General features: G+C 44.8%; 1 protein-coding gene across 1 annotated transcript; it reads right to left on the reverse strand.

The window, feature by feature from the left end:
* Nucleotides 1–34912: 34912 nt before the first annotated feature.
* On the reverse strand, nucleotides 34913–164345 carry LOC143431484 (uncharacterized). The gene is made up of 3 exons (XM_076908257.1): nucleotides 164202–164345; nucleotides 163654–164120; nucleotides 34913–35036 (listed from the first exon to the last, which is right to left on the reverse strand). The coding sequence occupies exons 1-3, from the start codon at nucleotides 164343–164345 to the stop codon at nucleotides 34913–34915; spliced, it is 735 nt and encodes a 244-aa protein (XP_076764372.1).
* Between the last annotated feature and the right edge of the window lie 73166 nt (nucleotides 164346–237511).

The raw sequence follows: 237511 nt of genomic DNA on the forward strand, positions 1-237511 counted from the left end.
CACCCGGTCTCCACTAGACGATGGTTACTCTCCTTCGATCGGTAAGCCTCGACAGGATCTGAAAGCATTCCCGTATTCAGCTGGCGCGAGCGAAACGAGAATGCGAGAGAGAAAAAGGATAGGAACTTGTGCCAAATTTTCGCGATCGGTTTACGCGCGATTCACGCGTAGAAATCGAGTCGAACGCGCTCGTCAGAGGAAGATCGTTGGCGACGCTCCACTCGTTTCCTCTTCAAACGACGACTGCTCTCTCTCTCTCTCTCTCTCTCTTTTTTTTTGTTTTCCACGCGAAGCAGTCGTGGGACGATTGTTTTTTTTTTTTTTTCGTGAAAAAGGAAGAATTAATATTTATTCGTCGCCAGCGATCCTCCTCGTTCGTTGTTGCTCGATGGATCGAGACAATCGTTTGGACGTCGATGTTAGAAACGGATCGAGACGATATACCGAGCGCGCGATCGGTAGTCGAAGAGAAGTTGATTGTTATAACGATTTTTTCAGCTGGAGAGGACGTTTCTCTTTATTGCTCGTTACGAAATTCCTCTCGACAGCGTCGTGTTGTATATTTAGGAGAAAAAATTCGTTTGTTGCTCGCGAGTGCGAGCGTTGGGTGGCGAGTCGGTCGAGAACGTTCGACGCAGCCCCTCGCGAGGTGGCCTCGATCGCGGATGAACGGAAATGGCGCCGCGAGGCCCGGCTAGAGGACTTAAAAAATAGAACGAAAGGGAAGAGAACGAACGTAACTGTACCTGCAGAAAGAAAGAAACTTAAAGCATAATAAAAGAAGCGTCTAGACGTAACGTTAACTATAGTGGGTAATATTAACATTATCAACGCGTTCTATTATTTTATATTAATATTATTAACGATAACAACATCGTTCTCATCGTACACTATCGGCGTGAGAATGTTGCTGCGGACCGCGTACGCGAAATGAGAGGAGAGATGAAAGATATTTTTTATACACCGTCGAAGAGACTTCGCGAAAGGGTTCGAGAGAGAGAGAAAAAGAAACGAACACCAATGACAAGACGCTAGAATCGTCTCGCTACAAAACATATCCATTGAACGCAAAATGAAACGCGATTCACGAAAAATCTCGCGATTTTCTTCGTCCACGAAGCTCTCTCTCTCAGACTCGTCGCGCTCCTCGTCGAGCAGGTCGCGTTTCCGGTCAGCGACGGTCGATCTCGAGCGCTGAAGATCGTTCGAGCCTTCTAACGGAAGCAGAAAACGGAACAATACTCAAAAGCTCGACGAGCTTCGCGAGACGAACCGGAAACGAACGCTCTCGACCGTCGCGTCGATCGTCTCGAGCGTCCACGCCCTCGAGAGTCGACCAAAAATCAAGATGGACGCCCTGTCGAGGGAGCATCGACGCGACGGTTCGCGCGACGACTCGCAGAGCGGACTTACGCGCGGTGTCAGCTAACTTCAGCCTTGCTCAATCTTGAACGTTCGCCTTTTTCCTTGCCATAAGTTTGGCCGTTGTCCAGCGTGTCTCCTTCGCTGTTTCAAGCAGTCTGCGACGAATTATCGCGAGTCACGCCCGTTGTAACACACGCACGACGCTCGTTCGTACGAACGCACATGATTTATATATGTAGAGAGAGAGAGAGAGAAAGAGAGAGAAAGAGAGTGACATGCGTTTACACATGTGTACACACGCACAGAGATGCAACGTTATTGCATACGTTGGACAGACGCGTTGTTCAGGAGACACGATCGATGGTACATTTTAAGCGCGAGTAGAAAAGAGTGTGTACGCTCGTATACGCGCGCAGTTGCACAGGTACGTATATCTGTATTTTTGTATACCGAGATTTTTTCTAATTAGTCTACCGTTTTAAGCGTTTCGAGGAGGAACGGAACGAGTAATTAGCCATTAAGGGGGATACTGTCGCTCTCTGCTTGCCATTTTTAAAACTTGCCTCTGTCGATCGTACGATTTACTCGCAAGGCGGGAAGAGTGACAAGAGAAGGATGCACGAGGGGGGGAGACTTCGAGGCGGAAGTTTCTCGCGTTTCCAATTTCTGAACGAGGTAGAGAAAAAAAAAAAATATGACCAAAAAGTGTACACGCGCGTTTTTCGAAACAGTACGCGTGAATCGTGTGTTCTTCCAATTTCTGAAACAAGGTAGAGAGAGAGAAAAAATATGAACAAAAAGTGTGCACACGCGTTTTTTAAAACGCGTGAATCGTGTGTTCGTTGACGACGAAGTTTGTTTTGGACGGTTTTGTTTTCGTTTTACTTTTCTGTTTTTTTTTCACACTTTCGTGCGCGAGTGTAAAATTGTATAACCGACAGACTCGGTTGATTTCGCGAAATCTCTCGTAGCGTTGAGTGTTTTTCGTTGTTTTGCTCGTCGTCAGAGCGAGACTTCCGACTCGACACCCGTCCTTCGCGCGATTCAGCCTTAAAACTAAGAGAATCTCTCGCGAACCGTGGCCCCCGTTTTCTCGCCAGGCTAAACAGAGAAACGGGGGATGAAAAGTGGAAGGAGAAAGGGTCGCGATGTATGATATAGAATGATGAAACGCGCGCGCGCGCACGCTCGTCGTGTCTTCAGGCAGTCCAGCGATCGTCGTGCCAGACAAAAAACCTGCTCTTGTAATTATTAACTCATTTAGCCATTCGTATGATTATTATTATTTTTATTATTATTATTATATATTATTATTATATATTAATTATTATTATTATTATTATTATTATTATTAATATTATTATTATTATTAATTATTATGTTTAGTTACGTTGTTAAGTGATTAATCATGTTTAATGCTTCTATTATTTATTTTATCCTATTTGCAAGTCAAGCTTCCTATTTTTCGTCCTGTTCTTACATTCTCCCTCCGCCCGTTCTCCTCTTGTTCCTCGTCTCGACGGAAATTTCACGCGCAGGACGCGAGAGGACGCTCGAAAAGCGAGCAGCGTTCGAAGCGTACGCGAATTCGTCCCTCGCGCGACGGAGATCGCTCGATTGGAGCCTCTTCCGCGTCCGCTCGCGTCAGTTCGCGGAGAACCGGAAGCTGACGGGGTCCACGCGACGACAGCGGCGTTCAACGCGTCAGAAATCGAGCTCTCTGTTTCGCTGCACGCGTGCACGCGTTCTTTGGTTTTTGTCTCCCTTTTTTTTTTTTTGTACAACGACGAACAAGCGGAGAATCGGCGAGAAACGAAAAAAACAAAAAAATAAATGGTGGATTAAAGCAAGCAACAGAATGAACGCTCACGAGGGTTTCTGTAAATTATTGACGGCGATGATTGTGTATGTTAATTTATAAATTATGTTGTGTTTACAGATCGTGCCAGAATGGAAAAAAAAATATAATTTTTCAACGAACCTGTTCCGCGCGTTTTTCATTCAACACACACACACACGCATAAACGCGCGCGTGCGTTCGCCACGAGGAGCCCTCCTCTCGCGATGCGACTCATTCTTCCCCTCTCGATCCTCCTTTCTTTTCGCACGCGTTCCTCTTGGCGCGCCGCGTTATTATTTAATTTCTAGGTTTACTCGATCGAAAGACTGTCGTAGGGAGTAGAAACGGTGAGACGTGCCTTCGTCGATGCGCTCGACGGAAACGAGTTCGAACACATATCATTTTAAGGCTGAAGGTGCACGCGAAACGCGTCGAGGATCGACTATTTTTTCACACGCTCGATTCAACGAGCTCTCGAACCTACGCGAGCTCTCTCGCGATCATCAACTGTGTACTACCAGCGTGTACGACCAGTGTTGTGCAAAACGAATCGCGACGATCGTCCAGAAAGAAACGCTCAATCTCTACAGCCGAATTAAAAAGAGAAAATAAATATATATATATACATAAAATTCGCACGAAACTTACAGACGCGATCGCGACTTTGTACCAATTCGAGATGTCGCGACAATAATCGAGAACAATCCGTTTTCTGGTGATGCACAACACTACTCGAGTGAAAAGAAACAGTGTCGACGAGATGCGAATCCACGCAGGCCTTCCTTCAAACGGCTTGGATCTCGCGACGCTCCCCTTGTATCCGTTTCCCAACGAGTTGAAAACAAAAACGAACACCGTTGTATCTGTACATCGAACGACGAACAGAATCTGTATGTTGTGTGCCGCACTCTTACGATGGAAAATATATATACACGTTAATTGTTTTCTTACACCGCCTCTGATTCATCAGCAATTTGCCTTTCGAGAGGCTGGCGCGATGGCGTCGGCCGTTAACTTGCTCGCCGCTCGCGCGAACCGACGCGCGGCGACTCCTCTTCGAGCCGCGTGCACCGTTAATTTCGACGGGGACGATAAAATCACGATCGCGCGGATAATTTACGGGAGTTAAATCAGCAGACGCGCCGCTTAATCGCGGGATCGTTTAGCAATGGATTTTCAACGACACGTTTATCGTCCCCCTCTCTCTCGTCGTCCCTCGTCCTCCTCTGCAGAGCTGTTCATACTTTATGCTACCGTTATAACTATAATCTTTAATTCCACGGGAACGAAGGTTAATGTCGCGTATCGCCACCGTGCTGGAAGAAGCCGTTAATTAAATACGAGGCCCGCGACGCGCTCGATCGCCTAGATAAAGTGAATCGTGACCGCCGCGATGTCGCACAATTGTCAGCCGTCAGAGCGGCCATTTTTCTTTCACGATGGCTGACGGTTCGTGGTCGAAAAGATGGACGTGGACGCTCGAAATGTGCCGCAGAGGATTCTGATTGCAGTTGTTAATGCTCGAATGATCAGATTTCCTGAGATCTGCATTGCTGTACGATTGTCGAGAAGAGTGTAGGAAGCTTTGAGAAGAGATTGAGACGCTCTGAATCGATGCACTTCCTAAACTTGTTAAGTTTGAGGAGGAAGAGTAGAAGTGCATCGTCGCAAAATTTATTTAACATTTTTCTTAGAAACATTAGTAGTGAACTGAACAGAAAATTTATTTAAAATTTTCTTAGGAACAGTAGAAGTGCATCGTCACGAAATTTATTTAAAATTTTTTTTAAGAACGCTAGTAGTGAATTCTCAGAAAATTTATTTAAAATTTTCTTAGGGACAGTAGAAGTGAATCGTCGCGAAATTAATTCTATTCGAACGATGAGATTTGCCGAGATGTGGATTGCAGGACACTTTGAGAAGAGATTGAGTCTCTCTAAATTTGTCAAGTTGGAGAAGGAACAGTAGAAGTGCATCGTCACGAAATTTATTTAAAATTCTTTTTAGTAACGCTAGAAGTGAATGAATAGTTATTTAAAATTTTCTTAGGGACAGTAAAAGTGAATCGTCGCGAAATTAATTCTATTCGAACGATGAGATTTGTTGAGATGTGGATTGCAGGACACTTTGAGAAGAGATTGAGTCTCTCTAAATTTGTCAAGTTGGAGAAGGAACAGTAGAAGTGCATTGTCGCGAAATTTATTTAAAATTCTTTTTAGTAACGCTAGAAGTGAATGAATAGTTATTTAAAATTTTCTTAGGAACAGTAGAAGTGAATCGTCGCGAAAAGAATTCCACGTATTCCTCTTTGAACATTGCAATTTTAATTCACACTCTTTTCTCTCAAACACGAAATTAAGCCAGTATACGTTCACTTGGCCAACAGAGAAGGCTAAAAATGGCCGCCACGCTATCGTCTCGCGTCCGCAGCCGAGGTAATTTAAAACAGACTCGAGTTTACGAAGTTCCTCTCGATAACGCCGACTCGATACGTCTCTCGTATCGACGCAACAGGGGAAAAAAGAGGAGACGCTCGAAAATATTATTCCACCGCCCTTGGGATGATTAATTCCCGCGGCGCACGCGATTTCCGTTCGAACGCACGGCGGTGATTCGCGTGTTGCACGCGCCGCGGGACCGCGGGCGAATCGTTCTCGAGCGGCGTGGGCCACGAAATCGGCGAGAGAAAGGCGAGGGCGCGTGGAGACCGCCACGAAATTCGTCAGAGGGACTCTCGAGGGGACCGTTGCTCAACGACTTGGGCCATCTCGTAATCGCGTGACGAAATACGCGCTAATGCCATCGCGTTTTCTTCGAACGGCTCCGTTGTGGCCTTTTTTTCGTCCGTTTTTTTCTTCTCTACGGTAGGTGCTCGCGGTTTTTACGGGATCTGACGACGAAAGTTGGTTCATTCGACCCTTCGATTGAGGGTGTGACTTATGGGGACCAAGTATTGGCAAGCGTAAGATTTTTTTTAAGTAGAATATCATTTTAGTAATAGAAAATTAGAATCTATATAATTATTTTTGTTATATTGTGAGATAAAAGTTTGCTCTTGAGGAAAATTGCGTTTTCTTCAAACAGATCTATTATGGCCTTCTGTTAGTTTGTTTGTTTCTTCTCTATGGCGGATGCTTGCCATTTTTATGGCATCTGGTGATGAAAGTTGGTTACTTCAACCTTTCAATTGAGGGTGTGACTTATGGGGACCAAGTATTAATATTATGACCAGGAGCAAGAATATAGAATATCATTGTAGGAATTGAAAATTAGAGTCTATATAATTATTTTTGTCATATTGCGAGATAAAGGTCTGCTTTTGAGGAAAATCGCGTTTACTTCGAACGGGTCCGCTGTGGCCTTCTGTTAGTTTGTTTCTTCTCTATGATGGTTGCTTGCGGTTTTTATAAGATCTAACGATGAAAGTTGGTTCATTCAACCCTTCGATTGAGGGTGTGATTTATAGGGATCAAGTATTAAAATTGTAGCCAGAAGCAAGAATATTAAATCATTTTAGTAATAGAAAATTAGGGTCTATATAGTTATTTTTGTCGCAGTGCAAGATAAAAGTTTGCTCTTGAGAAACAAGAAACACAGTAATCTATTCTCATTTCTGTAACTTTCAGTGTAAATTTCACCCTTTCAATTGAGGGTGACTTGTAGGGACCAAATATTAAAATTGTAGCCATACACAAGTGTAAGATTTTTTTTAAATAGAATACCATTTCAGTAATAGAAAATTAGAGTCTACATAATTATTCTTATCGTAGTGCGAGATAAATGTTTACTTTCGAAAAGAAACAAGGAACGCAGCAATCTATTCTCATCTCTGTAACTTTGTTTCAATGTCCATTTTTATTACATAATACTCTCTTATTACACATGCTTTTTGTAATTTATCAGATAATTAGAATCGTATCGTCCAGAGTTCTGATTACATTTTGCTAAAATATCTTTTTCACTCGCATTCATTCACATTTAGAGCGATGATTCGTGGTAAAAATGGCCACAGTCGTCGAGTTAAAGACTAACGCTTATATCAGACTGAAAAATAGCTGCATCTTCGCGATAAAAGCAGTAGAATGCGACTAATCGACGATTTCAGATCTCGAAGAGTGCGAATATAGAAAAATGAATCGACAGAAAAATGAAAGAACTTCGAAGCCGCGAATTTTATAGAGGACAGAGAGAGGGTACCGTACGATCGATGATCGCTCGCAAAAATCTCCTCATACGAGCCGAAAATATATAATCTCTCGTTTATCTCCGCCCAATCGCGGCTTCTCTCACCTTTGGTCCCGCGATCCTTGAATCTCGCCGATAGATTACGCGTTTAATTACGCGGATCGATTATGCGGCGCGATATCTCGATCGACAGCGCAATCCACGAGCTCCCTCGTCCCTCTGTTCTCGTTAAATCGAGACCACTGCTACCAACGCGAACCACGATCGCTCTATTCGATCGCCAGGACGATCCTCCACTATTTCTCATTCGAATCGAGCAATTATTCGTCTGAATAACGCAGTCTCATCTCTCTGTACACTGGTTCATCAAAATCGCTATTAAAAAACCGTCAATCTCGCATCGAGAGACAAACTAAACGCGATCCTCGAGCGTGATGAACGTCTCTCGCGAGTATCGTTGTCGAACGAAGTCCATCCAGCGCTCTTTGAAGTCGAGTCGCAAAATGAAAGCTTCCGCTACAGACTTCGCGTGGAAAAAGGAGAACGCCAGGCAAATGATAGTACCGCGTTGAACAAAATAACGAGAGAGAGGGAGAGACCTGTACGCGGTTGTATCGCGCGATAAAGTACGATCGCGTGTCGCTACTATGTAAGAAACGTGAATTTATACCTCGACAATTATAGCTCGCGTTGGTAACGCTCGCGCGCGTTGCTCTCTTTGCTACCAGCGGCGATTACAGCCGATCGTTGCTGCGTTTCTTGCAGCGAAATTGGAACCAGTGTGCGTCGAATGGCTGCTGGACAAAATGCTGAAATGCTGCTGCGACAGCGTTGATAATAAGCGGATAGAAGCTAGACGAGGGCAATTGAGACGTGATTGAGAACGATGAGTAAACATTGCTGCGATACGAGGCGCTGAATACGCTCGATTTTACTATTCAGCCATACTCGAACCAAAAATTTTTACGTTTCTTTCGCGATACTAAGCGAAAATATCGCGAGATTGCTCGAAAGACGAAGAAATGAGGCGATGAGAAGAAGCTGGACGTGGCAAGGCGAGTCTAACGAAAAGCAACGCAGGTGAGGGTGCGTCAAAGGGTACTTCAGCTCGTTATACGTTCAATTTTACTATTCAACCATACTCGCGACAAAAATTACGTTTATTTCGCGATACTATGCGAAACTATCGCAAGATTGCTCGAAAGAAGAAGAAATGAGGCGATGAGAAGAAGAAATGAAGCTATGCGAAAATATCGCAAGATTGCTTAAAAGGAGAAGAAATGAAGTTAGACGTGGCGATGCGACTTTTCTAACGAAAAGCAACGCAGGTGAGGGTGCGTCAAAGGGTGCGCCAGCTCGTTATACGTTCAATTTTACTATTCAGCCATACTCGCGCCAAAAATTACGTTTCTTTCGCGATACCAAGCAAAACTATCGCAAGATTGCTTAAAAGAAGAAGAAATGAAGTTAGATGTGGCGTTGCGACTTTTCTAACGAAAAGCAACGCAGGTGAGGGTGCGTCAAAGGGTGCGCCAGCTCGTTATACGTTCAATTTTACTATTCAGCCATACTCGCGCCGAAAATTACGTTTCTTTCGCGATACCAAGCGAAACTATCGCACGATTGCTCGAAAGAAGAAGAAATGAAGTTAGACGTGGCGTTGCGACTTTTCTAACGAAAAGCAACGCAGGCGAGGGAGGGTGCGTCAAAGGGTGCGCCAGCTCGTTATCTCGCGGACGCGTAATAACGCTCGACTTGATTTACGTTACGCTCGGGGTTTCAGCTGGATATCTCATTAGAACCGAGTATTATGCGCGAGCGGACCGCGCGCGTCGTCCACCAGCTCGATCGATAGCCCGGATAAATGGTAATGGAGTAATCGACGTTTCGTGTACGAGATATTTCGGCTCGATCGGCCGTATCTTCGCGACGATGCTCGATGACACAATTTTTTCGGATGCCCGCGCGCAGATCCGCGAGCGGACCGCCTCGCGAACCGGTTACCAAACGCCCCGTGGTGGGGCGGTTGTAATTGGATTAACGGACCATTGTCGGGCTTTATCTTAATCGAGCTTTACGCCGGACCAACGTTGTTTGCCAACGGAAATTGAGGATCGACCACGATCATTATCCCCCCTTTTCGCTCTTTTTTAGATCGCCCGTGGCGGATCGATGCACTCGCGTGGGATGTTTATTAATTGAACACACTTCTCATCTGAACGCGTCGATTAAGGTGATCTTCTACGCGTCGAAGTAGCGATTTTTAGAATTTCACTGGGCGTTTCAGGATTAAGCGTCGATGGTTGAATTGTTCGACGTGTTTGTTGGGATTTGGGGCGAAAGAGAATCTTCAGAAGTTTAATGGGGATTTGAAATGAATTTATTAAGTCTTCGTGGACCCTCATTTTAACATCCAAGACGCTGGAGTGGGCTCTGAACCGATTCCACGGTTTAATCTGTCCTAAGTAAAATTAATTTTGCTTATTCTGATAATACTTTTATTTCAGTTGCTTATGTCTACTAAAAGTTAACTGAAAAGGGAAGTAAAAACGATGATAACTGCTAACCTGAGGGCATCATAAACTTATTTGTCCTACAAAAATTATAAAAAATTCTATGTTACAATAACGTGTCAGTTATCAAAGCTAGCGAGCTAATAAGTAGCCTCTCTTTGCTTTCAGATTATTCTCAGCAATGGCGAACACCCCTTAATTCAACTCCTTCACACAACGATTCTATTTTTCTTCAATTCTTTCTTCACATCTACACAATATACAATCTTTAAATTTAATATCAATAGCCATCTCTCAATTCATAAGAAAAAATACAAAAAGCTTTGCATGGAACCCTGCAACAGCCCCTAATTAACTAATTTCAAGCACCACTCGCTTTTAATTTCCAATTGAGTTCGCAACTATTATCGAAATTGAAAATAACGCTTTTCAATGGCTTCAGGTAAGATTTACAATAATTTCGAGCTACAGTTCAGCTTATTGTCGTTAAGTAGGCGACAATGGCGGGAACAGTTGACACGCACCGTCGTTCAACACATGTGGCAGCGACGATTCGGTTACAGGAATCGCGCGTGTCTTTTCGCTTTTGGTATTCTGATATCCGTCTCGGACACGTCGACGGAGAAGACGATCTAGCTACCTTAGAAAGAACGTGACCACGCCACGGTGTGCACGGGGAAGCGCGACGCGGCGTCGCCTTGGAAAACTGCTGACCAGCGGGGTCATCCACCTACAATCTTCCCTCAGCAGAACCTCGCGATCGACGAAGCAAGTACGCCACGCACGTTGCACTCGTGATCCATCGTCTGACACGGTTAATTGCTTCGAAACTCGACTCACAAATTTGTGCAGTTGCTTCTGAAAATTAGTACAAAGCCACTTGTTCCTTGGATGGGTTTTGAACCGCTGAAACGGTCCAAAAACCCAATAGAAATTTAATCGAAACTCGACGCACAAATTTTTGTGTAGTTGCTTCTGAAAATTAATTACAAAGAAAGCAACTTGTTTCTTGGATGGGTTTTGAACCGCTGAAATGTTCCAAAAACCCAATAGAAATTTAATTAAAACTCGACGCACAAATTTATGCAGTTGCTTCTGAAAATTAATACTAAAAAGAAACTTGTTCCTTGGATGGGTTTTGAACCGCTGAAACGATCCAACAACCCAATAGAAATTTAATCGAAACTCGACGCACAAATTTGTGCAGTTGCTTCTGAAAATTAATACTAAAAAGGACTTATTTCTTGGATGGGTTTTAAACCGTTGAAACGTTCCAAAAACCCAATAGAAATTTAATAATAACATTCTCGACTTTTTACAATTCGTATTTCGCGTAATCAAAAGATTGTCGCGATTTTAAACCACGCTAATTACAACTGCTGTTATTCAAGCACCATGATAATCGTTAATTGCAATCTCCTTCCATGATATCTGCATACCCGTCCACAGTGTTGCACTCCATAAATCCTATCGTTTTCGCTTTTCGATCCACCTCGTCGATCTCTGCATCTAACGAGAAACCAATTCTCGACGATAATCGTCTGCAGACCCTCCTCGTCTCTCTTAAAATCACGTGAGTGGATACAGAAAGGGGTTGAAACGGAAAGAAACGCTGGAATGAGGTTCCCTCGGTTTTTCTCGCGTGCACGCACGCGCGACGCTATCTGCTCGAATATAAATTATTATAGACCACGTGCTCAAAAAAAAAAGACACTTAAGTCCATTAGAAATTACAAGTGCCACTGGTCGACGCGGTTGCAAGCGATCGCAAGCGGCTTCACTGGCTCCTGCACCCTTTTTTTTTATTTTCTACCCCCGTCGCGGTCGCAGCCGCAACGCGTGGACTCTTTTTCTTCCTCTTCTTCCCTCGATCAGCTTGGTGAACCGGCTGATCGTACTTGTCACTGGTCCTCGTTCCACCCACGCCACGCTCGCCTTTCCACGCTCTTGTTGGACCGGTCCAACTTTTTGCTGCGACCACTTCCGTTCGCCAACCCCTCTCGCGTGGTCTTCTCTGCGTCCTCGTACGACGCGTCTTCGTCTATTCGCCCCTCGCAGATCGACGTCCACGAATTCTAGTCCACTTTTCAGTGAGTGAAACGATCGACGATGGAGAGGGTAGATGTCGAGCGTGGTGGTTAAATGAGTTGTCGCGATCTCGCGATTTGGCGTCCGGTTCTTACGGTTCCAGATAACCAGCTTCAACTTGTCCTCGATTATTCCGCCCCCGGTGGAAGTGGTTCTGTTAATATCGTCGGCGTATTAGCAGAGTGGCTTCCTCTCGATTTGTATTTGTTGCCACGGTGATGTTGTAATTACGCTTACGCGATTATCGAGCCTTCTGATGGTCGTGTAACGTTCAGGATACTTCTGTTCCTCCAATTAACCTTATTTTCCTGTGTCTTCGTTCTTGCTGATGGATCGCGCGTGGTCCACGATCGATGGTGCTCTAAAAATCGAGGGGAATTGAGATGTTCGATGTGTACGACGTTAATAGTCGAGATCAGCGATTTATTGAATGGCACACGAGTCAAATGGATCGTCATGGTTGATAAAGTGAGGATGAAGCATGGTTGGTGATCGCGGATGGTTCACCAGAGGTGTACAAAGTGGTACGTGGTGTCTCGAGGCGATAGATCGCGCGTGTGATCGACGTGGAACGAGAATTCGACGACAGTCGACGCAAGGGGATGATTATCTCTCGAGCAACCCTTTCGACGCGGATCGAGGCTCGTCGTTGCCTTCGTTTTCCTTTTTCCGCGTCTTCATCGCTAGTTGCTAATACTAGTTTTCACACTGTCGAAGCCAGATTTTAGACTTTGAAGATGTCTGGTATTTTTAAGTACCTGTTGCTTTTGGTCTTCGATATCTTTTAGGATTCTAATATTGTCCAGAACTAGAAATAACGGAATAGTATAATAAATGAAGCGTCATATTATTTAAAATCAAATGAAGAATAGAAATCCTTAATCAGACGTGAAACAAACGAGTGACGATATTTCAAAAATTAGTCAGAGTCCTTCAGAACATTATACTCAGCTCAATTGCAAAGGACCAAAGCTCAATGAGTGTCAATAGAACGAAAATCGACCAATATCATCGAATGGACCACAGACACGAAACAACCTACTCACGATATTTCAAAAATCAGTCAGAGTCCTTCAAAACGCTATACTCAACTTAACTGCAAAGGACCAAGGCTCAACGCGTCACTAATTCTTCTAATCTTTCAAAGAAAAGAGCACTCGATCGCGAAACAGCGCAGGAAACGTCTCAATCCAGAAACCAACGCATTCGAACGAAAACCAGGGTACGATCGATCGACGATCGTCGAGCGATCCAGGAGCCAGCAGGAGGAATTCGTTTTTCATCGAACTGGTTGACGTGGAAAAGACGTGCACACGCATGGGACGAGGCTTTCTTGCGCCCTCAGCTTCGTTACGTCCGACCTCCTCCGCGGCAGGACGCGAGTCCTGGGCCTCCTCTGGGCCCCACCGTTCTTTCCGCGTCGAGATTTACTGCGTCATCTGTCGCAGGCACGCCGTGGAATGCCAGCGACCGCTCGAGCGCGCGCGAAATCGCGGTGGAAACCGTCGCGCGGCGGAAAAACCCGCGCTCGTCAGCTGAGAACGCGAGGCGTGGGCGGAAGTTATCGTGGACCAACGACTGGCACCCACTGCTCCACTTTGGCCCACGATTCGAGCCTTTTATAGACGCCACGTGATTGCTTCGTCGAGGTTTTAAGCTTCGATTTTAGAATTGCGAAATTCGAATGGTGCTGTGAATTTGAGGCTCGAGGATTTTTTTAAGCGTTCTTTTCTGAGCGACAAGATTTTGTTTTAAGTTTGTACTGATTTGCAACGAATCGTAATTGATCTAATCTCACAAAGTGCAAGATATCTCGTGAATGAAAAAATCGAGTGAAAAATGTTGCTGACAAGATTTCGTTTTAAGTTTATTCTGATTTGTAACGAATCGCGATTGATCTAATCTCGCAAATTGCAAGATATCTCATGGTTGGCAGTGAATGGATTAACATAGCTGACGTTTCACTTTCTGACCTTATTTATTATAGCTTCGAGCTTTGGAAATCAATTCGTATACGAAAAAATCGAGTGAAAAATGTGGCTTGAAAATTCAAGCTCGAAATGAAAGACGGACGTTGATATCAACTCATAAATTCCATTCTATTCCGTCCACCAGCCAGCAATTTCTCGCTCTAATAAAGTCATTATTAACGTCCACCCTCCACCAGAAACGAACTCTTACGATAAATCCCATAGTCGCGTGCGCACATTTCTGATGAACAGACGTATCGTCCAATCGCAAAGATCGATTCTCCCTGAACAATACTTCATTAAAATCGCGAGCGTTCCGCGAGGCGAGTCGATCGTTAAGCAAATAGCCAGCGATCTAGACGAAGGCTGGTCACGAAGGAAACGCGATCGCGTGGGTGGATCGTATCAGCGATCGATCGATCCACTTGGCCGCGTTTCACCTTGCAACGCCCGCGAAAGACACGCGTGTCTCGTCGACTAGGAAGTGGCTACGAGCCAGCAGTGCGACCGTTATCGAACGACAGCCTTTTTTCCGCCATTTCGACGGTTGTTGAACAATGATCGGTATCGTTGTGTGTTGGTGGTCGCGTGGCCACAGCCAGACGGGCGTAGAAGCTTTCCTAAAACGGGTGGTTCGCGGTCGATTCGGTTTTCCGGTTTGCCAGGCGATACGATCTCTGCCAGTGGTCGTTGCTCGATACGCTGCGGCTGGCTCGTTCATTTGTCTCTATTAGACGATTAATTTAACCCTGATGACGGGGACCAGAGAGTATCGAGGATGGTTGCTGATGGAAGTCGAGGAGGTTGATGAAATGGGGGTGGACGCCTCGAAATCTTTGATATTTTGATGTCGATATAGATTCGTGGATTGTTCGATTGGTTTGGAATTTTTTCTTGTCGATTCTGGTTAAAATGGTTGCTGTAGTGGACCAGCGAGTTTCGAGGGGGTTGGTCGAGGAGGCTGATGGACGCTTCGAAATCTTTAATATTTTTAGATCGATATAGATTCGTGGATAGTTCGATTGGTTTTGAATTTTTTCTTGTCGATTCTGGTTAAAATGGTTGCTGTAGTGGACCAGCGAGTTTCGAGGGGGTTGGTCGAGGAGGCTGATGGACGCTTCGAAATCTTTAATATTTTTAGATCGATATAGATTCGTGGATAGTTCGATTGGTTTTGAATTTTTTCTTGTCGATTCTGGTTAAAATGGTTGCTGTAGTGGACCAGCGAGTTTCGAGGGGGTTGGTCGAGGAGGCTGATGGACGCTTCGAAATCTTTAATATTTTTAGATCGATATAGATTCGTGGATAGTTCGATTGGTTTGGAATTTTTTCTTATTGATTCTGGTTAAAATTGTTACTGTAGTGGACCAGCGAGTATCGAGGGGGTTGGTCGAGGAGGCTGTTAAAATAGGGGTGAACGCTTCGAGATCTCTGTTTTTAGTATAGATGCAAGAATCATGCGATTGGTTTGGAATTTTTTCTTGTAGATTCTGGTTAAAATGATTGCTATAGTAAATCGGCTAGTATCGAGGGGGTTGGTCGAGGAGGCTGATGGAATAAGGATGGATTCTTCGAGATCTTTGATATTTTGATATGGATTCGTAGATAGTTCGATTGATTTGGAATTTTTTCTCGTCGATTCTGATTGTTAAAATGGTTGTTGTAATGGACGAGTGAGTATCGAGGGGGTTGATCGAGGAGGCTGATGGAATAAGGGTGGATTCTTCGAGATCTTTGATATTTTTATATCGATTCGTAGATAGTTCGATTGACTTGGAATTTTTTCTCGTCGATTCTGATTGAGATGGTTGCTGTTGCTTGAGTTAAGAAACAAAATGATTGCTAGGGAATTTATTTGCGATTTATAGGGAGGATGGTTTTCTTCTGCATTCTTGATGGACGAATTAAAATGATATTAAGGAGACGAGGATAATTATTAAATTGTTGGACATCATATAAATAAAGAAGACGTGGAAAGTTTTCAAGTTACTGTAATATTAATATTGGATATTGTGTATTTTTTAACAAGTTAGATTAGGTTAGAAAAGGAGACGCATAAAATTTCCAAATTGCTATATTCATATTACATATACAAAAAGATTTTAGGTCATCGTAATCTTTACGCTAAACTAAAATCTCTTCTTATAATACACACACGTTTTTATACATTTTTATACATTTCTATAAACAATTATGGCATTCAAACCGTTCGACAGCAACACCTCTTCTGTCGTATATTCCATTAGCTCGTTCTCTAAGCACGTTCAACGCAATACACACTTTGCGCACAAACAAATAATAACAATAATCGTGTAGGAGTGGTGCACGAGTCGCAGACACTTTCGCACGTCACAGACGAGCATCCACAGATATAATTCCCACTCGAGGATATCTTAATAACCCCTTGTGCACATTTTTCCCGCCGCTGTCTGGGCAGCGAGCTCGTCCGCGCGTCGAAAGGGTTACACGTAGCGCGTTAATGAAGACACGTGTGCGAGAGCGAGCACGGGACGGCTGAAATTACGGTGGAACCCGTTTCAACCATGGTAACGACGGGTTAATTATAAAAATGTGAACGCTGGCTAATTTTACGTATCGCGAGGGCGACAGGTGCTCTCGAGCGTCTCCTCGTCCTCCGTGGAACACTCCTGAGCTGTCCACGATGGGCGCTGGCTGGCTCTTATCAACCTCGCACGACGCTGGGCCCTATCGAGCCACCGAAACGTATCTCATTTCCTTGCTCGTGTAATTGGCTCGGTTTCAATCGATGCACGCTACCGCCAGAGATCGTTGTACGATAAATTTCTGATCCTCTCTCGAGCTCCATTACTCGTCGATATTCCTTCGAATGGAAACCATCAGAATCGTTTATGGAATCGTCAGTCTGTCGTCTTTCTCTTCTCGACGAATCAAACTCAACGACCAACAATCTTTAGGTTAATTCAACTTAGTTCGAAATGCTTCAGCGTACAAATTTTCATTTCATTTTATAATAGTTGGTCGAATTTTAGGCCTTTGATTATCACTCAGACAATAATCGAACTCGACGTCCAAGAATCTTTAGGTTTAATTCAACTTAGATCGAAATGCTTCAGCGTAAAAATTTTCATTTCATTTTATAATAGTTGCTCGATTTTTAGTTTCAATAAGAAACCATCGCGAGTGATTGCAACTGGGTCTGTCGTCTCGCATTTAAATTACCCTCGTTATCACTCGCATAATACGTCGATCATTCTCAAAGAATAATCGAACACGTCGACCAAGAATCTTTACTTCAATTCAACTTAGTTCAAATTGCCTCAGTGTACAAATTTTCATTTCACTTCGTAATAATTGCTCGACTTTCAGGTTCAACAAGAAAAGTGCAACTGAGTCTGTCGTCTCGCAGTTAAACCCTCGTTATCGCTCGCATAATACATCGATAACTCTCGAAGAATAATCAAACTCGACGACGAAGGATCTTTACTTCGATCTCGATCGTCTGAGCGCGTTACAAACTTCGATTTCACCTGTTTCGCATAATCGCACGCAATTTGCAATCGTTCGCCATCGATCGAGCGCGGATTCAGCTAACCACGGTCGCCATTAGCGATCGTCTCAGCCGCGAAGCTCGTAGACCGATCGTCCTGAAACTCGCGCGCGATCGTCGCTCGTTAGCCGTCCTCGCGACGCAGTGCCGTGTAATTTCGCGACGTGCCCACGCGTATCGATTATTAATTTCGCAGCGACGCGATCGAAGATACACGCGCGCGGTTTATACGCGACGCGTCCCTCGATCGGCGACGTTATCTCGCCGTCAGTGCTAATTGGAGCCTGGCCGCGTCTACGACGATGTCTCTGTATGATCGAATATGGTAATGATCGCACGAGCACCAGGTAAAAACGATCCGATGAAGATATAATATGAAGACGCGTTAACGAGGCTAGGATGCTCTCAAGCAGTATCGATCGAGATGCATTCGTTCGCGTGCGCGTTTGTAATTCGCTTATCTGAATTGTCCGAGTCGTCTGGCGATAAGTGCGTCCTGGTCTTAAAATGGGCTTTCGCGAGAAGAGTAACGATCGATAATTGGAAAAACCTGTTATTTATATAAGCGACTCATTGAAAAAATGAATTTTCGTCTTTTGGAAGGAATATTGTTTCTTTCGTTTCCATTAATGTTATTCGTTTCGAAATAATCCATGAAATACTCTTGGAACTCGATCTTTAACACTTTGACGCAAATGACGTCTATAGCCGTCTAAACTTTGGCGATATGAAGGCAAATGACGGCTAGAGTCGTTGAAAGTTTTTTTGAAAAAAATCGTGGCCAAACACGATAATTTTCTGGCAGTCATAGACAATCGAAGAAAAGTGTTTCTGAGGGCGATTGTATAGTCAAAAATGTGCGTCAACGTGTTGTCAAGTACTTCGAGTTGACAATTATAAGCGCTATAGGGCGACATAGACCCGCAGAAATTACATACTGTTTAACGTAGAACCAGGAAAGCACAACTGCGTTGTATGAAACCTTATATATGCTTGCAAAACTTTATATATAGTCCTTTAACTCTACCTTTCCATTTCTAAACAGAAAAACCCTAAACAGTCCCAAGTCCAGCGACTACAAAACCCATAGTATCATCACAGTGATGTATCGTTCTCAGCAAAAAAAAAAAACTGAGGAACAAGTTATATTCCTGAGCAGGTGCATCTCTTTTGCAAAGCCACTAAATTCCATCAATTTCTTTAATTCGTCACAAGTCACGCGTTAGAAAAAGCACGATACAAGCGAAAACCAGGGCCCATCGAGAGCCACGCGTTAGAAAAAGCACGACACAAGAGAAAACTAAGGCCCATCGAGATCCACATATTCGAAAAAACACGACAAAAAAGAAAAGCAGGGCCCATCAAGAGCCACGCGATAGAAAAATCACGACGCAAGAGAAAACCAAGGCCCATCGAGAGCCACGCAGACTCCCATTCGCCTCCAATTAGCATCGACGTCCCTTTTAACGGGACCGTTGCCCGAAATCAATAAGGATCATCGCGAGGGAACACCAAGCGAGCGTAGGCGGTCGTCTGAGTCGTACGCGCATATAACCGGTACTTTAAAGGCCTCGCGCGCGCGCGCGTCCCTTGGTCCCAATCGTGGGACCACACAGAGTGTCCGAATCTGCCGGCCTTAATTAATCGGCGTTAATTCTTCCCGGCTGTATAAGCCTGGATCTCCGACGATCGCGACGGAATCGAACTTGGATCGGTCCTGGGAACGATCTTGGCCCACGGTGTGGATATCGTGCTGTGGTAGCGAGTGCTGAAGAGAGACGAGCGTAGAGAAAGAGAGAGTGAGAGTACAGCTGAGAGAGAGAGAGAGAGAGTGAGAGTAGAGCTGAGAGAAAGGAAGGGCGCAAGGGAGGACCGTAAATTTCCGTTATGGGACTCCTCGTAAAGCCGGCTCCGGCCGCGGCGCGATAAAAAGCCCAGTCTACAGGTTGCTGCTCCCGGGAACGATTCTTCCTGCCTTTTTCTCTCTCCGTTCCGCCTGGCTCTTCCGCCATCGCGTCGTCCCGCTTTTTGTCCTCCCACGGGCACAGTCGAGCGAGGAAAATCGCCGCGCGAGGAGAGAGGAGGCGAGGGAGGAGAAGAAGAAGAGGCGGCGGCTCGACGTCCTCCTCAAAGGTGTCCCTTAAAATTCGTGGGACACTTCGATCGGTAATGGAGAGGGGAGAGAGAGAGAGAGAGGCAGCTCGTTAAGGCGGCCTCGCTCGTCGGATCGTCGCTGGGCCCAGTAATTGCCGCCGCTCCTCGCCCACGCGGGACCGCGTCAGGCGTAAATACGGCTTAATGTCCCGATACGACCATTCCTCTTCCACTCTGCCGCACCCTTCGCTGCGTTCGATCCTCGCCACCCCCGTTGGCTATAACTACAGGAGGCTTGATGCTGGCCACAGTGAATTGGGAAACCTTGGACTAATTGCGCGCATCTCTTTCTCTGGTTTTCGTTCTTGTTCAGGGTGTTTGATGGTCTATGATGGGATATAAAGTAAGCTCGATGTGTCTCGAAAAAGGAACTCTGGAGGTATCTTTCACTCTCTGTTTAATCCCCGCCATTTATGACTCGAAGCAAGTTTCTATTATAGTTTTGTAGTTTGACTATTTAAAGTGCTTGAGTTAATTTTTCAAAGTGACTGGATCTCTCTCTTTTTCTTTCTTGTTCAGGGTGTTCGATGGTATATAAAGTGCGCTCGATGTGTTTTAGGAAGGAACTTCTAACCCTTTGTTAACAACCGCCATTTATGACTCGAGTGAAGTTTCTATTATAGTTTTGTGCGATTTAAAGCGCTTGATGTAAAGCGCTTGAGTTAATTTTTAAAAGTGACTGGATCTCTCTCTGTTTCTGCCTTGTTCAGGGTGTTTGATGGGATATAAAGTAAGCTCGATATGGTTCAGAAAGGAATTCTGGGGGTTTGTTTCACCCTTTGTTAGTCTCTGCCATTTATGACTCGAGTGAAGTTTTTATTATAGTTTTGGACGACTATTTAAAGCGCTTGAGTTAATTTTTCAAAGTGATTGGATCTCTCTCTTTTTCTTCCTTGTTCAGGGTGTTCGATGTTATATAAAGTGCGCTCGAAAGGAACTCTGGAGGTTTCTTTAACCCTTTATTAACCCCCATTTATGACGCGAATGAAGTTTCTATTACAATTTTGTACGACGATTTAAAGCACTTGATTTAATTTTTAAAAGCAAGTATTCTCGAGCTTCTTCAAATTCTCTGCGAATTTCAGACGTAATGCGAAATAATCTTCGATTACGAATGATCGACGCGTGATTAGTAAACGATCGTGCAGATCTGTGTGTACGATTTCCAGCCAGAAGTGTGACATTTGCATAATATCGCGTTTATTAATTAGCTTTGGTGGCTGGTCGAAATCGACGCGTAAATTACCGTTTCTCGAAATCCCATCGACAGGAATCGAATCACCCACTCAGAACGTTCATCAAAACGCTCGTGCATGGCGTCAGCTGACGCGTTTCGATCGATCCAGAGCGACCACCGTGTACGTCACTCGACAAGATAGGAAACGGGGTCGTCGCACGGGAATTGATCCGATTCCCGGAAATATCCTGGTCCCGATCTTCTCGCGTTCGCTCGACGTGCCTCGTCAATAATAAATCGAGCCTTCCGCTTAATTGCATCGGCTTGCAAGTCGTCAGCTGGCCGTTTATATCGCGAGGCTCGCAAATAACTTGACACGAATATACTCGAAACAAAACGAGGTGCCACGAATGCACGCGAGAAAATATCGATCGTTCGCCAAGGAATCGATGAAAACTTCGCAACGAATTTTCGCGTACGATTTACTGCTCGGACGATCCTGTAATCACTGAAGGATACGACGTCGCGTAACCGATCTACCAGAGCGGATACCATCGAGATCGAGGGTACGATCTCGCTGGCTTCCGTTATTAACGATAACGATACTTTATCAGCGACATGGTAGCCGCGGTGGCATCGCCCTGGACGCGGCTGTCCCCGACGAGCTGGGCCCAGAGAACGCCAGGCGGACACGGCCCCGGATGCGCAGGCTAATAAAATACGCTCGTTTCGTCCTTTCGTTTTCCTGATTCGTTGGCTACCGCGTCGAGCGCGCGGATCTGCCCCAGACCAGGGGTATAAATAATGTAGAGGCATCGGTCGTTAGTTCTAAAAGCTGCCCGCGTTTCTTCAGCCCGCCGGATGCTTTTCATTCAGGGACAGATTGCCGCGTGTACAGCGACGACCGCGCGTCAGTCAACGAACCGGTGACGGTGGTCCAGGAGGGACTCGCCTGGACGGTTGTCGTCGCAGGAACGCGATCGACCGGTCGTAGGACGAGCACGTTCCGCACGCCAGATAGATTTGTTGGTTCGCGTTCGCGTTTAAGGTGATCGAAGCTGCCGCGGAAATCGAGACGCTTACGCTTCTTCTTAGTCCATTTGTAGCTGAAGAGCCACTGAAATCTTGCATGCAAATGAAAATCTAATAATTCGAGAAATCTGACGAACTTGGAGCGTTTTATTCTGGGTGTCAGGATTTTATTTTACATTCGAATGGCTGCAGACTTCGCAGTCTTAGTACATACGCTTACCAGTGAATAATTTAAACCAGAATCTTGCTCGAGTTGTATAAAATTTCTTATCGCCGTGCTGAGAAGTGTCTTCAGTGAGTCAGTTGAAACCAGGAGACAAATGGTAGCAAATGATTTACGTCTCACAAGTGAACAGAGCTTGAAATTCATCGCAACTTACAGAGCGTCTTACTCTGAGTTTCAAAATTTTATTTCAAACTCAAATAGCTCTAGATTTATTCCAATTACAATCTCAGAAACATACGCTTAGCAATGAATAATTTAAACGAGAATCTTGCTCGAGCTATACAAAATTAGAATAAATATACTTTTTATTGCCATGCTGAAAAGTGTTCAGAGTGAAACAGTTGAAACAAGGAGACGAATGGCACCAGACGATTTACACCCCTGTGATCGAACAGAGCTCGACTCTATGACAAAAAGGAGACTCTCGTACGAGTATACGAGCCATCGAGAGAGCAGCACGCGGTTGCTCAAAGAGCTACACGAGCTGAAGATCGATTCGTAAATAACGAGGCGAATCGACGATCGTGCGCGCCGCGAATGGCGGACACGAACGATCGCGGTGTGACACGATCATCGTAGAAGATATTTCAACCGCCTGTCGATCCTCGCGGCGTCTTACATTAGCACCCAGGACAGCCTCGCTGACTGCGAACACGGCTCCACGCGCGGTCGCGTTCAAACATCCCCACGCGATATTAATCGAACGGTTCCGCGATTTTTCGCGCGTACCCACCGGTTGTAACACGTTGTACGCGGGTTAGCCAGCGACTTCTACGCGCGGGACGAGCGTAACGCGAGATCCTCTTGCCTGCTCGCCTGTTCTCCTCTTTGCCTCGCGAGTTATCCGTCGATACGTGGGTACGAACGCGCGAGTCGAGTCGATCGATCATCCCTGGCTAGCATGTAAATCGACCGCACTCCCCTCGAGACCGATAGCAGGGGTTGTCGCGAGAGGAGTAACGATAATTCCGCCCGCGCGCGCTCGAGAGTACAACCACGTCGACGACGAGGCTGCAGCACGAGCCTGCAGACCGCCTACGTCGAGACTGGATTCTCTATTTGGCAGGTTGCTGTCCAGTCTCTCTCTCTCTCTCTTTCTGTCTCGAGAGAATGTGCGCTTCGATTAGGTTTACTTACGATCGATCTGCTAAGGGCACGCCAGGTTCCACGTCTGCGGGGTACCTGCCAGCGCTTCCGTTCACCACAGAGGCGCTTGGTTCGTCCTGTAGGGACGTCGATGGACGCTGCACCCCTTTCGATACTTTTGAGTCGATTTTAGTGGCGTCTCTTTGCAATTAATCTGTTCTTTATTAAATAATAGAAGTAATTTACGTTATCGTAGGGGTCTCTCAATGATTGATACAGTTTAAAAGAAGCGTATGACTGCAAGCAATAATTTTCCCCAGCGTTTTGAGAATATTTTTGAACTTGAAGAATGGTTGAGAACGCTGCACCCCTTTCGATGCTGCTGGCTTATTTTAATGGCATCTCTTCGCAATTAATCTTTTTTAATTAAATAATGGACGAAATATACGTTACTGGGGTACCTGCCAGCGCTTCCGTTCACCACAGAGTCGCTTGTTTCGCCCTATAGAGACGTCGATGGACGCTGCACCCCTTTTGATACTACTGAGTCGATTTTAGTGGCGTCTCTTTGCAATTAATCTGTTTTTTATTAAATAATAGAAGCAATTTACGTTAGTGAGGTACCTGCCAGAGCTGACGTTCATCACAGAGTCGCTTGGTTTGCACTGGAGAGACGTCGATGGACGCTGCACCCCTTTTGATACTACTGAGTCGATTTTAGTGCCGTCTCTTTGCAATTAATCTGTTTTTTATTGAATAATAGACGCAATGTATGTTATCGTAGGGGTTTCTCAATGTTTAATACAATTTAAAGGAAGCGTATGATTGCAAGCAATAATTTTGTCTAGCGCTCTGAGATTATTTTTGAACTTGAAGAATGGCTGGAGACGCTGCGCCCTTTTCGATGCTGCTGGCTGAATTTTAACGGCGTCTCTTTGCAATGAATCTTTTTTTTATCAAATAATAGAGGCAATTTACGTTATCGTAGGGGTTTCTTAGTGTTTGATACAATTTAAAAGAAGCGTATGACTGCAAGCAACAATTTTCTCCATCGTTCTGAGAATACATTCGAACTCGAAGAACAGCTCGCTGATAAGACAAGTTTGAGAGCTACAAAATGAAAGATCGAGTCGAACGCACACGCTCCTGCGCCAGCAGTCGCATTAGGCGTGTGTCAAACCCGCGACATTTATTGGCCAGCATCAGAAAGTCCCGCGGCACTGCCTGTTGATTCTCTGCAGACGCGAGGTCGCCTAAAATGGCCAGGCATTGGCCAATCTATAAAACGTCTCTCCGTTTCTCTACCAACGGTTTCTAAACGCTACGCTGGCGCGCGAGGAGCGCTTCTTGCGCAGCGGAAGACGGCGTTCGTAAATTACCAGAGAGAGAAACGGACGCGACCCTGCGACATCCGCGGTGGCTGCAAGAAACCGCGGCCAGACGTCCTCGCAGAAGACGCAGCTCGCGTCTACCGGGAATACCGCCGTCGATATTCGTAATAACCCTTTAGGGAAAGCCTCGTCGAGCCAGCGAGACGTCGCTTCACGTGCGCGCGTCTTTACAACCGCGAGAGCGCAGGCAAGAAACGACCGCGAAAGAAGCGGTCGAGTTTTTCCGTCGACCGAGGAGGCGGTTGGAGAATCGTTTACTGCTGGCGAACGTATATATATATAGGTACACGTACGCCTACCTGCTGTTGGTCCCAGATCGTTGCTACGTGAATCTCGTTATACACCGTTCCGCGTCGTTTCCGGTCGGTTCTTGTCGACCAGTGCCTTGACGAATCCGTGGCAGAGGACGTCGCGAGGTAACGACCGCGTGGTCGACGGTTTTCTACCCCTCCCGTTCAATTTTATCGCTCGCCAGACGGTTTTTGTCAGCGTCGATGAGGAGGATTCGTGTTCGCAGCGCTGGAATTCGTGGGACTGATGGTCTGCTGTGGGGTGCAGAGCGTCAGGGAGGATCGAGAGCGTTGGTTGCAGGCTGAATTGGTCAGGTGGACCGTTGTCTCGGTTCAGTAAACCGTATCCTCTTCGCGAGAGAGTCTATTGTCCTGGCGAAAGCGTCACTTTGTTCCATCGCGAGATTTCACTGTGTTTATCGTATTGCGAGCCAGGAAGTGTGTCGAATATGAACGCGGAAGGTTGGACCACGCGTGTGCGAGATTTTGCGAGAGTAACGCGTCAGAGTTGGATCCTGAGAGACGAACCAGAGGAATTTGTCTCATCGCGAGATTTCACTGCGTGTTTCGTGTTGCGAACGAGGAAGTGTGTCGAATATGAACGTAGAAGGTTGGACCACGCGTGTGCGAGACTTTGCGAGAGTAACGTGTCAGAGTTGGATCTTGAGAAGCGAATCTGTTGGAGAAAAACCGCTTGGAGAGGCGGACACGAAGGCCACGGTCGATCGTCGCAGATTTTCTCATTAATTATCGTCGAGGCTCGCGCGAGAAGCGGTTCGAGGCTGGTAAAAACAACAATCGACGCGATTTATTGGTAAATCGTGCAAAACTGATAAACGCTGTCCTCGTGGCTCGGTTACACGCTTCTGAGCCGCGTTACTCGTTTCTTCCTTCCTTCTGCTCTGTCTCTGTCCGCTCGATGGGACGCGCGGCCTACGCTCGACGATACGTCCAGCCAGCTTGTTGTTCCCGATTGGTCATGATAATTACCCTCGTCAATGGGACTGTTATTTACAAATAAAGCAGCCGGCCTGTTAGACGGTTTTGTCGCGTCGTTTCGCAACAAGCGCACGCGCAACAGCGACGGAAGCTGCCAGAGGCTCGCCATGTTCGACCTGCCACGGTTTCGCGTCCACTCGCCATACGTATTTGGCCATTTCTTGTCTCGTTACATTAATAATTAGCTCGCGAGGACGGTGGACAGCGAGTTTCGCGCTTTGTCGAACAGCTTTTTTCGTTCAAAGGGTGGATGCAATTCTCTGCAAAACGTCTTCGTAAATTTCCAAAATGCTCGAGAAAGATCGTGAACCAGACTCGTAGAAGTATTCGCGTAGACTCGCGATACGTATTTGGCCATTTCTTGTCTCGTTACATTAATAATTAGCTCGCGAGGACGTTGAACAACGCGACAGCTACATCGAGTTTCGCGCTTTTGCTGGTCACGCAATTGTGTGAACAGCTTTTTTCGTTCAAAGGGTGGATGCAATTCTTTGCGAATTTCCAAAATGCTCGAGAAAGTCTCGTTACATTAATAATTAGCTCGCGAGGACGTTGAACAACGCGACAGTTACATCGAGTTTCGCGCTTTTGCTGGTCACGCAATTGTGTGAACAGCTTTTTTCGTTTAAAAGGTGGATGCAATTCTCTGCGAAGCGTGTTCGCGAATTTACGAAATGCTCGAGAAAGATCGTGGGCCAGGCTCGTTCAGAAGCGTTCGCGTGGGCCCAGTATTCTCGCCAGTTCTCCACAGACGATGGCCCCTGTTTTATTCATCACCGCCCCCTTTTTTCCGCGAACGATCCCAGGACGAGGATCGAATGTCGAACTTCCCGCCAGATCCTTTTCTGCCAGAGGATTCGTGCAACCTCGAACGATGCAGAGTTGCACGCGCCATCGAGGTTGTAAATAGGAAGAAGGGTAGGTCTAACTCGCGGTTAGAGGCTCGCTTTTAGCCGGCACAGTATTTCTCCCGCGCCAGGATCCTCGCTGGTGCCCTCGACGATTTATTCCGCGGCGATTTACAATGGTTTACGGTGTCAGTCGAGCTGCTTCGAACGAATAATTGCCAATTAAACGTCCTGAGCATCGATCGTCCTTGCTGCCTCGTAGCTGAGAGCACGGATATCCTTCCTGTTCGACGTTGCCTGCGGACGACGTGCTCCTTGTTCGCGGTTCGTGCCTTTTGATGCGTGGGATGCTATTTCTGCGGTGGTTAACTCGCGAGCTATTAGGATCTCGTTGGTTAAAGGACCTGTAGAAACGAGTGATTCTTTTTTTTAAATAGAAATACCTTATGTTTGTTCCAATTGGTGTCACACGATCACACGTATTTATACTTGGAACATTTTAAAGGAGTAAAATTAATATTCTCTTAAATTGGCCCAATAAAATAATAATAAAAAAATTAATAAAAATAGAATAAAATCTATAGTTGACTTTGAATTATCGTGATTCTTTTTTTTAGATTCTGATCAAAGAAGTAAAATTAATGTTCTCTAAAATTGGAATCTATAGTTAACTTTGCTTCATAGAATAAAAAATTGTGGTAATCCACTTCAACAGTACTTCATCTAATTTTCTCTGCGATTAATTTTAATTCGCAGACACTACTTTATTTCAATACAGAATAATAGAAAAATTTGTCGCTTAAAGGAGACTCTCAAACGAATTAATATTCTCTTAAACTGACATCTATAGTTAACTTTGCTTTATAAAATAAAAAATTGTGGTAATCTACTTCAATAGCCTTCCATCTAATTTCTTTTGCGATTAATTCTAATTCCCAAACGCTACAATTTCAATACAATTTATTGGAATATAGAATAATAGAGAAATTTGTCGTTCAATGAAATCTCTCGAACGAACGTAAAGAATATTAGACACAGACAGAAGTTTCAAGAAACGAATAAATATTCTTTTAAATTGACGTCTATAGTTACCTTTGCTTTATAAAATAAAAAAATCAATATCTCTCCATCTAATTTCCTCTGCAATCAATTCTAATTCACAGACATTACTTTATCTCAATACAGAATAATAGAAAAATTTGTCGTTTGCTTTATAAAATAAAAAATCAATAGTTTTCCATCTAATTTTCTCTGCAATCAATTCCAATTCACAGACACTACAATTTCAATGCTGTCCACTGGAATACAAAATAATAAAAAAATTTGTCGTCCAAAGAAATCTCTCGAACGAACGCGTAAGAAGACCAGCCGGAAGCAAAGATTCCAAGAAACGAGCAGCGCTCTGAAATTTCGAATAAATCCACGGGTAGCCGCGATCACGAAGCGTCTCGCGAGCTGGTGCGTCGTCCTCGAGGCGGACGCAACCGCCGCGCGAACGACGCCCCCGTTTCATTGTCTAACGCCAGAACGGAATACAATACTCGCGGCTGCCTAACATGAATAAATGTATTTACGATTTGACGTAGGTGCGCCCGCATACCCGACTGGCAAAAAGTCGGGAACGGGTCCCCGCGGCTGGATTCCGCGCCAGCCCGTTTTCGGGGAAACGCGCGGCCACAGCTGGACGACGGGTCCCTCCACGGTGTAAAGAAGTTCGTATCGATAGCCCTGCGACTCCTTTGATCCCGCATAATTGCTCTTAATCGATCCTGGCCCAGCTTTTTCCTGATCGCGCGGCTTTGGTCGCGTTAGAACGAAACGGTCGCTCTCGACTTACGAGTTTCGCGGGACCGTTCCAGATGTTTCACGCGAACGCCACTTTCTAATTGTACTTCGAACGGTATCGCACTCGTTGGCGAGGGATATGTCCTTTTATTTTGTGTGTGCAAGGGTAGAATGTCCAGAAAGTATCTTCTATAGAGTTTTGTTCTTTGTAATTGTCTGCAATCAATGAGTTTCTTGATAAATATTAATTTTTTTAAGCTTTGATGTATTCCCCTTTTTTTAGATAAATAAGAGGTTATATGCAAATATGAAATTTCTTTTATCGTTAACGAATTATTTTTGTTTATATAGAGAGATGAAATGTCGAGAAAGCATTGTCTGTAGAATTTATTCTTTGTAATTCATTGTAATCAATTAATGCTTTGATACATCAATTTTTTATGAATGCCTTGATATATCAATTTTTTAAAGTTTTAGAAAACTAAGAGCTTATATACAAACGTACAATTTATATGAAAACTGATTCTGTTTTACAATTGTAAAGAGTGCAAGGAATATTAACGACTTCGTCTTCTTTTTCTACGCCATCGATTGTATTCTGAAATTATTCCTTTGCATTTACAAACTATCTTGGTCTCTCGAAGTCGAGTAAAAGTGGTTCATCCGCTCGACAGACATCACCGCGACGCTGACGCGTCCATTTCCGCTTCGCGAGGAAGGTCCTCCGACAGTTTGCGGCTCCAAAAAGAGGACGCAGCAGTCAGGAACACGGAAGGGTGGCGACGAGGGTGAGCGCGCGTGCGAGTCGACGAATAAATATCGCGTCCAGGCGTGGGCGGCCATTGTTCGCCACGCGTAAAGTCGAAACTCCAGAGAAACCGACCGTAAATCGAGGGATTTCGATGTTAATGGCTAACCACCATCGCGAACGACTTTTTCAGACGCCCAGCTTTTTCAGACGTCGCTCGTCGCGAACGCGTTCAGTCGATCCAAACGAGTTACAGAAAGTCTCTTCTGGCAGTGATGCTTTGCATACGAACCAGCAGTCGCTGTGCAAGTTTAATCAATTAAAGTATTTGGAACTTTTGAAAGCTAACACGCGTCCCCATTTTGGAAGCAGGGAAAATAGAAGAAAGCAAACACGCGTCCCCATTTTGGAAGCAGAGAGAATAGAAGAGAGAAGCGCGAAAATAATTACGCGAAAGAAACTAATTCGTACGCAATACAAATCTTAAAAAAAATGGAAAGCTACGAATGAAAGTATTTGAAAATACTCCATCTCGAATAGTAAATTTCTCAAACGCGCGTTTCCACTTTGGAAGCAGACAACTTGCGCAAATCAAACGATGCACTACTCAAGATAATCGCACGCAAATAATTACGCGATAGAAACTAATTCGTACGCAATACAAATCTTAAAAAAAATGGAAAGCTACGAATGAAAGTATTTGAAAATACTCCATCTCGAATAGTAAATTTCTCAAACGCGCGTTTCCACTTTGGAAGCAGACAACTTGCGCAAATCAAACGCTGCATTACTCAAGATAATCGCGCGCAAATAATTACGCGAAAGCAACAAATTGGTACGCAATGTAAATCTCTAAAAAAAAAAAAGAAAAATAGAAAGCTACCCTGCCGCACAGCTCGACAGTTTATTACATTTGAACAAAAGCAAGCCTTTTGACGAAAAGGCTGGAATTAAAATGGGATTAGCCGTGACGCGATGGTCGCGACAATGGCGGAGCAGGTGAGAGGGGCAGAGCTGGCGAACCTGTCGGCGCGAGTTATGAATGGCGCTTGGTGAATCGACGCGGAGCAGGCCACGAAGAGGAGCATCGGCTCGTTAGAAGGGCGCGAGAGTGCACGTGTCGTGGGCATCGCCAGAGCGGCGTGAACCTTCGGGGCGTGTGCGCACGTAACGCACGGAACCTCGTCGAAGCGGCTTATTACCGACGCGGAATCAATTTCAATTTCGCGGCTGCCCTCGCCGCCTGCGATTGGCGCAGCTCGCGCGCCACTCTCTCGCGATGCCTTCGATTACGTCGCTGCTGGCTCGCGTGAACTTTCTTCGCTCGTGTTCAACACACAATGGTGTGTATTCCTACTTCTTTGATGTTCGATGTGGGGGTTTTTGAGTGTGAGATTGTTTGTCGTTGAATGCACGAATAGAGTTCTTCTTCTTCTTTTTGTATCGTTGGGGATGTGACGATGAGGGTTGAAGAAGCGAGTCGAAGAGCTTTTGTATAATTTGTGAGGATCGTGGTTCAGTTTTGTAAAATCAAGTATGCGAAGTATATTGAAAAGGAAGATTTTATTGCAGTGATGGAGAATTTGACTCATGGATTAGACACTGAAGACTATTACATTGCTGCTGGCTCGCGTGAGAAATTTGTCGATCCGCGAATTTTGCTATTCTTGCTTCTTTGATGTTCAATGTGGGGTTTTTTGAGTGTGAGATTGTTTGTCGTTGAATGCACGAATAGAGTTCTTCTTTTTTTTTATATCGTTAAAGTTGTAATAAAAGTTAAGGAATTGAGTTAAGAAGCTTTTGTATAATTTGTGAGGACTATAGTTTAGCTTTGTAGAATCAAGTATGCGAAGTGTATTGGAGAAAAAGAAGGTTTTTATTGTTATTGTAGTGATGGAGAATTTGACTCACGAAAGACGATTTTTTATTGTCATTGTAGACCAACGATGGAGAACTTGTGACTCGCGAGTCAGACACTGATCCTTGAAGGACTTTTAAGTAACCCACGCAGGGTTAATCTTTCGTTTCTCGCTCTTCGTTTGCAAAAATAGTAAAACGCGAAGGAAATATAAATTCTTTTGCAAAATTTTAAGAATGAGAGCGAAAGAAAGATCGACTGTCATCATCGTCGAATTATTGGTACCCTTTTCACTCTTCTCAATCCCTTACAAACGACTTAGCAAAGAAGTCTCATCATCCCTGAACAAATCTTTAAAGAATCACAGATTGCAACGAAAAGACCAGAAAATTCTGAACACGAATAATAATTAAATTTACTGCGAACTAAGACTCGACCTAAAACTCAACAACCAAATCAACTTTCTCAATAAAATCAAACACGATTACTAAACCACCCCACTCTGTTATAAAAATGTTTTCTTCATCCCTGAAGAAATCTTTAAAGAATCACAGAATATTCTAAACACCAAGAATAATTAAATCTACTGGGAACCATCAAGAGAAACATCTTCTCTGACTTACTTAAAACCCCAACGACCAAATTAACTTTCTTACTAAAATCAAACACAATTACTAAACCACCCCACTCTTTACTAAAAATGTTTTCTTTGACCATGGATGTGTCAGAGCGTATGACTTACTTAAAAACCCAACAACCAAATCAACTTTCTCAATAAAATCAAACACGATTACTAAACCACCCCACTCTGTTATAAAAATGTTTTCTTCATCCCTGAACAAATCTTTAAAGAATCACAGATTGCAACGAAAAGAAAAGAAAATTCTAAACACGAATAATAATTAAATTTACTGCGAACTAAGACTCGACCTAAAACCCAACGACCAAATTAACTTTCTCAATAAAATCAAACACGATTACTAAACCACCCCACTCTCTTCTAAAAATTTTTTCTTCAACCGTAGATGTGTCAGAGCGTGTGACTTACTTAAAAACCCAACAACCAAATCAACTTTCTCAATAAAATCAAACACGATTACTAAACCACCCCACTCTCTTCTAAAAATGTTTTCTTCAGGGATGAAGAAATCTTTAAAGAATCACAGATTGCAACGAAAAAAACAGAAAATTCTGAACACGAATAATAATTAAATTTACTGCGAACTAAGATTCGACCTAAAACCCAACGACCAAATTAACTTCCTCAATAAAATCAAACACGATTACTAAACCACCCTACTCTCTTCTGAAAATGTTTTCTTCACCCCTGAAGAAATCTTTAAAGAATCACAGAATATTCTAAACACCAATAATAATTAAATCTACTGCGAACCATCAAGAGAAACATCTTCTCTGACTTACTTAAAACCCCAACGACCAAATTAACTTTCTTACTAAAATCAAACAGGCTCGCTAAACCACCCCAGTCTCTTCTAAAAATGTTTTCTTCGACCGTTTATCTGTCAGAGCGTGTGACACACGATGCAGCATAATATGATCGGTCTATTTTGTACCTGGTCGACGGTAATTGAGTGCGCTCGGTGGTCGAACGGGGAGACATCGATAGGAAAGTAATCACCATAATAAAACCGATGGCTCTGGATAACGATCAGTGAAAACCGAAAGAAAATTGCACGGGATATCGGCGTCGCATGTAGTACAGGCGGTGGCTGGTCGTTTGCTTGTTTTTCGCCTTCTCGACATGGCATTTATACCGGTTACCATCCTGACACCGCCACGGCGGCAGCCTCGCAACGCTAGAAAAAGGGTTATTTGCAACATTATTACCCCGAGGATGTTGCTAATAAGAAGAGAGACGCTGGGAACTGGCTGCTCTGTCCCTCGCAGCCTTCAATTTCGCCTCTGATCCAACGATCTTAGCCGCGTTAATCGCTCGTTCGCGTTATCCTCGAAAGTCGCGCACGCGAAAGTCGACTCCTGGTGGCCAGGACAGGATCCCATCGTTTCCCACGCGGTGGCCATTACACTTTTTTCCAGGACGCGTCTCTCGTCTCGAGCAAATACGACCAATACTCGCGGGAACGGAAGAAAGAGTCCGCCTCGATCGTTATCTGCGAGCAGGTACAAATTATTTTCAATTAAAATTGACTTCGAAAACCGCTTATCTAAATATAACTCGTTGCGTTCTCTGCTCGAATTAATTCGAGCGGCTAAATAAAAGCACGCGAGCGAGCTGAACGCGAGGCTGCGTTCGTTCGTTTCCCGTCGAGCGTAAGAATGTTACGAAACGACGAACAGCGACGAAGTTGCGCGTGCACGTCATCAATGATGAAAGGTTCGCGAAACTTTGAATACTTTCACTGTACGGTCGAGAAGAGTATCGGACACGCGTAGAAAATTCCTTTGTCGACCACGCGATACGCCTGCGCGCTTGCGAAATCCGCTGGAATTTCGCGAGCTGAGGCTCGAGCAATTCAAACTCGCGTCGAGCTGAAACGAAATCGCAGGCTGTGGATTTTCGCGGTTGCGTAACGAGGACGTAACCAGCCAGCGATAAAAAAAAAAGAAGAAAAGGAAAATGGTGAAAAGAAAATCGACTGGCGCTTCGCGGAAGTGGATTTCACCAACTTGATCAGATTTCGAGGAATGAAAACGCTTGAAAACGCTTAAACGATCAGTCGAATATCGTTCACGAGATAAATACGTATCCTGGTTAGCTAACCAAGAATAAAAGCTAACAGTTTCTTGAATTATCGTGAAACAGTAACGCGAAAACCGTCGCGCGAGGAACGAACCGTTCCAATCGATTTTATTAACGCGAACGTTCAATGGCCCTATAATTCTACTCGCACAGCTGACCATTTCACGCTAGCTACCGTTTTTCTGGACCATTTCTGGTCGCAGCTTGAAACGGTAGCTCGAAATCGCTCGAGTTCTCGAGCAGCTCTCGAAGATCTCGCCTCGAAACGATCGCGCGTTAATAATTACTTGGTTTCGAGTGGAAAAGCAGGGAAGCCCCGGGGACAGAGCGAGATCGTACGCGAGAGCTCGAGCCGCGCAGATCGCGCGGATAACGCGGAACGCTCGAATTACCATTCGTCCTTTCACGTGCCGCGAGCTCGTTTAATTTATCGCATCGCATTGTGCCGCGATACGGGGTAGTAATTTCGCGATATAAATCGTTATTCTGGGCCGATTTCGTAAGTCGAGCGCGCGAGGGACGCCTTTCTGGTTGCTCGTTTTGCCGTGGCGGGATAAAATTTCGAATCAGTGACGCGCGCAACGCCGGAAACGGCTGGAGAACGCGGCTCGCGTGGATCCTGGCGCTGGTGGCGCTGTCGCAGAGAGAGAAAGGCGTCGCGATCGACGCCTTCGCGTTCGCACGCGAAAAGTCTTCATTATTCGCGGGACGAGCCGCGTGTGACGGACACACGCTGATTCACGCGAGCCTGGCCAATCTATTTGAACGCTCGCGGCTATTCCCGCCTCGATTGTTCGAGCGGAGAGCCGCGCTGCTGTTTGTCGTCGCCGCGGATGCAATCAACGCTGGGCGAGGCGATACGATCTGTGGAGAATGATTTAAATGGCACGCGTGTGTCTGCGCGCGATCGAGTTGGACTTGATACGAGACACTCGCGAGATCTGTTCTAAGGAAGAGCAGGAAGATGGCGGAAAACGATCAGAAGCTTGATAGACTGTTGCTTGAGGGTATCTGTAACGGTAGTTGTTGAACACTCTTTTATTTAAGCATCATCTGACTGATCTACAAAGTGCAATTAGAGGTTCTACTGCACAGTGTATCGATATTTATTCGCAAACATCTCTGGTGCGATTATCAACGTACCACAGACTCGATTGCAGCTCTATCCATAGCAACTCCAATTGCATTTCATCTCTCGCCTCTAGACTCCTCTTGAGAAACTTCCAATAACTACAAACCAATGTTCAACAGCAAACAGATCCCAACAAGACTGATCTACAGAGTTTGATACTTTTGAGATCAATCCAGCAGGGGTTTTACTCGCCACTGTATCGATATTTATTCGCAAACATCTCTGGTGCAATTACCAACATACCACAGACTCGATCATAGCTCTATCCATAGAGAACCCCAATCGCACTTCACCTCTCGCCCTTAGAATCCTCTTAAAAGACTTCCAATCGCCTGAAACCAGACGTTTGAACGATTCCAACGCGCTGCTCAGAAGCAGTGGCGGATAGGAAATTTGCATTTCATTTTTCGCCCTTAAACTCCTCTTGAAAGACTTCCAACTACCTCAAACCAGACGTTTGGTCGACTCCAACGCGCTGCTCAGAAGCAGTGGCGGCGGCTAGGAATCGCAGGTAGCAAAGTCGAGTCAGCGCGCATGTGCGCGTGCCACGGCGGTAGATCCGCGACTACGCTAGGCTCTCGCGCATGCGCCCTGGCGGTAATGTAAATCGGGTATGCGCAGTGGCGTTAGCGGTGGCGCACACACTCGCGCTCGCTCGCGGGCCGTGCGTGTCGCGGTGTACGTCCTTGTAAGGCCACTTGCCTGGCCGTCTGGCGCGCACGCGTGCACGGAGCGTGTCTAAGCGGACGGTGCGTGGTGTGCGGGCCCCGTACGCGCGCACACGTGCCGCTAGGGCCCCGCGGGCCTTCCTCTCCGAGCCGCACGGTGTGTTTGTAAGCCGCGCGCGCTGACGCAACGCGCCGCGTACACGCGTTCGCTCGTAAATCGATTCCTAGGCGAACGCTCGAGGAGGCAGGGGCAAGGAAACGCGGCGAGAGCTCGCCTTAAGCAAAAGACCAATCCCGTAGCCGGCTACGCGGCGAGTAACGACAGGTATTGTCGTAATGCGCGGTGTTATCGCGGAGATCGTTACTCCTAAGCCTCTGAGCCTGCGTACCCATCGGTTGTGGTTGTTTTCGATGCGAGGATAGGCGATTTTTCCTTTTTTTTTCTTTTTTTATTCATTTAATGGTGATGGTTTTGAGGTGTGGTTTGGCTGTCTTCGTTGGTTTCTGAGGTCCTGCGATTTGAAATTGGGGGTGGTAGTTGTTGGATGGGTACGATACTTGTGTTGTAGGGTGTTTTCGACGCGAGGATGAGACGATCTTCCCTTCTTTTCTTTTTTTTTTAATTTAATGGTGATGGTTTTGAAGTGTGGTTTGTCTGTCTTCGTTGGTTTCTGAGGTCCTGCGATTTGAAATTGGGGGTGGTAGTTGTTGGATGGGTACGATACTTGTGTTGTAGGGTGTTTTCAACGCGAGGATGAGACGATCTTTCCTTTTTTTTTTTTCAATTTAATGGTGCTGGTTTTAAGGTATCTTTCGTATGTTTTATTTGGTTTCTGAGGTTCCGCGATTTGGAAATTGGGGATTGTGTTTGTTGGATGGGGTATACTCGTGCTGTAGGGTGGATTAGAAATCGTAGAGGGGGGTACAAGTGTTCAGAGTCGAGTTTGGAAATTGTATTCGACTTGATTGTCGATGATGATGAAGTATGAGGACGTAGAGAGGTTCTTACTTTCTTTTTCTTCTGTTATATTTAATATTGCACCTTTTTTTTTTTAATTTAACGGTGCTGGTTTTCAGGTATTGCTGTCTTCGTTGGTTTCTGAGGTTCAGCGACTTGGAAATTGTGGATGGGGTAATTATATTCGACTTAATCGTCGATAGTGATAAAGTATGAGGACGTGGAGAGGTTTATACTTTCCTTTTCTCCTCTTATATTTAATGTTGCAGCTTCTGTACTGCTTGGATAGGTTATTAGTGCCATGAAAGTAGATACTTTTATGTATGGTGCGATTGCATGGACGATGGTAAGTATAATAGTCGTTAATGTGCTTAGTTGTGTTTGCAGAACGCCATCGCCTTCAATTTGCGTGGATCCAACTTTGGAAAAGGATTTCTCTGGAGGAAACGAATGATCCATTGGTTTTAAACGAGGGTACGAGGAGTACACTGCTGGACGAGAGATCTAATCCTTTGGCTGTGTATGCAAAGTGAATTTTCAACATAATTCACACAATCTAACGAGGAACTAAGGCCAGAAGAGTAGAAATTCAGTGGAGCAGTGGACCATCGACTTCTTCTACAGTAATAAAGGATAATTGCGAAGAATAATTTGATTGACGTTTATATCTTGCGAGTTTACTTAAGTTTTAGTCATGTAAGATGCAGTTATATAAGTTTTAGTCGTATAAGATGTATTGTACATGGGTTTATAAAGAAAATTTATAATAATTAGCTTGTTAAACTGTCTCTGTAGTGTACCAATTGTTTAAGGCATAAATAAACGTTTGTATATTGTTAATTTACTGTTTAATTAATTAATAACCTGTCCAACAATCCTAGAAAGACCAATCCCAATCCTGAAACGAGAAAAAACTCGTGAAAACAGCCCTGAACCCAAATAAAGTGATTAGAAATTTAAATAATTGCGCCTGGACTCGATAATTCCTGGAAAATGACGTCACTTCCGGGTATCGCAGAAATTCCAGGAATTCTCGATGACGTCATTTCCAAGAAGTGGCACAATTCAAATACCTCCTCATATGTTATGTTCTCCTGATACATTGTCGATTTTTCGACCAACATTTTGAAAATCCAAGTTTGATGACGTCACAGGGGTTCTTGGTAATTCCAGGAATTCTCGATGACGTCATTTCCAAGAAGTGGCACTATTCGGATACCTCCTGTGACGTCATGTTCTCCTGATACATTGGCGATTTTTCGACCAAAATTCACGAAAATCGACTTTGTATCAGGAGAACATGACGTCACAGGAGGTATCCGAATAGTGCCAGTTCTTGGAAATGACGTCATCGAGAATTCCTGGAATTTCGTCGATTCTTGGAAGTGACGTCATTTACCTGGAAGTGGCGCGAATACCTCCTCACCACTTATGTTCTCCTGTTACAAAGTCGAATTTTCAAGATTTTGGTCGAAAAATCGGCAATGTATCAGGAGAACATGACGTCACAGGAGGTATTCGTGCCAGTTCTAGGAAAATGACGTCATTTCTCAGAATCGCCAAAATTCCAGGAATTCTTGATGACGTCATTTCCAAGAAGTGGCACTATTCGAATACCTCCTCACATGTTATGTTCTCCTGTTACAAAGTCGAATTTTCAGGATTTTGGTCGAAAAATCCGCAAAGTATCAGGAGAACATGACGTCATAGGAGGTATCCGAGTTTTGCCACTTCTTGGAAATGACGTCATCGAGAATTCCTGGAATTTCGACGATTCTGAGAAATGACGTCATTTTCCTGGAAGTGGCAAGCATACCTCCTGTGACGTCATGTTCTCCTGATACTTTGCGAGTTTTCAAGATTTTGGTCGAAAAATCGACGATGTATCAGGAGAACATGACGTCACAGGAGGTATCCGAATAGTGCCACTTCTTGGAAATGACGTCATCGAGAATTCCTGGAATTCTCGAGAGCCCCCAATGACGTCATCAAAGTGAGATTCTCAAATTTTCGATCGAAAAATTGCGAATGTATCAGGAGAATATGATATGCGAGGAGGTATTCGAAAAGAACGCGGGAAATTCAAACTTTCCTGATCTTATTTTGTTATTCTACTGTTAAGTATCTGACGCTAATTTCTGTGAAAATGACCAGGAAATGGGATTGGACGTTGGTAGAATCAAGGGAAATAATAGAACTCTCGTTGTATTCCTTTAAAACAATTAATTTATTCAATAAAATTGATAACATGTACAGTAGATGTTAATTAATACAGTGTTTCGTACTTCTAATGGTATAAATATGTATACGAGTACATATTACGCTTGAAAAGTACAGGAATATTCTTAAAACTAATGTAGAATGATGCAGAGTAAGTTTACAAGTACATATCACGCTTGAGAAGTACAATAATATTCTTAAAACTAACGTAGAATGATACAGAATAAGTATACGAGTACATATTACGCTTGAAAAGTACAATAATATTCTTAAAACTAACGTAGAAAGATACAAAATAAGTTTACAAGTACATATTACGCTAAAAAGGTGCAATAATACTCTTAAAACTAACGTAGAATGATACAGAATAAGTTTACAAGTACATATTACGCTAAAAAAGTGCAATAATATTCGTAAAACTAACATAGAATGATATGGAATGAGTATACAAGTACATATTACGCTAAAAAGGTGCAATAATACTCTTAAAACTAACGTAGAATGATACAGACTAAGTTTACAAGTACATATTACGCTAAAAAAGTGCAATAATATTCTTAAAACTAACATTGAATGATACAGAATTAATAACGTGAATGATAAAATGAACAAAATGTACAGTAGATACTAATTAATATAATATTCCACACTTCTAACAGTATAAATAGGTATACAAGTACATATTACACTAAAAAAGTACAACAATATTCTTAAAACTAATGCAGAATGATACAGAATTAATAATGTAGATGATACAGCCATCCTCTTCTGCCTTGTCTCTTCACACGACTCTCTAAACCAATCCTGAACCACTGAAGAGATGCCCAGAATTTCACTCGTCGTTCAAACTCCTTCTTCCAACTTGCAGTGCCTTAAAATCAGACAGAAATGTTAAAAAGAAATCGCAATAAGAAGTCTCTGTACAGCCTTCAAATTTCATTTGTCCTACAAAGTTCTTCTTTCGTTTTGCAGTGCCTTAAAATCGGCAGAATCCTTAAAAGAATTGCAATAAGAAGTCTCTGTGGATCCCTCGAATTTCATTCGTCGCTCAAAGTTCTTCTCTTTAATCTTGCAGTGCCTTAAAATCGGCAGAATCCTTAAAAGAATCGTAAATAACGAGTACCAGAAGGGACGCGAAAATTTAGATCTAGCAGTGACTTAAAATCGTGCAAAATTCTTAGAAGAATCGCAAGTAACAAGTACCAGAAGAGACGCCAAAATATAGATCTGGCAGTGGTTTAAAATCGGTCAGAATCCTTAGAAGAATCGCAAATAACGCGTACGAGAAGAGACGCGAGAATTTCGATCTATCAGTGCCTTAAAATTTTACAGAATCCTTTAAAAAATCGCAAATAACGAGTACGAGAAGAGACGCGAAATTTTAGATCTATCAGTGCCTTAAAATTCTGCAGAATCCTTAAAAAAAATGGCAAATATCGAGTACGAGAAGAAACGCAAAAATTTAGATCTAACTATGCTTTAAAATTCTGCAGAATCCTTAGAAGAATCGCAAATAACGCGTAGGAGAAGAGACGCGAGAATTTCGACCTATCAGTGCCTTAAAATTTTACAGAATCCTTTAAAAAATCGCAAATAACGCGAGACGCGAGAATTTAGATCTAGCAGTGCCTTAAAATTCTACAGAATCCTTTAAAATATCGCAAATAACGCGAGACGCGAAAATTTAGATCTAGCAATGCTTTAAAATTCTACAGAATTCTTTAAAAAATTGCAAATGACCAGAGACGTGAGAATTTCGATCTATCAGTGCCTTAAAATTCTGCAGAATCCTTTAAAATATCGCAAATAACGCGAGACGCGAAAATTTAGATCTAGCAGTGCTTTAAAATTCTACAGAATCCTTAAAAAAATCGCAAATAACGAGAGACGCGAGAATTTCGATCTATCAGTGCCTTAAAATTCTGCAGAATCGTTAAAAGAATCGCAAGTAACAAGTACCAGAAGAGACGAAAAATTTAGATTTGGCAGTGCCTTAAAAATGGGCAGAATCCTTAGAAGAATCGCAAATAACGCGTAGGAGAAAAGACGCGAGAATTTCGACCTATCAGTGCCCTAAAATTTTACAGAATCCTTTAAAAAATCGGAAATAACGCGAGACGCGAAAATTTAGATCTATCAGAATCGTTAAAAGAATCGCAAGTAACAAGTACCAGAAGAGACGAAAAATTTAGATCTGGCAGTGCCTTAAAAATGGGCAGAATCCTTAGAAGAATCGCAAATAACGGGTACGAGAAAAGGCGCGAGAATTTCGATGTTGCGGTGCCTAAAATTCTGCAGAATCCTTGAAAAATCGCGAATTTCGCCTGTCTGAAGCGCGATTCCCGTGCAGTTCGTCCAGAAATCGAAAGGATGTCGGTCCCAGTTACGAGGTGATTTTAACGAGCGCGTCGAATGCGGATTTCCCGATGCGCGTCGGTCACGCACGAAACGGAAGCGGCGAATTGAATTCAAGTCGAGACGAATCGACGTGCCCTCGCATCTCGCAGCGCTCGCAGAAATCGAACGCGTTCCACGTTCTGCAAGGCCGATCGATCGATTTCAGCGAGTCCCAACCAAGATTTGTCTCGCATCAGCGTCGACACGCAGACAAGCGCCTCTCAGCTCCATCCTCGAAACGAACGAGAAACAGAACTCTTTACGACGCTCATTACCAGACAAGCAATTAACCAGCGTAACGATTTCGGAATCGATCATCGATAATTAACCTCCCTTTTCGCAACGAAGCTCTCTGCTTCGCGCAAACCGCTTATTCCTCGTCCATCGCGAGCCTTAAAAATGGAGAACCAATTAACATCGAAAAGCGTGTGCGCAGGATATTTAACAGGATATCCAGTGGATCGTTCGTTCTGTCTCCTGAGCGTCGTTCCGCGTGTTCCTCTTCGACGATGCGTTTGAACCGCGGTCAAGAATCGAGGAGAGACTGTCGAAAGTGAAAGGAGCCGAAGAAATCAAGATGGATCGCGCGTTCGTTTATAACGCAGGTTCCCTCGCTGCGTGCTGCACGCGCCTTCTCCTCTTCCACTGGTTCAAGGACTAACTGGCGAGCGTGGCAGTCGATACACACCCTGGCATCGATACCATCTCGTGGATGACGAGCTGGACGAGACGAGGAACGAGGAATAAAGAAGAAACAAAAGTGGTGGACTGAAAGAAAAAGGAGGAAGAGGAGAAGAGATGACCCCGTCGGTTGTTTCGATCAAGTGAACCGTGTTAACGTCAGGCCTGTTAACGGGGAGTCGAATTAGTATCGACGAGGGTGAGTCGATCGGTCGACGGCCCTCGATCGTTTCTCTTTCTCTCTCTCTCTCTCTCTGGTCTCTGAAGTGGAGAACAGCTCGAGAGAGGCTCGACCCCGTGACGAACTCGTGCACTCGCTGCGAGCAGTGCCGTTAGAGGATTCCACCACGTTCCTTCGTCTCAGATCCTCCGCGAACGCAAATTCGTACGCGATGACGCGTGTCCTGACGCGCGTCCAACTCGACCCTCCTCGATTTTTCTCTGGTTACGCGCGTTTCTTCGACTTTTCGCGCGGCTAACACAGAGAAACGCGACACGAAGTGGAATTCTCCAAGTGGTTCTACTTTACGCGAGCTTTCGAGAGAATATTGGAGTCAGATTCTCGCTTTTTCACGACCTCGCGAGCGCGCTTGAAGCACGCATAAAGCTCGCGTGACTAAGAAGTGCGACACGAAGTGGAATTCTTGAGGTGGTTCTATTTTTCGCGAGCTTTTGAAAGAATATTGGAGTCAGCTTCTCGCCAGCGCGCTTGAGGCACGCATAAAGCGTGCGAGGTCGCGTGCCTCCTCTTGGCGAACTGGTTGCACGCGTTTCTTCAATTTTTCGCGCAGCTAAAACAGAGAAGTACGAAACAAAGTGGAATTCTTCAAGTGGTTCTACTTTACGCAAGCTTTCGAAAGAATATTAGAGTCAGCTTCTCGCTTTTTCTTAACCTCGCGAGTGCGCTCGAGGCACGCAAAAGCGCGTAAGGTCGCGTGCCTCTTCTTGGCGAACTGGTTGCACTCGTTTCTTCGACTTTTCGCGTGGCTAACACAGAAAAGTGCAACACGAAATGGAATTCTCGACGTAATTCTACTTTACGCAAGCTTTCGAAAGAATGTTAGAGTCAGCTTCGACAAAAAACGCGGGTTTTTTGAATGCACAAGTGACTTAATACCTGTCAGCTGAGTTTGCGTTTGGAATTCATTGATCAGCGTTGATATTTCTCTTGGTCCAAGACTCTACGAAGTCTAAATGACCCTTTGTAACTTTTTTCTACGAGATTTCGAACGTTCTCCACGAGCTTTCCTCTCTGCAACGCTCGATATTAGGCTCCCCGCGAAGAAACGAGGCGGCTCGGTTGGACTGGTTTCTCGCGGAGTATGCGAAACAGTCGTCGAGAGAAAGTACGTAGGTGTGCTTGTCCAGAATCGCGGGGATCTTTATGACGCGAAGGGAGCCCAGGGAATTCCAGGTTCCGCGTGATCCTCGCCAGGCGAGATCGAGAGGGATGCGGTGAAAGTAGGAAGCGAGGTGGACTCGAACGCGATCCATTGATCGCTGTATCGATCGTTGGTCGCTCTTGGATCGCGCGTGATCTGACTCGTGACGCATCCCCTTCGAGATTAAGAACAATCGATTGTCATAGTTCGCGTTTTACTCGTCAGTATTTAAATATAAAGATCGATATAGATTTAAAGCCCTCGTTGGAGTTTGAACTAATTCCAATCGATCTAGAATTTAATTATTTTTAAATTCTGAAAGGAATGGATCAAGTACTGCCTTTATCAACGAGAAAGAGAACTTTATAACAGAGTTATGACGCATCCCCTTCGAGATAGAGTCGTGGGTTTGCGTTTTATTCGTCAGCATTTAAATATAAAAGATCGATATAGATTTAAAGCCCTCGTTGGAGTTTGAACTAATTCCAATCGATCTAGAATTGAATTATTTTTCAATTTTGAAAGGAATGGATCAAGCACTGTCTTTATTAACGAGAAACAGAACTTTATAACAGAGTTATTAAATGTAAATCCTGATTCTCTAATTAACTACGTACGACTCGACGATCTTGGTAAACGTTGAAGACATTGTAACGCAAGAATCTCGTTATAAATGGTAAACGCGAGTGATCAATTTAAAACGAAAGAGGAAAAATGATCTTACTCGAACAGTTTCGCAAATATCCAGCGCGAGGGATCTCCGTCGAAATACTTTGTAGAACTCGAGACTAGGAAAGAACCGCTTCGCCTCGAAATGCCATTCCTCGCGATTCGCAGCAACGCGAGCCATCGCATTCTTATCTCCGCTGGCAACGATAAACCGTCGTTATTAATATTAAATACACCGTCTAACGCTCGTGTAATTAGAGTGCAATTAATGCCTGGCGAACGTTAATTAACGGACCGTTTACATTCCCAGCAGCATTCCGTGGCTCGCGTATGAGGAATGATCGCGATTCTCCTCCCACTGAGCGACCTGAATCGTATCGACCCAGAATGTTCGATGTCATTACGCGTCCATTTTTTTTCTTTTCTTTCTTTTTTTTTCTTCTTCCTCAGGATCGATCGTATCGCACACGACGCCAAGCGTCTTCCGCGATGGCCAAGCCTGCAACGAGGGAGTCGCCAGGTCGTTATTACCGGTTATTAGCTACTCCTTCGCGGCGTGACGAATTTGGTAACTTTCGAGCGCTAATTTATTCGGTCAAGGTCCATTACGCTCTCGGTCATAACGGATGGACCGCTCATTATGCGCACGCGGGTCCGTTAGCCGGACGAAAAGCCTTCAATGGCCCCTGCTGGCCGTTCAACGCGATTTCGAGCCAAACTGCGCTCTCCTCGAACGGTCCTGATGAAGACGTCCGCTGAATGGAGGACGATTGTTAACCTCGAGGACCACCGCGATCCTCTGCGATCGCAGAACCGTTTGTTTGTCAAACTTTCTTTCGTGTAAACGGCGAGATCTGCTCTTTACGAGGACAAAAGTTAGTCAATTTAGAGTTAAGCGATGAGCTTTGGAAAAACCAGGATTATTGAGCTGAAATTTGGAGAGAAATTTCAAGAGGAACTGATATCAGTGTCTTTGGTCTAAGTAATGGAATAAAATGTTTGCAACGTGGCCGTAATTGAAGTCGAGCGTGTCACATTAAAAATTGATAAAAATTGTAAAGTCGATCACTCTGGCATATACTTTGCCTCTTCAATAAATGGCCACGACTGGAGTCAAGCGAGGACGAAAATTAATTAATCTAGCGTTATGCGATACAATATAGATTGAAAGCTTTGTAGAAATCAGAATTATTGGACTTTGGAGCTGAAATTTGGAGGGAAATTTCAAGAAAAACAGATACCAGTGTCTTTGCTCTAAGCAGTGGAATAAAATGTTCAGAACGTGGCCATAATTGAAGTCGAGCGATCAATTTTAGGAAACAAACGAGACAAAAAACAAAAAGTTGACAAAAATTATAAAGTCGATCGCTCTAGCATATCTTTTGCCTCCTCAGAAAAAAGTAACAGCATTATTATTTCTAAAATTCCCCATTTAAACTTCCACGCCACGAACCCCTGAACCGCATCCAATAAACCAAAAAATGGCACAAACGAACCAGCGCTTACATCAATTTCCCTTAAAAACCAGAAATCTGACCAACTTCCAATCTCGCATAACGCGTCTAAACACAGAATCCAAGCGTCCTCACTGAATCAAATCGTCGCCGGATCATGCGATTAATCAACCGCGCGCATTTTAAAACCGTCGGATCGATTGAACGCGATCCCAGGCGATGTAACATCGTCGTGCGCCTGGCGATAAGGCGGTAGATCGAGCGTAAAGAAGAAGAAGAAGCCAAAAAGAGAAAAAAAGAAAAAAGAAAAGAAGTACCAGCGAAGAGAGAACGAGGCGAGGCGAGGATCGTTCCGGAGGCGACCAGGAAAAGAGTACAATAAGGTTCGCGGAGGAACACCCGTTAGACGGGGCGCTCGATTCTTACGGTACGCAGGTTGGGTGTATCTACCTGTCCAAGGCCCCTCCCAGCTCACCTGTAGTGAAAAAGGGTCAATAGCACACGGAGAAGGCTCACAGCGAAAGTCTGGACCAGGACGCGTCGAGGTTGGCTGGTCTCGTGGACGAACAAGTCGCGACAATACTTCTTCAGTGGTCTCTATGGGCTCGTGTCGTGAGGAATAATTAAAACAAAAGAGAGAGAGAGAGAGAGAGAGAGAGTGGAGAGGGAAGAGGCGGTAGGCTGTCGAGAGAGGCAGAAATCTAATCGGGAAATGGACTGTTCGTTTTTCCCGCGAGCGAACTATGCGACTGGTCAATGTCCCCCTCGATTATTACCAGGCCTGAGGAGGCTGCCACGGGCATTTTTTCGAGATGACACAAGGAGATAGTCGAACGATAGCGGATGGCACTCTCTGTGGGAAAAGGTGAAATCTAGGGACTATGTGCACGGGTTGCGTAACGGGACAACGGTTCGAGAAAATGAAACCTTCTGTTCGTGCTCGAGCTTCGATTACCATAAACATCGAATTATCTGCTTCTCGATTTCGATGGGAGGCTTTGAGAGCGCGCCTTGCGCCGCGACGTGGGCAGCCTGCGTTAGATCTTTCTTGCTCAGAAATTGATGAGAGAGAATTAAACGCGAGTTCCACAGCGAACCACGACCAAAGTTAAATCAAATACTAGCCGCGATTACCTTCGAGCGATCGATAACTCGTTCTCCAATCTCGAAAATCGATAGAGGAACTGCAATGTCGTCTAAGAATTAAACGCGAGTTCCAAAGCAAACAATGACCAACGTTGAAATCAAATATTAACCACGATTACTCGTAAGCGATCGATAACTCGTTCTCCAAAATGGCGAATTGATCGACAAACACCCGCGCGAGGGCGCTGGATTTAATCGAAAGCCGTCTGATCCGCGAGAACCGCGTTCGATCGCGTTTGAAATTGAACGAAGGGCTCAGCTTGTTCTCAGATTCGTTTACTGCTGGTTTAAAATCAAACACTAACCACGATTACTCGTACGCGATCGATAACTCGTTCTCCAAAATGGCGAATCGATCGACGAACACCCGCGCGAGGGCGCTGGATTCAATCGAAAGCCGTCTGATCCGCGAGAACCGCGTTCGATCGCGTTTGAAATTGAACGAAGGGCTCAGCTCGTTCTCAGATTCGTTTACTGCTGGTCGCCTTAACGACACGTGCCAGAGAACAGCCTCGCGTAGGCTGGTATTTTTACGACAGCCACGAGGCGACCGTTTAGAATCCTCGTTAAGCGGACCGCCAATTAATCTAGATGAAACTGGACCTGGGGCCCTGGCGGCAATTAGACCCGCGGCGTTATCGCTGGCTGGCATCTTCGGAACGGAAAAAGTCACCCGGTACGTGGCGCGGAACGATGCTGCGTAGATACGCGGCGAGAGTGAGCATAACGTGCACGAACCGCTCTGTGCATGCCCTTGCGCGGTTTGTCGAGACACGGACAGGTACGCAGACGCGTGTGCTCGCCATTGCTTCTGTCGTTGCGACCATTAAACGCGTTGCGCTCGATTAATTGATCCACGATGTTTATTAACTGAGGCGATCTTCATTCGTCGTTGCGAATCTGCTTTGAAATCTGCTTTGAATTGGGCCAGCGCTTCGATTTCGTTTTGGTGGAGAACGTTGCGACCAGAAGGGGTTGAAAAGATTGTGGCTGGAGTTGATGATGGTTACTGATATTGTGGGATGGTGGGTGCTATGAGGCTTCTGTGGGGTACTTTGGGTACTGTGGAAGTGGAGAATGCCTTTGGCGAGAAAGTTGGAACTCGATTTTGAATAATGGCGTGTTGTTAATGCGGTTGGTTTTGTCTTTTTGGAGTCGTGTGAGATTGTTGACTTGGAAAAGAGGATTCAAAGTTTTCTTTGCGCATAGTATCTTTTATTGGTGAAGGTTCTGTGATGGATTATTATTTGTGAGATTCGACTCGAATAAACGCTTCTATCATTGCAGCCATTAAACGCATTGTGCTCGATGGTGTTCTCTATTAATTGATCCACGATGTTTATTAACAGAGGCAATCTTCATTCGTCGTTGCGAATCTGCTTTGAATTGGGCCAGCGCCTCGATTTCGTTTTGGTGGAGAACGTTGCGACAAGAAGGGGTTGAAAAGATTGTGGCTGAAGTTGATGATCGTTACTGATATTGCGGGATGGTGAGTGCAAAGTATTCTCTATTAATTGAACCACGATGTTTATTAACAGAGGCGATCATTCATTCGTCGTTGCGAATCTGCCAGCGCCACGATTTCGTTTTCGTGGAGGACGTTGCGACAAGAAGGGGTTGAAAAGATTGCAGCGTCGATTTATGGGCTGGAGTTGATGATTGTTATAGATATTATAGGGATTGTGAGATGGTGAATGCTATGAGGCTTCCATGGGGTGCTTTGGATACTCTAGAAGTGGAAAACGCCTTTGGTAAGGTGGCTCGTTTGATTTGGAACTCGAGATAGAGGGCGTGAGAAAGTTGGAACTCGATTTTGAATAATGGCGCGACTTTGATGGGGGGTTGACGTGAGTTTTTGGATTCGTATGAAGTCATCAACTTGGAAAAGAGGGTTCAAAGTTTTCTTTGCGCATAGTACCTTTTATTGGTGAAGGTTCTGTGATGGATTATTATTTGGACACACTCGCAAATCCACTATTGTGAGATACGACTCGAATAAACGCTGAAAACCAACTCAGACGCGAGCGTTCGCCATTGCTTCTATCATTGCAGCCATTAAACGCATTGTGCTCGATGGTGTTCTCTATTAATTGATCCACGATGTTTATTAACAGAGGCGATCTTTGTTCTTCGTTGCGACCCTACTTTGAATTGTGCCACCGCCTCAATTTCGTTTTAGTGGAGAACATTGCAACAAGAAGTGGTTGAAAAGATTGCAGCGTCGATTTATGGGTTATAGCTGATGATTGTTATAGATATTGTGGGATGGTAAATGCTATGAGGCTTTTATGGAGTACTTTGAGTACTGTGGAAGTGGAGAACGCCTTTGGTGAGGCGGTTCGTTTGGTTTGAGACTCGAGGAAGTTGGAACTCGATTTTTAACAATGGTGCGTTGTTGATGCGATTGATTGCGAGTTTTTGGTTTTATTTGAGATTGTTGAATTGGAAAAGAAGATTCAGAATTTTCTTTATGCACAATATCGTTGATAAAAATGAGAATCGACGAAGGTTCTGCGATGGATAACCATTTGTCGACTCGCAAACTCACTATTACAAAATACGACTCGAATAAACGCTGAAAACTAACTCTCACCAGCTCCACTAGATCCACTTAGTACACTTTTCCACCTTAATTAGATTGTTATTCGATTCGATTATCCGTAATAGCCGATAATACACATGTCGATAACGGTTTCCAGTCACGAGGGTGCGCGATTTCGAGTTCAGATCGGCGATAAGGCGCGCTGGACGCGATGAAAAACCCAGAAGGGAAGAAAAAAAACGGAGAAAAAAGATAAACTTGCTGCGCGATATTAGTCCAAGTAAAACATCTGTTCCGCGAGGTTCGATCCATAGAAAATCGGCGTCGATTTAGAGTCGCCTGCGAGATATCTATCTCTCAGGTTTTTTCCACAGATTTCTTCCCCCGTTTCCCCGCTTCGAGGCATTCGTATCGCGCGGTTGATTATCCGCGACGTTGCGTACGCGATCGGTGGTTGCTCGACGGCCGTTGCGGCATCGACGCACGTGCGTCCGCGGCGCCGCGGGAAAGGCGCGTGCGGGTTGCGAAATAACGAATTTAACGAAGCCAGAGACAGAGAGAGAGAGAGAGAACAGGTGTACAGAGCGTTCGAAACTCTAATAGCGTTGCCAAGTCCCGGAAACCGGCGCAATGCCGATCAGAAGCGAGAGAACCTGCACCAGGGGAGCCATTTACGCTACGGCTATCCGCGAACGGTGCACGCGCGCTTGTAATTACCAGAACGAGCTGAAATGTCGCTGGACATTGCTCTGGTAATTTATGGAACGCTCGAGCCAAGCACCAGGGACGCGAAGGGGTTGAAATCTCGTATTAAACTGTTCCTGAGCGACTCACCGTGTTGCTCTTCGATCTCTGATGGAAATTGTGGCCAACGTCTTCGACTTTTAGATCTTCAAATCATCTACGAATTAAAAATCTTCGTTTCAAGTGAAATCAATTAAATGTCTGTATTGAGACTTTGTTTTGGAGTGGAAAACGAAGAGTTCGCAATGGCAAAGATTCTTCTGTCTTTTTTGTAAACTATGGACGAGTATTGATGTTAAAATTAAGGATTGTATATTGTACGAGTGTAGAGAAAGAATTAAAGAGAGAAAGGGCTGGTTTTTAAATTATCTACGAATTAAAAATCTCTGTTTCGAGTGAAATCAATAAAATTTCTGCGTTGAGACTTTCTTTTGGAATAGAAAATGAAAAGTTTGCAGTGGCTAAGATTCTACTATCTTTTTTTATAAACTATTGACGTTAAAATTAAGAATTGTATATTGTACAAATGTAGAGAAAGAATTAAAGAGAAACAGAGCTGGTCTTTAAATGATCTAGGAATTAAAAGTCTTCGTTTCAAGTGAAATCAATTAAATGTCTGCGTTGAGACTTTCTTTTGGAGTGGAAAATGAAGAGTTTGCAATGGCAAAGATTCTTCTATCCTTTTTATAAACTATGGGCCACTATTGACGTTAAAATTAATGATTGTATATCGTACAAGTGTAGAGAAAGAGTTAAAGGGAAAAAGGGTTGGTATCAATTGAAAATGGGGGCTGAAGAAGTTCCACAATGGCTACACGCGAGCTGCCACCGGATGGCAGCGAGATACCAAAGCGGTGGTCGCAGAACCGTGGCCAGGATCCCATGGAACATTGCACGGCAGTCTGATTGATAATCACGCTCGTGTAAATATCGCGATTATCGCGCGTAATCTGAGCACGAGGCCCTGGTCGTTATCAGAGAGCCGTGGCGCAGGTTGCTCGCCTCGTTCGCGTTCAGGATTCGTGTACGGTTCCTCGAGAGCCATTTCTGCGAGAGAAAGAGAGAGGAGGGCCTCGTGCACGCCCGTGTCGCTCGTTTCACGGCCTGATACGTTTCCGTTTTACGTTGTCCAGCGAGCATCGACCTGATCAGTCGACGAAAACCTTCGTCCTGGATAATTACATCTCCAGAAAGCGTCTTCGTGTCCTTTTCATCGCGCGACGCTTCGTTAAGGCTCACCACGCGGTTTTTTTTTCAGTGGCCATCGCGTTTTTACGGGGGTGGCGACAGCAGCGTCGATTATTCCGCAACAGCACGTCTTCATCGTTTGTACCAGCGTTTGTTAAGCAGAAAACGCGATCCACGTGGCTTCTTCTGGCTCTTCTTCTTCTCCTTCGATCGATCCTTCCGTTTCTACATAGTCACACGCGACTTTTCGTCGTTCCACGCTCTCTGATCCTCCGCAAAGGCAATCGCAAGCATTTCTTGCTGCCAATTCGATCAAACGCTGTGGTTTCCTCGTCCTGGTCGTTTCGTAGATACCAATATCGATTTTTACGCGACCTGCTAACCGCGAGTGTCTGCGTTTTCTTTCGTACCATCTGAGATTGTTTGTCGCTTCGACGAGATATTTATGTAACGTCTACTGACTTCAAATACTTCTATCAATCTTATATATTTAAATACAAAATGGTACCAATCTTCTTCCACGTAAAAGAAGCAATTAAAATCGAAATAACTCTGGTATCACAGCATTTCTTCTAATAACAATCATTCACGCTCACGTAATTAGCATAATCGAACGGTAAAGCGAGCAGACTTGCTCTATTAAGTTTCTTAAACGAGCAAAGTTGCCTCGCAACTGCCATGCTCGTAACGAAAGCGCAAGTGGCGTCGCGAAGACTTGTCCAAAGTGGAGGTACCAAAAATCCTGCGGGGTCAAACGTCGCGGATTAACGTCTGTCGTAAACGCAGGAACATTTGAAAGCGAGCAACGCTGTCCTGGCTACCTGTGGCCGCGTGCGAAACGTCGCGCAAGCTGGTTCGAAGTCACGTTCACGCTCGATGCACCTGTGCAAACGTAAACCGCCGTGGCGAGGTGCCATTATCGCGGCGTTAACTCGTCCATTCGCGGGAAGTTACCCGCCGTTACGCGAAATTAATTCCCATGAAATGGAGGACCGGCGAATAACGTCGCGTTAAATAATTGCTAATTACAGTCTCGCTTTTGTACAATTTCTGCCTTCTGCGAAATATTTTCGTACCCTTCGAGACACTCAGAATCTCACTGAGTATGTCGACATGAATACTGTTAATTATTCGCAAGATGAAAATTTTTTTTTTATGGATATAGGCGTATATATGGTACATATGTGATCTTTGTGGAACCATAATTTTTCGATCGCCATTTTGGAGACAGAAGAGAGCTGAAATAACTTCGAATTTCACCAACTTGGATGCAAAATTAAATTGATGAGAACACACTTTAACTCTTTACTTTTTTCTCTGTCTCTCGTTTAATTGAACTCCACATTCGTCGCATTAGGGGTGATTTACCCTAAAACTTGTTTTTGTGGATATACACAACCGTTTGATCGCCATTTTGGAGACAGAAGAGAGCAGAAATGACCTCAAATTTCAGCAACTTGGACGCAAAATAAAATCAATCAGAACATACTTCAACTCTTTATTTTTTTCTCAGTCTCTCGTTTAATTAAACTCCACATTAATCGCATTAGGGATGATTTACCCTCCATCATCCACTCGAAATTTGCATGGATATACACATACATGGTACATATTATATGATCTTTGTGGAACCACAACCCTTCGATCGCCATTTTGGAGACAGAAGAGAGCAGAAATAACCTCAAATTTCACCAACTTGGCAGCAAAATTAAATCGCTCAGAACACACTTTAACTCTTTACCTTTTTCTCTGTCTCTCATTTAATTGAACTCGAAATCAGGAGAATCGAATGGAGTTAATAAACGATCGACGCCGCGAAGAAAAAGGCTGGTCAGCGGCAGAAATTCGCTGCTACGGAACGACAGTAAAGGGTGTGCATCGCGACGTGGCGTTCGCTGACTCGCGGAAAGCGCAGAGCGCGACAGGTGCGGTTAATCGATACGGTGAAAGGGATTGGTCGTCGCGGTGCTCGCGGCAAAAAGTTCACACGCGTTAATCCGTGGCCAGGCCTCGGATAATAGGCGCTGCTCGCAAGAAACCGCGCGCGGACGCGTACCTCGTTGGCTATTAATTAGCCGGTGGCTGGTGGAAATCCATCGATCGTTACGCACGTACGCGCTTTACACCGCTGCGTAACTCATTCGCCGGACGCTGGAGCGACGACGGTTGGAAACGCGGTTGATTTACACCGCCTGCGACCGGAATTTCCACTTCGTCCGCGAGGCAGCGCGAGAAAGTCGAAATTCGCGCGCGAACCTGTCGCGATGGCGGACGTCCCGCGACCTTAACGCGTTCCTTGGAATGCGTGAATAAAAACGAGCGCATTAAACCACGCGCACCGTTGCGTCACGATTTCGAAAGCCTCATCTAGTCGAATCTCAGCGACTTAGGCTCGTTCGAGACACCTGTTGACTGCCTCCACGCGGGTCACTTGAATTTGTCATCAAGGTCTCGCTGTATCCAGTCAGTACGTTCGAAAACAGAGCCTCCAAGAGAAAGATAGAGACGAAGAGAAGAGAAAAAGGATACAAATACACGTGTTAGAGTGTCTATGTATGGTCGATGGTGATCGAAGAGGAAAAGAGGCGAGGATAGAGAAAGAAAGAGGATGAAGGGGAATAGGTGACACTCGCTGGGAGGATTAGTTTCTAAGGAAAGGCCAGTGGTCCCACGGTACTTAATATCTCCTGGTGAATCATAAATAATCGAGAGAGGGACGGACCAGCGTGTAAACGCCACTCGAGGATCCCTCTGGTACCCGCCTGATCGAACAGGTAGAGAATGTGTAACGCTCGAGAGTGGTGCAGGCACAGGCAGCGGCGTTCGCAATTAAAAAACGATTTAAATGCTAATGGTCGCGCGTAATTAACGCTGGGTCACACGCGATGCGTCGTTCTTGTCTGCGCCGCCCTGCGCTGTCGGTTATTATTTGAACGCGCGCGGGGTTGAAACGGCCCGCAGAGGAATATCGATTTTTACCAAGACGCACGATGGATTCGTAATGAATCACTCCGCGGGTACGAAATCCACGGATCGTTAATAAAAGTCGTCGAGCCGATGCACACTCTCAGATGATACTCGTTCGTTATTACAGACTCGTCGAGCGGTAATGAATAATTCTGTTGTTCCTCGTTTCAATCTCGAACGCGTCTTCTGTCTTTCTACTGACGATACAGGCATCGTTAAATTTGAGTAAACACGTCGAGTTAATTGTCAAGTTCATTCGAGAGATTCGAGAGATTCGATCGAATATAGAAAAGTGGAAGGTAAAAATTTAAAAGGCGAAATTTGACGAATGTGATAACGTTTTCATTCTTGTTGGTGGATTTTTAAGCGCACTGTGCGTGGTTCGAGAATCGCAAGTAAACATATCGTGTTAATTGTCAAGTTGATCGTGCTAATCACGAGAGATTCGATTAAATATAGAAAAATGGATGTTAAAAATGTAAAAAGTGAAATCTGACGATTTTGATTCCTATCGATAGAAATTTAACTATAATACACCGTCGTCAGAATTTTTAAACGCACTATTCGCGGTTCGAGTACCACGATCGACGCCTCTGAGCACCAAGAACAGAGATCAGCGTCCTTTCCACGTCTTCGAGATTCTCTTGAATATAGAAAAGTGGAAGTTAAAAAAATGTGAAAAGTGAAATCTGACGATTTCGATTCTTATCGATGGAAATTTAACTATAACACAGGCTCGTCAGAATTTCTAAACGCACTGTTCGTGGTTCGAGTACCACGATCGACGCCTCTGAACACCAAGACCAGAGATCCACCGTCCTTCCACGTCTCTCATAAATTCGACTCTACAAAGAACAAATTACGTATTCATAATAAAAGCTAATTCCCAGCTAATTGACATCCCCTGGCGACTGGTCCACGCAGCTCGTACAAGCAGCAACACCTCACGAATACACGTCGCGTTGGCTAATTGAAATGTCCCCAGGGGTAGATAACGAGCAAGGCGAAGTCGCAGTGAAAAAGAGGAGTCCGCCATTAAGCGAGGTGTTTGGGCCAGCCATTTACCCGTTGACAGTTCCCACCGATTGCCCTTTCTAAAACGATCCAGAGCGGAGGAAACTATCGGAAAATCGAGTTTCGAGGAATCATTAGGGGGCTGGTGGACGTCCTCGAGCCTAAATGGAGGCCCCCAGCGTGTCCATTTGTACGCAGCGCATGAGTTATCGCCGGGTGGTATCGGCGGCGACACGTAGTCCCTGGCACCCGTGCGTGTAAAAATCGTAATAACAGTTATCGCCGCGTGTCAATCGGCGCCGATTGAGTATTCATTAATTGAATAATACGAGCCGGCGCGGCGCGATAAGTGGTCCAGCCGTGGGCCCACGCTTATCCACGATGGAAATATACGACCGTGGGGGCCCACCTCTTTCTAAACCCCCCCCTCACGATTCGAGCCAGCGACTTCCTCCGCTCGCGTCGTGGCCCAGCCAAAAAAAACGAGAACAACAGAGATCGTCCTCTTCTACCTGCGACTGCCCGTGTCCAGGACAAAAAACCTTTATCGTACGAGCAATCGGCTGGATAATCCCTCGATAAAGCCGCGGCAGTAGGCAGAGGATACACCGAAACGGGGTGGCTGCTCGCGCAGAGGCGGTCCTATTAATTCAACGTGCTACAACGCCGATACAGAGGCCATCCGAAGGAACGATCGGTTAATTGACGCTGGCGTAACGTTCGATAGCGAGGCGATTCGCTCTGGCGATCTTCAGACATCTGTCCAGGAGTTATTCTGTTCTTAACACACCCCATTTTGTATTTTATTGTGAACGATACGCTTTTGTATCCTCCATGGAGTCCCAAAATGTGACGAAGAAATCGTGGAGAACCTCGAAGGAAAGCGATGAATTGATTAACCCCATTTTGTGTTTCATTGTGAACGATGCTCTTTTGGATTCTCCATGGAGTCCCAAAATGTGACGAAGAAATCGTGGAGAACCTCGAAGGGGAGTGATGAATTGATTAATCGCAGGCACGATTCCAGCGTTCTCCTGGGAACTCAATAACCGATCTTGTCAATTAGAGAGTTCTAAATTGAACTCACACAGGTGGTTGTCGCTGGTACCATTCACGTGACGATTCGCGTAGAACAGTTCGAGAAGAGTACTCATGCCCTTCGATCAGTTCTTAAATACCTTTCCCACCCTCTTCTTCTTTTTCTTCTTCTGTCTTTCTCTCGTTTCGTTCATTCCACGAGTGCCACGATCAATCGATTCGACCATCGCCAATTACCTTTCCCTTAGAAACTCAGCTGTTACCATTCACGTGACGATTCGCGTGGAACAGTTTGAGAAGAGTACTCGTGCCCTTCGACCTGTTCTTATATACCTTCCCCACCCTCTTTTTCTTTTTTTTCTTCTGTCTTTCTCTCGTTTCGTTCATTCCACGAGTGCCACGATCAATCGATTCGACCATCGCCAATTACCTTTCCTCTGGGAACTCAATAACCGATCTCGTCAATTAGAGCCAGTCTTCTCTAAATCGAACGCGTACAGGTGGTCGTTGTTGGTACCATTCACGTGACGATTCGTGTAGAACAGTTCGAGAAGAGTACTCGTGCCCTTCGACCTGTTCTTAAATACCTTTCCCACCCTCTTTTTCTTTTTTTTCTTCTGTCTTTCTCTCGTTTCGTTCATTCCACGAGTGCCACGAGCGGCGTGGCGTCGTTCGACTCGACAAACGATTCGGTTACGTCGATGTTCGACCCCCAACCGCGGCTGTCGAAGAGCCGCGCGTCGATTAAGACGTGACCGATGAACGGAAGGCGCTTATCGAGAGAGCCGCTCGAGAGGCAATCGGATGTGCTCGCGGGGGTTGCGAGCCGCGTGGGCGTACGCAGATCGACGGTCTATTTCTCTTGCTTTCTTTCTCCTCTTCTCTCTTTTTTTTTCATGTTTGCTCCCTCGTCCGTTCAGCACGCGGATACGATCTGAACGACCGCGAGGAGCAGCGCTCCTCGAAGCAGATGCTGTCTTCGAAAATGAATTTATTCCACCGTGGCGTTGCTGCCGCGTTCCTGCTATCTTCGCCAGCGATGCATGAACCCTCTCCTTCTCTCTCTCTCTCTCTCGCAGTGAACGTTTCGAGACAGCAGACTTCCACGAACGGGCTCTATCGACCTCCCAATCGGAACCGTTCCAGTTCTCCTCGCTAATTTTCGAGCAATTAACGAATCAATTTATTCAACGCCCTATCTGGATCTCGTCACGCTTACGTTCGCGAGGATCCGTGGTCCCACGCGTTCACCAGCTGGAGCGTATCGCGGTATCGATACCACGAATCGTCCGGATTCGCCTTCGATATTTACACTTCCTCGAAGTGTGTTAATTAAAAAACGAGGAACCAGAGCTAGTTTTAGCCTCGTTCTCGACTCTCGATCGCTTCACTGGAATATTCGAGCGCCGCTGAAACTCGAAGTGTCGCGTGGAAAAGGTGGAGTCGTGAGAAAAGGTCGAATTTCTAACCGATTTCCACAGCCCAGGACGATCGTAGGGACAGCGTGCATTCTCAGAATCTGATACGAGGCGCGGGAATGGGATCGTGAATCCGGTTGGTCGTTGAACTTACTCACGTCCAGCCGCCATAACGAGGATTTTAACACCCTCGCCAAGCGTGGTCGGCTCCTTTGCCCTGCGCCGAAGGGTATCACTTCCAGCGCGCGTATCGCGAGCCTCGTCGCGTCGTCATCGGCGTGGACCTGTTCTTAATCCCTCAGATAAGAAAAATCAGGTGTTACGGGGTTGCTGCGTGTACTCCTCCTCAGGGACCATCTCCAGAAGAGATCTCTGCCGCGGATAAGACTGTGGTACGCGAGGTATACCACTGGTGAGATCGTGAAGCCTCTCTCTCTCTCTCTTGCTCTCTAAGAACGCGATGTGATTCATGGTTCTAGGTCATGGTGCTCTTCGTGGTACGTACTCGATCCCAAGTGGTAGCGGCGCGAGTAACGCGAGCGTGGGCTTGTAAACGCTTGCTTCTAAGAATCCCTGTTTCCCTCGCGGTGCTTTATCTCGTTTTCATTTACGGATTCCAGCGCAACGCGACGACGATCTTGTCCGTATGGGGGACGAAAGTATGGCGGGTATCAACCACGCACACCCACTCGTATCGCTTGCAGGGCCGACACGATAAATCATAGACAACCGTTTTCGTGTTTCGTAACGCGATACGCGCAGGAAGACGCTGGAATTATGGTCTCTGATCACTTCCACGAGACAGCGTGGACTTTCTTTTAATGGACCGCGGGACTAGACGCTCGTGGCAGCCTCGAAGAATTTCGTGGTCCATTATCGAACAGGTTCGGATCGTCGAGAATATAGAATCTGGTTGTGAACGCGGTCGAAACGACGCGGATAATTCCTTCGTACTGGGACGTTTATTAACCGCGTTTCTCGGAACGCTTCCGTGGAAAGCGAGGCGCTAGCGAGGTGCATCCTCGAGGATTGTTCGAGCGCATGCCAGCCAATGTAGATAAGGGTCACGGTGATATCCGTGTAACACGTTGCCACGTGTAAATGCTCACTCGTAACCAGTCGCCGTTCCCTGGTCGGGGGCTTCGTTAATGAGACGTCTGCCTACGTGCGTTTCTGTGGCTCGCCTTCCTCTTCCTCCTCGCCCTTCTTCGACCAGCCACGGCCGCAGACGTGGAAGCCCTATCTGTCGCCTTTCATCTGACCCGCCTGCATCGGCTCTCGCGGAGAATTAAACAATTACGACACAGAACCGGACGTAAGAATCCCGGAGAGGCTGGCCTCTCAGGTCCTACGGTTTGTTTCTCGAAATCGTAACGCTAGAATTCCTCTCGAATTTATTACGTCGTACCACGTCCTCGCTTGTCGAGTTGTGTACGCGTTTCTTCTTCCTCCTCGTCTCTTTCTCTGATTTCTTCTGAGCCTTCCACGTTGCGCCTTTTCTTTCTTTGGTTCCATTCTGATTCGATTGTAATCACGATTTGATGCGATTTTTTTTCTCCTCGTCTTTCTCTCTCTTCTGAGTCTTCCACGTTGCTTCTGCTCTTCTTTGGTTCGATCTGATTCGATTGTGATCGCGATTTGATGTGATCGTCGCTGATAATATTTGAAGACGAACAGTTTTCGCCATTTTTTAGTTTAGCTTTTTCTCTTCTAAGTCTTCCACGTTGCTTCTTTTTTTCTTTGGTTCGATTTGATTCAACAATGATCACGATTTGATGTGATCGTCGCTGATGGCATTTGAAGACGAACAGTTTTCGCAATTTTTTAGGTTTGCTTTTCCTCTTCGTCTTTTTCTCTTCGAAGTCTTCCAAATTGCTTCTTTTTTTCTTTGGTTAGATCTGATTCGATAGTGATGACGATTTAATGCGATTAACATTCGAGGATGAACAGTTTTCGCGGTTAATCGCGCGCCATTTTGTAGGTTAGCTTTTGACCTTCGCTGCGACACGCGCGACTCGCTCGAGGGATGGCCAAGCGGGGCGGAACGAGGAGGCACGGTGGCCGGATACTTCTATCGCTTCACGGTAATTACTGCCCGATTACAAGGTTCCCGGTGTCAACTAGCAGGCCTTAATTAACGCCACGCGGAACCTGTCAACCTGTTGCTCTCCTCTGATCCTCGTTCGCAACAAGTGCCACAAAAGCGTCCTTACTGTAGACGATTATATCGTAACTGACACAGATGGTCCACTGTAAACTCTACTCAATTTTAAATAAACCAATTCCCCGTAGAAATTTTACTAAAAATCGAAAGGTACAGTTACTAATTAACATTTGTGTTGAGTACCATATAATATCTTAGCTGACACGGATGGTCCACTATAAACTCTACTCGATTTTGAATCAACCAATTCTTCATAGAAATTTTCTAAAAATCAAAAGGTACAATTATTAATTAACATCTGTGTTGGGTACGCCTTTCTGGCGCCTTACTATAGACGATTATATCGTAACCAACACAAATGGTCCACTCTAAACTTTACTCAATCTTGAATCAACCAATTCTCCATAGAAATTTTCTAAAAATCAAAAGGTACGATTACCATTTAATATCTATGTTGAGTACGATATAATCGTCTATAGAGATATTAGGATATTATATCGTACTTAACAAAAATGATCCACTATAAACTCTAGTCAATCTCGAATCAACCAATTCCCCCCAAAAATTGTTTAAAAATCAAAGACTGCAATTACTAATTAACACACGTGGATCCATACACGTAGATATCTACTAAAACCCCAGCAAGTCACGATGCTGCACAAAAATCAAAGAAGCGACCACAAAAGTCCCTCGAAATCTCCGTCAACCTTAGGTATTCCCAAATCCTCCATAATGCAGCGCCACAAAAGCGTCCAACACAAATAACCCACTACAAACTCTCCTGAATCTCGAATCAATCGACGAAACCCCTGCAAATTTTCCAAAAATCAAAAGCTACAATTCCTAATCACCACACATGAATACCTGCTAAAACCCCAGCAACTCTGTATCCTCCACAAAAATAAAAAAAATCGCCCACAGAAGTCCCTCAAAATCTTCCTCGATACTCTCGCGTAGGTATTTCCAAATCGCATCAACGATCAGTAAGCGCGAGAGTTGGCGAAAAAAAAAAGGATCGTCGTGCGAAGAGGAACTCGAAGAGGAGAACATCGTTGGTCAGCTCGCAAAGGGCGGTGTCCTCTCGTCGAGGAAGGGTTCTCCTCGCAACTGGAGATACGCGTTCTGGAACTCGGGTTAAAAAGATGGTGGCTGGTTGGCGCGAGAGGCAACGCAGCGGTGCGCGCCTTGGCTGTCGCCTGGCGCAGGATATACGAGCGATCGAGCGCTGATGAATCGCATGGAAAGTTTCGTGGACGCCCCTGGGACGGTCCTCTGTATCGGCGCTGTGCGTAAACGAAACCGTAAATCGCTGGGACGATAAATGACAATTGCGGCTGACACGATCGGCTGCCGTCCAGGGAGTGTCCCGCAGCCGAGGCGAGGGCACCAGAGCGGGTTGCGAGACGCGCGTGGAGGCGCGAAGAGGGTTGGTTCCGCGCGGAGGTAGCGAACGCGTGGGCGGACGCGAGATAACGCGTCGCGTTACGCGTGGGACGTTAATAAATTATTATTGCGCGCCGCGAGATCCCCCGCCGCGGAATGATATCTCCATTGTCCTTAGGCGAATTAATAGCGAGCCACCACGCGCCATCCGCGTCGCGGAATCCTGCGGCCGCTCCTCTGCGCTCGAAGATCGCGTCGAGACCGAGATACCAACGAGATTAAGTGAAAGTATCGCTTCGTCAATGTCTCGAGACTCGCTTAGAAATGTTTCTGTATTATTTACTGGCATTGTTGCGCGTACAATCTCGTTTAGGATGGCTGCTGTTTGGTATGGGTGGAGAATGTTTGACATAATAGAAAATTTGAAGTTCTATCGCTTTAGAAAAAAATTAGAGCACAGAAGGATTTTATTTATTAACGCGAGATTCATTTTTGCTTAAAAGTAATACAACAGCTGCTGTGCGAACTCGCAAGCTATAATTCTCAATGATATTAAAATTAGATTAAGAATAGAGGTAAGAATTAAGAAAAAAAGAACGAGGCTAGTAATACTTGACACGATGGAAAATCTGGAGTTCTTTGGCTTAAAAAAAAGTAACGAGAGCACAAAAAGATTCCATTTATTAACGCAAGACACACTTTTGCTTAAAAATAATACATCTACTGCGATACCATAGAGGGGTGCAAATTCACAATCTATAATTCCTTGCGATATTAGAATTAGATTCAAAATAGAGGTAAGAATGAAGAAAAAAAGAACGAGGTTAGCATTGCTTGACACGATGGAAAATCTGGAGTTCTCTCACTTAAGAAAAGAATGAGATCGCAAAAAGATTCTATTTATTAACACGAGATTCACTTTTGCTTAAAAGTAAGCTACTGTGATGCCATAGAATGGAGGGTTGCAAATTCACGATCCATAATTCCTTGCGATATTAGAATCAGATTCAAAATAGAGGTACGAATTAAGAAAAAAAGAACGAGGCTAGTAATACTTGACACGATGGAAAATCTGGAGTTCTCTGACTAAAAAAAAAAAAAGAACGGCAAAAGGATTCTATTTAATACCGCGAGACACACTTTTGCTTAAAAATAATACAACTACTGTGATACCATAGAGAATTGCGAATTCACTCGCTATAATTCCTCGCGATATTACAATAAAATCAAAAAATACAGGTAAGAACGAGCAAAAAAACACAGATGGCGAGCAGAACGAAGTCGGAAGAGAGCCTCTCCGCCAGATACCATTTTCTGTACTACCAACAGGGGCCATTACATAAACCTATCCAGCAGGATCAACCCGTGGATTCGTAGCGAGGGGTGGGGTAATCGCGAGGACGGGATGTCGCTCGATAACTCCGCGTCCCCATTCGATCTCACGACGCTTGATACCGTTCCGTATAAAACGCGGCTGGTGAACCAACCGAGCGAGCGTTTTACAAGGCGTTTATGGGGTATCAGTGTCGGTGCCGTTATGCAGCCGCCGCGACGAGCGTTAAACCTCGCAGAGGAGTTGGGGAGAGGAATACGTACGATATGGAACGAGATCGAGATTAAGTCGAATCGCGCGTGTACCAAGGTGAGGGGGGGACATAGAAGGCGTCTTCATTGTCGCGTCGCATCGACCATTTACACCAACGAAACCAGCCCTCGATCGTCAACGTTATCCAACTGGTGGAGACGAGTTTACCGGTTCCTCGACAAATATTCCGTGGCCGTTTCGAGGCCCTCGTTCCCATCGATCTGAGAGCGTAATTCATCGCCGTGGGGAACAAAGATCGCCGTGTCCCGCCAGGGCGATCCATCATCGTAACAATTAGCGGGACTCGCGTTTCTTTATCGAATGCGAGCGTGGGTGGTGTAGGTGGGGGGCTGGTGTGTTCGTTTCTGAGGATGATTCAACCGTAAGATTGCGTTAATGGGAATGGAGGATGCCTTTGTCCGGATTTGGTCGCGGGACACGGGGTTTCTGACTCATTGTCTGCGCCGTTTTCGAGAGGTTGCTTAGTCGCGTGCTTGTCGAAGGGACACGCGTTGCTCGACGCGTTTAGAAAATCGCTGAACGATGTTTAGTGGAATCTGCAGGTGGATTCGTTGCACATCGATGTATATTGCAGTTGGTCAATCAATTTCTGACGTTTTTACGTTTCTTTTGGATGCGATTCTGTTGTTGAAAATGGGATGCGCCATTGAGAGTGGGACACAGGGTTTGTGATTCATTGTTTGTGGCGACGCGTTTAGAAAATCGTTGAACGATGTCTGAAGAAATCTGCAGGTGGATTCGTTGCACATCGATGTATATTGCAGTTGGTCAATCAATTTCTGACGTTTTTACGTTTCTTTTGGATGCGATTCTGTTCTTGAAAATGGGGTGCGCCATTGAGAGTGGGACACAAGGTTTGTGACACTGTTTGCGACGTTTTCGATCGTATCGAAGGGTCAGTCGTTGCTCGAAGCGTTTAGAAAATCGATACTCGAAGAAATCTGCAGGTGGATTTGTTGTACATCGATACATATCGCAGTTTCTGACATTTTTACGTTTGTTTCATTCTGTTTTCACAGAGTGGAGGCTGAAAAGAGACGCTGACGTTCTCCAGCCACTGTGACAACGATCGACGACAGTATCGCTAATATCGTCCACGATCCACTCTGCGATTTCGTGCGACACGGTTCGCTGGTGAAATGGAAAAACTGTGTACGCGACTGGTTATCGTTCGTACCGCTCAGATAAACCATAGAACGTAATTACGCTCGTTCCGCCGTCCCGTTTAATATAATTGCATAAACACACAGGTGAATCGTGCTGGAAGACTGGCTGGCGCCTTCGAAATGGGCGTATCACATTGTTGCACTTGTCCATTAGGCTAATGAGCAGCTGCGCGCGGACGATCGCTCTCGCTCGATCCGCGATTAGACCCGTATTCTTCCTCGTGCCTTTTAATTACTCCCACTTTCTCGATTCGCGCGCGAACCGATCGAGAAACTCCCGTCGATCCTGTCGCCAGTTTTTTACGCTCGACAAAGGGAACCGCGTCGCGAGTTATCGCTTTATGACACGTTAATTGGAGCGCTTAATTAGCCGCGACTCCGGTCGACGCGCGTTTCGCGTAATTAACATAACGTGGGCGGCGGTCGTTTCATGTCCGCGGATTAAAAAGCGCAGTTTAGATAAAATTATCGGCGGAACACGCGACAGATAGGCGAGCCCTGGCATTTTTCTTCTTTTCTTTCAAAAGCCCACTTCAAGATTTAGAACGAGAACGATCGTCGATCGTTTACACTCGTTTAATGTAGCCCTCGAGTCGCTTTTTTTTTTCACCTCGCATTCCGCATGACGCAGCTGGTGCGCTAATTAATACCCCAATAGAGGCGCCTCAGCGGCTGTTTCTCGATCCGCTCGAAGATCGAGCCGCTCAGTACGCGCGCAGCCTCGATCGGCACGCGTATTTCATACCGAACGACTGATTTACGGCTCCTTAACAAGCGTCCATACATTATCCGGCACATATTTTCAAATTAGCGGTATCATCGACAGCGCTGATAACCGATCGCTCGAGATCGTTCTATTTTCCTTATCGCGGCTGAAGCGCCTGTTCGAGCCGGTAATTCGAGGGCACTACATCAAAATCACGTGGCGATTTCCGCGAAATCCCCCTTCGAGCGCCGCTGCACGCGTGCACGAGGATCGTTTTGCGGTCTCATCTTCGTGGACTTATCTGCTGCGGTCGCTCGCAGCACCTGCCGCACGGATCGCGCGCGAGTCACGAAAATAACGCGATCGCGAGCGAGTGAAAGCTCGCGATTTCTATTGAAATGCCGGCAGCCAACGTCGAGACGCTCGATCGAGGCTGTCGCCGGTTCCGTCGCGGCTAATCTAACGGCCATCGCCTCAGGATCAATCTCGATCGAGCTGCAGGAATGCCAGCGCGATTCAGATCCAACGATCTCGATGCCACTTCGTCCAGGCGAAATTGTAATTTGTTGGACGCGAAACGTCGACTCGCGTCGATTTCTATGATCGCGGTTATTAGACGGGTTCCCGTCGACTGCGTTCGCGTCGAGTTACTTCAGATCGCTTTATAGCGTGGTGCTTGTTTTGCTTGCTGATTTGAAGAGGTTTTTTTGAGGCTCGAGAGGTGTTTAGGTTCGTTCGATCGCTTCCTTGATTTGGAATATTTTTCTTGAAACGTCAGCTGATTTAAGAATATTTTCTATAGCTTGCTGTGTGCCATTTAACTCGTGGAGAGTTCGCGAAAGAAGATTAATTATTATACTATCATATTTTGCACAGGATTGAGAAATATTCTGGCATCAAAAGTGCCAAGAATAAGACACACTAAAATTGCAAGTTTCAGTGAAAAGAAAAAAAAACAGAGAACACCTGATGACGTTCAAAGAATTCAGAAACGCAATAGCAAACGCTAAGATTCGATTGGTAAGTGCACACGAGACCATGAGCTTTACTTATCGCAACGTAGAAACATTCTAACACCAAAAGTGCCAAGAATAAGGCACACTAAAATTGCAAATTTTAGTAAAAAAAAAAAATAGCACTATGGCACTTTTAGTACAAAAACATAGAACACCTGATGACATTCAAAGAATTAAAAAACGCAGTAGCAAACGATAAGATTTGATTGGTAAGTGCATGCGAGACCTTAAGCTTAACTTATCGCAAGTAGAAACATTCGAACACCAAAAGTGCCAAGAATAAGGCACACTAAAATTGCAAGTTTCAGTAAAAAAAAAAAAAAAATAGCACCATCGCACTTTGAGTACAAAAACAGAGAACAAGAATTGAAAAACGCAGTAGTAAACAATAAAATTCGATTGACGAGTGCACGCTTGGCCATTTAAAAGTTTCCGTCGACCCATCAGCTGGCCATTGAGCCTGGCGTCTACATTTCAGCAAAACAAAAGAGAAAAAAAATAGCACCATCACATTTTTAGTACAAAAACAGAGAACACCTGATGCCATTCAAAGAATTCAAAAACGCAGTGGCAAACAATAAAATTCGATTGACGACTGCACGCATGGCCATTTAAAAGTCTCCATCGACCCATCAGCTGGCCATTGGATCTACGCTAATTAAACAACATCCAATTCGTCCATAATTATTCTGGTAGCCTGGTAACGACTGCGCCCAAATGACCCAGGGCCTCACCCACGCCCCGCCACAGACCCTCGACCCCTATTTATATCTTTCGTCAGTCCGTTTCCATGAATCAGCGTGCGAGCGACGAAACGGCGGTGCCGCGGTGCCATTGAAAGCGCGCGAAAACGGGTGAATGAGTTTCGCGGAAGCGTATAATGGACGCGTGACCACCTCCACCGTCGTCGAGGGCCGTTCGCCAATCGCGTCTCTGTTGGAGAGTCGCGACGGCTGGTCTCATCGGCGATATCAGGGGAAACGGCCGCCTCCGTCGCGGAACAGTGGCAGTCGTTGTTCGCCTAATGGGCTGCGCATTTCTCCGTCCGCTTTCGCAGCCAGCTGATTATGACATGTTGGCCGCGACTTGCGACACCAGGCGAGAGAAAGAGAAAGAGAGACACAGGCTTGTACGCGTCTGCTCTCCATACCACGTGCTCCAGCCACCGTAACGCCATTTGCCCAGCTAATGACTCGCGGACAGCCAGCCCTTCGTCGCGTTCCACCGCCTTCGCGAGCCGCTCCATTCGAAACGAGAGTGTCTCTCGCGTTAGAGCGGATCTGTCGCACACGAGCTCCTTCTATCGTCTCTGTAATTCCTTCTAACGTTGGTCACGACGTTCGATACGCGACGTAGAGCCCTGCGTTGCTTGCTCTGTCGTCGTTCGCCACCGTTGGCTGAACGACGATCTCAGAAGGAAACGAGGAATTGCTGTGAACGCTGCATATTCTCGTTTTCTTTTTATAACGCCAGCTATTTAAACGATCGATCGTACGTTACGCTGGCGATCAGATGGCATCGTGGAACGCTTGGATCGGCAGCAGGTGACAAGTTGGCTCCAGCGTGGAAATATCGCTCGCGTTCCGCCATTGGCGCACGTAACGCGGATAATCGCTAATAAATGAGACGACTCGCGGAAATCGCGGCTACTTATCTGCTGCGCAGTCAGCTCTAATGAGATTGCCGATCGTTTAGCTTAGGACGACTGGTGCACTGGGACGAGGGGCTTCCAGGGTGGAGGGGGTTGATTCATCGACGCGAACGAGGTTACAGCGTCGCGATTAGATTCCTCTGGATACCTCCTGGTTTCGTTTTATCAGCCACCGCTTGATTAACCGCCCTCTCGTTGCTTTACGCGCTTGAAGCTCGTCGCGCGCTGCACACGCCCCCGTGCTCGCGCAGGAAACGATTCCGTTCCATCGTGGAAACGTGGAAACCTGGCGAACGCTGCTGGCCACCGTGTGACGTCGTCGATTATTCATCGCGTACGGTTGCGAGTAACAAATCGCCAGTCAAGTGGCAACACCGTCGTCGTCTGCAGTGGGTCTCGAGCGAGCGTTGGAGTAGGACAAAAGTGGTCTGCAACGAACGAGAGAGAGAGAAAGAGAGAGGGTGAGACGAGGACTCCTCCCACGTACGTCTAGATGAGCGTCGCCAGAACGTAAATTTAGCACTAACGCATTATGCACGCTCGAGCTGTGTCGCATTGGGCGTGCGATACCAGTTACAGCGGCTTCCACGCGCGCACTGCACCGTCGCGAGACGATTTCGAGCCGTTACAGCGGATTTCGTGGAGAGCAACTGGCGAGAGGCTGGTCCTGAGCCGCGTTGGAGAACGCGACGGACGCGTCGAGTCTGCGCGACGGTCAAGATCGCGTCAGAGGGACGACGAGCACGCGTGGCTGAAGTGACACGGCGTTAAATCTGATAGGAGGCGAGTTTTAGTTGGTGGCGCGAGTGCCGTTCAATGCTCGATGGAACCCGAGGGACCCTCCAGAGAGAATAATAGAGCGATTCGTCACGGATAATCGTAAATCAGGACTAAATAACGAGCGCAAGGTCGACGGTTTTTAACTCACCTCGACGCCTAAGTCAGAAATCTTAATTAGTCCTTTGTGTCCCTCGCTGGATTCACTCGCGATGCTGGTTTGATTAATGCTCGGCTAGAACGCTGGCACCCTTTGTGGGCGAGCGCGTAACGCGCTTAAGAAAACACAATTTACACTGGCGCCTCGTTTTATACGCGTCTCTGAGAGCCTCTGGCTCTTTGTGTCTGGCATTGGAATCGGTATGATTTAGAGATTAGCCACGCGCTCGCGTCATTAAGACTCCTCGCGTTTAATTGTCGCCTACTGTTTCTCTGTGCGCGCAATTTAGACGCGATTGCGGTTCTAAAACGATCGCGCGAGGGACAAGCGTTGGTTTCTGAGGAATATCGAGAGGAACATCGATCTCGAGAGCATCCAATTTACCCAACTTCCCGTCCAAGGACCGGACGTGCGCTCTGTTCGCCAGGCGACGCGCGTGCGCCCCGTTCGGTCCCACAATAGTAACACGAAGACAAATGTTAGCGATAAAGTCACGCGAATTGATGCGCGATGTACACTGAGCCACCTTCTCCCGCTTTAGCGATAGCTCGTACTATACTTACACGTTGATAGTCGTTTCGCGCGCAAATCACCCGCTTCCAGTGCGATCCTCGCGGCCCTGCGCTTGGTGGCCGCGGAATTCCGTGATGCGAGGCTCTTGAATCAAGCCATTTTTTTATTTCTCTCGTCCTCGTCGTTCTGCGAAGAGCCAGAGTCCCAAATTGCGACGCGAAGATGAACGCGACGAGGATACCACGTTGTTCGCAGCACCTGAAAATCGAAATATTCAGAGATCGTAACGTTGAACCAAATTCGACGATCTGAAAGGTTTACACACGTTGAGATGATGTCTCGAACGAATTTTTGTACGCTCGATTCGATTTATAAAGTGGAGAGAGTGGGATCCGCGGTGAGCGCAGGTTCTCGCGTCTCTGGCAAATAAATTAAGAGCGTGGCTTCCGTTGCTGAAAGAGAGAAAGAGGCGCAGCTGTAATCAGCGGGAATCAGATAATAATATTCGCCGCATTAAACGCGAGGCAATTAAAAAGCCAGAGGGAGTGACTCGCAGCGAAATTGCTCACAAAGTTTCTGCTTTCGACGGGCCAATCAAACGGAGGTGGCTGATAAGCGGATTGAACAATGTTCGAGTTTCACTTGTCAGTCGAGAGGGGAATTAATTCCGTCGACCTGGCGGTCGTAACATTTTTGCGGCTCGACCGCCTGGTTAACGATAACGCGGGCACCAACGATTTCGATCGGCTGATAAAACGCAGGTGCCGCTATTCGTACGAAGCCACAATTAACGCCAGCCAATTTATGCAGCGCCCAGTTCGCTGTGCGCGACCGTATTGCCATCGAGAGTGCAGATTTCTCGTAATCGAGACGAGAGATTAATCGAAAATCGTCGATCCTTTGCGCGATTTTGAAAATTAAACTAGAACTAATGCAGCAAAGAAACGCGTTGGCATTTGCTAAAGGAATGAATGGCGAGACGTTGGATGAGCTCGTCTAAATTGCCATTAAGAATTCAAATTTCTCGTAATTAAAACGAGAGATTAATAATCGAAAATCGTCGATCCGTTACGCGACACTTGAAGTTAAACTAGATTTGATGCAGCAAGAGAATAAATAGCGCAATGTTATTTATTACGTGGTTGAATAGAACGAAACGTTCGACGAGCTTGTTTAAAAAGCTCGAATTTTGAAAGATCGCGCGATGGTACGCGAGCGGTTGGTTACCATCGAGGCAGAATCGCAGTTATAGAATCAGAAGCAGCGACGAGGAGCACGACGCGAGCGTCTGCTACGTGCTCACCGATCCCTCGCCTACTTGGGATAATTGCGTCGAAGAACGGGGTGATTAACTGACCAGTGTGACTGCATGGATTGTGGGTCGACGATCTATTTCGATCTGCTCTCTCTCAACGTCCTCTGCCCTCGCAAAAAGGGATCCTCTGACGGTGGCTTCGTATTGTCGCACCTGATTTCCGGTGACGACGCCTCTGCGACGCTCAGATCGATCCAAAGAACCGCTGGAACGATCGTCTGCGATCTGAAGAATAATTGTGACAAGAATCGAGTGTTTTCTGCGTGCAATTAATTTGCGATCGCGAAATAAGAGATCTGAAGGTGTTAAATCAAAATTGGAACGATATTTCTGAATTTTTCTTATTAGTCGACGACACTGGAACGATCGTCTGCGATCTGGAGAATGATTGTGACAAGAATCGAGTGTTTTCTGCGTGCAATTAATTTGCGATCGCGAAATAACAGATCTGAAGGTGTTAAATCAAAATTGGAACGATATTTCTGAATTTTTCTTATTAGTCGACGACACTGGAACGATCATCTGCGATCTGAAGAATAATCGTGATAAGAATCGAGTGTTTTTTGGACGCGATTAATTCACGATCGCAAATAAAGGATCTACGAAATCAAAGTTGGAATATTTCTGAATTTTCCTTATTAATCTACGAAATTTTAATGTCACATCGTCAAACGATCACAAATTGTTCACTTTGAAGCATTTAAATAATTATTTTATGTCTGCAATACGCGATTATGCAACTTTGACTCTTCAAATACAAGAAATTCTATTTAAATACAAAAATACAGTGAAGTTCCTACAATTTTTACGTACATTTTGCACAGATGTACAATAAAGAACAGAAGAATATTACAAGCTACTGCAGTACAGTATATTAAACGCGAGAAGCAAGAAGAATTGCTATACTCTCGTCGTTGTTTCAGTATCTACTGCGAGAAATAAGCCAAATACGCGCGAACGTCGCAGTGGACACCTGTTGTTTTGAATTTAGGCGATATGAACGACCTGAGTCAACAACGCGCGCATCGTGTGTCGCTTCTGCGCTCAGTAGTGACTTTACAGTTCTCGCGAGCGGGTCGTTTTCGAAAATGCGTAGTACGAGTGAATCCACTGTTCTCATCGCGAGTTACGCGGTTCTAAAACACGCGTGATCGTCGTTCGACTCGTGCAAGCATCACTGGTGAACTTACAGTGCCTCCTCAGACGTACGCGGATCCAGGAAACTCGTGGCTGTCGATCGATTGGTTGCACACTCGTTGCATCCTTCTGGAAAACGCACAGCAATCGCTGAATTGGGACGTGCTTCGTCAGTGTCTTCATCGTTCGAGTGGCGAATGCGTTTTGGCGAACGTGGCGTCGCGGTTGCCAGCACGCCATCTTGGAGAACGCTTGACTGTCGTTCTGGTCGCTCGAGCGTGCGATGTGCTCGCTGTTCGTGTCGCGATTGCGTAGTTTTGGAAAATATAGACGTTTCGCGTAGTTTGTTGGAGCGTAGCTGTCAGTGTTTTTACTGCAGCGCAGAGTGACAGAGGGTGTCATGTAAGTATCCTCTTTTCTTCTTTATTTCATTCTGTTCGTTGTTTATTTGAGAATTGGATAAACGTACGAGTTGTTTGTTTAATATGTTCAGTTATATATATATTTCTTGCATTTATAAGATGATGTATACACATTTGGGTATCACTGAAGTATAAATAAACTAATTGTTGTTAGATTGACTTACTAGATTTTTGTAATGACAGAAATAGAAGCCATTCATCGTTTTCAATGGATAGATAAGTACAGTGTTATTTATTAATGTATTTTATTGTTTAATTATGAAGCAAATCGATGTTTGTGAGGAGTAATAGTTGGAATGTGTGATCGTTGCAGCTTATCTGTATTCCTGGAACGTGAAGGAAATAGACGTACCAATTAGGTTGGCAGTTGGACGAACTGTTATTGTTATGTTATTCACACGGTGATTTTTTCTTTTGGTATCTCTCCTTATTTATCCTGTCGTTCCAAAGGCTACCTCACGTACGATTTTAAATAAAATTAATTATAACTCACTGGTTACTCTTCTGTTCTCTGTGACGTCACATGTTGATCGTTTTGAAGAGAAATTTGTTTCTAACTTGACATTTTATTGTTTAGAGCGCTGTGTTTGGAAAGGATGCAGTTGCAGTACGATAAGAGTCGACTGTTCGCAGTATCGAATTCAGAAAAGATCCAGTTCAACGTCAATCCATTTCAACGTTGTTTTCACCAGTAAAATAAAATCTGCAGTAACGAAAAAATGATTTTCTCACGGGTGAGCGAGGAATTCATAATGAGTTCAATTTTAAGTCATTCGAATGTCTAAGCATAAGAGAAACTTCTTGACACTCTTTATCATCGGTTGATCTTTTCGCATAGTTAAAATCTAATATATAAAGTTTATATTGCAACTATTGTTTATAACGACAAATTTCAATTTTGTTTTTCCTGCTCATTTTCTTATGCTTATGCTTGTACATGGTCGCATATTCTACATTTTTTTTGAAACAGCGAGTTTCAAATTAATCTACATGATGTGCTGTCTATGAAACGTTACTTCCTTGATTAAGGCTTAGTAATTTATAAAAAATAATTTTGTTGAGAAGGCAATTGAAACAACGAGCTTCAAATTAATTAAAACTCCTTGATCAAGGCTTACTAATTTATAAAAAATAATTTTGTTGAGAAGGCAATTGAAACATCGAGTTTCAAATTACTTAAGACTCCTTGATCAAGGCTTATTAATTTACAGAAAATAATTTTGTTGAGAAGGCAATTGAAATAGCGAGTTTCAAATTAATTAAGACTCCTTGATCAAGGCTTACTAATTTATAAAAAATAATTTTGTTGACAAGTCAGTTGAAACAGCGAGTTTCAAATTAATCTACACGATGCTAATCAACAAAGCGTTACCTCCTCGATCAAGCCTTACCAATTACCAGAAAATATTCATAGAAAACTCGTTATCTACCAAATTTCCACGAAGCCCTCGAACTTAACCCCCATCGAATCATCCCCATCTCTTAACCAAAAAACCTCTGACTCTGCTCGTCGATGCGTCCACCCATTCCTTTTTCTCCTCTCATTCATTCCACGATGGAGGGGCCAAGCAACGATCGTAAATCGTTTTATTCGCGCCCTCGCGTCTCGAGCGATCAGAGGACGGTCCCAGCGCATCGCGTCGCGGATCTATTTCGCTCGATCGTCAGGAACGGTGCTATTTTCGATTTGTTCGACGCTCGCGGCATTCTATCGCGAGTAGTAACGCTCGCTGTTCTGCGCACGTCGCGTCTGTTCCTCAGGACCCACTAATGCATTCTCTCGACTGAATGGACCGCGTGGAAGCGATTTCCCTCGGCCACTCAATAGCCGCGTCCTCTCGCCTCTTAGCTGGGACGCCTGAGCGTGGCCCAACGACCCTCTCCGCGCTCGCAACGCGCAGCGGAGGACGATGGCGACGACGTAACATACGCGCGCTGCTCCCTACGCCGCCAACTCGAATAATTCACATTGTCCGTCGGGAATGGTGGCCAGTCCAGTGGTTTCTTTTGCCAATTATTTCGGGACACGCAGCCGCGAGGAAAGAAAGCCTCGCGGGACAGAATAGATCGCGCGATTTTCTGCGGACTAATTTAGCCGCGCGAGTCCACAGCTCTCTGCTCTCTTCTCATCCGCTTTATCCTCTCGCCTGGTCTCTCCTCTTCTAACTCGACACGAACGCTCGTCCATCGTATTCTGCTCTCCAAACTTCTTTTTCTTTTCTTTTTGTTTCTCCGTTCTCGACTCGTAACGCGTCGTCCTTTTCTCGTGCCACCCGTTGACGGATCGCATTTTCTACTACTGGTATACCCGCCTCGATTATTCACCTCATTAACGCTATCCGCGCAGCGGTCGCGTGCTTTTTCACTCGACCACACCCTTGCCGCGAGAGCGGACACGTCGCGCGTTGCGGATATCGTCGCGAGCGTCGCGGAGAAAGCCGCGTTTTCGATCGAAACGGCCGATCGTTATCGATAATGCGCGGTTGCCACGATATTCGAGCTGGTTCCAGCCGCGATCGGGAAATAGAGCGACACAAAAGCTGGACACCGCGTCGTGTCGTGGTATTTTATGGAGAGACAGTTTTTTCTTGACTCGTAAGCTGAGGTTTCAGCGACGAATTCAGTGGCCAGTCGTGTACCAGGCGAAATCGAGTGGCTCGAAGCTACGAGACGAGATCGTTTTATTAGAGAAAGACACTTTCGAACGTGTATCGACTGCTTCGATCGAGAAACTTCATTTTTGATAGGAAATCGTGCCTCCAGTGGGACGTATTTTTTTTTATATTTGCTTTCGAGTATAGATCGCAGACACTCGATATGATCTATGGCTGTTTGCACCTCCTTACTTTTAATTACCAGCGTGGCTCGCCGCGCTTGGCACGAGGCTAACTTTAGAGAGCCGATTTATTCACGCTCGCGCCACCGAAATTTCTATCGAACTCGATGAATCTAACGGATAACGGAAGATTAATGATCCAAGGATCGCTCTGGTTGGAGGCACCTGGCGCTTCGCTGCTTCCTTTTTGACGTTTCTATATTTCCAATCCGTTCTGATGCCTCAGGATACGCGCTTGCGCGACACACTTGGCGCCAGCGATCTCGCGGCTGCCATACTTCGCTCAGGGTGATCATTTTCGTGAAAGTCGATTCTTCTTAGACGATCGCAAGTTGCAAATTTTACTCTTATCTAGATCAACTCTTCGATTAATTAGTTGCTTTTCGTATTATTGCCCGTGTCTGTCGGTTTTTTTCTTATTTAAGATAAGTTTGTTATTACAAAATTTTGTTCAGAGTTTCTTCGGGACTTTGTTTTTTTCTTTGTGCAGAGAAATGTCGTGCGCATCAGAAGCCATGACGCAAGGTTAATGTAATCTAGATAAGTCTTGAACTAATTAGTTATGTCTTAATTTCTTCTCATTCAGAATAAGAAAAATTTAGCAAGTTGGCAAAATTTTGTTAAAAGTTTTTCCAGAACTTCTTTTCTCCATGTAGAAAATAGTCACGCACATCAGAAGCTTAACATAATCTAGGTAACTCTTTCATTAATTAATTGTCATCCATATTACTAATCACGTCTTGGTTTCTTCTCATTCAGAATAAATGTTAACAAAATTTTGTTCAAAGTTTCTTCAACACTTTCATCGTTCTTTTCTTAATATAGAAAATAGTTGTGCACACCAGAAGCCCATAATGCAAGCCTAACATAATCTAGACAACTCTTCTATTAATTAATTGTCATACTACTAGTCGGGTCGTCTGTCGATTTCTCCTCATTCAGAATAGGAATTAGCAAAATTTCGTTAAAAGATTCTCGAAAGCTTCTTTGAAAACAGTTTCTCGAAAACTTTGTTCTCTTCTCCATATAAAAAATAGTCGCACGCACCAGAAGCCACAGCACAATCTTAACATAATCTCGACAACTCTTCCATTAATTAATTGCCATACTACTAGTCATGTCGTCTATCAGTTTCTCCTCATTCAGAATAAGATCAGTAAAATTTCGTTTAAAGTTTCGTTTCTTAAAAACTTCATTCCCTTTTCTATATAAAAAATAGTTGCGCACATTAAAAGCCACAACACAAGCCTACAATAATCTAAACAACTCTTCCATTAATTAATTGCCATCCATATTACTAGTCACGTTGTCTGTCGATTTCTTCTCATTCAGAATAAGAATTAACAAAATTTCGTTTAAAGTTTTTCGAACACTTTCGTCGTTCTATTCTCCATAGTATTATACAAAATTAGTCGCATATATTATTATAAAAAATAATCATGTGCACCAGAAGCCACAACACAAGCTTACAATAATCTAAACAACTCTTTTATTAATTAATTGCCATCCATATTACTAGTCACGTCGTCCATCAGTTTCTCCACAAATCTTATTAAAAGTTTCACCAGAAACTAGGTTCTTTTCTTCATACAGAAAACATCTTCTCCATATTATTATACAAAATTAGTCGCATATATTATTATAAAAAATAATCATGTGCACCAGAAGCCACAACACAAGCCTACAATAATCTAAACAACTCTTCCATTAATTAATTGCCATCCATATTACTAGTCACGTCGTCCATCAGTTTCTCCACAAATCTTATTGCAAGTTTCACCAGAAACTGGACTCGTTTCTTCGTATAAAGAATAGTCGCGCGCCGGAAGTGAGTTCAGCAGGGTGGGTCCGCGTTCTCAGAGCACGGTGGCCGCCAGCGCCGTCCGCAAATTTCCGATACGCTTTCGCCTAGCGGATTAATGCTCGCGGTGTTCCAAGGATCGCGTCCGCCATTCATAACGCGAATGTTATTAGCGCAGATCGCAGTCGGATATACCGGCTGGCCGGTCGTGTGGTTAAAATAAAGATGATGAATGCCTGGCCGTCCCTCGCCGCGGCGCTGGATGTAGATTAATATCAACCCTCGCTCGCTTCGAGCCCTACCCTTCCTCCTACTTTAATAATCTGTTGGCCGTGCTCGCGCGTACCCCGCCTATACAGCCAAACCAGAGTATCCGCCAGCCTATCGCCAACGTTCCTTTCCGCTAGATTGCCTTCTCGCGTCCTGACAGTGCTGCTCTTCGCGAAACTGGTCTCCGCGCGGCTTCCTCGCGTGGTCCACCGCGGTCGACGCGTGATTGGAAATCCCTGCAAATCCGCGTGCATCGCGAAATAAAAACGCTCGATCCGTCGCAGCAGCTCGCCATCGATCTCGAGGAGCATCGAGTGCCCTCCATTCGCGCTTGAAACAGCCAATTCGAGGCGATTCCACGCGTGCTCGCGTCGCTCGATAAAGCGCAAGGTGTACGGTCGCGTTTGCCATCGGAAACGATCGAAAGAACTGGTCCACAGGCTTCTCTCTTCCTCCTCGAATCGTTTTCCGCACGCTCGATAGGCTGATTCATCTCGTAAACGGGTGAGTTACGAGGGCCAAGCGGATTACGTAGAATAATTTTCTAATTGCGAGTGATTTGTGCGGACGTTGGAACAAACAGGCCCTCGGGGTTACGATCGAACTGGTAGCAGACGCGAAAGTCGAGGAGATATTAATGGCTCGCCTCGCGTGGATACGCTTTCCGGTTGTCACCGCGTTTCCTCTCGCTCGAGCCATCAATTGGAGAGTCTACGGGAGGGAACGCGAGTCCTGGATAGTTCGCGAATTGTTCGACGAGCGTCCTCGTCGCGTAGCCGCAGGATCAGAGTTCCTCGAGATTGACGCCGCGAACTATCTCGAATCCTGCCATGGCGCGCCAAGCTGCTCTCTCGTTGGAGAACGCTTCGATGCGTCTGACGAAGGTGGCCTCGCGAGACTATCAACGCTTGGCTGGTGTCGTTATTTTACTGTGCAACCAGTGCAACTCGGCAGCCATTGCTTGTGACAGCGTTTTAACGTACGTAGATCGTTAGAATATTAAAGACGCTCGATATCTTTCGCCTTTGGCCAACCTGCTTTCGAGACGTTGATATTAGATTTCTTTCGCCTTTGGCCAACCTGCTTTGGATTCGTTGCTTCTTTTTTTTTTTATCAATTTCTCCACTCGATATTCTGAGTTATTTAAAACTAGCAGAAACTTCGTATCGCGTGGATCGAACATTTTTCTTTATTTAAATTTACGTAACTGTAACTGGGGTTGAAATGTGCTGAGTTATTTAAAACTGGCAAAAAATTCGTTTGCGTGGATCGAGCATTTTTTTTTTGTCTTCGACACAACGGAAATGATCCACGAAGGCGTAACCAGGGTTGAAATGTAGATCGCGTTGGTTATTAATCGAAGATTCGCTGGCATGACGAATGCTTCGATTTAATATCGCGACCAGTCGAACGTTTCCATTTCAATTCGTTCGTTTCGATGGAATTTATCATTCTTGCTTATAACAGGCGTCGCTATGCACGGTAGCGAAAGACGGAATAAGCTGGTCATTAATTAAAGTCGTCGACATAATGGAGGCTATAAATTAAAGGCCATTAAGGAAGATAATGGCTGGAGATCAATATCAATAGAAATAACATCGGTAACAGAGTAAGAAACGCTAGATTACGAAGTGGATCGTAACAACGCTTGTCTCCTTAATACTAAGCGATATCAATCTTAAAACTGATTTATCGTTTTTTATGGAGATTCGTCTGCCATTATGGCAGTATCAAATTATTCTCTGGTTACACAACGAACAAGTCTTCCTGGCGATTTAAAATTCATCCCCCTCTGCGTGTTTCCTGAAACAGCCGCGGGGCGAGTCGAAGGTGCGCTCAACGAGCGTTATTAATTACCTTTAACCACCGACGACGGCTTAGCGAGCCGCTCGCGAGCATTTTTCGTCCTCGTCGCATGCGAAATGACGTTTAACGAGAAGGGGGCGTATTGCTCATTTGTCAGAGGGAAAACGCGATTAAACCCGCTCTGTTCGACCAATGGCGTACGCGTCTGCGTAGGCAGCAGTCGCGAAGGACGAACGATAGTGTCCTGGCGACACTCGAGATCCGTGCCAGATCCTGTTCGCGTTGTCCAAACGACAGGAAACGCGTCCTCCGCTTTGGACGACTCTCTCAGCCACCATCGCGAGCATCCTTCATAATTCATAACTCAGATCCTCAAATTAAGCACACTCGCGTTCTTCATGAATTCATAAACGATTTAACTGACAAATTCGTGGTCATCGATAGATATAGAAAATCGAATCGTCTCGATTAATTCAATTGACTTAGAACCGGATGCTCCAACACTTTGTTGCGTTACCTTCGAGAGCACTTACCACCGCCATTTAAGGGCGAAGTTAACCCTTCGTAATTCATAACGAAGATCCTCAGATTAAGTACAATGAATCTGTGAGCGAACGAACAGACAAATTCGTGGTCATCGACAGATATAGAAAATCGAATGGTCTCGATTAATTCAATTGTCAGTACGTATCTTTCATGTTAATCGAGAACGACTTAGAACCGGATGCCCCAACACTTTGTTGCGTTACCTTCGAGAGCACTTACCACCGCCATTTAAGGGCGAAGTTAAGAACTCTCAGTCGATGCGCGCGCGAGATTACGCGCGGCAGACGGGACGTTTAAAAGCGTGATGGGTGCTCGATCGATTTCAGCGAAAGTCAACGAACCAACCAAGCCAGCCTCGTTTTGCATAAACACTTTTACAACCACCCGGTTTCTTGCACTATCGCACGTTATCAACCACAAATGCATCTTGATCGCAATCGCGATGACCCAGCTTATTAGCCGCGTCTCGAGTTTTTCTCACTTCGTGGATCGCGTTCGCGACTCTCACGTCCACTGGTTTCCGTGGCGTTGGTCCCTGGTCTCGAGGGCCTAGTCGCAAAAACTGGTCCTGTCGTTCCGTCGAGTCGACGCGAGGAACCCTCCTAAGTCATACGAGCCCATATCGACGTGTCGATCGTTATCGCGTCCATTTCTGAAACTCGACGAGGCGTCTCTCGCGAAGCCTCGAAGCCTCGCTAACTTTATTACCAGCCTGGTTATAATCCATCGGTGAAATTAGCGACGGTACGACGATGCTAACGACCGAACAAGGCGCGCGCGCGCGAAATAGAAGACGAAGAGGGCGCCCTCGCGCGTGGTGAGGGCAGATTTAAATCATCCCAGGGAGTGGCTGGCTACTGTGCGATCGGCCATACTGCAAGGGGGACATTACGGAAGAATGCAGGTTTTCATTGGCCACGAAATTTGCGACCACGCGAGTCCACTGGCCCCAACTGTTAATACGCGCGGAGACATTCTCAGACGGCGTCGCAGTCGCGAATTAATATTAGACGCCTCGCTGGATCGGGGATTATAATTGCCGGAGAATAATGAGAATATCCCCTGGGAATTACGCTTGGACCAACCAGCGGCTCTGATGCGGTTTCTAATAAATCCTTAGCCGAGTTTCAAGCGCGAGATTCTGCTCTGCGATACTTTCATTCACGAATTTCATTCTACTCGACAGAATTTCATTCTGCTTAACAGTTACATGAACGCACACTGTCGCAGTTTGGAGCCTCTTCTATCGATGTTCTCCATTCTCTGAGTTTCTACGTTCATTTTTACAATTTGCGTTCGATTAGTGGCTTCGTTCGAGACGCAGAAACTTGAGATTCTTCTTCACATGGCCCAACGAGTGGCTCTAATGCAGTTTCCAATGAATCCTTAGTTGAGTTTCAAGCACGAGATTCTGCTCTGCGATACTTTCATTCACGAATTTCATTCTACTCGAGCTCTTGCTGGTCCTCCTGGTTCCTTTTAAGCGTTCGAGGTTTTTAATTCGAATTCAACGCTTACTTGAACGCACACTTTCGTGGTCTGTAGCCTTTTCTATCGATGTTCTCCATTCTCAGAGTTTCTATGTTCATTTTTATAATTTGCGTTCGATTATTGGCTTCGTTCGAGACGCAGAAGCTTCAGATTTCTCTTCACACGTTCTCTTATATGCTTGATTTCTCGTTAACGCACACTTTTGCAGTCTGCAGCCTCTTCTATCGACTTCTGTCTTCATTTTCAAAGTTTCAACGTTCATTTTCACAATTCGATAGTTCGTGTTCGATTATTAGCTTCGTTCGAGACGCAGAAACTTGAGATCCTTCTTCGCACGTTCTTATATACTTGATCTCTTATTAACGCATTTTCTCGCAGTCTGTAGCCTCTTCTGTCTTCGTTATCAAAGTTTCCACGTTCATTTTCACAATTCGATGGCTCATGCTCAATTATCACTTTCGTTCAAGACGCAGAAACTTGAGTTCACACGTTCCTATATACTCGATCTCTCGTTAATGCTCGAAAACTGTGGTAAAACGATTAACTCTCGCGACAAGAGCCCGTTTCCAAGAAGCCTGCCCTCCGCAAATCGCGCCCAGGGCTCGCAGCCTTACGCAACCGTTCCCGTTTAACGCGCTAACCTCTCTCATCGGTGACAAGGGACGAAGGCGTACCAGCCATCGAGCCGTGTAGCGTTGGACGTTGAGCGATGCAGCCGAGACGAGCGATTGTGTTCGCAGATATTTTACTAAGTCGGGAATCGGGCTAAAATTAGGCGGACCACGGCCAGGAATGGCCGTCGAGGGCCTTTGGCACGTTAATTGTTCTCACGCGGCGATCTGCAGTCGAAATTGCTCGCGATTCACGCTAAACGTTCCACGCGTTCGCCTGGAAACAAAAGGATAGAGCAGAAAGGCTCACGGCTGAATGAATTTCATTTCACGCAGACACCATTCAGTCCTCTCTTTTCTCTCGATTTTCTACGATCAAACGAAATTCCTGATATTCCTGTCTGGCCAGGACTTAGCAGATTAGCAGGCTGATTGATCCGGCCAGTTGGCGGGATTTTAGTCCCTCGAATTGCTGTGTCAGTGGTTGTTTTCGCGTTTAAACATAGAACACGCGCTCTCTAATTACTTGGTAGATTATAAACCGTTAGATTCTGCCTTCTATCTATCTGGACCAGCTGTATCTGCTCTTCAACCGAACTCGTGAGTCTACCTTTCGTTATTACACGATTAAACATCGAAGCCCGACGCAAGAGTAATCGCACTCGTTCACAGTGAATTAGCTCGCGAGTGTCTCGTGAAACGATCGGTTTCTCGCGCTGAAATTCTCTCGCAGCGATCGATTGTACGCGCGTTATCGACGCGCGCCTCTCCTGCAGTGCAATTCGTCCGATTCCGTGGCAATAATCGCGGTTCCGCGCGATCGTTTTGAGCGGTCGTAGCCGCGTTATCGCCGCGTGTCGAAGTCGAGGCTAAACGAAGCTAACGGCGAGGGCACGGTGGTCTCGCAGATAGCCTGGTCCCCTCGATTGCATCGCTCGATCGGCGAACGCCAAGTCCCAGGACGCCTGGCAGTCCCCTCCGCGTCTGTCCCTCGCGAGCTGACGCGGCTCTGAAGAGGGGCACGAGCGTTCGCCAGCGTTCGCCAGCGAGCGGTGGGGACGTGTTGCCGCAACGTAGCGACGAGGCGGACCCATTAACTATTAAGCGTGCAGATATGCATATGAGACGATCGCTGGTGCGTGGGCCTCGCTCCAATCGACGTGCACGACGCTGTATATTGCTGAGATAATATCCGGATCTGATTGGACGGTTATAAACGGGATATCGCCGAGCTGCTTCAACGCTGTAACGCAGCGCGCAGCAGATAACTTTTCGAGGGTGCGTTGTACAGGATTTCGCGTGAGCCTGGCCTGACCAGCGCGGCCATGTTCCACGATTCGCAGGCAAAACGAGCAACCACGCACGAGGAAGCCAGACGCAGCGTACATTGTCCTGTCCTGCGGTCTCTATTCTCGCTTTTTTTCCTCTGCCACCTTCTCGTATCTCTTCTCTGTCTCTCGTTCTAGCTGGCTTCGTTATTCTAGTCGCCAGGCTCGCTAAGGTTCGTTAAGGGTGGCGAGCAATTAATAGCGCGTACACGGACAGAAGAGATAAATGCAACGTGTTTGTGTTTCGTAAGTGGACCATATACGCGATCACGATAAATCGAGATCGCTGCGAGATTGCCACTGCTGGAGTGATATGGAAAATTCGATGTGATTGCGGCTGGACAGCGTGCAACGAGAGATAATGCGGATGCGATTGCGCAAATATGTAGATAAGAAGAAGAGAGCTGTTGGAACGTGCTCGATGGCTGGATGAAGGATGAATGAATTGTAGCGAGCCTGGCACGTGGTTTAGGAAAATTGATATCTCCTCTCGCGATGCTCTCAAAGAGGATCTTCCTCTTCTTCCTCTCAGGGCAGAAGCTCGCTTGTATCCGCGTTGAAACGCGTGGTGTCTGTCGAATAACCAGTCGAGGGTGATCAAAAGAGCTGACGGAAGCGCGTGCAACGCGTGGCATAATTTACGAGCCGGAAATCGGTCTGCTAGAACGTAACGATCACCTGCGCGTCCTCGATACGATTTCCTGGCGAGTATGCTCTCTAATAAATATGCGAGAGGACCTGTTCACTCGAAAAACCGTCCCAGAATCAAGACGTTTCCTCTCGAACCTTTCATCGAGTGGCGACGGGGTTAGGCGCATCTGCTTTGTACCTGCTCGATCGATCCTCGAGACGAGCGCCGCGGCGACGAGGCACAAAAGAGGAAAGCCAGCGGGGTACGATTGGAAAAGGGTCGTTTATTTGCTCGAGCGGATGAACGCGAGCTCCTCGAGGGCCGCGTTCATTCCGTATGGTAATGATATTCAAACTGAAAATACGCTGGACCTTCGACAGCGGCGAGTTTCCGGCACTGTGGACCACCATCGCCTCTGTCCATCAATCTCGTTGTTGCTCGTCGATCCTCTGTGCATTTGCCTCCGCCAGCAATTAGAATCGTCTGTTTCGAAGTGTCGAACACGTGGCTGCCACGTTTCTGCTTCTTGCTGGTCCAAAACTTTGTCTTTAGAAATCCTGAAGACATTATTGCGCCTTTCACCAAGTTGCGCAGATATTTGGTCGAGTTTTTGCCTGATGCGTTGCTTGCAAACGACTCGAAGGCTATTAAAAATGAACAATGCCACTTGAGATGTCTTTCAACGCGCAATGATTGCCAAGAACTCGTTTTATCAAATGCATTTTCTTCATTATTGATCGCAATCTCATCTAAGAATCACTGTGCTGTTAAACGAATTTCTGTATTAGCAACAGTGTTGCAAAATGGCGGTGGAGAACGCAGCGCGCAATTTAAATCAGAATCCATTCGTTTGAACTCGTTTTATCGAATGCTTTTTCTTCATTATTGATCGCAATCTCACCTAAGAATCACTGTGCTATTAAACGAATTTCTGTATTAGCAACAGTGTTGCAAAATGGCGGTGGAGAACGCAGCGCGAAATTTAAATAAGAATGCACTCGTTTCATCAAATGCTTCTTCTTTATTATTGCTCGTAATCTCAACTAAGAATCACTGCGCTATCGAACGAATTTTTATATTATCAACAATGTTGCACGAATGCAGCGCGAAATTTAAATGAGAATCCATTCGTTATTCCACGCGAAACAGAAACTATGGTATCTTATCCAGTGACGAGAGCACGCCTAAGCCTTTATCTCCTCCTGCCTTCTCCTCTGTTCTCGTTAGCGCTCGCTGACCGCGATAAATTTGATCGACACTGGCTTTATATTGATCGCGCCTCGTTCAGGATTGCTGGTTTTAATTCTGTCCTCGGGTATGTTTAGGACGACCGCGTTCCAATTAACTGAAATCGCTATCTCCGACCAATAACGTGTACTTCAGATACTGCGATGCGTATTTCGAGCCACGCTTGCGTAATAATTATGGAGAGCACGTTTTCTTACGAAGAATGCAATGTTTCAGAAGATTTAAGCGTTTATTCAAATAAATACAAGTTAAAAGAGTTCAAGGTTTAAAGGTCCAAAGTTCAGAAATTCAAATTAAAAAAGTTTATTTTTTTAAAGAGTTCAAGGTTCAGACAAGGTTCGAATTAAAAGAGTTCGAGGTTCAGAAGTTGAAATTAGAAAAGTTTATATTTTTAGAATGCGAGAGGATGCTACGACTGTCTTTATCGCGAGACTGAGCATCGTTGAAAAGCAGGTAATCCGATTGGTAGCGTCGTAACGTCTCGCTCGAGCGTTGAACGCGCCCCTTGGAAGGGTGCTCGCGTCTAGAAAACGTTTCTACCCTCCAGATGAGGTCACAGGGTTGGCCCAACTGAAACTCGGGTCAAAGCTTGGGTAACGTAACGTGCGGATCAACTGAAAGGAAAGAAGGCACGGGACAAGATCCTTTTATGCGTCGAATTTCAGGCTGAACCGTTGGGCGAATGCCTTGGGTACGCGGCGCGGATTCAAAGCGTCTCAGCTGTTTCTTCTTCCTTTTTTCTACCCCTCGTCGTTGGCTCTGTCCTGTCTCGAGCTGGCAGACTTCCGATTTTGGCACGCGTCCTCAAGCTGCGAGAAATCCGTTGACGAAGGCGCCTCCTCGTATTTACGAGCCTAATTTCTTTTTACGAACGATCGTTGGGACACTTGCCTCGCGACACATCGAAACGGAAACTGAAAATTAACGACAACACGCGTCTACGTTCAATGGTCCCCTCTTTTTCGCGTAACGATGCAGCATTAATTGGTCCGTTTCGAGATTTAAAGATCGTATGCTGTGAAAATTGAGAATCTGGTTGTGTATCACAAACACAATGCCCTGCTTTCGCCAGCCTGTTCCTCTTTCAGTGGAACAGTCGCTCGAGAGGCTAAATCTGAGCCCCTCTCGAATGCAACGCTATCAGGCCAGCAATTCCTCACCGCATACCTACATCCGACGATTTTATTCACGATACAAATCACGGATTCCAACGGGAGGCAACGTTCGCCATAAATTGTCGAGCGAGCCGCGCAACGGCTACCAGTACATAATTCGTTTAAAGGGCACGCTCCTGCTGACAGACAATGGCCGTCGTCGTCCCTCGACCGAGCGTTCCCTCTTCCTAGCAGGTACGTAGAGGAGCGTACGTTACGCAACAGCCACGGTGCAACGTACACGCCAGAGAGTCCTCGTCTACCTGGAGCGGCCCATTCGAGGGGAAACGAAAAAGGGGAAAAAGAAGGAGGATGGAAAATAAAAAGAAGAGAGAAAGAGGGAGGAAAAAAGTGAGAAGCCTATTCGAAGGAAAACAAAAGGAAGGAGGATAGAAAATGAAAAGAAGAGAGAGAAAAAAGGGAAAAAAGTGAGAGGCCCATTTGAAGGAAAACGAAAAAGGGGAAAAGGAAGGAGGATAGAAAATGGAAAGAAGAGAGAGAAAGAAGAGAAGAAAGTGAGAGGCTCATTCGAAGAAAAACAAAAGGAAGGAGGATAGAAAATGGAAAGAAGAGAGAGAAATTAAGGGAAAAAAAGTGAGAGGCCCATTAGAAGGAAAACGAAAAAGGGGAAAAGGAAGGAGGATAGAAAATGGAAAAAAAGAGAGAGAAAAGGGTGGGAAGAGGGGCAAATAAGAGGCAGAGGGATGGCACGCGCCATCCTAAGAGGGAACGAGGTGGCCCCGATCAGCTGCAGCTGCGCTTTCGGTTTTGCTCTTGGCTGCCAAGCGGCCTTTTGCTTGGCTCCCAGCCGATCTTGACCCGATCGTATCGAACTATGCAGTCGCCCGCTGTCATCCGAAAACGAATGACAACGCCAAGGATCTACCACGGAGGCCCACGCTACGTTTTAACCAGTTAACTGCGTTCAACGCGTATACTCGTCGCACCAAATCTCTACTGCGGTGCCTTTGACGCGTATACTCGTCGTGTAAAATCAAAAATTCTTAATCATTCACAGTGTCAGCTAAAAATATAATGAACGATGAGAATATGCATCGTGAAAGCAAGATGCATTCGTCTATCGACAGGTTTTATTTATGAAACTTTACAAGAAAATTTCTAATTATTATCGAACGTTATAAACATCGTCATGGTTCAAAAAATTCCATTCGATTGATTTTTCTGTATATAAAGTTCTCAAACATTCACAGTGTTAGTTAAAAATATAAAAGACGACCAGAGCATGCATCGTTGAAGCGAGATGCATTCGTTTTTTGACGCGTTTCATTCGCGAAACTTTCCAAAAGCATTTCTAATCAATATCCAACGTTATAGATATCGACAAGTTTCCAAAAATTCCATTCGATTCAGTTTTCTGTATAGAAAATTCCTAAACATTCACAGTGTTAACTAAAAAATACAACAAATAATGAAAGCATGCATCGTGAAAACAAGATGCATTCGTCTATCGATGCATTTCATCTGTGAAAATTTCTAACAGCATTTCTAATCAATATCGAAAGTTATAGCAATATCGTCGAGCTTACAAAAATTCCATTCGATTGATTTTTCTATATATAAAATTCTCAAACACTCACAGTGTCAGTTTTAATATAAAAAACGACCAAAGCATGCATCAGGCATTCGTCTATCGACACGTTTCATTCGAGAAACTTTACAAGAAAATGTCTAATCAATATCGAACGTTATAAAGATCGACAAATTTTCAAAAATCCCATTCGATTGAATTTTCTGTACATAAAATTCTCAACCATTCACAGAGTTAGTTAAAAATATAGCAAACGACTAAAGCGAGATGCATTCGACTTTCGACACGTTTAATTCGCAAAACTTTTTAAGAAAAAATTTCTAATCAATATCGAGCATTATAAAGATCGACAAATTTTCAAAAATCCCACTCGATTAAATTTTCCGTACATAAAATTCTCAACCATTCACAGTGTTAGTTAAAAATATAGCAAACGACTAAAGCGTGATGCATTCGACTTTCGACACGTTTAATTCGCAAAACTTTTTAAGAAAAAATTTCTAATCAATATCGAGCATTGTATACTATCATTTAATTGCAATAAAATTGAATCGAATCGATGAAATTAACGATGATCGCGCACCTGGTTCTACGATCCAGGTTCACCAAGGCGACAATGGCTTTTGTTGGGTACCCGTGTAACGCCTTGGCGCGTCCTCGCAGGGTTTCCGTGTTTGGACACGGTCACTTTTCGCTTGACAAACGACCGTGGGTGGCTGGTCAAGCGGTCAGCGTGCTATGTCGCCGTTTGTCGTCTCATTGTGCTAACTACAGGGAAACACGCGCGAACAGTGCGCCCTCGTAAAACGTTGGCGGGGACCTTTAATGTCTCTGCCCTCGCGCTTGCATCACCGCGAACGGCTACCAGCTGCCATTGCCATCATAGAGCCAGGATTTTTCTCTCCATTGTCCTTCGAGACACCTTGCGCGCGCGTTCGTTCGACACATGCCAGCCTTGCGACGGATGCGAGCACTTTAGCCGCGTGATTCCATTGAAAACTTCCTCAGGATTCGTCTCCTGGCGATTACGAAACCTTCTTCCCACACTTGTCAGTGATTTATTAAAAGTAAACGAGGAAATTCGTAGCTGTGAAACGAGATTTAGTATCGTATCGATTGTATTTGAGTTGAAAGAAGAGAAAGAAAGAAGAGATGCGTTGGAGAACGAAATTAGGGGGATATTAGTGGTAGTGAAGGTGTCTCGCATGTTTTTTGGTGTATGTAAATTTTTTTGAGAGACTTCAGTAACGAAAGATGCGATTCATTTTTTTATTGCTTGTATTTGAGTGAAAAGAAGAGAAAGAAAGAAGAGATGCCACCCTTGCGACGGATGCGAGCACTTTAGCCGCGTGATTCCATTGAAAACTTCCTCAGGATTCGTCTCCTGGCGATTACGAAACCTTCTTCCCACACTTGTCAGTGATTTATTAAAAGTAAACGAGGAAATTCGTAGCTGTGAAACGAGATTTAGTATCGTATCGATTGTATTTGAGTGAAAAGAAGAGAAAGAGGGAAAGATGCGTTGGAGAACGAAATTAGGGGGATATTAGTGGTAGTGAAGGTGTCTCGCATGTTTATTGGTGTATGTAAATTTTTTTGAGAGAGATTTTGGTAATCAAAGATGCGATTTCTTATTGTATTGCTTGTATTTGAGTGAAAAGAAGAGAAAGAGGGAAAGATGCGTTGGAGAACGAAATTAGTGGAATATTAGTGGTAGGAAGGTGTCTCGCATGTTTTTTGGTGTATGTAAATTTTTTTGAGAGAGATTTTAGTAATCAAAGATGCGATTTCTTATTGTATTGCTTGTATTTGAGTGAAAAGAAAAGAAAGAAAGAAGAGATGCGTTGGAGAACGAAATTAGTAGAATATTAATTAGAACAGTGATAAATAAAGGTGTCTCTCGCGTTTCGAGGTATACGTAAATCCTGTCAAAAGAGATTTCAGTAATGAAAAACGCGATTTACTGTCGTAGACTCGATGTCTCGTATTCGACTGAAAAAAAAGAGAGAGAAAAGAAATTTGTAGGATATTAGTTAGGACAGTTGTAATAAAGGTGTCTCACACGTTTCGTGGTACACGTAACTCCTCTCTCGACAGATTTCAGTAACAAAATACGCGATTTACTATCGTAGACTCGATATCTCGTATTCGAAATTAAAAAGAAAGAGAAATAAAGCTGCGTTGAAGAACGAAATTAGTAAAATATTAGTTGCATAATCGTAATAAAGGTGTCTTTCGTACGTTTTATGGTGTATGTAAATCCCCTTTTGGACAGATTTCAGTGACAAAAAACGCGATTTACTTTCGTAGATTCGATATCTCGTATTCGACTGAAAAAAAGAGAAAGAAAAGAAATTCGAAGGATATTAGTTGAAATAGTAGTAATAAAGGTGTCTCACACGTTTCGTGGCACACGTAATTCCTCTCTCGACAGATTTCAGTAACGAAAAAACGCAATGTACTATCATAGATTTAATATCTCGTATTCGACTGAAAAAAAAAGAAATTAGTAGGATATTAGTTAGGACAGTGGTGATAAACGTGTCTCTCACGTTTCGAGATATATGTAAATCCTGTCAAAAGAGATTTCAGTAACGAAAATCGCGATTTACTATAAACTGTAGACTATAGACTTTACTGTAGACTCGATATCTCGTATTCGACTGAAAAAAAGGGAAACAAAAGAAATTAGAAGGATATTAGTTAAGACAGTGGTGATAAACGTGTCTCTCACGTTTCGAGATATATTTAAATCCTGTCAAAAAAGATTTCAGTAACGAAAGACGCGATTTACTATCATAGACTCGATATCTCGTATTCGACTGAAAAAAGAAAGAAAGAAAAGAAATTACAATGATATTAGTTAGAACAGTACTGATAAAGGTGTCTCACACGTTTCGTGGCACACGTAAATCCCTTCTCGATAGATTTCAGCAACGAAATACGCTGCAGTACCAACGTACCATCCATCGACTAATAGGATAATCCGTTTCGAAGGTTTACTCTGGAGGTTCACTGGTTTAGTAGTATATCGAACGATGAAGACATTTCTCTCGACCTTCCCGCAGCCACATCGAACGAAGCGTATCCTCGATTGTCTGGCATTGTCGCGAATCGAGTTTGAATCGATCGCGTGATCCGTAGGAGGCGAATAAGCGTCCCTGTCGATCGTTTAAGGTGAACACAGGAATCGTGGTTGGCTCGTTGGTCGAGTCACGGCGGAACATCAGCGCGGTTAATATTCGAGGAATGAAGCCAGATCGTCTCGCGTCGACTGCGAGTGACTTATGGAAATTCTAGCCTTATCCTGGCCAGAGCACAATGATTGGAATGCATCCACGACTCGAGGATTTACGAGCAGGCTCGCGCATCGCTCGTTCCGCCGCCTGACTCGTTTCAAGTTAACCGACAAATGCGCGCTGCGCGTCCTTTTCTGCGAGGACGTTCAAATCGCTGCTCGTCACGTCTCTTCGTCGAGTAATTAACCGCGTATCGCGCCTCAGGCGACGGTGGTTAATTAAAATCTGCAAATCTGCAAAGAAACGCTCCTGACGCGATCATATTTGTTTGCTCGTATGTAAAACAGCGTGCGACAGAGTTGCGAGAGGTTATGGCTTCTGGCGAGCGGAAAAAGACGCCTCGAGACGTCCAGACGTTCACGTTCGATCGATTTCGATCCTCGTACGCAGGATGCAAAGGTTCCTCGCGGTTCCAACGACCTTGAACGAGCCACAGGTGGGACTTGGCGATCGCCACGACGGCGCTGGTCGCGGTGGAGAACGGAAACGCGTCGAGCAGCAGTTAACTCTTCTGATCCTCGCCAGTATTTACGTTTCTATCCGCGAATTAAGACGAAATTATCGTCAGACGTGTGTCGAATGGGGACGTCGTTAATCCTAAGCCACGTGAAAAACGCACGATCGCTCAGTCAGCGCGGGTAATCCACGTTCTTCGCCATCGTTTCGCGTGCCATCCGTTTGAACAGCCGCGCACGCGCGTTGCTGCGGGTCCATTCAAGTCGTGGCTCGTTAATTAAAATCGCGAGCTGTTAGAAGTCGCGTTAACGCGGCTTCGTTGCCAGCTGGAATCCATCGTCTGTGCAACATAAATCGATATAATTACCCTTGCTGTTTCCATTGGTCCGTCCTCGTCGACAGAAACGCAACGACGCGTTGCTAGTTCGTTTCTATACGCTGCGACGAACCGTTGAACGATCGATCTCGTTTTCTATTCGTAAAATAAAGTTTCTTTGCAGAGAACGTCGGCATAGTTGAGATTTCGTGCGTAATTCAGAGACAGAAGCTGATGTACGAGTATCTGTACACGTAATCCGCTGGAAGCAATTAGAATCACGCGAAACAGGCTTGCAAAGCATTACTGATGCTGCCTACGAGTAGCTGAGACGGTCGATGGCTATCGAAACGTTATAAATAATCCGATACGTCGACAATGTTGTAAAGATAACGATCCACTGGGGTTTTTGTTAACATTTTATCGTGGAGGAGATGCAAAATTACACCGCGTCGAACGAGAGACGCCAGCAATTTACACGTTACACAAGAGATATCGATCTTACATTACGCTGGCTGGATTTTTCAACAGCACCGCGTCTCATTTCCGTCGAACCAGGCGAATAATGACGCGCAGCCAATTTGCAGGAGCGCTCGCGATAGAATCGGTTCGTTTCGATCGATAGAAATCGTGTCGCAACTGTGCAAGCGCATTTAAGCTCGACGAATGAGAATAAACTCGTAGCACTTCGCGTGAATTACTCTCGTCCGCGTTAAAGATGCGTCCATGCGCGTCCATGTCGTTTGCCTGGATAATCGAATTAAAATGGCGCCTCGAAGCGGCTGCGACTCGAGTCTCTCGCGTGTGCCGGAGAAAGCGTTTCTCGTTAATATTTCGGAACAACGTGACGGAGCGATTTAAACTGAAACAAGATCAGTTTTTTCCACGTCGATTTACACACGTGGATCCACCCGTGCAGCCTCTCGATTCGAAATGGAGCGCTCGAGAAGCGAGGGCTGCGCGCAGCTGGGCCTCATAACCGCTCGCCACGGCGTCGTTAATTAAATATCCAGTTCGCGTGGTCCTGATCCGTTACGGTGTGAACGCGGAATGAAAGTAGCCGCGCTGTACACGCGTGTACGGACACCAGCGTTCAGAAACGAAACCGTTCGCAAACACTAATCTTGCCAGATCGGGTAGACCATGCCAACACTGACAGCGGTACTACTTAATAAGCGTCTATCGCGCGTAAATCACGCGAGTCCCTTCTGCGAGAGCACGCGCCACGAGAAATGTTTGAATCGAGATCGAGAGGTTTCTAGAAGTCGATCGCCATTGATGGATTATTGAACGTTCAGTTTTTATGCGACGTCTTTCGAGCACGAGAAATATTTAAATTGTGATCGAGGGGTTTCTACAAATCGATCGCGAGGACGCTCGATAACCATCGATGAGGGTCGTTGAACGTTCATTTTTTATGCGACGTCTTTTGAGGACGAGAAATATTTAAACCACGATTGAGAGGTTTCTAGAAATCGATGACCATCGATAGATCGTCGAACGATCATTTTTTATGCGACGTCTTTCGAGTACAAATAATTGTAAAATGTCTCGTCGTAATGGCTCGACGACTATCGATAGATCGTTAAACGTTCATTTTTTAAGCGACGTCTTTCGAGTACGACAAATATTTAAACCAGGATCGAGAAATCGATCGTGGTAGCGCTCGATGCTCATCGACAGATCATCAAACATTCATTTTTCAAGCGACGCCTTTCAAGTACAAGAAATATTTAAACTCTAAAAATCGCTCATGGTGCCTCGATAACCATCGATAGATCACAAACGTAATTTTTTAATCGACATCTTCGCAGTGGATTCGATCATAAAACGTCTGGTCGCAATGCGAGATAGGGTGCGGCGCGAAGGGTGTAAGGTGCAACCATTTCGTGTCTCATCGATATTCCGCGTTCCTTCTGGGCCGCGTCTCCGGTTCGGCCCCAATCGTGTTCCGGGAACAATTTCGACGGCAGGTGCTCCAAATTGAAAACCTCTCTCGTTGCACCTTCGCCTACTCCGCCCCTCGAAACTGCGTCGTCTCGCCAGCGTCCATTAGGCGTGGCCCACCTACGTACGAGATCGACGCTGTTCGACGCTGTTCGACGGTGTGCGTGGCGTTTAGCATCGTGTACGCGGCGAATTCCACGCGCGCGGCTCGATCGATCGATTTTATCGCGAGACGCACGCTTCTTTGATCGCGTCCGCCGTCTCGAGCCAGATGAGTTATCGAGTTCTCGAAAGATCGACGCTGGTCGCGAGCGATCGCGGTGTCACTGAACAGTCGCCTCGAAACGGCAAGGTGCGCGTTGTTTCTCTGATTCGAGCGGATCGATCGTTACGAACGCGCGTTATTCATCGCTGTCGAAGATCTCCGCGACGATACATCGCTGTTACATCGCTGTAATAACCACGAATCGCACTCGCGCTGTCGCAATTTATCCGCGATCGGTTTCGAATGAAGCCTCGCATCGCCATTGATCGTCGTCGAGTTCACTTCTAACCGCGTTAGAGGCTCGAGCGCGATCACTGGATGTAAATACAGTGGACACGATTACTCGCGGAGGCTCGTTCGAGCACTAAAAACCACGATCGACGCTTGATTATATCGAGGAACGTGCAATTTAACAAGGACGCTCGATGACAAATCGACTTCCGCGGTCGTAGACAACACTCGAGCGTTCTCCAACGCGACAGTTTCATGGCGAAGCCACAGGTTTAGACGCGTAAAACGTACCAGCTGATTATTAACTCGCTGCCGGATAGTAGTCGACTAGTTAACATTCCTGGCCACAATTGAATCCACCCTAGCGCGTCCTCGTCGACGAATCGAGCGACCGCCCTCGTTCTCGCTCGCAGTCCCGCGCCTCTTTAATTAGGATTATGCAAATGAAAGGAGCAGCGAGCGATAATGAAACGTAACGATGACCACCAGTAGCTGGTTTCTCGAGCGATGCTCGCGCAGGAACACGGTTTTCCACGGTCCATCGCTGGTAATCGAGCCACGTAGGCGGTACCAACCCCCGCCAGCCATCGACGCCGAATAAACGCGGACGGTCCCGTGAGAAACGCAGTCGAACGGTCCTAAATCAACGCTGGAGAACGCCAGACCGCTAATTGACTCGACGTAGTCGAGGCTTAGACGCGGTTCTCGAGCAAAGCTACCAAACGTTAGCGACAATTAAACAGAATCGTTGGTAAGCAATGGAAGAGAAGACACCACGCACCAGGTGGGACGATGGTTTCCAAGCGGATGACGCTTATGTCTTCCTCTCGTGATCTGCTGGTACCTCCTGCCGCTTGCAACCTCGTCGCGTTGTGACGCGCTGCACCTGCTTTGGAGAACGATCGTGGCGTGTTTGTCGGCTTCTAGTCGAGGCGCACGATGGCCTGCGTCGCGAATTCGATCGATCCATGGATCGTTCGTGATCTGTATCTGTTAATCAGGGTTCGAGGGTTATGTAATACTTGGTACACTGAGTGGTTCTATTTGTGGTGGTTTGACACCCTTATTTTTCTTGGGTCGCCATTGTTTTGCTTCTTGTTGGAGATTAATTGCTGAAATCGAGGGCAGACAGGATTTTTGCTGTTGGTTAATCGTTTTTAAAAGGTTTTTAGGAGATCTTTAAGTAAATGAAACTGTGCGATTTGCTTTAGTTAGATTGTGTTATATAGATCTCATATTAGTCACATTAGTAAGTTTTTGTTGTTAGATAAATTTCTTATTAATAACTCGCATGATTTGTCTGTAGTCCACTATTTCTGAGAGATCGTTAAGTAACTGATAAATGAAAACTGTGCGATTCATTTTAATACAATTTTGTTACATAAATCTCATATTAGTCAAATTAGTAAGTTTCTATTGCTATATAAATCTCATATTAATAAGTCGCATGATTTCTGAGAGATCTTATAATAAGTAACTTATGGTCAAAACTATGTGATTCGTATTAATATAATTTATTTAGTCCACAAAAAGGTTCTGTCTGCGTTAAAAAATATATTCTTCAAGAGACTTGGACCAAAATTTCCAAAGCAGCGACATAATTCGAGCAGATAATCTCTGACTGAAATTAACAATCGTTTAAATGAAAATATCCAAGGGGAAACGATCGAGACAGACGAACGAGGCACTCTCGGCTCTCTGGCAGTAATTCAAACTTCGCTAACGAACATTAATCCCTGGTAAGGAATCGCTGCCGGCTTCCACGTCCGTCCGATTTTCTGGCGAACGCTCGAGAGTCGATTATCCAATTACCGTGGCCACGGGAGGATTTACGAAGCGCAGCGCGCGAGCCACCGCGGTTTTTCGCCCGTGGGCCAGGCACGCACGAGGTGTACACCTCGTCCTCGCAACCACCGCGTAAGTCATCGTGTAATTTATCACCACGCCCAGCGAGATCTTAATACGAATCACTTATCGAGCGTACGTACACACGCGCGCGAGCGTACGCGTCCGTGGGCTAATAACCCAGCGAAGTAATTAAGGCGAAGCAATGAGCGCCGTAGGAGCGCTCGACTGCTCTTTTCTTCCTCGCGGTCAGTCGATTTCTCGTTCCAGCTTCTTCTCACTCTTCGACTTTCTTTGTGCGACGCGTTCATCTTCTCTCTCTCTCTCTCTCTCTCTCTCTCTCTCTCTCTCTGCTCTTTGATTCTGAGAGAGCGGTGAGACACAATGGTCGCTTCGACGACCTCGTTTCTTCTTCTATTTCATCGTTCCATCTGATAGATGGTATCTTTCGTTATTTCGATCGATCCCTCGATGCACGCCAGAGGAAGGTGTATTTACAACAAATGGGGATTCCAGAAGGAGCCACGGGAGTGTACGGTAGTTGATGGGTTTGTGCTACCACGTCGCGAGTCGAGGATCGCCCGCCATGACGCGATAATGGTGTTCGTTTCTGAATCGAAGTTTCACTGGGGAAAATTCTCGTCACGAAAATGATTGCAATGGTATTTTATAATCGAACATCCGTGTGTCATGGTGGACCATGGATATGGATTGGTTGATTCGTTTAGTCGCCATCGTGGTAGCTTGTCAGTTAAAGAATAACAATAGGACTTGGAGTACCTCGAGTTTTAGCTTCATCTATTACGAGTTCAATCGCTCTGTACTTTATTAAAGAAAATCAATTATTTAATGTTAATGTTCAAATGAATTTTTTGTCTGAGTTTTATAATAAAAATGGTCAATATTAAAAATGGCAAGTGGCCAAGTTTAATTAGTTAATCTTTCTAACGTCTTGTTCCAAAGAAACTGGCACTGTACTGTAGACATATAGACAGCCAAGTATTAGAATCTATTACGAGTTCAATCTCTATCATAGAGTGACTGATGATTTATGAAAGAAAATCAATTATTTAATGCTTAATATCTAAATGAATATTTTGTTACAATTTCATCCTCAAAATGGTGAATATTAAAAACAGCAAGTGGCCAAGTTCAGTTAGTTGGCTGAAGGCAAAAGGAAGTTCACGGATGTCGCAGGAAGTAGCAGCCAGCGAGTGGAGAACGCAATGGCGGCGAGGAACGAGGTACTCGTAAATTCGCGCGAATTTCTGGCGGCGTGTAAAATCGCAGTGGAATCACTCTTGCGTTGTGAACACGTCGCGTAAAACGGGTTCCATGTACGCGTGCTTATATACATACTCGTCAGTGGACAAAGAGGCCTGGCGAACGGTTATTGGCAGCCACGGATATTGGCTTTGACCGCGTCTCGCGCGAACAGCCACTGCGTTCCGGAAACGTTACGACTCTCGCGCGAAAAATCGTCACGCGAGTATCAGCTCGTCTACGACAATGGAGGCGATACTTTATCGCGTCGTTTCTCTTCTCTCGTGAATTCTGACGTGTAAAGTTTGAGAAAACAGGGACTGAGACGTCGAGAGGACATCTCTTCTCCTCTCTCGTGAATTCTGACGTAGCGATTTTTGCGAGCGTGGAATCGTATCCGTCTCCACAGTGCAAAGTTCGAGAAAACAGAGACTGAGACGTCGAGAGGACACCTCTCGCGACTCGAAGATCGAAGTCGTTCGAAAGCAGCGGACGCGGTTGCAACGGAAGACGAGTTTAGCAGCTCGAAGTGACGTTCGATATTAATTACACGAGGCTGGCACTGGCGAGGCGCTTTCGAGCTACTTAAAACTCTTGCGACGTGAACGCGAGTAATTCGATTAGTTGCAGAGTGGCTTCATACATAAACCAGCGATCGATCAAATAATTTACTTAGCCGCTTCGCAATTTGTTACACTCCACCAGCCAATATCGTGTTCCAAACCAAACAAAAAAAAAAAAGATACATCGGTTATAGAATGTTCTAGCTTCATTACAATTTCCAATAACAATTTTTCCAACCGTCGTCATCCAAAGCACTCTCGAATATCCCACAAAGTATAATCTCAGACGTGATCGAGAGGAAGTCGACAGAGATTGCAGCTGTGTCGACAGAGAAACGGATACACACTCGTTTCTCTGGCTTCGATAGTCGCCATTCGTCCCTGCGGGATACTAATTTCACCGCGACACGATATTTATCGCGAAATATCGATGGTATCGTCGCCCACGAGGGTCGAGCCCTGGTTTGCGCAACGCAAACAAAAGCCACGTCGCGTAATTATCTCCTATTAGTCGCGTACACGCATGTGGCACTCTCTCTCTCTTTCTCTCTCGAGTTGCTTTGTGTTCGACTGAGAAAAAATCGTGGACTCTGGCACCGCGCTACCATTGTGCCTCCGCTTTCTTCCGTATCGCGGTTCTTATTATTCGCCGTCATTGTTCCCACCCTGTAGAGGAAAGCCTGGCGACTTTTGTCCGTGCAGACGCGATAATCGCCTGGGGACAATGAGATTGCCACGAGGGGAGCCACGATAGAAGCGGAGAACGTCTTAATGCGCCGCCATTGTTACCTGTTGCGTCGCGTATCTCTGCGCCCTCTGCTCGATGGAGAGCGCGAGTCGACGCTCGGATCGATAGAAAGGCGAACCGTTTCTATGCTTCGTTACCCTATCGTCCGGAAGTCATGGATCATTGGCCCCGCGTCGGAGAATCTTAACAGCGACCGAGCATAATAATTCAGCCGGGGTTTCCTAGTTATTTGCGCTCTGTTCCACCGCAGAAATCGATCACGAGATTCCAATCTTTCAGCGGACCACGGCTCGAATTAATTGAATAACTGGCGCTGGCAGTTGAGTTAATAAATTCTGACCGACAAAAACGACGGGAGAATGGCTGGCTCGATTGTAGGATACATTCGTTGTATGGTTCTTTATTGGTAACTATTTGTTTAAAGTTACTTAGAAGGCTGTTCTCGATGATACGTGTCGAGAAAATGGGGTGCGCAAGATTTTGGATCGCGTCAGACGAGTTTTAATGCTCTCGCACGAACTCGAGGGCGGAAGCGTGGCTCCTCGATCGTAGGATATATTCATTATACAGTTCTTTATTGGTAACTATTTATTTAAAGTTACTTAGAAGGGTGTTTTCGATGATATGTGTCGAGAAAATGGGATGCACAAGATTTTGGATCGCGTCAAATGCGTTTTAATACTCTCGCACGAACTCGAGGGCGGAAGCGTGGCTCTTAGTGGAGAACGGCAACACACATGGCTCGATTGTAGAATATATTTAGTTCTTTATTGGTAACTATCTATTTCAAGTTACTCAGAAGGGTGTTATTGATAATATGTATTAGAAAAATAGGATGTGCGAGCTTTTTGACCGCGTCAGACGCGTTTGAATACTCTCGCACGAACTCGAGGGCGGAAGCGTGGCTCTCACTGGCGAACGACAACGCGCACGATCGCGTGGTTTTTAATAGGTGGTTGCGAGGCTCGCGCGCGCGTCCACAGGCACTCATATACCTGGACCACACACCAGTAGCGTTCAATTTATATTTTGGGCGGGGTTACGTTATTTATCGCTGCCGGCCCTCGTGGCTTCGACTGCCATTCCGCTGCGTCGAGTTCGATGGAAAAATGGGACGAGCCAGCCTACCCTCGCAGCCACTGATACTCTGAACACGAATTTCTCCCTCTTCTCTGCTTCGAGACCTTTTGTATATTTCGATTTACAGAAAGTGTCGTGAAACTGTAGATTTCTGGTTTTGTGAGGGTTCGTTGGCGATGGGTTACTTCTGAGGCGAGAAAGACGTATCATTGGGGTGCGAAGTCGTTCAAGAAAGACTCGATTGAAGGGTGGAAGACCCTCGTGAATTATTCTTGAACGATGGTCCGCGAAATAACACGTTGCATGTGATATGATAAGAAATGAAAAGTCGTACGTTAAAGATTCTATCGAAGGTTATTTAAAAGTGAATGGTGGTTTTTAGTTTAGAAAAGGAGCTGAATTTTTTCAGCAAAATATTCTTTCAACAGTTTTCTTAATAATTGCAGAAATTTGTCGTGCAGTAATTTTGTAACAGAATTCTTTCTACGTTATGGAACGAACGAGCACCCTTCGCATTTCAATCGGAAAGGAGCTGAATTTTTTCAGCAAAATATTCTTTCAACAGTTTTCTTAATAATCGCAGAAATTTGTCGTGCAGAAATTTTTTAACAGAATTCTTTCTACAATATTGAACGAACGAGCACCCTTCGCATTTCAATCGCACCCTCGAAAACCAGCGGTCCATCAGCAGAGGGATCGTTCGACGCATCAGTACCCTGGCGACAAGAAAAAAATCGCATAACAGCGATCATCGATTAACCCGTGAAGCCGTTTAATGCCCACAGCGGACGTCTTAAGTCGCAGGATTCAGCCTCGAAGGATTAAAGTGAAACCCACGCGGCCCTTTGGCGACGGGTCGCACTCGTCGCCAGTGTGATTTGTGATAATGATCGCTATTTTATTTAACGGCCATTTGTCCGCAGGCCGGTTTGCTCGCCAGCGACGATGATAATGTACAAAGTGGGCATTAAAGCTGCTCGCTTAAAGCGTTAATCACAGCCGCGAATCCCGCGCTTTCGTTCAGAGGAACGTCTCGCCATTCTTTCGTTGATTGCCACACCGTCGAAACGAGAGAAAGAGAGAGAATAAAAAAGAGTAGAAGAAGGAGTCCTTTTGCAACGGCACGGCGTGGGTGACTTGCACGAACCCTGGTGAAAGTTGGTCCTTTATGATCGTCACAATGTTCGATTTATCCGCGGCGTTGGCGCGCCTCAAAGTGAAGGGCTTTCGCCTTGCGACGAGCAGGTAAAAGGCGATCCTCAGCTTCCGCGCTCACTTTCCTTCGCCATTACCTAACGCGTTCGATATCGACGATGGTAAACGACGTCTGATACTCTCGATAACACTCGAAGAGCGCGATTTTTCGACGCTTCGAGCTTCCTACTGCGATTCGACAGCTCTGGCAACGGTTCAGTAAATGTTCGCTTCGCATCGCGCGAATGGCTCCCTTTCTATTCCTCGAACGCGATCGTTCGACGTCGATTTCCGCGATGTTGGCCTCTCGAGAGGTTGTTAAATAATTAGAGAAACATGGATCCCAAGTTTTTACAGCCTCGAACCGTCGAGTGCAGTAAAAACCGCTAATTAAATTAATCGATGCGTTCCCTCGCGTCAATGGCGAATCGCAATAACGCTAACGAAATCGTCCGCCATTATCGAACCCTCGACGAGCTTTACCGCTCGCACGAATTGCGAGCGTGTAATTACACGCAATAAGGCGCATGGATGCAGATTACTGACGGTTGTAACCGCGTAATCTCATCATCGTTGCCCTCTTCTCTTTCGATCCGCTCAAGACAGCCACGTTTCGAGGCGTCTCTCAATGATAGAGAAGGATGATTGCATCTGGAATGAAATCCACTCTTTCTTCAGCAACCACGACGCTTAACCACCGCCTAGAATTATGCGAACCACCACAGCGATATTATCCAACGATATAATTATCAGCAGAAGTGTTAACAGACGTAGAACGCGGATTAGCGCCCTCTGGGCGAGGCTAGGCTCGCGATGGATGATCCTCGAAGCGTCCAAACTTCCTCAACGAACCTGCAGACGATGTTGCATGCTTCCTGCAGCTGCATACGTGGCGCGTATAAATGCATGTCTAACGAGAACGAAATTACAGAGGATGAGACGATACTGAGAGAGAGAGAGGCGGATAATGGCCATTTTGACCACACAGTAGGCAAGCTCGTTCCAACGTTCTTCGAAGGGTGGTGTCGCGAGCGGAGGTCGCGCGAATTCTTCGAGACACGCGCGTTGCTCGCAGCCGTGTGCCTGCCTGTAAATGACACGCACGAGGAGGACTAGCGACGGGGAGGAAGAGAGAAGAATATGCTTGAGTGCAGACTGAAAGAGTGGACGAGAGAGAACGAGAGGCTGAAGAAGGAGGCGAGGAACAAAACAACAGCGAGCGCTGCCACTCAGCGGTCCATAAACCGTATGAAATATTAATAATGGCGCCGGTCGACGCTGGACTGCGATGCTCTCGCGCAGCCCACGGAAGAGGGACAGGTCCCGCGAGGCGATCGGTTCGTTAACCCAACTCAATGCCTGGTAATCGACGTCTCTGATCTGCGCGACGAAATAATTCGCCATTTCCCCTCGTTCGTTTTGCCACTGCCACGCTTACGCGTCCGCTATTTTCATTCGAATTCCGATCGTTTTAGCCAGTCGACGATACTCGACCTTTCCAGCCGCCTGTTCACTCAGTCGTGGCTGTTATACTCCCTTCAGTCGCGCGAAGTTACGTTCGATCGGGTCGATCGTCGGTTCGTTATGTCCCCCGGTGCCATCGATTGGCTCCAGCGGTGGCAATCACGTCGAATCGAGCTGCAGAATCTCTTTGCTGCCCTTTTCTCTTTTCATGCTCAGAGTTTTTTCAAATCACTGCCCTTTTCTGTTTCTCGCCAGATGCCTGGCAGTCGAGGCGATCGTCCTGGGACAATAGAATGCAACTGGGTCCCAGTCAGAAGCAGCACTCTGGAATTTCATAGTTTCATCACGGTCAACCTGACGTATAAATTCACCGCGCACCTGCCGCTTTTGTTCATTGGCCATTGTCTGTTGACGGTTCAGCGCCATCCAGGAAACAGTTTTTCCTTCATGAAAGTATAAAATCGTCGAGCAACGGGGCCCTCGTGCGAGAGCCGTTCGATGCGCGAGGCGGGGGCCATTCTTGCTCGTGGTAGCTCGTGGCGCATCAGGTCGCCAGTGAATCGTAATGATACGATTAAAAATGAGAGCTGGTCGAGGAAGAAGAGAAAAAAGAAGAACAGAGAAAAAAAGAGCAACAGACCCTCCTGGCTAGCCATTGTTCCTCGTCCAACCACGCTCCCGATTCGAATGAACTCGCGTTACAGAGAATTCCAGCGATCGTTAAAGGATATCGAAGATAATCGACTCGACGACAGACGAGAACGACGATTGACCGTGGCAATTAACATTAATTAAGAAGCTAACTAACCAGGGTGTTCGAGCCGCTTAACTCGCTCGCCTGGGCCCCCTCGCCATTACCACAGGTGTGCATACCTAAAACGGTTGTTTAAGCTCGCATTGTCGGAATTATTTCGCAAAAATTACCGTAACGAGCGTCGCCTCGATCGCATCGCGCTGTTCTTCGTCGTTCCATCTTGCCTCGCGTTATCATCCTCCACTTCTCTCTTCCTTCTCTCTTTCTCTGTCGAACGAACGAACGAACGAACGAGCAGGTGAATATCACGTATGCATAATGAATCGTTCACGGTGGCGGCGCTCTTACCTGGAAACTCGAGGCGTGGTCGATCGCGAGAGGAAAAAGGAAGCGCGTCTGAATCCTTGGCGATCGACACTCGATCCTTCCATCGCGATACGAGGACGCTCGTTTATCGACGCTCCGTTCGCCGTTACAGTCAAATAACTCGCAGCACGCATGGCGTCTAAACCTGTAAATTCGTCGGACGATAACGCCTTCCGCGGTCGAATGTCCAGCGATAAATTCGGCTCGCGCGCGTAATCGATCGATCGAACGTTCGGGTGGTCCAGATCCGAAGATACCACGCTGGTTGCTACCCTCCTCGCGTTTGTAAATCGCTTCGAAGCGCGTTTAAAACGAGCGAGAAACTCGAGGAGTCGAGACAGGTAGCTGTGGCAAGATTCAAAGGGTGTCGAACGCTACTGGGCCGCTGAACGGATTTACAAACCCTCGACAAAGTGTTGTACACGAGCCTCGATACGCTGCACGCTTCATTCTTCCAAGTAAAATCGCAAATACGAACGCTGATTAACTCGTTTCTTTATTTTACACGCGCGCAATAATAAACGCAATTGGCTCGACTGGCGAACGCTTGCGTACTTTATCCATCCGCTCGAGATTGCTCAGCGCGAGGATCCCGCAGGCTCGTTCGAGCTCGTTCGAAGTGTCTCCTCGCGATCGTAACGCGGCGCGTACAAGCCTGCTCGCGAAGAATGTTGTTACACCTGCGACAGCGTGCGTGTACCTACTCTCAGACTCCTTCAATCGTATTAGCAGTAACTAACAAGTTCATTTAACGAAACGCCGTCTGTTGCTCATAATTAGCATAGCAAATCGAAGATTCGCGAGGCGCCTAATGGTGTAGCCGGGGGCAGCAACGGTTTTCACGTAAAACCGTCCTGGCTGAGTGTGATTTTACGCAGTAATTCCGCGGAGTTAACGACGTCGTTCCAGCGTGGCTTAACATCGTCCAGGGCCGCTCGTAGGAGCCGAAAGAACGCGTATCACTAAATCGTCCGGCTGAAAGAGGCATCGACTATCGCCAGGAGGTGAACAGTCCATATTTAGCCGGCTCGATAGCGTCCTGCAGGACTGGCGCGCGCGCGACTATTCCTCGCGCGAGCCTGCGTTTCGCGCTCGGCTGCGAAAACGGCCCGTTCGTTTATCGTCCAGATTGAGATCCGTTATCGCGCGGCGAAACTTCGATTCTGACCAGCGAGATAAATTTCATGCGATCGCGCGCGCCGATACGCTCGCCCGCGGATCGGTACGCGGAAATATGGGCGCGCGCTGTTTAGTTTACGAAACGATCGATCGACGCGAACACGCGGATCGCTTTTAACGAGGGAATTAACAGGGCCAGCGAGCAGCCTTTTCGAGGCGAGAAAGAAGCGGATTAAAGGTAGCCCGCTGCGACCAGCGTGGAGAACGCGCCGCGCAGGAGAGACCAGGCGATCCTCGCGCGATTAGGAGCGTCCGTTCGACTAACGGGAGTTTGCGTTCGTTATTGTGAAGGAGAGAGAGAAAGAGAGTGCGCGCGTGTCTCTCGCGTGTTACAAATTAAAAAGAAGGAAAGAGAGCCTGGCGAGGTGGAAACGCGTTCGTTTCATAAATTCACCTCTCTCACTCTTGTTTACCAGTGTCGATGCGTGTTATTTCGCATGCAGCGTCCATAATGGACCTCTAAATACGCCTCGAGCGGCACACTTTTTTCTCGCGATCGTTATTCGTCAGATCGAGTACGCCACGGGACAAGATCGTGGATGTTCGACGGTTTTTGCGACCACTGAATTTCCTTGGAACGATGGCGGTCGAGAGGGACGATTATCGCTCGTCCTTATTACCAAGTCGAAACCAGAAGCGTGATTACGCTGAACGAAGGCGTAACCGTCCTCAACCACGCCGCTTTGTACACGATTTTTCTTCTACCCCCCCTCTCTTTCTCTCTGTTTAACGTTACCATAAACAAGCGTTTACGAGCGAGCGTCGGAAGCACGGCGTTCTCCCTACCCGTTTCAAGTCCCCAGCGATTTTTCTGCGCGCGCGGAAGTTCCGTCTTCAGCTGGTATTTTATGCAAACGACGACGAGCACGTCAGAGCTCTCGATTATTATTACGTTCGCCTCCTATCAGCGAGCGTGGCTCTCTCGATTTCCCCCGTCGCGAGCCAAGAGACGCGCAGGCAGGATTAGAGCAGCGCCGCGGTACCAAAATGGCGGCGCCTGGCGGGACGCGCTGTTCCACGCGCTCCCCTTATTCCTTCTTTATGCTAATCAACATCGACCGCGACAGTCGTTCGCCTAACTTGCTCGCGGACGTTAAATAAACGCCGAATGGCTGGCGCCCGGGCAGAAATTAATCGAGCGTCTCGCCGTGAAATCAGCCGATCTCTCGGCGCGGAGTTTATTGAAACGCGCGAGGAAGGCAAGAAAGTTTAGTCCGCGCGAGTATCTACCCTCGACGCAATTTACGCTCCCTCGTACGCGCGTAAATAATAATCAGAGCACCGCCGCCGCCTTCTGGGATCCTCTGCGGGGCACTAACTTTCACGAGCGAAACTTAACCGCAGTTGGCGAACCCTCGAGGCCTGGATCAAGCGTTATCCTCGATTACAAGCGGCCCTCCCCGTTTCTGTAACGAGCTGGCTACCTGCCACCGCCAGTTGACGCGCTCTGTACGCTCGTGGAAAATTTGAACGCCCAACAGCCACTGTTTACACGGAAAAATATACAAAATATCCAGAGCGACGCGCGCGTGTGCGTGGAATGCGCAGAACGCGTATGTAATCTACCGTTTATGCACACCACGCTTGTTTGCTCGCTTGTTTATTACAGGAACTCCTCCGTGTAATCTAGTATTCAGGATTATGTGTTTGTATTTTTTTATTTCGAGCCTCTGCTGCGAGGAAGCCTGAATTTGTGAACGTTTATCCGTTGGAGAGGAACGATTCTTTTTAAGGAGAGTTTATTACGCTTGGACACACTTGTTGCGAGAACGGTAGCAAATGATCCTGTCCCTTTAAACGTCCCTTTATATCATCGCGCGGCGATATGGCGTGGCAGGGTACTTGTTAGCGTGGTAGCCGAGATTAAAGTCGCTCGCGAGAACAAACAGGCACATTCGAGGACTCGCTCGCGCGATTTAGAACCGTTCGAGACGGTTCGACGAACTCCTCGACTCTCTCTCTCTTTCGCAAGCTTTGGGTCGCAAGTTTCCTTATGCAGCGTCGAGAAAAAACGAGGATCGCTGATATGATTTCATAAAATCGATACCCGTAGCAGCGTTTACGCGACGACAGTTTACGATGGACCGGTATCGAGCTGGTATCGTTCCTCATAGCCACCTTTCGTCCTCGTTTTTGCGCGCGAGCCCTCTGTCTCGCGATTTTAATCGCACGCGTGCCGGATCGCGGATAATCTCGCGGCGTAAAATCGCTTTACAACTTTGTAGCGGCCGCTGGTAGCCGGTTGGTCGTCGGGTCGCCTGAAAATCCGCGAGATTGACGACGCGTGTAACGACCCGCCTCTCTCGACCAGGTTTACTACCAGTAGCCTCGCAACCAGCGCGATTAGCCGGCTAATTCCACTGTTCGACTCGACTATTTCGTAATTTCATTCCACTCGAGCTAATTACCAACACAGAGGGCCAGTCAGGTGGGCCAGCTCGCGGACCAGAGGATCGTAACGAGCTCGCGGCCCCGCCATTAGCCGTTCGATATCTGTTTGAGCGATTGATACGGTAATTTACGACGGCGTATTTTACAGCATCGTTGCCAGAGGCTCGCTTCCTGGTCGCCTCTGTGTCTCGAGCCGCTCGAGACGATTATCTTGCGGCAGCTGGGGTAATAAAAAGAAATCTCGCGAAAGAACGCCGCGAGGAGAGGCTTCTTCGCAGGGAGCTCGCGATGGAAGCCCTGGGCCATTAATGTCCCTCGTTTAAAATAGAATCGCGTTGTCTTCCCGAGACGAGCGTCTCTTCAGCTCTCTCATTCAACTGAGCACCGGATAATCGCGTTCCTCGCGTGGCTGTTGAAGCTTTCGTTCGCCAAGTGGCGCGGGACGGTCGCGCAGGCTGCTACGTCACGCGGTCCCATTGGAGAACCGCTCGAACGAAGCCTCATCCGCGCTCGCGCGCCAGCGAAATTTATTTCCAGACTTCTGATACCGTTTGCGTCCCCTCGAACGACTGCGTGGCCGTCGTTCTCGCGGCTTAAGTAGACGCTAACGACTGCCAGAGAGACGGGCCACGGCTGGGTTTAAGTCGACGATTAGACGGGATAAGGAGCCGCGCCAGGCGTACGAACGGACCAATTATATCGTCAGGCGGTTTCCGTGTTACGAATGTCTCGCAGGTATTCGATTAACGCGCGCAGCTGGCTCGTACTCGATTCATTTATCGAGGGACCAGCTAGCGTTCGTTTCATCGAACGCGACGCGAGTCACTTATGAAGACGTAGTCGCCGCAGGACTCTCTGCCCTCCTCGCCAAGTGTTTCGAGCCGTGGGGGCGATGAAGCTACGGATACGTCGTTAATTATACGCTTCGTTCGACTAACGAGCGCTTTTCTAGAAGCGCCAGAAGTCTGGCATTAAAACGAGCACGATTAAACGGTATCTGTCAGCATCGATGGAATCGCGAGAGGTCCTTGCTGGAAGGAGCTTACTGCGTTGCTCGCCAAGGGACAAACGTCTCTGATGTACTCTGTTTTCCACGTTAATTAGAATGTAACCCTTGGCTACGCGATTCGAATCATAACTGTACTCGTACACGGATTTCTTTGGGTTCTGTGCAGATCTGAGCTGCGAGATACGCGAGATGATAAATATGTAGGTTGTAACGGTTGGCTAGCTAGATCTGCGTCGATTAAATATACTGTTAACGCGTCTTTTTAGCCTCTCTCGGATGTAGAATTTATCTGTCAGCAGTCACGAAGTGTACGCGCGACGTTACTTCTTTGTAATCATCGAATCACAGGATGGAATCTCGTTCGAGGATTGATGGATTCTCATCGCGTGGATTTTGGACGATCGTTCGTTGGCTAGCACGAGTCCGTTCGCGGGAGTGAAAAATGGATCTCTCGTACGATCCGTGTAAATTGCATCGCGCGAGAGAATATACGCTCGCGCGGTCCCAAGGATCGACGCAGTTAACAAGAGTAATCGAGCAAAATCGTGGTAATTTTCGGTCCTCCTGCAGTGGACTCTAATTAAAAATCGAAGCCAGAACATCGTACCAGACTGTCGAGCGTCTAAAGTAAATGCGACCAGGCATAATTCTTCGCGTGCGTCGCGTGTTGCCGTGTACCAACGCGTTACGCACAGGTCCTGTATCAGGTGCGTACGCAGTGCGTCATTTCGATAGGATCTGGGTCCTGCAGTGTACGCATCTCGACGCGATACCAGCGTCGAGACATTCCGCCCACTTGCCACGAGGCACCCTGGCCGCGAAACCCGTGGGATCCTGGTCGAGTCTCGCCTGGACGCGAGCGACAGAGACAGAGAAGATCCATCGAGCCGATTAAAGGCCTTTAAAACGTCCTCGACCGCTGACGAGTCGATAACCCGTGGCTGTAATGAGGGCTATTACAAGGACACAGATCGACAAGCCGATACGCGATTTTGTAATTAAGTCGCGAGCAGGCCGTAGCCGCGCGCACGCGTTCCGAGCGCTGCTCTGGCCAGGCGTATATTTGGGCCCAGCCAACGGGAATGGGACTGGTCGCCTCTCGTTAACGCGTTGCTGGTCTCGATCGCAAAAAGCTCGCGCAGCTTCTTTTTAACCTGGCGACAAAGTGGCCATTAAAATCAATAAAGTCCGTGTACGGACCTGGAGCGCGCCGCGGGGATTTAAATGGCCGCGGGCCACTCAAGTTTCCCTGAATGGCGAAGTTAAGTTATTAACCTTTAACTGGCCGCGTCTTAAACTGCAACTAAGTGCCCTGCTCTACCTGCGCGCGAATTTTTATACGTTTTGCGTGCAGAGAGAAAGAGAGAGAGAGAGCAGCCAAAAAAGCAGAGGAATAAAGATTAATTGTGCTCGACGGTGAAAACCGTACGGGTGCGTAAGTGGCTGTTCGTTTAATGCAAACGACGCTGCACGACGGCTTAAACCGACGCTGTCGCGCGTGTCCAGGTATTAAGCGTGTTTAAATTAACATCGCCTGGCAGAGGAAACACGAACAATGCTCGTTCGAAGAGCCCACTACTTTGCACGAGGGGCTCGAATCGACGCGTTTCTAACTCGACTAACAGGAATTCGCTCGAGCAGGATTCCTCGTTACGACCGTTCGAACCGCGGGTACATTCATTCATTCATTCGCCGTTCGCTCAGCCAGCAGTCGTTCGATTTGTTTATTGAGCCGATCGAGACGCTTAACGATCGTTCATCCCAGCGAGACGAGCGATCGAGTCAGCGCCTGACAGTTTTCCGTCTTATCGCGCGGTCCATTACGCGGACAAGCTCGAGGACGAAGAGCGGGAAGCTGGCCTTAATGGCGGCTATCAGATCGGAAACCAATAACCTACGCGGGGGATAAGCGCGCAAAGTGGAGTGGATGGTGTGGGCAGATAATGACGCGAACCTGAGGCATCGAGGACGCCGCAGCGTCTTCCGATCTGGCGTTACTTCCTTTCTCTCTCGCCGCGCGGCTACCACACCCGCCATCTGTAAATCGCCTGCACGCTGCGCGCGTCCAAACGTGGTCTTCTCGCGAGTGTATTCTCTCCTCTCGATCTCGACGAGTCTCTGCTCTGAGCTGCGATCAGAGACTCTCGATCTCTGCTCTCAGCTGCGATCAGAAACGCTCGATCTCTGCTCTCAGCTGCGATCAGACACTTTTCGATATCGAGGATATAATGACGCGGACCAGTAACTATTGGATACTGCGGCGAACCGCAGCCCTTTCTGTTCTGGCGGACGTGGAAGGCGAAGAGGAAACCTGCCAGCAGAGATAGGGCGCAGCAATCGAGCTCTGCGTGTCGATCGATGCTGGACGTCGAGATGTACGCACCTGGGGCGAGGATGGCGATCGAATTCCGCAGGATTTTCAGGGCCCAGGGAAAGGTAATCTCGCAGGATGGAATCGAAGTGGTAGATCGTCTTGCTGATGTTTTTTTTTTTTTTCAGTAGACGTTTCAAGCGTCTGCTTGGTAGCTATTGATTTGCGATAATCAGACAGCGACGTGACGGTAATTACGCGAGGTGAAATTGCTATGCGAGATTCAGAGGTGACCAGAGACGCGCACCCTTTTTCTGCGGTTCTTGCGCTATTGATTCTACCAGCGATCATCGCGTTTCTTGGTATTTGCGACTATCAATCGTGAATATTTGCATCGTCCCTGGTTTCGCGCGATCATTTTCATTCAATTATTAGGTTACTCGTGCCAGTTCTTGGATACACAAGATTTCCTTCAGCAACGCGATCCTTCGTTTTCAATCTTCTTAGTCGCTTCGATTCGATGCTGTTTTTGTACACTTGTTCACGGTTTGTTTAACCAGCCACCTTTACTGCGAATATTTCACGTTACTTTTCTCGTCGCGATGCATTTTTTATGTTCGACAATTTTTAAGACACTCTGGACTAAATTTCTTTGCTTTAAATTGTGTAAAATCCATAAATGCAGATAATATATCGCGCAAAATTTGGTAATCGTTCGTGGAACATTGGAGTACAGTTTGGCGAACGCTGGAGAACAGACAAATCGCACGTTTCAAAGTCCAACGATGCATTTTTGCAAGTATGAAATTTATAGAAATAAGAAACGTTAATTTTTAAAACGCACTGGACTAAATTTCTTTGCTTTGAATTGTGTAAAATTCATAAAAGTAGACAGTATATCACGCAATGCTTGGTAATTGTTCGTGGAACGCTGGAGCACAGTTTGGCGAACGCTGGAGAACAGACAAATCGCACGTTTCAAAGTCCAACGATGCATTTTTGCAAGTATGAGATTTATAGAAATAAGAAACGTTAATTTTTAAATCGCACTGGACTAAATTTCTTTGCTTTAAATTGTGTAAAATCCATAAAAGCAGACAATATATCGCGCAACACTTGGTAATTGTTCGTGGAACGCTGGAACACAGTTTGGCGAACGCTGGAGAACAAACAAATCGCACCTTTCAAAGCCCAACGATGCATTTTTCCAAATGTCAAGTTCTCAAAAATTAGAAACTTTCTCTTCTCGATCTCTAATTGAGATTCTCTCAATTCACCGCTCATTAACCTTCCACAATCTAATACAATGTGCGATATACATAAAAAACATTGCACGCAAACCTCCTCTTGTCCAGAGAATATTTAAAACGCACTGGACTAAATTTCTTTCCTTTGATTTGTGTAAAATCTATAAAAACAGACAATATATCGCAAAATTTGGTAATCGTTCGTGGAACGCTGGAGCACAGTTTGGCGAACGCTGGAGAACAAACAAATCGCACCTTTCAAAGCCCAACGATGCATTCTCTCAAATATGAAGTTTATACAAAATAAGAAACTCTCTCTTCTCAATCTCTCATCGAAATTCTCTCAATTCACCGCTCATTAACCTTCCACAATCTAATAGAATGTGCAATATACATAAAAAACATTACACGCGAACCTTCTCTTGTCCAGAGAATAAAGTCCTCGCACAACGAAGAGCAATCTCGCATGGCGCAGTAATTCAGGACGAAAACCTGAGTTTCTCCGTAAAAGTTGGCCACGCGTTAGGTGGAAAGCGTGTCTCGCTCGTCCATCAGCCGACGAGCTCGTCGACGACGAGCAACGGGTCTCGTTCTCGAGGACGCACGCGCATACGTGAGAAAATCTGGTCCTCGTCGATGTGTCGCGCAGACGACACGTCCGTGGAAAAATATCGATGCTCTTTGCCCGAGGATGACGAAGTGGCGTCGCTTGTAAGCGTATTTAGCCGCGGACGTCTCCGTTTCCTGGTTTAAACGAACGGCACGCGGTGACGCGGCATCGTTTCAGCCACCGTCGGTCAGCCGGTCGACAAATTAGTGTCAAAGGCCGGTAATTGGAGAGAAAGAACGCTGGCTCGTTTTACCGATGCCGGACGACGCTCGCGCACCTACGATCTTCCAGTGATTTCGATCTGACGCTGCGTGTCGCATGTTTATTTCCACTTGACGCAGTCTCGACCGCTCGAATTTTTCTGGCAAACGTTTTAATCACGACAGACGCTTATCTGTACGAGATCTTCGTTGCTCACGGGTTATGCGACTCTCACGTATTAATTAGTGGCCTCGTGGCGCGGTCAGCTGAGTTAATTTGCGTTAGTAAAGGTTTTATGTGGGGGATGGTGCACGCTGCGGGTGATCTGGAATTTTTGTAATTGTTTTTGAGCATTTTAATGTTTCTTGGACTTCTGATGTAGCTGAAAATGTTAGTTATTGTGTGTTTCAAATCATTTCTGTGTGGTTACTGTTTAATATTAGCTTGAAGGCACTTGGAAATTAAACAAATCTTACACTTAACAATGTTACATACACTATCAACACCTCAGACTCCTCATTTTGTACCACTGTACGAAATTAAATTAGTAATCAGTGATACATTCGTTAAAAGCATATAAAATTCTTTCATACTCGCGTATACTAATCTACAGAAGTAGCCAATAAATTCGAGTGGCCATTACGATCGACAATCGACGCCTCGTCCTTGGACTTCTGATATAAATTAGTCATTATGCGTTTAAAATAATTTCAATGTAGTTACAGTTTAATATTACCGTGGAAACTGGACAAATCTTACGCTTAACAATGTTACGTACACTGTCAACACCTCATACTCCTCAATTTGTACCACTGTACGAGATTAAACTAGTAATCAGTGGTACATTCGTTAAAAGCGTATAAAATCCTTTCATACTCGCGTATACTAATCTACAGAAGTAGCCAATAAAATTAACGCCTCGTTCACCAGCAGATCATCGACTCGAAACCAGCGCAGGTGTTGGCCGTTTCCACGAGTGCATCGTCGTTCGACATTCAGAGCGTGCAGATGAAAATCGCGCCGCGCGATCCTCTATTAATCCCACGGGGATGAATTACCGTTTCGACAAGCGCCATTTATTGCTGTATCATCAATAATTGTTGCCGCATTAACCGCTGTTATTGGCGCGCGGGGCGATCCATTTTATCCAGGCTCGTAATTAATTACCGCGATCCGAGTCGTCGATGTAAAACGCGTTATCGCGCGCGCCTTGGCGAATATTGTTCCCCTCGCGCGATCACTCGACCCGCGGATCGATCGATCGATCAACTGGTGCCGCGTCCGGTGCGGTTTTGCACGACTGCTCTCGTTTCGAGCGTGGTAGCAGCTGCTTCATCATCGTCCGCTCGGTTACGTCTCTCTTTCTCTCTCTTTCTCTCTCTCTCTCTCTCGAGGAACACAGACACGCACAGAGCAAGAGGAGAGCAGCCATGAATCGGCATTATCTGCGTTGCATAATTAGCCATCCGCGTTGCAAATTACGCGCATCGATAACGGCGACGCGTGCTTTAATTTCACCCTTTGCCACGTTTCTTCGATTGCGCACGCGGAAACGATAATCCCCTTGACACGATGAACTTGAGTAATCGAGCGCTGCCATTGGTCGCCCCGTGTTATTACGCGTGTTTCGAGATACCGTTGCTGGAACATGTGGTAACCGCGTTGCTTTGTCAACCAGTGTTGTTTCTTTTATTTTAATCTTAGAGTAAACGCAAAGAATTATTTTGTTTCCGCCAAATAATTCTCGTAGAAGCATCCTTTCTTCAGTTAGCATCGATGAAAACAGTCGAAAGTTGAACTACAAACGCTGTTATATTTATATACTTTGGGAATTGAAAAGTTAATCTTAGTTTTGTTAAGCTATGGTTTGCGATTCCTCGCGAATTGAACAGAATTTTGCATCTTAGTGTAAACGCAAAGAATAATTTTGTTTCCACCAAATAATTATCGTAGAAACATCCTTTTTTCAGACGACGTCGATGAAAACAGTCGAAAATTGAACTAGAAACGATGTCATATTTATATACTTTGGGAATTAAAAAGTTAATCTTAGTTTTGTTAAGCATTGTTTGCGATTCCTCGCGAATTGAACAGAATTTTGCATCTTAGTGTAAACGCAAAGAATAATTTTGTTTCCGCCAAATAATTCTCGTAGAAGCATCCTTTTTTCAGACGACGTCGATGAAAACAGTCGAAAGTTGAACTACAAACGCTGTCATATTTGTATACTTTGGGAATTAAAAAGTTAATCTTAGTTTTGTTAAGCTATGGTTTGCGATTCGTCACAAATTGAGCATAATTTTACAAGATTATTAAATTTCTCACGCCCTACGACGCTGATACGATAAACGCCGCGACATACGACTCGCAGAAAGTGTAACAATAATTGTATCCCACAGGACAGGATCAATTTACGGGGTATTACACATTCTGGACGCAGGAAGCCGCGCATGTTCGAGTTATAACGCAGTAGCAATTTATGGAAAGCTGGCTAATGCGTGTAACTTCTAACGCGAGACGCGGGGCGGTGTATAAAATATGAATTAGTGTTATCTGCCGTAACATAACTCAAAACGCTTATCATCGTCGTTCCAGGAAGCTGATGGGTATAATCTTATTCATTAACGACGTCCTCGAACGAGTTAACGCGTACCCGTTCGCTCTCTATCTCTTATTATATTCTAACCATCTAAAACAGTCTGATAAACACAGCATGAAATAATATTTTAACTAACTCGCGTTAACTATCTCTGCGAGGACCTCAAAAAGGACGCCGCTGTTCGCGCGCCCGCAGCAAGGCTTCCTCGTTTATACGTGTCCTTGGTAATTAGCAGTCCTCTCTGCTAACTACGCGATGCGACTCGATGATGCGACTCGTTTCGCCTTGTTTTTCCCTTTCTCTCTCGTGTCTCGTGGGAAATTGGTGCTCTTCTGGTCTTCGAGAGCGTTGGTGCACGCTTGGAACCGATTAACGCTCGCGAGTTAAGGGACAGAGGTGGCGCTGCGCGCGCTCGCGTTTCGCAACGCTCGATAATGGCGGTCAATTAACGAGCGAAAGGGTAAACGGGGAATATTAAGGAAACAGGGGCGACAGGAGAGGCCACGATCGCAGCTGTGCGCGTCTGCAAGGACGCGTGCACGCGGGGATCCATCGTCGAGATCGCACGCGATAATCCTGGCAGGACGTCGCGTTTGGCTGCGTGAATTCGATAAATATATATTTATCGCGGACACGGTGCGCGTCACAGGTGGAAGAGCGAAGGGAGGAGGACCCTCGATGGTGGTAAATGTCGCGTGCGGCGAACGAGCAGCCGCATTTTGTCTTTGCGACGCGATAAAATCTCTCAATGGGAACCGTCGAAAGTAAGACGTGGCCTGAGTCGAGACGCGACAAACGACCGTCCTCCTTTGCCTCTTTTTTTTAGTTCAGTCTCGAGAGAGATAAGCGTTGCCATCGTCCTTCGATTCGAAATGATATACGTCGAGGGATGATCGCAAGCTCGCGTGCTGCTTCCTCTTTCGCAGATGGCGAATCCACGAGCGTCTAAACGCGATGGTCACGCACGGATTTTCGATTGTTTTGTCTTTCGATTGCTTCTGGTTTGCGACCTTTTGCGTTTATCTGCGTTGCGTTTAACAATTTGGAAGTTATTCTGCTTTGTGAGCGTCATGTGAAGACTTTTGGATTTAAAGTTAGCTTAATTAGTTTCTTCTGAAACCTTTCATATCGTTCTCTTTATATTTCGATATTTTTTCTGTCAATTTTTTATTTTTTAATTCTCATTAAACAAAGTTAGAAAGATCTATTGAGCTAATAATTAGTAATCAGTATTTTTCTATGAATAGCGCACGAGTTTTTAGTCAATTTTTCCTCGATTTCCAACAACGTTAAATCGAGAATTGCTTCTAACAATCTTTGGAACTTATGACTGTCGATGCTCTGTGAGCATCTTGTGAAGTCTTCTCAGATCTAAAATTGCTTTAATTAGCATCTTCTGAAGTTTTAACGCAGCTATACCATTACTTTTGTATCCATATAGCATAAAAACCTTTCATATTGCAATATTTCTTTCGCCAATTTCTTATCTCTTAATTCCAATTAAACGAAGTTAGCAATCTCTGCCCACTTAATTCGTAATCAGCATTCTCCTACGAACAGCGCACGCGTCTAAAATCGCGAAATCAGCAACGAATAGCCATCAGATACGCGATTTAAAAATCGACTGGCCGTCTGTAGCTCGCGTCGAAATAGGAGCAGAAGAGGGCGTGTTGCGTTTCGTGGCTCGCGTGCGCGTGATTGCACCCTCGAGCTGGCGGAGTCAGGTGGCTGTCTACCGAGTCCTTGACGAGTCAGAGCTCGAAACGCTGAGGATGAAGCGTTCCTACACTCCCGTCCACCGAACGTGGCGGCAGACTGCCTCGAAGCGGTGCACTTCTGGCTTTCAAACTCGCGTTTCGTCCGCAGGATTCAGTAGGCGATCGCGCCACTTTTTATTCCAGCTCGTCTGCCAACGCTGGCTGCGATTGTCCGACGATTACGCGCCGCGAAACTCCGGCAATTTCGTTATTAAAGCGCTCTGGGTTCCCTGAGGGCCCGCAGGCCTCGCCAGGAGCGCGACCGCGTGGCCATTGGTCCCGTTCGATCGACGTTACACGCGTCAGGCGGTTCGATCCTGCAGATAGTAAACAAATCGGTACCTTCCTGGAAATTAGATGGCTGCCAGCGAGGATTACTCGCTCTGGCTCAGCTGTACCGTTCTCTGAACGAGACACGAAGACGCAGCGCGTCTCTTCACTCGGTCAGAGTACGTTCTCCACGTGTTCTCCAGTCGCAAGGTGAACCACCGTGGAATCGTCGAACTGCTCGACATCGATCGTCGAACTCGATCGAATTGCAACTCTCGCGATCCTCGATTTCGAGTGAATCACGGCTCGTTCAAGTGAACCAGCGAACCGTGCATCCTGCGTTTGATTCGCTCAACATGGAGGGCAATTTTTTCACTGCAGCCCACTGGATCAGACGCGAGACACGTTCCATCGTCCCTCTCGACTCCCGTTGCTCCCATTCGTTCCCAAAGTTCGTCCTAGAAGAGACGCGAAGGGCAGAGAGCCTCGTTGGAGGGTCCCACGATGATGGATGCGCGTTAGCGCGGGAGTGCGCGAAGACAAAGCTCGAACGGGCTCCCTCCCGGCGTGTGCAGCGTGCATTAGTTCGTGTCGCTCCTGCTGCGCGCAAATTAGACCTGCGCGTCGCTGCGCCTCGTGAAAACGAACGCTCTCTGGGGTGCGACGGAGGAGAGGAGTGAGAAAGGCCCGCCAAAGCAGGAGGGAGGCTGAGGTGGGGTCGCGAGGGGATGCAAACGAGGGAGGAAGAACGCGCAGTGACGAGGATCGCTGAGGTGAAGAGCAACGGAGGCGAAACCGCGATGAACGACCGCAATCAACGCAACACCGCCCCGCGAAAATTGCCTGGAATACACCCGGAATATATTATCCACACGGGTGTTCCTCCAGGCGTCCTCCTCTGGGTCAAGAGGTCGCGGAACGGATACTGCCTGCAGGAAGAGAAGCGTGCCTGTGAACGAATCATTTACTGTGCTTGGATCAAGCGAGCTGCGACGATTTTTAACTGTGGTTACAGCATATGATCGATAATATCGATCTAATGGATGTGCTGGATGACGAGTGAGAGTCGTCTGTTCGAGACGCCATTGGGCGTTGCAGTTGGTGAACGAGAGGATGAAGAATTTGTTGTGTAAATGTGTGGAATTATGCGAATTATGCGAGAAGTTTATGCAAAGATTATTGTGTTACACGTGGGTTTGCAAAGTTTTAGTGTTTTATTGTCGATTGTGAGTCCTTGTGATCAAAGTTAGCAATGTGGAGAACAAGTGAGAGTCGTCTGTTGGAGACGCCATTGGGCGTTGTAGTTGGTGAACGAGAGGATGAAGAATTTGTTGCGTAAATGTGTGGAATTATGCGAATTATGCGAGAAGTTTATGCAAAGATTATTGTGTTACACGTGGGTTTGCAAAGTTTTCAGTGTTTTGTTGTCGATTGTGATCAAAGTTACCAATGCGTAAGATAAACAATCGTTTCTTAGAGATTCTCCACTGTGAAATGATATCTTTAATTAGAAAAAGGTAAGTTATATAAATTTACTTCAACGTTCTTAATTATAATCTTGAAGCTGCGATTCGCATACGACTCGCTTCAATTTTGATCCAGCGTTTAATTTACTTTCGAGCCAACGAATTTGAGATCGCAGCTCAGTTCGACAATCAAAAAAGCATCGTTTCTATACAGTGGACACTCAAAAACCCAGCCACAGTCTCAAAACGTATCAATATCAAGATTCTAAATATTATTAACGAGAAAACAGTTATGCCATTAATTTATCCAACGTCGAAAACAGTGCTCGCGGTAATTTCCAATTCATAGCGAATCGATTATACTTTCCCATTCGACTGTAGCCCGCACACGATCACCGATACGGTCAATATCGATCGCGATCCTCAATGCGAACGATCGTTCGAGGCCCGTTTACGACCGCGTCCGCCTCGAGACCACCTCGAATCCATCCGTTTACACGATTCGCACGAACCACCTGTCCCTCTTTCTCTCTCTCTCTCTCTCTCTTTCTCTCATCCCTGGCGAACCGTTTCAAGAGACAGCCGATTATTAATTGCGCGTCGTAAGTAAGTAAACGCTGGCTTGATTGGTTCCGCGTGACAGAATACGAGAGGGTGGGGAATGGAAAGGAAGGGCCCCGTAAAACCTTCTCTTATATCGAATCCGGGTATTAACCGGTCGTAAAACGGCCCGCGGAGGCATCGAAGTCGCTAGAATTCTGACGGCGATAAAAAGAGAGGAGGAAGCAAAAAAAAAAAAAAAAAAAGAAAGAAATACGCGAGGCGTGGCGTAATTTCCCTTGCGATCGCGCGTGGGGACGCGCCGTTACTCCCGGTTGGAGAACGCGTCGTAAAACCTTCCGCGTGGCTCGTCGATCCGTTCTCGAAATCGATTTAAAAACGATCCGTCTTCCGCGTTCGAGTTCTTTTATTATTGATTCTTGCATTGATTTCGACGACGCTCTTGGGCGTTTGCCGTCGCGTAAATCAGACGTACGCGTCGCGACGAGATACTGTTTCACTCGTTATGGCTGTCGCTGAGAGAGTAGATTTGATAGAGCACAACCCTTCTCACAATTTGATAATTTTATTTCAGCAAGTTTGCGATCATCCGACTAACGTCGTCGCCATTAAATGGCCTACCACGCGTGGTAAAGGTTCTTTTTTTGGACCAACTGTGGTTATTGACTAGGAAATGCGAAACTGTGAGCTCTTTGATTGTGTTTTAATTACGTTTGACACGATGACACATCGAAACGAGCTTTAAGTTTTATTGGAATTGCCAGTCTCATAAAGACTCCACGAAGAGATAGATTTAATTTGATAACTTTATTTAAGCGAGTTTACGATCATCTTCTAACTAACGTTGCCATTAAATGGCCATCACTTGTGTTAAAGATTCTTTTCTCTGGACCAATTGCAGTTATTGGCTAGGAAATGCGAAACTACGAGCTCTTTGATTGTGTTTTAATTACGATCGACGTCAACGAAAGACACGATGACACGTAGAAACGAGAGTTCGAGTTCGATTGGAAACGTACGCGTGGCAGTGGCGTTCGCAGCGAGCGAAAAGACGCGATTGCGAAACGACAAGAGCAGGGTGTCGTTAGCGCCAGGTTGCGCTCCCGCCGATAAACGCTCGCGAGAGTGAAACTCCGCTCGCGATGAATATTAAAATGTACCGTACGAGATCTGTTCGATAACGATCTGCGATATTTCCCCGGAATTCCGGCTGGCGACCGGGTATACCGCGAGCGACGCCAGCGATTTACGACGACGGCGACGCGAGGTCGTTGTCTGGGGCACGGTCGAGAAAAAACTCGAGTGAAAAAGGGGCAGAGAGACAGAGAAAAGGGAGAAGAGAGGAGTGAACGTCGAGCGGTGTGGAACTAATGGTGATTTTTGCGATGAAACTCACGAATTCACGGTCCACGGGGGGGCGTCTGCCCTTCACACCTGCGCCTCAACCTTACCGATTTATTAGAGCCGGTTCAGAGCAGAGAACTCGTTCCTCTCGCGTTTGATCCACCCGCGTACGCTGCTCGCCTCGACGCGTGAATTCGTGGAAAATGGACTCGCCAGTCTTTAAAATCAGCGCGCGACGAGGCAATGAGAAGACGAGAGCTCTCGAATCCGCTCTGGAGTTCCATCGTTGACGATTTTCTATTTTATCGAGACCCTCGCGAATGAGATGAATGAGATACCAAGATGGCCGCCAACGTGGCTGGCAGCTCTCGTTCGAATACCAGGACGCAACCTGCGATCGTTCGTTCACCCTGTCCAGGTTCCCAGTGATTAGCCACGCTTTCACATTTCTGCCGATTTTACGCGTCAAAACGCGCGGCACCCGAATCGACGTTTATCGACGATAAATTAGAATGGGCTTTTTTTTAATCGCAGCACCTCTGACATCGTTCGCTGCCCGCTCGATAGTCGATCACCTCGTTAATTTCGAGCGCTGCGGGCACGTCGGACGCGTCTGAGAGATCGTGTCGAGGAAATATCGTCGAGTGAAAATAATTTAGAGAAAACTTGTTTCAGCTACGATCCAGGCATTCTGTTAACGGTATTCGAAAGAAAGCGAGTGCCGTATGCGGTTTTCAAAAGCTGACGCTGTGTCTGGCTCACTCTGGATCATTCCAAACGCAACAACAATCATTAAAGTAGACACAGGATTCTTTTATTCGTTTATATCACGTCTGCTCTATATTTTTAGCGTTACAATTGAAGCTAATATCTCATAGCGTGAGAAACTTTTCTCGAACTAGAATAGAACGTCTCGATCGTCCCTTTGAGACGAGGCAAGAGTCTCGTGGACTAGTTTTGTGCTCACCACCGGATGCGTGGGCGTTCGAAGACGTCGCTCGACGCGCCCCTTTGAAAACAGGCGCCTCTTTTAATGGGACGTACCTGACGTTCGTTCGCAGGTATCCGTTTCTCGAGGACCTGTCGAGAATCCCTGTTCGAACGCTCGCTCGAAGGGCAGCTCGAGAACTGGAACGGAAGCGAGGACACTTTTCCTCGCGCACGCCTACAAACGCTTCTCTCGCGAGGAGTCTGTCGCGTTCAGATTAGTAACGCGATCGTCTGACACGATTTTCTCACGAGAAATCGGTATTCTTCTCTTCTACAATGTCTCGAGTGGAAAACGGAAGTCCAACTGTTACGCGTGACGCTGCTGTTCTTAATATTCCTCTGAGCCACACAACAGAGACTGAGTTAACCCTCCATGGATTGAATTTTTGTTTTAAATCCAAACAAAATTTTGCGGAAATCCAACTGCTCTTAATATTCCTCTGAGCCACGCAAGAGAGATCAAGTTAACCCTTCTTGGGCTGAATTTTTGTTTTAAATCGAACAAAATCGTGGGAACGAAAGGTCAGAAATTAATGCAAATGAAAACAAATTTTAATGCGATATATTCACTTTGCGACTTTCGAGTCACACCAGCTTATAAAGCTTCAGTTATTTTATAAAATGTCAGCTGAAAGTTACACGCGTCCATAGAGGGTTGACACACTATCAGATCTTCTCAACGCATAGATAACAATTAAGTGTATACAAATATCATATTAATTTGTCCAATTTGCCTCGTAGATCTCACAGACATCTAAAACTAGATATTGTCTACAAACGAACGCGTCTTTATCTCAATATTCAGATCTTCTCAACGCATAGACAACAATTAAGTATACACAAATAACATATTAATTTGTCCAATTTGCCTCGTAGATCTCACAGACGTTTAAAACTAGATATTGTCTACAAACGAACGCGTCTTTATCGCAATAAATTAAGTAAACACAAGCGTCTAGTGGAACTTTCATCGAACTAATAAGCTTCTCTCTCTCTCTCGAGAATAACGGAATTAGCCGTGCGAGTCGATCGTCTCGTTCCATCGCTTGTTTTATCCTTTTTTTCGTTTAATTGACAGGCCTCTACCTGTCGAATGGCTTGCGAGAGAATTCATAAAGACCTTCCTAACCTGCTGGCACCCCTCTCGCGCCCTCTTTCCAAGCCTCGCGGACGGAATGTGATTAATCGAGCGCGGGTCACGGGTTCGATACGCTGTTGAGAATCTCGCGATCGGTTTTCGTTTCACGCGTGTATGCAGATCGAGCTGGTTCCGTCGTCGCCGCGGATCGACCGTGGAAAAAATCAATTTCTTCAGCCGACCGCGACTGTGTACCGCTGTCGATCGTGTATATAAATGGTCGTATTAATTGTGAGGCAAAATACCACCGCGGGACACGCGTGCCCGCCTAAGCGCCTCGATCCGTTGCGCAATGAACGCGTTCCTTTTTTTTTTTTTTCTTCCTCCTCTCCTTCTTGTTTCGTGTCCGAGTATCGAAGAGGTAATCGATTTGACCGTTTCTTTTTCTCTCTGTGAACATTTTTCTCGAGCTTTTTTCGCTCTCCCGTCCGCTCGTTTCGTTTATTTCCCTCTGTACGGGTCTCTCGAACGGTTGTTGGCGCCGTTACACACCTGCATCGAACGACCTGCAACGCTCGTAAACAACCGGCTCTCTGGCTTTGACAAAGTGTAAGATCTCTCGTGTGCGAGAGCGCGAGCTTCTGTGATTTTTATTAGCGATCTGATCGCGATTTTCTTCGATACAGTCGATTCTCAGAGCTTCGACTCGACTTCTCACAGCGTTTTAACGTGGACGAGCTAATAATTGGTCGTTTTTCCGCTCGAGATCCACGCAGAATCCGCGAGAGTTTTGATACTCGTCCACGTGGGTTCGCGCATTCGCGATTCGAACGCCGCAAAGCAGCCAGAAATCGCTTATTCCGCGCACACGAGAGCCCAGCGCGCTCACGATTAAAATTAAAGAGTTCGCCATACATCGCCACGAATAAATATCCGACAACGACGGTTACATGTGCGACGGAAAGAGCCGCGTACGTCAGTTAGGGAACGTCCATGGAATTTCTCGAGCACGGCCCCTCGTCTACGCGCGCTGCCAACAACAGGCATTCCGCGCATTTCTGATTTCCGTCCGCGATATCGTTCTTTAATCGGTACACTCGAATTCGAACGTCCGCTCTCGCGCAAAATGCTCGGATGTTTAATTGAAAGCCAACGACGCGTTCGTCGTATTCGTGGAATTTCTAACAGCGTTGATGAAATGGAATTTCGCTGTTTTCTTAATTGAAAGACGTCGACGAGAAACCGTTTGCAATTGTTCTTAAGTGAAAATTGATACGTTTGTTATCGATTTCTGCAGATTTTTGTAGTATCAAAGCGATCGAAAGACGATGAGAAGCTTTAGAATAAGAATCGAGAGCATTTCTAACAGCGTTGATAAGATGGAATCTTCTTTTTCTTCACTGAAAGACATCGAAACCTTCCACAATCATTCTTAATTGAAGTTGATACATTAATCATCAATTTTTGCAAATTTTTGCAGTGTCAATGCAATCAAAAGACGACAAAGAAGCTTCAGAACAAGAATCGAGAGGTATTCATAAAGTGGTACCAATATGGCGTGTTAATGATGCTCGCGTGATCGCGTATGGCTCTTTTTTTATAATTCGAGTTGCAAAATGCGTTCAAAGAAGTGATGGACAGCAGTAACTCGCGACAGAGGCGCAGGAAGCTTTCCAAAGAGGAAAACTGCTGGTAAGCTTCGTGTCGCGAGTGCTCACTCGTTTATCACCTTCGCTACACGCGAAATATAAACGTGTTTTCTATTAATCCCTTCCGTTCGCCAGGCGTCGTCGAGCGTGGTCCAACCGGGTCACGCGAGCACGCGCGATGACCAATGAAACGGATGTTACGAGCTTATCGAGTGGCTTCAGACACTTTTACTTCGTCTGATCGCGAAGACGAGGAACTTCGTCTTCTTCAACGTTTCAATGATTTTATAAGCATATTTTTTAGTCGTTGAAATGGTCAGTGTCTTTTCGAAGTTAAGAAATTGTTAGGACTTAGACGAATAATTCTAGTTGAGTATTTGATAATATCAAATCTCGTAATATCGTATCAGAGAGACTGTAATTGAGAATTTAGAAGACTTGAAAAATTCGAAATTAGGAAACTGTTGGAAAAGAAATTAGATAAGTAATTTTAGTTGAGTATTTGATAATATCAAATCCTATAATATCGTATCAGAAAGAAGGAAAAAGGGTGAATATGAAACGGATATGTAGAGCTACCAAGAATGTACTCACCTGCGAGACGACGCGAGGTGAATTCTTTCCTTGAAGAAAGCCACAGGAAAAAGGCAAATTCCGCGTTAATTATACACACGTATACAAGTATGTCGCATGTGATATACCGTGAAAAATAACCGTGCAATCATTCATCGTTAGGTAGTAAATTAATAAACAAACGATACAAATAGTTATTTCTCAATTTGGATCAGAGAATGTATTCTTTTACAATTTGATTACAGAGAAGAATAGAGAATGTTACATATGCAACACATAAAATATCTATAACTAAATTCTCTTGGCGATTCAGCAACGAAAACCTAAACTTAACCTAACTTATACTATAAAATAACTAATTATACAATTTAGAACGAACCTTTCTTTTCATACGAGTTTAGTCCACGAAAATATCTCACAAAATTCACAAAATTAGGGAAAACGATGCTCGAATACTATTTCGTATCATTTGAAACTAATACAACTAAAATCAAGTATACAACACGAAACTATTTCTGAAGATTGCCAATCATTTACCCTGTGCACGATTAGTTTCACGATTCAAGTTCAAACTACCAACCACCATCGTTCCAAATACCAATCAGTAATCTAAGACTAGAAATTTCAATCTTTGTTGCTCGCATAAGCCAGCAAACTAAATGAATTTCGTTTTTATACTATACTAGCCATTCGACAGTCATCGAGCGTCTTGGTGAACCCATAAAAAAAGCAACCTCGACCATTTTCCCTCTTCCCGCATCGCTCGCAACGCCACTAACGTTTAAACGATTCTTTGGTTACGCGTGCACGGTTTTACAACTATGTTACCAGCGCTACAAGTGGAACAGCTCGGTTAATTCGCGGACACGGTGGTTACGCGTGCTGTACAGCGCGCGCGTCGGCCATTATGGCGAACGGGTCTCGATCAGCAATTAACAGAACACGCGGACCGTTTACGCGTCGCTGTTGTTGCGGTAGAAGCGGCTACGAGCCGTTGGCAGCTGTTCCGTCGAGGCAGGTGAACCCTGCTCCACCTTCGAGTGCTCGAGGACGCTCAGCTAATCACCATCGCGCCCCTAATGGCGTCCAACCCCTTCGCGAGGACCTGGGCCCCCGTCGAAACTCGCTTAATTGGCAGCGCGCCGGTTATTTATCGCTCGCCACCGCGCTACCCGCCTTCGAACCGGGTCACGATTTGTACAGGTATTCGCGTCACGCGTGATACCCTCTGTTAACTCGTCCGCAGAGTGTGTCGAGCGATCGTTCGCTCCCCTGAAATCGTTATCAATCGAGGTGTGTCCTTCCCCTCGAATCTCGAGAGCCACGGCTCTCGAGGCCTCGTCACGATACCCGCGGGCAATTAAACAGAGGCTGGACTTTATCTGGCCGATTAACGCGACCGCTACCTTTCGTTACAGAGGCAACCTCGCGCTGAGGAAGATCGCGCGCGAAGATACCGCCGCTTACAGATCGCGCCACTCGCGCGTGATAAATAGCAGCGTCTCCGAAGAAAGTATAAATCCACGAGGATCCCTGGCTCTCGACGAACGATCCACTGTATTTCATCGACTGCTGGGTAGACTCGAGAAGAAGCAGGAAGAACAAATACGGGGTTACCACCCTTCTCTCTCCATCTACAGCAAGATATACGCGGTAGTCAGCACGTTTTACTTTCTATTTATTCTCTGCGAGTATGGAGTCCTTCATCTTCCTTCTTCCTTGCTAGACTACCCCAACGTACTCTCATTACACGCATAAAAACAGCTATTTCTCGTCTTTTAGCCACTCTCGCAAAGAAAATTCGCGAAACTCGCGAGAACTCTGCTCAGAACGAATTCTCCACCTCCAGGAAGATATACGCGGTATTCTATTCACTTTCTGCTCACAGAGTCCTCCATCTTGCTTCGTCCTTGCCAGACAACCCCAACGAACTCTCATTACACGCATAAGAGCACCTACTTCTCGTCTTCTAACCATTCTCGCGAAGAAAAATCGCGAAACTCGCGAGAAGGTTTCCACGTCAGAACGAATTCTCTTCGGCAATTAAAAACGCGATGGCGAATGGTAAAACGCGAGGTTGGGTCCCGCGACACCGGATACGTTTACCAGCGCCAATACCATAAATTATAGGACAGGCGGCGACCCTAATTGTAAGCATACAGCGCGCGGTAGGGAGAGAAGAAGAGAAGAGAAAGAAAAAAAAAAAAAAAAAATGAAGGCGGCGCGGAATTTCGTTATCAGCTGGTTGGCGATCGCGGGCGTAAGAGGCGAACGCGGTGCTCGCGGGCCCCTGATACGGGGCCCGCCTTTTCTGCGGCGAAACGAGGAGGATTCAGGGACGCGCCGCGACGACAGAGCGGCGCCGCGGGTCTGCGAGGGGCGCGGGGACCGCTCGAGCAGATCAAAGGGTTGCGCCGGCAATAATTATAGAAATATGCGCGTTGATGCGTGCCGCTTTGTCGGGTAATCCCCGAAAGGGGTTGCGATCCAACTTCTCTCGAGCTCCTCTCGCCTGTTCCTTCCTCCTCAGCGCTCGCCTCTCCCCCCCTCCAAAGGATGTTATCTGCCGTGCGCGATCCCCGCGCGGGTAATACAGTTATTTATTCGCCACTGGGTATCGCACTGTAATCTATAAACACGCTGTTGCTCTTTTATCCAGCCAGCAACCGACGCGTCGCGGCCTCGCAACCCCCGCGCGCGCGCGATGACTGCGTTCTTCGCGCACGATGCGATCGGAAGCCGCTTGGTGGAATCGCGATCCGTAATTGGAGGGATCTTGCTTTCTGGATGTCTTTTTGGTTGCTCGACGCATTGCGATTCAAACTTTCAATTTTGCGGTAATTCGAGATTGAAAGTTTTTCTGGTCGTTGAGTTTCTTTGAGGAAGATTTCTAAGTGTTCTTGTTTTGGATTGTTGAATTTAATTACGGCGGGCTGTTGATTGATACGGAGAATTGTTCGATTCTTGAAACTTTCCATTTTGCTGTACTTGAAGATTGAAAGTTTTGTGGTCGTTGAGTTTCTTTGAGAAAGGTTTCTAAGTGTTCTTGTTTTGGATTGTTAAATTGCAGTGGGTTGTTGATTGGTATGGAGAATTGTTTGACTCTTTGAACTTTCAATTTTGCCATGCTTGAAGCTTAAAACTTCTGTGTTCGTCCAACCTCTTCGAAAACTCTACCTTCACGTTCTTATTTTCGATTATGAGAATTCCACAGGGGTCACTAATTGACGCGAAGAATTATTGTTCGCGATGGAAACTCATTTGACGCTTGAAACTCTCAATTTTCCCAAATTTGACGCTTGAAACTTCTATATTCGTCGAATCTCTTCGAGAAAGCTTCCTTCGTATCCTTATTTCCGATTATCAAAATTCCAAGGGGGTTACCAATCGACGCGAAGAATTACTGTTCGCGATGGAAACTCATTTGACGCTTGAAACTCTCAACTTTTCCATATTTGAAGCTTAAAACTTCTATATTCGTCCAAGCTTTTCGAGAAATCTGTCTTTGTGTCTTTAATTTCGATTATCAAAATTCCAAGGGGGTCGTTAATCAACATGGAGACTCACTCGACATGCGACGCTTAAAACTTTCAACTTTCCCATACTTGAAACTTAAAACTTCTGTGTTCGTCGAACCTCTTCTTCCTTCGTATCCTTATTTCGATTATCAAAATTCCAAAGTGTCTCTGATCGACACGAAGAATTATTCGCGACAGAGCCTCGCTCGACTCGCGTCTGAGGCCGCAAAGGGGTTGAAATCTCATTGTTCCACTTTATCCTGAGCCGGCTGGTCTCTGCAGCCTGTCCGCAGGGACAATGAGCTCGTCCTCGGGGCCACAGGTGCGTATTCGGCCCGGAGGGGCGTTAAGGGGCCCGTTTTCTCCTAATTGGCAACATTTCTCTTGCTTGATCCGCGCCGCGCCCCGTTACAATCGCACCAGCCTCGCGGCAGCGGCGCTCAAAAGAATTCGTAGCCAATTGCCGTGTCCCTGCACCGTGGTCGCTCGAAAAAGGCGAAAAAACCGCGCGCATAGATCGTTCTACGATTATTTCTGCGCCAGCGATCGACCAACCACAGCCGTCGCACATTTCTCACCGCTGTCTCGCGTCGTACGAGACGCCTTAAATCTCGCGCACGCTGGTACCAGTGGCCATCGAGCTGCTCTCGTTGGGTTCACCGCTTCCTGGCTTCGTCTCGCGTGTCCGTGGCTTCTGGATTATTAACTTATCCCAGAGCAGGTTACGCGACACCGTCCTGTACCGGTTCGCAACGACACAAACAGCACCCACCGCTCGTGACAGCCTGTCCACGCAGGTTCAACCGTCTCGCGTTCTCCAGCCGTTCTCCAGGCTCTCTCTAATAACCTCCTCGCGTCCAGCCTGTCCAAGCTTCTCGAATTAAGGGAATTACTAGTTGGAGAACGTGGTTGGGGTCCTGTTGGTTGTTTTAACTGCGAATATCGGTACACGTAGCGGTATTGGTACCGCAGAAGCGTCTGGTTAAATGGAAACGGATGTAACGATGCAGTGATACGTGCGTCTTATTGTCAAGCTATTGCGTTAAGCTGTGTTTGTTAATATGATCGTGTGTGTGTGTATCGTGTCTATTCGCAGGAAGGTGATCGAGGCAGGTTCTTCGATCAATTTGAATTACGCGTCGCGGATGATCGCCTGCGCGAGGCAGTGGATTCATCGTGGTTGGTTCTTGAAAGTTTTCCAGCTTCGTCCGGCCAGATTTATCGCGATGACGAGGCATCACTGAGCTACCAGGGAATTCGCCTGGTTCCGCGTGAATCATGAGGGTAATTATTTAGACGGGCTGCGGTAATTTACACGTTGATGGCTATCTGGTGTGACCGTTGATCGCGTTCGTACGCGCGACAAGGTTTATCTGGTCCGACGGTTTATCATAACGCGCCGCATTCGCTGGGAAATATTCCGCGGACGATTCGCCTCCGAGCAAGGATTAAGATTCCCCGGATGAGCGTCGTTACGCGCCTCGAATACCAGGAACCGAGTAACGCCGCGGATTCTTGCTCGCTGACCCCGAAACGCGAGGCAACTCTTGCTGAGGATGCTGAGGAACGACGTGGAGGATGCTTTGATCATTGGTCGAAAGCTGGGATCGATGGATTCGTCAAAAAAAAAATAGTTGACAGTTTTCTATAGTCGAGAGAAAAACGTCGACAGTTTTCTGTAGACGAGAGCAGCTTCTACTGACGATTCGCATCTATGAATTCTTGCTCGTTGATCCCAAAACGCGAATTAATATTTTGCTGAGGATGCTGAGGAACTGAGTGGAGGTTGTTCGATCACTGATCGAAAGCTGGGATCGATGGATTCGTCAAGAAAAAGGTTGACAGTTTTCTATAGTCGAGAGAAAAACGTCGACAGTTTTCTGTAGTCGAGAGCAGCTTCTACTGACGATTCGCATCGATAAATTCTTGCTCGTTGATCCCAAAGCGTGAATTAACATTTTGCTGAGGATGCTGAGGAATTGAGTAGAGGTTGCTCGATCACTGGTCGAAGTCGCTCGATGAGCTGGGATTCGTCAAGAAAGACGTCAAAATATAAATTAACCTTCATTGACAAATAATTCGACGAAAATTGAACCGAAACCAGCCACTCGCAGCACAATTTTCTCTGAAACCAGCTTGATATTGTGAAGGAATAATTAACGACGAGAAACTGCGAGGTAAAGTCGAATTCGATTATCAAAATATAAATTAACCTTCATTGAATAACAATTGGACAAAAAATTGAACCGAAACCAGCGACTGACATCGCAATTTTCCCAGAAACCCGCTTAAAAACCGCACCAACTGCAGGGCAGTTCTGCGCGTCGATTAACATAAAACTTTCCACCCGTGTGAATTCGCGCGCAACGGTTGGCCCAGTTCGCGAGTCCACAGCGGGTAACAATTATATTTAGCGCCTGCGGGGTGCACGTTCGCGAGAACCACCGAGGGAGCAAGAAAGAACGAAGGAGAGAACGAGAACTGGTAGAGAGAACGCGAGCAGCAATATTAATCTCGACGAGCCAGGACGATCCTCGTGACAAATGCGAGACACGCCACGATCGCTTCGTTTTCGACGAGCAGGAACGTCTTCGAAACGGGCCACCTCGTTACTCTGCTTCATTTATCGCCAACCACTCGCTCGTTCCTCTTTTATTTCGCTTCGATCGAGCGTTCGTCAGTTTTTCCAGCGATCTCACAATTGCATCGACGGTTCTTTTCGACTCTGACCAAGGAAATAACCAACGATTCTGCGCTGGCTTTTCTCTCAGCAACAGGTAGATTCAACGAGGTTTATTGTGATGGATAGGGCCCAGAAGAAGCGCGCAGAATGCGCGGTTAGACGAGGGGCGATGGTGATTTTATTGGCGTGGAATCCTCGCGGTAATTATTAGAGGAACGTTAAATACGCTCGTACCAGGCGGTTTAATTGCTCTGATGGGCGCACTGATCTTGAGGGATCGAACGATCGTCGTCGATTGCTCCTATTAAACGCTGGCGATCGTATTTCGCGGTTTAATCGAGCGCTGGTGTATGCAGAGTGGAGTAACGCGAGTTTTATTGGGAATTTGTTTCAGTAACGTCAGGTATAGTTGCGTTTGTTGGGTGGTATCGTGGCTCATGCAGCGTTATTCTGATTTTAGTGGCTTGTAACACTCTGTTCTGTGTGGAATACTGGCGTTCCTTTGAGAAATTACGATCCATACGCGTTTGTTACTCGTGTGTACTAAAAATGCGACTATGGTGGGCAAAAATCGCGTTTGAAGGCTTTGTACAGAATTTATAACAATTTTCCTCGAAATAACTCAAAGAAAAAAGAATATCGAAGACCACAGTCAATCTTAAAAATTCAAACCTTTTCCATGCACTATTTTTAAACAACAACAAAATAAGGTGACTTGTTTCTCTAATTCTGAAAAGGGTTTGCATGGTGTTCGAGTCAGAAATTATTATTGTGCGCTGGAAATGCGACGATGGTGAGCAAAAATCGCGTTCGAAGGCTTTGCATACAATTTCTAACAATTTTCTTCGAAATATCTCAAGAAAAAAAGAATATTAAGAGTCACAGTTAATCTTAAAAATTCAAACATTTCCTATTCTTATTCCACGTACTATTTTCGATTAATTTATTTCTCTAATTCGCAAGAAATTCTAACAACACATTCTCAACATTACTATCTTCATCCAGCACATCAGAACAATCGATCGACATTAACTCTCTGAGTATCTCGATGGTAACTCTGTTGCAAACAGTGCCAGCGAATTCGTTGCACGCCAACGTACCTTCCTGGCATTAGTCCCTTTAACGCGGGACCAGAAAGAGCCATAAATCACAGCTTAGAAAGTCTCTGTATACCCTAGCGTCTATAAAACGATGTGTGCACAACTGTGGACTCGCGTTAAACACGTCTGAAGAAGCAGCTTAGCTCTAAAGCTTGATCGATACAACATTAAAACCCTCGAAGCGCGTTGCTTGCAGCAGAAACGCGTGTGTGTAACAAAGAACAGCTGAAAAAAGGTACGTTACCGCCTGAGCGTTCTAAAGGACTCATCAGCGCGGGTACCAAGGCTACCAAAATGGCGTACTCGCGCCTCAGACGCGAAGATACAACGAACTACTCAGAAATTCTGTCTTATGAGAACAGAAGCTTGCAAGAATTTATGTTACGTGTTTAAAATTGCTGTTCTTCTCTAATATCAATCATCAAAAATCCCTGGTGTCCCAAAAAAGTGATTTAATTGTCATCACCCTCGTTTCTCGCGCGAACAGTCGCAGAGCATTGGTTGCAGTGAAAGGAACGAAGCCACAGAGACTGCAATTTTGATTATCGTGAACTATCACTCGATTGCACGCGTTAATTTCTCTGGTAATTACAAACTGGTCCATTCGTTGTTCTTCGAGACGATTTTTCATGTAACTTGGGAACCAAACTCCTCGACGCGTCGCTCGATACACGCGTTGGACCTGCGAATCGTGGAAACGACTCGAGTAACACTCCGTCGCTTTATTGCAGGACGCATCTGGTTTCTGGCGTGTAATCACGCCGCGTAATTCGAACGCAGGGGAAACGGTCGATTAGCCAGCGCGTTCCTTGATCGTCAACGACATTACGCGAGCTGTTTCGAGCTGTTTCACGCCGTTCGAGGGAACGACGCGCCACACGCGGGGCCCTTTTTCCAACTGTCGCTACCGGAGTTGGGGTTGCCGCGTGTTTCATGCGGCTCTGATTCGTCGAGAGGATTAGCCAGTCGCCTGATGGCACGGATAAGTGGAGTGAAACAGCTGAATGCTGGTAATTACTGCAGAAAATTGTGTTTAGTTGGTCTAATTGCGGTGATTTCTCTTTTAGGATCATTGGTGGATATCAGTGAAAGAGAATGAAAATTTAGAAGACTTTGAAGAACGTTTGCTCGAGGGATATAAGAAAAGTGTGCAAGTATTTTTTTTTTCAAGCTTTCAGATGTAGACAGTTGGAGGATCCCCAAATGACTCTGAGGATCAGTTGAAATGTGGACTGACAGATGGAATCATTTTCTGGAATTATTTCTACTGGAGAAAATTGTATGCAGTTGTTCTAATTTGCAATGCTTTCTTTTTTAGAATTCTCGATGATCATTGGTGGATACGAGTGAAATTTAGAAGACTTCGAAGAACGCTTGCTCGAGGGATATGCAATAATTGTGCACGAATTTTTGTTTTTCAAGATTTTAGGTGTAGACAGTTGGAGGATCATTTGAACTGACAGACGAAATTATTTTCTGGATTTATTTCTACTGGATAAAATCGTATTTAGCTGTTCTAATTGAAATGCTTTGTTTTTTAGAATCTCGACGATCATTGGTGGATGTGGGTGGAAGAGAATGAAACTTTGAAAGGCTTTGAAGAAAGTATGCTCGAGGGATACACGAAAAGTGTGCAAGTATTTTTTTTTCAAGATTTTAGGTGTAAATAGACTCATTCGAATTGACATTTTCTTTTATGCAAGATATAATATATTTATTTTTTAATACAAGATTCATTTTTGCTTTTATGTTGATTAGTTGAAATAATTCCAGAAGATGATTCTGTGGTTTGATGCAGCGTTTTGAAGACAATATCGAATTGTATTTGGTTTCAGCTTTAATAACACACTTATTGTCGAATAATTTCTAACAAGTTTTCAAGATAACACCAAGAGAAACAAGATAATTCCAGCAGCTCACATCGTTTTGAAGACAATATCGAATTATCTTAGGTTTCACTTATTATCGACTAATTTGTAACAATTTTCATTAATCCATATCACTTTCAGTTCTCTCAGCTACTTAAATAACAAACTGAGCAAACCCAGAAACGAATAATTCCTGAGAGAAGAAGAGAAGAGCCAGGCGATCCTCAGCAGCAAACGATCCATCCAGAGACCACCTCGACGATCCCCATAAAAACGAATCGCTCGCGTTTAACCGCTAATCACATGCTCAGCTACCAAACCTTGGCGAAACAGAAGAAATTACAGAAGAGATCGTCAATCGATTGGCTCGCATCGCACTTTGCTTCGCAGAATACGAAACCTGCAAATAGAATAATCGAACGAAGAGAGAATCGCGACGAGAAACACCTGATTCGCGTCGATTCGCGGAGCAGTGAATTACAGGAACGCGCGAGAGGTGGCGAGAATCGCAAGGGTGGGTCAGCGACGCCGGAAACCGCGTCTGCGAGTGATTCATCGTTGCCACTGGGCGATCGTTTTCCGTTTCAGAACTTATGGGTGCTTATTAACTAAACGATCTCGTTGAGAGAAACCGTAAAAAGCAGCCAGGGACAGTGAAAAGGCTCGCGTTGGACCGAACGACGACGATTATCGCGAGCTGTCGTTGATAATCTCGAATCGAGAGCCACGATTTGCATTCGTCGGTTCCAGTGCCGTGTGAGACGTGTTATTATTTCTCTGTTGCAACATTGCGTCTAATCGCGATAGAAAATCGCGAGTTCCTGGCTTTTCGTATGCGAAATGATGGACAGCTTTTGCTAATTTCTGGTTTTAACTCTGTTGAAGATCTTTAGTGGTCTTTATTTAGAAATTGACGCAGGATATTATTGTTTTGTGCTGACGTTTACTTGATAATTGCACTGTCCCTATTTTTCAGCCCCAATTGCAAATATAAAAGAGTAAAAAAGGTGTTTGAGTTATATGACGCGTCTGAACTCGTCTACGAACAAAATCGATCTGATTCTGAGTGCATCAATTATTTGCAATCACAAAAGTTGAATGAAAATTGCCCCTCAACGCATTCTAAAAATCATCATTACTTAGAAAACGCTTTAAAACAAATTACACGCTATCGAGCGATTGAAAATCTATATTAGCTCGAACCAGAAAGATTCGTTTTCACTCGCAGCGTGCTGAAAGGGACACGCGACTTCCGCGTGGCAGCGAACGTGTAAACACGTGGAAATAACCGAAGAAGTAGTCAGTGTTGACGATTATCGACGACAAAATCGATCGAAACTGGACAATTAAACGGTATCCGGATCGTTTCTGCATTATCTGGGGACGCGTCTCGTCTTTTCTTGATTGAAAAACCGCTGGAAGTGTGGGAAAGTGGCAGTCAGACAGGCAGCGCTCGAGCTCGCTCGCAAGAACCCGGCGATTTTAATCAAGGCGACGACAGCGCGGACAGGACGCCATTACGACGTAATAAGCGTGCATACGATCCTCGTTGATCGACGGAATCCTACTATTTCTCGATCGTCGCGAGTTATCTTATCGCGGCGCCAGGAAAACCTTGGGGCCCGTTGATGCGTGAACGACAACTGGCCAGACCCATCCCCCCGCGACGATCTCAAGCGTCGACCATCCACTTAATCGAGACTCCTCGTTTTCTAAGTCACCTCTGCTCTCGAGTGTCATCCGCGCGAAAAGAGCGTGGGTTCAGTTGGTCCTCGAAATTGAGCCTCGCGCGATTTGGTTAAACGGTTTTTCGGTTGAAATTCGTGTAGAAAGAGAGGCGAAAATAGTGTACACTGTGTGTACTTATGATGTTAAATTGTTGTATTCGTGGTTTGAATGATCGTGGTGCAAAGTGGAAGCAGTGATTTCTGAGTAGATCCCTTTTGAAATAAGAGAGAAGATATTGTAGAGCCTGATTGATTTGTTGGTCCTTGAGATACTGAGAGGATACAGCTTCATGGAATATTAGGATTCAGCGATTTTCGAACTGTGGACATTGTTGTTTTCATATGCTCAGCACGATTTGAAGTTGGCGAGCTTTTAAAAAGGTATGAATTAAGAGATTGAAGAGAAAAGTTTGAGTAACACTGCTATTTTTCTATCATCAATTCGTAGAATATTAAACCAAGACTAGAATTATCTTCAAGTTCTAAATTTAAATTTAAGGTGTTCTATCGACTTTTAAAAATCGCTACGAGAAACAAAAATTCAAAGTTCTTCTCCCAAAACAGCCAAAAAGAAAGACTTTAGATTCTTTCATTTTTAATAAATAAAATTTCAATTCCATAATGCTACAAATCTCACCAGGAACTGTGCTCAAAACAGTTCTTCAGATCGTCACAGAGCAAAATAATCTCAATTACGTGGAAACGAGTAAGATGGAGGCAACGAGACGCGAACGTGCCCACGCGTCGCAGTCACGCGAGTCTCCTCGCGATCGCGGTGGAAACGCAACTTCCGCGATAAATTGTTCGACCCTGTCGACGGTTACCATCGTCGTTGGGGCCCGCGATGGGCCCAGAAAGCGGTCCGTGCACGCGCGCCGCGGCGAAGTTCGCCCCGACGAGCGTACAAATCGATTGCAGCACACTGAGGGACCCTGGAACACGTTCTCCAGCGCGTTGGAGGTCGTCAAACCTGCGCAGGTTACGTAAAACCCTCCACTGGCTCGCATCCTGGTACCTACGCAGCTAGGAGATAAACGACCAGCACGTCGATAGTGCACGTCGTCGTGGCAATCGATCACGGTCCTTTAAAATGTGGAACGTTTGCCTGTCCAACCGTTCGCCAGCTGACACTGATAAGCTGCTGGTGCCTCGACCAGCAGTGACTAACGTCCATCTTGCTTTCAACCGCAAGCACCTTCGATCCAGCGGTTAACAATGGATATTCATACGTGGATTGTAATTTGGAGGTGGACTCGTGTGAATGATTCTTTAGGCACTCCTTTTAGGATTCTCTGTTTAAGTCCTTCGCTACCAGCAGACTTTTTTGGTCAATTGCGAAAGAATTGGTCGATTGTGAAATAGTGAAGTGTTCGAAGAATGAGTTTGGATAGCAGTTGAGCAATAATGGACAATTAATTGGACCACGCGTTGATAAATATTTGTGCGAGATAACACGTACCTCTGCCTCTCGAATTTTTCTCCAAGTTCTAAAATAACAAAATATATTTAAAAATGAGTTTGCACTTTGGTTGACCAACAGTGGACAACTAATTGGACCATAATAAGACACTTCTCGCATTGGATAATTTTTTATTGACACTAAAATAAATTCGTTTGGTATTGCACACTAATGCCAGCGCTTCTCTAATTATTCCAAAGGACAAATTTCCAATTCGCACGTAGAAACGTCGCAAGGGTAGACGAAGACCGCAGGCCTCGAGGAACGTTCACCAGAAATGGCGTCCCTCGACTGGTGACCATCGCAAGCGATCATTTATCAACGCCAGACCCAATGATAGTCGCAATAATTTTATTTCTAACGTGTAATCACGATTGCGTCTACGCAGGATCGTTGCCCAAACCTGCGACCACGTGCAAAGAGTCACCTCCCACCGCAGTGTTTCTAATTCCAGCGATCCATGCTTGATTACCCCTTACGCCACAATTAGCGAACAATAGAATACAACGTGGGCGTTTGTCATCGACACGGTGACTCTACAATTCAATATTCTCTTCCGCGTTCGCCCATCGACGAAACGGGGAGCCTGGCGAACGTGGCGAACATGGCGAACGCGCTTTCGCCGTGATAGTTCGCTCATTACTCGACGAGCGTTCGATAAACGAGTCGCTCGCGTAACTCGTGCCAAACGTCTGATATATTATCTGCCAAGCGTTATCGACAGCTGCATAAACGAAGAAAAAAAGAGGGAACGATACGAGGGGGCTGGAAAAACGCGAGAGTCCACCAGTGGCGCGGATAACAGTTTAATTATCCTCGAGGCGCGTTTTCTCGCTGGCTGGCAAGCCTGTAGGAGGGTCGATTAGACGCGTACAGTTGGCACGGAGGTCCACCTGCGTCCGTATCCACCGCGTACGTATCGTGAGCGCGATAAATCTCGTAGAGTCAGGTGGACGATGGCCATCAGCTAGTCCCCGCGTGTAAGAGCCAGGCTGCGAGCACTGTACCCCAGGTTTAAGCCTGTTCTCATGAGCCTCGACGGGCTAGCGGCGACCCACGACCCTGCTGGCCACAACTTACCACATCGTACACCCGCAACGCTTCCTACGATCCCCTGCGTCGCATTCCTGACCCGTCCGACCAGCCCGGAATACGCAATCCTGGCGTGCGACTATGCCGATGGAACGGAACGCGATCCTTCGTTGAAGAAAACTACGATGCGAGCCGTTCGTTGAAAATTCTTTGTTATTTTCAATCACATCGATCGGGTCTGAGTGCGTTCACTCGTCGAAGATGAGAGAAATTGGTTGAATTTGGCGGGGACGAGGGTTAAGATGGGTGGAGATGCTGGAGAATTTGTTAGACGTGTGCTTGCTGTGGGAATTTCGTAGCAAAATTAAGAAGAAATTCGAGACTTTAAATGCCCTCAGAATGATTTTTTTTTTATGATACGTTTGGATTTGATGAAAATGAGGGTTAAGTTGGGTGGAGATGCTTGAGAATCTGTTAAATGTGAATTTGCTGTGGAAATTTCGTAGCAAAATTAAGAAGAAATTTGATGTATGATATTTGAGGCTTTAAATGCCCTCAGAATGATATTTGTTTATGATACGTTTGGATTTGATGAAAATGAGGGTTAAGTTGGGTGGAGATGCTTGAGAATCTGTTAAATGTGAATTTACTGTGGAAATTTTGTAGCAAAATTAAGAAGAAATTTGATGTATGATATTTGAGGCTTTAAATGCCCTCAGGATGATTTTTAAAATGTGAATTTACTGTGGGAATTTTTTAGCAAAATTAAGAAGAAATTTGATATATGATATTTGAGGCTTTAAGTGGCATCAGAATGATTTCTTTTTATGATACGTTTGAATTTGATGGAAATGAGAGTCAAGTTAAGAGGAGATGCTTGAGAATTTGTGGTGGAAATTTTGTAGCAAAATGGATAAAAAATTTGATACAGAATATTTGAGACGTTAAACACCCTTAGAATGATTTTTTTATGGTAGTTTAAAGGGCAAAGAGTCTTCAAAGCATGCAACTTTAAATGTCTAAAAATTGTATTTAATGTAATTGATATGTTCGTCACAAATGGATCGTGGTCCATCGAAAGCAAACGAAAAGAGACGTCGCAAAGTGTCCATATTGAAATGGCGTCCTTCCAAAGGGGTGCGATGCGTATCGCGCGCGATCTCCTCGCGTTTTACGATCGCGACGATCGCTAAGTATCCCAAGGCGGTGAATCGTGAGGCATCGAGAGGCGAGAGCTGGAACCCGTTGCGCGAGATACGATCTTGACGAGCAGCCGCACAATGCCAAACGTATTAATTATTTAGCATTGGTAGAAAGAGATCCAACGCACGCAACCATTCAAGCCACGCTTCGCTTACGCACGCGTAAGCTATAGAGTGCTGGCGAAAGTTATGGTCGAGCGATGGAAATTATTAACGACGGAAGTGATGCTTAAACGCGAGAGAGAAATTGGAGAGACGACGATGTTATTCTTCTTAATCGAATGCGAATGTTTCGTTTCGATCGATCTGATCGTCGTTTCGTTAACGTTTCTCGCGTTAATTTTACGGTGAAAATAATTGCAAGGTTTATAGTCACTGTGGAGAATATAATGTTGGCACTTTAAATTCACCTTCTTCAAATCAGATTCACTTTTTCTCCAATGAAATTCATCTTCTTCGCGAATCAAATTCGAAGTTACGAAAGAGTCAAGTTGCTTTCAGAGACGCTTGAGAATTTATTAAACGTTAATTAGTGGTGGAAAATTTTTAGCAAGATTAAGAAGAAATTTGAGGCTTTAAATGCCCTCAGCGAGGACTATCTGATGGCCATCGTTGTACTCAAAGTTGCCAAAATCAGAGTCTCTTTTTCTCCAATGAAATTCATCGTCTTCGCGAATCGAATTTGCGAGATTCGTGCGAGAGGGTGGATTTAAAATTATTAATACCGTGCGATCTCGCGAGTGGCCATTGGCGAGTATCTCGCGACGCTGAGGGTGCGAACGCTCCTCCTCTCGTTGCATCTTTTTATTGCAGCTTTGCTTGCTGGAAACGCGCGATCGTTACGCGTCGAACGCCATGGCGCACGTCCTCGTTCCACGTCGCTGGTAGAGAACGCTGGCAGGTGGAAAAGCCTACTAAAATCGCGGAAAAATACCGATAAGCCAATGGCTGATCGCTCGACCTGGTTGCAGCCAGTATCAAGGGACGGAACTTTTACCACGTACTCGATAATTCATGCAGAATTATCTGGTTTCTCGACGCGCGATTTCTTGCTCGGATTTGCCTAAAGGCGTCTACGCACCTGTGGACACCGATTGCGGACACGTGTTCGTGTGCACGAGGCTCTGTTTCTCTTAATCGAACAATCCCGTTCGCCAGTCCGTCGCTTTCGAGACGAAGGAAAAAAAGCAGTTGGACGCAAAATTTCTGCTTTCATTTTTTAAACGTCACACGCGACTTCACAGACGCTTCGCCAATTTCGTGCTCTCTCGTCACGCGCGAGACGTTCGTTGGGCCAATTAAAAGAGACAGAGTCCAGTGTTCGTGAAATAAGTCCTTCGCATATTCGAATTCTAGCCACTCCTGTGCAGACAGACGCGAACGCGAGACGCCCAATAAGAATTGGCGGCTATCTATTCACCGTCACCCATTAATCATTGGCCGCCATTGCTATTAGTGTCAGGATGTCGGCCAGAATCAACGCAACAGTTTACACGCGCCTTAAACGACACGCGATTAGAGCTCGCTTGACCTACGAACGCTTAAGAAGCAAATTCAAACCGCGAACAGAGACGTGTAGCCATGCAAAACTCTGTTCCTGATTAAGTCGACGTCGATGTCTCTCGTTTCACCAATGCAATGCCATCTTTTCAACCTTCAAACTCCATTTTCTTTCAATTATAAAAAAACCAATTCACCTTCTTCGATTGAAAACACTTTGTATACACCATCGTAGCTATTTAGAAGAGCGATTTCAAGGATTATTCTACGTTGTTGACTACGATTTCGCTTATGGTCCATCTGCAGCCACCCTCTCTCCACCCTTAGTCGCGAAATGGTCGCGTTTGGTGAACGTTAACGCTTTCTCAATTAGAAAACATCGATTCACCATCTTCGATTGAAAACATTTTGTATATTTCACTATAGCTATTTAAAAGAGCAATTTCAAGCGTTATTCTTCGTTATTGACCACGATTTTGCTCATAGTCTATCCGCAGCCACCCCATTCCCACCCTTAGTCGCGAAATGGTCGCGTTTGGTGAACGTTACTACTTTCTCTATTAGAAAACATCGATTCACCATCTTCGATTGAAAATATTTAGCATACTCTATCCTCGTTATTTAAAAGAGCAATTTCAAGCGTTATTCTTCGTTGTTAACCACGATTTTGTTCATAGTCCATCCGCAGCCACCCTCTCCCCACCCTTAGTCGCGAAATGGTCGCGAAATGGTCGCATTTGGTGAACGTTACCACTTTCTCAATTAGAAAACATCGTTTCACCGTCTTCGATTGAAAATATTTAGCATACTCTATCCTCGCTATTTAAAAGAGCAATTTCAAGCGTTACTCACCCTCTCCCCGCAGTTCTTTAACGAACAGAAGGCCACGCAGCCGCGGAACGGTCGCGTTTGGCGGACGTTAAATTAAAGAGCCTCCACATGGCGTGATGGGTCTGCGGATCGTTTTCTTGCGCGTAATACCGCGTCATTAGCCCGTAGGAGCGAGCAGAAACGAAGCGGGCACGCTTATCGTTAACCCGTCGCCCTTCCGTCCTCCTCCGTTTCGCCATCGAGCGTTCCGTTTCGTTTCGTTTCGTTTCGTTTCGTCCAGCCACAGCTCGTCGTCTCTCTTTCACGACGCCTCGACGCAGATGAGGAGGAAAAATTCGAGAAACCCACCGTGACCACTGGTTTTTGCGCGCGAAAGGTCTTCCTATGATTGTTTCCGCGGAAACTGTGGCGGCAGCTGATAGGACAGCTGCGATCGCAGCCATCCGTGTACCTGAAGATCGTTCGGATGTCGTTAGAGGCGCCAACGGTTCCCGTGCTCGTTTAACGTTAACAACCGACAGTTTCGCGAGGACTAAACGTTCCACGCTAGTGGAATCACCAACTCGATGCTCGCCACGCGATCGAATCGCTCGATTTTCTGGCAATGTTCGCGAGCGAGCGATGGCAACTTGTGAGACAGCAGAAATTGAATTTAAGTGCGCAGAGGAAAAGGTGAAATGGAATTTTTAATTGTACAGAGAGAAGACGAGTTAATGTGAAAGCGATGGCTGTCGATGGAAAATTTATTAATCAGCTGGTAATAAAAATTGTAATCATTTAATTCGTCGAGACAGGAGAAATTGAAGCGAACTGTTGAAGTGGAGAAGCGATTTTAAATATACAGAGGAAAGGTGAAATGGAATTTTTCATCATGCAGAGAAAAGACGAATTAATGTGAAAGTGATGGCTGTTGATAGAAAATTAATTAATTGGCTGGCAATAAAAATTATAATCGTTTAATTTGTCGCATAAAAGTAGCATAGTAGAGTTTTCTATTCTAAAAAATTTGATTGTTTCAACTGTTCTAATTCTAATAATCCTTGCAAGAAAGGAGAACACGTAGTCCTTTGGTTGAAGAGCTAAAGGGACGAGCGAATAGTTCAGTAATAATCATTTAATTTGTCTCATAAGAATAGCAGAGTTTTCTATTCTAAAAAATTTGATTAATTCAACTGTTTTAATTTGAATAATCTTCCTTTGGTTGAAGAGTTAAAGGGACAAGCAAATAGTCGAAGACACCTGCTGATTACTTTATAACGAATAAACGCACAATCTACTTCTCTCTAACAAACAACATTTAGATTCCAGTTCCTGCACAAGGAATTATGAAATTGTTTCGTGTCACGCTGTCGCACGCGCTCATTATAGAAACTAATCGAGATTCGTTGCGCGTATAATTAACGATTTTTAGGTCGCAGCTGGTCGATATCAACGGATACTTATTCTCAAAACACATAGCATTCGAGTTGACTATTTCAAGCATTAATTCGCTAATTCGAAGGATGCCACGATGGCTCCTCGAATTAAATTCGTCTTCAACGAGCGACGTCTTCTGCATCTTTGCGACGATATCTCTCGCAACATTTCTGATGCCTGATTTATTGTCACCGTCAGACAAGTTTTTTTTTCTGCTTACGTACGTTTGCGCAATGCCAGCGTCTCTCGTCACGTGTCCCCCGCGACATAATCATTTTTTTACCAGCGTCAGTCGCGTTCGATGCAAATCGGATCGATGGAAACAATCGTCGACGAGTTTCGTTGAAATCTGACTGACACTTTGTTACCCATCAGCGTCACACGACGCCTTGAATCATTTTTTACGCTGCTCTCTGAGCGTCATCGTCGAGCGGATCGCAGAAATCAACAATCAGAGACGAAACAACCAATTTACAATTTCTCAAAAATACATTCCAATCCTTCAGAACACTCTACTGAGCTGTATTAAAATAATCAGCCCTTGAGATCGCCCTTATTTCGAACCTTCCACTCGAATCCACAGATTGAAATTCATTAGCGCCCTCCGTGGGCTCTCGTATTTCACGAATCGCCAAATTAGATCAACCTCGTACACGATAATAGGTTCGAATGATGGGTTACTGGCGAGATTTGATCGATGGCCGATCGTGGCTGATCCTGGCGAATTTCTGCTGGCAGGTTGATTCATGAAATTGGCGAGGGACGAGGGGAGGGCAACAATTTGCCGCGTCCGCTTTTTGCCACCTTCCGTCGAGTCAGCGTCCATCTTTGAGGAGCGCGCCTCGCGTCGCAGGTGGCTCGTTCTCGTATTTATCGTCGCTGGCTAACGTACAAACATTATGTTAATATTTGTTCAATATTTGTACGGGCTACGTGGGCGTTCAGCGTCGCCTACGCGCGCGCTCCTCGTCGAAAAGAACGACCGCGACTGCATTATGCGAGCTCGAGGCTCGACGCTTCGAGGCGTCCACCTCCGCGGCTCGCTTTCAGCCGTGGAAAAAAAGGAAAATATCGTCGCGCTGTCGTGTGACACGTGTAACATTGTCACCCGCTCGTCGACGCAAGCCTCTTCAGCGCCTTCAGGATCCCTCGTGACGCGTTGCTACTCGTGGAAAGGATGGCTGAAGGATCGTCGATGCGAACTGGCGTGGACGTAGCTGCGCTGGTGTCGAAAATCGCGTATCTATTTTTTTTAAATACACTAATAAAGCTTGTGGTACCGTGTTGATCAGAATTACTCAGGATTTTGTGATTCGAAACGTCTCAAATGGGTTTTTCAGGACTTTTAAGCGATAAGTATCGAGAGACCTTGGAACATTTTATTCTGGATGGCACTTTAAATGTTCAAATTAAAAAAAAGTACCTTCCCGCGCAGCTAGATCAAAAATTCCAAATTTTAAAGAGCGTTCCAAGGCGCATCTTTTATGATTAAGTTGTTCCATGATGAGTCTCAACAGCTTTCTATCGCATTATCAATATTAGTCATCCAACAGTCGATTAGAACGTTTCAATTCTGAGTGACATCAATTATATGAAATTTGTAGCTTCTGTTTTGAATGTCTTCAATCCTGTTTCACAGTCAGGACACTGGCAAGGTTTCTAGTGAAATAAATTTCTCGTGTCCAAGTCTACAAGTGACCGATGTCATATCAGCTTGTTACTATGCTAATGTGATCTCCGCTCCATTGTTTTCCTGCAGAGCGTTAACTAGGGTTATAAATCTCTTTAACGTGTTTTAAAGATCCTGGTCTGACGCACGGGGTGACCAGTTTTAATCTGCGAACGATGACGTTTATATCGCATCGACAAATCTTCTTACGATTCGAGCGTTTTCGATTTTCTACAATTTTACAACTTTAAATTTTCCTCGTGTCTCTGTTGTCTTTGCACTCCATCCTTTAACATACATTTTTCATCAAATTCTCACGACATAACCAAGCATTCTGCGCTATAACTTTCGAACCACGAGTTACTCTTCACTTTTTCTCTGAAAACCAATTTCTTTATCCAGTTTAAACAATTTTGTCTGCACACAGAAAATCGAATTCAGCTACAGTTCTCGCTTATGACGCGTCGATACCAACCAGCGCGCTGTTTATGCCAATAAATTTAAAGTCGCCAGCGCCACGAAGCCGTTTCAATGACTGGCAATTACGTGTCGCGTAGCTCGAAAAGCGCGGGTGAAGTTCGTATTTTATCCAGGGCACATTCGCCAGTGAAAGCGGCTATTAAACGAGCCGTGCCGATATCTCGATAACGCCCATTGTCGTCAGTTTTATTGTTCGAAAGATAACGCGCGCTCGCCAGGCGAGAGCGGGTTCTCCACGCGCGCGTTCGCAGCGTTCGCCACGTTGCGTCGTCCCGTTCTCCAGTTCGCACGTGCGAACCGCGTGGGCGTCCCGTGATTTAAATGTCTCGACCGGGTCACGTCATACGCAATTTTCTCGATCCAGTGCGAATCGCCCCCGTCGTTACGAAACCGCGTTACTAGGTGTCACGCAGATCTGACATTTCAAGCTTAAAGAACGCGCGACCGAGAACATTGAAACTGTGTGTCGTTTGCAAAAGTTACGGTGCTGGAGGAATCTTGCTTTCGAGGCAATTTTTTTGTACGAACTCGTTCGACATTTTTTTATATCTAGAGAGAGTCTAGCTTGCAAGTGAATGTTGTTTCAGAGTGAAATTTGCATGAAAAATTGTTAGAAATTTCTCTATGCCCAGGTAGAATTTGGCTTTCAAGTGAAATTTATATTAAAAATATTTTTTGTTGGAAGAATCTAGTTTTAGAGTGAAATGTGCATGAAAAATTCTTCAAAATTTCTTTGTATATAGAAATAATCTAGCTTGCAAGTGAAATTTATATTAAAAATATTTCTTGTTGAAGGAATGTAGTTTCAGAGTGAAATTTGCATGAAAAATTGTTAGAAATTTCTTTATATGTGCAAATAATTTATCTCTCAAGTGAAATCTATATTAAAAATATTTTTTCTAGGAAGAATCTAGTTTTACAGTGAAATTTGCAAGAAAAGTTATTCAAAATTTCTTTGTATGTAGAAAGAGTCTAGCTTGCAAGTGAAATTTATATTAAAAATATTTTTCATGTAAAGAATCTAATTTTAGAGTGAAATTTGCATGAAAAATTATTCGATACTTCTCAATGCATAAATAAAATCAGTCTTTCAAGTAAAAGTTATCATTGTAACATCCAGCGATTCTCCAGAACTTAATCTCAAAATGAACGTCCTACTTTACAACTTTGAAGTCTTAATCTCGAGTTGTCATTGGCTGGCACACATTTAAATGGACGTATTTCCATTCATGCGAGTGAATTCTCATCGTTCTCGACGCGACAGTCGGTTACGAGAGAACTTTTACGCGACTAATCCGATCTGGACGCGGATCGAAACGCTTCTCACTTGCGAATTTCATCGAGACGCTCTTCGACTCGACGATTCGCCACGGCACAGCCGCTTCCAAGCGGCTCGACTTTAATTAGCGTCAATTAACGCGCGTAAATAATTCCCGATGGCTGGCCACTCAGCGCGAAATTGCCATCGACAGGTGCGTGGCTTTCGTTTCGCGCGAGATCGTTGAGAATTACTCGCGCTAGATCCGATTCTGGCGCCATTTCTAGGCTTATTCGTGCTCCTTTTCGTGCTATTCTCTTTGCTGCTCGAGAAACTTTGAAAGAATAATTTTTTATAGTCGATACAATAACTTCACAACAAGACCATCGATACAAATCACAGCAATTTCAAAAATAACAATCACAGCTCATTTCTACATACTCAGATATTAAATTATCAAACTACTATTGTGAAATCAAATTTAGAAAATTATTTACACGTTCATACATTTCTCGAGAACTCTAGCAATAATTTTTCTTTTATTTTACATGGCTGTTACTTAATTTCAGAGGAAAAATAATTTTTTATAATGATAAAAAATAGGTTTATTCGTGGTATTCCTTTTGCTGCTCTTTACTTTCAAATAATAACTTTTTATAGTCAATATAATAGCTTCACAACGAGATCATCGATACAAATCACAGCAGCCTCAGAAATGACAATCACAGTTCATTTTTACATACTCAAATATTAAATTATCAGACTACTATTATGAAATTAAATTAAAAAAATTATTTACACGTTCATACATTTCTCAAGAACTCTAGCAACATTTTTTTTCTTTTTTATGTTACATGGTTGTTACTTAATAATTTTTTAAACAGAAAAAACATATTACATGGATGTTTTTTGATCTGAAATAGAAAAATATCGCACGAGACGAACAATAGTAAAGCAGCAGAGAGTTCCAAAGCATTCGACTTTCTCCTCGCGCTAAGTCGTTGGAAATACTTGGTCTTCGAGTTGAACTCTGCGAGTCGCAGCCTGGCTCGCATTCCGGACACCACCCGCTGCTCGACGCCCAGATAAATATTACCCAGCAGTCCATTGTTAGGTTCTTCGACTCGCGATCCGTGACAATTAATGTGCGGCTCGTCAATAGACACGAATCGAACGCAATCGTTCACTTCCGTTCGCGTTGTTTGCTGTTTGACGGGTTTGAGAGACTAATTTGTGCGCTGCTTGAGAAATTTGCGCTTGGAAATGTTGAGCTTAGAATACTTACGCTTGGAAAATCTGCGCTTAGAATTCTGATGCTTGCAAAATCTACGCTCAGAAACATCACGCTTGGAAAACTTGCGCTTAGAAATCTTGTGCTTATGATACTTTGGGCGCTTAGCAAACTTACGCTTAGAAAATTTAAGTTTGGAAAACTTGCGCTTGGGAATCTTTTGCTTAGAAATTTTACGCTTAGAAATCTTGCGCTTTTGATACTTTGGGCGCTTAGCAAACTTACGCTTCGAAAATTTAATTTTGGAAAACTTGCGCTTGGCAAAGTTACGCTTGGAAAACTTACGCTTAGTAAGTGCGCCAAGCGTAAGTTTTCCAAGCTTTTACAGTATCAAGCGCAAGTTTTCTAAACGTTCAAAGTGTCACAAACAGAAGATCTCTAATCACAAGTTTTCCAAGCATAAATCTTCCAAATGCAAATTTTCTAAGCGCCTACAGTAACACAATCATAAGTTTTCCAATCGCCAACAGTAGTGCAAAGTACTAAAAAAAAAAGACATAAATAAACCTTTTTCCGGAATTTCAAAGGCTCCACGCTTAGATTGGTTAGTTTGTATTTTCTGGCTCCTCTCGCGATTGTATAATACGTCTTGTCACGCGTTCTTCGCTTCTTCTTAAATATGTACAGACTTCTTTTCCTCTGTATTTACTCCTTTCCTTGCTCTCTTCTTTGGTTTTGTAAAAATCATGTGAAATAGTAGAAAAATCACATATTCATGGGATTAGATATTACGATAACGGTTTTAATTGAGAAACCAGCGCAATGAGGCGTTCCAGATTTCTATATCGAGTGGTTGGTTAATGAGGACGACTGTCAGCGTGTAATTAACGTGCAACACGACTAGAGAATCGAGGCGATGTGATTATATTCCCGTTGACTTCATGAAATCAGCCATCCCTAGAAAATTGCTGGTATTTTGTCTCAACAAAGAAGCATCTTCGCGTCCTTTAATCCTGTATTCTTCAAATGCGAGTAAATTCAGAAATCAAAGTGCTTTAGATCCATCAAAATTCATTTTTCAACCAGAATTCAATCACAAATAGAAGTTTCCTTATATTCCACTAACGAGTGACTCAATAGCCACTTAGTTTGCTCGCCAACTTGATCAGAACTCTGTTCAAAAATGATCATTCGCGAAAAAATCCGGGAACCAATGTGCTTTCGATCGATCAAAATTCATTTTTCAACCATAATTCACTCACAAATAGAAGTTTCCTTGTACTTCACTAACGAGTGACTTAATAGCCACATAATTTGCTCACCAACTTGATCAGAACTCTGTTCAACAATGAACATTCGCGAGAAAATCCAGAAACCAAAGTGCTTTCGATCGATCAGGATTCATTCTTCAGCCAGAATTCAATCACAAATGCGACTCAATAGTCACTTGATCAGTTGAACTCTGTTCAAGGCTGAATATTTCAGTGAGGTCGAGTCTGAGGAGGATCGCATGACGATCAATGATTATTCAAATCCCTGTGTCCCGTCAGCGTCCGCGATATCCGTTTCCTTCGTCGATTTCGACTGCGTGGCGAACACCAGGCCTGCCGTGGCCCCGCGGCGAGTTTCGTACGCGATAAAATATGCCTGGCCGGCATCCGATCCAATTAATCACCGTTAATTACGGGGCGCGGGGGCAGCGCGGCGGCGAACGAGGACGATTAATGAGTAATTGATTTCGATCACGCCACTCGCCGACCAAGAAAGCGAGCCGCGCGCCGCGGTGACCGAGCTGGCTGGCCGCGCTCGTAAATTTCCTTCCCCTGCCACGGAGGGTTGGAACACTGCTTTCACCCGACGACCACGACGATAACGCCCCAGGAATTGTCCACGCGTTGCTAATAGGGCCTAACAGTGGCCAGATAAGTTTGTTCGTACTCTGTCGTGGCTCAGATAAATAACTGCAGCTGATCAAGTGACTTTGATTGGAGCTGAAGACTTTGGGAGGTAGCTATGGGGAGTGAGAGATTTTTCAAGCGTCAGTTGTTTAAGTTGAGTTTTTTGAGCGATTATGGTGTCATAAGTGCAAGATTTGTAAGCGCGAGTTATCTAACCGTACATTTTCTAAGCATCTATGGTATCACAAGCGCCAGATTTCTAAGTATAAGATTCCTAAGCAAAAGATTTCTAAGTGTAAGTTTTCCAAACGTAACTTTTTTCAAGTGTAAATTTCCTAATCGTAAGTTCTCCAAACGCAAATTAGCCAGGCACAATTTTTCTAATCGTCTCCAATAACACAATCCCAAGTTCTCCAATCTCCAACAATGCTACAAAGTACAACAGCGACTAAAATAACCCTCTCTCAAAATTCCAAAGTCTCACTCTCAAAGAACCCTCAACATTCCTCCATTCCACCATAGCAACCCATTATTTATCCATCCTCTATCAAAAAAACAAACCCTCCACACGACAAATCTCGCACATTCACCTCCCTTGCAACCACCCCAACAAACCCTCGACTGGCATCTCCAATTTCTAAAACGCCAGATCCGCCTCAACGCCACTAGAAAGCCTCTCGAAAGCAAAAAACGCAGTTAATAGTATCACTGGTGATTACTTTCTCAGCGATGTAGCAGCAGGAAGCATCGTAACACGTATTACATCGTGCACTCGTCGACCTGTAAAGGCAGTCGTATACATTACGAGCCGCTTTGCCAGTCGTCGACACAAAGAATCCCAAGCGTAGCTTCCCCTTTTCTATCAGGCGCGATAACGATCGACGATTTTATTGTCCATTAAAGATCGTTGTCGCGTCCGCTTGGCTACCAGCTGGACTAATCTCAGGACAAGCGACGGTGGCTGTCCTGGCGCGCTCGATTAACGGCCAGCCTGCTCACCTGACTCGCCAGTAATTCAAATTCGAAAGAGGTCGAGGGACGCGTACAGGCACGCGTGTGTACACGCTCGGTCGCGTTTGCGTGCCAGCCACGAAACCATCGGTTCCTCGATTTTTCTTTTGCCCTCGAAGAGGCTCGCGCGCGTTGCTGGCGAGCTGCGAGGGCCACTTGTTACACGGTCCAACGTGGGACCCTGAAATCTGCGACATCCGCGACCAAGTCGAGTCTGAGATTGGTTTGTACCGAGTTCTGTGGAATTATTGCCATTCGAGATCGTTTTTGCGATTTAAGTCGATTTTGGGCTCGAATGGTTCCAGTTTGGGTGTTTATGTGAAGAATTAATTGGTGTTTGAGAAGAACAGCTGATCGAGTCTCTGTAGATAGGATATTCATGCATGTGTTAGTTTGCATTTGGATTTTTTATTGGTCGAAAATGGTTTGCGTTTGAAGGTTCTTGCGAAGATCGATAGATACTTAAAAGAAGAGCCTACGAAGTCCTCCATTTTGGTACCATGCACGCGTTATCTTGCGTTTGAATATTCTTGCGACGATCAATAGATACTAAAAAGAAAATCGATCAAAGTCCTCCATTTTGATTACCATGCACACATCATCTTGCGTTTCGACTTGATATTAATTGAAAATAGTTTGCGTTTGAATAGTCTCGCGAAAATCGATAGATATGTAAAAGAAAATCGAAACAAGTCCTCCATTTTGGTTATCTTGCACGCATCGTCTAGCGTTTTCACTTGATATTGGCTGAAAATGGTTTGCGTTTGAATATTCTCGCGAAGATTAATAAATACTTAAAAGAAAATCGATCAAAGTTCTTCATTTTGGTTACTTTGCACACATCACCTTGCATCTCGACTTGATATTGGCTGAAAATAGTTTGCATTTGAATATTCTCGCGACGATCAATAGATATTTAACAGAAAAGCCACCGAAGTCCTCCATTTTGGTACCATGCACGCATCATCTTGCGTTTTGACTTAACATTGGCTGAAAATAGTTTGCATTTGAATATTCTCGCGAAGATCGATAAATATTTAAAAGAAAATCGAACAAAGTCCTCCATTTTGGTACCGCGCGCGCGTCACCATTGAGGAGGACGATCGCAGCGCGCGTGGATCAATTGAAAACGATCCATTCCTCGCGTGAATCGGATCTAAACTCACTTGAACAGTTCCCACGACTAAATTAGACCGATTTCACAAAATGGACGCGCAGTTCGCGGTGACTCGTAGCGCCAATCGATGGGACAGGCGGTTAATTAATTAACGCGGGGATTCACGGAGCATGAGACGTTGGATCAGGAACTGGGAACCGTCGATCAACGATCGATTCATCGAGCGATAAGGGAACGTCGCAGACGGCGCGGAAACCGCTGAGTTGTGATTACATTGTTTGGAGCTGAATAGAGCCGTCTGTACGGTGCACGGGGCTCCATTGTGGCTGCACGAAGAACCCGCGGGTTCCTTCTTCATCGTCGTCGTCGTCTTCTTCTTCTTCTTCTTCACGGTGTCCCCTTTCTATACGATCCTTCTTCATACTCGTTACATTCTCTCGCGGTTGGTTTATATTTTAATATAAATACAAGACCAGTAACCCGTTGGTTCCGTGCGGATGGTTACCAGTTCCTCGTGTACCGGAAGTCGAGGCTGCGCACCGTTTCTACACGGTGTTCTGCGTTAAAAATCGTCTGGTTTGGTTTGCGATACTGTTGCGAATTAGACGTTCTATGATTGTTTGAAATAAATTATTAATAATACTCGTTTGTCGATAATTCTTGCTACCATCTTTGCTATGTTTTTATGTATTTGGTGCTTGTAATAATAGTATTGATTTAATTAAAAATCGTCTGGTTTGGTTTGCGATACTGCTGCGAATTAGACGTTCTATGATTGTTTGAAATAAATTATTAATAATATTCGTGGCTGTCGATAATTCTTGCTACCATCTTTGCTATGTTTCTATGTATTTGATGCTTGTAATAATAGGATTGATTTAATTAATTCGTTTCAGAGTTCTGCGTGTGTCTTTGCACTCGATGGTACAAATCGACATTTTAATAAACTGTAGAATTTTAATAGAACGTAAACATTTTAAGCGTAAGTATTCCAAGCGTAAGTTTTCTAAGCGTTCAAAGTATCAAAAGCGCAAGATTTCTAAGCGAAGCATTTCAAAGCGTAAGTTTTCCAAGCGTAAGTTTTCTAAGCGTCCAAAGTACCAAAAGCGCAAGATTTCTAAGCGTAAAATTCCTAAGTGAAAGATTTCCAAGCATAAATTTTCTAAACACAAGTTTTCCAACCATAAATTTTCCATTCGCAAGGTCTCAATAAATACATAGAATAACAGTATACCAAACCACACGTAACAAAATTCAATTTACCGCGTACTTAGATTTTATAGCGATTCCACTCAACAGCTTCCGTCGACAAGCCTGTAGTCAAGCATAATAACATTGATTCACGATGCGCGCGATTATAATACCGCCAGAAATTAATTCACAGTGAATAACGATGCGACCCACGTGATCTTAGCAAGACTAGTCCCTCTCATCTGTCTCTGCTTGTAACTTTGTTTCACAATCGCCCCAATCGAGTCAGATAGTAAGAATAACGGACAGAACGAGACACACCTCGACGCGTCGTAAAGAAACCGGCAGCGTAGCTTTAATCCCCGGCTATCGACCTGTTACGTGTCCAATTAAGCATCTAATTAACCAGCGAGCGTCTACGCGCGACCACGCGGCTCGTTACTACCCGCGTGGACGACGGTTCGTTGGCCAAGCCGATCGCGCAGCGTTTCTCACGCGGGACGAGCCTCGACGGACTCTTTCTGGCCTCTGCCAGCAAGTGTGTACAGAGCTGTTCGATTATTATGTAGCCTGAGACGCGATCGTTCCGCTTCGTTTGCTTAACTGGTCCTCCAAGCGTTTTTCAGTGTCTCAGCTCTTAGTTGATAATAGCGACGAGGCCTGGCGAAGCCGCGCGGAGCGCTAATGGCCGCAGACGACGGTATCTCGGATTCCGCGCGACATTAAATGCAAACGCGGATCACAGAAGGCTGCTCGATCGTAGGCGATCTTATCCTGTGGCGGTATCGCTTCGTCTTGGTTGGCTGCGTTTGCATTAGCGTCACACGAGGCGCTAGAAGCCGCGGGTTGAGGTCGCGAGAGGGTCGAAGGAGTCGTCAGCGAGAAGATGGCGGCGTTTGGTACCTCGTTTCGCGCGTGCGCATCGCGACATGAAGTCGAGCTTTCTTTTAAACTTGCTAGTTGAAGCAGTTAGTGTGAGTGGAATTTTATTGAAATTTGTGGCAAGTTGAAATCGATCTGCTGGGCGATATTGTTCGCATTTGACGCTATAATGACGCGAATTAGAGTCGAGAGGGTGGATTTGCGTGGATGATGGACGAAGGAGACGACGGACGCTCGAGAACGCCTACACCTCGACATTCAAACTTGCTATCTGAAGCAATCACTCTGATTAGAATTCCATCGAAACTGTGGCAAATAAAAATCGATCAGCTGACAATATCGTTCACATCTAACGCTGGCATTTAATTAACGACGCGAATGAGAGTCGAGAGGGTGGTTTCGCGTGGACGAAGAACAAAAGAGCAGACGATGGACGCTCGAGGACGCCTACACCTCGAAGAACCCCTCGTCGAACGCACTGAAGAGCCGCGATCGCAGGTGTGGACTGTCTCGCGACTAAGTACGATCGGTCTGCCACGTAATTTTATCACCAGCCCTGAGTTAAGACCAAGTTAATTAGCTGCGCCAGATAAATAATTATCGATAGCGCTTCCGGTGTGTGGACAGTGCGCAGGACATCCGGGGGTTGCTGCCAGCTGCGCTGCCTCGAAACGGGGACAAATATCGTCCCACAACGCGTCCATCGTCCACTGCGATCTCTTTTTCTCGATCTTGGGTGGGTGGCTCGCAATTTCTGCCATCGCACGCACCTTTTTCCTGCTAACAAACGACAGCACCATTTGCGTTCTATACAGGGTGCTCGAGAAATGCAATTTTAAATCGCGATGCTCGAGAAATCGAATTTTAGAAACTTGGTTGCTCAGAAAAAAAAATCATCACGTTGAGACGCGTCCATCGTCGACTGCGATCTCTTTTTGTCGATCTTGGGTGGGTGGCTCGCAATTTCTACCATGCAATGCACCTTTCTCGTGGTAACAAACGATGGCACCATTTGCGTTCTATACAGAGTGCTCGAGAACTGCAATTTTAAATCGCGATGCTCGAGAAATCGAATTTTAGAAACTTGGTTGCTCAGAAAAAAACAATCATCACGTTGAGACGCGTCCATCGTCGACTGCGATCTCTTTTTGTCGATCTTGGGTGGGTGGCTCGCAATTTCTACCACGCAATGCACCTTTCTCGTGGTAACAAACGATGGCACCATTTGCGTTCTATACAGGGTGCTCGAGAACTGCAATTTTAAATTGCGATGCTCGAGAAATCGAATTCTAGAGACTTGGTAGCATAGAAAAAAATCAGCACGTTGCGATCAACGCGATTACCAGCAGCAATAACTAAACAGTGTGAACAGTGTATCCGCTGGACTCACCCCTTGGCTACTATGTTTATCACCAGTGCCATCTAAATTGCAGCGCAGGAAATTGCATAGATCGTTAGTCGATGCGCCCGAGAAAAACGGACCCGCTTTTCCTCTGCGTTTCCATTTGACAATAACGAAAAATAAGAATCGGTAACGAATGAAAACGGGACGCAAGATCTATACGGTGATCCGCGGACAAATTATCCTGTCCGCTCGCGGGGGAATATTTTTCCACGGCTGGAAAAAGCGGGACAGTTTAATCAACGTTTATCTGAAATCAGTAGGAGGAGCGTTCGATTAACGTGTAATAACCAAAACGGTACCCGCCGCTCGGTGACGCGTTACATCGCGCGACAATTTTCTTTGGCCGCCGCGATCGTCCAGGCGGCTCGTAAAAACGCTCGAGCGTCGGTTGAGCAAAAGCTTCCGTCCAGAAGAAGTATCTGGCCATCTCTGGCATCGCGCGTAGCCTCAACAGGTAGTTTTTAATGAGACCTTGGAGCGTGTTATCGTTACCGATCTGCCGCGCGCGCTGCGCGTTTCCCTCGTCCTTTTTCACGGTTCGTATCGGTCGCAGGAGCAATAAGGAACACGAGCGACCGTCCACGACGGTGGAACGGACCGTTTACGCGTGCTCTCTCGTTTGCATTTTGATAGAAAAGACGCGGTTTTACCTTCACCCGTGCCGCTTTCATAAACGCTGCCGATCCTATCTTAACGATTTACTAATTCGCCATAAATCCTGCGCAGATATCATCGACCAGGCACGCTCGTTGCACGCGAGTATCCTTTAATAGAAAACCACGATTCGACAAATCGGCCACGAGGAAGCGTACACATCGATAATCGGTCCCTGGCGTTTCCCAGCTGTCCAGCGTTCGTCGACGCGGATCGATCTTTCGGTGGCGAGCTCGTTTCGAAAGCGATTTAGTCCTGCAACGCGAGTGGAATACGCGGGATTAGTCGACGTATCGGCGGATAATCGATCAGAGAAAATTGTTTCTAAGCCGTTCTCGTATTTTATAGCTCTGTCTCTGTGTTTCTGATCCGTTGCGTTGGATCCAATCGAAGATAGTGACATTTTTTAATCGCTGCATCAGGTAGAAATTTCTTGTCCCAACAAAGTTTCCAGATACACTGGTTCTAATTGAAGATGACGGACGACTGCTTTCTGATGTAGAAACAGATATGAAATGTACGTATTCATCGAACCAAGCGAGAATATTTTATGGATAGGTTGTGGAGCGCTGCTTGACAGTAAAACTAAATTTGTTTGAATTATGCACAACCAGGACACTGTATATATGAAGCTACTTTGCATTTTCAAAAGAATTTAGACTGAAAGAATTCGTGCTACGATTACCAGCGAGCAAGCAAGCGAGAATATCTTACGGAGAAGCTGTAGAGCACTACTTGACAGTGAAACAAAATTTGATGGAATTTTATAGAACACTGTGCATGCAAAACTACTTTGCATTTTTAAAAGAATTTTAAAGAGAAGGTTACTCGCATAACTTAATAGCTGTGGCTCATTACAAATCTCGTCAAATCTCATAGAAAGGTTGTGAAGCACTACTTGACAGTAAAACAAAATTTGTTCGAATGTTACATCACCAGAACACTGTGCACGCAAAACTACTTTGCATTTTTCAAAGAATTTAGTCTCAAAGAATTCGCTTAACGATTACCAGCGACTAGCAAGGTTGCACGCGTAAATTAATAGCTGTGGCTCATTACAAATCTCGTCAAATCTCATAGAAAGGTTGTGAAGCACTACTTGAAAATTTCTTTCAATGTTACACGATCAGAACACTGTGCATACAAAACTACTTTGCGTTACCAAAAGAATTTAGAGTCAAAGAATTCGCGCAACGATTACCAGCGACTAGCAAGGTTACTCACACAAATGAATAGCCATGGCTCATTACGAATGCCTCTCTCGAGAGAGAAAGAGAGAGAAAAAGGGAGAGACAAGGTGGACGTAGAAAATAATCATAACATGGAGGTTAGCACGAGTCGAGATTCGCGAGACCATCACTGGGGGGCCATTATCGGTAAACACGCTATTAACACCGCTGCTGGTAGCCAACGCGGTGCTCGTAGACACCGCGCACCAATCTGGACTCGTAAAACTGGCCGTGTGTTCGGTAATAACGTGCGAACGCGCGATCCATCAGCCAGGACAAAACAGTTAAGCGGTTGCGCGGTTGGTACGCGGTAATGAACGCGAAATGTCGGCGAAAAACGCTCTGGAGGCTTCTGAGGAACACGCGTTCAGCCTTGCGCCGCGGTGAACCGTTGTTAGCCTCGCGCGGAAATTCTTCTCTGACTTGGGCGATGGTAAACGGATGGAATCGCGTGTTGGTGGCGGACCAGACATCGTTTTTTCTAATTTTGAGAAACACAGGGTTGCTGATGGTTGCGTCGAGGGTAAAATTACATTATTGCGAGCTTGTTTGAGATTGTTTGAGTCGACGATGCGTCAAACGCGAGTTAGAAAGAAAGGCTGAAGTTGTCGATGATGAGTGGATTCTGATTGAACTCGCATTTTGAGAAACAGAGGGTTGCTGATGGTTGCGTCGAGGGTAGAATTGTATTATTGCGAGCTTGTTTGAGATTGTTTGAATCGACGATGCGTCAAACGCGAGTTAGAAAGAAAGGCTGAAGTTGTGGATGATGAGTGGATTCTGATTGAACTCGCATTTTGAGAAACAGAGGGTTGCTGATGGTTGCGTCGAGGGTAAAAGTGTAGTACTGCGAGCTTGTTTGAGATTGTTTGAGTCGACGATGCGTTAAACGTGAGTTAGAAAGAAAGGCTGAAGTTGTCGATGAGTGAATTCTGATTGAACTCTTGTGTGGATCGTTTTGAGATCGCGTTAGACTTTTTAAAGTGTTGTTGAAGCTGAGATCAACGATTTCGAGTGCATTTCGAACGCCACAACGCGAAACAATAATTTCTCGCAAGACTTTCCCATTCGATCGCGATCAGATTTTCGAGTGCCTTCGCTAAACCTTCAAAGCAGTCGATGAGTGGATTCTCCAACTCTCATGGATCGCTTAAAACTCGCGTTAGACTTCTCAAAGCATCATTAAAGCTAAGGTCAGCGATTTCGAGCTCATTTGAACGCACCTCGCGTCCGATCGCGATCATATTTTCGAATGCCTTCGCTAAACCTTCAAAGCTATCAATGAGTGGATTCTTCAACTCTTATGGATCGCTTAAAAATCGCGTTAGACTTCTCAAAGCATCATTAAAGCTAATATCAGCGATTTGGAGCTGATTTGAACGCCAATCGCGATCGATCGCAATCCAATATTCGTTTGCCTCGCGTCCCTCGATCCTTAAACCTTGGATCGCGAACCAATTCAGATTTCTTGGTACCACCATTAAACCTTGACTTCTCAAAGCGTTATCAGCGATTTCGAGCTCATTTGAACGCCACTCGCGTTCGATCGCGATCATATATTCGAGTGGCTTCGCTAAACCTTCAAAGTAGTCGATGAGTTGATTCTAAAACTCTCGTGGATCGCTTAAAAATCGCGTTAGACTTCTCAAAGCGTTATCAGCGATTTCGAGCTCATTTGAACGCCGCTCGCGTTCGATATTCGATATTGCCTCGCGTCCTCGATCCTTAAACCTTCACCTCCAGTTCCAGATGCTCGCGCGCGCGCGCGCGAACGAGCGCAGTAAGCCGTAGGAATCCAGAATATCCCCGAGGGAACGAAACGAGGAAGCCACAGGCGTTAATCGTGCTCGCATCTCTATCGTAATTAAGCGCGGTCACCTTTGGACGACTGCGTTACCACGAGGAGGCTGCTCGCTAGTTGCCAGTGCGCGTCCACTAAGAAATGGACCGAGTAATCGGACGAGGAGATCGCCACCTGCTGATTTCGTATCGCCTAGCTCAATTCGAGCCAGCAGCCACAGCAGCTATCGAGCGCCGCGATCGGTCGAATTAAAATTTCTCACATGTGGTCCGGATCTATTAGCCGCGAACGCCACTGACTAATTAAATTCCAGCCCCGCGTGGACCGGATTAGGCGGGTTCGCACGAGCCTCCTCGTCTTTGAGCGTCTTTTCCTCCGCGCTAGGCAAGACGGGCCCCTTTTATCGCGCCGCGTTTACACGCGTTACTTTAATTAACCCGCTGGAATCCACCGTGCGCTGCTTATCGCCACGAGCGAGAATGTTATAATAGCCCGCCTTTTTTCGACGATTAATAGCGAGTTTGCGCGCCTCGATTTCGTGCACGTGGAATCTCTGTTTCGCGTCGAAGCTTTTGGAGGAATTCATTCGTCCTGTTGCTGATCTACTCGAAGAAAGAAGAGCTATAATTTTGATAGTGAATATTTTAAAACACCTCAAATTCGTGGACGTGGAATCTCAGCTTCGCGTCGATGCGATTTTCATAGTATAATTTTGAGAAATTAACTTGTCCTGTCGCGATCTACCAAGAAAAGTTCAATAATCGTATTCAGAAAAGTAAGTTTAAGATCGAAGAGAGAACAGCTACAATTTTAATAAAAAATATTTTAAAACACCTCAAATTCGTGGACGTGGAATCCCAGCTTCACTTCGATGCAATTTTCATCGCACTATTTGGAGGAATTAATTTATTTTGTCGCTTATCTACCAAGAAAAGTTCAATAATCGTATTCAGAAAAGTAATTTTAGAATCGAAGAGAGAAGAGCTATAATTGCAATAGCAAATATTTTAAAACACCCGAAATTTGAAGGCGTAGAATCTCAGCTTCACGTCAATCTTTCTTTATCGCACAATTCGGAGAAATTAACTCGTCCTGTCGCGATCTACCAAGAAAAGTGCAATAATCGCATTCAAAAAAGTAATTTCGAGGTAAAAGAAAGGAAAGCCATAATCGAAGGAATTAATTCAGCCTGATCTATTAAGAAAACTTCAGCAATCATATTCAAAAAACTAATTTCGAGATAAAAGAAAGAAAAGCCAAAATTTCAATACCAAATACATTAAAACACCTCAAAGGATGCTCACCAAATGACTTAACGAACATACAAAAGAAGTTACCATCGATTTCGACTGCTGATTCAACCTTAAAATTACCCAAATTGCATTTCACATCTCAGCAACGAGACTCTCTCGCTTTCGTACACGCGTGGCGTACAACGAAGCGTCCTAATCCAGCCTGGCGTTACCTGATCACCTCGCGACGTAAATCTACTTTAATGATATCGCGCGTGACGCGATGGTGACTTTATCTCGCGGTTTGGTACACGTGAGAACACGTCTGACACCTCGTGTCCAGCGCGAGAGGAATCGCGAAGATCGTATCGTCGTGATTTTCAGCGCCAGCCCTGGTTCCGTCGTTTAGGGAGCCTCGCGATGACCCGTGCGTCCCGTTGAGCCACGAAATTTCCACGCTCTCGTGTTCCGCTCGTTTAGAGCCGTCCGCGAGCGATCTTTGCCCGCGATTCGTCTTCAGATAGCCAAGCAGGCCTCCTCTGTACGTCCTCGTCGCTTTATACGCGCGACGAGCGTTCGCAGCGCCTCGTTCGAGCCTCGAGATCGCAGATCGTATCTGTTTCGCCGCGTTGCACGCCTCTTCGACGCTTCAACCCTCGCGCGGTTTGCTTCCTCGCGAGATTCCGCTCGATCGATCGTTCGTCGTTTATTAATTGCTATCTGGTCGCCTTAATCGCTCGAATTAAAGAAATTGAAGCTTTGCTCTTGTTTGGGTGTCTCATAGTCGAGTAGAAGAAGTTTGAGAAGTTTACAGAGTTGAATTTACAAGAACGAAGGGCTAAAATCGTTTTGACATTGCACGTACGTTACTTCTGAGTCTTAATTGAACGCTTTTGTCTTCTTCGACTGTCTCAAACTTGCGTGTGAGAGGCTTGAGAAATTCACGAAGATATAAAGACGCAACAGAGTTGAATCTTTAAAAACGAAGGGCTGAAATCGTTTCGAAATTACGAAATACGTTACATGAGAACTTTAATTAGATCTACGCGTGTTATCGAACGCCTCGCACGATCGCAATATCGAGCCGTCTTTGGACGAGAGGCAATTTCGTGGCAATTAATCCTCAGCAGCCTCAGCGAGGTTGCACGCGAAAACGTGGCGTCTGAGGCAGGTGTAGCGATTCGAAACGAGGACCAGAGCCGCCTCTCTGTGTTACCATTCTCGCGAGCTAATTGCGAGATCGTCGAGGAAGGGCTGTGGATACTGGCTGGGACACGGGACGATAACGGGTCTCGCGACCAGGCACTCGTAAATTTGCTAGCAGCGCACTTTTTCCCTCGCGAAACCACCACCGCCCCTCTCGCAATTTGCTCGCCCCGCGTTATCGCCGCGACCGCGAGGAATCGCGCTTGTTACACGGTAAATAAGGTGTAACGCTTGAACGAGACCGCGAAGAAAGTCCCTCCGCCCTTTTGCACGGCTATCTTATCGCGAGCCAACGCTTGACCTTTGACTCGCGCGTCGAGGAAGCACCTCGCGGGTTCCGTTCTCCAGCGCGAGCCACGAGCTTCGTTCTGCTCAGGGTGGCATCGCTCGGAACGATCTGATGGGTGTCTCTTAAGAAACTCGCTGCAGGAATGTTTCTGCCAGCGTGCAATTAAATCGTCCTGTTCGAGAAGGAACGATTAATATTTTGTGCTAATTTTTTTTTATTACATCTAAGCGCAGTACAGTGGTGTCTTGTGATGAGAAGAAGACTCGTACAATCTCTTCTCGTGGTAGAAATAGAAAATGAGAGCATGTGTATTTTTTTTTTATTATATCTAAGCGCAATAAAGTGGTATCTTATAATGAGAAAAAGACGTACACATGCTCTTTTCGTGGTAGAAACAGAAAATAAAAGTATATGTAGAATGGAATCCAGTTGAGTGTTTCTATCATAATTCAAATTGTGTCATGTATTATACACGACGAACCAAATATTTTATACAATTTTGTTCAATTAAATCCAAGCGCAATAAAGTGGTATCTGGTATGATAAGAAAAAGACCCACACGTGTTCTTCTCGTGGTAGAAACAGAAAACAAGAGCATATGTAGAATGGAATCTAGTTAGAGCGTCTCTAATTCAAACTGTGTCACGTATCGTGCACGAAGAATTTTTCAATTAAATCCAAGCGCAATAAAGTTGTATCTTGTGATAAGAAAAAGACGCACAGGTGCTCTTCTCGTGTTAGAAACAAAAAACAAGAGCATACGTCGAATGGAACTTAGTTGAGCGTTTCTAATTCAAATTGTGTCACGAATCGTGTACAAGGAACCATATATTTTATTTACAATTTTTTCAATTAAATCCAAGCGCAATAAAGTGGCATCTTGTGGTCAAAAAAAAAAGACCCACACATGCTCTTCTCGTGTTAAGGAACCAAATACTTTGTACAATATGTTTCAATTAAATCCCAGCACAATAAAATGGAATCTCACGTTAAGAAACAGACCCATACGCGTTCTTCTCGTGTTAGAAACAGAAAACAAGAGTATATGTAAAATGGAGTCTATTTGAGCGTTTCTAATCGAAATTGTGTCACGAATCATACACGAGGAACGAGCCACGCACCAGCGCGTTCTCCACGATCCATCCGGCACTGGCATCGAGTGGCAGCCACCGCGTGGTCCCACTAAACAAATTGACAACAGATCAAGATAGCCACCCGTAGATCTTGGGACGCGCGCGTCCTTTTCATCGAAGCCTACCAAACGCTGCGGACCTCCGTGGAAGTTTCCAAAACCGTGCGCACAGAACGCAGAAGAGCAGCCTCTTCTGGTAGCAACGGCGTTCACCGTTAGCCGCGATTTCTATCGGTCGATGAATCGGTTAGTGGCGTCGCCACGACCTACGAGAGAGTCCACCAGTAGAATAGGGGAGCAGTTAGAACGCGGTATTGTGACGCGTACGCGGTTCCCCGCGGGACGTCCACCGGGAATCGGCTCGCTCTCTCTCAGTGGGCACCCGTAAATACCACTAATCACACCGCGATCCTTTCTCGACCCGCCTTGACCCAGCCGCTCGAAGAGTTATGGTCGCTGGTTTTAGTCGGGTTACCTCTTTCGTGCCTCGCACCTGTATCGATCTCCTCATGCGATCGTGAACGATCTCGTCTCTCGAAAAGTCGAGGAAATTTTGGATCGATACGTCACGCGTGGGTCAGTTGAACTTGCGTGCGTGGAAATTGGGGGAATATGGAGAATATGTAGCTTTCTTAGAAAACGAGGGATATTTTTTTAATGAAATTTGAAAGATAGATAGTTTATGGTATTTTAAAATTGGTTTTGGTTGGGTTACCTCTTTCGTGCCTCGCACCTGTATCGATCTCTTCATGCGTTTGTGAACGCTTTCGTCTCTTGAGAAGTCGAGGAAATTTAGAATCGAAAATTGGTACAATATGGAGAATATGTACTTTCTTAGAAAACGAGGGATATTTTTTTAATGAAATTTAGAAGATAGATAGTGTATAGTATTTCAAAAATATAGATTAAGTTTAGAAGAAATGAAACTTTTAAGTTTTTAGTTTCGAAAATAAGAAAATGGTAACGTTTGACTCGTGGTCGAGGAAATTTAGGATCGACACGTCACGTGTGGGTCAGCTGAAACTTTTACGCGCGAAAGTTGGTGGGATTTCCATGAAAAATTTTTTATGAAATTTGGAAGATAGATAGTGTATAGTATTTTAAAAGTATGGATCAAGTTCAGAAGAAATGGAACTTTCAAATTAATTTCGAAAATAAGAAAATGGTAGCGTTTGTATTATGCCTCGAGGTTCATAGAATCACGCCTCGCCAATCATGAAAAAAGTTTAGAAGAAATGAAACTTTTAAATTAGTTTGGAAAATAAGAAAATGGTAACATTTGAATCAGAGCTCGATTTCACCAACTTCAGAATCCCACTTTCCACTTGCATATCCACCTGACGCATCCACATAAACTCCATCAAACAAAATAAAGAAGAACAATCACACAGTATCCTTTTATTACCTCAAATATAAAATAACGAATATAAACTATCAAAAATAAACCCACTAAAAAAAAAAAAAAAGGAAAGTCGCTCTAAAATCGCGCGAAGTGCAACGATATCCCAGCAACAAGTATACTATTATTGAATTATAGCTCGATTTCACCAACTTAAATCCCACTTTCCACTTACGCATTCACATAAACTCCACCAAATAAACTAAAGACCAACTGCCACGCAGTATCCTTTTATTACCTCAAATATAAAATAACGAATATAAACTGTCGAAAATAAACCCACTAAAAAAAGAAGAACCTTGCAAGTATATTTCGAGATCCACTTGCACAGAACACAATTTAGACGCAGCTGACAAACGAGTGGCGTCCGTGACGCGCTCGATTCCTCTCTCGATGGTCGCTGACAACGCGCTGAGCGATCTTCGCCGCTAACGACGCGCTCGCGCGCGTATTCAGTGCTTCGATCTCTTCCTCGATCGATTAATCTTCCGTTTACTGCATCCGTCGATCGTCGATCGTGTCATCGTGGTCGCTGTTCGCCGATGATCGACTGCGACTCTTGCTGCGTCGGTTCTCCGCGTCGCCCTCGAACTCGCACGTGTACGCGTCGTCCTGGACGCGCTGCACAGGACTCTCGCTGAGGAGCTGCGCGTTCCTCGCGCGCTTGCTGCACCTGCACCTGGTGCAGCTCATCTTCCTGACCGCGCGACTTCGTCGACGCGATCTTCGACTGCGACGTCGACGTGGCCTGCGTCTTCTTCCGCGACTTCGTCTCCTGCTGCGTCGACGCCTTCGACGCGCGCTCCTCCGTCGTTTGCTTCGCCCTCTGCTTCGTCTGCGACGCCTGGTCCTCTCGATTGGCGCCAGACTCGACGCCATTCGAGGCTCTGTTCTCAGGAAGTAGTGGCCATTGCTCTTCGTTAGAATCCCGTAATCCAAGCCTCGTTTCAACGCTGCTTGCATCTGAGGATGAATTAAGGGTGAAAAGGGTGGTTTTGTTAATTAGAATCGTGGTGGATGGCTTTTTTTTTACAGATTAAGTACCTGTCTTTGGACAGTGGTCTCTGGAACGTTGCACTGCGTCGTGATGTACTTCATGATCTCTTTCGAGGTGGATCCATGAGCTCCTCGCAGGTTTTTGATCGCGTTTACCACCCTCGCAGACATTTTTGGCATTTGTTTCCCCATTCTTGGCTACTTTTCTAGCTCACCACGTCGGTGAACGTACGTTTCGGATCATTTGAGGCGACGCTCGAGGAACTGCCCCCTAGTTCTGTCTCTGAATTTCTCATTTGATTCTCACGAGTAATTTAGATGCTTCTCGTCGCTCGAAGCGAATCATTGAGCAGTCACGAAAGAATTTTCGAATGTCGACGCCAAAATCATCGTGTCCAGAAATCTGAGTCGCGTCACGGATGCGATTCAGATCGACGATCTTGTTTATCGCGGTTACCTCGCGTCGCTTTTGTCGAGCAACGACAACTCGATTCTGCTCTGAGAACATCTCGCGAACGTCTTGAAGTCGCCGCCGCTGGCTGACCATCGTTTCATTCGACGGAGTCGTGCGTGCGTGACAAAATTGGATACTTTACAGCTGGTCGAGAGATGGCAATTACCTTGTCGCGAGCGACCAGAGGCTTATCAGAGTCAGAAGGAGACGCTCAAAGTAGCAGAGACGCGAGTGTTGGAAAAATGGCCATTTTATGGGCTCGCGTACGACGTGATCCTGAGTAGTCCCTGCCTCGTCGTTCCCGTCGCGGTTTTCATCCTGCTCTCCAATCGATCGCCATTCCCGCTGCAAATAACCCCGTCGATTAATTGAAACGTTCGCTCGACCAGATACATTTCGCATCGCCGGTGCGCGACGAGTGGACGCGTAATGTCGATGTAAAAGTCGATCTTGTTCCGCTAGACATCACATTGTAGATAAGAAGCCGCGTTAACCAACGCAGCGTATTTAATGTTGAGAGACAAGAGTTTCCATGTTTTAGAAACTCGGCTCGCTGCTTTACTGCCGATTCCAGCCGATCCTCGTCCTCGTAAATTAGCAATTCCTTCGTCAGTTCCTCAGCGTCGCCTCTACTCATCGTGGCCATTTTAACGAACGTTGTATCAAGCAGTTATCGCGATCATTCTTGCGTCCCACATTGGACCAATTTTCGATATTCTCTGCCTCTGTGCTTGACAATGAAATAGTCTGTCTAAAATTTATTATTCCTTACTTTAGAATGAGAATTTGGAATATTTTGAAAGTTGTGAGCAAACGTCCCACGCGTTACGTCCAGCGTAATTCGACGACGTGGCCATTTTATCGAACGTTGTATCAAACAGTTATCGCGACCACTTTTGTGTTTCATATTGGACCAATTTTCGATATTCTCTGCTCGACAATGAAATAATTTAGAATTTATTATTCGTCGTTTTAGAATGAGAATTTGGAATATTTTAAAAATCGTGGCCAAATGTCCCATCCTGGACGCGACGACGACGCGCAGGTTCTTCAGCGTCGCGTCTCTTCATCATGGCCATTTTATCGAACGTTGTATCAAACAGTTGTCGCGACCATTTTTGTGTTTCATATTGGACCAATTTTCGATACTCTCTGCTTAACAATGAAATTTTGAAAATCGTGAGTAAATGTTCCACGCTTGACGTCCAGCGTAATTCGACGACGTGGCCATTTTATCGAACGTTTTATCAAACAGTTATCCACAGTAACCATTCTTGTGTTTCACACTGGACCAATTTTGGATATTCTCTGCTCGACAATGAAATAGTCCATCTAGAATGAATTATTCCTCGTTTCGGGATGAGAATATTTTGAAAATCGTGGTCAAACGTCCCACGCGTGACTCATCGAGCGTGATCCAACGACGCGCAGGCAATTTCACGGGCGAGTAAAAAACGAAGCGTGACGAAAGCGATTAAACTGCAGGCTTTACGTTACCATTAGCATCCCCGTGGTCACTCGAGCCAGCTAATTCGGAGCGTAAACGTCTCGTTAAGCGTCGATCGAGGGGACGTAACTGTTCAGCCGGCAATTTCCATTAATCGAACCTGTGCGTCCCACGATCGTTCTCGTTCGCATCGCGAATTAATCGATCTGAGTGGCTGCGCGACGGGACGCTTGTTGTTAAATTCGCGAGGGGTTCAACGAAGCCGCCAGGCGAGGCACGGGGAAATTCGTCGATTAATTTTTTCCCCCCTCTCGTGCTCATTAGCCGTCCTTAATGGCGTCGGCAGAGTTGAAAAAAAGTGCGCGACTCTCGATGGAACGCTGGTTATCCGCCGCGGGAGCCAGCGTCGGGTCCACCCCTCGTAATTGGATAGTCGTGGACATGCCGCGGTTTACAAGAATAACGCGGCAATTTAGCCGGCCATTTAACCCTTTCTACCTGACCAGAACCGATTCGCCGATTCGTTAATCAGCGCCAGGTGTCGCAGCAGCCATCCTGAAGGCGCGTTCGTTTCGAGTCTGAGCTGGCGCACACCTGCACGAGAAGATGCTCGCGTCCATACGCCAATGATTATTTATCAACGTCGAGGCTAGGACAAGAGGAACGCGGTGGACGTCGCGTTTAAAGGCCTTTTATTGTCGCCATCCAACGCGCACGCTTCTGTAATCGCGCCGCTTCCCCCTTTTCTTTCGATTCACCGACGCTTCCACCGCGTGACTCCTCTTCCTCCTCTTCTCCTCTCCTCGTGGCGAGTCCCTCGACCAGTTTCCACGCGAGCGTCCCCTCGCAGCTCCTCAATGGACCCGCGAAACGGTAATTCGCGCGAGGAACATTCACAGCGACGCGGAAGGACGCTTCTATCGCAGCATCGAGGACGATACATCATACGAGGCGCTTGCTCGGCCCAAGACGCTCCTGTTTCGACGAATAGAAACGCCAGCTCTTTATTGATACCTCCAGCTGGATGTTCGCCATTCAGGCTCGATGGAGCCGCGAGCAACAGCCGCATTCCGTGGCCGATAAAACCGCCATTATTTCGAGGAACGTCGCGAGATATTGCTTCATCGTGGCGTCTGCTGTGGATGAGAGAGAGAGAGAGAGAGAGTTTGCAAAAACAGGATCCTCGTGCGAGAGGAAAATTTCGATCGACGACACGCGGAAGACGCCTCGATTCGAGCGCGCACCATGGTCAGAAGGACTAATCTCGCGTGCACCTGTTTTCAGGACGATCGAGGACTAACGAAACCTCGCGCGGTTTAATGGAATCGCCACGCGAATTTGTTTTACGTGATTCTTCGAGCTGAAGAACGGTTCACGGATTAGACGCATCGAGGATTGCGGAATTCCATCGCCTGCGAGGAGAGTTGCAGTGGGGCGGCCATCACCCTTCGCCGCAGGATGTCCGTCGAGACGGATGCTGGGCGATCGACCGTGAAGATCGACTACCTTGCCATTTTTACGCCTACGCGTTGCACTGGGAAATGTTTGTGCAGTTTTTGAGGTTGGTGGGAGATTTTTTTGGCTTGAGTTTGGAAAGTTTTGAAGTACTAAGAAGTGTGATGGTACTTCTCAGTTTCTACGTTTGGAAGTTCTAGAAAGAGTGCTGGGGCATCTCAATTTCTACGTTTGGAAATTCCAGGAAGACTGCTGAAGCTTCTCAGTTTCTACGTTTGGAAGTTCTGGGAAAAGTGCTGGAGTTTCTCAGTTTCTACGTTTGGAAATACTAAGAAGAGTGCTGGAACTTCTCAATTTCTACGTTTAGAAGTACTAAGAAGAGTGATGGAGCTTCTCAGTTTCTACGTTTAGAAGTTCTAGGAAGAGTACTGGAGTTTTTCAATTTTTACGTTTGAAAATACTAAGAAAAGTTCTGAAACTTCTCAATTTCTACGTATCAAAGTTCCAAGCTTCGCAATTTCTACGTTTGGAAGTACTACGAAGAGTGCTGGATCTTCTTAATTTCTACGTTCAAAAGTTCTGGGAAAAGTGCTGGATCTTCTCAATTTCTACGTTTAAAATTACTACAAAGTTGCGATAGAACTTCTCAGTTTCTCTGTTTCCAAGTAACACAATGACATTTCTCAATTTCCACATCCCAAAACTCCAACCCTTACAACGCCTCTATTTCTCCACTTATCCCTCTCAAACCTTCCATTACAATTTCTGTACCATTCTTACAAGTATCCAACATCTACCAATCCTCAATCCCTCAACTCTCATCTCGCATTAGCCACTTGCAGACCAACAGAATCGCAGATCCTCAACGATTTACCAGTGAAACGATCGAACGATCGTCGTCTCGCACTCGACCTCTCCCTCGTCGTACCGCGGTTTATCAGAGAACACAAGCGGAACCCGTTACAGGCGATAGTAATCGGCGTCTCTCTGGCAGCGCGCGTCGCCTGGCGAACGGGTTCACGCGGGTACCAGCGTCACGTATCGGTGATATTCAGCCCCGGGGGGCTCAGCGTCTATTTAAAAGCGGATACCGGCTGTCGCGTGTGCAGGGGCGACACGCGAGGAGACGGCCAACCGCTCGACCAATCAACCGCATTGTACCTGCGCCGCGGTGCCATTCCGATTGGTTGATTAACAGCCTTCCGCGCCGTCGAACGACCGACTCGAGAGTACGCGTAACCCGTCACAGAAAATTGTCCGCGTTTTGCATACCCGATCGCCATCGCCAGGCCTCGCGCCTGTCCATTATCGCCACGTTTTTGCCACCGTCCGCCATTTTGGTTACATTATCGCGGATCGTTTAGGTCCGCGGGTATTATCGATCGCGCGCGACGCTTATAAATATTCCTGCCGCGATTAATTATTAATATAACGCGGATTTAAGTCGATACCAGTCGCGAGAGGTTTCGAGTTCGTTCGTTCGACGATTGGAAAACGTACGTGGACACGTGGATCTTGTTTGATGGCTGATGATGGCAGATGAAGAATCGATCATCGTGAAACGTTCTTTGGTTTTGGGGGAGGGTTTTGATTTTTCTGGCGAATTTTGTTTCAGAAATCGTCTACAAAACGCGTAATTAAAATCGAGCTATGACGAGAATACGAAATACTCCTATTATACATTTCGCGAGGAAAGTAAAACGAGGAAGGCTTTTATATTTTTATCTGACAAGAATTATACTCACCAATCGCAACAAAATAATGTTTAACGCAGTTAACTGGTTAAGCTGTCGCACTGGTTGCACTGCGACAAGTTGTTAAGTCTCGATTGTGCTTCTTCGTTGTCTGATAAATCTGATGGAGCTATTGATAGCGTAAGAAACGAAATTTAGTGGGCACCCACATTTTCTATTGATAATATCCTGAAAAATGTCGATTGCAAGGGTTTAAGTAGAATTCTAAGCAATCTTTAATTGATGAAAAATCGCATAATCGTTAATACAGATCTTCGCACCTAATAATCGATCCAACGCTCGATATTCACGCAAAAAGCCATTCCTCGAAATTGATACTCAAAGCTGAATGGCGTAGATAAAGAGAAAATTAAGGATGTGACAAACGTGCAACAACAAAACATTTTAAAGAAATATATACTTTCTTAAAGTTTCTTATTGAAATATAACATTTTCTATTGATAACATCCTGAAGAACGTCGATTGCAAGGGTTTAAGTAGAATTCTAAGCTATCTTTAATTAATGAAAAATCGCATAATCGTTAATACAGATCTTCGCACCTAATAATCGATGCAAGGCTCGACATTCACGCGAAAAGCCATTCCTCGAAATGGATCGTGAAAGCTGAATGGCTGGTACCAAAATCAGCCCTCTTTCACGCAACGCGCTAAACCAGTTCCACGGTTCCTCGAATCCTGCGCGTCCTTTGATCGCGCGGCTGCATTTCGAGGCTGTTACGCACACGCACGCGAGCAAACGAACCACCACACGCGTCCGCCTCCCTCGAGCTGCTCTCCCTTCCCGCGCGAGGACGCCAAGGGACGCCAGGCTGGATTTTCGGCGCGCGAGGCTCGCAAAAGGGTGAATTAATGCGGACGCGGAGCTGGCGCAGTTAATAAACCGGACTTATTAAACGATTACATTAACGCAACCGTCGCGAGAGATTAATGCACTCGGCTCTGGGACGTCTCACTCGTTCGCTCGCGGGCCCCGCGTGTACGCGCGCGAAGAAAGCCAGAAGCCGACAAGAAATATGATCTACACGGTGTGGCCACCGTATCGCGGTAGCCTCGAGATAATTACGGCCACGACCAGCAATCATTTTCGCGTATCGAACGCGCCCCGCTCTGGCCAGGACGCGCGCGAAATAGGTCGATCAAGGATCGCGTTAACGTCCTTTAAACCGTTTCATTTACCCGCTCCACTTGCTCTCCGTCTTTGAACGTTGGTTCCTGTCTTCTTTTTTTGCTCACGCTATACTTGATTGGAACCAGGCAGATGGTAATTAGCGGAAGGACAGACGAGACTGTCCCTCGCGAGCGGACGTCACTCGCGTGTCCACGTTTGCGAGTGGCCAATGAAGGTCCTGGCTCATTCTTCTTCCGCGATGGTAATTATGCGCGGTTCTAGCGAGAACGGGTCATTATGCAATTTGTTGGGACTCGTAGCTGGGCCTTGTTACGAGGGTAATTAATTGACGATGCTTGGGGTGAGAGAAGTTTATACTTTTAATAGAAAGTGTTTCGAGGTAAACTGATTGCTTTTGGTTATTGCTTTTGGTTAAAATTGTTCGACTTTTGCGAACTATTTGGCTTCACTTTTATCCTCTTTAATTTTCATCTGGACCACTGATAATTACAAACAGTCGTTGCTGTTCTGATAGAAATTAATTTTACCACCAGAGACTCATTTTTTCGACGCGAGATTCATCTGTTTTTTAAACTAGCGCAGTTTTCTTGCTTTTCGATAGATCAGAGTTACTATTCTTCATTTTTACCGTTTTCAATTCCAAACAGTCGTTGCTGTTCCAATGAAAATTAATTTTACCACCAGAGACTCATTTTTTCGACGCGAGATTCATCTGTTCTTTAAATCAGCGTACTTTGATGGTCTCTCAGTAGATCAGAGGCAAATCGAATTTCTTCGTTACTACCCTTCATTTTGATCTTTTTCAATTTTCATCTGAACCAGCGAGAGTCCCAAACAGTCGTTGCAGTTCCAATAAAAATTAATTTTCTCACCAAAGACTCATTTTTTCGATGCAAGATTCATCTGTTCTTCAAACCAGCGTACTTTTCTTATCTCTTGATAGGTCAGAGTTACTATCCTTCATTTTTATCTTTTTCAATTTTCATCTGAACCAGCGAGAATCCCAAACAGTCGTTGCTGTCCCAATGAAAATTAAAGTTACTACCCTTCATTTCGATCTTTTTCAATTTTCATCTAAACCAGCGAGAGTCCCAAACAGTCGTTGCAGTTCCAATAAAAATTAATTTTCTCGCCAAAGATTCATTTTTTCGACGCAAGATTCATCTGTTCCTTAAACCAGCGTACTTTTCTTGCCTCTCAGTGGATCAGAGAGAAATAAAAGCAGCGTTCGAGCCACGAGCAGTGATTGGCAACGCCTAACTATCCACGCGCAGGGCCACCCTCGTTATTAGGTGTATCGCGGAATTCCTTTCCGCGTTCGCGAGCGGGGCATACCAGCCACGGGCCCCGTAAATCTCTCCGCGTGGTTACAACCGCCACAGTATTACGTTGACGCACTATTTATAAACACGTGACATCGGGACGAGTGGTCTGGCGCGGGTGGCACGAGAGACGGTTAAAACGAGGACTCAGGAGTCGCGCGTCCCTCGCCTCCTCCACCTGCTCGCGTGACGCCGCTTCCTATTCCTCTCCGTCGCGTCGAATTCCGCGCGCTGCTGCGCGTCTGCTTCCTCTCGCTCGTTTCCGCGTGAAACAGAACGCGTCGTGTCTCATCAACGTCTGCTTTCTCGGCTCGAGGGACAGGGGAAGGTAAAATGGCACCTTCGAATGTCTGCAATATTTCTATACCCTTTTTTCACTACTGTGACAGTGGTTGCACTTGTTAGAAGCTCTCTATAATTTTTCTAAGCTCTTTTTTTTAAGTCTGACAGTGGTTGCACTTGTCCAAGCTCTCTAGAACTTTTCTAAGCTCTCTTTTTTCTTTCTGACAGTGGTTGCACTTGTCCAAGCTCTCTACAATTTTTCTAAACCCTTTTTTCACTCCTCTGACAGTGGTTGCACTTGTCCAAGCACTATAATTTTTCTAAGCTCTTTTTTCACTCCTCTGACAGTGGTTGCCCTTGTCCAAGCTCTTTTTTTTTCTTTCTGACAGTGGTTGCACTTGTTCCAAGCTCTCTGTAATTTTTCTACACCGTTTTTTCACTCCTCTGACAGTAGTTGCACTTGTCCAAGCTCTCTATAATTTTTCTAAGCTCTTCTTCTTCTTTCTGACAGTGGTTGCACTTGTCCAAGCTCTCTATAATTTTTCTAAGCTCTTTTTTTTAAGTCTGACAGTGGTTGCACTTGTTCCAAGCTCTCTATAATTTTTCTAAGCTCTTTATTTTTTTTCTCTGACAGTGGTTGCACTTGTCCAAGCTCCCTAAAATTTTTCCAAACCCCTTTTTCACTCCTCTGACAGTGATTTCACTTGTTCCAAGGTATATTAAGAGTTACAAACAATTTAAGTCGAGATTACATGGGCGGACAGGCGAAATCCTTCACGGAAATCGTGGCTCACTCCGAGCAGTCTGAGACATCAACGCGTAATCCTGTCTCGCGTCACTCTGTTGGCCATTTGTCTGGCCAGTTTTTAACAGTAATTTCGAGTCGAGCCATAGCTTCGAGTCGCGAGCAGGAGAAGGCAGCGTTTGGTGCTGAGGAGGAGCTGCGCGCGATGGCGCGTTAAAACGAACGGCCAGCTAACAAATGAGGCCCGGAATTTTCCAAGTTTCCGCCGTGGCGCTCGCTTTGTCAACGTGGCGACATATATTTCACGGGCCCTGGCCAGTCGACCGGACGCGTGCACAGCTATTTCTGCGATCCGCGACAGCCGTGTCCGACGCGTGCTCCCCCGCCATTCTGCGAGAGAGGAATCGTTATCGCGGCCAACCTCGCGAGCCTGGCCAGCCTCGTTTCAGATTTATCGTCGCGCCTTAATCTTGTCGCGTAATCGAACGCGCGGATTTTGAGCTGCTTCGCGAATTAGTCAACGTAATTAAGCAACGAATGGAATGTAGATTGGAACGATCGTGGAAACGACGGGGTTGGAATGTCTGTCGCGGGTGTTCACTCGAGAAGATCGCAAGAGAATCTCTATTTGTCTGCTTCTTTATTAATTTCTCGTCACCAGATTTGGATAAAGCGTGCTGTGAACTGTAATAAAGTTGGTTAGATGTTTGTAGAGTCGTTTCATGGTTTGACTGAGGGTTTCATATTGGGCGAATTGCATGTGACTTTCGATATGTAAATGCACGTACAAAGTGCAATTAATTTTATTTATTGGCTTTCGAAGCTGCGAAGCAAATCTCTATTTGTCTGCTTTTTTATTAATTTCTCGCCACGAGATTTGGATAAAGTGTGCCATGAATTGTAATAAAGTTGATTGGATGTTGAGTTGTTTTATGGGGTGACTGAGGGTTTGGTGTTGAGCGAATTGCATATGTCTTTTGATATGCAAATGCATGTGTGAGATGTAATTAATTTTATTTCTTGGTGCCATAATTTGTTCTTTTTGAATTCACGTTTTTTGTGGTCTTCGTCTTTAGTAATTAATTGCTTCTAAGGGAAGTAAAATGTCACTGTTGTGGCTATCGTTATTTAAAATATCTGTAAAATAATATAATAATATAATAATAACAATATCTGTAAAATAATTCTAAGTCTATAATAAGATAATTCTCTTGAAGAATTCTAAATCTATAATAAAATAATTATTTTCAAGAGTTCTTCTTTCTAAGTATAGATAAAATAATTCTAAATCTATAGTAAACTAATTCTTTTCAAGTATTCTTCTTTCCAAGTATAAATAAAATAATTCTAAATCTATAATAAAATAATTCTTCTCAACAATTCTTCTTTCTAAATATAGGCAAAATAATTCTAAATCTACAGTAAAATAATTCTTTCTAAACATTCTTCTTTCTAAATCTATAATAAAATAATTCGTTTCAACAATTCTTATTTCTAACTACAGATAAGATAATCCTATACTTTCTAGTTTTAAATAAAACAATTATCCAATTAATTTCGAGCTAATAAACGAGCAATTTTCGTAACATTTACGAATTCGACCGAAGTTGGAAGTCACGTGCCCACGATCAGAGTCGAGAAATTTTGTTTTGCACGACCGCGGTCAGTCTCCTTCCGTCGTGCTCAGGTGTCGCGTGTGTCAATAGTGAAACTGACGCGTAGTTCGCTTTAGTTAACCAGTTAACTGCGGAATTTAGTTCCAGAAATCGTCTACAAAGCGTGTAATTCAAATCAACCAATGACTAGAATACGCGTCAAGCGCAGAGGAACACTCCTGTTACACATTTCACGAGAAACGTAAAGCGAGGAAGGCTTTCGCATTTTTATTTCACAAGAATTACACTCACCAATCGCAACAAAATAAAGTTTCAACTGGTTAACTGCGTCAAATCTCGTTATTACTATTACACTATCGCAGTGATAATACATTTTCTGTTCTCTGCGTTGTGTTCTCTTCCTGTACGTCTCTTTCATCAACGAAGACTGTTATTGGCGACTACGACGTCTCCATATCGACAACAGATTCTTCGACATTGGGTACGTAGAATGCACACATCGCTCTCTAATTATCCTTCGAACATCAAACACGAAAACATTGACGACTGTTGCCTGGTGCGTCAACCTTGTACCTTCAGTATTGTTCTCGCAATTTCCGTGAGTTCGCCAGCCACTAGCATCGTGTACGAAGCAGATCGATACGAGTCGCTGTTAAACCTGTCTTTAAAATCGCGCTAGTCAGAGAGAAATTTGTCGAGTCATTATTATTTAGTATAAAATACAGTGTCAGCCTGTCGCTTTCCACGACAGCCGTGTCGCAAGTCAGCGGTGTCGAGTGAGAAAAGAGTTGCTCGACGCTGTAGAGCGTCGATATTTATATTACGACGAGTGGTGGCAGCGAATAAACGACAGCGCGAAAACCAGACGCCGCGATAGGTCGAGCGACAATAAGAGACCAGCGAAACGGCTCGTTTAGCAAAACTGAACAGGTTCAGCGATCGGATCGGACCGTCACGAGCGCCGCGAAAGTTTAGCGTCGCAGGCTGCTGTGAAAGCGGCGTCACTGCCAGAGCGACGAGATTACTCGTCGCGACACTTTATGCATTCGCACTCGATCAAATTATTAAGACATCGTTCGCGTCTCGCGGTGATAACCTCGCGTCTCGCGCTTCTTCGAGCCAACGACAACGTGGTGCAACGATCGCGCGAGGATCCGTTCCTACGCGTCATCCGCGATTCTGCATTTTGTACCGTTAAGCTTCGCGTGTCCAGATGATTGCTAATTAACCAGTTAACTGGTGGAATTTAGTTCGAAATGATCAGCACTGGGTGCGGAATTATTGAGTAACGAATCTAGAAAAAAAGTGACGGCATGCTGTATAGCGTATTAGTTGGTTTTTCTTTCACTTTGGAACATTCGAGTTTCTGGAGACAAATGACTGCTGTAACAGTCGAAGGATCATTCTGTGACGACAAACCATTTGTTCTGTATTTTTCTAAGTAAATACGATGAATTAGTAAAGCAAATGTCGTATAGTCGTCACGACGGTTATAGCCGTCGTTTGCTTTGGAAACAGAAAAAATGACATGCTGAGCAAATTACGGTAATAGCCGTCGTAAGTTTTTTTGGGAAAAATGGCCAAATGTGATACTAAAATATATAAACAAGAAAAATAAGAAAATAATTTACAAAATTTCAAGCTATGTATATAAATGGAACATATCACCAAATAATATTCTTATTACATTTCATTGAGATTTCGAGTTTTTATAGTGAATGGTAAGTTTTTATTTTACACGACGAGTATACAGCTGTCCATTTTCTCCAATTTCAATCTGCATTTATCACTTATTCCACGTTACATGCGAGAGCAAACCTTCTCGAGGTTCAGCCCTTCGCACTCTTTTGTCGAATGCGACTCGACGTCAGCAAATAATAAAAAAAGGAATTAAACACCATGAATATGAATTGTAACAAAGTTTCGGAGTTAAATTTAAGGCGATTGGTAAATATATACGAGAGTATACCTTCTCGAGGTTTAGCCCTTTGCACTTTTGTCGAATGCGACTCGACGTCAGTAAATAATAAAAAAAGGAATTAAACATCATAAATATGAGTTGTAACAAAGTTTCAGAGTTAAATTTAAGGCGATTGGTAAATATATACGAAAGCAAACCTTCTCGAGGTTTGGTCCTTTGCACTCTTTTGTCGAATGCGACTCGACGTCAGTAAATAATAAAAAAAGGAATTAAACACCATAAATATGAATTATAACAAAGTTTTAGAGTTACATTCAATGCAATTGGTAAGCATAATTGTTTACAAGTAGCAATTGAAATACAGTTATTTAAAGAAGTTGTTAATAACGAAATTAAAAAATAATCCTGAGTGCAAAGAGTTAGAGTACACTTTTTTTGTTAATTAATATATTTGATGTGTGTACAGTGGCATAAAATCGATGGTTTCCTTATTCTCGTACGACACTAAGAGAACACTAAGAGAAATCATCTTCTTCAATGTCTTTTAATATTTTAAACTCTAATAACCAATTAATTTCAATGTTCGACTTTCTCATCGACTAACGCAATTTTCGTTGCTCCATTTCAGTGGTTCGCAGATCTGAGAGCTGCAAGAAACATTTTGAACTTGATGCACAGCAGACGCAACAATCGCTGGGCTAGACGAAACAATGGCGGACGATCCTCAAGTGAGAAATGTCCGCGAGAGACAGTCTCGACGCTAAGAATTCTGGTAAAATTACATACTCGAGTGTTTGTTAGCTTAATGGAATCTGCTGGGTGTATATTGTGATATTCAGAAGAATGATGGAGCTGGTTCGTCGAACAGCGTGCCTTGTCTTCTTCTAATGGCGTCTGAGGGACCAATTCTTCCTGCTGGATCAAGTCGATGGCGTTGATTGCTTCCTGAGCGTCTTCTACGAAAGAATTAGTCGACCAGTTTAGATATAAACGCAGTATCCATCATTTAATCAGAAATCTAGCTTATAAAATAGAAATTTATGTGATGAGGATGTCGTGATGGAAGCTTATGATTCGATTTTCGATAATACTGTACGATAAGCTTCGAACGAGAGATGAAATTGTCTCTGACGCTTCTTAGTATGATATAAGATCGGAATTAGAGTTATTTTAGGTGCAAATTATTATTTATTTACACATTTTCGTGCGTTCAAAAGAGTTCAAGAAATATTCAATAAGTATATACCTTGTTAATTAATTATGATACGTTTTGAAGCAGAGACGTGCGATCTTCGCATTCGTACGATTATCTTCTTTTTATATTATTTTTAGAACACACCACTTAGTTTTGCAACGTTTCTTTGGTTAGACAGACGATGTGTTAAATATTTATTAACACAGAGTGCCTTTATAGCGACGTATAGTTCGAAATGGCAACACACGCCATTACAGTAAGCTTCAGTAACTAAAAAGTTAAGTTTAACGAAACGTAAGTAGCTTTTCGCAGAATTCTGTTGAGTCAAAGCACATGTCCCTTCGTTTCACTTTGCATTACAATTTATCCTACTAAAAATCTATCGATAATTAATTTACGGAGTGTCAAATAGCGACGACGCGTCGCATCTGAAATGGTAACAAAACTGGAATTATGTGACTCGCGTTCGAGGATTCCTGCGCGTGTTCGTCGAGATACGCCAGACAAATATCGTCGAAATTATCCAACGTCAAAAGTGAGCCATGTACTCGCGACGTGTACACGCGAAACGCGCGTCGAGAGCGTGATTCGTCTTTTCGTTCAATTTCACGGTCGATCACTTAAGAGGAACAGAGAAATCTGTCCTCCGCAGAGATATCCCCGTTCTTTAAGCTCTGTTTACGCATACCAAAGACGGGCGCATCAATCGCGAGGAAATCGAGCAGATTCGCTGAGGAGCACCTGTTCCACGCTGGCCCAGGAACTATCGTCGAGCCACGGCACAGAACTTCTGCTGATACGCGTAAATAGAGCTTAAAGGCGTCGCGACGATCTCCTTCCGTGGCCAGTAAATCAGCCAATTCCAACGCTCGCTGTGCAGGGTTTATAAATGTATCTCCCACGCCCTCTACTGTCTGGGCTGGATTTCTCTCTTTGCATCTTCTCTCGTCCTCTGCATTTTCTGTTGGTCCACGCACTGCAATATCACCGTCTCTCCTCGTCCACTCTATTTAACTTTCTTTTCTCGCAAGGATAAGAGAGAAAAAATGTATCTAATCTCTTTGCATCTCCTCTCGTCCTCTGTATTAACTTTTCTCTTTTTCTCTCTCTTTTTCTTGGTCCACGCACTGTAGTATCACTGTCTCTCCTCGTCTACTCTCTTTAGTTCTCTTTTCGAGTTAGGATAAGAGAGAAAAATTTCTATATAATTTCTTTGCATCTCCTCTCGTCCTCTGCATTTTCTGTTGGTCCACGCACAGTAATATCACTGTCTCTCCTCGTCCACTCTGTTCAGTTTTATTTTTCTTGCGACGATAAGAGAGAAAAAATTCTATATAAACAAGACGAGAGTTTCGTTAGAATTTCAAAACACTCTTACTATTATCGAAAAGGCACAAGAGTCACACAATTGCGATAATTAGAAATTCTGGAATCCTTAGATTCTGGAACCGTGCAACTTCGAGCTAGAAAACTCTGATTAAGAAGATGAGAGTTTTGTTAGAATTTCTAAACGCGTGAATTAGAATTATTTGGCGCAAGAGTCACATAATTGCGATAACTAGGAATTTTCGAATTTTTAGATTCTGGAACCGTGCAACTTCGAGCTGGAAAACTCTGATTACGAGGATGAGAGTTTTAGTTAGAATTTCTAAACGCGAGAATTAGAATTATCGAAGAGACGCAAGAGTCGCACAATCGCGATAATTAGAAATTCTGGAATCACTTTGCATCTTCTCTCGTCCTCTACATTTTCTGTTGGTCCACGCACAGTAACATCCCTGTCTCTCCTCGTCCACTCCGTTTATCTTTATTTCTCTTGCCAGGATAAGAGAGAAAAAATTCCATCTAATCTTTGATATGTTACAGAAACGTTAGAACAGAGAAGAGAAGAGTTCCTGGCGTCTGAAGCAAGAAAAAAGTGAGGCTAGTTAGCGGAACGTATCGCTGAATCGCGAGACTCATCGTGTTCAGAGAAACGTGATTCCGATCGCCGCTATCGGGACGCAAATCCCCTGTGGTATCGTTCTAATTTCAAGCGACGTTCAGCGGCGAGTTGAAACGAGCTGAAACGAGTCCTGGACCGGAAGAGAGGCTGCAGAGGCCCGCTGTTGCGCGAGGCTGGTAATAAAATGATAATTGAAGTATTAAAGGGGATATAATTAGCGAAGTCGAGATGACAACCGGCTCTTCGACCACGCGGACGTTCGCGGTCGCTTAACGACACTTTTGACAGCCGACACTTCGCGCTGGGACCGGAAACTGGCCTGCAGAGTGCGTTGCAGGACTCACGCAGGATTAGAGAAACTCTTCACCGATTTATCGCCTCGTCTGTTAAACAATTATGGAACGCGACTGTTGGAGAACACCTCAAACGCTCTTCTTATTATCGAAGAGGCGCGAGAGTCACACAATTGCGATAATTAAGAATTCTGGAATTTTTAGATTCTGGAACCGTGCAACTTCGAGCTAGAAAACTCTGATTAAGAAGATGAGAGTTGCGTTAGAATTTCTAAACGCAAGAATTAGAATTATTGAAGAGGCGCAAGAGTCGCACAATTGCGATAATTAGGAATTCTGGAATTTTTAAATTCTGGAACCGTGCAACTTTGAGCTAGAAAATTCTGATTAAGAAGATGAGAATTTCTAAATGCGAGAATTAGAGTTATTGTAGAGGCGCAAAAGTCACACAATATGCGATAATTAGGAATTCTGGAAATTTTAGCTTCTGGAATCGTACAAATTCGAGCTAGAAAACTCTGATTAAGAAAACGAGTTTCCTTAGAATTTCTAAACGCAAGAATTCAACGACCAGCACCCTCGAGGGCCAATTAACGCTGTTCAATAGTAACCTCGCGGAGGCGGACTATTTTCGCGAGGTATCAAGTGTCGTCCACGATCTCGATCGTGTCTCGTTCCAGTCCACAGAATTTTCTCTCGCGACACTGGTTTAATTGCCGCCGTGGACAGAGCAGGCTTTCTCTCTCTCTGGATATTTCGCTGGATCACGTAACACAGGGATGGCGAGGCTGTTGGCGACGGTTGCGTGAAAATAGCCGGCTCGATGGCTCATAGTCGCGAGGAACGCGCGACACGCCTGTCGTGAACGCGTCTCACCGCTGCTCGACTGTTATGAGCAGCTATAATAACAGTCGCGGCTAACCGCGACCACGACACCCTCATTAATGGAACACCCGCGAGACTATGAATCGCCCATGGCCAAGCCCTGGTGAACGAGTCGTCTGCTGACGGTCTCTTGAACGCGGATGAATGTACAGCGGGACTCGTCGCGGTCCTGTTGGAACTGCGACAATAATAGACAGGACCAGCGGACTACGAACGCGTTCGCAAGGCGACCACTGATCCAGTGGCCCAAGAAACTCGAAAATCGAACCTAATCGCTCTCTTGTCTTCCTCTGAGAACGTGTCTCTGCTGTTTTCCTCTGGTTTGCGAGAATTCTTTCTCAGAGATGATGTACTTGATCTCTTTGTGGATGTTGGTAACAGAGAATATGGATAGAATAGTAATCTTCGAGCAATGTAAATAGAATGTGGGTTCTTGAATAGTAATATTTCAGGATTGGCTCGAGATAGTCGAAAATTGAATCCAATTGCTCTCTTGTTTTTCTCTGAGAACGTGTCTTTGCTCTTCTCCTCTGTTTTGCGAGGATTCTTTCTCAGAGATGATGTACTCGACTCTTTTCTTGATGTTGGTAACAGAGAATATTGATGGCTTTTATCTTCCTCTGAGAATATACCTTTTCTATTCTCCTCTGTTTTGTTCGAATCCTTTCTTAGAAATGATGTACTCGATTTCTTTATGGATATTAGTAACAGAGAATATGGATAGAAACTCGAAAATGGGACCTAATTGCTCTGTTATCTTCCTCTATGAATGTGTCTTTGCTCTTCTCCTCTGTTTTGCGAGAATTCTTTCTCAGAGATGATGTACTCGATCCTTTTCTGGACGTTGGTAACAGAGAATATTGATGGAATAGTGATCTTTGAGCAATGTTTTAGTAAATAGAAAGTGGTTCTTAGAATAGTAATATTTTAGCAAAAATTTCTATTGCTAATGTGTACAGCAGTATTTTAGCAAAAATTTCTATTGCTAATGTGTACAGCAGTATTTTAGCAAAAATTTCTATAGCTAATGTTTATATTATATATGCATAATGTGAACTTTTTTAGTAAAAGTCGCAATATATATTTCATCAATAATTATCCAAAGCTCATGTTGAAGCTTCATATTTTATTTCAATGATTTTAGTATCAATTATATTAAAATTGAGCACACATAGTATATCACAAATTATAAATGTTTATATATATATATATATATATATATAGTTTAGAAAATTTTTATACAAATAGAAAATAATTTCAGACATCCCCTCGAAGGAGGGGAGAACGCAAAGCTTTAGATTGATCAGAGCAGGCTTTTTAATTACCTGGAAGTTAATCGTAAAACGTCGCGTTGCAGCCTCGACTTACGTTTATACAATTTAAACCGTTCGAAAGAATATTTAAATGCACACTGTAAGTGGCAAAAAGCGGCCGCGAAATTTATGGCTTCCTTAATGGTCGTAAACGTCAGTAGGCGGTTCAACAGGCTGTGTTCTGGAAGCAGCAGGAAAAAATACCGCCAATTTAGACGTAATCGTGGCACATTCCAAAGAGAGCCAGCGATCCTTCGCTACGAAACCTGTCGCTACGAAAAATCGTCCAACAATCTCTCCTCTTCTCAAACAATCACTTCAACGACACTCAAATTACCAGAATCGCAACTTCCCAAACTCCACTAAGTCTCAATCACTCTTTCTCATTAAATCGTCTATTTCTCGAGCAGAAAACAAGGGTTGAAAACCACCCCAACGTCTCATCCTGCAATTGGTCAGAAAGCTCGTTAAATTCCCTCTCAGAGAAAGAGTAGAATTGAAATCGACGCCTCGTTAGCCCCAGCATTCCGCCTGGCGATTTCGCGAGCACCGCGCGCGCGATGATTTACGCGCGCGGTTTTTCCGCGCGTTCAGGGGTTACGCGCGTATCGACGCGCAGAATTTTTCGTGGCGCTCGACGGGGCCAGCGACGACACCGTTCGTTCTCGAACCGTTTGATTTACGAGCGTCTTACGTGCACTCGTAAACGTTATATTGGTTTTCACGGTAGCCGCGCGCACCAAAGCAACACGGAGAACCAATTAACTTCGCATCAGACTCGATAAAAACGGACGAGGATGAAAGGGGGGATCGCGGTCGCGTTTTACTCGAAGATACGCTTCCGTTTGAGAAGATACCTGCCTTTGAAACGCACCTGGTGGGTGCTCTCACGAAATATTCGTTCAATTATTCCATCGCGTTTTTGCGAGCTGCACTGACAGTTGTTACAATTTGTTGCGAGTTTCTGCGATGATACGCGTCGCTGCGTGGATCATTTTATTTGTCATTAAATCAGAAATTTACCATTAATTAATACAACTTTTAATATTGATGGAATTGTAGAAAAAGTTATGATAAAAATTCGCAACAATTGCGAAATAGGTCGTTCTCAGAATTATTATTAAATTCTCGTTATCTCTCTTGTGAGTTACACTGCGTGGATCATTTTATCTGTCACTGTATCAGCCATTAATCATTAATTAATATAACTTTTAATATTGATGGAATCGTAGAAAAAATTGTGATAAAAGTTCGCAGCAATTGCGAATCTACAAATTTGGAAATAGTTCGTTCACAGAATTATTATTAAATTCTCGTTATCTCTCTTGTGAGTTAAGTAAGAAAATTGTTCGCTCGAACTGTTCGTTTTTACGCGAGATTAATCAGCGAGCAGTAGCTTCATTCCATAACTGTAAACTCGATATTTCTTTGGCAGAAATTTATCAAGCGATGAATTACAGACTGGCAAGGCAGATTGTATTTATTTCATCGTTTACGTGCTAATTAATTCGGCCCCGGGTGTATTAAAACTCGCGATCGGTTAATACTTTCGCTTTGGCCGCGAAAATTCGACAACGTCCAAATGAAATATCGAAGTTAATTAAGAAATCCACGTCGATTTCGAATATCGATCCGTGTATATTTTTTTGCGACCACTACGCAAGCTGCGTGGCAAAAAAAAAAGACAAGAAAGAAATTGAGACATCGCGATCGAGCAAATGCAATTAGATCGTACAACGCAACCCGTGTCCAATTTTTAATTCGATCGATTGACCGTCGTCGATGCGGTGAACGAAATAAACCGCAACTGAATGAATTCTGCACCCTTCAGTCCTTTTTTTTTTATCTTGTCGTCTCGATCGAGGTCGATTCGAGAGGGTTCGTTGGTTAATCGACGAACGAAAGTTATTCGACGCGACTCTTTCAGCTGACGCTCGCGCGACGATTCGAGGCGAGGGCGTGCTGACGTGGGCTGAGAGTGCGTTCCAAAAATACGATCGCACTTTGGCAAGCAGTTCTCCACCGTCCGCAGTCGGTTTAGCGGTTGTTTACATCGATGAAGAAGCTGTTGCGAGTGCCATTCCGGGCCATTAGCGCACCCTCTGCTCTTTCTGCACCCTCTGCGACGCGTATCGCGCGACTCGATCGGTTCTCCAACAATCGTGCTGCTTCGAAATCCTAATATTTTCGTAAATCAGCAAATGCGTGGCAAATTTCAAGTTTAGAGAGATTCTTGCGCAAATGTGATGCGCATCCACTCATTAGCGCACCCTCTGCTCTTTCTGCACCCTCTGCGACGCGTATCGCGCGACTCGATCGGTTCTCCAACAATCGTGCTGCTTCGAAATCCTAATATTTTCGTAAATCAGCAAATGCGTGGCAAATTTCAAGTTTAGAGAGATTCTTGCGCAAATGTGATGCGCATTCATCCAAAATTATAATAAAAACTTTAATTCTTAGCAATATTATAAGAATTTATACATTTTTAACAAAATGAAAATTCATGTGGAAGGATTTTTATTTCAAATATCAGGGATATTATCGTACTTCTGTCTTTGTCAGAGATTTTTAAATCATCAGAATTCAAAGTACAACTGTGATTTAAAAATTGCAAGCAAAGAATCGACGCAGATTAATCAACTTTCGATCTCGCAGCGCAAAGGAGAAAACGAAGCAATTCACATGACAGGTATTTCAATTCCAACGAATACATTGACATGATAACTCGTCACGTGTCTTCGAACAGGCCACTCGACAAATCGACTCGTCTGTCTCAGCTCGCGTTTCGCGAAACCGTGAAAACGTACGATCAGCCACTTCCATTCATTAGCCACGTCCCAGGGAGAAAATTAGGTGACTCTTGCTGAAGATAATAACAATAACGTATCTCAGACGCTCTCAGTGGAGCACGCGTTCGTTTGCACGCTCGTGCGTGCCGTTGAGTGACGTTTAGTGGGTGTTTTGGGTCCCCGTTCGTCTTGGAACGAGGTGTTAATTCGAACACGCGATAACTACGAGCTGAAGACAGTCTTGAATTATTATCGCTTCGCTATAGCATCGCCAATAATTCTGCGATCTTTTCTTTCTTCTTTCCACCAAAACAACGTAAGAATCGCATTTCATCCTTCAATAACAAATATACCATCGCCAATAATTCTGAGACGCCTGTTCTGCGACCTTTTCATTTTTTTTTCGACCATAGCAACGTAAAAATCGCATTTCATCCTTTAATAACAAATGTACCATCGCCAATAATTCTGAGACGCCTGTTTTGCGACCTTTTCATTTTTTTTACACCATAGCAACGTAAAAATCGCATTTCATCCTTTAATAACAAATATACCATCGCCAATAATTCTGAGACGCCTGTTCTGCGACCTTTTCATTTTTTTTCCACCATAGCAACGTAAAAATCGCATTTCATCCTTTAATAACAAATATACCATCGCCAATAATTCTGAGACGCCTGTTCTGCGATCTTTTCATTCTTCTTTCCACCATAGCAACGCAATAATCGCATTTTATCTTTCAACAACAAATAGCTTCGCTGTCTTTCACGATTGGTTACAAAGAAAAAAAAAATTAACGAGCCGTTTACACGATGGTTAAATGATCGAAAGCTTCACAGCACGATTTAAATCGCAGCTCGCAGTAAACGAGTGGTAACGATCTTGACAACAACAATTACACTCGATCGCCATCGATTTTATGGATCTACTTTTTGCTGCTCGACTGGCAGCGGCGCGAATAACCGCGAAATCCGCGGCTCGATTAAACGGTTTCCACAGTGTGGCATTAAAACGCGTACTGAACGATTAGAACGAGAGCTGTGTGTCCCTCGAATTGCCCAGCTCGAGGATCACTGCGTGGTGCCATTATAATCCCATTACTCGCGTTGTTGGTCCACGGCTTAATTATGGCGACTGCCTTCGTTCGAGAGTCGAACAGTCGTCGAATAAACGGATTTCTGGTATCGAAAATCGTTCTCGATGTCGCTGATATATGTACGTTGATAATATTTGCTGAGAACTACGCGAACGTGGACAATATTTGCTGTGATCTACGCGAACGTAGATAATACTTGCTGAGATCTATGCAAACATAGACACTACGCGCTGAGATCTACGCGAACGTAGATAATATTTGCTGTGATCTACGCGAACGTGGATAATACTTGCAGAGATCTATGCAAACGTAGATAATACTTACTGAGATCTATGCAAACGTAGATAATACTTACTGAGATCTATGCAAACGTAGACACTACTCGCTGAGATCTACGCGAACGTGGATAATACTTGCAGAGATCTATGCAAACGTAGATAATACTTACTGAGATCTATGCAAACGTAGATAATACTTACTGAGATCTATGCAAACGTAGATAATACTTGCTGAGATCTATGCAAACGTAGACACTACTCGCTGAGATCTACGCGAACGTAGATAATATTTGCTGTGATCTACGCGAAGGTGGATAATACTTGCAGAGATCTATGCAAACGTAGAAAATGCTTGCAGAGATCTACGCAAACGTAGAAAATGCTTGCTGAGATCTATGCGAACGTAGAAAATGCTTGCTGAAATCTATGCAAACGTAGAAAATGCTTGCTGAAATCTACGCGAACGTTGACACTACTCGCTGAGATCTACGCAAGCGTAGATACATTGCTCCCTAAAAAATGCCCTTACTCTTGTTGTTGGTCCACGACTTAATTACCCCAACTGTCTTCATTCGACAATCGAACAGTCGTCGAATAAACGGATTTCTCGCGATCTCGCGCGACTGGTATCAAAAATCATCCTCGATGTCGCTGCTTTTTAAGGTTTTCCTGGTTTTCGAGGTTCCGCAGAGGACGCGCGCGTTTTCATCGCGCGCGAGCAGCTCTGATCTCCGCTCGAAGCAGAGTAATCGAGTTAAAACGGCCTTTTGCCATTTAAAACGAGCGTTCATAGTTTCTTGCTGGCTGGCAAATCTTCTTTTAAGTGTTGCTCATAATTCATCCATAGTCGGGGTACGACGAGGCAGAGCGTTGGGAATAACAGATCGTGCGGTTTCGCGCATGCTTACTGGACGTTGGTCGTGGTATTTGGCTGGCGTCCAAGCCTCGAACCGTCCCGTGGCTTTTGATTGATAATCGATACGATCGATCGTGGGAATCGAGGCGTTTTATTAAGCTTCCGTCCGGCAGGTTTGTAATTCGTGGGCTCTGGTTGCGTGTGCACCGTGATCTGGCAGTTTGGACCGGTAGCGCGTCGCGAGGCTGACCGTGTTCGGTTGCGCTGATCCGATCTACGCGGCGATCCATCACGCGCGGTGCCAAGCATCGTCGCTGTTGGATAAACAAGGGCGAGAGAGAGAGAAAGAGAGTGCGTGAGGGAGAGAAGGAGTGTGTGTGAGAGAGAGAAAGAGTGTGTGTGTGTGAGAGAGAGAAACAGTGTGTGTGAGTGTGTGTGAGAGAGAGAGATAGAGAGAGAGAGAAACAGTGTGTGTGAGTGTGTGTGTGAGAGAGAGAGAGAGAGAGAGAGAATGTCTACGTACTTCGATAAACTACCTCGCGTATTTATTACATTTATAATCGATGGCTCGATAATTGTAGTGTTACTGGTTCTATGTAATTTAGAAGCAGGATTTATCGTTACTAAATAACGTCTGATGATCTAAAGCGATCCAGGGTAGATGAGTTAGTTTAGATAATTGGAATAGTGAAATGTGTATGGTCGACACTCGCGACGTTATTTATCGTTATTATAGGATATTTAGAGATGAGTAAGCAATATCTGGAGATTACTCGATGAAATCTAGGTGGACGTAGGTATTACATTCTGAGATCTATGCGAGCGTGGATGATGCACGATGAGATTCATGCGAATGTAGATGCTACTTGTTGAGATCTATGCAAACGGAGATATTATTTACTGAGATCTACGCGAGCACAGATATTACTCTTTAATATTTCCGCGAAAGTAGATATTGCTTGCTGAGATCTACGCGAACGTAGACACTACTCGCTGAGATCTATGCAAATGTAGATATTACGCTCTGAGATCTATGCGAACGTAGATAATAATTACTGAGATCTATGCGATCGTAGATAATAATTGCTGAGATCTACGCGAACGTACATAACACGCTGAGATCTATGCAAACGTAGATAATAATTGTTGAGATCTACGCGAACGTAGATAATACTTGCTTAGATCTACGCAAACGTAGAAAATGCTTTGCTGAGATTTTTGCGAGCGTTGACACTATTTGCTGAGATCTATGAGAACGTAGATAATACTTTCTGATCAATGCAAACGTAGAAAATTCTTGCTGAGATCTATGCAAACGTAGAAAATGCTTCCTGAGATCTTCTCGAGCGTTGACATTATTTGCTGAGATCTACGCAAACGTGAATAATACTTGCTGAGATCTATGCAAACGTAGAAAATGCATGCTGAGATCTATGCAAACGTAGAAAATGCATGCTGAGATCTATGCAAACGTAGATAATGCTTGCTGTAATCTCTGCAAACGTAGAGAATACTCATCGAAATCCGACTAAATTCGACAATTAATCTCTGGATCGCCACGAAATTCCTCGATCCACTCTCGCCACTGAGATCGATCCTCCGCGTCGAGACGCGCTCGAGTTCCACGCTCGTAAAGGGGGACGCTAGCCGAGGCGAGGTTGTCTCGCGCGGTTTAACGCATCTGCCCACGTGGGTGTTGCCGCTAAATCTTGAGCGCGGCGCGGTGCGTCGCATGCCTCTGTCACGGCGTTCCTCCGCTGACAATGGGAGTGACAACAGACGACGCAGCCTAGGCGTGGGTACAAGAGCGTCGGTTTGAACGCGAGCAACGACAGGCGCGCCCTAAAATCGTGAAACGCGACAGACGCGGCTTGGTATCCGTTGCTGACACTGCGCCAACCGCGAAACGCCTCGTTCACAAGGTGGAAAAGAAGGAACAACTGGACAAATGTCGCTCGATGTAATGCGCGACGATCTAATGCTTGCTGAGATCTACGCGAACGTGGGTAATACTTGCTGAGATCTATGCAAACGTAGAAGATTGTTGCTGAGATCTACGCGAACGTGGATAGTAATTGCTGAGATCTATGCAAACGTAGATATTACGCTCTGAGATCTATGCAAACGTAGAAAATGCTTGCTGAGATCTACGCAAACGTAGGAAATGCTTGCTGAGATCTACGCGTACGTAGATAATATTTGCTGAGATCTGTGCAAACATAGAAGATTGTTGCTGAGATCTACGCGAACATAGATAATACTTGCTGAGATCTACGCGAACGTAGACACTATTTGCTGAGATCTATGCAAACATAGATAATACTTGCTGAGATCTACGAGAGCGTTGACACTACTTGCTGAGATCTACGCGAACGTGGATAATACTTGCTGAGATCTATGCAAACATAGATAATACTTGCTGAGATCTACGCAAACATAGATAATACTTGCTGAGATCTACGCGAGCGTTGACACTACTTGCTGAGATCTACGTGAACGTAGATAATACTTGCTGAGATCTACGCGAACGTGGATAATACTTGCTGAGATCTATGCAAACGTAGAAAATGCTTGCTGAGATCTACGCGAACGTAGATAATACTTGCTAAGATCTATGCAAACATGGACACTCCTCGCTAAAATCTATGCAAGCATATTCACTACTCGCTAAAAAATACCAGTGCTGCCCTTTACAATCCCTTTCCTCCCCTCTTTGACTTAATAACTTTAATATCGCCTCGTATAATCGTGCTAACACCTAGCTATCGTTCTTATTCGTCAACGCAGACTATTATCGCGTAAAAAGGACATCAGCAGCGACTGTCCGCGTCACTTGTTCATTTCGTTGTGTTTCGTTACTCAACAAGTTCGCTCTGGTTAATTAAACATTTTTACTCGATACGTTTCGTTTAATTACGAGAGCAGGGCTTCGCACATGCGTTCTGTAAAAAATGTAACCTGTCGTACGATACGATAAATCGATACTTATTTTAATAATCCAACGATGAGGAGAAATAAGAAGAGAAAATTTCTTTTTCGAGATTGTCGAAATTGATAGGACAATTTAACAGATTTCTGACTTCAGAGTTATCATAAAAGAAGCTTCTCATTAAGCATAATTGAATAAAATTCGACTGAATTAACACGAGTAACTAACAAAGTGACTCGAAGCGAGGAAGCAGAGGTTTAATTGAAAAGTACGATTAATTAAAACAATTCTCGGTGCGTCAGTCGAGTCAACTGAGCAGTTGGCAAACACAGTGGACCGCCACAATAGTCTGTCTAAAGCGAGACGTACTCAAGAGAGAAAAAGAGAGACAGAGAGAGAGAGACGCACCCCTGCAAATCGTCTGCGAAAGTATTTACGCCTGTTGGTAATCACCGAATCCACGTCGCCGCGCGTGTAATCCGTTTTTAATGCGAATATTAATGCGTCCGTGGAACCGCTGGCAGCAGCGCGTCTGAGAAACGACTGGTCCCGCGGGCTTAACGAGCATTAAAAATACGGAAACTTCTTTTTCTCGACGCTCTGTTCCCGCACGAAATTCTCCGGCACTCGACGCGATGAGAGGGAGAGAGGAGAGGAGAGTGCCAGGGGAATATCTCTCCAGCGGGAACCTCAGACTAAACACTTTATCCCGGGGTCGCAGCGCAAAAAGAGCCGCGTCACCCGCGTTTTCGCGTATGCGTGCGAAACAATATCGCAGCGTCGAGGTTTCGAGGGTGGCGGAGGAACGAGGAGGGCGGAAAGCGAAGCGTCTGAACGCTCTCTCTGGTTAAACGCGTCCAAGACAACAGATGTTCCTTCTTTTTCGACTATTCTCCCCTCCTCGTGGTCCTTTTTTTTTTTGCTTTCTTTAACGACGGTCTGCGCACGCCGCGCGAAAAAATTCTTCCTCTCACGACGCTGTCAAAATCGAACGAACGAGGTCTTATTTAGCGGTGGCCTCGCTCGTGGTCGTTCCTCCGGCTACCCTCGTCGGTTCGATGTCGTTCTTTTTTCAGTTCGCCACTGGGCGAACGGGATATCGATATTATCCTCGAAGCGAGAGTGTTGTAAAATTCTCTCTTAATGAAGTCGTCGAAGAGACTTATTTCGACGGCGAGAGTCGCGAATGTTGGTCTTCTTGCGCGTAATTTTGCTGAGAAATGCTTCTGTGTGTTTCTTTCTGTTCTTGAGTGGGGAATGTTTGAGTTAGAAGTCGTTTGATAAATGATATCTCTTCTTTTTGATCACTGACCAACAAAATTACATTGCTATTTGTGACTACGTGTAAAAGTGTATAAGAGACGAAGAGTATGAATGAAAGTTTCTTTTAATGCGAAGATGATGCGACAATTTGGAAAGTTTACGTCGTGCTTTCCAAAGAAGAAGCTTCTTTGCGTTTCTCTCTCTTCTCTAATATCGAATATTCGAATTGAAAATTTCAAACAATTTTTCATCCTTTCTTCAAACCATATCTCTTCTTCTCGATTACTGTCATTAATCAACAGAATCGCATTGTTATCTGTGACTACGTATAAAATTGAATAACAGACGAACGACACAAATGAAAGCTTTTTTAACGCAAAGATGATTACGAGAATTTGAAAAGTTTACGTCGTGCTTTCCAATAAAGAAGCTTCTGTGCGTTTCTCTCTCTTCTCGAATATCGAATATTCCAATTAGAAATTCCAAACAATCCTTCGTCGTTTTTTAAACCATATCTCTTCTCTTCAATTACTGTCATTAACCAACAGAATTGCATTGCTATTTGTGTTTAAAGTATTTTTAAAATTGTTGTTTAAAGTCTTTTTAACGCAAAAATCGTTGCGACAACGGTTTGGACAGTTTGATAGGGCGCGAGCAACGCAGTTACTTTCGCATACTTTTCCAGCCTGTCCACGGATCCAGATGAGGGGCTTGGCTCGGGACGAGCGGTCTAAGTTTGCCACAAAGCCGGACAACTCTGATATATTAGTTTCATGCGTGGTTACATAACCGCGCGGAGTTGTTCGCCATCATCGCATAGCCCACGTCAGGCCCGTCGTCGCGGATGAGGAGTCGTTGTTGTGGTCTTCGTCGTCTGAGCCAGCGCGTTCTGGCGTCACTTGGTCTCACGCGGACCAAGCGTCGCGCGGATATCGCACACGTCGTCCCTGAAATTCCCTCGAATATCCACGAAGCTTCGAAAAAAAAAAAGAAATACAACAAAACTGTTACGAAGTTTTGACAGTTTGCAGGCATTCAATTTATTTTCTCTGTCTTTCTCCAGTCTGTTGCCATTATTATTTCCATTCTTTCTCTCGCAAGCGTATTTTTGAAACTTTCAATAGTCACAATTACAAGTATACGTGATGTTTCTGTAAAAATTGGCGAAGTGAGTGCTGTGGTTAGAGATTTTCGTCTGAAATGGCGAAGAAGAGACAGAAAAGCGTCGTGGCGAATATCCACGAAGCTTCAAAAAAAAGAAATACAACAAAACTGTTATAAAGTTCGAACATTTTGCACGCATTCGATTTACATTCTCTGTCTTTTTCTATTCTCTCGCCATTGCCATTTCCATTCTTTCTTTCGTACGCGAGATTTTTGTCTAAAAGTGAGTGCTGTGGTCAGAGATTTTCGTCTGAAATGGCGAAGAGGAGACAGAAAAGCGTTGTGACTCGCGTTGAAGTACGATCTTTGGATTTTTGCACGCATTCGATTTATTTTCTCTGTCTTTCTCTATTCTGTTGCCATTATTATTTCCATTCTTTCTCTGGTACGCGTATTTTTAAAGCATTCAATAGTCATAATTGCACGTATACGTGACGTGTCTGCGAGAATTGGCAAAGTGAATGCTTTGGTTAGAGATTTTCGTCTGAAATGGCGGAGAGGAGACAGAAAAGCGTCGTGGCTCGCGTTGTAGGACGATCTTTGGATTATAGTCCCCATGTAAATTAGCGGGGAACGAAGAAGAAGCAGAAGAGGAGGCCCTCGTCTGGCCCGCAGCGGTCTTTTACGCCGTGAAACGATCATCTGGCGTATGGTCGCTCGTAAAATTGTCAATGATGATGATTACGGTCCAATTACCAGTTCGCGTATCGACGTTGTAAAGTAATAAAGATGGAAAGCAAGGGGTGATGGCCAGAGAGGAGTAACAGAAGGGAGAGAGGAGTAACGGGTGGCGAAGAGTAACGTCTCCCTCGAGGAACGCTAGATGATAACCAATGGCGATTTAGTAATCGAATAATACAAATCAATCTTCTCCTCTTTCGTTGGCAATTAAATTTTAGCTTTCATTGCCTCTCAACGCGTAATAGAATTCATTTTCGATACGAAAGAACTCTGATATCGTCGTGCAATGATGAAGTTGGAGACAATTTTTATACGATTTCAAGCATACCATACGCGATAAGGTAACCGTGCCTGTTTCGTAATCGCGTAATTATTTTTCACATATGGCCATGTTTTCGTAACGTTTGTCGAAATGATCAATCTCTGTCTCGTTAGCTCGCTGGTAAAATCCATTTTCCTAATACGTATTCCATGTCGCGTGCACCATTGCCTAACACGGGACCACTGTGGCCTTCGACAAAGTAATTCGAATTCGTCGATGTGTTTCGGAAGTCGAAACTGCAAATAGCAAGGTAACAACGTGAGAAATATATGAAAAATTGTTGAAAGTGCCATAATTGGACCAAGTGGACTACATTCAGAGTCTCAATCACGTTGTTTCACCCCTTTTTCACCCCAGGAGACATTTCTTCGCGATCGAAATTTAAAATCGTTCGAACAGGTCTTCTTATCCACCTATATCGCTGAAGAATTGTTAAAAGTACCATAATTGGGTCAAGTAGACTACATTCAAAGTCTCAATCGTGCCATTTCGCCCCTTTTCTACCCCACGAGACATTTGTTCGCGATCGAAATTTAAAATCGTTCGAGCATCAAGAAAACACAGATGAATACGTCTTCTTATCCATCTACATCGCTGAAGAAATGTTCAAAGTACCATAATTGGACCAACTACTCTATATTTAGAATCTTAATCGCGCCATTTCCACCCTTTTTCCACCGCACGAGACATTTGTTCGCGATCGAAATTTAAAATCGTTGGAGCATCAAGAAAACACAGATGAATATGTCTTCTTATCCATCTACATCGCTGAAGAATTGCTCAAAGTACCATAATTGGACCAAATATTCTAGATTTAGAATCTCAATCGCGTCCAAGTTCCACGAATTTTAAAATTCGAGTTCGAGCAGCAATAAAACACAGACGAACACGTCTTAGCCATCCACATCGCTCAAGAATAGTTCAAAGTACCATAATTGGTCCAAGTATTCTATATTTAGAATCTCAATCGTGCCCAAGTTCCACGAGACCTCTCTTCGCTTTAAAATTCGAGTTCGAGCAGCAATGAAACACAAACGAACGCGTCTCTCTATCCATCGCGTTCTCCATCGACCAACGATCATCCGCGACGCGGTTCGACGATCGCAATCGCGCGGCTACTTTCGAAAACGCGTCGCACGCACGCGCTGGCAACCAGGCCCCTCGAAAACGAGTTCATTATCCCCGTGAAAAAGCGCGATCCATCATCGTGCTCGTCAGATTAGATCAAACGGAGAAACAACGCGCGCGCCACGTGTAACCGTGTAACGACTGGCAGGAGGTAGCAGAAAGGCCAAGAAGAGAGACGCTGAGACAGAGGGAGAGAGAGAGAGAGAAAGAGAGACAAAACCAGAGGCCCGTTGTCCCGCTAGAAACAACATGACAGTTTGGCATGATTAGTACACGTGTACTATTGTTCATTCATCCCAGGGGCCACCCACTGTAGAGAGCGGTCCACGTAGAGACAGATGTAGATCACGCCAGCTGATACGTTCCTTGGGAAGCGAAAAAGGAAAGGGTGGAACTGGCCCTACTCATCGCCGACGTATCCCAACCCAAGCTCGTCCCACGACTCGCCTCTATTGGCTTCAGCTTATTTACGAACGAGTCACGCTCTTATCAGACCACCGCGAGCAAATCCGTTTCCACCTCGCTGATCAGATCTGTATCTGAACGGATATACCCTCGTATGAGTGGAAAACAGAGCAGCAAACAATTGTGAGGGCACCAAGCAGTGATAGTCGTGCGTTTTAGGAAGGTGTTGCCAATCAGAGGATCGTGATTAGCAAAGTGAACTCAGTTACACTTGGAGCACTCGAGAATGGTCAAAACTAGAACCAGTGAATTGCAATTTATCGAGAAGCTTGCTTTCTTTATTTCTATGGGGATTTAAAGAATATTAAGGGTAATAGTTGGAACTAATTTCGAGCAAAATTGATCATCCCTCGAGCGTAGAAGCCACAGAGTCGACTCAGCTCCAAGCTTTATTAATTATTGCAGAGAGTGTCACGGGTACGCCAATCAGAGGATCGTCATTAACAGAACAAACTACACCCAGTGAATTACCATTTCTCAATAAGCTTGCTTTTCTTTTATTTCTACGAGGATTTAAAAAATAATAGTTGGGACTAATTTCGAGCAAAATTGATCATCCCTCGAGCGTAGAATCCACAGAGTCGACTCAGCCTTGTCACGTGTACGCGAGTCGCGTGTCCATTTTCGAGTACACCAGAAAATGAGGAGGCGTTGCCAATCAGAGGATCGTGATTAACAGAACAAACGCAGTTACACTTGGAGCACTCTAGGATCGTCAAAACTAGAACCAGTGGAATTACCATTTCTCAATAAGCTTGCTTTTCTTTTATTTCTACAAGGATTTAAAAAATAATAGTTGAAACTAATTTCAAGCAAAATTGATCATCCCTCGAGCGTAGAAACCATAGAGTCGACTCAGCCCTGCGCTGACCCAGTGAATTACAATTTCTCAATAAGCTTGCTTTTCTTTATTTCTACGAGGATTTAAAGAATAATAGTTGAAACTAGTTTCAAGCGAAATTGATCATCCCTCGAGCGTAGAAGCCACAGAGTCGACTCAGCCTGGCTTTATTAATAATTGCAGAGAGTGTCACGGGTACGCGAGCCGCGTTTCCATCTTCGAGTACAGCAGAAAAAGAGGATGCGTTTAAATAGAGAAAGGAGGCGGTGGCGGGGACCTGTCCGTCGCACTGTCCGTCAAGTCGACGGAGGAAGGGCGCGAGGGGGTGGCGAACGCGTAATAATAGATAATACACGCGACGGGAATCTCTCTGGCTCGCTTGTCTCCGCGTTCGTCCAGCATCCGACTCGCCTCTACCAGCGATGATCCACTCCATCTCTTCTACGACGCGTGTAACCGCGTCTCTGAGGTGGGTGGCCCGTGGAACACGACGAACAATAGTACACGTGTACCCGTCATGCAGAACTGTCTCGGCTATTTCAGACGGGGCAACGGAACGCGACGAGGACGCGAGTCAGCCTCGCGATCCGATCTGCCGCCGTCGTCCACTCGACTAATTCTTGCGAGCACTCGCGCGATCATCTCGCGACGCGATTGTTCTCGTTGCACGAGATCGAGCAGCTAGGTTAGATGAAAACGCAAGCGTGATCTATGCGCGTTCGCCAGCGAGGCGCGCAACAACGCCCTCTACCCGGAAGATTCTACCAGCCTCGCTTGGAATAGAATCGTTCGTCAAACTGCGACGTTAATGTCGTTTTATGGTTTTATAGGAATTGTTTTTTAGCTTCTTAGGAGTATTTAATGGTGTACTGCGTCTGAGTTGCCTTTTGGGTTATGCGTCGTGGATTTTGGGGTTGGTAATTGGATTTTGGATGGAGATTGAGGTAGTTTTCGTTTGGTTTTCGTTTCTTTCTTGTTTGGTGATCTTTCAGTGGTATCATATAGCTTTTAGTGTAGTTTGATTTGTGCTTTGGTACTAAGATATATTAATCGCAACCAGATTTCTACTAGAAACCCTTGCAAACTCTATTCTACTAATTCGTAACATCGTAAACTTGAAAACCATCGCTACAGATGAACCCTCTCACATTCGAGAGCAATCACAGTCCCCTTGACAATTTTTTTTGCAATCTTTCAGTACTTTTAAGAACTGAGAGTTTGACTTATCAAACAACAATTTTTGATAAAAATTTTTGACAATTTTTTTGCGATCTTTCGGTACTTTTAAGAGCTGAGAATGGAATCATCCAGCTTCTAATATAGTTTAACATATACTTTAACACTAAGAAATATTATTAATAAACCTAATTTCTGTTAGAAACCCTTGCAAACTCTATTCTACTAATTCGTAGCATCGTAAACTTGAAAACCATCGCACAGACGAACACTCTCGCATTCAAGAGCGATCACAATCCATTCCTCAGCAAGATTCCACCCCTTTCTCTCGCCTCAGCTGAGAGTCTCGCCTTCCACCCCACGATTTTCATCCAGCCTCGCCTCTCCCTCGAGGCGTACGAATCGTCAGCGCTCGCTTTAGTCGCATTCCTCTGGCAACGGAGCTTTAAGCGCGATTCCGCGAGCCTGCGACGCCTGCCTCGGAAGCTCTAAGCCAGCGTCGATGACGGCGTTATTGCCACCCTGCGCGCCACAACTGCTTAACGCGATCGCTGACTGAGGCCAGCCGTTATCTGAGAATAGGCGGCTGCGGTAAAATTGGTCGGAAAATTATGCGTACGCGTCGCAAAGCGTTCCTTTTTCACGCGAAACGCCGCTCTGGCGCCTGCTTCGGGCCCTCTGCTCCACTTCCAGCCTCTTCTTTACTCGCCACTGCTTCTAATGTCCAACTGTGGCCTCTTCTGAAGTACAGAAACACTCTTTTCAAACTTCTCGCAAGCTTCATTTTCTAACTTTCTTCTATCTTCGTTTGACTGTTAATAATTTACTAAATATTGTATGATACACTGTTAAGCTGTGGCCTCTTCTGAAGTGCAGACACTCTTTTCAAAGTCCTCGCAAGCTTCATTTTCTAACATTCTTCTATCTTCATTTGACTGTTAATAATTTACTACAAATTGTATGATACACTGTCCAACTGTGGGCTCTTTTAAAGTGCAGACACTCTTTCCAAAATCCTCTCAAGCTTCATTTTCTACCTTCCTTCTATCTTCGTTTGACGATTAATAATTTACTAAATATCGTACGATACACTGTTAAGCGTTGATTAGCAGTAAATGCAATTTTGTATTGCCCAGTGAAATGAACAAGAACTGTTCGCAAGTGGCGCAACGACTCGCCTCCTCTGACGAGCCACATTCCAGCTCCCGCGCAACGCGAGCTTCAAGCAAAGCCCAAGCATAAACGGGACTCATTTGTCGTCCCGCCGCATAATCGTTTCGTACGACGTCGCAGAGCAGCGGCTACGCACGCTGTCGACGAAAATACGCTCGCGAACGGGAGCGACGATACCTGTCAGTGGAATCCCAGGAAGCGTTGATCGTCGCGTAAGGTCGCGATGCGATTTCCAAGTCCGTTCCACGAGCCACGTCCGCTCGCGACAATATTTCTGCTCGCGTCGCGCGAGCTGCGACAGCCACCCACGCGAACAGGCGTCCTCTGACGTTCTCCATTTGTCTCTCGCGTTTCTACCCCCTTTGGTGCTCGATTTTTTGCGTCGTTTTTCGCTACTGCTGCCTTCCTCGATGCTTCTACGCGCGCTACGCGCGCTCGATCGCGCGGAACCGCGCCGTGACCGACGCGCGTCGCAATCTTCTTGCCCAGACAGCGACAGCGCGCGTTCCACGCACCGTGCGAAACGTTACAATCATTCCGCCTGTCTACTCGTCGCCTTGGACGTCCACCACGGCCACGCACGCCGCTTGATAATTCCTCGCTACTATTTCAAGCGGACGTCCTGTGCACCTCGCGGAGAATTGGCCAACGTCCAGGGCGAACGTCCAACTCCCTTCGAAGGATTAGACCAAGGGATGGAATTCTCGCGTGGCACACTTTTCAGATTTCTCTGATGCACGCACTTTTCTGGTTCTGTCGGTGCTGCGATTTGTCGCTGGTTTTTTGGGGGAAATTCGTTGCTTTTACATTAGGAGTTGTAATTAAGGATCGCAGTTGAATAGAAAATTGCAAGTTCGACGAGTATATCCTTGAGGTTTTTTACATTTCTGTGACGTACGCCATTTTCAGTTTCTGCCAGTGGAGCCATTTGTGTTGGGTTTTTTTTTAAGAACTCTTTGCTTTTAAATTAGGAGTTGGTGATTAAGAAACGAAGTTCAATAGGGAATTTTAAGTTTAACGAGTATTTCCTTGGGTTTTTTTCAAATTTCTGTGACGTACGCCATTTTCAGTTTCTGACAGTGGAGCCATTTGTGTTGGGTTCTTTTTTAAGAATTCTTTGCTTTTAAATTACGAGTTGGTGATTAAGAAACGAAGTTCAATAGGGAATTCCAAGTCCAACAAGTATTTCCCTGGGTTTTTTCAAATTTACCATTCGTGGAAATTCATTGCGTTCGAATAAAAAGTTACATCTGCTCGATAGCAATTTAGTTAGATAATTTGTTACTTAATAATTAAGAAACGAAGCCCAATAGAATATTTCAAGAAGTTTCTCAGAAAATTACCGTGTCGAAAAATAGAGGAACAAAAGGTACCACGTCCCAATTTATTCTTCCATCGCGTCTCACCAGGTATCCACAAACAAGTTTCGGTTCTCGAGATCAATTTCCACGAGGTTTTCGATTTTTCCTCGCCCACGTCTCGTCGAATAACACGCGCGAGTAACTGGCGACGGTTCATCGATACTGTTGGAGTAATTCTAGAGAAAGATTCTTTAAGATCGACGAAAATGAGCATTGTAGCCAGCCAAGCTGAATTACGTAGGAGAAGTTAGCGTCGAGCGTTGCGTGCCTCGATTATTAGCGTTTTTTCTACTTTCTCGACGTCCACCATTTTTCTACCCTTCGCCTCGTTGCGAGGAGTTGTCACGGCAATGGTGGAACACGGTGAATCGAAGAATTTCGCGACAAGAGAGGGAGAGTCGCGTGGAACGGACGTATTGCGCGTAGGGATGGGATCAAGTGTGCGATCAAACGGTTTAATTGATGGAGAACGCGATTAATTGATGGGACGATTTATGTTATTTATCGTGAGATTTACTGTGATTGAAAAATGACCAAAATTGTGATCAAAATGTGACGTGAACTATTTAACTTCTGGAAATTTAGGAAGGGGCTTCTGACTCTACTTTTGTCTCGAGGATTTCTCTTTCAAACAGGCTCAATTGCTTTAAAAATTGAAGTAAAATCTACTCTGTTTCATCGTATCTAATTTGGTCTCTTAAAATCTAGAAAGGGCTTTTTTGACTCCACTTTTACCTCGAAGATCTCTCTCTAGAATAAGTTCAATTGCTTCAACAATTTAAGTAAAGTCTACTCTGTTTCATCCACAATTTTTTCACAATTTTCGTACAATGCGACAATTTCTGACGACAAAAAGGACATCACACGAAAAAATTGTATTCATAGCCATCCTTACAGAGTTTAATTACCAAATTCCATGTTTCTCTCGTCCACTCGATTCCACATCAACTCATACAACTCGAATATTTTGCAAATACACACTTCTCAACTTCAAAAAACAAACGTTATTCGTCGACATCGCTGCAAAATTTAATTTATACGCTTCTCAGCTTGAAAAATCGCAGGAACCAAGTCGCGATTGGCTCGTGCTCGCTCGCAAAGCGTCGAGCTTGCACCCATCCGTAGCCGCGCTGGAAAGCCAGGCCGTCGCAGGCAATAACTTGTTGCGCCCAACCACTTGTTGCACGCCTCTCAAAATTCTTCACGCCTCGCCGAGCAATTTTACCGTAAATTGCCTGTTCCGCGGAAAAAATGCCACGTGACGTATCTCATTGGGCGCGAGGCAGGGGAACTGGTCGCTGGGACAGCGTTCGCCGGATCCGCGCGCGCAACGGCGAACGGAAAAGGAAGCTGAGAGTCCTGGCTAAGCGGTGGGGCAACAAATTGAGAGATTTTACTACGACCAGGCTGGTTCACGCGACCACAGCGTTATTTCTCGCTCGCGACCATCGCCACGTGGGTGTCGTCGATTTTTCCAACGCTTCAAAACGTTCGACTTAATTATTATTGCTCGACATTGAGATTTGTCTCTCTTTGTGCGTTTGTCGAGGTTGTATTTTGTCGTTAGAGATTTTATTTAATCAGTTGAAGCGTTGACGCACGTTTTTCACTTTACGATCGCCCTCAGAAACACTTTTTTTAATTGTGAAGATTGTCACATTTGGTCAGTTTTTCCCCAAAAAACTTTATTTTTCTTTTCGATTGTTTATGACTGCCAGGTGAAATCGGGTGTAAGTTGAAAATTATCACAGTTTGCCATAGTTTTTTCTAAAAAAAACTTTCGATGGTTATAACCGTCATTTGCTCAGTGTCATTTTTTCTGTTAACGATGCAAATGACGGCTGTAACCGTCCTGACGATTATATGGCATTTGCTTTACTAATTCATTGTATTTACTTAGTTCGTGAAAAAATACTTAGAGAATAAATCTTTCGACTACGTGAACAGAAATTGTCTAAACTTTTGGAACGACTAACGTGCATTTTTATTTTTCGTTGAACTATCTTCGTCATCTGATAATTGAGAAGAATTTTTGTGCATTCAAAATAGCACCCATTCCTTTTAACTATTTTTCTTTAAATTCTACGTTATTTATATTTCTACACGTGCATTTCTACTTTTCTTTGAATGAACTCGTTCTCTAATAATTGAAAAGAATTTTCGTGCATTCAAAATAGCACCCATTCCTTTCTATTATTTTTTTTTCTGCACACACATTTATATTTTTCGTTAAATGAACTTTATTATCTAATAATTGAGAATTTTAGCGCATTCAAAATGGCACCCATTCCTTTAAACTATTTTTTGTTAAATTCTACGTTATTTACATTTCTTTACGTGCATTTCTATTTTTCTTCGAACAAACTTTGTTATCCAAAAAATTGAAACAAATTCTTTTCACAGTAGATTTAAAAGCAGACACAAGAATCGAGTTTGACACTTCGAAACGAAGCATCGAGCATCGTAATCGCGAGAACCAGGAACCGCAGCGTCCCAGCGTGGCCTGCGCCACTCGAACGACCGTTAAATTCCGGCGTTTCGCTTTATTATTTCCAACTAATGAGAGAAGGAAACGACGTTTCCATTAAAGTTCACCGGCCACGTGATCTACGAGCCGAGAATATTAATTTCAGTCGCTCGCGTCGGCGCATTGATAAATTATCTGGGCAAATGACCGTGAATGCGCCAGGCGTTACGCTGATGCGGCGCAGAAAAAGGAAAAAAGAGGAACAGGAATCGAAACGATTATATTATTATAAGGAAGCTGGGAATTCTCATTTTCTTGATGTTACACGCGCAAACGCGACGCGATTAGTCTTCCTCCTCGAGCGAGGTGGTACCGTTTCATCGACGAGAGCCTCTCGATCACGCCTGGCGTGCGATCGATTTTAAAACCACCAACGTCACTCGCCAACGAATTAGCCTAAGAACAACGTGGCTCTTTTTCGATAAATCCATAAATCTCGAGGCTGGGCAAAACGATTACCCTCGCGATAGACGAGTTAGAAATCGCTCGATCAACGCGAAGCGGTCGCCTCGCGAGAGCAAACCTGCACTTAATAATGCACACACCAGCCTGAAATAAATAATTAATAATAGGCACAGCTATTGGCGGCTCGCTGATAACCAGTTTTCGGAACGAGATCGTTTCGCAAGAAAAATCAGCGTCTCCTGTGTATTTCTCGTCTGTAAATATCGACAGCTGATTTAAATGGCGCCTGCTCGCGGATTGATTTCGCGAGGCTCGCGTACTTAATTTCCTCTAGTAAATAAGACTTATTTTCGCTGATTTTTGCGGTCACAGATTCAAGATAACGTTCAATTAACGATATTCGTTATCTCGTTGCGATATCTTTCTGGTCGACTGTGATTAAACGAAGCGTGGGGTGAAATGGAAACGTGACGACGTGCTTGGGATCTCTTTAAATGTTCATTCCTGAGTATACAGAGCAAATTTCAGATTTTCTCGCCACTGTTTTACCTCATCGACTGCCGCGCAAATTTAGCGCGTCTTTCCTTGGGCGCCACGGCTCTATTTGAAAGAAAACAGTTACAATTTGAACAGTTAATAGACGAATCTAAATACGATTCGTGACGAGAATCAATTTTTTTTTTTACTCGATTGAGTTCTTAACACTTTGACGCACATTTCTGACTTTACGATCGCCCTCAGAGACACATGTTTCTTTTCGATTGTTTATCACTGCCAGATGAAATCGAAAATTATCACATTTGGCCACAGTTTTTCCCCAAAAAATCTTTCGACGGCTATAACCGTCATTTGCGTGTACAATTACCAAGAATCTGACGGCTATAGACGTCATTTGCGTCAAGTCAAGTGTTAATAGACAAATCTAAATACGATTAGTGACGAGACATTCAACTTGATATTGTTGTTTGATTGAACTTAAGATAGTCTGTTCGATGTTAAATTGAGTGATGCGAGGAATAAAATGTTCATTTAATAATAGAAGGCGATTGAAAGGTAAGAAGCGTCGACAGAGGGCCTCTAAGTGGAATGATCCACGCTTCGAAATTCGAAACAGAGCTGCTGCGGGGGTGCACGCGCTATTCTCGCGTTCCTCGTGCCACATCCTAATAATACACTCCCTTTGATCCGTTGGTGATCGTTCAACGTTCGATCAATCCGCGCGACGCTGCTCATCTTTCAAAGCGGCGGTCCTCTCGAAAAACAAAAGCTAATTGCCGCCGTTAGCCGAACTGGTTTCGCAGCGAGACTTCCAACAGCACGAAAGGCTCAGCTCGATCGTGACGCGCGTACACCTTTGTCGTGGACGGCGAAAATAAACGTTCGAACCGTGGATCGCGGTTCGTTAAACGATTACGACGCGACGAGACGAACGAGCTCGACCTGCCACGCGTGAACGTACTTATTCGACTGAACTGTCGCGCAACCCATTCACTGCCAACTACGAGATATCTCGTAGCGGACGCTGCGAGTTTAGATTGGCTAGAAATGGCTATCTGAGTTTGGGATTATTCCAAAGGGTGAATGAAAAATTTATATAGTGCAAGGAACACGTTAATTATCAATTTGTGATATTAAGAGAAAATGGCGAACGAGACACGACGCCTTCGCAAGGTGGATCATTCTACTTGAAGACTTTCAGTCGACGTTTCTTATTTTTCCATCGCTTTCTATTATTAAATGAACATTTTATTACTTGGATCGCGCCATTTAATATCGAACAAAGTATCTTAAGTTCAATGGATAAAAAAAGAAATTGATTCTCGTCACCAATTGTATTTAGATTCGTCTATTGAGAACTGAATCGCGTAGAGAGAAAAGGCGATGGCGAACGAGACGCAAGGTGGATCGTTCTGCTTAAAGGCCTTCAGTCGATTAAATGAACATTTTATTGCTTGTATCGCGCCATTTAATATTGAACGAACTATCTTAAGTTCAATGAAACAACAATATTAAGTTCAATGGATAGAAAAAAAAAAAATTGATTCTCGTCACCAATCGTATTTAAATTCGTCTATTAAGAATTGAATCGCGTAGAGAAAAAAGACGATGGCGAACGAGACGCAAGGTGGATCGTTCTATAATACTTAAAGACCTTCAGTCGACGCTTTCTACCTTTCCATCACTTTCTATTATTAAATGAACATTTTATTACTTGCATCACTCCATTTAATATCGAACGAACTATCTCAAGTTCAATGGATAACGAAAAAAAAAATTGCCTCTAATTACCAATTGTATCTCGATTCGACTATTAACGCGATTAACCGAACAAACGCAAAAGCGTAGGGAAAAAAGGCAACGACGAACGAGACGGACGCCTTCGCAAGGTGCACACCGCTCACTGGATCGAACGATAGCGATCTATGTCCCTCGCTCACGCTCGAACGACGTCCGCCAAGCGACACTGGAGGATCGATCGATCCTCCTCATCGACTCGATCCGCGTTCGCCAGCCAGATATCTCACTCACGGCTCCTTTCTCCTCGCCACCCACAGAATTAACGAACACGAGTACCTCGAGGAAGAGGATCGAGTGGTAAAAGAAGGCTTTTAATTAGCTCGTGCGTCGCAACGATCGTTAAAAGCGCGTATCGTTGAATAATGAACAATCGAGCACGATTTTCTGTCATTTGCGAGACGATGCTCTCGCTATTTACATCGTGCGTGATTATTTTATCGTTTAAGTGCAAGTCTAAGAATTATTTGGATTAAGTTGGGTAAGTTTTCGATTTTTCAGTGCGATTTTTGTCACTTGCGAGACGATGCTCTCGATATTACCTTCGTGAGTGATCATTTTATCGTTTAAGTGCAAACTTACGAATTATTTGAATTAAGTTGGATAATTTGTCGATTTCTCGAATGCGATCTTGTTCTATTATTTTTTTTTTTTTTTTATTTGTGTAGGTTTGATGGATCGTAGAGGATTGCTGGACAGTGTGACAAGCGGTTACTGGATCGATGCTTTGTTGATGATGCGACGTGATCGACGAGGAAATAAGGTGGTTGATGAACGTCAGATCTTTGATTGAACGATCAACGTGGTTTTCGTGAGATTCTTTTCACGATGAAGAAGAATTTTATGCGTTTTATGATTCGAATTTGTTTAGAATACACTTGTGTAGAATCAGATTTTGAAGAATGAGTGTTTATTTAGTATCTCACTGAGAAGAAGCGAAGATTTCATGCGTTTTATGAGTCAAATTTATTTAGAATACAATCATGCTTTTTATGAGTCAAATTTATTTAGAGTATACGTGTGTAGAATCAGATTTTGAAGAATGAGTGTTTATTTAGTAGCTCACTGAGAAGAAGCGAAGATTTTCATGCGTTTTATGAATATCATCGAATTTATTTAGAATGTACGTGTGTAGGATTAGATTTTAAAGAATCAGTATTTATTCGAAATTCGCTTGATAATAAATTTAGTAGCCCATTGAGAAAATGATCGAAGAACGTGTTTCGTAGGACTTCTCGAAACTAGCCAACAATCAGTAAGAAAAGTCTGCGAGCAAACCTCTCGAAAAACACTCTGGTCCCTCGTCGCGAGGCTTGTCCTCGAATCGGCATCGTCACTTCCGTTCCCTCGAGCTCGCGTCGTTCACCGTCACCTTCGATCGCGACTCGCATCGACTTGGCGCGCGTTGGACAGACGCGGTTAAAAAAGAGAAAAAGATGCGCTGAGGAAGAGAAAAAAGGTTTATCCGACTCGAGAGCTGAAAAGTCGAAGATTCGCGTAACAAAAGTCCAAAGACGACCAAAGACTGCACATTTGAATGTATGACTTTTGAACAATGTGTTAAGAAACTTAGTTACTTGGACAATTGTGAATTGCACGGTTCTTTTTTTATATCCTTCTGTTTATTAATATTTCGTATCGTGAGAGAGAATAATTAATAACAAAACAAAAAAATCGCTCGATTTTTCAACCTCCAAAATCTTATCCTCACAGAAACAGAGACAAGCAATTCTAACGTGGAGTTTTGCGTTGAGAAGCTTAGTTACTTCAACAATTACAAATTGTACAGTTCTTTTTTATAGCTCTTTGTTGATTAATATAATAATTGTTAACTTCGTGAGCAAGAGTAATTAATAACAAAAGAAAACAGCCCAATTTCTCCAACCCCAAAAATCTTATCCTCACAGAAACAGAGACAAGCAATTCTAGTCTTGTTCTTTCGACGAAGAAACTGATTTATCGTGTGTGCACAGCGTTTAGAATCTACATCGAATCGACGTGGTTTCGTGTCAGTTACAGCCAGATTTTATTATCTCTTAACATTAAGCGTATCTCTTTCTCATTTTTTTATTTTTTTTTATTTTAAAGGAAAACTGTTGCGCGAGTGATTTGTGTTTTACGATCGTAGCGCATTCGTTTGACACGTAATAAACCGGGCGCGTGACTTGAGCCGCCCAAAGAAGCTGTTCCTCTGGCGCTCGTAACATTTCGTTCTTAACGAGTGGCTCAGCAGCCGCGGCGGGCTTTAATTACACGAATCAGTTCGACAAAGACGACGTCAGCCGTCGTCGAAGTGAAAGCGCTTCCGTCAGCGGGCATCCCAATTAGCACGTGTGTTAACCAGCCTCGAAAACACAGGAACTTTATGTCTGGTTAAACCGCGATCTCCTTAACGTCAATCGACACGCACCGCGCCGCAATTACCCGCTCGCTAATTGAGAAACAAAAAGGCGTCGATGTGAAATCGTGCCGCGCGACAATTACCAACCAGTGAGAATCGAGACGACCTCGTGTCGAGGGGAAATTATAATTCGTCTGATTCGATACCATTTTCTTAAACAAATGTTAATTGTTTTATTGGTATTGGTGGTTATTTAACTTCGTGGAATGTGTTTGATTGCTTTGTTAGTGTTGGAGGGAATTTTTAAGAGTGTTGATTGAACGGGTGTAATTTAGATTGCTGAGGATTTCTTTGCGAGTTGTTCTCCAACGCGTTCTCAAGAAACGCCATGACTAAACCACATAAAATTTCGATCGCAGAGAATTTCTTCGCCAATTGTTCTCCAACGCGTATTTAAGAAACGCTATGATATTTTTTAATATTAGAGAAAATTTCTAAGAGCGTCGTTCGAAGCGATAGAATTTAGATCGCTGAGGATTTCTTCGCGAGTTGTTCTCCAACGCGTCCTCAAGCAACGCCATGACCAAACCGACCAGATACAATTTAGATCGCAGAGGATTTCTTCGCGAGTTGTTCTCCAACGCGTACTCAAGAAACGCTATGATCTTTCTTAATATTAGAGAAACCTTTCTTAATATTAGAAGAAATTCCTAAGAGCGTCGATCAAAGCGATACAATTTAAATCGCAGAGGATTTCTTCGCGAGTTGTTCTCCAACGCGTACTCAAAAAACGCCATAAGCTGTCTTAGTATTGGAGAAAATTTCTAAGAGCGTCGATCGAAGCGATACGATTTGAATCGCAGAGGATTTCTTGGCGAGTTGTTCTCCAACGCATCCTCAAGCAACGCCATGACCAAATGCAATTTAAATCGCAGAGGATTTCTTCGCCAATTGTTCTTCAACGCGTACTCAAGAAACGCCTTGACCTTTTTTAATATTAAAGAAAATTTCTAAGAGCTTCGATCGAAGTTATACAATTTAAATCGCAGACGATTTCTTCGCGAGTTGTTCTCCAACGCGTACTCAAAAAACGCCATAAGCTATCTTAATATTAGAGGAACCTTTTTTAATATTAGAGGAAATTTCTAAGAGCGTCGATCAAAGCGATGTAATTTCGATTTCAGACGATTTCTTCACCAATTATTCTCCAACGCGTCCTCGAGAAACGCCACAACCAAACCGACCAGAGCTTCACTGACTGAAGTCCGCAGAGGAAACGCAAAGAAAAGGCGTCCCGCGTTTCTCAGTCTCTCGCGATGACGTACGACAAGAAAAAAAAAAAAAGAAAAATCTCATTTTCGTTGCACCTTGCGTGCGTCGAGCCACGCCTGCTGAATTATGCTTTTCCCAAATTGCCCCCGGTCACGCCCACTCATACGTTCCCGACATCGAGAAGGGTTGACGGCCATTAAAAGCGTACACGATCTCACGGTCGAGCTGCGATCTCACCCGTTCGACTTTCGATCCCCTTCAGAAGCGAGTCGTTTGTAGAATCGCCTGGCAAATTGTCCCGTCCGACTCGTATCGCTTTCGACATTTGCGCGATCGTTTTACAAACGACCACACTCTGGCCTTTCGAGGCGCGTTTCTTCGATTCTTCGCGTCGTGGCGGAGGAACGGTCACCTGGGGGTGGTTTGCGAGCGATTTCTCGCGATTAAATCGTTTAGTTGCTGCTGAAAGGGTGCAGTTTAGTCGCAGACGATTTAAACGAGTCTTTAAAATAGTCTCAAACAAATTTGTGAGCGATTTCTCGCGATTAAATCGTTTATTTGCTGTTAAACGGGTGCAATTTAGTCGCAAACATATGGTTTCTTTATTGTTAATAAAATTCGTAATTACAGACGCATCATAGCAAATTTTTTGATGTTACAGTTTCGATGGAAGACATAAGCGTGCGATTTAGTCGCAAACAATTTCAATAAGTCCTTCAAACAGTCTCAAACGAATGGTTTCTTTATTGTTAATAAAATTCGTAATTACAGACGCATCATGCTAAATCTTTCGATGCTACAATTTCGATGGAAGACGTAAGCCTGTAATTTGATTTAAATTAAACACAGTTGCACACAGAAATGGAAGCACGTTACGTGGGACACGAGGGTAAAATAGAAACGCGGACAGTTGGCGTGGCGATCAGTTAGGCGTAGCAACAATAACGAAAAATTAGAAGAGCTCTCGGGAATAATAGCCAAATTAACAAGGCCACGCCAGCGTCTATTCTTGAGCGTCCATTACGCTCTCCGCGCGAAATCCCTTAAATCTGTTATCGCGGCTAAAAGCCTGCTCGTCGAGCGTCGCTAAGTGAATTACAACGAGAATATGGGATCCGTCGCGGATCATTGTCGAGATCCGTCTAAATCTATTCACCGTTGCGCGATGAACCGCAAATTAAACGGCTCCTCGTCGCGAGTATTTCAAGAATCGACCTGCGACGCACCTTTCGTCACAATCAGTGCACGCTGGCAAGTTTTAGGGAAATTGAACGTCGAATCGAGAGTAACGCGAAGGTTGAACGACGTGATTAGTCGTTAACAAATGACGTCTATAGCCGTCAAATCGTTGGCGATATGATCATACGCAAATGACGGTTATAGCAGTCGTGCATATTTTAATTAATAAATAAAAAAATAACAGCGTTAGCCAGAGATTATTATTATATTTAGATATAATATTTTAGATTATTAAATCTATACTTTAGATATTATTTAGATTTCATCTGACAGTCATGAACAAAAGATCGAAAGAAAATGTACTTTTGAGGGCGATCGTAAAGTGAAAAATGCGCGTCAAAGTGTTAAAGGACGACCTCGTTTTGTTTGAGAGGGTTAAAAAGTGTCGCAGGATCGACGAAGACAGAGAAAATCGCGATACTGTGACAGCCGCTCCACGCTCGCTTATTGTTCGCTTCGTTAAAAGCATTAGCACGGCTATTAGTCATAATTACCGAGTGACTTGCCACGGAATCACGGCCGTGGGGCCAGGGGTCGCCACTTTTCTATTACGCGCGGTGTCGTTCTCTTAATTGGCCATGGGGTGAGTCGATGGGACGCGATTGGGTTTGTGGGATGCGATTCTCTCGTTTGTGGCGCTGTGCTTGGAACAATTATTAAATTTCATTCGATAAAACGCCAATGTATTCGAGACTTCCTTATTTGACACTCTGAAGCTCTAAAAAAGAAAAATTAAATTTAGCTAGAGATATTTATAATTTTACTCGTCTCAGTGTAATTAAAATTATAAAAGAAAATTCTTCAGAGCGTATACTGTGATATTTTGACACACGTTTGCTTTGAAATACGTCCCTTCTTGCATATAACAAATTTTCCAAATCTAAGGATCAGAAACCCATTAAAATCGCATACCAAGTTCTCCAAAAATTGTCACACACGTTCAACCAAAAATCTTCTAAAAAATCGCTACTTTGATGCACGTCTGCATTGTCATACGTTCAATTCGAAATACATCCCTTCTTGCATACAACAAATTTTCCAAATCTAAGCATCAGAAACCCATTGAAATCGCATACCAAGTTCTCCAAAAATTGTCACACACGTTCAACGAAAAATCTTCTAAAAAATCGCTACTTTGATGCACGTCTGCCGTGTCATACGTTCAATTCGAAATACATCCCTTCTTGCATACACCAAATTTTCCAAATCTAAGCATCAGAGACCCATTAAAATCGCATACAAAAATTCTCCAAAAAATTGTCACACGCGATCACCTAGAATAATCGCTGGTTTCTTCAGCAAACTCATTTCCTGCGCAAAGAACACGTCGTTGCGCGCGCGAAAGAAAGCTGCGCGCGTCATACGGAGCTGGTCGCGCAGATTTATGAGCCGTGCCCGTGACCGCCGGCACGCTCGAAGACGCTCGCGTGCGAGCGTCTATCCGGGTAGAGAAGTTCATCGCGGGTTAATCCTGAAATACAGCCTGGTCTGCGCCGTCGCGGTGGTAAAACGTAGGAAATGCTAAGTCGCGTTAAACGATCGATCGTGGCTAAACTGCTCGCACGTTCTACGTTGCCCCCCATTTACGGGGAATTGTGCCGTGAAAATCCAGCTAATTTATCGTGGCATTTTGTGAAGGAAAACAGGTGTGCTCGATAGATTTATATCCCCTCTCGCGCGGCGAAGGCGAAAGTTCAAGGAGCAGAGAATCGCCACACTTGGCGTCCTTTCTCTTTGTCTCTTCGTCTCTATCGATCTCGCGTTAATTCGATTACGCACGACAGGATTGTATCGCGTACAAAGTGTCGTGTTCCATTCTTCCACCACAAACACACGCTATTTGCACAGTAAACTCTCGTAATCCTTATTCACCACGTGAAACGAATCTAGATAAACACTTGGAAGTGTCTACTTGGATAAAACATAGTTCTGTGGACTCAAGGTTGAACAGAGACGTCCTCCATGGCGCTTGGTACCCAGTCTCGCCACGGATGAATGGAAATCGCGTGAATGACCGGGTGCAACGGGCCAGAGGATCGTGTCGAGGTGGAATGAGCGATCAGTCGACGTGCGTGATCGAGAACGATCGACCATCCGCCCCTGGATCGACCCCAACGGCGTCGTTCGTGCGATGGACGCTGGAGAACACATAATACAGGATACGCGCGTGCGCCAGGACGAAGAAGTCGAGGAACTCGCGTCGAGTAGAGGGTGTCCTCTCTGAGGAAGAAAGACGAGCATAATCGAGTGGAAAGTGGCAGGCCACCGTTATTGGTCAGCCAAAAACGCGACGCCCTCAGGCGCCATATGCAAACGACGCTTTAAAACGGGATATTTGCGGTTCTCGCGTTCTTCTCTTCCTCAGAACGGCTTCGCAGACGGGGTTGGAGGCTTCGAGTCTGTTGCATCGCGTTGCGAGGAGGACGGTTGGGTCTGCAGCGCAATTTCACTGTTTCCTTCGACGTGGCCCACGCATCTGGAGTCGCGTCCTGCGCAAGAGACGAGGTCTAACCTGTAATCAGGCCCTGGAGACGAGCGCAGAAGGGAGACGAAGTGGTTGATTGGGATTTACATTCGATCACCAGCCACTGTGCCCTGCGAAATTGATAAACGATAGGTTCAATCGCTGTTACACGCTCAGTTTCGCTCCGCTGGAGTTTCCTGGCTCCTGTAAATAAGTGTTATGAGGTGAACCGACGTCGCGCGAACGGTAATCCCCTAAACTAGTCCAAACCAATCGAGCTACCAGGCTTTCTCGCGTTCTCGTTTCAAGTGTATCGCGTAATTCCAAGCTGCACACTGCTAGTCTGCATCGCGTGCGCCTCTCGAAAAATAAACGATCCAGAACCCAAGTACAAAGAATACACCTCGAGCAGCAGCAATGAAGGTTTAGAGAGGATCTCTGCGCGTCTCTCTCGCAGCCACGATTTATCCATCGTCCAGTATTGAGAGGAATACTTAGCCAGCTGTGTAATCTCGCACTCCAGCTGAATGATCGAAGAGGAAGGCCCAAAAACAGGCTCGTTACCATCGATTCCAGAAGGCCGTCCCGTTACGAGTGCAACGCGAGCTTGCGAGCCTCGAGGGAGGACCACGGCAAAATAAAAATGGAGGAACTGACGCTGACCAACAGCCTGGTAGGTGGTTGCTCCACATATAAAAGAGCCGTAGCCTCAGGCGCGACTCAGCTACCGACGTTCTTCTCTCGCAAACACGTACGCCACAGCCAGGAGCGGCAGAAACAGCGGCAACAGCACCCGTGCTGGAGCAAGAGGCTCCATCGAGAGTGGAGAACGTCCATCTCGTCGATCCTACCTCTCAGACCCCCTCGACTCTTGCTTCTCCTAATGATAGCGTGCGCGTCGCGCCCCTCGCACCCCTTCTCGACGCTCGAGCGCAGTAACAACAACGACGACGACCACGAGCAACGGAGAACAACGCTCGCGACGCCGTTCGACGAATATATACACCGAGAAACGACATAGAAGGCGAACACTAACTACCAGAGCACGCCTCCGCCTCCTCCGTGCGCTAAAACATTACCACGCCGCCAGCGTCGGCTGCCGTTCCTCTGCTGCCTTCTAGGGTATCATCCGAGGCACGTATAGGGCCCCTAAGTGCTGTGCCAGGGCCCAAGAACCGGGGCCACCCTTTCCTCGTTCCCCTTCCCGGCTCTAGCGAGCACAGCCGCTCCTCTATTCCAGGCCATCGAGAGGGAGAGACCAGGGTAATCGAGCGAGACCAGTGATTACCCGTTGAGGGTGGAATTCATTATGGCCTGAGCACGATACGCTTCACTCTCGCCCAATTTCATCCGAGTCTCGCCAGGCTTTCATTACTCTTATCCAGGTCTCTCTTGGGCAGGGTGGTTTCTTTTTTTCTTTTCTCTGATGGATTATTTTTTTACCATCGACGCATCGATTTTCTCGAACGCGTCTGGAAATGGCGGTAATTAATTTTGCGAGGACGATGATTTATCGATACACTGATTTTCTCGCGAAATTTGGGGTAATTAATTTTTTGAGAGCGATGGTTTAAAGGTGATGCGACTTGCACGTGAAATTCTGGCTCGTTCGATTGATAAATTTTTGGATTTACAGATTATGCGATGTAGGGATTGGGTTGGTTTGAGTAGATGGTTGGAAAAGGGTTGTTAGTGGTTGTTCGTGGCGTGTCGTAATTATTTTTTACCATCGATGCATCGATTTTCTCGAACGCGTTTGGAAATAGCGGTAATTAATTTTTTGAGGACCACGATTTATCGAGCCACTGATTTTCTCGCGAAATGGGGTAATTAATTTTCTGAGGACGATGATTTAAAGGTGATGCAACTCGCGAGCGCGATAGTAGTTCGTTTAATTAGTAAATTTTTGGCTTTATGGATAGTGCGATGTTGAGATTGGATTGGTTTGAGTAGCTGGTACGAAAAGGGGTTGTTAGTGGTTGTTGATGACGTATTGTGAAGTTCTGCAGGGGTTCAGAATGCGATTTCAACATCGTGTCGCAGAAGAACACTCCAAAAGATTACTAAATTCCTTCTTAACGACGTATAAATTGCTCCAGCGAGATCGTGACACGACTATCGCGGGGGCCACAGACTACTCGCATCGAAATCCAATTTCGCGGAAGTGGAGGACGCTGTTGCTTTCCTTTCTCGATACTCAGGCGTGATACTTGATAGTATCGGAAAGAGAAAGTGGAATGCGCTTGTCGATGGAATTCAGAAAGAAAGGTGGACTATTTAGCAATCTATGTAAGAAGGTTCAAGCCTGTTATTTTCAAAAACCACCACTCATTGAAGATCAATAACTGCTAGAGCAATCACACCCTCCTTCGAGCTTAAAAATTTAAAAATGAAACAACTAATTTTGTGTAAAAAGTGCTCGACTCAAAGAATAAAAGAGGCAGACGAAAATCCAACTTCTATAAAAGAGGGTTGAAGCGAAGAATTTTCGAAGAAAACAACTACCAAAGCGATCACACCTTTCCTCGACCCTAAAAACGAAACGTAGCGCAACAAGTGCTCGACTGAAGGACTAAAAATTCAATTCGCCGTTTCAAGCTTGTCCCGCAGGCCACTGGCTTCTCTCTTCACGCGTCACTACTTTTTGCAACGCTCCTCGAGAGCTTGGCGAACGCGTGGAGAACGCAGCGTTCCGCGACCCCGATAATCGACAAGTTCAACCAGGGGTTTTAATTCCGTTTTCGCGAAGCTGGGGTGGCAGTGAGCGGACGGAAATGCGTGTACACACCTGCCAAGAGACACGCAGGCCTCGAACACGGCATAGGCGGACCTTGCGAGCCACGCGGAAAGGAGAAAGGGCTTCGCCAAGCTGGTGGAAGATGGTTGAATGCGAGCTGCGGCTCAGAGGGACACAAGAACGTTGCGAGCACGCCCGCGCCACCTGTAATTGGGTCCAATCATCGTGGTTCTCATGCCAGCCTGTTGCTGGTCCCGATCTAAGCCGACGATGGAATTCTCGCTGCGCTTTTCGAACTTCTTGCCCAGCTGGCCTTGTCTGAGAACGCCAGGCTCGTTATTGCGCGGACAAGGGTAATCTGACGAATGTTTCTTTATCCGCGTTCCCAATCGAGACTCTGAACTGCGTTCGCGGAAGTGCCTCGCATCTCGAACTCGCGAAATCGAAGTTCGCGATGTTTGGTGGCGATTTGAGGGAAGATCGTTTGGTTTTGGTCGTAAAGGGCAGTTGCAGAGGATTTTCGAGGGTTTTCGTGGGTCAGATCGAATGAGAGTTGCTGGTTAACCGCGCATACAGAAGCCACCACGCATCTCCTGAGGCAGCTGCCTTCGCTTCGTGGACTGCATCTATCCTGCGACTGCAGCGATGGATTCGAACCGTGATCGAGTTCGAGTAATTCTGTTCGCAATGACTTTCAAGCACAGACCAAAGACACTTCGTTGGACATTCTCTAATCCAAATAGGTATCAACTTTTCTCTCTCAACATCGATTATACTCGAAGTACACCAAGCGTTTGAAGCGTAAAATTGAGGAATTGGCTTGATATCGTCCACGAAGGCTTCGAGTGTCCACGGATTGGCGATTACGAGGCGCAAAACTGTCTTCGTCGAGGCTGGCTCGCGCGTAACGGCTCGCGAGCGACAGAGGAAGTGGTCGATCGGAAAAATCCACATACCGTCGACCCTCCCCACGCTCGCCAAAGATTATCTCAATTATGAACGCGTAAAAGAAGCAGACTCACGCCAGTGTGCTGGGTCATCATCATCGTCGTGAGAGCGCAATCGTAATGCCTCCCTGTAACCGTCTACGCTCTGGTCGCGCGCTGCTGCGAGCCTCTCCTCTCTCTCTCTCTTTCTCTCTCGCCGCCTTCTCCTCTCGCAACAACTCCTCCTATCCTTTTTTCATCCCGTTGGTACGCGCGGACGCGTACATATACGCCTCCACCTGCCACTCGAACGACGATGGGCCGCCTATAAAACCACGCCGAGGAGGAACAACTTTCAGGCTTGTACCTGCGTAGACAACGTCCACACGCTTCTTATTCTCGCAGAGAGAGAGAGAGAGAGAGAGAGAGAGGCTTGCTGACGGTGGAGAGCGAATTTTTCGCCGACATCAGTCGTATTATGGAACCTTTTACGACCGCTCGCGAATGGCGCGAGCGGTGCACGCGAAAGGGAGACAAAAGGGGCCCTCGATTTTTATGCGAATCTGTGGGTATTGGTTCGAGGGTTTTCATTCATCGAATGGTCGAGAGAGAGATTGTGAATCGTTGGTAGGAGATTTTTTGAGAAATCTCTGGGTTTTTTTAATTGAGATTCGTTCGATGATTGTTGCGATTATAGTCATCGACGAATGGTACCATCAGATTTTCGAGAGAGATTGTGAATCGTTAGTAGGAGATTTTTTGAGAAATCTCTGGGTTTTTTTAATTGAGATTCGTTCGATGATTGTTGCGATTATAGTCATCGTTGACGAATGGTACCATCAGAATTTCGTTGATATGAGATTTCTTGAGAAATCTATGTGTTATGGTTATTGAATGTTTTTTAATTGAGATTCGTTTGTACCATTGCGGTTGTAGTCGTTGACGAATGGTACCAGCAGATTTTCGAGAGAGATTGTGAATTGTTGATAGGAGGTTTTTTGAGAAACCCATGTGTTATGGTACCTGGATGTTTTTTAAATGACGATAGCTGCGATTATAGTCATCGTTGACGAATGGTACCATCAGATTTTCGAGAGATTATGAATCGTTGATATGAGGTTTCTTGAGAAATCTCTGTGTTATGGTAGTTGGATGTTTTTTAATTGAGATTCGTTTGTACCACTGCGATTATAGTCATTGACGAATGGTACCATCAGATTTCGTGAGAGATTGTGAATCGTAAATACGAGATTCTTCACAAAATCTCTGTGCAATGATAGCCAAATGTTTAATTCATTCGTGCTATTGTGATTACGATTATCATTTACGAATGGTACCATCAGATTTTCGAGAGAGGTTGTGAATCGTTAATATGAGATTTCTTGAGAAATCTCTGTGCAATGATAGCCAAATGTTTAATTCACTATTGAGATTAGGGTTATCGTCAACAAATGGTACCACCAGATTTTCCAATGGTATCTAATCTTCCAATTTTCCGTCAGTTCTCCACAGAACTGGTTCCTCTCTCCAAAACTCGTTCCCACAGAAGCCTCAGAAGTATCAACGAACCCAACGATCCCCATTTAAATCCCTTAACCACCAACAAACGACCAACGCAACCCTTAAACCTCAAAAACCGAACAGGAGTATAAAAAATGGAACAACGACAGGGCCTCGATAAGGAATATAACCGTGCCTCGAAGCGATAATTATTTTCCTTCTCACGATTACTTTTTCTCCTCAAAAACTCTCTTTATTTTCGTCTCGATATCAGCTGGAGTAATCGTCCAGCTCGTGTGCAGGAGCTTACTACGACACCATAATCGCACTAGTAACCTGAAACAAGTTCGTACGTCATCGTTGCGTACGCGAGATTCCATGGACGATCTCTGGATAGGCGTTTATTAACGCAACGCGCGATTCTGTGGTCCTCTCGATGCTCGTCGAGGCGAGAAAGATCGTCGAAGGAGCAGAACGAGTGGTGGAAAGAGTTGGAGGACGAGCGCAGCGCATCGGACAACTTCTTCGAGCTGAGGCGCCGATAAAGTTTCACCTCGCGGCGCGCAATCGCTGGCCAGGATCGCTGGTTGTCGCGGTTACTTCTTATTCCGCGCGGGGGCGAGCTTATCTGCTCGTCGAACGACACCCTTGCCTTCGTGTCTACCTGCACGGTTGCCCTCGCGAGCTTTTTATTCCCTTCCGGCTCCTGGGCTATCGAGGGTTCAGCATCTTGTCGCGGTTCAGCCGGAAGCGTGGCGAATCTCGCGTGGACGATTAGTCTGAGAGAGTTTCGATTCTTCTGGAAATGAATGTATACTGGCGTCCTTCGATTAACACGGTTAATTGGGTCGTTGGGGTGCTATTCCATACGAATTTCTATTTCTTTCGATACTGTAAAGATTTCTATTTCTTTGGATGCTATAAAGATTAACACGTTTGTGGACGATCAATGTTTCAATGAAGTGCAACAATTGACTTGGAAATGATTTTATTAACACGGTTAATTGGGTCGTTGGTGTGCTATTACATACAAATTTCTATTTCTTTGGATACTAGAAAGATTGACACGTTTGTAGATGGTTAATGTTTCAACGAAGTGCAGAAATTGACTTGAAAATGATTTTATTTTAAATTGGTTGTGACGTATTGGTGGAATTTGATTAAACACATTTTATAAGGGTCGTCAGATTATCATGTTCTAATATATACGATGAATGCTATAGCATGCATGAGAATACAAAAACTTAGGGTTTGTAAAATTCAATTCAAAATAATTCACTTTGAGATTTGAATGTTATAGTATTCATGTCATTCTGCATTGTCATAAAAATGAATGCTATAGCTTTCGCGTCCACAAATGTATTAATCAACGCTCGAATGATTGCACAGTATTTCTTGCATTGACTTACCTCGAGATTGGCGAATTTCTCATTTGGAAAATAAAACACGAATACACATAAGAAATACAAAAATAGTAATAATAATAACTAATACATTACAAAGATAATTTTCACATCCAAACCAAGCACATCAACTCCCAATCACTCCATCTTCCCAAACCCTTCTCAATACCTTCAACTATACGTCACACCAAATCATCCCCAATTATCTCACCACCAGCTCATCCAAACCAAAGTCTCAGTGTGTGTGTGTGTGTGTGTGTGTGTGTGTGTGTGTGTGTGTGTGTGTGTGTGTGTGTGTGTGTGTGTGTGTGCCAGATCACTGTCGTACGCTAGCCCACCCAGCCATAGACACTGAAATATGTATGTGTCCGTTTTCTCCCTTTATTTTTCTTTTAAATATGTGAAAACGAATTTATCGTTCTTCTCGTAGGTTAATAGCTGGTGAACAAATGAATCTTAAGTCTTCATGTGTGTGTGCCAGATTAATGACGTATGCTAGCAGGTCCTGCCATAGACGACGAAATATTAAGTCTCTACAGGTAAAAACTTCTACATATCGCAAAGAATAGATCCTCAGGTACTTTCAGGAAACTGTGCTGTCCCTCAGTGAACAAATTTTAAGTCTCAGTGTATGTATGTGCCAGATCACTATCGTATGCTAGCAGATCCAGCCATAGACACCGCAATATTAAGTCCCTACAGATCAGAACTTCTATATTTTGGAAAGAATAAGTCCTCAGGTGCTCTCAGGAAACTGTGCTGTCCCTCAGTGTCAAGCCACACGTCCCTCGTATCCGCGCGTGGCCATTCTTCGCGCATACCCGCGTCTAAACCCGCGAGAATCTCCCCGCGATCGACTCGGATGGCCTGTTAGCCGCGTTTAAAAATACCGCGTCGCGCAGCGAGGGTCAAAGGCACGCGGGGGTCATAAAGCGGACGTGGTCCCGCCACCCGCGTGCAGCGTATAATAATAATTAAAGCCGCTTAATTACCGGCACGTTGCCTGGAAGGTTTCGGACGGGCGATAATTCAGCCGCGGCCGAAGAATCCCGGTGGGTTCGCGCGCGGAGCCAGGGTTGGACGGCCGTCGGTGTCGCACGGGGCAAAGATAGGCCTGCAGAAGCACCAAGCAGTTAATATTGTCCTCGCAGGGCATATTTTACCGAAGATACGATCTTTGGGATGCCTCGCTAAAAGCTACACGTGTTTATCAGCGTAAGTCCCTTACTTTCCGCTCGCCCCCTCGTTCCTCGCGGCCACCGCCGCACCCCCTCCACGGGCGGACCGTCTGTTTTCGGGAGAACATTCGCGGGAAGATACCTCCGTTCCCTGCTGTCCTTTATTTTTCGATCGCATCGCGCGGAGCCAGAAAAATGTTCATCTTATAATATCGAATTTGTATCGCTGAGAGATAATACCACTGGGCCCTACGATAGGATCCTTGTGCGAGGAAGATTGTCCTCTTGCGTGTAACGGCGTCCTTTTCTTATTAGTCGTCTGCTTTATCGAAAATTGCACAGATTTTTATGGAAATTCTAGAAAGTAGTTAAGCAGTGAGGCGTTGATCTCTTGCAAGTATTTAATAGTATAATTAACAAGCTTTTAATAGTTTGGTTAGTGTAGAAGTTTGTTCTCTTATGTGTAATGGCGTCCTTCACGTTATTAGTCGTCTGCTTTATCGAAACTTGCACAGATTTTTATAGAAATTCTAGAAATTAGTTAACCAGTGAGGCCAGTTGATTTCTTGCAAGTATTTAATAGCATAGTTAACAAGCTTTTAATAGTTTGGTTAACCTAGAAAATGAAATGTCCTCTTCCGTGTAATGGCGTCCTTCATGTCGTTAGTCGCCAGCTTTATCGAATTTTTATAGAAATTCTATTTTAAATTAGTTAAGTATAAGACATTAATCTTCTTGCAAATATTTAATAGTACACTTAACAAACTTTTAATAATCTGGCTAGTGCAGACGATAGATCTTGTAATTTTATCATCTGCGTCAATCGTTTTACAACCCTTGATTCAACCCTCGCTCAATTCCTTCGTACTCGAATTCGTACTCGATAATTAATCTTCTCTGGCTAGGACAACGATGACTCTCGATGTTCGCCAGGCGGTTGCAAAAACACGTTGCGAAATCATCCGTCTCCACCTGTGCGTATCCACGTCTCGACTGCTCCTCCTCTTCGTCCCTTCCAGAGGCACGTTTTTTGCTCGACAAAGTCGCGAGCAAAGTGTGTCGATACCCGGTTATGAAAGCGTTCAGTGAACGTAATGGACTGCTGATAGCAGTGGTAGGGACACCTCGAGCTGCCTTCTGATCCTGATCGATGCGAGCGTCCAGCGATTACGACGGAATGGCCGTCGATGATAAAGCTGGCTCCTCTCGCGGGTGTTTTAGATGTCGCACGCGAACGCTGGCGAACGCTGGCGAACCAGCCGCCTCTCGCGCGAGATAAACGCGTCTGATAAGGAAATACAAATGATCGAGAGACGTGATCGAACGGCAGACACAGTCGACCAAGCGTGCCGCGAAATAGCGAGCATCGTTCACCTGCGTGACTGATTTCTGTGGTGCCAGTAATCAGCTGTTAAGGTTACGCGAGGTGTTACCGATTCGAGATCGATTTTAGATCTCTCGAGCGAGTTTCTGCGATTTTTATGCGTCCACCAGCTGGAGTTCTCGCTTTGGGGAGATCGAGATCGTGGTTGATAGCAAGTGGAATATTGTGGAGGTTATTCGAGCGAGTTGCGAGCAGAAATTAGGCATCGATGACGATTTCTTTTCGTTTAGTATTGATCGTTGCTGTCAGATCGAAAAGCTTCGACTAAGATCGCGAATAATTCTTAGAATTCTGACTGCAATGAATACAGAAAATTGCATAAATAGCTGGCTATTAAATATCGATAATATTTATTTTTCGCGAGCGAGTTGCGAGCAGAAATTAGACATCGATGACGATTTCTTCTCTTTTACTTTTGATCGTTGCTGTCATATCTAAGATCGCGAATAATTTTTAGAATTCTGGCTGTAATGAATACAGAAAATTTCACGAATGGCATGCTATTAAATACCAATAACATTTACTTTTCGTGAACGAGTTTCAAGCAGAAATTAGACATCGATGACGATTTCTTTTCTTTTACTTTTGATCGTTGCTGTCAGATCGAAAGCTTCGACTAAGATCGCGAATAATTCTTAGAATTCTGACTGTAATGAATACAGAAAATTGCATAAATAGCTGGCTATTAAATATCGATAACATTTACTTTCGAGCGCGTTTACAGGTCACTTAAGGAAGGAATTTAGCTGGAAAAAATTGCCTTGCGTCTCGAGTGCACCAAAGAACACACTGGCGGAACTCGTTGCGATACAATCGGATCGCTGGAACGAATCTTGTCGCGTATTAAAGTCCCCTTTCCAATATCTCGCAAATTACCAGCGTTTTTTCCTCGACTAACGCGACCACCGTGGCATTAGGCGGATTATACTGTTTAACTTTGTTAGCGAGCGTTTTTTTGCACAATTGACGTAGCCAAGTTGAATCGAGCCAGAACGATATTCAAATTAAACGTGAAACAGATGAAAATCGAACAAACAAAACGCTCACAGACAACTATGAAGCAATTGTAATTAATCAGGAGCAATTTCATCGAAACAGGAACTACGTACGAACACGAGGATCATCGTCGACTTAATGACAGCCTCGATAAAGCGATACGCATCTATCATTGATAGCCGCAGTGGCGAAAAAGGAGAGAATGGAGGAGCGCATCGACGAGCAAAAGTTTGCATACATTATCCTCGTTCGCTGCGCTTTTACGACGGTGCTCGATCGAGCTAATTGTTTATCATCTGCTTACCTAATTTCGCTGGCGAGATTGCACGTTCCTGGGACGGCACGGTGGCCAAGCATTATCGTGTACTTTTTTAATGGGCCTGAGCGTCGTAAGAGCCTGAAATTTCGCTGGCCCCCGTCCTGGGGCCGCGCGTTTCGATGCTCTCGCGCTGCTCCCGATGGAAACTGCAGCTTGCGCCCTTTGATGATACGGTGCGAGCCGACCGTCGATCCTCTGCGCGGTGAATATTCAAAATCTGCCGTTTTTCTGGGAAACGGATCACTCGAGTTCGTAGAGGCTTGATTGAAAGCTCTATTTTCGTATTGAAGTTCGTTTCAAATCGAAATCTTTTCACGTTAAATATCTCAGCTTGCGTCAAATTGCTATAAAGCTCTGCTTTCGCATTGAGTTTTGTCCAAATCGAAATCTTTTCACGCTAAATATCTCAGCTTGCTTTAAATTGCTATAAAGCTCTGCTTTCGCATTGAATTTTGTTCAAATCGAAATCTTTTCACGCTAAATATCTCAGCCTGCGTCAAATTGCTATAAATCTCTGTTTTCGCGTTGAATTTTGTTCCAAATCGAAATCTTTTCACGCTAAATATCACAGCTTGCGTTAAATTGCTACAAAGCTCTGCTTTCGCGTTGAATTTTGTTCAAATCAGATTCTTTTTGTCAGAAGAGAGAACAGAAACGTTTCTGTTCTAAAGAAGTGAAAGAAATTCCCGTTACACGTACAGGTACAAATCAATTTTAACCGAAACAAACGCGTGAAAGGCAAGCGGAGCTAATAAAACCCCGACTGAATCCATGTCAAACAGAACTCTGTTAATGACACAGAATCGAACGTTCCCTGATCATTAAGCAACCCGTTTGATCGATTCATGAATGAATAATCGTCAGAAATGACAGTCGTTAACTCGCGAAACTCGACAGAGGAAAAAGTCAAACGAATGTTCGCGCCGTTTCAATGCTCCAAGTAGCATAAAACAGCAACGAATGAAATGATAATCGTTGAGATCGAGGAAACAGCTGTATAAATCAATTGATGATGAAAGAGGGCGCATAATCGCTCGTACATAGAATAAAAAAATCGAAAAAGCTCCATCGCTGTTGCACGATCGCTCGCACATAGAATAAAAAAATCGAAAAAGTTGTGCAAGTGTTGCACACGCGTCTCTCACCCTCCATTCGCGTACTCGCGACAATAAAACGCTGGTAAACACGTGTTTCACGGCACGTTTCGACAGTTCCCTCGATCTTTCGCGACTGCTTCCTCTGCTTCCTCCGCAATCTCATTTCTCAAGTCTTTATCGCGCTGCAAACAGTTTTTATCCGCAGCCAAAGAGCGTTTTTCCTTTTTTTTTTTTTTGGTGGAACTGTTTCACTGACCGCGCGAAGAGCGTTTCGCCGCTTCGATTCTCGATGTCGATAAGACGAGGTCCTCGAGATCGTTCGTACGAGTTAGAATTTACGTTTCACGGCTCGCAAAAGACAGTCGCTATATTTGTGAACCATAAATATCATACAATAAATAGTTGGACCATAAATATAATATATGGTAAACCATAAATATAATAATGAATAATGTTCAAAAAATTTTACACATAAAACTATATGTCTATGCAATTTTATACATGAGAATATGCATACACATGCACGTGAATGTTTGTGAGAACAGCTGTATTTGTGGCCTATAAATACAGTACAATAAATAATTGGACCATAAATATAATATACAGCGAACCATAAATATAATAATAAATAATATTCAACAAATTTTACGCATAAAACTATATGTATATAATTTTATTTAAAACAGCTGTATTTGTAGCCTGTAAATACAACACAACAAATAATTGGACCATAAATATAACATACATGTATACACAATTTTATACATAAGAACACGTATTCACATGCAGATGAATGTATCTGTGAAAACAAGAGAATTACAGAAAATCTACGTAAAAGACAAAAAAAAGGTGTCTGCAGAAGAAAAACGAAAGCAACGAGAAATCGATTTAACGTATTATTTAAAGCAAAACCCATGGATTCGAGGTGTTAAGCCGGTCGTGGACCGTTCGCCAAAGAAACGACGCGAGCGATCCGGTAGCTGGATTACCATACTGAAACCTGCTGCTCAGAAACTATCCACTAAATCAATATTACACCCTCGTAAGTCGCGTGGAACGACGTGACCCCGGATAAACGTCCAATTATCAAAATCGCAGCCACCGCGGGGATAAACAGCCGCTGGTTTCACGCGAGCGATCGAAACGACGCGCGGGACACGTGCGCGAAGGTGTGTGCTTCACGCGTGGGCGACTCGCGCGATTGTCCAGCGCGTGCGTGCCTTTTTTGCGCCTAGATAGCTCGAGGCAGAAAATCGGAATGGCGAGTTCTCCTCGTCTCTGGAGCCTACGCGAGCAAAAATGACAGAGAGAAAAAAGGAACAGAATTATTACTGGCGAGCACGTGTGCACGTGACACGCGTACACGTCGCTGTAATCCGCGACGCTGATTTAGTTATTGATTTACGCGCTCGCCAGGCGGACGCGAACGTTATCTTAACCGTGGGACTGTCAGACGAGGGATTCGAAGTTTTCGCGGTTGGTATTGGCGTGTGGAATTGCGATAGTCATTTTCGATGCTGAGAATTGGCTCTCAGATTAGAAAATAATGGCTTGCGCTGCGAAACTTTTGAAAAGAGACTTTCGTTCGTCAAGAACACAGAAATATTAAGAATTGGCTCTCAGATTAGAAAATAAAAAGCTTGCGCTGTGAAACTTTCGAAAAAAGACTTTCTTTCGTCAGAAACACAGAAATATCATCTTCACGAACTTACGTTCGCACCCTTAGCGAAGAATCTTCGAGCATCGACGCGTGCAACGCGAACATTTTCGAGCGTCGACGCATGCAACGCGAACATTTTCGATCGTTGACGCATGCAACGCGAACATTTTCGATCGTCAATGCGTGCAACGCGAATATCTCAACGCGAATATCGTCAACGCGTCCAACTCAAACATCTTCGAACGTCAACGCGTGCAACACGAACGAATCAACGTCAATCTCCTAAAATCTCGTCGAAATCTCAAAAAACCGGTTCTCAGCGGTCCCAGAAGGCCTCCTACGCCCTCGATCGATCGACGTGCGTCGAATTTCGCTGACACGGCGATTTCCATACGACAGCCGCGCGTAACCGTCGGATAACCATCGATACTCGCTCGCCAAAGACGCTCGTTCCCTTTTTCGAGGCGGACAGATACCGCTGACGATAACGAGCGCGCCCTGCGCGCGCGCGTATTCTGCGAGGGGTGGCGGTGGTCGATGGTAGCCCAGCAATTTCTCCTCGGTTTTTGCTCTTTAGGGAAGCCGAACGGTTCGCGGGGCTGTTTTTAAAGTACACAGACGACGCGTATCGTGTTATTACGGTGGCTGGTGATGATAATAATTACGGAGCATAAAGTACGTAAGTTCCCGTGATCTTTCGCGATTACAGATAATACCAACACGTCCCAGGAGCTGATGGGAAGTTTCGTCGATCGATCGCCGCTACTCGAACCGGACTGCACCGCGTTTCCGTGGCCAAGTGCACGGTGTACGCGGCTCATTTCGCTTAAACGCTGCGGTTATGTTGGAGGAATTGAAAACGCATCGTTGGAAATTGTCGTCGTTTCAATTAGTCGATGGAAGACGAGAGATTAGTGGCTCTAATCACGAATTAATTTAATATTAAATCGCATGGTCTTTTCTTTTCGAATTTCTTTTCGAGTTCCCATAGTCAGAGCACTGTGTTGTTGCGGTTAAGTTGGAGGAATTGAAAACGCATCGTTGGAAATTGTTGTCGTTTCAATTAGTCGATGGAAGACGAGAGATTAGTGGCTCTAATCACGAATTAATTTAATATTAAATCGCATGGTATTTTCTTTTCGAATTTCTTTTCGAGTTCCCATAGTCAGAGCACGGTGTTGTTGCGGTTAAGTTGGAGGAATTGAAAACGCATCGTTGGAAATTGTCGTTTCAATTAGTCGATGGAAGACGAGAGATTAGTGGCTCTAATCACGAATTAATTTAATATTAAATCGCATGGTCTTTTCTTTTCGAATTTCTTTTCGAGTTCCCATAATCAGAGCACGGTGTTATTGTCGTTTCAATTAGTCGATGGAAGACGAAAGATTAATGACTCTAATCATGAATAAATTTAGTATAAAATCGCTTGGATTTCTTTTCGAATTGTTTTTTGAGTTTCCATGGTGTACGCGGCTCATTTCGATTAAACGCAGCGGTTAAGTTGGAAGAATTGAAAACGCATCGTTGGAAATTATTGTCGTTTCAATTAGTCGATGGAAGACGAAAGATTGTTGACTCAAATCACGAATAAATTCACTATAAAATCGCTTGAACCCTTTTCAAATTAATCAAATAATCCATGAAATTCACAGCAAATATTCTTGATCTCACATTACAAAATAAATCTCAGTGTCTACATACAAAAAATAAATGAACAAAATTACGTGCAACTAACTCGTAACTATCAATCGAATCGATACGTATCAATTTACGAGACAGGATCCTCGAAAGCACAAAAAAAAGAAGAAGAAGAAAGAAAGAAAGTTCCACATCCCCTCGCTACTTTTTCTTTAAATTAACAAAATTGCGTGCAACTAACTCGTAACTATCAATCGAATCGATACGATTCAATTTACGAGACAGGATCCTCGAAAGAACCAAAAAAAAGAAAAAAAGATCGACATCCCCTCGCAACTTTTTCTCTAAATTAACAAAATTGCGTGCAATTAACTCGTAACTATCAATCAAATCGATATGGATCCTCGAAGGAACCAAAAAAAAAAAAGAAGACGAAAGAAAGTTCCACATCCCCTCGCTACTTTTTCTTTAAATTAACAAAATTGCGTGCGACTCTTAACTATCAATCGACTCGATATGGTTGAATTTACGAGGCAGGATCCTCGAAGGAACCAAAAAAAAAGAAAAAAGGGAAGAAAGATCGACATCGCCTCGCTACTTTTTCTTCTCGTCTCAGTTCCAGCTGCACGCGCGAACGCAGGATCGAATCGGTTCGATGCATTACCGCCTTGACACGGGCGCCGTCGTCTTAATTCCCATCAAGCTTTTCGGTTCTGATACTAATCTGGCACTCTCTCGATTGCCATACTCGCGCCTCTGCCTCTTTTTCGCCTGCAACTCGATGCTTCCCCGTTCGAGGACGAACTCGAAACGTCTTAATCCGACGTACAAATGGACGCCACGGCGGTTCCGTTCGCCAGGACGCCTGGCCACGGATTTCACGCGAGCAGTTCGAAGCTGAACGCGTTCAGCTTCGTCTTGGCGCTTGCAAATCCTCCATCGAGCCAAATCGATGACCACCCCCTTTCTTCCTTTCTCGAATTTAATTTATCTCACAACGAGATCTTGTTTCACTCGTTAAACGAAGTCGAAAGCGATACTTTGGTCGTGTTCAGCGGATTAAAACGTTTTTAAACGACTTTGTGCTTTTCTGAGAGTCTCTGGGCGTTCGTTCGAATGGCGACTGACACTTTTCAGGGATCTTCAGGGTGTATTTGTCGTCAGTACGATGATATTCGAATTTTGCGATCGAAGTGTTACAAATTTGTTTGCTTTGTAGTAAAAATTTACTAAGTTGTTCGTATTGAGATTATTCAGTTAGGTAAATTAACTTGAGTGTACTGAAAAATAGGATTAAATGGAATGTTGGGGTTGATTCGATGTAAAATTGCGAAAGATTGGTCGTTACAGAAACATTTTATTTCTTTTTCATTCTGAAGAACCTAACGAAACTTACTAATTTGCTTTACTAATTCATTGTAATTAGAAAAATACAGAATAAATGGTTCGTCTTCACAGAATCATCTTTCGACTGTTATAGCAGTCATTTGTCTCCAGAAACTCAAATGTTCCAAAGTGAAAAAAAACCAACTAATATGCCGTCCAGCATGCCATCACTTTTTTTCTAGATGCGTTACTCAATAATCTAACAAATGTATGCGTTAGTACACTTCGCGCCAACGCTGTTCTTATTTTATTAATTAAAATATGCACGACGGCTATAACCGTCATTTGCGTATATACCAATCTGACGGCTATAGACGTCATTTGCGTCAAAGTGTTAACTGGTTTAAGAAACATTCGACAGAATATTCGCAAGACTTTCGAGCTCGATAATGGCGGATCGATAACAACAAAGTCGCTCGAAGAGGGGGTCAGTTTCCTGCGGAAGCGACTGGAGAGTGCACGCGAGGATGCACCGCCGTGTGTCAGCAGATTTCCAGGCTTTCTCACATCTTCTGGACACGCTATCTGCGAGTGATACGCGTGGGAAGGTAAAGGTTGGAGATAAGCGTTGTCGCGAGTTTGCGCGACTCAATCGAGGCTTCAGTAGGTGCTGCTATATACAGGGGCTATTGTGCGCGGCTCGATAATCGAACTGTGCATGAAAGAGTCGATAGACGAGTAATCCTCCTGCAAGCAGGGACGAGCAAACAGAGGGTGAGTTTTTTTTTTTTTTTTATTCCAGCGCCACGAAGCCGTCGCCTGATTCTTCCAGTTCTCGCTGCTGTTCTCTATTTTCTCTTGGCTTTCTCCTCGCGACTGCGAACCCGTGCGAACGCGCTCGATTGCGTCTCGAGTGCTGTTATCTGCTGATATCGAACGATCTTCGTTCGAAATCCATTTGTGAAGCAGGTATTTTTCGTTACTGAAACTATTTAAACCTCGGGATCGCGGAGAAAAAATTTAATTCTTCTCGTCTTCGACGTTCTACGTTAATTTTCGTTACTGAAACTGTTTAAGCCTTGAGATCGTTGAGAACGATTTGATTACAAAGTAAGTTAAAAATTAAATATTTCTGCTCTTCGACGTTCTATATTAGCTGCTTTCAGAAAGAACGCGCACGGATAAAGCAATTTTTCTCGCATAATTCACTCAAGTTCCTCCATAAAATCGTCTTAAAGCCATCTGCGAGAGATTTCTCTAGCGCGACGGATTAAAAATGCTCGATAAATCGAGAAAGGATTCGCGGAACTGCGTTACTCTGCAGTGGTTTACGACGAGCGTCCTCGCATTGTCCGCGATAATCCTCGAGCCCAGCCACGAGGGACCATAATTTCCCAATAAGAGAGCGCACGGAAGCCTAACAGTTCCGCGAACAAAACGGCGCATCCCAGATTGATCGACAGATACAGCCAGCGCTGGGTATCCTTAAAGGATACCACTCGTCCGTCTTCGTCTTGGTCGTTCTCGATTAGCGTCTTCGAGGAGCGCCACGTCCGTCGTGCGCTCCTCGAAGACGCGTGATAACGAGCGGATAATGGACGCGGCGGCTGTTTAAGGACGGAGAAAGGGCAGCCCGTGAAAGCGAGAAATTCCCAAATCGAGAAATGCCACCGCGCACTGTCTCCTCGACGAGGAGTAACAGGCGTATCTCGATGGCCTTTCGAGAGAAGAGTTCAGACAGAGAAGAATACGTCGATTGTGTGCACCAACGCGTCTCTGATAACTACCGTTCTGCCACGAGGATTCGTCCTGGAGGAATGCGAGGAAGCTGCCTTTGGGAATTTAGAAAGCTCGACTAGTCTTACTACATAACCAAATGCACACAAAAACCTTTAAATCTTGTAGAAAAGAGAAATTAAGAAATTTTCTGTTAACACTGTTTTGAGATACCAAATTCTCTTCTTTTTTTTTTATAATTGTTTTAAGAATAGATGAGACACCAACGAAAGAAGAAAGTGACGAAGCATTAGAAAGCTCGACTAGTCTCACTGTACAACCAAACGCACACAAAAACCTTTAAATCTTGTAGAAGACAGAACTTAAGCAGAAACTTTCTGTTAACACTGTTTTGAGATACAAAATTCTCTTCTTTTTTTTTTAATAATCGTTTTGAGAGTAGATGAGACACCAACGAAAGAAGAAAGTGACGAAGCAAGTAATAATAAACGAAATGACCCGCGTTTGGAGAGGAAAAGCGAGAAGCTCGAACGAGAAAGGAGCAAACTCGTACGCCAAAGCATCTTCTTTTTTTTTTTATAATCGTTTTAAGAGTAGATGAGACAGAAACGAAAGAAGAAAGTGACGAAGCAGGTAATAATAAACGGAGTGACCCGCGTTTGGAGAGGAAAAGCGAGAAGCTCGAGCGCGAGAGGAGCGAACGCGTACGCGAGGGCAGCTCATCTCGATCCGTCCGTGAAATTAGCTTCCTGTCTTCGAGCCCCTTAACAAGCCTTATTTATTACTCCCAAAGCAACTAGAACGTGGCTGGCGCAAAACACGAGGTATCTCGCGTCAAAGTTCTTCGTCGCCCCGCGGAACGAGCAATTCGTCCGTCGCGCGCGTACCTTCGCCAGTGGCTGAGAGGGAAGGACGAGAGTGCGCGCGCGATGTCAATCACGCGAGTCGCCTCTGGATCGCTCGTTTCCACGGTTGAAACGGCGCTGCTGTCGCTCCAAAGCGTCCTCCGCATTTACGAGGGCAATTTCGAGGACGAATTACGTCGGCTCTGACGAAACCCACCGCGCGTTCCGCTTCCGTTGGACGTTTTTTTTTCGTCTCGTCGCGGCGAAGGTGGCTGCAGCTTTCCACTTCAGCCTTAAACGGGATAATTAACCGCCTCTGGTTCGAGGTAACGGTAAAATCGTAATATCGCGGCGAGCCTCCGCGTCGGTACCGCACGCGGTCATGGTACCGTACGAGAGTGGCCTTCGTCTCGAGAAAGCCAATGATCGATCAGCTTTGGGCAATTTTAGCGCCCGTGGAGATATAAAAATATGTAGAATTGGTTTTGCAAATTTGCTTTGCTATTTTATTCTGTTGCTTTTGTATCTCGAGATCGACTTTCGTTAGTCAGTGAAACAGTGAAGATCGTTCGCCAGAGTGGTATTAAGTAATGTGTGTAGAATATTTATTAATTAAGTAGCGTATCCTTCGTTTCAAATCAGCTAATGAGCTTTAAAAAATAATTTCAGCACGCGTGGAGATATAAAAATATGTAGAACGATTTTTATATTACTCTGTTGCTTTGATATCTCGAGATCAACTTTCAAGATCGTTCGCCACGGTGATATTAAATAATGTATGTAGGATATTTATTAATTAAGCAGCGTATCCCTCGTTTCGAGCCAGCTAACGATCGCAGATCTTTGAAAAATTAATTTAGCACGCGTAGAGGTACAAAAATGTACAGAATAAGCTTTATGTTACTCTGTTGCTTTGGTATCTCGAGATCGACTTCAGATCTCACGTCTTCGTTGGTCAGTGTGACAGTATATTCTGTGAAGATCGTTCGCCACGGTGTTATTAAGTAATACATGCAGGATATTAATTAACGCGTTGACGCAAATTACGGTTATAGCTATCGTGCATATTTTAATCAATAAAAGAAGAACAGTGTTAGTAACGAAGTGTAATTAATTATATTGTTTTAACATACGCTTGTTAATTATTGAGTAACATCTGGGAAAAAAGTGATGACATGCCAGATAGCATATTAGTTGGTTTTTTTTTTTAAGCAAATGACCATTATAACTGTCGAAAGTTTTAAAGTGTTAATTAACGAGCGTACCCTTCGTTTCGAACCAGCTAATTATTTTAACGCGCGTGGAGATATAAAAATGTGTAGAATGATTTAAAAAATTGCCATTTCAAAACTGTCGATGCTACTCTGTTGCTTTGGTATTTGGAGATCGATTTCCTATCTTACATCTTCGTTAATCAATGTATTAAGTAATCTATACAGGATATTTCTTAATTAAGGACAATCGCAAGATTTTATGAATCCTCGAGCAGTTCTTCACAACTAAAATATTACTCTGAAGACAACTAATGAACTCCTGCTCGCATTCTAGAATATTCCACATCCATAACACTTAAATGCCTAATTATTGATCAGCCTTTAATAAAGATAATTTCATTATCCTTCGAGTATATAATATAACATTAGAAAAACACGATCTGCGCTGACAGAAAATATCCTGGCAGCGTTAAAATAGAGAAACAATTGGAATAAAATAACCAAAGAAGTCGAACGACAAAAATGCACCATTAAAACGCTACTGTGGATGGAAATTAAGCGACGGGTGGTCTGAGCATCGCAGAAATATTCTGCTAAACGACCATTCGACGCGCATCTCGCAGAGAAGCTAAAAGTATCATCTAATCGACATTTCCTTGATCGCAGTCAATTAATTTCGTATAAGATAACCGAAGAAAGTACTGCAACAAGAATTACCATGCAAGACCTTGTTTCTGTTCGTCTCTGATCAACGCTGCACACTTTCGTATATAACTGACCAATTAAGGAGCGATCAGGCTTGATTATAATATAAAGTTAACTCGAAAAGGAACGGAGAATAAAATGTTACGCCCTGAATGGATAGCAGGATCAGTAAAAATTCCGCTGATGGCGCAAAACAGCCTGATTATTGTAAACACATACTATCGATAGCGGTGTACTTAGATTCTCACATTATTGGATCTCAGATGAACCACTGTGCGCGAAGCAACCTCGATAGCCGTATCAGGAAATCGATGCCTGCGAACTATTATTACGAAATAGATTTATAATCTATTAGATGTACCAATCGACGAGAAATCGCGTGGAAAAAGCTTTAATCCCACAGCAGGAATCAGTACCGTTAATGTAAAGCAGCCCAGCGTCCAACGAGCTCGCGATATTACCAGAAACCATTAACGTCCGTGAAAAAGTACGTACGCGCACTCGATGGACTATCGAGATACATCTCATTTGATTAAAACGAAACAATAAATTACTCTGCGGTAATGAAAAATCGTGAAATAGCGAGCAGTGGATCAGAAAGTGGAAAACGGAAGTAATCTGGTCGAAGAAACGAGTGATGTTCGATTGAAGTCAACGGTTTTGGGATTATTTATTAACATCAAAACGCACCAACTTTCGAAAATTTACTTTAAATTCATACATTTGTGAATTGTAGCGATGAAAAATCGTAAAATAGCGAGCAGTGGATCAGAAAGTGGAAAACGAAGTAATCTGGTTGAAGAAGTGATTGAAGTTCGATTGAAACCAGCAATCTTGGAATTATTTATTATTTATTAACACTAAACGCAAGAACTTTGGAAGATTTACTTTAAATTCGTACGTTTATCGTTATTTCTGTCATTTGACTTTCTGTGAATTTTAGTATCATCCGGTTATGCAATTGCTCGCTTCCTGTTTTCCTCGTAGCTTATTTTTTATGGACATTACGGTCCAATTTTACCCCGGATGAAGTTTATTTATTATATTTCAGCGATTATCCAATTGGAACTTTAGTTCTAAATTCATATACGCTTCTCAAATGACTCTTCCATTTGTCCAAACATAATATACGTGTTTGGTTTCGACGTAAGCATTTGGACGACCCAAACGATCCAACGTAAACAGAAACGAACTCTTATCGAAGATTCACGAGCGACGCTCCCTCAATGAGATTTCTGTAGCTGAACGAGACAGAAACGCAGTCGTGTATCGAGATTCGTAGAGTGAAGATCAGTTTTAGTTTCATTCTGACAATTTCTGTTACACTCAATTGGACTTACGTTTCACTGCAAGGAGAGATTTGGAGAGAATTCGACGAATAAACGAAGTGAATTCAGGTGAAGAAGATTCAATGCCAGAAGATGATCAAAGTGAGAGTCGGTTATAGCCGTCGTAAGTTTTTTTTTAGAAAAACTGTGACAAAATGTGATAATTTTCACTTCGAAACATACAACTTACATGGCCAGAAATGTGCGTCAAAGTGTTAAAAGTATAAAAAATTGCTGGTACCATACCAATCTATCATCCACAGAGTGTATAAGAAGCTCTACGACCTCTTCGAAAGTTATTAGTGGTATCACTGGCGCGAATAGATAGTACCATTAATAAAATTCGAGTAGTCAAAGCAGTTGGTCAATCTGTGGCAAAATTTGATAATTTTCACTTCGAAACGTACAACTTACATGACCAGAAATGTGCGTCAAAGCGTTAAAAGTATAAAAAATTGCTGGTACCATACCAATCTATCATCCACAGAGTGTATAAGAAGCTCTACGACCTCTTCGAAAGTTATTAGTGGTATCACTGGTGCGGATAGATAGTACCATTAATCAAATTCGAGTAGTCAAAGCAGACACAATTTACATGGCCAGAAATGTGCGTCAAAGTATTAAAAGTATAAAAAATTGCTGGTACCATACCAATCTATCATCCACAGAGTGTATAAGAAGCTCTACGACCTCTTCGAAAGTTATTAGTGGTATCACTGGCGCGAATAGATAGTACCATTAATAAAATTCGAGTAGTCAAAGCAGACACAATTTACATGGCCAGAAATGTGCGTCAAAGCGTTAAAAGTATAAAAAATTGCTGGTACCATACCAATCTATCATTCACAGAGTGTGTAAAGAGTTCTGCGACCTCTTCGAAAGTTATTAGTGGTATCACTGGTGCGGATAGATAGTACCGTAAATAAAATTGGAGTAGTCAAAGCAGCTGGTCAATTATGTCAGCCTGGGGGACGTAATACGACGGTCAGTTCGTGTGAGCGATCGACGCTACCGATGACGTTGGGCCCACGAAAATTATCGTGCCCTCGTCTATACTGGCGGCGGTGCACCTGCTTGGCAAGGTTCATTATGTGCGGCGCGGCTACCACGAGAGCGCGTTTGCTCGCGATAAGAATATCCAATTTATACGATCGTTTCATAATTCCGTATCGGTGGGATCGGTAAACGGAGAATTTCGTTTCCAGTTAACGTCTGAGGGCGCCCTCGACAGCCGTGGCGGCCATTTCTGTTTTCCACGCGCGGACGCGTGGCTCGCGATTCGAGAGCAGAGCCTCGAGTGATCGCGATAACGAGAAATCGAAGACACGAGGAGGGTTCAGGGTGTTTTGACGAATGTGAAACGCGAGGCTTCTTAATTAATAACGTGTAACGCGATATTTGTTTGCTTATGTGTGTAGCACTGTGTATCTGATAGCGAAGTTCGTCGATAATGGTACCAAAATGGCGTGGTAGCGTTTTAAGCGATTTATAGACAAGTCAGAAATCCTATTGTAGAGTTTCGATTGAAATGAGCTATGTTGTGATTAAATATGTATATCTGGAAGAGTATCGAAGTATGAAGAAGGTTGAAAGTATTCAGAAGGTTGAGAGTATCTAATGAAAGTGAATCAGAAATTCTATTACAGAGCTTTGATTAAAATGAGCAATGTTGTGATTAAAAATATGTATCTGGGAGAGTATCGAAGTAAGGAGAAGGTTGAGAGCATCCAATAACGAAAACGCGATATTTATTTGCTATATATGTGTATCTATTAGCAGAGTTCATCGATAAGGGTACCAAAATGGCGTGGTCGCGTCTTAGATAAATCAGAAATTCTATTATAGAGCTTCAATAAAAAAGATTAATATTGTAATTAAAAATATATATCTATAAGAGTATCGAAGTACAAATAGTAAAATTTCGATTACATCTTTCAAACGTGTCTCAAAAGTATCCTTTAATTGCGCTGCAGGATGAAGAAACGAAGAAGATTGCGAGCATCCAACAAAAGTGAAGTACGAGGCTTCTTAATTAATAACGAATAACGCGATATTTATTTGCTATGTGTATAACACTGTATCTGTTAACAGAGCTCATCGATAATGGTACCAAAATGGCGTGGTCGCGTCTTAGATAAATCAGAAATTCTATTATAGAGCTTCAATTAAAATAAGCGATATATTTATAAAAGTGTCGAAGTACAAATAGCAGACTTTCGATTGCATCGTTCGAACGTGCCTCAAAAGTATCCTGCGGGACGTCAAGACGAAGCAAGCGGACACAGAAGCTGTTGGAAGCAGAAACTCTTCGCGAGTCGAGTTTTAAGGCGAGTACGCGCAGCGCTCGTTAATAACGCGATTATTAGGCGCGGCGCCAGCACGGTTACGCTATTCAGATCCTAACCTAATTGGCATGGACAATCGCCATGAGCAGTTCCTCGCACCCGATGAATTTATCCTCTTTCGCCAACCATAATTCTTCGCTGCGTCTCCTCTTCGACGAATAAATTTTTACCACCGCCGTGTCACGCCCACACCACTCGAGCGACGCTACCAACGACGCGCTCGGTTATTCTTCCTTTTTTTTGAAAAACAATCGGATAAGATCTCGATTCGAACGGCAGTTTCTCCGGATCGTTTTTCGCGTTCGTTTTGCGGTTTTTTGGGGGGAATCGCGAGTTTCTGGGAACGGATCGACGCGGAATTTTGATGCTCCCGCGAGATCTCGCGTCGCGATCTGAATTTTAGATATCGCGGATGCGAAATGTTTCGTGTTGAAGGCGCCATCAGGATTTCTAGCGGCTTTGAACGTGGAAATTCAAAACTGCTATTGTATTGCGTGAAACTTTTCTATCAGATTTTTCTAAATTACCATATCACTCAAATTATTAAGGATTTGATGTAAGGTACTTGTAAAAAGTTGTATCACAGCGATCAATCAGCGTCATTGCTTAATTAGCTTTCACGAAGCTCCGAAAATTTCGATACGCTGTGCAACTATGCTACGCAACGATATCCATTCTCGTTTCGAAGCTTCGTTGATCCACGTGGAAAGAGAATTCAAGTGAAAACCTTTGATACGCCGTACGTCAGAGCAATAATACAGAAACTGAACAAAATTATTCGAAACAAGTCGAAGAAATGGAGCTCCAAAAATTTCGATACGTTTCAAATCTACGACGATGCCTCCAGTCGCTGGGATCCTCTGCAGAAAATTTATACCCCCTCGAAACAGCGCTCGTCTCGTCGATCATCGCGGTGCTCCTTTTGCAGCTCGTTTCTCATTGTATCGGAGCAAAAGTAGTCCAGCAAAAAATCGTCACCTGGCCAGAATCGAAGGAGTCGTCCCTCTCTCTCTCTCTCTCTCTTTCTCCCTCTGTCTCTTTTTCTTTCTATCTCTCTCTCTCTTTTTCTCTGTATCCCTCTCTCTCTTTCTCTATCTATCTATCTATCTCTCTTTTTCTCTGTATCCCTCTCTCTCTTTCTCTATCTATCTATCTATCTATCTCTTTTTCTCTATCTATCTATCTATCTATCTCTTTTT

This window comes from Xylocopa sonorina, chromosome 18, assembly GCF_050948175.1.
Source record: "Xylocopa sonorina isolate GNS202 chromosome 18, iyXylSono1_principal, whole genome shotgun sequence".
Lineage (NCBI taxonomy): Eukaryota > Metazoa > Arthropoda > Insecta > Hymenoptera > Apidae > Xylocopa > Xylocopa sonorina.

Excerpts from the sequence above, each read along its gene's own strand:
- LOC143431484 (XM_076908257.1), bottom strand. The coding sequence starts at position 164,345 with ATGGGGAAACAAATGCCAAAAATGTCTGCGAGGGTGGTAAACGCGATC. Across the intron at positions 164,121-164,201 it reads AGACCACTGTCCAAAGACAG|ATGCAAGCAGCGTTGAAACG; the intron begins GTACTTAATCTG and ends ATTCATCCTCAG. Across the intron at positions 35,037-163,653 it reads ATCGACGATCGACGGATGCA|TTATTGGAAGTTTCTCAAGA; the intron begins GTAAACGGAAGA and ends ATTGGTTTGTAG.